The 288,358-nt window shown below is 39.4% G+C and overlaps 3 protein-coding genes and 1 long non-coding RNA gene across 4 annotated transcripts; 2 read left to right on the top strand and 2 right to left on the bottom strand.

Moving 5' to 3' along the window:
• Positions 1-31,937: 31,937 nt before the first annotated feature.
• On the top strand, positions 31,938-62,495 carry LOC140227824 (glutathione-specific gamma-glutamylcyclotransferase 1-like). Its single transcript, XM_072308222.1, has 4 exons — positions 31,938-32,050; positions 54,210-54,464; positions 55,375-55,410; positions 61,676-62,495. Exons 2-4 carry the CDS (start codon positions 54,276-54,278, stop codon positions 62,207-62,209), a joined length of 759 nt encoding a protein of 252 aa, XP_072164323.1. The 5' UTR covers positions 31,938-32,050; positions 54,210-54,275; the 3' UTR covers positions 62,210-62,495.
• On the top strand, positions 40,827-45,105 carry LOC140227817 (uncharacterized). Its single transcript, XR_011901063.1, has 3 exons — positions 40,827-41,057; positions 43,374-43,471; positions 43,911-45,105. It is a non-coding gene; the product is annotated as an uncharacterized lncRNA (long non-coding RNA).
• Positions 62,496-97,273: 34,778 nt separating the features above from the next.
• LOC140237497 (uncharacterized) lies at positions 97,274-102,988 on the bottom strand. The gene has a single exon (XM_072317428.1). It carries the CDS (start codon positions 102,986-102,988, stop codon positions 97,274-97,276), a length of 5,715 nt encoding a protein of 1,904 aa, XP_072173529.1.
• Positions 102,989-133,453: 30,465 nt separating this feature from the next.
• LOC140227809 (chromatin-remodeling ATPase INO80-like) lies at positions 133,454-284,612 on the bottom strand. The gene is made up of 31 exons (XM_072308207.1): positions 284,501-284,612; positions 273,130-273,344; positions 272,449-272,606; positions 271,251-271,318; positions 270,419-270,562; positions 269,277-269,412; positions 267,359-267,417; positions 266,516-266,656; positions 265,290-265,547; positions 264,600-264,795; positions 263,324-263,443; positions 261,677-261,879; positions 260,701-260,796; positions 259,803-260,096; positions 258,982-259,099; positions 258,193-258,278; positions 257,370-257,537; positions 256,859-256,989; positions 256,239-256,499; positions 255,238-255,589; positions 254,591-254,728; positions 252,684-252,903; positions 251,940-252,067; positions 249,265-249,359; positions 248,787-249,018; positions 216,539-216,641; positions 215,996-216,090; positions 214,811-214,927; positions 187,079-187,208; positions 179,780-179,974; positions 133,454-135,069 (listed from the first exon to the last, which is right to left on the bottom strand). The coding sequence occupies exons 2-31, from the start codon at positions 273,300-273,302 to the stop codon at positions 133,886-133,888; spliced, it is 5,799 nt and encodes a 1,932-aa protein (XP_072164308.1). The 5' UTR covers positions 273,303-273,344; positions 284,501-284,612; the 3' UTR covers positions 133,454-133,885.
• Between the last annotated feature and the right edge of the window lie 3,746 nt (positions 284,613-288,358).

Genomic DNA, 288,358 nt, shown 5'->3' with positions numbered 1-288,358 from the left:
TTACGGACAGAAAGAGGGAAAGGCGCCGGGAAAACTACCCACATAGCAACAGCTCGAATCTGACACATTCTAGAGTTTAGTTTTGTCATGACTATACAAAAAAAAAAAGTTACTGACGATTTTCACTATAGTGCATCCATCTTTGAAACGTACAATATAGGGAATTGTCCTGATTTTCATCCCACTTCAATGTACTAGTAGCCTAGTATGTTAAATCTGCCCATATAGGTTACTTTAGCACTCGTTATTTTTTACGTTGTCCCCACAGAAAGAAACAAAATACATGTATAGGGAGACAGTCAGTTTTGTTTCAGCTAAAAAGATATAACGGCATTAATAAATCGTGGCCAAAACTTTAGATTTCATTTCAATGAATATCGCTTTTCCTCGTAAAACTTGCATGAAGCCCCGTTGATAGCGCATTGTTAGTGGTTGATTTTGATGAACGGCCGCGATCCTGAATTTACGCGCCAAACGTGTGCCGGAGACTGAGTGGCCGATGCAGCTGCAAATCCCGAGCAGCGAGCGGGAATTATCCAATCGCTGATAGCCCGAAAACAATGGAGCATCCTCTCGGCTCTGTCTCCTCCAGCAGGCCGCACATGAACAAGAAAAGAGAGATAATGATAACAGACAAAAAGAGAGAAATCAACCAGACAATTTGGCTGATTTCTGCTCGTGCGTAACGACCACTACAAAAAAAAAAAAAAAAAAAAAAAAAAAAATTCTGCCCTTATCTATTTCTACAACTTTCCCCGCCATTTTTGCTCTGTTGATGAACCCGTGTTCAACTGCCATGACGACGCGGTTGTTGATTGCGGTTCTTACGCGTCTCTGTGTCTCTGCCAGAAAAGAAAAAGAAAAAAAAGTTTTGCCAGTATCTTTAATTATCCATCTTCTGCATAATTGCATATCAACCCATGCGTTGTTTTATTAGCTTGTTAAATGGCGGTCGACGTACGGTCACTTTGGATGCTTCCGGTGCCCTTCGCCCGCTCCACGCGCCCTAAACCCATAAAATCGAGTAAAATTCACGATTTCGTCAACCGCTCTTCCTGCGTTTGGAAAACGACTTGCCAACATCTGAACCGATCAATTTGTGAAGAGAGCGAGCGACAGTGTGATTAGCCGAGCCCGTAATTTTGCCTGGGATAAGCATTCGTTTCGATATCGCGATTGAATTAATTAACGCAACTCTACGACTCTTTTCAGTCTTCCAGTTCTTGGCAATTAAAATTTAATTGTGCGTCCATCGGCGTCAATATGTCTGACTGACTGTATTCTGCAGTTGATTAGAACGGATCAATCTGGCTTGATGAGTAACTTCTTATATTTCAGCATGCTACGTCGTAATTTACGAGATTACAAAATATAACAAACGGTAGCAATTCGAGCGAATCTTCCGGATCTGCATTTCAATCTTTTTCTGAAGATCGGGTGTTGGTAAGAGGTGTGATGTGGCGTGGTTGAAGGGGTGCGTGAAGATGAGACGCAAAATGATTAATTTTGGACTCGCGTGCCTGGTCCGACCAGCGGCTCACAATGGACCGCCTCGCGTGGAGGCTCGTGCCTTCATCAAGCAGAATTAAACCGAGCCCTGGAAAATAATAGCCGTTAGTATAGTACTTCCTGTTGCACTTGGGAGTAAGTGGTGGCTCGAAAGCGAGTGAGCCGGTTGACACGGTTGAAAGGTGCACATCACCATCCGTAACGGGCACTGGGGCATGGCTATCTACCATCATTCCTGCTCGTCGGATAAGCGCCGTTTCCTGAAAACTACGAGGAAGTTAACGCTTTGCGCCGGGATCGCGCTATTGAACAGATTAGAATTTCTAATTTGTAAATGCCATTCATTTGCGTCATTTTTAGCCTGCTATCTATACTGCATTTTTCTGATTGAATTAATCTTCCTTTGTCATCAAGATTGTGTGTCATCAATGTTTTACAGTCGACAGGCGCAACAGGACTGTAAGTTCTGTGTAGCAATGTTCAGGTACAGTGCGCATGGATAAACTGAAAGCTGTCCCACGTATTCCGTTGGGACATGATGAGTATGACATATGTTTTTTTAAAATCCTTTATGTACTTTCTTATCATAATGCATGAACATTATCAAGGAAAATATTGTATGTATGTGCAATTGTATCTGTAAAGTTAATGTATTAGCTGTTTATATATCTGTTAGTTGTAGCTTGTTCTGAATTGAATCTCTTGGAGAAAAAAAAACAACAAACAAACAAAAAAGGATGAAAGAAGTGCATCCCTGCAGGAATATTGTTCAATAACTGATTATAGTGGCATCTACAAACTACCAGAAGAAATTTAGATCTGTAGGCAATTCGTGTGAAATCGGTTTGAATAGACGCGTAAGCGTCTTACCAAAATGAATAATGTTTATAATGTATTTCACTATCATTCTTCAGCTTTGCAGCAGAGTGTAGTGAACATCCTAATCAAATAATACATATCAACGCTTTTCTCTCGCCCTTAACCCCATAAGTCTACGTGAATCCAATTTATTTTAAAGCTCAAAGCCTACAGCCTAAATCAATCATTATAAGCTTGTTGTCAGCTGTCAGGGTTTAGCGAGAATATTCTCATCACCATACATCCGATGTAATTTGTGTAAGTTGTTTTAGATGCCACTTTGTGTTGTGCTGACCACCAAAACATCAGGTGCAAGAGGCACGAACGAACTAAGTATGTAATGTGGCTTGGAGGGCCTTCACTATTGTTACAGTTACCGAATAGCCCGATGCATGCAATATGAAGCAGAAGGGCAGATTTGTTAAGCTTAATTTTTATTTACCTACCCTATCACAACGAGCTTATAGTTGAAAGAAAACTCTATCGTCGGGTATCAGTAGTCTTTAATAATTATACCCTCTCTAAACTTAGTTCGGGTTTTGTGTATGTGATTTTTTGTTTCGTTTTACTTATTTCTTGTCAACTCTATGATGCTTCTAATCATGGTGAGTAATAACATTTTTATTTTTCTAATTATTATTATTTTTTTTTTTTGGGGGGGGGGTCTTCTTTTTTCCCCTTGTCCCGGCAATACCTCGTTACCTTGCTTACACTCCCAGTCCCCTTATTAAACTTTTTTTTTTTTTTATAGCTGAAATGAATATTGTAAGCAGTGATTGAAGTTGTGCATATCATATCATTTACATTTGCAAACAAATTGCTTGAATCAAGATATCATCTGCCGTTGACCCGTTGAGGACGGTTTGATTTTGCTACAACACCCATTTCTCATAGACTCTTGCCCGAGTATACTCGGGACTCGTCCTCAACGGGTTAAGACAACTCCTTCGACTGCACATAATGATCTGCAAAAATCTTAAGGACCTGCGTAAAGCTGAAGCAAAACAACAATTTAAGGTTTGAGTGCACAGTGAGTACAATGTAACATGACTACAATATAATATGACGATTATCTTATGAAAATTATCTTCTTGTCTTTGATGGCGCGATCGAAGCTTCTCATCAAACGCATATTTCGTGGAGTTGGCGCGGATTATAATTGACTTAGGGTCTACAGTCATATACTGGAGCTCTCGTTGTGTTGCAATTGCTTAGACTCGTGGCGAGTTTCTCGGATTATATCACAAAGATAATCCGGCATGGCCCTGTCCCCAAACGATGCTATATAATTGAAACTAATGGGCAACATCACAATAGTGCTCTTCAAACCACCCGTCCGCACGTGCGCCAGCTGAGAAATAATCGGCGGTTTTATTTCTTCTGCTTTTGACAGTAATTTGCGAGCAAACTAATATACATCACGTGAAGGTAATTGTTCGTCAAAATCAAGGGCTATGGAGACAATACGACCAATAAGAAATTCTGCCAGTAATCGCATCAGATGCATTTTCCACTGGTCCTGTCTTTACGGTTGACGAACGCACAATATTACAAATTTGCATCAGGAGATTTCGGCACCGGGTTCACGTGGAATCAACTGAGCATGGGCAGAGTACAATAGCTATGACGAGCATGACGAGTACTGGGCCTGCTGCAGTGTCTGATCCGATGAGAAGATGTCCCGTGTAATAATCAATTAAGTCAATCACTCTACGTATATGCTTTGTAATATCACTGCCGTTTGCAATGTGCAACATGCGATATATTTTCTGCGAAGAGGTTACTTACAATACTCTATGCGCAAAGTAGTGTGTATTCCATATTAACCGGGTGAAAAAAATTGAGGAAATTTTTAGAACCAGATGGCGAGGACAAAGCCTGAATGATATTAAAAGGTATTATAAAGGTTAAAGAAAGACTTATTCATGATGTTCACGTAGACATCGGTCCTTAGGCCTATGTCGACCATCGTGCCATGTGCACCCAGACGTAAATTATGTTCGAATTGATAGGTGTTCAACGTGAAACTGCATACATTTTCATCGCTGTCGCTAAATTTCCTCGATCACATTTACGTACCCATCATGTAAAGGCCTTCCATATCACACGGAGGTTGAAAGAAAAGAAAAATAAGTGTTGCTGTCTTTTATGATTGACTTGGAAGGTTGAAGATCTTAGCTATGGAGCTGCTCGCAGTCTTTGAAGACAATCTGCAAGGAAGGCGAAATTAAGATGATTAAGTTTCTGTAGAATGTCTACGCTCTGGGAAGAAATCCCCGACAAGGGAAAGCAGCTCTCAGCTGAGGGTGCGTTACCGGTGTTACCATGGCGACGCTCACCATTACGTAACGTGTCTAGATGAGGGTTATAGAGGCGAGATTGATATTTCCGCGGTTGGGATTAGCGTGTGGATAGAGATGGGATTCAGTCCGTCGAGTGTGACGTCAAACTGGCAAAGGAGAAGGAGAAACGGCAAATTGAGAACGCAAAGCTCATTCGTTTGATTATTCATTTGTTCTTACATTCTGTCGTTCATTCACTAATACTATCTTTTATCCATTGATAGATATTCACATAGTCATTCACTTACACTCATGTGGTCAGTCACATTCTGATTCATCATCCATGCATCAGAGTTGTTGCCTGACCCCGGGGTCAGACTCTTGCTCAATAAGTTCGCCTCCAAGAGCCATCGCAGGAAAATAGAACAATTCTACGTCTCTGCCCTATAGTCATCAAGAAAATGGAATTCTAGCAGAAACATTTTTTTTTCTCTATATGAGGAACGTACGCATATTCATCATGCACGCAAATAAACAATAATTTCATGTTTATGAAAATATTCGTTCGAGATGCTTGCTTAGCCATGTCTTTATTGTAATAAATATGTTTCATCTCTGTCATCATGTCAATATTTGGTTTAATTTATAACTATAAGTACAATATTGTAAGTTACCATTATCATCAATATCATTATGATTATCATGATCACATTTTTGTTAAAATCTTCATCATTAATGTCATTTTAAAGTGAAATAACATTCATGCTAAAAATGTAAATAATTCAGTCCAATTCAAATGAAATTTCATTTCCAATAACACACCTTTGTCGTCATTCTCACAGGAGATGGCTGATGTTAGAAACACGGAGTTATTTACAATAGTTATAGTGAAACTATTCTTTTGAGGAAATTTTCTCATATTCGCCCTTACTTCAGTCTTCACCGTTGTTTTAAGACGGACAAGCAGTTTTGCAGCACCTTGCCTCTCATGGCGGCTTTTCCAAATTTCGCATGGTTTTCAGTCTCGCTCCTGTTGCGCAATAGCCCAGACAGACTTTATGTCCTGTCCATGATATTGGGCAAGTGATAGATTCCTTTGCGGAAGGGGTGCAGCAAAATGGAGGAAAGAGGGCCATGGGTTTTGTCTCGATAGGATTTGTTGCTGATGTTGTTGTTGCTGTTGGGGCATTCTAGCATTACGTAATCCTGTCTACTATTTATGCCGCTGAGGTACATGATGATTATCCATATGGCGTGTCCTCTCATCTACGCTAATCGCCAAGATCTGGGAACGAAAACCAGCTCCAGATCAAATTCCGGCACATGCCATGTGAGAATGTTCTCCATCACGCCACGTGTACGGCTTCTCGTTTCAGCCTGGCTGGGCAGTTACTAGACTACTAGTATTGTGTTCATTTTCATTTGATCGATCAATTATTGCTATTGAATTCATCAGAGCAATTATCGTGACTATAATAATACCATTGTCACTGTCATGATTACTTATGATTGTCATCATCTTTAATCATCTCGATCATCACCGTTATCAAACTAGTCCTCCACTAATGAGGGATGTAACAGGCATATGCGACCATGGGGAGGCTAGAACAAGTTCAGCTGCAAACTTTCGCACTATAGACCGCGATATAGACCTACCAGTCTAATGTGTTCCCTACAATCAAATGATATTGTATGGTAGCATAAATATGAACGTAGCTTCCTAGATTGTAAATCACGTGCATTCGTATGATCAAATCCTCACCTATACCAGGTTAGCTACATGGCAGAAAAGGAAACCCCGAATTCTGCTTACCCTATATCATACACGTCATAAAGCTAAGTAACTACGTATATATATATATATATATATATATATATATATATATATATATACAGGGCTCGACACTAACGGTGGCCCGGTGGCCCGGGGCCACCAAAAACGCATGTCGGGCCACCAAGATTTCAGAAATGAAGAATTTGGTGGCCTGATCGGGCCACCAAAAAAGGTCGGATGTTTGCCTTTGGGCCACCAAAAATAAAAGTTAGTGTGGAGCCCTGATATATATATATATATATATATATATATATATATAAAACATGTGTTTGCGTGTGTGTGTGCGTGTGTGTGTATGTGTGTGTGTGTGTGTGTGTTGTTACCAGGGAATGCTCTTAGCATTTGATGTATTTTCTTTCACTTTCTATAAATGAGTCTATTCAACATCATTCAACAAACACATTCGAGATTTGCTATATGAAAGGGCACATCGTACCCCGCGTTTGCTGAGCACACATACTTGCACCAACACTGACACTCATCGTACTCACCTCATCTTTTCTACCAGTCTTTTGTTATTATCGCAATGCAACGCCAGAATAACAGATAATTTGGTTTCCATTTCGATATGTGCACACAATATACGTTTTATACCTTTTATTTTACTGTACTGTATATTACTGTCGTATCTTCAAGCTATTTGCTTATTTAACGACCACAGCCTTCTTTATTCCAATCCCAGAAAAAAAAAATCTACCACAATTCAGTCAGATCACTATTTATTCCTTTATCATTAATAGGTCAATATTTTTGTCATTCTGTTATCAATCAAAATAATGTACACGTAAACTTTAGCTATGTTCGAATGTTCTGTTAATACGCCGTATTTTCGAAAAAGAAATGTTGTTATTTAATTTGTTATGATATCATGTTCTGCTTTGGACCTTGTTCTCAAGGCCAACAGCAGGCAAGGCAGACGAAGCAGGAACAAAAACCTACGTCACTAGCTGGCAATCTCTACTACTAGTATATCGTCATTGTAATACAAAGGGGTATGCGGTAGGCCTATACCTCCTTGGTAATACTAGAGATGGCTTGCACCATCAGTACTGGGGATCCCCTAAGTGGTATACAAAATAATGTGATGTATTGACTGTCCAAAACTTGTGATGTCGCACACTAAGACCTATTATATATATAGGCTTTCTTTCTTCGCATAATGACAGCAACAGACCGGAGCATCAGCACTGATCGCCGCTCGCTTGTCCGACGAATGCATACCCGTTCCTTGAACTCCTAACACGCAGAATCGAGCGATGGAAAAGGCGCCAAGTCTACATACCCGCTCACTCTACACTCGAACAAAGTTGCGTCGTAGAAACATCACCACTATAGTTTAGGCCATGGTCGCTTGATGGATGGATCTACGGTACATGTACCGTCTGTGCGAGTTGAGCATGATATGAAGTGGTGGTGAAGTGCCTTTTGGTGCATCATTCTAATGGTATACTGCATGGTGAAAAACAAACACGACATGGATGGATATTTCGGAGCAAGTTTGATTCACGAGAGGTAACAACTTCACAAACGTATGAAAGAAACAGAGTCTGTCATAATAAATTATTGCTTCAGGTGCCTGTACAAAAATGGCTGTATGATTCGACCAGGACGGTTATCATAGCTGTGTTATAGCTGTGTTGTGACAACAAGCGCGAAAACGACGCGACGTGCAGGCGACAAGACGTGGTTGGTCGACGGCGACGAAGAAGAGATCTCGGTTGATGATGAGGAAGCCAGGTGGGTTCGTCCGCCTACCAGACATCACCGCATCTTGGTCATCAACAGCCACACATTCTAATGGACTGTGAGGAATCTGGATTCGGTCCCGGCACTGAGATGTATGTGATCATGAACTCATGAATGACATGCGATGTTATAACTCACCAACCTTTGTCCACGTCGACATAGGTGTATACAAAATTTCTAGAGAGTACTAGTATAACGTATAGTGACATTTTGTAAAGAGGCGTCAAGATTATGCATGTGACAGTTCGGATGTATAAAACACTATTTTGTTACAACGTAATATTCAATCAGTGCGTGATAATGTGTTACATGTATGTACTTCAGCACATAATCAGAATTATGGTACTTGGCGAATAGATCTCCACGAAAACATGGCAGCAGAGAGTGAATATAACATCATATTTTTAACACAAATCCATCGTCAAGTCATTTTGTTTAATGTTCCGCGTCAGCAAGATTATCTTATTTGTGTTATCAGTTCTAATTAGATTAATTTGAAAGATAGTTTATCTCGTCGGAGAGCTACAGAACGGCATAATTATAAAGGCCGTTCGCGTGAAAAGATGATAGGCCTATTATTAATATGGGGATTTCTGCAAATTCAGACAAAGTGTCAAAAGCCGCTTCAGGTGTTGTCAGAATACAAAATTTGCCCTTATTTGTAGAAATAACCAAAGAAGAGGAAGAAGAGGACGGAGGAAGAGGAGAAGGAAAGCTGTCGCTTAAAGGCCCGGTCCCACTGCACTTACGGATGCAAAGAGGATGTAAAGCGTACAAAAAATCTTGCCATCCGTTGGAAAACGCTACGAATCCGCTGTGTACCCATCACATACGTGTTTCATCCGCTCTATCCATCGAGCATCCGTCCACTGTGATTTCATCCGCGCAAAAAGTTTTAAGCTGCTTAAAACTTTTAGAACGGATGAACTTTCCGCTGTGTACGATGTAAATCCGCGACATACGAGCAACAAACGTTGTATGTCCGTGCGGCATCCCTTAAACGTCCGCTGCATCCTCTCTGCATCCTCTGGGCATCCTCGCAACTCACATCCGCTGCAGCTAAAAACGGAAAGAGGGAGGAAAGATATGGTACGTGGAACGTCTTTACATCGTTAATAGCACGTTAATAGAATGGATGTAAGCGTATGCATCTCGTATTTAAAGCATTTCGAAAGCATCCCCTCTGCATCCGCTCTGCATCCGCTCTGCATCCACTCTGCATCCGCTTTTTCTGCTATGCGTCCGTTTCGCAATTATCTCCGGTAACCCCTTCGGAGCTGTCATCCCCTTCCATCCGCTTTCATCCGCTAGGCTTCCGATGAACATCCGTTTAACATCCCCGCTACATACTACCCACGTCCGTTCTATTTCCGTTCTGTTACCGGCAATTTTCGCCAATTTTGTCAATTTCTGGAGCGGATGAAAGCGGATGAAGCCATCCCCGAAATTTTGCTCGTCCGCTGTGTCCTTTCTGCATACGCTTTGTGTCCGTCGGCCAGTGGGACCGGGCCTTTAGCCTGTGTGACAGCCTGAAAAAACAAGTGGAATGGAAATTAAAGTCAGAGAAAGGCAAATGATAATAAAATATAAATTTGCATGTTCATTGCAGCAACATTTTTCACTTTAAATCCCCCCCCCATACACACACACACAGTGTATATAGTTAGCTTAAAGCCACTGTTAAACATTGGGAGCAGTGATTTAAAAAAAAATGTTCGAGTTATCACATTACTTTGATACATATGTGTAAGTCAGTTGTATCACAAAACATCTTATCATACCATAGAAAAATTTTGCAATAAAGCCTGAAATACAAGGAGATATCACTATTTTTCTCAATAATTCATAACACCACTGATAGACGGTTTATTGTAGAAACAATTTTTTATGAAACCATTGTTCACATTCTGTATATTTAACAATGCTTAATATTGATTACACTGATCAACACTTTTCTACAATGTTTGTTTCTTATATCTCTACCACATATTTTAGAACTATTTTGAAGCAGTATAGCTGTTGTTTTTTTGTTTTTTTTTTTTGGTTTCATCTGCAAATGGTAAATAGTGTCTTTAATGGAGAGCATGGAACTAATTGTAAAAGTAAAAATGATCCGAAAGGGCGGTGAGTTGGCTGAGTTGGTAGAATAGCGCGTCTGCCTTACAATCCTAAGGGCCCGGGTTCGAACCCGAGTCTGGACTGAGCAATGTTGTGTGTAAACATACCGCCCCCTCTAGCAAGAGGTAAAACACTCTGTCCCTCGGATAGGACATAAAATGGAGGTCCTGTGTATGAGCAAGGAGCATAGCTCCTTGGTATGAGAGAGTCACGTACAGCTCATGCACGTAAAAGATCCCGCTTCATTCATTCATCGCAAAGAGCAGGGTGTTTAACCCGGTGAAGTGGTCCCACCTCACATCCAACTGGACCCAATGGAAGACCAGCTTAGCATAGCTGAATATGGGCTATCCAGCCATCTTCTCAGATGGAAATGAACAAACAAACAAACACACAAACAAACAAACAAACAAAGCGAAGAGATGGAAAGAATTGGAACGACTTTGCTGAAAGTTAGATTGGTACACCCAAATCACAAGGCAAGTATCCCCGGGGTCATCCCACAAGACCGACACCCACGAGTCATACAGTCCACGAGTTCGACATTGAAACAGGTCCATGAGTCATACAGCTCACGAGTCATACAGCCCATAAGTTCGACTCTATATATAGGCAAATAAAACCCATGAGTTCGACACCAGGTAAAAACAGCCCACGAGTTCGACAGATGCAACACGGAGCTTAATTGTGTCGGTCTCATGGGCCTTGTTAACTTAGTGTCGAACTCATGGGCTGTATGACTCGTGAGCTGTATAACTCATGGGCTGTATGACTCGTGAGCTGTATGACTCATGGGCTGTATGACTCGAGAGTGTCGGTCTCGTGACGTGCACCCGTATCCCCTGCTAATGCTGTGGTATGATACGTTTACTTTGATGGTCTAATGATGTTGGGCCTTATTTCTTATGGAGTCATTAACTACCAATTTTGGGCAGCGACGAGGTCTTTTTGATCATGGTTATAATTATGAAGATATTGTATAGAATAAATTGGCAGTAGAGCGACATCAATCTAGTAATACACACATCATTTTTGGGGCCCGATTTTGATGACACTTTGATTTTGATATTCTGTTAGTATGATCTTACTATATTCATTACAGCAATTTTGACAAAAATGTGGAATTTCACTTTAATGCTAGCATATTGAAGATTTGTAACACTGCACAGTATATTCCTTGTCTGCATGCTTGCTTTTCTGGAAGTGTGTTTCATTTTGCTGCTTAGATAATATCATTGTATATCACAGTGTAGTGAATATTGATGTTATAAGTGTAACTAACAGAAAAAGTAAATTTTGGATTAAATTTCATTAGTCTCTGCCATGATTTATATCAACACTGGCTCAATTACAGTGCACTCCTTGCTCAGCAATTACGTTATTTTTATAAAACGGGACAGAAAGAAAACAAGATTCTAAACCTGACGCTACACTAATTTGAGGCGTTTACCGCCAGATGACCCGGACCAGAGGTTACATACTATCGTTAGAAAAATAACAAACACAAGAATCAATGTTTATTTGCTCTAGAATAAAAGCGCAATATGTATATGTATTGTGTTTACTCAGTGATGATAACTATATACATGTCATTATATTTCTTATGCTATGACAATTAGTTTAATTTCGATATCATCGATGGCAATATCTGATTGAGAACACAATCCAAACAATCAATATATATGAAGAAAAACTAAGAGTGAATCTTAAATGAATTGTGTTAGTGGATGAGACTCTCACTTCGTTGAAAGGTATGCTTTAATGAAATATCATAAATGTACAGGGCCTTCAGACCATCAAGCCGTAATTTTATCATGATAAGGTTGAAATAATTATCATAGCCATGAATTATTGTTACTGCAGATAAGTTTGCTTAAGTAACAGTAGCAATTATACGATACGGTAGTGCTGACCTAAATTTATATTTCGATATGAAATTTGCGTACAAAATTATAAAGTCATAAAAACTTTGACAACATGTGCATGTCATGGCATCCACTATTATACAGAATTTATGGCGTTCATACACACAAATATATCGATTACATGAATTATAGTAGGCCTATATAAATTAGCGCGCGCCTTCTGTCTCTTGTGCATTTCATGCAGTTTCATCCAATATGGTCTACTGATAGACGATAACAAGTCAAGGGACCTTTCCCTTCAAAACGCAGGGGCTGCAGGACGTAGAGTTTAGCGGCCCGGTCGGCCATGCGCACAACCTACCGTCTCAGCTACTTATGTAATCTTCACACTGGCAACAAAGGCGAACGCAGTAAGACAGAAATAATAAATAAAAAAAAATGTATTTAGGCCTATAATACATCCCACTCGTTTTCCTGCTTCAGACTTTCACATGAGCATATCACGCGTACACATTAATCAAGACAAGTTTAACATTATGGCAGTGTAGATCATGTAAATTGTTGATTTTGTGTAAACTCAGCAGCTATTGTGGCAGTTCTGATGAACAGACATCAACTATAAAGTGTTGGACTGCAGATTGCGATTTGACATGGTGAGTGACGAAGTTCAAATTAGAAGTCTGAATTAAGGTTTGAAATCTGTGTAGCAAAAGACGTGTGCTACAAATTCAGTTATATATGCCTATACATCTTTGGTGAATTGCATTTTAATCCCTTACCCACTCTGCCAAATAGCATGCAACTTTATGTTGCTATACAATACTGTTTGAAAAATGCATGAATGAAATCAAATTAATTTTAGATCATAATCGGAAAAAAAGAATATAATTGCGGGACAGTTTTTGCCATTTTGCCAGTTCGTAATTGCGATTGATATCCTTTCGGGAAAATATGAAATATAACTGTAGCTATTGACAGTACGTTTTACTGTAACAGATAATATATGGAATGTCATTTTCACAAGGATTATAATATTTTGAACACCTCAGTAGTCTTTGCACGGAAATCAAATGTAGCTAAATATTAGTATGCATGTCACATTAGGTAAGCCTACAGAGAATTTTACAGATCCACTGTTAACTGACCTCCCTGCCCCGCCTCTGTAATCACCAGTGTTTTTATCATCGCTATCATAGTTATTATCATAATCATTGTTATAAATCACCGACAGACTTAAATCATTACTCTAAAAGAGACCAGTATCCTTGCGTGCTGAAGAGATCATAGTAAAATCCCAAGGTCCCATCGGCAATTAGCGAATAACACATCATTCTGGCCACTTCATTGACTTCACACGGAGCTGCAATAATTATCACTTTTGAGCGACTCGGTAATAGTTGATCCCATAGGGACAATGTTCAATCACGTCTCTAGGGTTATTTTTAACAGACAATTCACTTTTTACTGTATGCTACACTAACCACTTTGATGGATATGAAGCTGCCGCCATTCTTGACGAGAACTCTGAGAGCAATAACCGTTGTATTCGTAGAATCTGTGCTGCATCCACTATCTCGTGCTCAGCAGAAAAATCATACTGAAAATTGTGATGCACCGAGATTGAATCTAAAGGACAAGTTCATCCTTATACACGTGGATTTAGATAATGCAGCAATAGTAGTAGTGGCTATACAGAAACTTTTAAAATTCATAACTTTTGAACGGATTATCCAATTTTCCTCAAACTTTCACTTATATCTTTTACTGGTATTGCTGCATTCACTTAATCCATAATACCACGATTTCATTCTGTGCTGATGTTAATTTTTAAAATATCTGTTTGTCTTTCTGCAGGTTGCTTAGCTATCAATCAAAATCACTGATCGCTGCTACCGCAATCCTGACATCGTGCCGTTGAAAACAGTCCGTCACCTTTTGTAGCGATAATATTAATGACGTCATCATCAATATCGACTCAACCTTTCCAATTACGATCAATACTAGTATCTAAAGCGAGGTATCATACGAGCTGGACAGCGCGGCCGACCTTCGGTAGAGGTCAGCAGAGAACGAAGGCAGGTGACTGGTTTTTAAGGAGACGATTTCATCGTTGCTATAGTTTTATTTTCGTCAAAGCTTCGGCTTGTGATTCCTAACAGTGATGAGGAGAATCACTGCACGAAGAGGATGTAAACTCTCCCCCCCCCCCCCCCTCTGTCTCTCTCTGCAATACATTCAATAATTCACGGACAAGAACACAAACGCTGGAAATTTACAGAGACAGAGGACAAAATGTTCACAGGTATTTTAAAGGGGATCTCCATGACTACAGGCTACTTCCGTCAAAACTTGACACCGCGTTACCATGGTTACTGTACTTTGCGCTCTCTTTACTATGAGAGGAGGAGATAACCAACGCGAATTATACCTTCCAGTCATTCAGGCGACAGATTGCATCTCTGCCTGTTTTCGATCACTTTGGGACTGTTCGATGACCAATCTGACGACGAATATAGTGTTATGTCCGAGATCTTGAGGTCGAATCAAGTGTCAAGGAAGGGATCTGAAGTAAGCATGGAAAACGAGTTTCACTATTAAACAAATTGTAGGTGGAGATATTTTATCATGTACATCGTAATTGTTTGTACACCGTATAGGTCCACAGAGGATTCTGTCCAGAATAACAGGACATTATCACGAATATCTATAAAGCTTCCCTGCTACTGAGTATAGTTTCCCAAGCGGCTTGGTGTGCTGAATAATCTAAATCACATTTGAGGTGGAAAATACACTGTGGCCCCGTTTTATCCAAAGATATAATCGATTATAAATTTCCTTACGACATGGGCTGCTATTGACTTATCATAGAAATCAACTATATAATCAATTATAACTCTTCATAAAACAGGGCCTGAATCTGCTCTATTCACAAAAAAAAGAAAAAAAAAATCTTTTTTTTTTATGTGACGTTATTTGAAAACGTTGAGACTGTCTAAAAATTTCGCAAAATGTGGTAAAATTACCAAACTTACAATCAATCGAAGAAGCACAATGTGCCCACGAAAATTCAAAAGTCTGCCGAGACGGACTTACATGTTGTGACGCTGACTATAAAGAAATTGATAGTAAATGCCTAAACACTGAGTGCCTTTCAGACCATCCATAAGTTATGATTGCACTATAAATTCGGCTATCTGAGATATTTATCATAATCTTTTCTTTGTATTAGATTGATGACATGAATCCAGGGAAATATGATACAGCGGAGGAATTTCCCAGACCGTTCAAGTTTCAATATCGCTGTTGATTCTGCAGGCCTCTATCTATCTAGTATCATCTGACAGTGCATGATCTGGGCAAAATTCGGAGAGGGAATTTCCCATTCCTGACCAACAGCAAAGGGGGGGGGGGGGGGGAATCAAGTAAAATGCACAGCAAGGTAAGGAATCAAGTTGGGAAAAGGAAGAATAAGAGAGGTAGCTTTCCACGAAGATAATTATACAAAATGTAAATCTTGGAGGGTTTATTGCCACTTGGTCTACTATGAGATGGTCTATATTCCAGTTCGTCTAACACCACTACGGCTAAACTCATTTGGTCTACTGTCAATTTCGTCTAACAGAAGAAACAGGTAGATACAACCGAGACAACGACCCGCAGAAGTACAATGTATCATCAGGGAGTATGCGCGTGAAGAAGGAAAGGAAAATAGAGGAATTGCAGAGATGACTTGTGGAGAGACAAAACTGTGATGACTGCTCCCGGGTTATGATGATGAATGATTATGTTTCGATTCACCCGCTCCACCAAAATCATGTTGAAGAATGGATGATGTCCTGAATACCACATCAAAGAAATAAAAACTGAAAATAAACTGTGTTGTACAGATACTCACCGAACTTGAATAGTTCCACCTCCCTGGTATGAGGGCTTTATTGCGGATTTGATTCAACCAGTCATGGTCAGCACACAGACCTTCGTGCTGGAGCTCAGAAAGCATGCGTTCACCGGTCATAAAAACTGGTCACGTGAATTGATCACATGACATTAGGTACTGGCACTTGGACCGTTCGGTCAGATTCAAATGAGCACAACAAAAAATATTATCAGCTTGCATTGAATGGACTTTCGAAATGTGGTGACTCCAACAGAAGAAAAAAAAATCCCTGCATATAGAGAAACAAGGAATAAGCAGAAAATAAAACAATAGTTGCTATATTAATGTTTCCCATGACATTACATACCTGTTCACCGCCACCGCACGCACAGTCTGAAATAAGCACTACAAGAATCTCTTGCATTAAGCAGCGTTATCTCTACATTCCCTCTTTTTTTCTCTCTCTCATGGGCATGTTGTGTCAGAAACCCTTCGATGACTCCAAATACGCTGTAATCAACGGCCTGAAGATAGGTTTCACAGGGCCACATGGGAAGATGAACCTAGCAAATGCTATCGCCAAGACGTGACGGAATGGGGGCAAGTCGCTCGTGTCGAGAGTACATACCAAAGTCCTCCAAGCACACGCAAGGAAGTGAAGAACTTCTGGTCACTATGGCTACACCGTTTACAGGCATGCGACATGCTTTACATAGACCATGGAGGTGGAAGAGTTCCACCTCCCTGCATAGACGCATTGGATTTTTTTTTTTTTTTTTTTTTTTTTTTTACTTACGACGGAGCCTCTCTCTCTAATACGGTCCACATCTGGTTTTCGTTGTGTTGTTTATTTCTCTTGCCGAAAAAAAAGAAAGAAAAAAAAAAGAAGTGTTTTAGAATTTATTTGATTTGTATTCAAGCTCATAATATTGCATTAGGATCAATTTTTCCCCCTGGATCCTTGACCACTTTTTAATATCAAAGAGTGCATCGCAACGAGAGCGTATAATATATAGTTGTATCAAGTTACAAAATTAAGGCAACTGAAATTCTTGAAATGAGTTTATTTGAATAGATGAGATGAGTCTCCCAATTTAAATGATCATCAATAAAAAAAAAACACAAAAAACTACGATTTCGTTGAATGTACACGATCAACGGGTGTGCATGGCTTAAATACAATTTGTTAGTTGAAAAATGAGCCGAGAAAATGGGATTCCATTACGAATACAATTTGATAAGAAAGATTGACTAAAGAATTAACATATGATTTTTTTTTTTAAAAGAAGATTCGCAATTATTCAGATATACATACTGCTGCCTGCCCGACAATGGATTAGTTACTTCTGAACCACTCCAAGGCCTTCTCACGTGATACCCCCGTAATGATACAGTTTGTAAAAACAAATTTCGTAGTCTATCGTGTCGAAGGCCTTGGAGAAGTCCAGAAGAATAACCCACGGTGTGCTCCTGGTTATCCACTGCAGAAGCTTTTTTTTTTAAACGATTTAACGATTTTCACGAAAACCAAATTTTGTTTCAAGAAATATATATATATATATTTGATAAAATTTGCTGTTCTCATATAAATGATTTTACAAGTATTTATTTGTCGACTATCATTTATACTTTGCACAGTCGAATATATACCTATGATAAAATATTCCCGATTTGTTGTGTGCTATGTTTTGTTAACAAAAGGAATGAAAATACATTGTAAATGAATTGAAAAAAAAAGTATCTTAAAAATTACGTAAGTAACGATATAGGCCTATCATTAGAAAAAGCTGAGGAGACCCCCTTTTTTGAAAACCAGTATTACCTTGCTAGTATAATTATATTGACAAATAGAATATGTACCAAAGAATCTGTGGAGCAACATTTTTCAATAAATTATTCGAAGTGTTATCACAATCAAAACTATTTTAACTTTTACGTTGTTTTATCATATGATTAATATTTCCTGTTCATTCATGAGGATCAAAGAGAGAGATTCAGGGATTGGATTATACAAGAAACTATGGAATGGCTTTGCAGGTGGCGCAATTTCTTTCGCCAAATCAGGACCTATATTCGCAAAATATTATCAAATTCTGCTACAACTTGACTATATCTTTTTCAATTTCATCACCTATTTCCATTTCAATACTCTGATAATTTCCCTTTACTAAAACGATATTTATAACTCTCCACGTTTCTTTAATATTTGAATTACATATATTTTTTTTAAGTAAAAGAAAAATCTTCTATTCTTATAATGTAAAACATTGAACAAAGTATTTTTTATCTAACATAATAATGTTTATTAGAATCACTAAGAGCAGTTTTATACATATCTATCTTATTTGTACATTTCAACAAAGACTTATGTTACAATGGCTGCCTAGTGATTTTTTAATAATCATTTAATTTCTTCAAAAGTATCTGATTCATCATAAAAAAGTATCAAACAAAACCAAAAGAATTATTAAAAGAATTTCTTACTTCATCTTCATTAAGAACATGAATCTGCAAACGCTGATATGGCTATATCTTTCATCCTTTTTGTTATTCGTGATTTTTTTTTTTTCAATCAGAAACAATTTGGAGCTTATCATTTTCATGCTTATATTTGATAGTCTCGCCTCCTGCATTAATCAAATTTTTAAAGTAAAAACAATCTTCTATTTTTTCATGTAAAACATTTAACAAAGTATTATTTTATTTAACAATAATGTTTATTAGAATCACTAGGAGCAGTTTTATACATATTGGAGCTTATCATTTTCATGCTTGTATTTGATAGTCTCGCCTCCTGCATTAATCAAAATTTTTTGTATTTATCTCATCAAACGAGGTTTTGTATGAAATATATTTATTATGTACAGAGTACTATATGTTTGTCACCTGATTACTTTGTCATTCATATTGTTGATAACATTAATTTTGAAATAAACGCACAAAAGGATCTGCAACAAACAAGCAAACTCATCATTTTCTTAGCGAATGTTAGATTCGGTTTCATATACGAGCATGCAATGTATTTCAAATTATTTACTTACCGTGATATTGAACTTTTCATGTACCTCTGAAGTTTAACAATCCGATCTTTTCATCTTATCGTATAATCTAGTTCACTCACAACCTCAAAAGTGACAAGCCTTCAATGCATTGTTGTTGTTGTTTTTGTGGTTGTAATTTTCCTGTGGTGTCTTGCCTATCATCATATCCAAAGTCGTTAAATTTTAGCCTTTCTTTGTAGTCCTTTCGTTATCTTAAGAGCAATAATAATTATATTGGGTATTTATGATTTAATAATTATCAACAAAAAATAGTAAATGGGGCCCTACTGAAAAAATAATTTGTCCCAGACAATATGAGATCAAATCAGAGTATGAAATCAGACGATATTACAAAAGCTCAAACATTATCATTATTACATGTACAGTTTTATGGTAAAATGTCCCCACGAGGGATCTAAAATATGTTTTGCGGATGCCATATAAAAATCCAATATACAGAATCTAGGGAATATCTTTTTCTTTTTTTTTTTTATAGCTGAAGGCAATGACAAATAAAACATTTAGAGTTTTAATATATAAAATAAGCGCAGAAATTAAGCGCAGAAATGTCGCAAAGAAATTATTGATAATCATCACATTTCAACAATGATTTTAAATTGAAAACCTAACACATAAATTACCCTCAGAACACACACACACACACAAACACGCACACACACACACACACATAGACACAAACTAAAGTGCATGCTGGTTCGTTGTTTATTCTGTACGACCCTAACGTATATGCATATTACATGGGCCTCTCTTTCGTAAGGGGAATTTCTATGTACTTCGTCATTAGAAATCATAATGGTTATCATTACCTTGGATTTCCTTGGCAACAATTTGCAAGTGTAAGCTGTAATGTCAGCATGATAGCACTAGCAGGGATGCAAAACGCTGTGAGCTGTAACACCGCGAGTCGTGACAGATATATACTCAAGGCTTTCTGAAATTTATGACCAACGCCATTTACTAGTATTCGAGAAGCCACGGAAAGAATAGTTAGCCTACCAAGAAGTTGTATTAATCAACCTTTCTTTCTGTTTGTTTCGCCTGACGTCATACAGTCAAAAATTTTCATACATGGAGTCCTTGATGGATCTTGAGATGCCCTCATCTTCTAGAGTAGTTCACAAAATTTACAATCTATGCTTCTCTTGTGAATTCCTCGTTTCCATATAGAGTTACAAAATAAAGTTACATTGCTTACTTGTTTATTTTTTCTAAAAACAAAATTGATATCATTGTAATTGTATTCATGTTTTGTTGAAACTTATGTGATTCAAAGTTCATTGAAATATTATGTACTCACGTAAGCGTTATGTATATTGCTTTGTATTACTTTATGTGGAAATAAAATCATTTGAATCGAATTGAATTGAATTTACGTGATCCCACTGCATACATGTCGAAAAATGATGATAATCTAATCATTTATTGTTGCTATGTGAGGCAAGCTTCATAAATTATTCCTTGTTGTCAGGCACGACCTTATGTTATCATGGTACGCGTACGGGATCTGAAAATGTAGAAGCTGTCTATATATAGCATTTCGGTATCCATTTCTGACGTGGGGATCTGCACTGACCTCCATTAAGTCATTACTTATTGTTTTGAAGTCAGACGTCGATACAATAAAAACACATAATGCGATAGGTAATGTACAAGGACCAGCTCACATCAGTAATCTCGTAAGCGCATTACATAAGTGGCTGTCCCACACGTTCCACAAAATCGATCACTGTAGCCGATTTCGTTGCAATCTCTGTTAAAAGAAATCTACTATCATACAGCGCTATCGATCCGAATGTGATCGATATTTGCACTCAGTCTCGTTTACATTACCCCTGCTACTTACTAGAATTATCTGGTCAGACGACAAAAGCATATTAGTAAATATACTACACATACAGACACACGCACATAGACACTCTCCTTCACACTTACACACACACATCACACAAGATTATGTTATAGAGCTCCGGTTGCATTTACCAATGGACAGAAAAGTATAAACGCATTTTCAGTATGTTGTTTTTTAAATGCGCGCATGATTTCACTGATTGACCATTTAAATTAATTCAAACTCAAGGTCCCCGTCTTCTAAACATTTTCTTCACATCTCAAATTATAGTCTGTGATGATTTATCATCATAATCGTATGCGACGTTTGTCACGGATTCAAATCATGTATATTTCAGAATGAAGGAACCGATGCACTCTGTCGTGCTGTCCCGGATGTAAGGAAAGTACCCCACAATCGTTCTACCACTCTGAAGTAGACATCCATGTATGGCTGATCCTGATGGTGGTATCATCCCCTTAGTGTCAGTCCATGGACAGTGAACTTCGATGACCCCTCTCAAGACCTTGTGAGTGTTCTTTGAATATGACAGCGGCGTGGCTAATATGAATTGTGATACATGCGCTCCAAATTCGTCAGGACAGGTTAGGTTGTCATGTTTACATTATCCATTGTTGATGACACGCGAGGGGTGCATCCAATACCTCTGACTTTGTCTCAAAACTACGATTCGAATGCAATGGCGCTTATAATCACTGTATTGCGTGGAATGAAGAAACTGCATCCCGTCCATCTGTTTTAGATTTTCCATGAAATTTATGGATGGTGGCGAATAGTGAATTCGAGGCAATTAAACTCTCCCATTAATGTAAATATCATAATTTTTTAATGATATTTACATTAATGGGAGAGTTGTGGGGTGACGTGATCGTCTTGTTTTATTATTATTATTATTATTATTATTATTATTATTATTATTATTATTATTATTATTATTATTATTATTAAGTTGCGATTGATTCTCTATTTCGTGACACCGTTACACACTTCTTTCCATCTGGGATTCGACTTCAGATGGAACATTATGTTTATTTGACTTGTATTCTATGTAGAATCACTACACTCAACCTGAACACGAGGTCAGGCGAGAATAGCAAAAGCTGCTCATGGCTATACAACATTAAAGACAGTCCTATCACCATGGTGATACAGCCTCGAGGTCATCACTTTTCCAGGCTCTCTCTTGTTCCTGTCCCGAGCTCGCCGAAACTCCTTGCATCCTTGTCATTCCAAGCTGACCGTGGGAAACTACAACTCCATCCCCCATCATCCCGTCCGCTTCATCCTGAAGAGCTCACCACCCCCTCTCCCAAATTTCTTCTGTCCTCGTTCCCCTTCTCTTGAGATTTATCTATAGGCCCTATCTATTATCCTGTGTCTTGCACGAATCTCCGCGTGTTGATATTCTTCCTGTGTTTGTCTCCCCCTTTTCTCGTCCTTTCCTAAATTTAATTAACACTACATAATTAATTTCATTTAAACAAACTAACAAAAAACAAATATTACGTTTTCCAAATGTTTGGGTGGATCCGATGATGCCACATTGTTGTAACAAAAGATTCAATACCTATTCATCGGAATCCCCTGGCCCATTTTTGGCATTCACTTTGCGGGGTGCTAGTGGTCATTTTTTTTTTCTAGATAACAGGGATAAATCCTCGATCAGAGATGTATTCAAGCATTGCAAGCCAAGGAAGTATTTATGAAGTATTCATTGTGGTAATGAGGACTTTGATTCTGATGGAGGTGATGATGACGATTCCAGTATGGCAAAATCGCTAGTGTGCTGTGTTTTGGATGGTACATGTGTTGATGGTGTTAGTGGAGATGGTTAAGTGACGATTAAAGAAGTTATAATACTGGTGTCAATGCAAAGGTGTTAATGAGGACATAACGTGTTCGTCAATATATATAGTAATGAACGTAGTATATGCTCATGCAAACGTGACATTAAGATTCAACCAGCACAAACCAATACAAATTCATCTAGTCTAATACAACTTCAACAAACTCTAGACAAAATAACGTACAATGTATATCAAACCCAAAATATACAATTCGAAAAAAAAAGTGACTTCCCTTTCATTCTTGTGTACTTGGTGAAGTATAATACACGATTTGCGGACACTGCTTCCATTGTTCATTATTCTACGAGCCTTTGTGTATCATTAGCAATGTCATATATACATCAAATTGGCGAACCCACTTTATGGGTATACATCATCTTTGCAATTATGACAACAAAGCAGTAAACGGAAGACGACCAGTTGACCTCGTTATCACAGGAACTACTTTCCGTGTTCATCAATAATCCCGTTCTTTTCGAAGAAACACTTCATTCATCTTATGTTCTTTTCCGAACTCTGCTTCGTTTCCGGTCAGAGAGAAGAAATTAATAACGTCTCTTTTATTCCGGAGTTGTCAGGCCCACTTTTCGCTTGCCAAAACGTACTGAGTCGCTATTTGTTCCCCTCGAATATTATTCCGCTACGCACCATCTGTGGGACAGATAGTTTACAGAACACAAACAAACACAAACAAACACAAAAAACGGCACGCGCCTCGACCTATCGCGAGGACGTAGCGAATAAGTTAATCTAATATTCAGACTTTAACGAACCAATTACGCCTTTACCCTCTTTAAAATACAACTTTACCTCCACCACCGCTCTCTCTCTCTCTTCTGCTTCTCTTTTTTTTTTTTTTTTTTTCGCTGACGAGCTATCTTTCCTCTCTGCGCTGTTTGTGCAGCTAGCATGAATAAGTAACTTCACATACCAAACGGAGAGGAATTCTTGCAAACTCACACAGTTTGACTCTCCCGAAGCCAGTGTCATCCAGCGCGTATCTTGGCAATAGTAGTCTCCTATTCAAGACCTTTGAGGGTAGAAGGTGGTAAAACACACAGTGATAATAACTACAGGTGTACCAAAAACTGACTACCAGGATGGCAGTGGTATTGATCAGGAAAAGTGATGCTGAAGCTGGAACGGCACGACGCTATAAAGGATTCACTCTTCCCATCGACAAAATATTCATTTGAAGCATTGCTCTCAATATCGTCACAGCCTAATAAACACGCCTCAACAACAAAAACATCACAATAGCCATTGTCCTTCACAAGCAGCCATTGCAATAGGAAAGGGGAGATGAATATTGCATCATGAAAAGAACCGTATATACAAGAGAGAGAGAGGGGGAGGGGGAGAGTGAAAAGGTGAGAAACAGAAAGATAGATATAATAGACAGAGGGGGAGGGAAGAGTTAGGGGAGGGAGATGTGTGCAATGCTGCCTAGTTCTCAGCAAATGAAAGACTACATCTCCTACAATGCGCCCGATTTTAGTTGTACGTTGGATTTGGAGGTCACCACAAACGAGGCCTCCTGGCCCGAACCGACCCCGAGACACGACGCCGTGGCACACGACATTCCGATACCATTTGACCCAGCGGCACACAGCCTCTCGCCATATATGGAAGGCGCGAAACGAGAAGCGTGCGAGATCGGCGCTCGTCTGCCCAAATATGGAAGGAAATCCACGCGACTCTCCGTAGCAGGACGGAGTCTGGCGGAGGGGCGAAGGTGAAGTGGGCTTTTGCTAACCCGCTGCCAAAAACATCAAATCGCAGGCACCCTGCATACCACCATCAATTCACATCAAGACACGACAATACAGATGGGACCATTTGGTACCAGGGCACGCTATACCGAGACAGAGAGCCCATACTTTTCAGCGCAAATCACCTCATCACCAAATGCTGAACCATAAGCTCTGGAAAGGCGGCGGAAGGAGTACAATTTCAAAATGTGCGTCCCCTGTCGCGACAGAGAACCTACATCATAGATTGTACCGCCAGGGCACGCGCGCGTGGCACGATAATTGAGAAGAAACATGGCATAATTGCTATTTCGCTTCCCTGTCTCGTATGCCCCCCCCCCCCCCAAAAAAAAAACCGTTTATGTATAAGTATGCACATAAATATATATATTTGTGTTTTTTTCCGTGAATGGTTTTCAAATCTTCTCTAAATAACGCTCCGTGCAATCTCAGCATGACAGACCTCTCTCCTATATCCAACTTTCTCCATCAAGCTCCCCCAGCAGCAGATACCGAAGAGAATTAATCAAAACAACCAGAGCTACTGATGACTGAGATCCATTTCCTTTTTCTGATTTCCACGTATGGTGGTCCTCCCCCAGCAGTATACATGCCTCATGGTGATCACGCCAGGATGAAAATATATCGAGTGGTATCCAGTGGTAGAGAAGTCTGTTTCTTTCTTTCTGTTTTTGTTCGTAAAGCACGTTCCAGGATTCCGAGATACAAGTTCTTCCCTCTCTCTCTTTCAAACTCTCTTCCTCTCCCAGTGTTTATGTAGATTAGACAAGGCAAAGAGAGGCATAACTCAGAAATTCGTTGAAAACTCTTGGGCCCTACTCCGCGAATGTTTTTGCAATTTGGTAATTTGAAACACATGAATTTCATCAGCAGTGTGCGGAAGATATGGGTATTTTGGGCACGGTCTGACTTGGAGGCAATGGGCTCCCTCATGCCCCCCCCCCCCCCTTGCACACCCCCTCTACTACTACTACAACTACTACTACTACTACTACTACTACTACTACTACTACTACTACTACTACTACTACTACTACTACTACTGCTACAACGACAACAACAACAGCAACTACTACTACTACATCGTTGTACTATTGCTACTACTACTACTACTACTACTACTACTACTACTACTACTACTACTACTACTACTACTACTACTACTACTACTACTACTACAGGTAAGTCCTCGCGACCGGCAATTTTCTTTTGTTAAATCGAAGTTTCGTTGTAACCGAACATTTAAGTAAACAAAGGGATATGCATGCTAGTTTGGGGACCTTAATTTTTACTTTCGTGTATAACGAGAATTTCGGCGTGCACGTCACGAGACCGACACCCACGAGTCATACAGTCCACAAGTCATACAGCTCACAAGTCATACAGCCCACGAGTCATACAGCTCACAAGTCATACAGCCCATGAGCTCGACACTAAGCCAACAAGGCCCACGAGACCGACACATTACGCGCCGTGTTGTATCTTTCGAACTCGTGGGCTGTTTTTACCTATTGTCGAACTCATGGGCTGTATGACTCGTGAACTGTATGACTCATGGACCTGTTTTCAATGTCGAACTCGTGGGCTGTATGACTCGTGGGTGTCGGTCTAGTGGGATGACCCCGAATTTCGTTATGACCGTGTTCGTTATGACGGAAGTACCCTGTATAATATGTCGAAGACAAAATCTGGCTGCAACAATCTGCGGAAGTAGTCACAAGCCCATTACAAAAGGATGGCTATGACTGAATAAAAAATGAACGACTATAATTTACACCAATGTTATTGGGAGGGCAGGCTGGAAGAAGCAGCTCAAAACCTGCAAGCTACAGACGATGTCATGTTTGGATATTTAAGTGTCAGGTATGAGAGATTAGTTGATATAAAGATAATTCCCTGTAAGTCTCTGTGTGTGTCTCTCTTTCTCGTGAACCCCCTCAAGATCAAATTACAAATGTCTTTATTTTTGCTTATCTGCGTAAATAACGTTTAGTGTTTTTCTTTCTGTCTTGCTGCATTCACGGAATATCATATATGAACTGATGAACTTCTATTTATACTGCACTTTCCTTTTCATACACATGTAGTCCTCTGAAAGCTGTATCTATTTTGGGATTGTCTATGTTCAAGTTTCTGTCTTTCTCTAACTGTCATTCTGCTTGTCACGTCGGATTATCTATCTATCACAGAAAATTTGCGCCATTGGAGCTGATCGAGCATTTCATATTTTCATATCTGTTTACATCGTCAATATCTGATTCTATCGTCAATATCTGATTCTGATTCTGATATCGTCAATACCCCCCTGAGTCCTTCACAAAGTCTCGTCAAAGCGCGCCATGTGAAAAGTCTCCGTGGTGTTTGACCACCAGTGGAAGAGCACGCCAATTACCTCCCCACAGGACACGCAAACTGGGAAAATAACCAGCGTTGGTTATCGAGGTGAAAACTTCAACGCCCACACTGCCACACAGAAAACGTCGATTAGTTCCACCATTTTTATGCATGGACGATCTGCCTGCAAATAGCACTACTGCGTTATGGCATTTTGTGAAATTTGTGTGATTTCTCTTCAAGGGTTGTTCTGTAACATTTTTTTTTTTGGACAACATTAGCTATCAATTTGTGAAAGGAATGAGAAAGTGCCAACTAGTGCTACTTGTAAGGCATCTCTCGACTTTGCAAGCCTCAATTCACATTATACCAGATTGATCCCTCAAGTTCCGAGCCCTGTCAGCCCGTGTATCTCCGTGGTTCTCTTTGTTCCCTCTCTTCCCTTCTTCTCTTTTTCTTCTCCTCTAGCCAACATGATTTACTATATGAATTACCGTACGAGAGTACACGTTAACCTTTCCAGAACCAATTCTTTAAGACACCATTATTGCCATATACAGTGTAGTTGACGGTGGTATTGACATATAGTGACCGCTCCCCTTCTCTATCCCTTGGCGGGTAATCGCCTCTCGATTCCGTGCATCATTTTCCCCTCCGTTTCCATGAAATGCGGGATGAAATGAACTGAGCACGATGCAAACGCGCCTATATACTCCTTCACCTCTCCTTTTTCGTTCCCACATCACTCATTTTCCCCGACACTTCCTGTGCTTTTCCCCGCATATACCGTTTCACCCATCTAAAATGCTTTTAGTGAAACATCGGCCGGGCCTAGGCCTCGAAGAGCGAACATGGGAATCATTCGTGCAAACAAACCCCCGCCTGAAAAAGGGATGGAAATGGATCGTGATGATGCAAATGTGAGCGTTGTTATCTCCAAGGGATTACCAGCGTTAATCCTCACGCATTTCGGTAGGTGATATCCACTCTTTCTCTCCCATTTTCTTTCATCCTCCTCCTGCCCCCCCCCCCCCCCTTCTGCATCACTCTGGTTGTCGGCGTCCTCCATCATCTCTCACCCCTGGACATGCCAGTCTCAAAACATGGACCATTGGGTCATCATGGATATCCTTTCAAACCATCATACCATGTGACTGTGTAGTATGTTCAAAGCTTCTTCTTTTTTCATCATCACCTATTATGTATACGGTGTTTTTTTTTCTTGATCATTATCAGTAGCAGTATTAGCTATTCAATAATCACCACTCTTTTATACATCAAACTACTGCTACAAAGTACATTATGCAGCATTTGTCTCTTATTACGGTCACAAAAAAAAATGAAAAGGTAATTCTGCGCTTCCCATCCTTATTGCTCTTGCAATAAGATCGTGTTATAGTTTGCCTGAAACTGAATCTCAGGAAATGTATTCGCCCTCCAAAACTTTATGTTAATCAAGTCTGAGAAAATGAGCATTGTATTCTTGATCTTGTGATACGTAAATTCATAAAAACGTAAATTCATAAACACCTGATTGATTCTACATGCAGCCAGCTATATTTTCAACGTAGTCATCAGCTCGTGCAGTTTACTTCATAATTCGTACCCTGCCGTGGCAAGGCAAAAACTGATCACTCTCCTGGTTTTTCACATGGTATTGTCTTTCAGCGCCGCCTTACACCTAATACAACCACTACTGGGGTCAAACCACTCGGGGTTCACACCAATGTGGCTCCTATGCTACCCACGGTTCAAGCCTCGTAAAACCACGAATGCCACAAACTGCCATCCACTAGCAGTATGCCCCGCGTGGTTTTCCCTCCATCATCACGTCACTACCCGTCCACCCGTTTGACCAGCACTCCTGTGTCCATTGACTGCACTCTCTTCTCAGTCAATGAAGAGATTAGAATATTCTGAGAGGATGAGAGGTTGGTGAGAGTTCGACATGTAGACAGACGAAAACCGCATCCACCAATATCATTATCAAGGGAGCAAATCGACAAAAAGCATCCATGAAAATATGGATGTCAACGACTCCAGACTTTTTTGTTCATTCTTTTTTCTCTCTCATTCTTTTTCCTTAATCATTACCTCTGATGTTTGAATGGAAACCCAATTTATAGGTCTATACACAATGTACCATATCCTAAGTGATCATTATATAAGACAGCATAACAATTAGAATTGAGGGGTTTTCTTTTTCTCTTCATCGCAGAATGCGTTACTTCTATGATCTGAATTTTGCCTTTTCGACGGCAGAAGTCTATCCTCTAGCTATAGAGAAAGAGAATTAGATCGAAAGAGAAAGAGGGAGAGAGGGAGAGAGAGAGAGGAAGAGAGAGACGTGTGGTACAGATGCTGAAGAAGGGGTGCACGCGACAAGGTGAATAGAAGTCATAGTGAAATTATCAAACGATAGGTGGGGGAAAAGGAAATGAGGATATTTTCTCTGAATGGTATAGCGCCGACTGTTTAGAGGTCTTGTGAAATCGTCAGCTTTTGAGCAAATTGTGGTTTCTGCCTAGCGATCAATGACCCTTCGGAGCCTGAATAATTCTCCTATCAGCTGCCCGCCAATCGAGAATTGCGCTTAAAGGCACCGGGAATTTCTCGGCAAAACTAATTTCCAGTTATTAGATGATGGACGGACTTCAGTGGTGGTGAAGACAACAAGCAGTCATCCTCGTTGCCATCATATAGTTTTGCGTTGCTTCGTCTTCGCAAGATTTGAATGCCCGGACACTTTCTTTAAAATACACACATAAACACAAACTGAAAAAGGTTACGTCGATCGAAGGCGGCAACTAATTTCATTGAGCTTGCATGATGTGTTGGATGGACCATTAGCTAATCTCGTTCAGACGAAGCTAAATGTCTGGGGGTGTTTCGAACTTAAAATTTAAGATTGACTAAAAATTATGGTATGCTGTGTGTGTCCTCAATATTGCTCAACTTTCTAAAGAAAATTAAGATTTTGGAGACTTTTCATGTAGCCATTGATAATACAAGATAAAATAAGTAACAATAGAATTATTCTGTAAACATGAATGATAATTGGAGTGGGTGGGAATAAGGCTAATGATATTGAACAGGGAAACCAATGGCATACCATAATCTTTAGTCAATCTTAAATTAAGTTCGACTTCGTGAAACACCCCCCCCCCCCCCGGAATAGATTCAGGAGATGAGTAGATCCATTAATAGCATGCAAACTTCAGGATAAGCTAGAGCAAGGTGTACATTGATTTCTTAGTGTATATAGCCAAGCAGTGCATGGGCCTCTCTTTTATATCGAATATTCTTAGTTGTATCGAATATTCTAATGTTTGCTTAGTCGATAGGTGATGAAATGATTATGAACATCAACCCAATTCGTTCTTGTCTTGACAACCATATCCATTGATAGATAGTTTCAGGTGGAATTTAACGACACTATTTTCATAAGCATTTAACACTACTGTGCACTGAAACATTGTTGTCGACTACAGTATAATTCGAAGCGTTATGACGCCGAGCATTAGCTCCCTTTTTAAAACGTGTTTACCGTTTTCAAAGTCTGACCGCGTGTTTGCTATACAGGCTCGCTCAAGAACGAACATCCAACGTTTACTTATAGTCTTGGCGATGCACGAGTGAAGCCTGGATACAGAGGGTCTCCTAAACGTATTGCTTTTTCTTGTTTTTGTTGTTGTTGTTGTTGTAGATGTAAATGGACGACGTCAATTAAGCTTGCTCGTGGTATAATTAGTCCGTTCTCTCGGCTTTCCGAATCGATTAGCATTTCATTTGCATACGACGGGCTCCAACTGTGCGCTTCGTCGTCTTCTTCTCTCTTTCCCCTTTTCAATCTAGAGATACGGTCATCAATAAACTGGCGTTGTTTTGTTTTGTCTTAATATTGTTCCTTTTTTTTTCTTGCTGTACATGGTCTTTATACCAAAGAATGTAGACTATTTATCATTGGTGAAGTGATAACAGGGAGATGCATTCATAATTGGTATGAATATGCGAATGTATGAAGGCTCACAGCAAGTTTACATGTATGAATGCACATCAAGGTACATCAATATGATAATATAGAATTATTCCATTCCATTACAGTACATTACATTACTTGCATACACACACACACACACACACACACACACACACACACACACAGAGAGAGAGAGATTATGTGCGTATATATATACATATATATATATATATATATATATATATATATATATATATATATTTATACATACATACATAACCATATACATACATACATACGTACATACATACACACACATTCATACATACATAAACATCATTCATTGCGGGCTATGTTATCAGAGGTAAAAAAAAAAATACGACACGTCACACACGACAAATGCGAGTAAACTATACGCCATCATGTTTTTCGTATGACCGCTGTCCTTCTGTTTGTGAAGCGTCCCGTCAATCGATGAAATATGAAAATAGAGTTGGGCATCTAATCATATTGCATTACAGCTTGTCGCTCTGGACTGGCCTTGAATGGCAAACGATCTCGCACTCCGTACAAGGGAGAACAGACCTTTCTCTCTGCACGTGCCGTGGGGCTGACGGTCGTTTCGGGGCGAGCGTGCGATGCCACCATGAGAGGGCAGCATTGCAACCGACGGGCGGTCTCACGGGCCGGGTAAAGGCAAACTCACTGTGAAAAATGAAAAATCGAAACGTGTTATGTTTAGTGACTTCGAGTATCCGCGTACATTCTGCCTTTTCGTCAGAAACTACGAAATCACACAACTACGCTCGTGTTCCGATACACCACAATGAACAGGTTCAACATTAGCCTGTTTGTCAACAAAATATTCTCAATCTTAACGACCTGCAAGGCTTTTCGCCTGCGCTCCAGGAAACGTCAAGAGCTAACACCAATGTTGTCGTTAGCTGCCGAAAATTGGATAGTTGTTACTGGCATGGCAGCATCTGAGCTCTTTCTATATGAGAAGGGATAGGCACTCGCGTCCTAGGCCATCGGAAGAATGATTTATTTGCAGTCATCGGGCAAAAACAGGGAAGCAATCTCCTCAGACTGGGCACATCAATTTCCAGAAATGGCGGGTAAGTTGGTGTTGTCAATTTCTAGGTATATATATCTACAAGCACAAAGCAAATAGGTCTAGACATCGAGGTGTGTTTGCCCGTAGACGTAACTTTTAACAAAAATGCTTATTTACATCTAATGATATAGAATGAACGAAAACCAATGAAACACACAGCCCATCATGTGTCTTTGATTGTATTTTTTGTTTTATTTTTAGGATATTCTGCCTTTCAGTCACATCAAAAAACAACTTGATGTGGAAAAAGTAATCATGACTGTACTAATGCGCATTGCCTATAGAAATTACTGGAATATTGGATGGGAATGAAAGGGAATAGTTCAGGCCCGACTCGCATTGTAACAAGCCAAACGTCCTGGTCATTTTGGAGATAATATCAGCATATAAGAAGTAATGACTTGTAAATTGACGTGAACGATAATTAGCCTCGGGCTTTGGCGGCACGAAAGAAACGGAGCGGGATTTCTCCAAAACGATCAAAATTTGCTGAATGTTGTTCGCACCATCGTAAGATATGCCTGTAGAGTCATACTTTGGCCACAATTCTGAACAGCAGAAATAAAAAATCGCTTTGCCTCCATTGCTCCCATTTTGGCATGTAATGTGATTTTGATTATTTTATCCCGTAATTGGAGTTTCTGTGGTCTGGCAGGAATTCCATACAACTTTGAAATCAACTGCTAACAACCAGCAAATTGCATTGTTACATGTTATCATGTTCATGGTACTTAAACTGCACTTGATCAAACCATCGTGTCTTGCTGGCTTATCATTCATGAAATCCGCGGCACTAAACTCCAAAGTTTCTCGTGAGGAATGAGATCAGTGTAAAGTACTGGTTATCAGCGGACTCACGTAAAGTCGTTACCGAGGTTTGCCGAGGATTGCCTATTATTATAGGCCTACAAACTAAGGATTAGAATTGTAGCTTGTAGTATCATCTTGAAGCAAGAGAATTTGAATCATATTGAATCACTAATATTTGTCACACGTGATGTGAAGTTCTCATCAGTTCTACATACTGTGTGTTTGCAGCATTGGTTTTGGTTTTCCCATTCAAAACACATTTCGTTTGTTTGTTGTTGTCCTTTTTTTTTTTGAGCTGCAAATTATACATGAGAACTGGATAAAAGACCATGCACAATGCCGCATAACTTGGAGGTCGGTCTCCTCTCATAGGCCCTACTCAAATTATTTTGATGACTTGTTCCGGAAGTAATAAGAAAACCTGTTCTTATTGAAGGCATTGCAATAATTACAATCCTGTTTGCATGATTGTATGGGATGCAACGATTCCACAATTCTGTGGCAATCATTCGGTACTATAAGGATAACCTTTATAAGAATGGTATGCAGACTGATGGTGTGTTAAGATTTGAATATTGATCAATTTTAGAGAATACTTCCAATGCTGACGTTGACTTCAATGGGTAATTATTATAAATATAGCAGCTCCCTGACAATACGCCCATTCACATATTATTTCCTGCTCTGGAATCACAGACCTTGCAATTTTATGGAATTTTTTTTTAGAAGAGCAGATGAAAAAAAAAAGGCCAAGCTGAAAGTGGTAATTTACATGTAGGTGCTGCATTAGGGTCTTTTGTTCATCTGGTTGAAAATAATACACATTCACATGTATATTTCGATATGCACCTGGTTTAGCATGAATATTCATTGCATAGTTTTCATGAAGACCTATCCAGTATGTAAACACCTCAGTTACAGGTCAATTTCAAGAGAAGGTATGCAATGACCTTTATCTGCACATAGATTGTAACTGCGAACTGAATCTTATCGACAGTCTGGCAAGAACGAACGCGGAAGGAATCTGACACCTGCCATTCTTCGACCTTTTACACCTGTTCAGAATCAGGTTGTCAAGGCGATCGAGCTATCTCGAGCAGAGCAACAATGGCGATGGAACATAACAACCAAGACAATAGAGAACATAAAGAAAACAACATCTACTGCTACTAAACTACAACTTATTACAATGTACTTCCATAAACGAAAGTCCCCTTTTTTTTTTTCATGGAGGGTAACGGTACGAGTAAAGTATAAAGGCGTGGTTATTTCATAAGGCATAGCTATAGACCAATGTTTCACTTCACATCGTATAGTATAGTTGTTAATTATTTTGCTAGGAATTTTACTCATTGTCAATAATACTACGTAGGATGAGACATTTATTCCGTCCGCAAAATAACCGGCAAGTGTATAACACATGTGGAAATAAAAGAGAAATTTAGACGGTACTATAATAATAATAAAAAAAAGAATCAAGAAGAAGAAGAAGAAGAAGAAGAAGAAGAAGAAGAAGAAGAAGAAGAAGAAGAAGAAGAAGAAGAAGAAGAAGAAGAAGAAGAACAACAACAACAACAACAACCCTAACATTTCTTACTAGGACGATGCACCGACCCGGCAATATTCAGTGACTGATGTATGCATAATACCCCTGCTACATCGATTCATTGTCTTCTCAAAGATGCTAATGAAGACCCCCCATGGCAGGATTTATACTACTCATACTCAAAAGCCTATCTAATCATGTGGCCTGGAAATGGAAGCTCACGACTCGTCCCTGCATGTAAGAATATTAAAGATTTTGACGCCTCAAGCGGCGTGCTACAAACTGTGAGTACATCTTTGACTCGTTTCACAATACATTGTACAATAATTATTTTCTCCCGAAGAGCACCGTATAGCCTCCGGTGCATGATATGCGCTACCTTATTTTCTTCATTATTCATTTAGATGGGACAGAATTCTAACTGGCGAATGAAATAGAAATATAGATATGACCATTGTCACAACTGAATAAACAGACGACGCAGAGGAACAAAAAAGACACATTTGAAGGGGAATTTGATCTCAGATATTTTTGGTGGATTCAGCAAATGCAAAAATATTTATATTGTAGTAAACAATGAGTTAATTTTGAGGAAGATTAGTCAATATCTGTTCAGAAGTGATTTTTTTTTTTAAGTTTTGGTAAAATCCACTGGCCGTCATCGCTGGATACGAAGATTACAACAGTTCGTGATGTCACTGTAAGGCCAACGATATATATATATATATAAAAAATAGAATAGAAATTCAGCAAAATCTCATATGTATGAAAATACATGTTCTGCCGACTTGTTTGTGAATGTTGAGGCTGATATTATCCCCCTGCCTTCTGAAAGAGGTAAGTCAAGTGCTTTGTCATTACGCCTAAGAAATGGAAATAATAAAGTTGAATTTTCGTCATATTTTCTTTATATCCTTGCAAAACAGTGACGTCATGAATTGTTAGCCTTCCTACAGCGATGACGGCACATGATTTTGACAAAAACTTTAGCTAATATCGATAAACTTTTGAACGGACTGTCCGATTTTCCTCGAACTTAAATGATGTGTATATTATATATCTTCTAATATGTCCTTTTCAAGACCAAGTAAGTACAAAGAAATGATGCGACATATAGGAATTTTGTTTGAAACCAGTCAGCATTGATATTTGAAGGTCGCCATCTGGTAATGAAAATCATACTTCCCTGTCTAATAAATAGGACTTACAGTTGATGGCAAAACATATATATATATATATGGGTAATTCCGTGAAGTTGGGGCACAAAGTGTTACATTTTAGCATAACTCAATACTAATTATGCTATACATATATTGTTTATAGGCTTTACATTTGTATTGAGACCATACATTTTCCTGGAAATTTTGTGCCATTCAGACTCAATTTTGATGAAGTTATCTTTAAAAAATGTAACGGTGTCCTGTAGCATCGTGACGTGTCCATGTAGCATCGTGATAGTTAAAATCTGGTCCTAAAAGACAAATTAATGCAATTAGCTTCACCAAAATTTGATATAATATGCATAATTACTAGATTAGTCAAATAGCTAAATATCTTAACTTTCCTTTCCACAGTTTTACTTTTACAAGAAAATTACACAATGTGTCACTATGCTACGCAGTGTCCACCAAATGTAACAAAAAAGGACACCGCGTAGCATCGTGATACATTTTGTAATTTTCTTTTAAAATTAAAACTGTGTACAGGAAATTTGAGATATTTAGCTATCTGACTAATCTAGTAAATATGCATATTGCATCAAATTTTGGTCAAGCTAATTGCCATAATTTGTCTCTTAGGACCAAATTTTAAAATATCACGATGCTACATGGACACATCCCGATGCTACAGGACACCGTTACGTATTGTTTAATAACTTCATCAAAATTGGGTCTGAATGGCACACAATTTCCAGGAAAATGTGTGGCCTCAATGCAGATGTAAAGTCTATAAACAATAAATGTATAACATCATTAATATTGAGTTATGCTGAAATGTATTTTTCAAATATCACGATGCTACATGGACACTGCCCCAACTTCATGGAATTACCCATATATATATATATCTTTTTTTTTTTAACTTAGAGGTCATCAATTCCAGCTAAAATCAGTAGTTATTTGGTCAATACGCGACGTAGATAGTCCCAAATTCTGAACGGTACATATCTTGAAATGAAAATAATTTATCATTCCTATAGGCTTTTCACTTATATCCTAAGTTGAGTAAACTAGTAAAATATCAAAGGAAAATGAAACATATTCTCATCATCTGAATTATGTCAACATTTCCAAAGAACGATTTCACTGTCTGAAGAAAAGTTCCTCAGGATTCCTTCTTCTAAAGAGGTTCAAGAGATGGAGTCACAATATACAGTCTTATTGATATCATTTTCGATGCCGACACTCCAAAATGCCAAACCTGGATCAAGATTATTCCATATCCGTTTCATTTGTCGGAATTGGTCGGAAAAGTGATAAAACTATAAAGGTTTTTTCAGGAGGGTACAATATTTCAAACACTCACTTTCACAACATACAGCTCAGGTTTGCACTTTCGCACATATTTCTGGACTCGATTGACTTTTGTTTCATATACTTGATCATTGGGTTAAATTTAATTTAAAGTTTAATTTCATTTAATAAATAAATTATGGCAACATTAAATTTCGACCATTGTGTTAGCGTTCAAAATGAATCTTCAGCTTGCTCAGAAAGATGGCGGCATCTAACGCTATAGATCAAAGGCACAAATGCACCTGTGGAATATTTTGAGCACCATAGAAAACTGACAGGGTTTGAATAATATAGCCTGTTTGAACTCCATCTCTTGAACCTCCCTTGCTAATTCAAACAACTCAGACTTTATGAATATATATCACAATTTGGACGGGAAAGAACGAACGACACAAATTTCAGCGCCCAACAGCTGCCGCCATCACGCTAATCGACATTTCGCCGACACCTTTGCTAAAAGTGTTTTCGCAACCGTGGTCTCGTTATTCTTTGAATGAAATAACTAAATCGTATAGGGTTCAGCTAACTCAGGAGCACACCTAAATCCACTAATCTCTACAGTTCCAGAATTCCTGTCAATGGTATAGAACTGTCTTGCGCAATGGATGAAAAGAATTAAACTTAAAAAGGATTAAACTTAAAGGGGCATTCCAGACGATTTTCGTAATTTCACATCCTGTTAGTACATAAATCAACAACTCCAAGTATAGATTTGTGGAATTTATTGTGGTCACTGAGCGGAGAAATCAATGCTCTGAAAACCCAAAACAAATTAAACTGAACAAAGATGACATTAAAAAACATGGCATAGGAGCCTCACATATTTCAGAAAATAATGTATCAATGTAATTCCATTACGACACCACATGCTTTTAACAAGTTCACCTGTGTAGAATTTATGCACACCTTCTTCTTTTATTCTGCTTCCTTGAGCCCCAACTCGTGTATTCTTGTTGTGAGGCTGCCATGCCATCATCCTTGTTCATTGCGATTTGTTATGAATTTTGAAAACACTTCTATTCCTCATCCCAATCAATACAAACTCTGAAACTCTGCATCCAGTGTAACCAATCGTTGTTCATAATTATGTTAAAGTCTGAAAATCATCCGGAGGTCTCCTTAAAATTGCGATAAGAGGGCGCTTTGAAATGTTGAAGTAAACTCATTCGATCTGCTATGTAGACTTGCACGCCACAACCCAAATTCATGAATACCGAGGCCTTCCCTCCCCCATCAAACACACATGCTTACACACACACGACTGACACAACCACGCCCACAAGTGACTTCAAAGCTTCTATAGATTTGGAACACAAGTTTAAATGCATCAATTCATGCATGATTATTCAAATGCGCGTTTTTAAAATTCTGCATTCTGATATCGACTAATAAACCTTGAATTTCAGACACCCCTCCGAGAACAGCCCCGTCATTATCTCAATATGGTCCATCCCATTTTCAGCTTGCAGTAAAGATCCTATAGTTCTAAGCCTCTACACAGACATGAACATTATCCCCCCCCCCCCCCCCCGTGCGCGTATGTGAAGTTTTAGTGCTTGAAGAGAGGTGAGATGAAACTGGTGGTTTCTATCCCTAACTCAATTTAGAACTATTTTGAAGCACCGAAGCTGGGTTTTTGTTTCACCTGCAAATGGTACATAATATTCTACGCAGCAAACAAGGGAGATCAAGGTATAAAGCAAATGAGGAGGAAGAGAAGACGACGAAAAACACGAAAAAAAAAATACAGGTGACAGGCGAAGGAAAAAAAGGAAAAATAATATTGTTTTCGCAGATTTGTCGTTTTCCTTCAGCAAGGAGTGAAAGGGTGTCACTTGATAGTGCCGACTGCCAATGTCCTAATCATGGCTTGCATTCGTCGTATTCCCTATCGTCGATGAATGGTTTGGCCTCTACCGATCTCTTGGCATTTTTGCTCGATTAGACGCACGCTGCCGTTTTTCAACCCACCTGAGCTAATCGAACAAATCTACGACAAATGGCTGCTATACGGGTGAATGGGCAGAAAAACGTATCGATCGTCGACGGGTGTTCAAGCAACGTTTCAGCAAGGAGGCCTAGTTCAAGCGCAGATAATCCTCTTATGTTGGGGTACATAATGCTGACAATTTGGGATGCTGTCCCCGAAATCTCTTTACCTCCTTTCGGCCGGGATGGCTAAATTCCTAGAAGAGGAGCAAGGTCTCTATACATGCCCTTATTACAGAAGCTCTCCTTCATGTTCACACAACTCGAACAGGAAAACTGACGTTTAGTATTGGAGAAGAAACATGCAAACACACCCACACTCACTCACATTGATACTTATGAATCCGATTTATAGCTCATTGCACACTTAATGACAATAAATGAAGCTGTTCAAAAGAAGGATGGGACGCCAAGCAAATGTCGACTTGCGGATGTGGATACTCGTAGGCCATAATGATGGGTTGAAGGAAATGCAATTTATAAGACGCTTCCATCAATATGTAGGCCTACATTCATCATTGCTGTTTAGGTTAAGCTGGTTATTGTTAATTCTATTGTACTTTTTGATATGCGTATAACATTACCATACAATGCTTTTTTTCTTTTCTTTTTTACAAGGGGCGTGACAGTGTAAAATGTACGATGATCAGTTGTCTTGTTTTGCACGAAGCGCATAACACAAAAGACACAATACATTATATTTATGATACAGGGTTATAGATGTCAGCAAAACTTAAACATGTCCTTCCTTGCAGTCGCTGCTAACGCGCATTTTATTCACCCTTTCCCCTTTTCTTGTACACGTATGAGAAACGTAGAGAGAAACATGGTCAACGAAACTTAATTCATCTGGTTTTGAGATTGTTGATTCTTCCTGCAAAATAACACAAATGCAATGGCAAGAAACAGGTAAAAAAAAAATCGCAGAGAAATGCAAACGATATCAACTTGTGCTGCAAACGCCATGATCTACTACATCGAGCTGCAGTTTCACGATATATTAGCGGAACCAGGTAACCTTTCGTAGTTCATTCATCCACGTTTTATCCTTTTATTACGAAAAATGAATCACTATTACTCTGTCCAATTTAAATAATCTAGCGAGAAAGTGTTCCGTAGTCTTTACTCGTATACCCAAGATTCCCAAGTTCTCACCACTGACCTCTCGAGCAATGTCTAACAGAATGTGCTCCATGTTCGCTCATAACAGTCAGAGCACAACACCGAAACTTCTGTGAGTAACGATATCATGATCGGAAGGTTATAATGCAAACTGCATGTTTATGACCAACTAAAGCTTACCCTATAATATAATTTGCAACTTTCAGACAGAAGCATGAATATGTCAAACAGTGCAATGCATGCTGTGTGTGTGTATATATTGCACCAATCGATCCATTCATGGTGGCACTCAAAACTATGTATCCGATGCAACTGGCCTGTGCAGGGATAGATCGAGATATCCCGTTGGGAACAGTCCCCATCTTCGATGTCGATGACATGCCTGACAAAATGCACGCATAGGCATACACGTACTCACAAATATACACGCACACGCACACTCACACACACACACACACACACACACACACACACACACACACACACACACACACACACACACACACACACACACATCTGATGGAAAAGATTGTATTATCATGAAATAGTGAAATGGCATGAAATAGTGAAATGGATATTCGTCCAGCATGAAATCACCGTCGGCGTTTTCACGAACTGACGCTATTTCGATTTTGGTCAAAATTTTCAAAATCGAGATATTGGTACCAAATGAAAGGGCTTTCAAAACTCTACCGAATCCCAAAATTTTAGATCACAAAATTAATTATTCTTAATTTTATCAAAGAAAGAAAAAAACGACGGTACTCGAAATATCGAGAAATTGAGAAAAAGGAGTTTCACGAACCGACGCACGAAAGATACGCCGGTTCGTAAAACCCGAATTGCTACGGTGAAGAGCAATGCGGGTTTCACGAACTGTCGCAGTTGCGTTACTTTGAGCTTTGTTCAACTTACTGGCCTAGAATTAGGTTTTGGCCCTAATCCAGATCTCAGAGTGAGAACCAAACCTTCTGAAAGATGAATGACGGCCTAAGCCAGCCCACTGTCCACGAGTGAAGTGAATGGTAAGCTATAATCCTATTAAAATCATGCTCAAAATAACAGTTTCAGTTGGACTACCATAACCATTAATTGCGGTAGTGTGTAGTCCCATGTATTCAATCGCGTGATGCTTATGAAGCCTAGTCTGTAAACGCCATACAATTTCAAATTAGATCCCAAATCATATTATTTATTGTTTCTTTTCAACTTATGTCGTTACTTCTGAGACTACTGAGTACTGTAGTCGTAACGTCTGTGTGCAAGACATGCAGATTGCAAGATTTCAAAGTCTCGAAGACACTATTTAAAGCCTTGACTTTTGAGTTGAAAATGAAATCATGAGATTGACAAAGTAGGCGTACTAAACAAAAAAAAAAAAAGTCTAACAGTAAAACTCAAAGGAAGAGTAAAGAATAAAGTTAGACATGTTAGACTTTTACTTTCAAGTCTAACTATTAAGTCTAAGTTAAGACTTTACTTGTAATACCGGTACCAGTTACTAAAACTAAGATCAGCTGAAGTCTAAGACCAAGTCAAATTAACACAGTTCAGAGCCATACCGGTACATGGTAGTCTAGCTCTAGATCTACATCTAGACTAGTGGTAATAGTAGGTAGAGTCCACCCATTTTTCCCCCAATCTTTACTGGTCCATTCCTGAAAAAGTTACTGGTCAGTGTCCAACAGTGATTTTTCCTGGTCAGGGACCGTCGGACCAGTGCCAGTGTGCAGCGTTGGTGTAGATGTCATCTATGACAGTATGTGGTCTAGTGATACTACCTAAACACTACGAGTACTCTACAGGTTAGGTGGCTTTCCTGTACAGTGCAGTGTTAAAGTATACTTGTGAATTCAGCCCTAGTACCGTACTGTGTGTAGTGTATGTCTAACGTTAGTTCGAGTGGAGTACCTAAGCACAGCGGTGGGGCTTTTTTCCCCTAAAACTTGTGAATGTGGCCCAACCAAATGGCGTTTATATATTTACGCTTGATTGATAGTGATACAGTGGCGCTTTCGATTTCCACAGCAGCCATACATAATCTTTTGTCCTTTCTTCTTTCCTTATTTCCCTTTGTTCTTTCACACTTTTTATTCTTGGAATCGAAGGACTTCTAAGAAATGTCCCTCGACTGATTTAACCAGGACTCTTGAGTTCTGGTAAACCTAACCTAACCGAGTAACCGTTAACATTTGTTAGGCCTAACATAACAGTAACACTGACTTAGCCCTGTATTGACTTTGTCTTTGGCCGACTTACTGAGATGGCGAGTCTAACTCTTTAACGTTAGTCTAAACGTAGTCGTTCGATCTGTCAGTGTCAGTGTCACCGGCTTTTGTATATGGTGCCATCTCTAACGTACGTTAACAAGTTGATGTTAGTTATCTATGTCAACTTACTGAGTCAGTAATAGTGGTACTGTCATCCTGTTGGATATCGCCGCAATATCATCCGTGACGTGTTAATTTCGTGTCACAAAGACAAAAGTTGCCAAGATCTAATAGTATTAGATGTCTAGATCTAGATGTAGTCTAGATCTATAATATAAATTTTGTGAACCACTGGTAACTTAAAAGTGAAAGGTCTAGACTTCACTTAGTCTATAATTAGACCAGACATTCATGAGGCAAAGGCCTATTTAGTAGATCTATTCTTATTCTATTTTAACGTCAATTCCTACTAACTCGCCACGTGTTATTTCTAAGGCCAAGGACTTCCAGGTTAGTGATTTTTTTTTTTCATAAATACCAAACAGCAGACGTGTTTCATTTGCATTCTTGTGCAGACTTCATGAAAATATGTGCAGTATCAAAGAAATATGATGCACATGACAATGCCAGTGTTTTATAGGTGAATGGTTAATACCTTTAAAAGCTGAATGATAATGTAGAGTCTAGGTCTAATTAAGATGTTACAGTCTCTGATAAGAAACAGGTTTGATTGTCATAGACTGTTTCCCAAATGCAGGTACATGTAGTAATATTCAGCTATTCCAATGCAATGCCTTGTTTACAAATACATGTAGATTTATATTCATGTGAATGATGATTCAATTTCTACATGAGACATACCAAGTGCTAAACATAATATCTTGCATCAGTAAAATGTGTAAATGAAGAGACAATTTGAATATGCATCAAATACGAACAGCAGCATTTTTTGACATTCTTTGATCCTGCATAGGCCTACCATTTTGTTTTATGTTTAATATAAATAGAGCAAAATAATTTCAACTTCAGTTTTGTTGGCTGATTTTTTTTTCTTCTCAAAATTAAAGTTGTATCTTGTGCCATGATGTTTGATTTTAATCAAAAGTTCTTAATTTCTTTCTTTTCTTTCAGATGACTGGTGCCATGTAGTAGCGAAGAACTGGACTGTCTCAGAAAAGAAAAGGAAAAGTACAGGGTCGTGTATATCACCAACGGATGTGAATACAATGGTAATGTAGAGTCTAGGTCTTATTAAGATGTTAAAGTCTCTGATAATAAACAAGTTTGATTGTCGTAGACTCTTTCCCAGATGCAATTAGTAATATTCAGCTTTTTCAAAGCAATGCCTTGTTTACAAGGACATGCAGATTTATTCATGTGAATAATAATTTAAATTCTACATGAGACTTACTAAGTGCTAGACATAAGATCTTGCATCATTAAAATATGTAAAAGGCGAGACAATTTGAATATGCATCAAAAACAGCAGTATTTTTTTGACATTCTTTGATCCTGTATACCGTTTTGTTTTATGTTTAAATAAATAGAGCAAAATAATTTCAACTACAGTTTAGTTGGCTGATTTCTTTTTCTCAAAATGAAAGTTGTATCTTGTATCATGATGTTTGATTTTAATCGAAAGTTCTTAATTTCTGTCTTTTCTTTCAGATGACTGATGCCATGCAGTAGCGAAGAGCTGGACTGTTTCAGAGAAGAAGAAAAAAGTACAGCATCGTGCTGATCATCAAGGAATGTGAATACAATGGCTTAGGAAAGAAGACAATCTACAGATAGGATAGAAGGGAGAAATTGGGATGAAGGGCGACAACATAAGGACGGTATATCTACAGTGAAATGTGATTGTAAAGTGGAAACATGAAAGGAGATCCTAAGATTGAAGGTGAAAACAATGCATTCCATTCTGTGATGTCATAATTACAATTTTGCTACACTTTAATAACACTACAGAGAGACATTTATATCAAGGAAAGCTTCATGTGGATGTGGAACGTTAGATTTTTTTAAGTGTTCATTGGTATGTATTTCATGATAATAAATCTTGAAGGTTTTGTGTGGTAATCATAACCTTGTGATAAATCTTGATAGATTTCTAAGTGCACATTGGCAATATTTAGATGATGCTGTAATCAGATTAAGTTCTATTCTCCTTTATTCTTTTATTTATTATTTTGTTGTCTTCAACCCACTTTGAATGTGTCACGTATGATTCTTATAAACATGGGAACATGCACTCCATGTAAATGATAGGACTTTTCACAAATTGACATAATTATTCAACCATCACTAGACTGTTCTGTTATAAGATGTTCTTTATCTAACTAAAATTGTAAATTATGATACGTGTATGTTCCCATGCAAACTCACAACAAAATACAGAAATTTGAGTTCTTTTAATAATAATTCATTATGTCTCTAAATTCACGATTAAAGAAAGTGATTGCAATAAGGATGTCAAACATCGTATATTAAAATAATAGATTATTCATTTGTCTCCATCCGTAGTAACGCACGCAACTGCAGTGTGCAGTTTGTAGGCTGCTGTGAAAAAAAAAATCACAGGCAGCCCAAGCAGGATTCGAACCCACGACCTCTGGATTACTAGACCAGCGTCATAACCACTAGACCACCAGAGTGCCCTGGCGCTACCTTTACACATGAATAATTAAGTATAGAAGGGCTTGGGGGCGCTTCGAAGTTTACTGCTCTTATTAAATATGTACATGTCATTTGCAACTCAACTAAAGATGATTAAACACACTGAAATTCTTACTTTAAATGATATTCATAATCTGTTTTTTTTTTTCTTTAATAGCTTGGGATGTACACTTTATACACTGTATCGGTCTACATTTCACCTACAATATGGAATTCTTTACTTCGAGACGTTTGTTTTTAACAAACAAAAAATTAAGAGTCCTTGAAAGGTGCTGTAAAACAGTGGTGTTTGTTTGTTTGTTTGTTTTTTGGTGGGGGGGGGGGGAGGGGAGTCAAATTAGCCTTGGCCCCTCTCCGCCGTCTTTTTTTTTTTTTTTCCTTTAGCTGCATATTTTTTAGTCATCACATGAAAATTCGTCTGCATCCACCCCGTAGTTTTGCTGATGACCTTTCTTTTTAATTATTTTAGCCACACACAATTTTGGCTGAATTTCCCCAACCCTCTTGTGAATTTGCTAGTACATGTACTAAAACACATTCTCAGAATGTGTTTATAGTACTGGTGGATTAAGGATTCACAGGGAGGGGGGGGGGGGGTCGGCCAAAATTTCTCTTTTCTCATAATACAAGCCTTCGGGGCGAAAGGCTGATATTATGGGCTTTCTGCACACATTTTTAGATGCTAATTATTGGTTAACATGAGCATGATCATTTATGTTGTGATTAATTTGTTTCCTTATATATGTATGACTTCTATTAGAGACTTAATTGGCTTGGCACTCCTTACATCGACCTATTTTAGACACCCATTTCCCTCTCTCGTGCTTTTTCTCTACTGTCCTGTGAATAGTGTAACTACATGTACATGCAGTACCTCTTCTCTTTTGTATGATATACATCAAGTTTTTATCTGAGCATATGGGTGTTGCAGCACTCTCAAGCTTCATGCATATGCAGCAACATCTTTGAGTGGTCATATACATACATGTAGTTATGCTTGATATATTAATTTGAGGATGTTATTCTTTCTCTTGTATATGTTCCGTCCGCACTCTATAGATGTAAATGTACGATGTAAGATTTGGTGTGCATGTTCGAACTGTGTTCCTCTTTTTGTGAACACACAAGAACTGATATAATAATGAACTTGAATTACACATATTCTTGAATCTTGATTCCATCTCCATTTGCCATTGGATATGTATTGATTTATGGAGCTCTTCCACAATTGTTATCCTTCCCATTGTCATTACTCATCTCTGAATAATTCAAATTTGATATTCTATTGAGGACCTATGTTTCTTCGATTACATAATGTACCTCTTCAATATATTGCTGCAAAAGGCATAATAAAACATGACCATTATTATATATTTAAAATGAAGCTTGAAATTCTGATAGTGTTGATATTCATGTATTTTTAGGAGTTTATCAGTTTCGAAGAGTGCATGCAGGATGAGTTTATGTCTTTATATGATCAGGTGCAGCTATCATAGAATCTGTTGAGCAGGAAAGAGAAAGATGGAAAATGAGGAATTATGAGTGAATTCGCATGCGAGCCAAATGACAATAATGACACTGATAAAAATTGTGACAAAGTAAATGTCACAAATATGTGGAATAATAAGAAATAAAGAAATTAATATATTATTTCAGAGAAAGAAATAACAGAGTGCATGCATGAGTATGAAAGATGAGTAAATACAAGTAATTATTACTGACTGGCACGTCTTTTTCCCAAGATTTAGCGGTATCCTTCATCCTAGAACAAACATTCATAATTACAGTGTATTATGAAAGAAGTGAACCGAATTTGAATTAAAAATAATGTGAAAAAATGAAAAAGTAAGTTAATTAAGTAAAAAAAAAAACGGTAAAAAGTAAAAAAATATGAAACACAGTATACCGAATACATGTATTACCATAGATGTCCAAATGCAAAAGTGTTAAATAATAATATATCCACAAAAAAGGGGGGGGCAAAGAAATCTTTGGAACGATCAACCACAGCTATAATAACAATACATGCGTGTACTAAATGAAGATGAAAACAATGACAACACTCTTTTTAGAACAATTAAGAGAAACTGGCTTGTATTATCATCTTAATTATCACTAAATGTATTGTAATCATCACAACAATCATTACATGACAATTAATTTCAATTAATAAGGTTATTGTTGATAAGCAGGTATAGCCCTAATAGTATTTGTATGTAAACACATACGAAAATGAAATAGCGACGGTTCGTAGATACACGCGTATTGCACGTTACCTATTGTACAGGCCCTACAGCGCGGGTCTCACGAACCGGCGTAATACAACTTACGTCGGTTCGTGGGACCCGCGCTTAAGTACATAACCTATGGTGCGCGCAAGAAACGATGGATTTACGAACCGACGCAGTGAGTTTGAAGACAGAAATATCGTAAATTTTTTGAATTCACACTAAAATTACACTATGGATAGGAAGAATAACTTCCACTCTCATCACCCTGTCAAAATTTTCACACACAAGACAGGAAAAGTCATTGAAAACGTTGTCTAAAACTTGTGAGATCTTTAAACGCGATTTTCTCAGAACTGCATTTTCGCTCAAAAACGAAATAGCGTCGGTTCGTGGTAATGCCGACGATTCAATATCTGAGAAATGCAGATCATATTTTGTAATTAAACAATCTGGTAACTTGCAGGTGTTGAAGTTCATGTGGTTCGCCTAACATGTCTTTTCCGTCGCGTTGACGTTGCCTTCTCCCAATTTAAAACCCCAAAACCAATTAAATCACAATAGTCCAGCAGTGATACGCAGAAATGATTATATCATATCGTCATTGCATGTGTTTTGTCAGCCTTTGGACTTGATGGCTCTCTTGAGAAATTTACAGCACATTGTCATGTGTCATTGTCAACTTAGCTACGATGTGCATTTAACCCACGAAATCTAATTTGGTTTCCAAATGGATTCAGCGTGTAAAACCGCTGTGAAGTGTAACTGGTTAACCTAGGACATAATTCCAAAAGAAGCATGCGTCATTACATACTGATGACATATTGACCCATCTCCACTGATGGAGAAACCAGACGCGGTTTTACACACTCTGCGTCGATTTGATCTCAACATCGGATATTGTCATGGTTCCCTGAATTCATTCTCTGGCATCACCTGAAACTGCTGGAAGTACAAGTCTGAAAACAAGTACCATCCTATCAACCAGTTAAATCACTTCCGGTGAGGATTTTGTTATACTTTATTCTCTCCTTGTTTACTTGTTTGTGTGGTGTGACAGTTTTCAAATGCAATACTTAATGATAATTTGATATAATTACTCTGACAAGCTGTCTATGGTAGATAGAGGCATTTCATAGAGTTATTATGAAATTAATGTATGGTATTAGTAAGTTCCAGCTAGACTGTCTTGGAACATGATGCACAGTGAGGGGCAGTGTCAAAATCTAAACCTTTTTAACATATAAAGGAGGAACAACGATGAGTCGAAAAGATACTTTGTATTTTGTTTATTGGCGTACGTTCTTGACGGCCTATGAGGTCTGCGTATTGACCAAATCATGTAATTGTGAAAATCCTACTACAGATTTGCAACGGTTTGTAGGAATACCTATAAGAAAATGGCATTCGAAAGTGTTTCTGGATAATGATCTGAACTTGCTTGAAAGAGTTTTTTTTTTTTCTTTTCATTCTATCTGGATCAGTTATTTATTTGCACAGATGCATGTGCTGACCATCTTGCTTATACCAGGAAATACATGAAGATCAAGGAAAAATAACAGTAAGTGACCAAATCCATTTTCGTTCAAAACCGTGACTGGTGCGGAAGACTATCTCTGTTTACGTCACCGTCTTCAATGCGAGTGGAGTAAGAACGGCCTTGAGCGGGTTTAGTACATAGTATGGAGAAGGGTTGTCAGCTCATGACGTCAGAGAATATGCTCTAGTTGTGAAGACGGGATTTCATTCACTCTGTGGGCAGGTTTTTTCATTCAGGTGAAAGCTTGCTGGTCATCACTGGCGACGGATGGGGAGCTGACGCTCGAAAGTAAAACTCGTGCTAAAAGAGTAAAATAAAAATAAAACAACAAAACAACTCAACGTCGAAACTTTAACTATGTGTTTAAGATATCATCAATGATTAAAGAAGGCAAATTGCTTGAATAATAATGAAAAACATGAAATGTCAAGAGAGAGATGGGGGGGGGGAGGAGGGTAGGGAAGAAAGAAACCTTTGTTGCTGAGACTATCAATAAAGCTGTAACGTGACGTTGTTCCGTCCCATGTCAATTGATAGGAAGAGGAAGGAATTACAAGAATACGATTTATCAACATGATATCGCAACGAGGTTTCAAGGGTGATTGATTGCAAATTACACCCCGCACCGAAGAACACCTGTATCATAATCTGAACAGTTATCACGAGGAATATATTGTCTCCTCAAGCTTTTTGGAAAGACTCTCGATTAATAACAATAAATGTGAGGTACTTAAATACCCCGAATTGCTAATTTTGAGTGACTTGGTTCGTCCCAACTAGGAAAATGATCCGTTTCATGATGTAAAAGAGCAACGTAATAATACAGGCGACGAAATTATTGTCCTCCATCGTTTGTCTTGACTTATTTAATGAAACTTATATAGAGAAAGGAGACAGACATGCAGACAGACAGACGGATGGATAGAAAGAGATCTAGAGAGAGATTAGATATATACGAGTCGGGACTAATGAAATATTGATGACTTGACCTTAGCGTGACCTTCAAATGTGGCATTGATGGACAGCCGTCAGGGCTAGACTCGCCGATTGGTCGAGGGCCTCAAGCAACATCCCCGACATTGCATCTATATCATAACTTCAAGGTTCTGTTTACCTTTGGGAACAGTTATTTGAATTTTTTTCAAGATATGACATTTAATGCATATGTTAAATTTTCGCGATAAAGCTTAAAATATAAAGAGAAATCTGTATTTTTCTCAATAAACCGTAACTGTAGACGGTTTAATCTGGGAACACTTTTATTATCAAAATTGTTCACATTTTGTATATTTAACAATACCTAACAGTGATTATACTGAATCAAATTTTTACATTGGTTGCATCTATCCCTAACTCACATTTTAGAACTATTTTGAAGCACTAATGCTGGGTTTCTGTTTCATCTGCAAATGGTAAATTATGCCTTTAAGCGGCCGAAGATTATTGGTGCAAAACCAATTGCAATAGGTGGGGTTGCGACTATAGAAACTGTAGAAATAGGTTGCTCAGCGAAATGCATTGTGCATTGCTGGGATATTTTGAAGCCATACTGTTTCAAACAGATAGGTGCCTACCTCTATATTGTAAGCTGACGTCGGGATGTTTTGGAAAGATCTATGGACTATTATAGCGTTACTACTATCGCACGCTTCGCTATTCACAACATCTATGTTTGATATACTTTAAAATGGGCATCACAACTCTCGGGTTACAACTATATAGCTTGAGTTACGTTTATTGTTATTCTTTCAAGGAAACTTGCACTATGGTGTGAAGTTATGATGATCACATTCATCAAACATATTATATACATACACACTGACGCAAGCACGCTCGCACACATACACACACACACACACACACACACACACATATGTTGTATATAATTATACATATTAATATATATACATATATACATACACATATATAATCATATATATATATATATATATATATATATATATATATATATATATATATATATATAATGCACATTATCAAATTCTTGTCACAATCGTCATCGGTATCAAGGGCATGATTCCTCTGTGAAACGACACCTCAATAGACAGTCAGTGAACCAGGGAGGTGGTTCCATCTCCCTGATTATACCAAGGAGGTACCTCCTTGATTATACTGTATAACCACCGAGTGTCATCATATCCGTCTACAAGTGCGTTTTAATGATGTTCAATAAGGATGTTTGAATATGTTTACGTTGGAAATGGAAAAAAAAGTGAATGAATGAGTGAATAAATGAAAAGGATCAAGCACAATGCTTTGCATTGTCGCAAAAGTAGCACGTGTATATCTTCAGAGTAAGAAAATGAGAAAATAAACCTCGTGTGATGCTGAGCTCATGCTTAGATTAACGCGGTTACTCACCCAAACCAGTCAACCGACCCCCTCTCTTTCCTGCCTTCTTTTTTTTTTTCAATCATTCTCAATTTCGTCTTGACATATGTGGGTTTTAGTTGATGAATAGACCCCCGGAGCAGGCTTCGGCTCCCCGGTGGTGCGTTCCAAACTTGGCCCCGTGCTATTTAAACTGTAATTATTGCGGAGCGATAAAAGAATCCGGGTTAATTAAAAGTGGAACCCTCGAGGGAGTGTTTTCACAGTCGTCTTTTCGAGTTTCTCACGTGGACTTCAGATGTTGGATGTGCCATTCAAGAGAAGGAAAAAAAGAGCTCTCATTGTTCTTTCTTGTTATGACTTCATCGTTTGTTTTGTTTTTTTTTCATGCGATTTACCTTGACGTCACACATTGAAAGCTTGATAGTCACCAGCGCCCAATTGGATACAAGTTTTCGGTAGCACTGCCTGTCCTTTCGTGTGTCGCTGACTGAGGGCGCTCAATTTGCTCAGATAAATCAGTTTGCACATTATAAGAGTGTGATCAATTTTGAGACTAGGATTATTTTGACCATTTGTTGGTATTAATAGATTATGATGTGTCTGTGGTGTTTGGTAATTTCACAACAGCGCATTCCCCCAACGTAATCGATCATTTTTATTTTATTTTATTTTTTTTTTTTGTAGTCTGTATGACAGATTTTTGGTCTAACCTTGTTTTATTTACCATTTCCCCCAATGTTTCTTGATAATCTAATCTTGTTTCGAAGGTGCTGAATCCGAATCTGGATAATCAAATTTTTTCATCCTTGAGGTTTTCGAGACATTTAAAATTTTGCTAACTTCGGCGGCCATCTTGAATATCTCAAAACACACGAAAATGCAAGAGTTGCATCAACCAGATTCGGATTTGACACCCTCGAAATAGGGTAAAACCATAAGTTATTTTAAAAATGTCACCACATACTGTAATCTTCATGTTATTCTTGTGAATTTTACCTCTGAATCTTATTTTGTGAAATGGTGACAGAAAGGAGAAGGAAACACTGGGTTTCTTTTTTTTTTTTTTGGAGGGGGGTGGGGGACGTCGGCGACGCTATATGAAGACCCTTTTCTGCGCTTTTTGTGTGCGTGGGTGTGTAGCAAGTCATGAAATCGACCCACTGAGAAGTGCAGCAGCAGTAGCAGAAGTAGTAGTATAGTAGTACTATTACTACTTTTATTATTAGTAGTAGCAGCAGTATAAACAGCGACCGTTTTATGCGTTACAGGACTAGGTAAAATACGAACACTGCTTCAGAGCAAATGGATAAATCAATTCCATGAAATGTCAGCATCTTTATAGCCATCGTAACAAAAACATTCATGTTCGTCATTTTTGTGGGGCAGCCTTTTGTTTTTTCCCATCGTTTGGGGCGGTGCTATTTATATATTTGATGCCCAGTCTCTAAGCAATGTCAACAGGACAGCACACACCAGCAGCAAGGGCCTGTAGAACTAGCAGCAACTCTGGATAGAGGAGCATGCCATCCTCGCTCGATAAGGCTAAGAATAGTTTGGTGTCAAAAGTTCGACATACCACTCCAGTCTCCACTTATACGAGCCTCTACGCGTGTAGTAGCAAACTGTAGTGGAATACACTCACAGTTCAGTTAGTCTCGAGTTGTAGATGTTTACAAGCAGGCAGGATCCCTGACCTTTGAGCATGCCGAAAGTTTTGTTTTTGTTTTGATTTCGTATTTCATTCATTTAACGACACCGCAAATACTAGCTGCTTATGGTTTTCCTGTGTCAGTAATTTAGAGGACTACAAATTGAATGATATTTACTCTGTGCTTAGGCCTACAACAATGTCGCCGGTCACTTATTGCAATAGTTTGGGGGTAGTGACAAATACTGACACCAAAGAGGTGACCTCCTTGCTAATACTAAAACTACAACTACTACTATACCACCACTGCAAATAGACCTACTACTGCTACCACTACTACCACTTCTACCAAAACATTCTATGACTACTACAAATAATGATTATGGTAGGGATGTTGTAGCAGTGGTAAATGTGTGGTAATGATAGTTGCAGTATAGAAACGTTGGCAGTAGCAATCGTTGTGATATTAAGAAATAAAAACGATGGTGGTGTTAATAACAGTGACATTGATGTAGCACACTAAAAGTTAACTTGTCAAATAGCCATGGTTATAGTCATGATTTATCAAGTTTAGTCGTCTTATTACTACAAGATTACGTCGTTTGCTCGTGAAAGGTGGTGGTAACAGCGAAAAGGTGAAACTCCTCATTGAAAAAAAAAAAAAAAGAAGAAGAAGAAAGAAACTGACGCAGCAGTATATTCTATATACAGGCAATTGTCCAATTTGTCCTTTTGGCACACACATTTTTTTTTTTTCCCGTGGAGGGAATCACTACAAGGATCCCCCTCCCCCCCCCCCCCCCAAAAAAAAAAAAATACTTAGTTATAGATAATTATTTACCACAAATCCTGATGATATTCAGTCATCATTTCCTGTTTGATAGATCATAGCTATTTGTATTTTTGTAGATATTACAGTTTGAACACGCTGTAATACAACTTGTTCTGAAATTCCCTCGGTCACTGTGGATGGAAATTTCCGGAGTTCCGCCGGGAAAATCCCATTGATTCAAGACATTCCAATGGTACTACGACACAAAAAAGACGCGATGTGTTCATTCATGCAGTGCGTAGGCGAGGTTTCGTGCTTGCATCAGAACTACGCACATGCAAACGTTGATTGCATCATGTCGCGTAGCTATATTTAGCCTTCAACGCGATAGACCAATCAGTGTGATGTTTGCAAAAAGTAGCGCGTTTCTGGCGATGCATCGCGAGTGCCCATTGGCTAGTGGTCTACCATCGATCAACTACTGAATTATTCATGATAAACAAACCGGAGAGCACGAGTAGTCCGGCGTGTTGTGCGTACTGAGCCAAGGTCCATGTTGCGTATATGTGTAGTACAGAAGACAAGGTGGTTTTCAATAGTGTGGAACTGTATTGTCAACAACACAGGAAACCCAATGCCGGCGGGACATTTCACAGACAAACGACGCAAGAGGCTTAATCGCTGTTTAACTACGAACATCACTGCTAAACTTAATACCTTGCAACCTTTTCACATCTTTCACACATAGGTGAAAGTCATCCTCGACGAGCAGCCTCCACATTGCATTAGTCGTCGTTCACATTCATCAGCAGACATGGCCCCTCAACATAACTCGGTATCAGAAGAGCAGATGTTGGCGCAAGATTCAATGTGGATCTTCGGTTATGGGTCGTTGATATGGCATCCCAACTTCGACTTTACAGAAAGGAAGACTGGCTACGTGGACGGCTTTGTAACTAGATTCTGGCAAGGCAGTATAACACACCGTGGAACCCCCGACAAGGTATGTTACAACCTGGTGAACTCATCACACATTTCTACTGTGACATCTGACACGTCCAGGTGTCTCGACCAACCAACCACACCGGCAATGGATTTGTGTTCTACGTGACTGTTCAACATCATATTACCACATAACAACAATTGTCTGACAATGTTAAAGGGATTCAGTAATTCAAATATAAGTCTTATTCTGATAGATGTGATATAGTCTGCATGCTTTAATGTACGAATTAGCAGCACCCATGAGAGGATTTGGATGAACTGATAAGCCTAGGAACCGGAGCCAAAGATAGCATCAATGTAATCACAACATCCTGTATTGTTTCATGTTACAGACACAGTATTACTGTTGTTGGTTTTTTTTCGGCTATCACGTTAGTGCTCTGCTATTCATTACACCCCATATTATATCAAGTTTGTGTAGCTTAAAGTGATACATTTAATTGGTATTTCATGATGTATACATGGTTCGCGTTCAGTTCACAGTGTTGCTCTAGCCCACAAGTATTTCTCTATATATGTATTAATGTATGTTTCATATATTTATTGCATATAAAAATGTACAACTGAACACACATACCTCTCTCTCTCTGTATATATACAAACCACCAATATACTATCTCAAGTGTAGTCTCCTTTGTTTTGACAGAATTCCTTCCTGTCCAGATTAGATTTCACAAAATACCACCGCAACCACTTTATTTGATGATACATATATATCTGCAGAATTGCAGAATTTGTAGTACTACTGTTTTCACTCAAAAGATGAATGCATCCCTGTCAAGTGTAATGCATAATTATACATACTGTATGAATTATCAGACGACTGTTTATTGCAAGTGCTGGTGTTGAAGCAACATTCACAGTATGGTTTGATTTACCCTTCTTTTTGCTTTTGTTTTATATCACAGCCTGGAAGAGTCGCAACAATGATTGAACAACAAGGGGTAAGTTCCTTGTGCCACTCCACTAAATATTCAATTAGATATTGTTTGATGATACATGAAATAATTGCTGGCTCATTTGCATTGTTTTATATTGCAATGGTATTATTTCTGGGAAAGAAATATCCCAAAACAAATCATGAATGCAGAACTGCACTAGGAAACATCGTGAAACATGCAGGGACCCTAGATTAGAACCAACTGCATTTCATTGATATATAACTAATTTGAATGTTTGCCTGTTTTATTTAACTGTTATTTTTGTACCCTTCATTGATATTGAATTTGAAATGTAATTCAGAATGCAAAATTGAACTGGGGCACAGATCCAATGACTGTATGTGTTAGGACACAGTCTTTGTATCTGTCTCACAGTGTAAAATGAAACAAATACCGTAAAATGAGGAATCTTTGCGCATTTTAATTTCACGAATTTCGCAAGCGCCAAGATTCGCGAAATTAAAATACACACGAAAGTTCTTGTCTACACTGTATGCATCGTTGAATGCCAGTGGCAATTCGCTAAAACTTCATGCCTTGAAAAAGGCCATCGGCTCCAATTTGCGAAAATTTCACGCCGCGAATATATCATGTTTTACAGTAAGTGATGTGATATTACACCATGCCTTCTTATTGTGGTGATAGGCTGTCGATACAGGGCCCCTGATGCCGAGTATGGCAGGCAAGCTGACAAGCACCTGCCTTGCTTCATTACTCTCAGAGCTGTATGATTGGCAGAAAGGTCTGATGCCCACATAATTGTCACAAGCCAGTAGGGTATAGAGGTGACCTTTGCTTCCCTGGTATGTAGTTGGATGCCACATCCGTCTCAGCGAGGCAGGCATGAAGTGTCGAATCTGATGAAGAGTTTTCCTTTGCACAGTCATGAGGGCTTGGTAATAAAACAGTGTGTTGTTTTTCTTGGGACCACATATCCACACACAATATGTCATAATATTTCTCATATACAGGTACTTTCATTCTTACTGGATAGAATTCTCGTCAGGTATGGTGACCAAGCTTGGTGCCAATACAAACAAAATGTGGATGTCAACCCTGTTATCAATGTGTCTAGGTGGAATCATTACGTGATTGTATGTTGTAGTCCCCCCCCCCCCCCCCCCACCCGAGCATTGGTATATTATCACTGGGACATTGTTGACCATCCTAACAGAAGTAACAGTTGTCTCAACACGCCCTTCGTAAATACATTAGAATGTCAGAACATTTACGGTTATGTTACTAAAAGTTTCACTAAAAGGTAAGCTCTGTTTATAGCATCATGTTATTTCTTATGTTACAGCTGCTCAGCTGCTAGTGCTTTGATTGGCAAGAATTGCTAGAATTGTTGTTTTGGAGCAAAGAATTTGATAATGGCTCATATCAAATCTTTATAGAATTCATCCAAAGTGCAGATGGGGTCAAGTTGGCATTTTGTTTGTTTGTTTGTTTGTTTGTTTGTTTGTTTGGCTATGAGCATGAAAGGGTAACATTTTCAGCAATAACTTGCTGATAAGATAACTTGAAGCCTTCACTGGTGTGCTCATCAATTTCACACTTGAACATGTCTCATACAGTGTGTTGCCACGGTATCTTAGTTGACCTTGAGAAGTCAGTCTTCAGTATCAAAGGTCTCTTCAAGAGAGAGTTGAAACCTTGGCAGTGCATTGTTTGTGGATTACTCCCGTCTTCCACAGTGTTCTGTTTGCAAGGATTTAGACTTGAGTTAAAGTCCCCACTTGGAACCATAGATTACAGGATAAGATGAGCCATGTATTCATGTTCTGACAAAAAGTTGAATACTTGTTATGGCCTCGTTACAAGTTGTGCACTAGCTTCAGCCACATTTTTGTCCACGAGAATGTCAAAGGTTGCCAAAATTTTCTCTCTTTTCCATGACCACTCAGCAGAGGAATACTTATTTTGATTTAAGTACTTATGACTTGGGTTATTGGCCCAGCAAAATGTTATTCTACATCATTCTAAATTGATAACTTTGTTAGTCTTCTGTATACAGTAATATAACATTCCGTTGTTAAATCTGTTTGCATAATCACTACTTTCTGTAAAGCTACTTCAAATTTCTCAATTTCTAGCTCTGTAGAGTTGCTGCTCAAACATTGTTATGTGCAGATCTTCACAAAAAGAGAGAAAAAAACAAACAAAGCGATGCAGTATAGGGTGTGGCAAAATATCAGAAAGTGTCTTTCAGGCAGAAAGAGTACAATGCAATACAGAGGAAGTCATTATGGATGATTGCAATCCACTGTGAAAACCCTGTGAAGGTCACTTTCTACTCTCAAAGTTTTTATTGCCAAAAAACAGTGACTGTTCTGAAAACATTTGTTCAGCATCCGCACCCAGTCTTTCGGAAATCACACCAGCATGTGTCGTCCATGTATGGTACAATTTTTATAATCAAGACTGTCCGTCTACCCATCTTTCAAGTCCCATTTATTCAATCAATATAATAAATAATTCATGATCCTATTTTCATTTTGTTGTGAGTCCTCTAGTCACATTCCCATGAAAATGTGGATTTTTTTTTTTTTTTTTTTTTTTTAATCAGGGATCATTTATTGAACTTATTGCCATCTTGGGACAATCTATACCTTCATCTTCTATCCATTGCTGTGTGAACATGGGACAAGCAGCTAACCTTGGCCTACTTGTACTTGATGTTGTATGGCTTCATTTAATAGACCCAACAATTTTTTTTTTTTTCAGCATGCTCAGCTAAAATGTCCCTCCCAAAATGACCTCGAGGAATGAATCTGAGGCGAAAATCACATCTGTTAGGCTCATACTAAGCCGGCTTGACTTTAAGTTCACTTGAAGTTTGCTAACTTTCATGATAGTTGCCCCCTGCTAACAGTGTTGAAGGGACTGTACAGTACTGGTTGAGGTGGGGATTCATGTTTTGAACATTCCTAAGTGAGATAATGAAAAGCCTCTTACGAAATATGAAAGAGCACGTAATTTCAAGAAGGATTCAACGTTTATTTGATGAAAATTGGTTTTCAAATGGCTGAGATATCCAAAAAAGTGCTAATGATAAAAAGCGACATGCCACAACTTTATTAGGATCTCTTTGTTTCACCTTGTTTTTGGATATCTCAGCCATTTCAAAACAAATTTTCATAGAATAAACTTTTGATACCCCTTAGAACTGCATGCCCTTTGACATCTAATAGAGTGGTTTCTGAATATCTCGCAAAACGTTTAAAGCTAAATCCTCACCTCGACCAGAACTGTACACACCCTTTAAACAAGGGTCCATATAAACACTTGACCGAAAGAAAGATCGGTCTGTTTCTGGTCATCGGGGATATGTCAGGGGATGTGTTCCTGTGGAGACTGCATCTGGCTTCACAGAATCCCCTCCTATGTCTCTGGAGGAGAGCCAGTAAAGTAAAAAAAAAAAAAATAAAAGAATCTTCTGGACAGACAGATTTTTCTGTCAATGTAAACACTTGTAGTCAACTAACTTTAACTTATGCTATTGTACTCCTTATCGAAACAAAGTATAACTCCCACACAGTGATGTAGATTGTTGTCAGTTTTGTGTGTTTTATGACAAATTAAATTAGAGTGTTAGTGGCTATATTTGGTTAAGAACTCCGTTGTAGCTTGCACTGTTCCATACACAACTATTCATCTAAAGTACACTACAGCTTGTACGTGAACAGTAAGGTCATCACAAGCCGCACACTCTACTTCTTTTATCAAGAGGTGCCCAATGATAAGAACTTCCACCAATCTTATCAAGTATTTATAAGCAAAGTGTGAATGAGGGGCTGACTAATGAGACAGTTTCCCCTATCCATGATGGTAGTTATCATTGATGATAAGGTACTTGAGCATACACCTATTCTCTTGTCAAATGGCCTCAGGATTCCTCAAACCCGCCAACCAGCATACGCTTTATTTTTGCAAAATCAAGAGAACTGTTGGTCAAGTTAAGTGGTGCTCACACAGCATTTGATGAGCAAAAGGCTAATGCCATTCTTTGCATGAATTAGACCCATTATGTTCAATATTAAGTGACATACACTTTTCTAAAAATGAACGAGCATTTTTCATTACAAGTGAATGATTGAGTCACAAGATGTGTGATAAATTCATAACAGTCAGCAGTAGGTACTCCTGAGATCTATGTACTCACTGAATCTGGATATTAACTTTTCATTACCCCCAAAATGATTTGAAGTGATTTCCGTGCCAACATTTGTCAATTAACTGATCCTCAGTAAAGAAATATTTGTGACTAATCATGGAAGCATCCCACAAGATATGTATATGTTATTGCATCTGGCTTGCCAATTATGGAATCATTGTTTACCTACTTTGCATAACACTCAAACGATAAATTTTGCCTCTGTTGAGATGACCAAGACCAATGGGTGTAAATCCAAACTAGTGGACTCCTGATCAAAATATTGTCATTGCACTTAACACTAGAAGAAAATCATCTTGTGATGATGATTTTTTTTTTTAATAAATAGGACTAGGTAGAAGAGATAATAGCCTGGCAATCTGTTCTATGTTCAACAGTTATGGGTATCATGCAGTACTAGTATATGACAGTGTGATGTGTTAGCCTGCCATATCGATACATATTTCTCTGATATTGGAATCAAAGCGCACTCCCCTTTTCAAGTGTACTATCATGGCAGAAACCCTCAAGTATTGTAATTCTCACCTTTCATCTCTGAGACTTATGCAGACCAAACTACAAGCACATAGGGACCGTCATATAATTGCTCCCCTGCATGGTGCTTGAATGCCAAGATTTCTTCATTTTGTAATATACAATTTTTATACTTGCCTTTAAACATAACTGCTGCTCATCTTCTATTCTCATCTGATTTTATTGTAAAGGAAATAAAAAGTGATGCTTTACATGTTCCTACACTTATGAGCCATTTATGAATTGCCAGCACCAACATTGTCACTTGACAGAATACTTGAATCTGTGACAGAGCACATGACTGAAAGGCAGTCACTGAGTGACTTTAAACTTGCATACATATAACACAGGGGACAGGCACTTTAATAATATCATAGCTGCCCTGCGTGCAAAAGCAGAGTATTGCATCATCCTTTATACCTCATGAAGTGCCAAGAAAAAACAAAAACAAAAACGGAACATCACACTGACGTAATTAAATTCAAATGTGTGCCAAATTGTTAGCGCTCTGAGAAAGTTGTTTGAAACAAAGGTAGGAATGCAAAAAGCCATTTTAATCAAATTAATGAAAGTGATAAGATATTTCTGCCCATTTGAAGATCAAGAACTCATCTAACATTCTGTCTTGCAAGTATCATGAAAGTCTTTGCCATGAGGCTATATATATTATCTGTACCTGGTAAAGTCTGCATCTTTGTTTTGAATGCAGAAGGAACATGTATTGATATTGTATGGTAACTCATGAAAATCATTCGACTTTCTATGCTTGTTTATGGTTCAGAAGGCAATTACATGTGTGTGTGTTTGTACATACGTATGAATGCATGATTGATCTACATTGTAGTACTGTGGAGTATGTTTTTTTTCTGGTGTTCTTGGATTCAATCACAGACTGTAGCCTTCCTCATGTTGTTTGAAGGACCTCATTTGTTAAAGAACCCATCAAGGTTGAATGGTCACGGTCTGGTGCTTGATGCGCTTGACTGCTATGGGTGTGACACAATGGGTGTGTCAGGAGCGGACATACTGTACTGTCGATTGTCACGTCTCTGCCTCTGTGCACAATGTACTGTATCCATTGTCAATGGATTGGGGTGTAACCACTAGTCTTAGGTTCTCAGGAGAATCTGGACTGGAGAACACAAGAAACCCAAGGGAGAGTGATTTCCTTCCCTCTCCCCTCCCCCTCCTCCCCCTCCTCCCCCTCCCCCTCCCCCTCCCCCATAGCATTCCCCTTCATCCCTGGCCTGAGGTACTGTAAAATCTGAAACATTTACAGCATGAAACTTTCGCGAATTGGAGCCAATAGCATTTTTACACCATTAAACTTTCAGGAATTGCCAACCATGAAAAAAAAATGATGAGTATACCACATGTACTGTATTGTTTAGACAAAACTTTTTGCATGCATATTACCTATGTGAATCATGGCTCCTCGTGAAATTTTGTGAGAGTTTCATGACGATGCACATGAAAATTTCTTGTTTTACAGTAGACACAGGAATGAGTGTGAAAACATTTGTCCAACTTGATGCATTTGGTGTGTGACTTCATGTCTTTTTGTCCATTCTCCTACAGGGCCAGGCATGGGGAGTGGTGTTTAAGGTTGAGGGGACAGAGCAGATTACAAAGGCATTGCTCCATCTTAACACCCGCGAGTGTCATCTGGGTGGCTACCAGGTCCAGGAGGTCACATTCACCGTCACTGACGGGGAGAAGGAGGAGGAGGATGGCCAGGAGATCAGTGCCATCGCTTTCAGGGCGACGCCCGACAACGACCTTTTCGAGGGGCCAGATACAGCTGAGGAGACGGCCAAGGTTGTGGCAGCGTCGCGGGGCTGGGTGGGCCACAACGCAGAGTACCTCTTCCGACTCGTCGACTTCATGCATCAGACGGTGCCAGATGCCAAGGACCGCTATCTGTTTGAACTTGAATCGCTGACCATGCAGCTGTTGAAGTGCAATTGCGCAGAGGACTGGACTGCCAGCAAGTCCTGCAGAGGGTCCAACAAACGTGGAGTGTCCCAAGCCAGCGACACAGTGCAATATTACCACAAGTGTTTCCAGCAAGCGTCGGTGCAATCAGGTGGTGTTAGCCAAATGGTTAATTGATGAAAGGTTGTCCATCCATACCCATATTGTAATACCGAGACAGATTATTCACCTCGTGGTGTGTCATTTTTGCGTCGGGAGACAGTGGGTAATATCCCAGTCAAGTCTTCCACAGCTACTGTGTATCTCGAAATCTCCCAATATTGTCTTATGGATTGCCAGTGTCACATGTAGTATTAACACCCACTAGCTGTGAATCATTGAATGACTTATTGATGTGAGGAAGCATGTTTGAGTAGATGTGTTTAGATATGATATAATAAAAAAAAAATGTTTATTTTGTCAATGTTGTATATGTCAAAATTTTATTTTTGTAAAAGAAGTGCGAATGAATTGAAGTGTAACTGATTTAACAAACTGTGCCATAGATATCTGCCCTTCAGAGAACATTGCAAAGCAAGTAATATATTTTATACTTCAAATAAGATAGTGTCATATCTAATTCTAGTGTACAATCCCTAACAATAACTCGATATATAAGGTAGCAAAGGTGTTGTGATGCACTCCTGACATCTTATATTATAAAGTCACCATCTATGTAAAGTTTATAACATTTATGCATGGACTGTACCTATATAATTTATAAGTTGATAATGTTTACTTGAAAACAATCAATATTATCTTTTTTTTTTTTTTGTTTATAGAATATAAAGTGTTGTTATGATAGCCCCTGTGATAAAGATTTACAACTTACTATTTTATTGTTTACATTAATATCATGTGTATGGTGTTAGGATTAGTCCAGAGGTAGGGTAGCTTTTGGATGAATAGTTTAATACATGCTTTGTAGTGGGGTTGGGTTTGGACATAATTTTGTTCTTCATTGTTTGGACACTCTTTTTGGACAGAAATAGAAACTGCTGCAGTAGAAGAAATGATTGGATTGCATATTTTGAAACTTTTTTTTTTCAGACTTCAGGTGCACCTGTACACTGTAACTTTACCTTTCAGGAGTACAATTCAAACAGGTCTGGATTACTACTCTTGATTCACACAAACCTACAAATGAGCAGTGTTGGACATTTCATACAGCATGTATGTCTCGGGGGGGGCAGTAACGATATCAGTAGTGTAGAGTATGCCACACTCTTGTCTTGTCCTGTGCTTACATTTCGTGTAGGAATTCATATCATCTCAGGTTCATGATAAATATATTTAAAGAGGTATTAGTCTGTAGACCAAGAGACTTGCCATAATGTACAGTATTTATTCTCCATTCAGAGACATCAAATGCTTCTAGCTCTGCCTGTAACTGAAATGCCATGCACTTCCAATATTGTGGTATCCATGGAGCCACGCCATAGTCACTTTTTGCTGTAAATAACAAGGCCGTCATCACTGACATCCATGGCTGCTGGGGAAGAGTTTAAAGTGCCGGAAGTCATCAATAGGGGATGTTTTAGATATATCGTGCATGTAGGGGCGACCATTATAGTGTCCCACCTACTGATTACCAGTGACAGGTTGGTACGTATGGTAACTGCATTTCATATGCTCAGTGCTATTTTTGAAGATATTTCATTCACTTGCATGTTTAGGTGCAATGCATTGTTCACAGTGCACTGATTGATTCTCGTTTTCCTGTGATGTATCCATGTAGAGCATTGTAGCGGTAAAAAATTCAGTAGTGTTTCCAAACCATGGAACTTGAACCACCAACAGATAAGCTGGATAATTAAAAGGTATAGAGTACTGAGGTGATGATGTCACAGTCTTTTCTTATAGCTTGGGTTGGAACCAAATGTGAGCATGGTAGCATCTGGCCAGGTGAGGTTGTTTACAACCAGTTTCCATGGCGAGGAATTGCTATGACATCACACTTCGGTACTCTATACCTCTGAATGGCAAACTTTGCAATCCTAACCTCTATTTCCTCCCTCCCCCCCCCCCAAAAAAAAAAAAAAAAAAAAAGAGAAAGAAGGGGGGGGGGGGGGAGGCAATTAGGGGGTAATGGGTGATAGAAGAGAAAGTGATGCACCTTTTCTGGGGAAACTTCACTTCAGAATTACAGTGCTGTTACAGTGAACACGATTAAAACGAAATTTCGGTCACAACGAAATAAAAGTCAGGGCCCAATATTATCATCTAGATATCTCTATACACTTTATTTGTTCGGATATGACACGTTCCCCGAGGACTTTTATGGGAGTCGCTTGTATGTGGCAAAGCGTGTGACCCTGATGTTACTGTACAACAGCCATTGCATGGTATTCTGGTGGATACACGTATATTTCTCTGTTGATGTATATACAAAAGTGCAATACTTTGTATCCTTGTGCTATGATGGCAAACTTCCTAAAGTGATTCACGAGCAGGTGCGAAAAGTATTAGTGTCATATGTGACCTATTAGCATGTCAAAGCAATGATTATCAAAACCTGCTTTTATATCATACAATGATAGTGCAAGATACATTTTCATATACTTTTAAAAGAATCATTGAATGTTTGTCAGCAGATATGTCAGTGTGGTCAGACATAAATAATGCCATTTTCAGTATTTGAACTACAAATGCAGATAATAATCTTGAGTGGGAAGGCTATTTCCAAGCCTAATTATGACATTTCACATTCTAATCAAGTATACACATGTTTCACATTTTTATGAAAACTCAAGTAATTTCAGAGAACCTGCTCTGATCAAGAGCAACTGTACAGCTTGATTGTGGATTGTGTCATTCAGTTGTAATTTTCTATGTCTAAACAAACATCCAGAAAAACTTGTGTCGCACCTGTTGGTTATCGTGGAAATCCAGTGTAATGAAATATTCTTAACATTTGACTACACAACAAAGCTATTTACCACCCACATCCTTCCTTTCTCCTATGTGGTATATCTGCCCTGGTATACTTTGGTCATGGGTGTGTTTTGTCTTGTTTAAAATGTATTGTATATTTATTTGGTTATATTTTGTTTATTTTTTGTGTTTTGTAAAGGGGGTGTGAAAGTTTAATTTGCTCCGGATGATAGTATCCACAATAATTTTGAATCTCCATGGAGTGTAAAATTGTTTGATCACTTACATACAAATATATCACATATAAAGTCCTCACATTCGCTGAAGACCATATACTCTTATATAAAAGCCAACAACATAGACCCAATGTGCGTGTGTGTGGCAACATGTAGTTAGTTCAGTTGTCTTTCACTTCAGACAGCTCCGCTTCTTTGAGTTGATCACATGACTTTGATCTTGAAGTCAACCTTACTGACACAAGTGGAATATCTACTTAAAGAATATTACAAAAGTGAAGTGATGCTCTACACCCTCTCCCCCCCCCCCCCCATTGTATGCATCAATATTGGAGAATATAGTCTTGAATCAAGACTGATGGACTAGTGTATGGAGTTGCTGAGTGACAAAATTAGGGAGAAAATAATATTGGAGAATATAGTCTTAAATCAAGACTGATGGATTAGAATATGGAGTTGCCGAGTGTCAAATTTAGGGAGCAAATGATTCATGGCCTGAAACAAAGAGGATATAACGGAACCAGCTCAAAGATTACTTTAGTTCTGTCAGTGATTAATGACATGGCATTTTGAGAATGATACGGTAAAACATTCAAGCCTGCCTAGTTTCAACTGCCCAACAATGTTTCACACATTGTTGTTTAGCCACAAATAAGGCACCAATTGCAATGTTGTTCTGTCAACAGTTGACATCAAGATGCTCCCGTTCTAAGATATGTGATGAAGGGAATTGATGTGTATCACTTGTATCATAATGCCTTTTTGATTAATATGCAATATCAGGTCACACAAAATACCATTCCAGGGTTAATCATTTTTTTTTGCAACTTTTATGTAAGAGATGATTTGTGTCATGAATTCATACTGTAAAAACAGGAATGTTTATGTGCATAAAACTTTCGGAAGGAGACAAGATTCATGAAAGTAAACTGCACGCAAAAGTGTTCGTCTGCACAATGCAGTGAATACCAGTGGCGATGCATGAAAGTTCTTTTTTTTTTTCAGTAATCAAAGGAGGGATTGTGTGGGTATTTTTTCTTTTCTTTTTCTTTTTTTCCAGACATACACAATTTACGTGTTGAAATATATTGTCAGTACAAACTTGTGTGTTCTCGCGTAAAGATATTTAAAATTTTGCTGGTGCTATACTGGCTCGGCTGAGCTGTCTGTATACTGTGTATATGAAAGATAAATACCTCTGTACAGAAGACATACTTGATGAATAATATTAAATATTAACAGTAAATGATAGTAATCATTTGTGAATGGAATATTTTATTGTGTTGTGCTGAATCTGATTATTTCTGTGTGTAAATATCCTACTGGCACCTACATGGAAACACTTGCACAAACTTGCAAATACATACTTTGTAGTACAGAGAAACCCCTTTATAATGAGCTCGCTTATGAGGTGCCGCTTCTAAGGAGGTGAATTCGGCAACCCAATTATCCATAAATGTATTTTAATAGCTGGCCTTATCTTGATGTTTACAACGATGTACTGGTTATAATGAGATGAAATCGAAGAACTCATTATAATGAGGTTTCCCTGTAGGCCTATAGGTTTTTATTGTGTTTTAAAGCAAAAAACCCATTAAGTACTGCAGCCCAAAATTCAAGCTGCCATGACACATCTCAATAACCACTCTCACTTCTTACATGTCGGTTTAACCCTGAGTTGGCTCTGAGTATTGATTGACACAGAAACCCCCATAGTATTGTACACACTGTCCAGAGTCCCTGGTACAGAAAGGGCTAAAAATTTCCTATAAGGTAACTGTTTGTGTTGTTCTTGCATCATATTGGCCCTCGGATCAACACATTTACAAGCAAAAATCTTCAAAGCATTTAATTTACCTGCCTGCTGTATTCTCCGCAAAATGTTCTACACAAAAAGTACTACAAGATATATCAACATCCAGGTCAACATCCAGGTCAACTTGGTAATATCTTAATGGCTTCCAGCTTGTAGTGTATTTAATACCCTACTACTAATAGACTGCACCTATGTACATTTCATTTGCCCCACATAAGATGCTTTCCTTAAGTCATCACCAAATCATCTTTGCCGATTCAAGTCTGTTTATACAGGGCGCAAGACTGTTCTGACACTTTTTGACATTTCTAAAGAATGGCAGAGTAAAAATGGGTGTTGTCATTATTTTTATTACAGATATGTGTACTGCATATCACTTCTTCTTAAAAACTATGTATATTTTGACAAACTCACTTTTCATTCATTCATAGGATATACCATTAACTGAATCCGCAGTGTTGATTTCAGTCTTTAAAACTCCCAAGTGCCAATATATTACCATAATCATTTATGATTTTGTGATATGCAGCCTATAATTATGAAGCTACAAGCTATAATCAGCAGACACAAACACTGCACTAGATGGGTTATTTTTTTTCATTAATCTTCACTTTATTTCATTCAAGTCATAATTATTGCATAAATTAAAAGCATTAACTTCTAATGGCCCAAATTCACTGAGGTGGTACAATTGAAACCATGGTTTAAACCACGGACAATTTGTATGGAGTGCTAGGTGTCGCATGGCCTATTTCACTTCAAAATAAGTCATTTTCTTTGACGAAATGACAAAATGACTGATTTCATACAAATTGTCCATGGTTTCAATAGTACCAACTTCGTGCATTTGGTTCAAGAGATGGAGTCACAACTGTCTTATTCATAACCTTTTATCCCAAATCTGATGCTGTCATCCAATATATATATATATATTTTAAGTACACTGTATGTACTAAACTGGAGCTGCCTCACATATAGGAAGACAATTGATTCATGTTTCATTGTATCATGACCAGCCAGTCTCTATAAGGAAAAGGTATGTCTTAATGATGGTGAATTACTTTTTGCCATCCCTCATAAAAGATATGCGGTACACACTGGCAGTTATGGACATTGGGATGCACAAACAGAAAATGCACAAAGATTGATGAAATCAAAATCAAAATTACTCGACTTTACATGCCTTTACACTAATCTGACATAAAAGTGAATAAAGAACTACACGGTATGTTTGAAGATTACACCATATCGGTTTCGTTTTCGGCTTTTCAGTGAGGGTACAGTTTCAAATATTTTCACAACATACAGCTCAGATTAACACCTTTGCAATTATTGCTGGATGGGATCTACGTTTGTTTTGTATGTTTTATCATGAGGTAAAAATTCACTTCATTTTATCTAATGAATAAACATTAAAAGCAAAATATAGCCAACATGCTAGCTTTCAAAATGAATCTTCAAATTGCTCAGAAAGACAGCTGCATCTAAACCCCAGTCATCAAAGGCACAAATGCACCTGTGGAATTCTTTTAAGCTTGTATAGAAAACTGCCGGCTGTTTGAATAATTTCACAGCCAGTTTCCATCTTATTTGAACCTCCTTGGTGCAACACAGGCAATGAAAACTCAGTACAATCATTAATCATTTGAAAACAAATAAGCATACCAGGTGATATAAGGATAATTTCTATAGAATGAAATCAGTAATCAAAATAAAATATGTCCTTCCCCATCACCCCCCTCTTCCCACTATCCTCCTCCATTCCATTCATATATATACATATATATATATATATATATATATATATATATATATATATATATATGGGCCGTGACGCGAGAAAAGGGCCCTTACGGCATTAAATACCGAATATGAGTTTTCACCTCCACATTGTAGAAGAAACTCTGACGTATTTAGATGTGCAAACCTTTTTCTGAAATTCCAATCCTAGATGACCCCTTTACGACATTCAAAACAGCATGTTTTGTCCAAATCCTGTCAATTTTTGATGCATCTATATGCAAGTGCGCGCATTTAGCTAGTTGATCTTTTTTGCGCGTATTGCTTTGTCAAACTTCCGCGCCGTTTTCTGGCGTTTGCGCGCAGCAGCGCTAAGGGCCCTTTCTCACGTCACGGCCCATATATATATATATATATATATATATATATATATATATATATATCTTTAATACTCTATACATACGTATTTGATTTCATGCAATCCTTAATTACCGCATAAATCATAAGCATTCATTTGAATATGTACACAAGCAGGGCGCTGAAAATTTCAGTAGGCCTACCATCAATTACTTGAAAATATGTGTATGTATGTATACATACACCTGTACATATTATACACATACCCCCCCCCCCCACATACAAACACACACATACAACACACAACACAAAGTCATTTGTTACTCATCAGGATGCTATATGGTCATCAAATGCCCAGCTGATGAAGTGTCCAGAAACACCAAGGCAACTTTGTGGCCATAAATATTAAATTTGCCTATCTTTTAATAAATGATATCTTCTAAATTTGTAGCCCATCATGCTTATACACAGCAAAGAGATCCGAGTTGGATGAAAAGATGAGATTGTCTTCCTATCAATAACTTCAACCACACCCAAATGATGATGTTTGCATCTAGCTCAAGAGATGTGCGACTGCATCCTGATGGTTTCCTGTGCTCACAACGTTACCAGTCCTGTCCCTGGATGCACATACGTATATTATGTGTGTTTATATATATCATATATAAATAATATATGTGTATTTATACATGTATATCACAAAGATATGGAGGGGGTGATTTATGGGTTGATGTAATTGGCAGAAGATAGGCAGGAGGATAATGAGGGAATGAGGAGCAAAACAAAACATAAGAGGAAGCTCAAGAGCTACGAGATGGGGTTATATGACTGGCCACATGTTATATACCACAACCAAGGGGATGGGGGGGGGGGGGGATGGGGGGTGAGGTTTATCTTCCTCAACAGTATTTTTCTCTCCCTCCTCTTTTTTTTTTAAAGAAATACTTTCTAAAGGATAATGGGCTAATTTTCATGCACCATTTCCCCCATCCATCACTTCCATCCCAGAGGCATTCACAGCTCGCTGATTGGCTGGCATAATGGATGATCTGGTTCCTCGTAGCTACGATCAATTATTTACAAGGGGAGGAGGGAAATGATATCCACAAACTGCTTTGTTGACTGAGCAGGTGCGTGCATTCAGGTACATGTATCTTTATGCACAGAAACAACAATTAAGGGTCTCTCAAGACTGAGTATTTGGAAGGTAACTGCAGCCCCTCCCCCCCCCCCCCTCAAAAAAAAAAAAAAAAAAAAAAAAAAGAGGCTCTTGAATAAAAACCCAAGGTCATGATTGTGACTGAAAACATAATGAAAAGCACAAGAAGTTGTACTCCATCTTTGAAGACAGGTAACTTTTCAAATGTTTGTTAGTGTGTGCATGTGTGTGTGTGTGTGTGTGTGTGTATGCTTTGCTTTTTTATGTATGCTTTACTTTTTGTGTATGTGAATTGAAAGAATGCTAGAAGGACATCAATGAGCTTTTGTAATGGATGGAGATTCCGTCCTGTACAAGGCCCTCTTGAAAAACTCTCCTGAACAACTACTTTGCTTTCCCCCCATTCTACACATTTCAATCATGGTTTCATTCATGACCCCGCACATGTTGACAAGAGTATTTGTAGGTTTGTATTCAGGGTAAACTGATGACATCGAAGTGAATACATACAGCTGGAAGAAACCTGAGAAGATTCGAAAAAGGTTACAATCTCTGCAGATGGACGAAGAAAAGGAAGCCACGTTGGACTCTGTTTTTGTCCATAGAATGGATGCTCTTTTGGGTTTCAGGAGACTGGCATCTTAAAGTCATAATTTACCATTTGCAGATGAAACAAAAACCCAGTATTGGCGCTTTAAAATAGTTCTAAAATGTGAGTTAGGGATAGAAACAATCACTGTAAAAATCTGAATCTGTATAATCGATGTTAAGTGTTGTTAAGTACACAAAATGTGAACAATAGTTATAATGAAAAATGTTTCCAGACTAAACCGTCTACAGCTATGTTTTATCGAGAAAAACACTGTTATCTCCTTATATTTTAGGCTTTATTGCAAAAAATTTTATATGGTAGGATGTTTTGTGATACAACAGACCTACACATATGCATCAAATGTGATATCATGAACACTTTTTAAAACACTGCTCCCAATGGTAAACTGGACCTTTAATTTTGAAGCCAATCCTGCTTGGCAAGGCTGTGGTCACATGGAGCTTGAAAGAGCTGTAGTTGCAGATACTGCTTAATGGGGCTCATTGTATTCATCATGTTGGGTTTTAGTTTTTATGTTCAGTGCCTGGTTTCAGCCTTTACATCCAACATCAACGGGGAAATAGAAATTGGTCTTAGCACATGCATGACAAGCCTTCTTCTACTTTTTGTGTTCCTTCTGAGACTAAACTTGGCACATCAAAAGGATAATTATTTTGGATTTGAAACAAGTCCACTCTACAGGAGATGAGAGGTTGGGGAAGGATGAGTTGGCAGAGGAGGAGAACAGCAACATTAAGAAGAAACAAGAAAAAAGAAAAAGATTAAAGACAAAACATTCAAGTTAGACCAGAGAAAGAGAAAAGGTTGGAAGGTAGTAGGAGTACAAAATTAGGAGTGTGGACTCACTTACCAGGACATTAATTGGCCCTTCTAAGGCCATGAATACGTACATCACATGGATGACGTAGACTCTTCGAAGGTATCATCCCATCACGTACAGCTTATGACATACAGACAGACAGACAGACAGACAAACCATACACACCCACTCACACGTAACCCCTGACCTTTTTTATTTTACGGGCAAACTTCAGAGGCACTTGACTTTGGAGTGACAATGCATGGTCCATCCTTCACCACAGAGCATCATCGTATGACATACAGCATAATTAATATCTTCCATTGCCTGGACCCATCCACAAATGACATACCTGTAAAAGGTCATCAGATGAGGAATATTGGGGAGATATTGGACAGAGGTAATAGGATGGGTGGGGGGGGGGGGGCACGGTAAGAGACACAATTACAATGAACATCAGTGTAGAAGGGTGCTGATATAGAGATAGTGAGACAGGAAGAATACAGAATGGATTAGTGGTCTAAATATGAATAACACACAAGTCTAAATATGACATTGCATGGTCCATTTGAACTTAAATGGACGGCTTTAGGATACAGATGTCACAATAATAGGTAGATTCTAAGAAGGATCACAGAACAGGAGCACTAACTCCTAAAGCACACTGAAAACATACTGTGAAGCAAGAAATGTTCGCAGCATGAAATTTTTGTGAACTGGAGCCAACAGCATTATTCACCGCATAAAACTGTCGCGAGTTGCCACTGGCATTCAATGCAATAGTGTAGACAATCATCCTCTGTCTATGTCTATTTGTTTCTCAAGTATCTCTTCAAAGGGATGCTATAGTTTTGGTTGAGATGGGGGACACAGATTTTTACTTTTTGTGAGATAATTAGAAGCCACATATGAAATATGAAAGAGCATACAATTCTTAGAGGAATTCAAAGTTTATTTGATGAAAATTGGTTTTGAAATGGCTGAGACATCAAACAACAACAACAACAAACAAAGAAAGAGACTTGTCCTATACCACCTTTTATTTGGACCAATTTGTTTTACTTTGTTTTTGGAAAGCTCAGCCATTCAAAACCAATTTTCATCAAATAAACTTTGAATTCCTCTAAGAATTGTATGCTCTTTCATATTTCATATGTGGCTTCTAATTATCTCACAAAAAGTAAAAATCTGTATCCCCCATCTCAACCAAAACTATACCATCCCTTTGAAGAGATACTTGAGAAACAAATAGACATAGACAGAGGATGATGTATGAGAAAGAGAGAAAGAGAGATCAGGAGGGGAGATAGAAGGGACGGAGGGAAAGGAATTAGGGAGGGGAAGAGAAGGAGAGGTCAGGGAAAGAAGGGGTGGGGTGGGGGAGGGAAGTCAAAGAGATAAGAGAGAATGAAGGGAGGATATGGAAGAAGGAGATGGATGGTGGGGAGGAGGAGAGATGGAGTGAGGGATAGATGCTTCATCAGGACTAGGAGGAGCAGGAGGGAGAAGGCTGGGTGTGGGTCTCTTGACAATTTCTCTCCATCATGACCACTAATTGAAATGTCAACATTTATGACTAGAGCCACTTTCAAAGAGAACATCAATCAGCCGGATACAGGGCTTATCTGAACGCATCGTGATGTCTTCCCAGAGACAAGACAAGCCCTATGCCGGGAGAGCAACAGAGCCGTCCGTGCTCGCAAGATTCACAGAAACCCAAAAGAAAATGTTTAAAAAAAAGGAAAGAAAACAGAAGACAGAAATATTGCTGATGATGCTTCATATAGCACAAGGACTCCAAACTGACATTAAATACAGTCCGGTTATAACGAAAATGGTTATAAATGCAATTTTGAGTACAACAAACTAAAATTTAGGTCCCCAAAATATCATCTATTCATACTAGTACTTGTTGTTTGTTGAGCTATAACGAAAGAAGACTGCCAGTCCAGAGGATTTTGTTATAATTGGAGATGCCTGCAGTGGTATCACTAAATATATTGTTAAATGTGTTATCATATCTATTTTGATGTTTTTCCTTTACAGGCTTTCATACCAGACCTATATAGAGTTGCATAGTGTTACATATCAAGCAGCAGTACACTATATATGCTACACAACTCTATGCGGGTCCAGCACATGTCCAGTGTGAAAGTCCCTTTAGTATGCATCTGGTACTCAATAAACATGTGTAATAACCACAATGTGCTTGGCCTTTGTGCAAGTGTAGCTGTCAAACACAATGTTAGTTTACCTTTTCCGCATCTTCCAGCAGTGTGGTGTTGGTTTCATTCTGTGATTTCCCAAATATATTTACTTATGCACATGTTTTCTGTAAATAAACAATTTGGTGGATGGGGAATTAATTGTAAACCTCTGAAAGGTGATTTCTCTCGTAAGGTACATGTATATCATCAATTGTCTTGATGAAAATCTTAAGCCCTACACTGCCTCTCTGCCGCTATCCCATGTATGGATAAATTACCTTATAAATTTTTGATTCACTGACTTTTTTCAGCATTCTCAAACTTGGATTAATCTTAATGTGTTGTGTTTGATGACTGTCAACTAAGAAGCAGTTTATGACTGAGAACAAGAAGATATATGCAAAGTAACGACCGATGAAAAAAAAAATAAATAAAAAGGACAGAAAACACCTTAGTACATTTTGATGTCCTTATACCCAATGGACTATATACTGATTTATTTCAACAGATCAGCAAATAGTACCAAAAAAGAAACAAGCACATGGTAATAATTCAATATGTCCACAATGTATGTTTAAAACATGTAAGCAATCAGTACTTATCAAATAACCCCAAAAGAGGGAATATGATGCAATAAACATGAATAATATGGAGAAGTATAGTCAAATACGAAACTTTCAAATTTGAGAAATAGCAAAAATATGAAAAATGATGGGCATTCATTCTCATTATTGGTGCATTGTTAGACGAGATGGAATGAAAGATTCTCATTCTAAGACTCTATCTCCCCCTTGCCACTGCCGCTAGGGAATGGAGGGGGTCCCATTGTCCTTGAGGTATATATGACTCATCCATTTTGTCTGTACAATGACCACTATACCTGGACACTGACCCCTGGAGAAATAGATTTCAACCATCCAGACTTTGTGAGAGGACGCAGTATACACAACGGACGCAAATCAGATTCAGAATAATCTCTATTCAGACTTTGCTCATTAAGTTGTAGGAAACAATGCTTGTAATGTTCACTACAAAAGAGTAAAAATATTACATCGATGACAGTCCTGCATGACTGTCGTAAAATATGCCCTTTGGTGAGCATTGGCAATATTATTGCTTTCAAAAGGCGAACTAAAAAAAAAATCATCACCTCTTGCTGGTAAAAAACAAAAGAAAATCTCAGATGAAATCTTACATGAATATAGTGAAAACCAATGTCACTTGTAGAGGTGACAAATTTCTGTCATGGATGTTGCAAAGTGTTATCACAATTTGTTATCATCCTGTCTGTCCTATGTGTGACATGATTCGTGTGATTTGTGGAAAGGTTTACTGATGAAGCTTTGAGCATGGACCTATGCTTTGAGTGAGGTCAGTTTGGCTGGGAATTTCCTGTACACCAATCTGTGATGCTGAATTTTGACAAATTATTATGGACTTCAAATACTTAACTTCATAATTATTTGCTTAGCAGAAATAAAGTGATGTCATATGAATTCAGTAAATGCAGGTGAAAAAAGATGTCAAACTAACAGAACATCCCAGCAGGAGAACTCTTGTGTGCTGGATTGGGCTCATTTGGAACATTTTCACTTTCTCTGTTCATGTTTGGATTGGGTTAAGAATGCTCAAAATAAAAAAAAAAATGAACTGACAAAACAATGGTTAAGCAGGAGATTTCAGTGTTGGGAATAAATTGAATACAGCCTAACAAAGAAAGATATTGCTACCATATGAATATACTTACACTGAACAATTCATTTCTTACATAATCTCCTTCATACAAAGGTAATGATTGAAGCTGCAATTTAGCAAAATTAATCTCATTTTCTTTTTACTGCTTGCACACTCCTGTTCTTACATCATTCTTTTGTTCATCATTCATTTGAAATACAGTACAGTGACCCAAATTCAGGATGTAATTAGTACAAATAACAATTACCCAAGATGTAAAAACAATAGAACTGTGGCTGGGTTACAAACAACAATGTAAAACTGAAATGAGTCAATGTTTACTTTATCTCGACTGAACGAAGGTTCAGTTTAGTTACTATATTTCATCAAAATACTCTGTTTACCCTTTTACCTGTAAAAAAAATACTTGTATCAAGCTACAAAATGCTACAGGTCCTGTGATGTAGTATTTTGTACACATAGGCCTTCCTGATATGTTTATAATACGAGGGATTTAAAGGGTTCATGAACACATATTTGTAATGTGTGGTCGCTTGGAAAAGTAAAATTTTTATTATCTTACAAGCACCATGACATAGCCTCTGATTCATTCACCACTAAGATTGAAGCATAAATGATATTGCGATAAAAAGCAGGCAAGGTACCAACAAGCCTAAACTGCAAAATTCTGTACATTTGTAAAAACTTACAAATTCGATAGAACCAGTCATGCATAATGAATATCTTTCACTGAAACATTACACCACATTGATTTGAGGAAACGAATGAAAATATACCTCACTCTCCCCTCCATTTGCAGATTCAATTTTTTCTCCAAAGTGTGACAGAGATGACTCGCCACAGTGGCGGCTGCTTTGATCGTCATAACAACTTTTATGCTTTCGCCGAAAATGCCTCCTGCACTTGTCGCCTGACAACGGAGCATTTAATCTCGGAACAATACCACACATTATGTTGACCACTCAGCCCCCTTACGACGGTGGTGAAGAACAGCGAACAGCGATGACGGTAGAGTGAAAAAAAGAAAGGAGTGAATTGGGGGTAAGTACCTTATATTAGCGGCCCCTTTGTAGGATTGCATTAAGTTAAAGGCATGTGATTTCTGTGATGTAGACATGAATGAAAAAATGGAAGAGAGCTGTGGAGGGTGTGAAGGGAGGATGTGAGGCTGTACTCGGTAATCACAACCATTAGGAGTGCGCAGTGCAAAACTAAATTCACCAGAGAGGAGAGGGAACTAGGAATGGGGTAAGAGATACTCTGATTATATATAAGTTCTATAACCTTTTTTTTTTGTCTCATACAAGATAAACATGCCATATGTTCTGATCATCTGATAGATCTATTTTTCTTGGTTTCATAATCATATTCTCCTTTTTTTTTCTTGAAGAAAAGACTCACAGTTCTTCATTATAGGCTACTTGATCTTGACCATACTGTTTGCAATCTCATTCAGTCTGATGAAGACAATGTATAAATGCTATCTTGTTGAATTGCTTTGCATTAGACATTCTCAATTTAATGATACAAAAAAAGGACACTTTTTCACAATACCACATGACTTGACTTTTACTAAAAAGTCTGATTCCATATCACCAATTCTCTGTTCCTTGCATTGGCTGCCAGTTGAAAAAAGGATTATTTTCAAGATTCTGTTATTAGCACATCATTTAGTTCATTCTCTTCCCCCCATGTAGGCCCTACCTGTGTAACTCTATTTCCAAATACAAGGTGACACACAGTCTTTGTTCATCATCAGATGCACCGTTACCGTAGACACCAAGAATAAAACATGGATGGGGGATCATGATTTCTCAGTTACAGGTCCAAAAATGTGGAATCCACTACAGATTCAATTAAGTCAACTTCAATTAAAGGGAAGATAAACCCCAAGAACAATGTGGATTGAGTAAAAGCAGCAACATTATTAGAACACATCAGTGAAAGTTTGAAGAAAATCGGCCAATCGATGCAAAAGTTATGAATTTTTAAAGTTTTGGTGTTGGAACCGCTGGATGAGGAGACTACTAGAGGTTATGACGTATGAGTGGACTACAATATCAAGAAAATATAAAGAAAATACTACAAAAATCCATTTTTCATGAAAATTACATATTCCATCAACTTGATATTGACATAATGTTAAGGGTAGCAATTATTCCCCCTTCTTTCTGAAAGCGTTTGGTCCACTGCTCTTTCATAATTCTAGAAAAGTGAATTTTTGTTGAATATCCTTTATATTTTCTTTGTATTGTTGTCCACTCATACGTCATATCCTCTAGTAGTCTCCTCATCCAGCGGTTCCAACACCAAAACTTTAAAAATTCATAACTTTTGCATCGATTGTCCGATTTTTCTCAAACTTTCACTGATGTGTTCTAATAATGTTGCTGCTTTCACTCAATCCACATTGCTCTTTGGGTTTACCTTCCCTTTAAGGGAAACATTCCAATCCAAATGTATTTGTTCTTCTCACACTGATAACTGCAGTCTACTATGTTCGGGAAAATTGTGTTTCTTACTAGGTATGTGTTTGCCTGTTTGTTTGTTATTTTCTTCCTTGTTCTATCGTTTTTTGTGTGTGTACTTTTCTTGAAGCACCATGAGCGTCAAAAGGTGGACCTGTGTGCTATACTATTACAAGTAACCACTATCATTATTATTAGAAGAGAATGTGTGAGAGAGAGATGTAAACTGGAGAAGAAAGAAACATGAATGTGAGAAATTGATCTATGTGCAACAATGGCACATTGAACTGAAGATAACAGGTGGAAAAAATTCTGGAAGAAAAAATTACAAAATATCAAAAGAGAGTAGAATTCAGGCAGAAAAAAAAAATCACTTTGCCAGTAAAAGCAAGTGGGAATGCACAGTTAGAAGACACGTCATGATAACAAGAAGGCATAGGAAGAGGAAACAATGTGGAATACATGGAAATGCAAATAGAATGTTGCACCCGAGAGTTTCCTAGAAACGAGTGAATGGCAACGGCTTTCAAGAAAGAGGAGAGGAATTCAAGAGAAAGAGAAAGAGCCAGAAATCTTCATTACTTGGAGAGTTGGTTAATATTTCATCAGGTTGTTAGAGAATTGACAGTAATTGTGACAAACTGGTCTTGATGAAGCAGTGAGGCCTGTCTGGGAAAAAATGCTCTGAACAAATTCGTCACAAGTGGACGTGGAAAGCGGTAAATTACTTCTCCAAGAGAGTGAATTAATCATGCGTATTCTCTCTCTCTCTCATATTCTCTTTCTCTCTTCCTATCCTTCTGTACACACACACACACACACACACACACACACAATTATATTCACACACCATGTCTCTCTATCTCGTTTTGTCTATCACCAATTAACCAAGCCTTTCAAATTATGAATGTCAACAAGGAGAGAATTTCTTGATTTTCAATTAGGATCCTAGATGGTTCATGGGCAACAGTGTTGTGAGCAATACGCATGGTGGCAAAATAGCTCCAGGGCTCTGGACCAAGCTGTCATCAGCAGTATAACTGTGCAGTCCCAGGCAATGTGGACAGCCCTGGTGGGTTAGTCTCAAAGCTCTGACTTCATTCAAGATGGTATTCATTTTCAATTCAGCTGAAATGTACAGTTCTGTTTCCCAATCCATCTCTTTAAAACCAGGAAGGAAAATACAAATATTCTGTGGTCTCACAAATCTCATTGATGCAGAATATGAACATCAACTTAACCTTGAGAAGCAAGACACTGAGTAATCCATTGAATTTTGCAGAGAAGTTATTACTTTTGAGGTTTGTTTTCATTCCATTGGTTCAGTTTATTAAATGGCATGGTAAGACACACATTCTTTTCAATCATTATGTGCTACATCCAAAAGATGATACATTGTATCACCATGATCTGAAAAAAAAAAAAAATATGTAGCACATGTCTGTAGCACAGCTATTTATGCTTATGTGATTTTGAAGTAGTTATGATTATGAAGGAATGCTAAAAATGCTTAAAAAAGCTGATTTTATCCTAGACAACATAGCTTGCCTAACTGCATGAAGCCTCAGATGAAATTCTTCCCCAAATAGATTCTAGATGTCTCATTAATGTATCCTTAGGCACACAAACTCATAAGTTACCGTGCAGACTTCGTGTAAGCTGTAGGTCCTACAAAACAGTCAGGATGACAAAATGAATAGAGCACATTGGTCAAACCAGGTGGGACCAATGGACACTCAATTGTCCACTGGAGGATGTGTCCTTGCAACCTCCTCAGAGGGGGCTGGAGGAAGAATATGGAGGCGGTTGCTATGGCTATGGGGAATCTACAATATCCATCAAGATTTGCATGACAAACAAATCCGCGGAACAAGAGGCTGTCCGGCCTGGTACAGCTTCACACAGTAAATCAATAGCAATCTAATTAAGCCCCAAGACCTAATTAAGCTAATACCACTCCATGTTGCTGTGGAAAGGAGAACGGACCCGAAGAGAGAGAGAGAGAGAGAGGGACATGCAACGAACGAGAGAAGGAGAGAAGGAGGGGGCAAGAGATAGATATGACTGCAAATAAGCGTAGACGTAATAGGCAGGAGAGAAGCAGAAATGTGTAGACTGATTGATAAGGAGTGAAGTGATACATAAAGAATAAGAAAGAGTGAGTGATTAGACAAGAGATGTAAAGGAAAATGAGTGAAAAAAAAAACAAAACAAAACAAGAAAAGGACAAGTGTGAAGGTGTGCACAAACAATTAGCTTCATCACTGCAAGAGCAATGATGATGCAACTGAGCCACATCAGAAAAAGCTATGTCCAGTATGTACTTTCAGGAGCAGATGCAATAGCTCTATGAAGATTTTGGCAAAACTGGACAAAACTTTACAACATTAACAATAATATTAACCAGTGATGTATCCCTATGAGAGTATCAGTTGATATTTGTGTCTCATTGACATCACTTGATCAAATATTACTAACATATTTTTGAGTGTTTTTTTTTTTTCAGATACATTTTCATTGATAGAGGATGTCAACAGCTTTACCTACACAGGCCATGTGACATCCTGTAAAGCATTTGGTCATCCTGTGAAGCTTAGAAAGAAAAGAAGTATTGAGAATGTATACCTTAAACACCCAACAGGTTGCCACTTTTGATGATAAAGTGACATATTCCATTCATTTTTTTTTAATCATTTGTCTATGGTTGCTCATTTTTTTTTTATTTGACCTACTGCTTGTTTTGTAACAATTTCCCTTTAAAACAGCTTCCTTTTGTAAGATGAATCCTCCTCACAAGATATATCAAGGTAATAAAGTAGAGAAAATATGATGAAATGATGACAACTGATAAAGATGGAAGGAGACAAGACATGTGTAACATGAGATAGCTTTTATCAATGGACTTACCCTGATGCTAAAACCTTAAGGGCCCTTTGTTTGAAATTGTGTGGCAATGTACAGACAGACAAGCATCTCACAAGGAGTGCATGACCATGATACACATAATAAACATTTGTTTTAATGACTCCATTCTTAACCTTCAAAAGGCATTACAACGAGTGGAGCACATTATGTCATATCATTCAATGCTGAGCATGAGAAATCACTTTTGGCAAAGGAAGTGCCAGCATAATGTTGGTACAAATAGGATTTGAGGCGGTTTGACACCTAAACTAATGGATTAGACTGTCCCAGGAAGAGGCTATGTGATACCGACGATTATGTATTACATGGATCATTTGCACTTGTAGCTGATTTACATGTTGTTTCTTCTTTTGTAAATTGTAGATGTTTATCATTGTTAGTATCTGTAAAGCACTTAGAACATTTTGCAAAATGCACTATATATAATTTTCATACTATAATTATCTTCTAAGACTGCTCTGCATGTGGGGCGCTGCCTTGTAAGCATGCTGCTAAAAACCGTTCATCATTAGTTGAGAAGAACAGAATAAATCAAATCACTTATTTTACACTGGTGATGTCTTTCAGCAGATTCAAACCATAAACTGATAAATAAGTCATACTGTGATTTGAATATGACAAATTTACAAATCTCTTCACATACATACATACATATATAATTATGTATGCATACATACATATATAGGGCCTATACATATAGCTAAAACTGAACTTGAGAAGCTCAGGAGATGGTAAATAGAATCCTGTTTGATGATAAATGACCTAGCTCAAATATTGTGGAATTCACAGACTTACAGTAATGAATTGGTTCCATTTTTAATGAGGACAATTGATTATAGACTAAATATCTTTTGGAATAAAATAATATCTATAAAAACATTGACACATACATCATGTTTCCTTTCCATGGGTCCTAAAAAATGTGTGCCAAAAATACCAACGTGTAGTCTTTTGCACAGGAATGAATCTATGCTTCTTTTGGTAAGAAATGGACGGACACTATTGCAGACATATCTTGTGTTTTACTGTTTGCCATAAATAGACAAGAGATAATGGTGAAGAGGTTGAACCATGTGTCACTGAGACAAAGGATGCAGATTATCTCCCACTTAGAAATTTACATCCCATTTAAAATGCATACATCATCACAAAGGCCACAGACATCCCCCCCCCAAAAAAAAAATAGAGTGAATCAACATGGGCTATGGGCATTTTGCTATTGATCGACTAGCAAACAGGACATTTCCGCCAAAATCAAATATGTAAATTTGCTGGAGGCAGATTAACGAGGCCTCTTTGAAATCAATGCCCCCCTGGCTACAGAGGGATACCATGAATATTTCATCCTGTCTTGACCATGATGAGTTACGTACCGTAGTCAAGGGTTGGATCTATGAGACACTAATGTGCATCCACTCAAAATCATACACCATCCCTTAAAGGCATAATTTACCATTTGCAGATGAAACAAAAACCCTGCATTAGTGCTTTAAAATAGTTTTAAAATGTGAGTAAGGGTAAGAAACAACCACTGTAAAAATTTGAATCCATATAATCGATGTTAAGTATTGTTGAATACACAAAATGTGAACAATGGTTATAATGAAAATGTTTCCAGACTAAACCGTCTACAGTTATGATTCATTGAGAAAAAAATGATATCTCCTTATATTTTAGGCTTTACTGCAAAAATTGTACCTGGTAGGGTGTTTTGTGATACAACAGACCTACACATATGCATCAATTGTGATATCTTGAAATTTTTTCAGTATAAATCACTGCTCCAAAACGTAAACAGGGCCTTTAAGAGTTGCATTATTCGCTGACCAATGACATACAAGTGGAGTACTTTCAAAGTTTTCACAGGCAGATCTTTTCACGAATGATTATGATTTCAGATGTGGTCACATGAAACTGATGAATTTTGAGTGTCCAATGATTGACCGTTTGGTCAGTTTATGCAGATCTTTCCGGATATGTCCTAAGAGAAACATTTCAGCATAACATATAGCATTTTTGTTGAAAAGGCAACCAAGCAAACAGAAAATAATGGCAAACATCATCTCAACATTATAACTTGCAGACATCATTATGGTAGGACACTAGAGAATTATCATAGCAAACAAGCAAAAGAATTGCTCACATTGTTTGCTATCATTTTCAACACATTAACATTCTCATTATGGTCAAATCATCTACAGTAACCACTGTTTTCTTGTGTGTGTGTTTTTTTTTAAACAATGACAAGAAATGAATTCAAAATGTCTTCACATGCAGTATGCATGTATGTACACATATGAATGAGTCCGCATAATTATGTGCTTGTAATTCTTTTGCAGGTCGCAACATCAGATGGCTGCACGTTTCAAGCACAGCACACATGCGAGACTGTGAAGGTAGCCTCGCCATATAGGTACACAGGCAGGCAGGTAGATAAGTTCCAATCTAATTTTCTAATCACTGCCAACACATGTTCACTGGATGACAGCCTCGGTCCCCTCAGATCATGGAACTGTTTGACCAAGAAAAACACAACTCTTTGGGAAGAAATCTATGTAACACATCAACATATCCCCTATTCTTCTCCTGCTCCTTCTTCTTGGTCATCTCTCCATCTTTCTTTCTCCTCTTCATTGTCTGTCTTTTTTTCTGTCTATTCTCAAATTAACAAACCTGCTATTTAACACAGATTAGAAAACATGGCACAGTTACACCACAAGAGGGATAACACATTCACCCACAACTACAGTATTTGTTTTCTCCAGAAGACTTAACATATGGTTTAGGAAAATACTGATACAATACCATTAATCATAGATGCAGAGTAAAGGCAATCTAAAGAGCATATTTTATTCAGGAAGGAAATGAATACCGCTAATTCTGGGTACCTGACAAATCTCGCCCAGAGAAAATCAAACAAAACAAAACAAAACAAAAAAAGAGCACCATGATGACTCCTCTTTCCTTTGTGTTCCTCTCTTGCCGGACTTTCTAGAGGAAAAAAAAAATGACATTATGGAGTCAAGTTTAAAGACACAAACACTGTGTTACCATTTTGCTTTATTAGGCAACTTCTATCTTTTTCATTGAGACATTTGTAACATAACTACTGATGTGTCATAGTTCAGAATGTGTCACATAATCTTATAACACTAGCATCATATTTTAGTCATGCATAATTTTGTCAGTTTACCCACAGCAACCTTCCTCTATGAACTAAACTTGTGTAATCACCAGAAGAAATTAAATACCATTTCAAGAAACACTGATACAGTGAATTCAATTATGTATGCCAAGTACAGGCAATCTAACAGCGCATACATTATTCAGGGACACAAATAATTCACATTTTGACAGGTCATTGGGGTCCGTTTGCCAACTCGATACATAATTCATATCATATTTATTGATTCTCGTACTGGTATGCTTAGTCTCCGCACAGTTCGGTGGGCAAGATGGGAGGATGTATCACCTGGTGTTTTAGTATAGGATATACATCCAGTGCTAAGAGCTGCAATAGATCCATCCCCTTACCTAACATCAAGGGGCTGCTCACTAAAGCCTGGAGTTAGTGGAGGAAAACAAACAGCTTAAAGTGGGAACATACATCACACGGAGGATGGAGACAATGCTACCCAGCAAGACAAGGCGATGAGTCCGACACTCCACACTTCACAAGTGTGTGGGACTAAGGGTGAATTGAAACTACTTCTCATTTCCACGTGCCTCCTCCTTTCGCTCCTTTTGCCTGTTTGCTTTGAGTCATGGTGTTGGCATCATTACACGGTGACATGAAAACTGGTAATGGCAGATCTCTTTCGATTTCATGTGAACACAAGGAGATGCATATGAAAAAACCCTTCATGCATTCATGTTATATAGAAGATGAGAGAGTTTCTTTCAAAGGTTATCCCTTTCACATCTCATTAACTAAATTGTTTCTATAAAAGCACCACTGCAGATACTAGGTGTTTTCTCATTGTGGGCATAAGCATAGATTTTCATGATTTCACAGATGATTTTGTTTCATTACTGCATATGCTACACTCTTCTTACCATACCAATGCAGAATAATTAAATAGAACGTATACTTTACTGATGAATTATGTGTAACTCAAAACCATGGACCAGCAATTCTCATTTCCATCAGCCGCTTGTGAATTGAAATTAAAGGCACTTCCATGGTAAGTGAACTCATCGCGAAACTGAGTAAAGTGTGATATCAAATCTAATATAATCAAGTTTTATGTGAACACAAATCTTCATCACTATTTTTACTATAAAAAATTCTCCTTCAAGTGCTTAATGTACACGTTCACTGCTTTGATATATTCTTCACCTTAGGAAACAGTAGTTATCAAAAAAAGGCTTACTTTCACCTGTTCTCAAATCCAACAGTAATTGATTCTGACTGTGTATCATAACTATGCTAGAATCATGACTCCTCACAATTACTGGAAGGGGATCATGTAAAACCAAGCAATTTGTAACTATTTTCTCCTATGAAAGGAATATCAAGCGGTGTCTTCATTATGCTCAGAAAATTTTGCTGAAATGAATAGAAGAAAAAAAAAAACAGGTGTAAGGAGAAAAACTGTAGTAAGGTCATGGCTATTGACCAGTGAGCAAAGCAAAAACCAGTGCCACCTGAATGGTGTCATTTCTCTGACATGTCATCCAGATCACATGATAATGTCACATGATAATGTCACATGATAATGCTGTCATTTCTGTTTGCCGTCTTGTTTCTGGCAGCATTAATCATCAGAGCTAAATCCTCCTTTAGAATAGCAAAGATGGGAAATAGATCTTTTGATGCTAATGTCTTCGATGTAGGCCTATAGAGGACTTACAATTTTTTTACAAACATAATTCTGTGAGAGTTCAACGAAGTGTAAAATTCAATTTAAAGGCATTGTTCGCCATGCATGTCAGCAATCAGATTCGCATCTTCGGCCTCTCAACCGCAGCATCCAGTGACCGATGCCGATTGGAAGAGGATGGCCAGCCGTGCTTCAGTGCGGCGAGGAATTTGATACTGACAGCGGATACGCATCGGGTGAGAGAACAGTAATCCCGCTGCTCCATTTATCATTCACTTTCTCTCGGTGCCTCCCTTATGCCGCGATCCAATTAAAGAGCCCGCGCTCCAAAATGTCAAGGGCAGGTAACCAGTTGCAGCTAGCGAGAAAAACGGGAGCATCGTGATGGTTTCTCTCCCCTCCACGTCCCTCTCTCTTGCCTGACTTTCGAGGAAAGGGGTGACGTCATTGCATCCTGAGACAAAACAATTTACTAAAGGCACAAGAGATGTGGCCGACAAATGACCTATGCTATGGACTTGCATTAGAGCATTAATGGCGGTCTCATTTCATAAGCCGGTGAGAGATAAAATTTAATGGGTTTGCAGCAGGCTCATTCCTAGAATACAGCACAGAAGTGTTAGGAGAAACTGCATCAGTTAGTATCATGTCACATGACATGGATAGATGAAAACAGGATACCAAAACAAGAACATAAATAGTCACACAACTCTAAGAAATTGGTATTGTTTTCTTGAAATCTGAAGCCATGAAAGCACATGTATATATATCCAACACATACATTTGACAAATCTCTGTCCCATATTAAATGCCACCAGATCCCATGCTTTGAGAGATAGGATGATGGGATTAAGATATGTGTGTAGAACCTACTTCTTCTCCATTTTTGTTTTATTTCAATGAATGACATCACATCAACCTATTCCAGTGCTGCAGTGAAGTTAATATGCTACCATGGCAACCATTACTACTATTACTTCACTAAACAAAACGTGCCATCCCATTGAAGCATTTTGATTGACGAAAATGATATCAAGGATGCACAATATTTTATCTGGGTAAATATGTTGGAGGCCAACAAAATTATGTCAGTCCCTCCAAATTTGTTAATGATCGGAGCATTTGAAGTGAAGCAGATACCAATTTCAAATCTTTTATCTAATTTTGCAGAGTAGCTGCTTATATTCAAGAACAACACACAAAACTTTGAATAATCTCTGCTGCCAGTCCTTATAGATTTCCAAAATCTAAATGTACTACCTGTGCAACCATTAGATAAGTTGAATGGTATGAATTCATCTATTTATCATCAATGCACCCGTATCGTTTTTATGATCTGTGTGTTACATCACTGCCTATCTTATGAAATATAAACAGATGTTACTTTTTTTTTTATTAAATAGAAAGGCCCACATTTTTCAAACACTTGCAACTCAACAAGGAGACCCATTAAACGATGACAGAAATAACAGCATTGTGTCTCCTCATTAACCATTGAAAAAAATAGCAATTCATATGATTTTTAATTGACCAATCTTATTAATAAAAAGTAATATCTATAGTCCTGACTATTGTAATGGTTACTTCCTATTTTTTCAACGTTGGTCTAAAGAAGTGTGATAAATTGGAACATTTTGTTGGTAGTAAGCATGCAATACTGTAAGTGCGGCTTTTAGCGAGAGGAGAGTGACCACTACATTATCAACACTGGCACCACTTCACGTCCCTTCTTAATTGCACCAAGGTTGACAACCAATACTAATCCAAAGTTAAAGAAAATTCAAGGAGTGGCAGAGTGAGACATCTGCCTGATGAACATCCCAAAGCAACAGCTACCACATCACTCAATTGACCGTTGTATGACCCCGCCCACTCAATAAAACACACAACGTGGAGTGCGTGGGCAGGGGATCTCATACAGTACATCCTTACTTTGTTCAGACAGCCAGGAAATTTACATTGTCACTGTCATACTCCTTAATTTTCTCATCACCACTTCTGTTTGACAGGTATGCCTGTTAATTTACAATGTTGGCGCACCCTAGAGTCCCTTTGTATATAAAGGGACTCTAGTGCAGCCGGTCACACGGCGCCCTCAACATCTGAGGAATGTTTGTGGCATGAAAGTGTATGGATATATTATGTAGCTCCAAAGCCATCTGAATCATAACAAAGGTGAGAGGAAATATACCGTATGTTGGGGACTGTGTCATCAATGATAGATGAACACATGATCTGAAAGAAATAAAAAAGAGCCGAATCCTATCGTTAAGGGCAAGTTCAGGAAATCAGGCATCTTGCATTTAATGCCCCTCTCAGACTCTGTGGATGATACAAGTGATAAATTGTATGATATTGATTGCATGAATAAGGGCGGACTTGTGCGACTATTATCTGGCTAATAGTGGCACAAGAATAATCCAGACATGTTTTTGCATACATGGGCATGTTTAATGACTTGTGGCAAAATTCTATCTATTGGTCATACTTCACTTTCTGCCATATCATGTGCACCATGCATGTGAATACCCCACACCATTAGCAAGCTGCTCCGATCTCAAGTGCGCATTAGGAGAGATCAACCAAAATTGCCATAAAGTGCCTATACTGCCGTAGATAGGTAGTCTAGCATGCCATCCTATTGACACATTAAAGATTGAATCCATCTAAAACTGAAACAAAGCACAATGAAAAGTGTAGTTGAAGAAAACAACTCAACACTTATCTTGGCTGATATGCGAAAAGCAGCTTCTTTGATGTACCCTACCTCAAGCAAACATAAGGAAATACTCTACATGGTCAAAATCTGAAACAACTGAAGTTTCATGAGAATAACATGACTTTGACACAAGTTGCAAAACAATCACATGACCAAACCCCCTCTATTTTGTTGTTCATAACTTCCACTTCAGATACCATCATCTTCAGAGTTCATTCCCCTAAGAAATTCAGTTGACAATCGAATCTGGAGATCATTTTCATAGCGAGCCATTTCAGAGGGACTGTGGAAGAGTCAAAAGGAAAGGGTGGGGTGGAAAAGGGTAGAAGGTTGGGAAGAGAGTGGTGGAGATGTGATGGTGGGAGGGTGGGGTACCGGTATACCAGTATTGGAGTTGGGATGATGGAAAACAAGAGTGGGGACATAAAGGATGGGAGTAGTAAATAGGAGAAGATTTGAATGGGGTATTGAGGAAATGGAGATGCGAGATTGAAGAGGAGGATAGGAGCAGGGGATAAGGAAAATGGGGGGGGGGGGGTAGGAAGAGCGGGAGTGGCAGATAGGGGATGAGAAGGAGAAAGAGAAAGATTAGAAGGGTGTTGGAGAGGGTGGGGGCCGGGGTTTGTTGATGCTGGAATATGATGAAGATAGGGGAGGAAGGAAGTTGGAGCTGAGAAGGATGAAAGTGGAGGATAGGGAAGGATGGGAGACGGAGGATCAGTGTGATGATGGGATCGGGAGTGGTGATGGGGGATGGGAGGGGTGATGAGGGCGAACAGAGGGGATGGAAAACATGAAAGAGAGGGATGTGGTGATGGAATGAGATGGGGAGTGGGGGAGATGGGGGCAGTGGGTAAGCAAAGATGTGACTAAAGTATGAGGGTGGATGGGAGCAAGGGGTAAAGGAAGGCTGGGGCAATGGGGGGGGGGTAGGGTGTCAGAGAGGATGACAGTGGGGGTATTGGAGGATTGGAGTAGGGAGTAGAGGAAAATGGGAGGCGAGGAATGGGAAGGATACGGGTTGATATGGGGTGATAACGAAGGGAGATGGGAGGGTATACGGTGGCCAGCAGCAGCTCAAGAGTGATGTGGTAAGAGATCGTGACTCGTTATCGGCATAACGCAATAATGCCTGGTGAGTCAAGGTGAGCAGGGAAATGTCAGAGCACTGGGGCTGATCAATAATGCAATGATGCGAAATGAACTCTGATACAGGGATGGAACTCTGCCATTGAGACCCTGGCGGTTCAGTGTGCACCCGGCAGGGTCATAAACGATCTGTTTTTAATTAACTCTATTGGTAATGAATCCTGTAAACTGACTCCTCCATATTTCTGTACACCCCGACGGCAGAAAATATTTCCTTGCAGTTTGCCATGAACACTTCTTCAAAGGAGCACAAGCCGAATGAAGACACGTGGCAGGATACAAGTGAATACTCAGTAAAGTGCTCTCTGAAAAAAATCTAGAAGTGTAATTTCACTGTACTACTCACATCATCATCCATACATTTTCACTTTCAATTTCTTCATTTCAATTGTTAGTTCACAGTTTCACAATCTCACTGTTTAATTATGCAATCAGTGGTAGGTGAGGAAAGTGCATCTCTGCCAACTTTCCTTTTCTGGTATTGGACTATAAAGACTCCCCAATTTCACAAGATGATTGCACATGCTACAGTCAGCATGTTTGAAATGAAAAGAGTAGAGGTAAGTAAAATGAAAAGCACATTCACCTGTTACTATGCCGGAGGAAGAAGTCTGCTTAGGCCAATATTTAGGGGAGTGGGTCACAGACCTATTTCAGGCTACTTCATGAAAGAGGAAGAGTGTGAATGTTCAGTCGATCTTGTTGCATTTCACATATTTTGACGTGGAAAATGGAAAACAGTACCCATGGCGCTGCCAGGAGATTGCTTTCATGTCACCGCCGATTACATGATAAGCTAATATTGTGACAATCTGATTGGTGCTTGCTGTGTCAAGCTTCTGTCAACAGACATTGGACACTTAAAAGTATTGGGATCTGTTTCAACAAGAGGTATTATCCCCTGCAAAGGTAAACATTTCTTCCTTTTTTTTTTATATTGCTGACATAACAAAAAGATGGAAATAAAAGAAAAAAAAACACACAATCTCTTCACAGAGCATCAAGGGAATTTCTGATATGAAAAAGAAAACCCCGGCTGAAGCAATAGCTAGCAGCGCTCAGCTTTAGAGTCACTTTTCCATTTTAATCAATTCATTTAATGCTTTTACCCACGAAAGGTGTCTGCCATGATGCCAAAGTGAACGGAAATATCTGGAAATTATTCGACCTTGATGGAGTTTTAGCACATAACACTGGGGTGGCCTTCGATATATTGCGCCAACCTTACATATTTCAGGATGCTCGATGGAGCGTGAAAATGCAGACAAAAAATGCAGGGTTGTTGCACTCTTCTTCTGCTGATGCTGCTGCTGCTGATGATGATGGGTGAGTGCTGCGGAGGAGGTGCGGTGAACTTGAAAATGGTGCGGTGGCACAGAGAGGAGGTAGAGTAAGGCGCACAGCACAGTACCTCCTCACGCTCCGCAAGCAACAACTCTGGGTGGTTTCATTAAACCCGCTGCCCGCTTCCTTCACGCCGAGTGGAATGGTACTTGGAGAAGGGAATGTCAAAGGCAGGAATGAACTTGTGACAATCAAAATTCGGGCAGGGGTGATTGCACTCTGGCCACTAATTAGAGGTTACATTCAGCCCGGGGAGTCTGATGGTAATTGAAAGAGGGTAGCCCATCCCTGCCCACACACATGCTTACAGGTAGACCATGGAGCTACCACAACTCAATGGGTAGCTAAGCCACGTACCTGGTAGCTTGAGAGGAAAACAATAACTATCAAACATTGGATTATGCCTCTTGTGGACATGTGGGCAAGTGTTGTGTCAATAAACCTGCAAAATATTTATATGGTAACTACTAGTTTCAGTTACAGCGCAGTGAATGATTCATGAGGTGAATATGATTAATTCTGCATTGTGGGATGCTGGAACTGTATTGGCATGAATAATTCCACGATATGAGTGTGTGGAAATTGTCGTGATATCCTAGGCTTTTTAAATGTAGACATTTACAGTCTAAATATTTAGGCCATTTTTATGAAACAACAATACTCAACTCAAATATCCAAAGTTAGCAACATTTGGACATACACAAAGTCTACTAACAGAACAACCTAACAAATTTCTCTGGTATGCTTGGATATTTGCACATTCATGACATAGTCCTGCTAGCGAGGTATTTTGCTCTGTCCTACAGTAGTTATTCCCACGATGGACACGCCCCCATCAGCATGGTGCTGATATCATATTCCACTCCTTCCATTTCAAATTTACCCAACTTTCACAACAAAAGTCCAAAATTCCCCTCAATGAGGCAACTGAACAGAAATAGGAGTTGTGGGGGGGGGGGGGGGCAGTGTGCATAAACACTTGTTCCGTGTATGAGCAATCACACAGGCATGCATGCAGTGTAATACACACAACACCTAGATTTTGACCTTTCTTAACCCTGCATTTGTGGATACAGGGGAGGGGCAGTAAGAAACAACCTTCTGCAATCACCACCTCGTCAGAATTAAAGCCACTGTTTACCATTGGGAGCAGTGATTAAAAAATGAATGAGTTATCACATTTGATGCATATATAGACCGATTCTGAGAGGTGCTTTGTGTATTATCGGCATGGGCAGCACCATTACTGCGGTGTTCACGCATACCCACTCCCCCACCCCCCCCCCCCCACATTAGGAAATAATGCACGCGCACAGAATGAAAAACTGATGCATGGTTGTTTTAGCCAATAGGCGTCTTGTACTGAGTGCGCGAACGCTTGCTTAATGCGCGAACCTTTGTAACAAGTGCGCGATAAACATGTTTGCCGGGGGGGGGGGGGGGGGTAGGTGGGGACACCGCAGTTAGAGCTAATGGCTGCGCCCAGTTACCACAAATTGTCTGCTGCCCTCAACGAACCCAAATCGGTCTATATAATTCAGTTGTATCCAAAAACATCCTATACTAAACAAATTTTGCAATAAAGCCACAAATATAACGAGATATCACTAATTTTCTCAATAAACCATAACCATATTCTAGAAACAATTTTAATAAAGCTATTGTTCACATTTTGTATATCTAACAATACTTAACATTGATTATACTGGTTAATATCTTTTATGTTGATTGTTTCTATCCCCAACTCACATTATAGAACTATTTTGAAGCACTAAAGCTGATTTCTTTTTTCATCTGCAAATGGTAAATAGTGACTTTAAAGTCTGCGCCTTTCCTTTCTATTTAAAAAAAAAAAATTAAATATTTGATAGTTTCTATGCATACCATTCATTCACGCCGCTTGGGTGAAATTATTGCGAGAGTTTAAACAGAAAGTTAGCTTTACCAATATTTGCATTATGATGTGCATTAGGTATGTGTGTCTGTGTGTGTGTGTCTGTGTGTGTCCACACACAAGAATGGTTTTCACATTGCATGGCAAATATCACTTTTGAAAAAGTCATCTAATTCGGGTGTGTGTAAATGGGACTTCTGATTCCAAGAACTCAGCTAAGCAGTAGAACACAGTGGAAAAGACATGACTTTATGACAGAAACCAGTGCCAGGCTCTACTACCTTTCTTTTGTGCCCTCCTCCCAACTGGCCTCAACATCCAAAAAAACAAACACACTTTGGAAAGGAAAACTTCCTGCCAGACTTTCAAACAAATAAAGTGGGCAATTATCCCCACCAGCTGGAGATATTAATTGTTTGGAATGAGATTCTTAATCAGCCCAAGGAGAGGCCGATACTCTCAGTGGAGATGACAGAAAGGGGTGAGCTCCTCCCCCTTCCTGCTCCTTATCAGAAGATGAGATAGCTCCACTATCTTGGTTCCAGTACACAGAGAGGGGGTAATCCCCTCACGGATGCATAGAGGGTCAAGAGTCAACAGGAAAGCTGGGCAAGTCTGGTCCTGAACTGGACTCAACAATCAAGCTAGCCTAAACCCCCAGACTCCACTGAAAACTTTGGTGATGAAAATGGTTTCTCTGTGGCCAAGGTTTCTTTCTATGCAGCTAGTTTGAACATTTGTTAATTTTGGGCAGGGTGACCCAGTGAAGATTCCTCTTCTGACTTCTAGGCAGTGTCATTGAGGAGAGTAGTTTGATACAAGGCGGTAGAACAAATACGAATGTAAAAACTTTTTTTTTTTTGGTAGACACCACCAAACTTTCCTAAAGAATAGATATGTCGATCATTTTGAGCTGTGAGCATGAAACATTTACTCAAAAAGAATTGCGCGAAGTTACACTATGCTGTCTTTCTTCTCTTTTTTGGGGTGGGGGTGGGATCTACTTATGATATACAATACACAGAAAAGTATCAGCAGCATTTTTTTTTTCTGTGAGCGGTATGTAACATTTTTAATGTTTAAATAGTACAAAGAAATAATAACGATCCTTGCCGACAAAAGGTCTTACTTCAACATTTGTGTCATGCATATCATTCTTGTCACCCTATTTCAAGGCCTCCAGGACACACAAGCTACTTTCTCCCTACAATGTTTATAATCTATTTTCCACGAGAGAGCCAAAATATGGCCTCATCAGGCACAGGCATGATTGACAAAGACAAGATCCAACAATAGCTACATTCTTATCCACTCTCCACCTCCCAATTCATCAGACTCAATCAAGCAGTCATTCAAAACTTGAAAGTGAAACTCCTATGAAATTAAAAAAAAAAAAAAAAATATCCAATGCAAACAACATAACTCTCTTGGGTCTGCAAGAGATGATTTATCAAAGTTGAAGAGAATATTTTCCTTTCAATGTTTCTGCCTGACATTTTAAGAACGGATTACTTTCAAGATCTGTATGTGAGGTCAGTGTTGTTAGATGTCTCTACATAAAGTGTGAGAAGACCTCCCAGGATAAATGTGCTGATATTCTCCCTTGTTTTAAGCATAGGCCTACATTTCAAACTGACAATGAAGGGATTTTTGAGAAGACTAATTCATTATTAGCCTACAATAGACCATCACTTTAAAGATCATCAATATCCATCAAAATTTGCTTAAAAATGATTTCATCTCAGAATACTAATTTATCAGCAAATTCTGAGAAAATGTGGTGCTTCTTTTATTTTTCCTCCCACCCCACATTTTCTTTGCATACCACAATATCATAACTGCCAAATGATAGCCTGTGAGACATTTGATGAATGAAAGTAACAGATATGAGTTTTAATATGCATCCACAATAGCCGGGTTTTGGAAGATGCAAATATACTTAATGGGATTAGATTTAGAAGGAAATTATAGGAGGTTCAACATTTTTTGATTATCCATTATCAACCTAAGAGATAGGTGGAGCTAACTGCTATACCCCTCTAACATCCCAAGTTATTCAAGAAATTAATTGCATAACATGTGAGGGCTCGCTTAAAGGGAAGATAAACCCCAAGAGCAATGTGGACTGAGTGAAAGCAGCAACATTAGTAGAACACATCAGTGAAAGTTTGAAGAAAATCGGGCAATGATGCAAAAGTTATGAATTTTTAAAGTTTTGATGTTGGAACCGCTGGATGAGGAGACTACTAGAGGTTATGACGTATGAGTGGACAACAATACCAAGAAAATATAAAGAAAATACTACAAAAATCCATTTTTCATGAAAATTACAAATTCCATCAACTTCATATTGACATATGATAAGGGTAGCAATTATTCCCCCTGCTTTCTGAAAGTGGTTGGTCCATTGCTCTTTCATAATTCTAGAAAAGTTAATTTTTGTTGAATTTCCTTTACATTTTCTTTGTATTGTTGTCCACTCATACGTCATATCCTCTAGTAGTCTCCTCGTCCAGCGGTTCCAACACCAAAACTTTAAAAATTCATAACTTTTGCATCGATTGTCCGATTTTCCTCAAACTTTCACTGATGTGTTCTGCTAATGTTGCTGCTTTCACTCAATCCACATTGCTCTTTGGGTTTACCTTCCCTTTAAAAGGGCTTCTACCTCTCCTATGATATTGACATTAAGACTTGGAATCCAAACCATAGTGAATCATCCCCAAATATTGATTTCACAGTTCAAACAGTAAACACCGGTTTACAACAAGACTTACAAGAGTTAAGCAAAGAACAGCTAGCTTTAGTAAGTTGATTGCTGATGTGATCTCAAGCATCATCCTTGTAGCTTCACTACATTGGGTGGGATTCGTTCTTGTAAACGCACTGTTGCATCACCGGCACACGACCAGTCGTCAAGAAAATAATGAAACACTGTCCAACTCGTTGTTTGCTTGAATCAATAATCCAGGCCTGTCCTGATTTAATGATCGATTCATCAAAACATTCCTTGAAGAATCACAACTGAACATAAATACACCAATGTGTATCACGACGTGAACTTAAGATTCGAACGTGGGATGAAGTGATGTGATGAAGTATAGTGTCGTAGAGAAGTGTCTTGAAAGTGTCTTGAAAGTGTCTCATGGGTGAAGTGGTTTACTGTAACAAAGGAATATATATACACTTTAATTCTACTGTAAATGCCTACTGCAAATGGCACATAAGCGTCGTTATAGTTCACCTTGTGTATACTTGGCTAGTTACTAATAAACCTTAATTGATTATAGTACAGTAATTAATGAACATAAACATAACACTTGAACTGAATGATATTTACAATGTAATCCGACAAAGTCTTATAACTTCATCATTCTGAAGGGTTCACTTCATAACCTTCTACAAATCATTATATAAACTACCTGTCTAGGTAATGTCAACAGAGTGTTTATAATCATTGCATAATACAGTCATAACAATGCATGGAATTATGTGTGTGTGTGAATCTCCTTCAAATAACTGAGATTTTGACATACAAATTGCTGTATAGCTTTACTACTACAACTGTACAACTGTACACACCTTTAATCATACCAAATTATAATGACAACAAACATTTCTTTTTATATCACTATTGAATTAGCACAACTATTGATATGTGGCTGAAATAACAAGTATTAAAACTTCTATCTCAACTTACCAACTGTTTGAGAACCCCAGTCAATTGTTGCCATACAGTCCCATACTGTATTTTGCAGCCTCCACTGCTTCGTTGATTCCGACTGCCTTCTATCACCGATAGTTGCACAGTGAAGAAGTGTCAGAAGTTTTGCCTGTTTAAAACCAATTCTCCCTTTTCTCTATACAAATTATATCAAAAAGGATTTCTAGAAGTGAAACTACTTGAAACAATGCCGACAGTGGTGCTAAGTGCACTGGGTCGGTCAGATTCCCCTTAGTGATCCGTCATCTTGACACGGTTAGTCCTCTTTTGACCTCTGTCATAACCCTTATGACCCGCGTTTCTCTATGAATATATTTGAACTATATACATATCAGATCTCCTCTACTGACATCTCATTATTCTGAATGAGTGTAGGCATTATAAGTCAAATACAGAGGAAAAATCACACTTCTGCCGCTACATAACCGGCCCCAGTGAGCTAACTTCTTCCAGTTGCTCATTCTCATGAATACTAATTCTAGCGGCAAAGTTTACAATTACAATCAACTTGAATCAAATAAGCACAAACATATTGCCTAATGAATGTACCATGTTGTGTACAAAAATCAAACAACAAATGTAACAATCAAAAGCCTTCACTGAAAGCTACGTATCACGGCAGTCTCTGCTGTGACAATTAAGAATCACATATTATTCTTATTACTCATTTGCTTCAAGCAGGCAGAGCTTTGAAATAGGACGTCGGTAGTGTTTTACGCCGACTCTAACCTCCACTTGCCTGACTAGACCGTTTTTGTCGGGGTAGGTGGACACAACTTTGCCCATGGGCCAGTGTCCACGAGAGCTGTTGTCATCTGCCAACAGCACTAGGTCACCAATGGCGAAGTTCCTTTTGGGTTTTGCCCATCTTTGGCGAACTTGTAGGAGCGGCAAGTATTCCTTTACCCATCGCTTCCAGAATTGATCTGCCAAGTGCTGGACCTGACGCCATCTCCTCCGATGGTAACTGTCCTCCTTCGAGAAAGCTCCTGGTGGTAGGGAGGGGTTCTGGCGCAACAGAAGCAGATGATTTGGTGTAAGTGGCTCATCGTCATTCGAGTCCATACTCAATTGGGTGAGTGGCCGGGCATTCAAGATGGCTTCAACCTCCGTCATCAACGTGGTGAGTGCCTCATCTGTTACCAACTGTTCTTTAAGAAGGCCTGACAGGATTCTTCTCACAGCCCGTATGACCCTCTCCCAGACTCCCCCCATATGGCTGGCTCCTGGGGGGTTGAATTCCCATTCTATGCCCTTTTGTGTCAGAAACCTTCCGACCTTCTGGGAGTTTAGTTGTGTGAGACTTTCTTTCAGCTCGCGATACCCGCTCTTGAAGTTGGTACCATTGTCACTGTGGATTTTCTTTGGACGTCCTCGCCTATTGATAAACCTCCTCAGAGCGTTTACAAATGAGTCCGTGTCCAATGAGTGGGCTACTTCGAGATGTACTGCTCTCGACGCCAAGCAGGTAAATATACATCCGTATCGCTTCACCTGGGTTCTTCCTCTCTTAACCTGAAACGGTCCAAAGAAATCCACTCCCGTATTGGTGAAAGGTGGTGCGTTCGGGGTCACTCTTTCTCGTGGTAGATCGGCCATAAACTGTTCTCCTCTTGGGGAGTTTCGCCTTTTGCATTTGAAGCAGTTCCCGATCACCTTACGTACCGTTGCTCCTCCGCGAAGTATCCAGAATTTCTCCCTCAAGGCTGTCCAAGTCATCCCCGCCCCTGAGTGGCCTACTTCCTCATGGAAATGTGAGACTAACAAATTTGTCACATGATGATCGTGTGGTAATATCAGTGGATGCTTCACATCATCTGAGAGTGGAGCCTTTGCAAGTCTCCCTCCCACTCTCAACACCCCATCATGCACAATGGGATTCAGTTTTGCAAGACGACTTGACTGCTGGAGTTTGACAGAATCTGCTTTGCTTCTTACTCCCATCTCCTCAGGGAAAGCATGCCTTTGAACGTGCTTAACAATTTCAAGCTCTGCAACTTCCAGCTCCTTCGCTGTGAGGTCGTGTCTCATCTGTCTTGCCAGTGGGTTTCCTGACACCCGCATTCTCAGATATTCCTTGTACCGCAGTATCCATGCTACGCCTCTCTTCAGGCCGTTCCATGTGGAGTACCGTTCTGTGAGCTTCTGTACAGGATCAGCAGTTGTCAGGTTTACTAGACCCTTTTTGACTTCTGGGTCATTGAGAACTTCTCCGCTTGCTGCCAGGTCATCGTTTTCACCCAAGTCAGTTGGAGGTTGTGGCCAGCATTCTTGGGGTTTCTGTAGGAATTCTGGACCGCATATCCATCTACAGTCACTTGTCATCTCTCTGGCTTGAAGTCCTCTTGATCCATCGTCAGCCGGATTTGACTTGGTGTCCACGTGACGCCATTCAGACGGGTCAGATACACTTTGGATCTTTGTGATACGATTCGCAACAAATGTGTGGAATCTTCTACTCTCATTGCGTATGTACTTCAAAACTGAAGTAGAGTCTGTCCAGTAAGTAGTGGTCAAAATCGGTAGCTTGAGTTCTGCCTTGACCACTTCCATCAGTGAACATGCCAGTACTGCCGCCGACAATTCTAGTCGCGGTATTGTCATCGTCTTCAATGGACACAGTCTGGTCTTTCCCATGACGAAGGTGCACTTGATGCTTCCATCAGTAGAAGTAGTGCGGAGATACACTGCTGCAGCATATCCACGCATAGATGCATCACAAAATGCATGAAGTTCATACTGACTGACCTCCGACATTGGTTTTAGACATCTGTCTATGGTGATGCTCTCCAGCTGGGGCAACTCTTCCAGCCACTGCTGCCATCGCATGCGTTCAGAATCCCCTACTTCTTCATCCCATCCTAGACCTTTTGCACAGATGTCTTGCAGCAGGATCTTGGCTACCAAGATGAATGGTGCTGCAAATCCGAGAGGATCATACAGGGAGCTTGTGACAGAGAGGATCCCTCGCCTTGTTGCTGGCTTGTCCTTAACAGACACTCTGAAGCCGAATTGATCAGTTCCAACGTTCCACAGTACTCCTAATGTGCGTTCAACAGGCATGTCATCAAGATGCAGATCTAGGATTGAGGTTGATCTTTCAGATACAGGGATAGTCTGGAGAACATCATGATCATTACTCACCCATTTGGTGAGTCGAAATCCTCCCTTCGAGAGCAACTCTCGCAGGTCGGCGCATAGTTTCACTGCTTCTTCCTTAGTGCCAACTGATGTCAAACAGTCATCGACATAGAAATTTTCTTGTACGGCCTTGACAGCAGCCTCATTTTCGTCTGTTTGGTTGTCTTCTGCTGTCTTGCGTAGGGCGTAACCCGCACAACTGGGGGATGAGGTGGCACCAAACAGGTGGACGAGCATCTTGTAGTGTTTGGGCTCCTTAGTGTAGTCTCCACCAGGCCACCACAGAAATCGAAGCGCTTCACAGTCTTCTGGCGTCACTCTTACCTGGTGAAACATGGCTTCTATGTCGGCGACTAAGGCTATCTTCTCTTGCCGGAACCTTGTCAGCACACCAACTAGGCTATTGGTGTAATCTGGTCCCTGCAAGAGTTGACTGTTGAGTGATGTGCCCTTGTACTGCGCTGCGCAGTCAAATACCACCCGTGTTTTGTCTGGCTTTCTTGGATGAAGTACCGGATGGTGAGGCAAGTACCAAGTCTTATTGGTTCTATCGTTCCGCGAGTCTCCATCATGTGGCTCTCCTTGGGCCGTCTTTTCCACTTCTTTGGCATAACCCTTATCCAAGTATCCCTCCATGGTAGCTGTGTACCTTTGGTGGAGCTGGGGATCCCTCTTTAATCTCCTTTTGAGGTATTGCAGCCGTGCCTCTGCTTGTGTGAGGTTGTCTGGTAAGCATGGATCTTCATGCCTCCATGGAAGAGCCAGCTGATAGTGGCCATCGACCTTGGTGATGGATTGGTCCATTTTAGATCTCGCTCGTTTGTCTTCGAGGGACTCTCCCGCCTTGGCACCAAGTGTGGATCCCCCAAAGTCCATGTACCAAAATCGTTCCACCTGCTGCTGAAGTTGCTCATCTTTGTTGTGGACAAAATTCACCTTGAAGTCAGTTTCCCTCTTCATATTGTTGGTAGGTCCGATCAAGGTCCAACCCAGTGGTGACCTTATGGCGTATGGATCTTTTCTTCCTCCTCGCCGTTCTTCCAGTACCCAGAACGCTTCTGGGACGTCACCACCAATTAGCAGCATGACCTCCTTGTTTTCCATGTTTGGGAGTTCTATCCCCTTGAGATGTGGCCATCTCTCAACATCCTCGGCATGCGGCATGCTACTCTCCGATATTGGTAATTTTTTGACCGTCCACACTGAGTCAAATTGGATGATCTCAGTTTTCCCAATTCCGGTAACAGTCATGTTGACTTCGACACTCATAACTTTGTGATTCTGTTGGTTGATTGTTGTTAGCTTAAGCTCCTTTGCCGACCCTTTGAGACCTAGCTCCTTGACCAGTCTCTCATCGCACAGGGTGACATCACTTCCCTGGTCAAGAAGCGCACAGGTGGTCACTTCTTTTCCATTTCCGCGTACCTTGACTGGGAGCACCCGAAGACACACTTTGCCTTGTTTAATCGTTGAAAGATTCGTACCTTGAGGTTGAGGGTTATTGTTGCTGGCGCCGGCCCCAGTTTGGTTACTGACACTGCTACTGTCCCGTTGAAAGTGAAGGAGGGTGTGATGTTTCATGCCGCAGCCATCATTTTTACACCTTTGTGAAGACCTGCATTCACTCGCAATGTGAGACGGCTTCAAGCAGTTGTCACACAATCTTTTCCTCCTCACCTCTCGCAGCCTTTCCTTCTGCGTCTTGGCCAGGAAGTCCTTGCACTTGAACAGATCATGGTCCTGTGAACACAATGGGCATTTACGTCTAGGCCGCTCTGTGTTTTCTTTCGTTGGCTGGCTCTCTTCGCAGCCTTGAGTGGAGAAGGAAGTCAGTCTCTTACCACTAGAAGACCTTCCACCTTTCTTTGCTTGACTAACGTCTCTCGTGGACTTACCTATGTTCTGGCCATAGACATTGTTTGCTACCTGTGAATGCTGTTCTATGAACTCCGTCATGTAAGAGAAATTGGGTTCCACACGTGATCGTAGCATTGTCTGAGCACGCTTTGCCCAGTCCACTTGCATGTGCACTGGGAGAATTTGCTGTATCTTCAACAGAGTTTCACTACTGTTCAAGTTTGCAGTGTGACCCATTTGTGTCAAGGTAATTTCACACTTGCGCATTTGACGAGCAAGCTCCACGAGCTTGGCTCCATCGTTTGGTCGAATTTGGTTTCTATCCAACACTTCTCTCATCAATGCATTCGTGATCACGTGTGGTTGCCCGTACTGCTCTGCCAGTATCTCCCTGGCTTTCATGTAACCCATGTGAGGGTCCATCAACACACAACACTCAATGCTCTCCTTAGCTTTACCTTCACAAAATTGCACAAGATACATCAATTTCATGCGATCATCGGAAATCTTACTTGCTACATTGATGTCAAAGCTGTTCATGAAATTCCAATATTGGATTGGATCGCCATTGAATGTTATCATATCTGGTTTTGGCATATTCATACTCAACATCAACATATTACACAATTGTGTTGTAGAAACAGTTTCATCGCCTGGTTTCTTGCTATCGAGAGTCTTCTTGTACACCTCACTCTCGACACGAACATTTTCATGTACTCTTTGATTGTTAGGTAATTGTACTTCTACGTTACCAAATTCTACGTCTCTCTCTGCAGCGATGTTAGCTGAATTGCCTTCGTCTGCAATTTCCTGTGCCCAGAATTCAGCTTCCAGGTCGGCATTTTCCTTCTCATTAACAATGTCCATCTCGGCCATGCGCGCTTCCAGATCGAGCCTTTCTCTATCCAGTTTCTGCCTTTCCCTTAGCTGTTCAAGCTTCTGCTGCATGAGCCTCTGCTTTGCCCTGGCCTCGCGGAGCTTCATACTACTCGTTGTCGAACTCGCAGTGCGGATGGAACGAGCTGATTGGATCGACCTCACAGATCGGCGCCCATCGTCGTCGTCGTCTACACCATTCTGCTGTTTCGTCGCTTCCTCCATCCAGCCAGACAGCCGCTTCTGGAACTCCTCTTTATTAAGCTTGTACGACTCAAACTGCTGCATAGCGTCCTGTAATTCATCTCCACTAAGCAGAGCAATGTATTGATGGTACTTGTTCTCATAAAGAAGAAACATTCCTTTCAGCTGATCATATTTGTGTTGCACGGCATCCTGATTTTCATAATTCACAAAGAGCTGCTCCAACTCTTTATACCTCCTTGTGAGGTTTCCTAGGTGACCGATGCAAGACCGTTTCAGCGCTGTCACTTGCTCCATTGTTGTATCAACAGGGTTAGATTGTTCCATCTTAGTTGTAAGCGTTCAAAGCTAGTTGAAAACTTTAGTTCAAAGCACTTGTAAACTGAAATTCAAACCAGTTGTAAACTCAAATGTAGCTTCACTACATTGGGTGGGATTCGTTCTTGTAAACGCACTGTTGCATCACCGGCACACGACCAGTCGTCAAGAAAATAATGAAACACTGTCCAACTCGTTGTTTGCTTGAATCAATAATCCAGGCCTGTCCTGATTTAATGATCGATTCATCAAAACATTCCTTGAAGAATCACAACTGAACATAAATACACCAATGTGTATCACGACGTGAACTTAAGATTCGAACGTGGGATGAAGTGATGTGATGAAGTATAGTGTCGTAGAGAAGTGTCTTGAAAGTGTCTTGAAAGTGTCTCATGGGTGAAGTGGTTTACTGTAACAAAGGAATATATATACACTTTAATTCTACTGTAAATGCCTACTGCAAATGGCACATAAGCGTCGTTATAGTTCACCTTGTGTATACTTGGCTAGTTACTAATAAACCTTAATTGATTATAGTACAGTAATTAATGAACATAAACATAACACTTGAACTGAATGATATTTACAATGTAATCCGACAAAGTCTTATAACTTCATCATTCTGAAGGGTTCACTTCATAACCTTCTACAAATCATTATATAAACTACCTGTCTAGGTAATGTCAACAGAGTGTTTATAATCATTGCATAATACAGTCATAACAATGCATGGAATTATGTGTGTGTGTGAATCTCCTTCAAATAACTGAGATTTTGACATACAAATTGCTGTATAGCTTTACTACTACAACTGTACAACTGTACACACCTTTAATCATACCAAATTATAATGACAACAAACATTTCTTTTTATATCACTATTGAATTAGCACAACTATTGATATGTGGCTGAAATAACAAGTATTAAAACTTCTATCTCAACTTACCAACTGTTTGAGAACCCCAGTCAATTGTTGCCATACAGTCCCATACTGTATTTTGCAGCCTCCACTGCTTCGTTGATTCCGACTGCCTTCTATCACCGATAGTTGCACAGTGAAGAAGTGTCAGAAGTTTTGCCTGTTTAAAACCAATTCTCCCTTTTCTCTATACAAATTATATCAAAAAGGATTTCTAGAAGTGAAACTACTTGAAACAATGCCGACAGTGGTGCTAAGTGCACTGGGTCGGTCAGATTCCCCTTAGTGATCCGTCATCTTGACACGGTTAGTCCTCTTTTGACCTCTGTCATAACCCTTATGACCCGCGTTTCTCTATGAATATATTTGAACTATATACATATCAGATCTCCTCTACTGACATCTCATTATTCTGAATGAGTGTAGGCATTATAAGTCAAATACAGAGGAAAAATCACACTTCTGCCGCTACAATCCTTTCTAATCCTGCTACAATTTTCACATTTACACATAATACTTCCTTTTTATCCCTTGATGATCGTGGCAAAGGACAAAAAGTTGCTGTTGTTTTATCCCTTCTCAAAGGTTGTGACCCCAAGTTTGGACTTTTGTCATGTTAATCATTATAATACGGCAAAACTGAGCCATCTGATACCTTTGCTCCACTGCAATGCTTTTTAACTGTGCTCCTAATGAAATCACACTGCTAAACTTGACACTTGTTTAGAATCTGTTGTTGTCTATCTCCCAGGCATGACAAACTGACGGTCCCTTTGATTCTTCTATCTGCTATTGCACTGCGCTATCAAAACACACTTGCAATGTTAGAATTTTTGAATTTGATATCTTTGTTGTCTTTCAAAGTTCCCCAAGAATCTTCAACAATGTGTGGCTGTATTTCAGATTGTTTGTTTCTGATTATCTTGTCTGTTGATCATAATTTGTCACACACACAGGTCTTGTTCGAGTAGATACTTAACCTCACCCTGCCCTATCCTAGTTACGTTGTTTATACCCCTTCCCACCATCCCCTCCCCGCCCCCACAAAAAAAAAAAAAAAAAAAAATGGGGAAGCAATCTTAAACAACTTGATACTGTTCTGCAAGTGAGAAATCAAACAGAAATGCCCTGTAACATCATAATACTGCCTGAAACCAGATTCTATTCACTTCTTTTCTTTGGTAACCATCCAGAGTGAACACAGAGATGTTGGATGGAAGAGGTCATCCTATGAGACCATGGCTGTAACATGACCCATTGTCCATATAAACACTGCTCTAACCTCATTTTCTCTACAATTCTCCAAGGAGATCTCTCACACATTAATTAGCTGCACAAGAAAGGTCTGACCATTCTGCTCCACTGCCAACTCCGGCAGTTGAGTTGGGCAGATAAACTAACCCAAAACATTTGCCTAATCAGTCATCTGTTTTGAAAAAAAAAAACAACAACCAACAACATATCACTCCTATTAACATTATCACTATCAGAGTCCCATGCACATTCCAGTGATGAAATAACTTATATGTAGCTATATCTATTGAAAAGGTATTAAAGATTATGTCTAAGTGATGACTTACACCAAAGCATGTTCAAACACTGCATTGAGCTTCGCAGTGAAGTGATTTCAAACAAAAATAGAATTAAGTACTAATACTATGTACACATGAAAACACATCACAGATATGATTATTACGTCGATGTTTTACGTCGATGTAGGGCAATTTGTCAATCAGTTGCAATGAAAACATCTCGACGGAAGAACAGAAGAATTTCATTAATTTGAATAACAAAGCAGTACCCGCTGCATGCTATAAGGATTAGAACCAACACTTGCTGTCAGGCGAAAGCTCGGTGGTCTAGTGGAGATGACGCCTGTCCGGTGATCAGGAGGTCGTAGGTTCGAATCCTGCTCGAGTATGTACGCCCATGATTTTTTATCATGGCTACTATTAAAACACTGATCAATTCAGTGCTTATTTACGTCGATGTAGGGCAATTTGTCAATCAGTTGCAAAGATATGATTATGTCGGACTGGTGTAAGTTCTTTGCCTCATCAGAATGGGGGAGGGGGGGGGGGTGCAGCAGCCCATTAAATCACCATTTATGCCCTCTGGGTGACCGATAGCTTTGGAGCAAAACTGGAGAATGTGTAAGCCAGTGAGTCCTGTTTGGTTGGGCCTTGGCAAAAACATGACTAGACATGATTTGTCCTTCAGCACGGTTGCCCCTAATCTGTTAGAAATATTGAGGTGGACAGAGATAAAAGTGTGGGAAAGCTGCTACTTTCTCACCAGCATTAAATTGAGACCAATAAACAAAAGGACCCCACACACTGGGGGAGTAGGGGTGGGATGGGCAAATATTAGTTACGTTCAGAGGGGAGCCCTTAACCTCAAATACCCCTTTCAGGTAATCGCGGTTCAATTATCTGCATCCAAATAATGCGGATGAAGTAATCAAAATCGCGTTCATATATCCCATGAAGTGCACACTACTTTTACGAGCGCTCGTTCATATAACGATGCGAAAGACGGGAGTATTTGTCATGGTTACTGCACACGCCTCTATACTGACGTAATGTTTCCGGTGATATATACTCACGTGTATGCACAGTTCTCGCTCAAGCTCAGCAATCAGCGGTTGTGCGGGAAATCGAGTGACCTTTGACCGAACGGTGGAATGTTAGTGCGCATAAGTCGTAAAACGCGTTCATGTATTCTCGATCAACTCCTCATGCTGCAATAATGCGGATAATAGCAGCATCAAAATAATGCGCACTTTTTTACTCCTCTCCCGTTCATGTAATCAAAATTTTACGACTTAGTGCTCCTATTATCCGCATCCACGATTACCTGACAGGGGTAAAAGTTAGGAAACTTCAAGGTTAGAGCTTGTAGTTAGGGACCGTGAAGACGCACTCGTAGTTAGCAAACCTCGAGGTTTGCTCGATGTTTCGAGCCACGAGAAATCTTATGGTTAGCGCTCTAACCACAAGCCGCGGGGGGTCTCCACTCGTAGTTAAGCACCGTGTGGACACAAAAAACAACGAACTCGAAGTTAAGAGTGACCTCGCGTAAACTCCAGCCCCCACAATTTCCCTCTGCTTCCAGGTCAACCTCCCAAACGTACACCACAGATACGCTACACGTGAAAAACCTATGACGCACGACACAACAACATCATCTTTTCTTCCCATGCGCTTGATCTCTGAAACTGAACACGTCGAACTCGCTACTGTATTCTATATTCCTCTCCGACGCTAAAAAAAAAAAATGTTTCTGACGAATATCTTCATAAGGGCATAAAGTCATCAGTGCAGTGCTATCTCTGCATACCATGACAGAGAAAAAGAGTACCTGTAAGCGAGTCCGACAGGGTTGGACTAAAGAATAAATAGATGCCTTGTTAGCAGTGTGGGCTGAAACTTCCGGTTTTGTGGTTTTAACATCGAGTGGGATCCACTCGTAGTTGGGGGGGGGGGCAGAAGCTTAACCTCGAGGTTTCGTAACCTCGAGGTTAAGATTCGTCGTGTGGACACACGTCGTAGTTAGGGGGCAAGAGCTAAACCTAACCTCGAGGTTAGGGCCTGCCGTCTGAACGTAACTATTAATACACCACTATCTCCTCTTTGAAAGGTCAATTCATCATTAAGATTCTCTGCAATCAAATAAACAGACCAATAAAAGTTTCATTCTTACAGTCAGATGTAATGTGAGAAAGCTAAGGAATTCTGAAGTTGCATATATTTCCATGGAACAGTAACATATCATTTGTAACCACATATACAAAGAAGATAAGGAGGTAATTTCCCATAAGTCACTTACAAATCTTGACCAAATTTCCTTTTTTGACAGTGGGGAAAAATGAAGGAAATCCTTTTATCAGGGAGCTTCAAACACAAAACTTTGAAGAATTGTAACACTTTGAGCAACAATGGTAGAGCCAACATAGTTACAGAATTATCTATAATAATGTCATTAACAAACTAGTAGTGGGATCATTGGGAGGGTATTACAATATCATCACGTCTCATTTTCATACTGCTGTGACATAATATTGTGTATATCACCATTTTGTGAAAACATTGACACATTTGAAACTCCATAACTTTCTTATCTTGTGCCCAATGTTGATGAATAATCTGTGGTTTCCTTTGCTTCATATTATATGTAGTAAAGTCAATTGTGATATGAAGTGAATAGGATTATACAGGCTCCAACATGCAACAATGCTGAACAGTGAACAGTGACTACACTCTACACTCTGTCATGTGAATGTGAGGTAATTCATGGACAGAGATTTGGTGAAATATTTGCTAAATGACTCACTGCTGAGATACAATAGGGGACATCGAAAATCCCAATTTTGACATCAGCGCCTTAAATACTGATCGGCATATAGTCTTTTCAGATAACCCAAAGCATGTCCAATCTTGCCAAAATGTAGCTTGCTTTGGTCATTCATCTAAATCGTCATGTGATAATGCTGTCAGAACAAGCATGAGATAATTGAGGATTTTTTTTATATGTTTGACTACTAACTTTATTCTTGTAAAAGTTATAGTGGAAACGTAGGCCTACAGAGTGATTGATGTTAATTTCCTGTGAAAAATTGACAACTGAAATTTTAGATTAAAATTTCTTACTTGATGCTAATTTATCCCCCATTTGTGTGTGTGCGTGTGTGTGTAGGGGGATTAGGACTGTGGTAAGAAGTGCTACAGCTACTGTTTCCTTGCAAAGTAGGCCTATATAAACTCTTACTTGCAGGGTTTCATAACTTTCACAGAACAAATTAGAATAGAGTCATGTGACTCAAGTTTAAAGATAATAAAAAGTTTTGGTACCTCAAAAGTTTCCCTGAATTTCTGTGTTTCAGGTTAAAGTACCTTTCAAATAACTAACACTGTGAGACTATTACTCGCCCCAAAGTGCTCTCATTTCTTAGTAATCATGCAATTAACTGCGACCAGCAGCCCCATACGCATAGCGTAATGGGGCTTCGCATTGTAGCATTCAGGATCATGACAGATTTAGTATTGCGGGTAAATATCAACTTAAAATCCAAAAAATTCTTCAATTTGAAGACTTACCAATTAAGTTGAAGTCTTGAAAACAGGCTTCGAGCAACGTTTGGTTCTGCCAATAGTCCCTTTCTGTTCGAATTGATGACTGAATGTGACTCTGTCGAGAGGACCTTGGGAGAGCTACATACACTGATGACTACGGCCAGCGCATACGCACACATCACATGCGAACAAATTTCAAATCCACGAACGGATAAGATGTTTGTGTGCGCATGCGCTGGCCGTCAATTCAGTGTAGCCTGAAACACAAACTAAGACAAGGAAATTTAGGGAAACTTTTGAGGTAATACCAAAACTTTATATTATCTTTAAGATCAAGAGATGGTCTGGCTTTTGAATGAAAAAGAAATGCAAGCATGGCATCTACTTTCACTTTTAAGTTATGCAAATGACAGATATGCTGTGACCTTGAATGAAAATGTGAAAGCATGTCATTGCCTTCTGTATGAATCGGCATGTTATGGGGCACAAGAAGACAGTATCCATTTGATCCACTCACAACATGGGAGCAGATGAGGGCTATATAACCTTTAAGTTGTCATACCAAGGCATTGTCACTTTCATTTCCTGTTATGTCAATGATATCACACAGGGATCACCAGACACCTCACATACCAGGGGATGATGTATATATACCACACATCTGCACCATGCGTTAGGTGCCAGCTTTCTCTTTAATTTATAAGAAACTGACTGGAAGATCACCATGGAGTATGCTTGGTGAACAGAGAGAGAAAGATAGAAAGCAGAGATATTTTTTATTAGAGTACAAATGGGAAGACATAACACTGTAATATATATATATATATATATATATATATATATATATATATATATATATATATATATATATATACATACATATATATCTTCATCGTTATATCTATATCTATTTACCTAAATACACACACACACACGTAAATGCGTGTGTATATATATATATATATATATATATATATATATATATATATATATATATATATATATATACAGAGAGAGAGAGAGAGTCTATGTGTGAGTGTGTGTGTATTAAAGGGAGAGAGATAGAGAGGGAGAGTATGAGACATGTGTGAGCAGAAGAATGGAAATGAAAAAAGATCGACAGAATATGAACCCAAGTGGAGATGGTGGATGCAAACAAGATGGACTTGAGAGATGAGAGGATGGAGGGACAGAGGGAGAGAAGAAAGAAAGATATGGAAAAGGAAAGAAAAAGAAAGAGAAAGTGGACAAACTTCAAGTGAGGGCAGAGAGGAAGAGTGACTTCAAGACACAAGAATGAAAGACAGTAAGAGAGAAGGGGGAAGGGGAGAGAGAGGGGTGGGGTCTGAACAGAGGGCAATAGGAAATGTTTTCTACAGAGGTGAGAAGGAAAGATGTAGAAGAAAGGGGAGGGGCAAAGAAGGGTGGGGGTGGGGGAGGGGGGATAGACCTGGTAGAAGAAGGTGATGACGTGATCTTCATGCTGACAGAGTGAGGGGGCTTCATTAGTGGGCAAGGCTTTGGCCTCACCATGGATGGTGGTATCAGATTTATCTGCTGCACCCTGACTCTCGACACCAGAGGGAGATATTGCTAGACCAGGTATGATAGTCTGTGGGAATGTACCATGCTGAGCAGCACCAGTTACCTTGTGCAGTGAAAACCCCTGTCTGTGATACTTGGAAGGAATAATGCACACATCTGCTTATAGATGCTCTGCTCCTTAATTTTGACAATGTTCATCCAGCAAAATGAAAGAAAGATATTTTGTTAGTTGGTTAACTTTGTGTGGAATTGTGTCAACACATCCATTCACAAGAAAGACATCCATTGTTGGTGCAAAATGCCACAGATCACTGCATTGTTTTGATGCATTCAACACAAACATACAAACACACACACATGCACGCACACACATACATACATACACACATGCACACACTCACATACACAGATATACACATTAAATGGTAAACATGACAACACATTGGCTTCTTCAACAAGACATGGCTTTAGCTAAAGTCTGAAAAACTCTATAGATGGATATCAAAATCTACTGAAATCAAAACAATGATAGAACTCTTTATTTTTAAAGGAACCTTGTTAGAGTACAATCTGAGAATATAAATCTTGCCACCATTGTGGATGTTTGAATTATGCATGGTAGCATTGTCTATGACCAGATCATTTCTGACTTATTATATGTTTCCTGCACGTGTAAAAATAAATAGACTCAGTGGCGTCTTGGAATATATTCCTTAGTTTGTATGGTTATGATGTTCTTTTGCAAGACTACTTTGATATGCAAATATAGGCTACTCACTAAAATGAGAAAGTCATCAGTTTGTTACACTTCACAAGCAGAAAATGTATAATGCTCAAAATTAGGTGGATTTCAAAACACACTGCATATCTAATATTGTGTGCATTAGTGTGTGTGTGTGTGTGAGTGATGTATGCAAAAAAAAGTCAACTGTTTAATCAAAAGTTTAAAACAAAGAGTACATGTGCATCTTTCACGTGCTTGCCAATATGTACAGAAAACATGTCAAAAAAAAAATAGCACAGCTTACATTGTGAAAGATTCAATGACTTGATATCAATTCATGCAAAATGGTGCACAAATTCATGTGTTTTGTTTTGGTTATTTGTATCTGTTTTCCCCCTTTCCCCATTGTGTATGTGACCAAGAAGTTAAGCTCACCTGGTACCTCCTTGACATGACATTTGGTGAAAGAATGATTCAATGTGTCTGTTACTAGCTACTGAAATATACAGTCATGAAATTATAGTAGTGGTTCATAGGTGAATCAGCTATTCGTGCACACGCTGTATGCTCCTAGCTACCTGATCGACTGAAGATACCATCATTGGTAGATGTATCCACTGTGGTGCAACAGTGGAAGAAAGTAGAGATGATGAATTAAGAAAAGACTAATGGATATAGACTAGAACAAGCATACACACAGCTAGATGTTCCCTGAGATGAAGTGTAATCATATTTGATAAAAACTGCAAATAATTAAAATGATTTAATTTTCAAGCATTTGTAACTTTAGACGGTACATTAGCTTGAGGAGAAGAAAAAGAAATAGCCCCATGAAGAAATAGAAAACTGCGTACATCATGATGAAAGCATCACAAGAACATTGGCAGAATTATGCAGGCTGTGACAGTACAGACCATAGGAAGAGGGGAAAACTCACAGCTACACCATGGGGAGGAAAAACAGAAAGAAGGGGAAAATTTACACACATCAGCTAGAAGATGGCAAGAGGAAATGGAGGGGTAATCTTTTGCAAGCATGCTGCCCTCCCGAGGTTTCCCTCTGAATGGCGACTGAGGGAGCGGAGTGGGGAGCAATCGATTATATTAACAGGTGCACAAGTGCCCATTGTTGGCTTTTTTTAGCCACCACAGACAGTAACCATGGTAAACGGAGGCCTTGCCAGTGATGCAGGAAAAAAAGGAGGAGGATGTGAGATGCTATCAATGAGATGCAGTTCAAACTGGCTTTGCTTCATCCTCACAGCAGCCAGCCCAGGTCTCTAAATCGACATCAAAATGGTTCCCCAGAATTTTTTACGCTCTACTGAAGATCATCAATGACAGAATCCTGTGGTCGCACATATTCATTCTTCATACTGAGCCTAACATCTCTTTAAATATCCCCTCTATTTTTATCATACAGCTTTTCATGTCCTTCTCATCCTGTTCACACTGGTTTACCGGTTATTTTTCATCTTCATCTAACAGGTATTCATGGCCAGCGGAAGCACTCAGCTCAGAATAATATCCGATGAGGAAATGAATGCCGCCACGAGGCATAATTAAGATGTAAGAAACACCCTGAACACAGAGGCCACCCTACAAGGCAACACTATATTGCACATATTACAATTAATGTGCATGAGGACATGTGTGGGAGGAAACACATTTTTTTTTTTTCACAGGTGCACACCCTTGCAATTAAAGAACTCTTTGTCTAAAATACATATCACTTTGAACACAGCTAGCACTGAGGTATGGTACACAATTCCTGCATTATTTTGAAGAGAAGGCTTTTATATAAGATTGTAATCCTGAAATCTGTTGTAAAAACTCACCCCAGTGTCAGGTATTTCCCCTGTCCCTTATTTAAATTTGAGTTGTTGTTTTTTTCTCTTATCTGTGATGCTTACTTTGAAACCAAATATTACAGCATGTGATATTTTTCATTGATAACTAAAGGGGCATCACTGCTAAGTACCAAAGTCTAATTGTAATCAACATATTACTTGCAAATTGCATACCTGCTTTAAAAAAAAAAATACACAAAGAATTGACAGAAGCTGTGATTTTATAAATAGGTCACTACTTATGGAGATTTGCAGGAGTCAGGTAAACTACATGTAAAAACATGATAATATGTAGAACATCAGGTACTTGAAGGTTTCCCACTCACAAAAGTATACACAATTATCTTCATGTATATATTGAAACTAAGTATGTATCCATGGATACACTCACATATAGATGTACACAACAAACACATACACACATACATAAGTGCAGACACATACACAGACACACACATACATACAACACACATGCATACACATGGATGGGCAGATGGACGGCTGCAGGGAAATGGACCCCACACCCCAAAGAAATTACGGAGGAAATTAAATTTTTCATTAATTGATAAAGCCATCATATATATTCCTGTATCCCACTCTATTCCTCTTCCACCCACACAGGTGCAACAAGTGTATGGTGGAATGCAATTCCGCCCCACACAATGGGAGTCAAAATTAGATTTTTGGCCGCCGCGAGAGCGGATATATTGCTCAGACCAGATGCACTGATCTCTTCTCCTTTTATCAGAGAGAGAGAGAGAGACAGAGATAGAGAGGAATAGAGAGAGAGAAGGAGAAGGAGAGATACATATATAGAGAGAAATGCATTTTGCATCATTCACTGAGCCAGACGGGAAGGTGTTTTTACTACGTGACAAAGAGCATGTGATTTCCTGTGGTCGTCTGGAATCTGTGAGGTGAAAAGCCCCTCTTCTCCAATGTCAAGTCTCCAGAGGCTCAAACATCATATTTTTACGCCTGATCAATGAATAGTCATGGCAACTACGGAATGATATATGCACTACAATGAGCACTCTGTCAAAGAAAAAGAAAATCAACAACAACAACAACACTGCATGGAAGTTGTAGGATTTAGCAATGTGAATATTTCATGATTAAGAAATACTGGCCAGCAGATTCACATGTGTGCAGTAGCAACAGAATTCAACGATCAGCATTTGGCTTGCATCTATTGTAAAGAACAAGAAACATCTAGACAAACATATTTTGAACAGAACTCAGCATTTTTTTTTTCATTTGTCATGAGAACAAGTAATCTGCTACATTCTGTGGAAAAATCTTTTCTGTTAACCACAGGTTTACACTCTGCAATAACTCTATTCTAATGCTTTTTCCAATAATGTTCAGATTCTTTTCCCTCTAAAGAATTAATGAACATTCATGAGTGATTCCTGCGAGATTAGAAATACGAGAAAATACGGAAAAGAGACAGATATTGCAGTGTGAAAAAGCAAAGTATGATAGACAAATAAAAACCAGAGATTAAATTTACAGAAGTATAGATGGGTAGTTTACACCAGATAGACAAATTAAGATGGAGAGATTTGTAAAAGAGGGAATAAAAGAGAAATGTATATGAAAAAGATAAAATCATCAGAGAGAAAGGGGGCAGAGAGAGAGAGGGAGGGAGGGAAGGGGGCCTGAAAGGGGTTAAAGAAAGAGAAAAAAGATGGAGAGATAAAAGTAGAAAGAGCAGATCCTGCATGTAATCCAGTGATGAGAGATACTGTCCATCTGTTAGACCCAGTTTTTCTCCCCCAACCCTCTTAATCTAGATTCCTCCCCCAGTCAGGATGCGGAAGACATCTCCGAGTGATTGCTTTGGCTCTTCCCATTCATTCATTCTGCCTCACTCCACAACAAACAGTGGAACAACAAGCAACTAGAGCACCAAGGTCTGACTCGAAGACACCGCTGCAGAATAGACCGTCCAAGCTCGTCTTTATGGCAGGACTTATTATTTTCATTTAATGTTCATTGCAGTCTAACCAATTGGATAATTCATAACTGGAATGGACCACTCAGTCAAAAAAAAAAAAAAAATGAAAAAATAAACAGCACAACTGCCTCAATATTATACATATAGGCCCTTGACATTTTTAGGCAACATACTAGGAAATGAAACTGACCCTCAGCCTGTTCTGGCAGCATTTCATCAAGCATTTGGTTAGATATTTGTTTTGTTTTAATCTACTAAAATCCTTGCATCTGATTGGCTGAGAGCAAATTTGTCAAAAAAACTGATAAAATGATTGATGGATTGAAACCCTAAACAACCAAGATAAGACAAAAAGTCTGTATGCATTGTAACATCTTTGTTGAAAAATTTCTATCTTTATTTTTTTTTTCTTCTGTATTGTTTGATATCTACTATAGATAGATGCACTTTCATCTACATATCTAGGGCCTACAAAATAGAATTGAAATGCTCACTTTTCACAGATATGGCATATTCATGGATGTTTGTGTTGAGGATTGAAGGGTTAACAATACTTCTGAATACTGGAAAGTAGGGCATGTGATCTACTTCTTTCCCAGATATTGAGCACTTTATGGCAGATGCAACAGTAGTGATTTTGCAAACCTTGCCAGTAACACATGCAAACATCCAGACACGCAGAAATCACCTGGAATAATGGGGACCGTACTTTCAGTAATAGACATTTGTATAATTGCCATCTAATCTAAGACTGAGTTCTTGTGCATTTGATCTCTGTTACCACATGAGTATATCTTATCATAGGGATTTGTGAATACAAAGGTATGTGATGTAGGTCAGATTTCATATAGTTGAGTGAGTAAAAAAAAAAAAGAAGAAAGGGTTTGAGTGTTCATTTGCTGTCTTTTTGTCATTAAACCATTCAGTCTGTCACACTTTAATCATGCCCTACATTTGCAATTACGGAGGGACACACATAAACTCCCAAATGAAACTGCTGACCACAATATCTCAAACTGCATAAAGTGTATAATTCAGTGCGGACATTTGTCCATTTATATACTTCAAATACCAATATCATCCAGTCACGCAACTTGCCAATTACTTGCTTTTTCTATCATGCTGTAGCTGACATACAAGTACTGATTTATCAGTTGAATCTGGCAAATCATGCAAATCCTTTTAAGTCGTGTGTGCGCTTGACAATAGTTGCACTCTGATGTGTAGCTCTGTGTTTCTGCGTATTGTGATGCAGTGGTGATGTTTCATGGAAGGCCTGTGATCTTCTCGGCTTACTCCAGGCATTGAGAGAGAGAGAGAGAAGTGAACGCAGCTTACACTGATCTCTTCACCTATTTATACCAATTTAGGTTGTCTGTGTTCATTTAGCAGAATACCCGATCTCTTTCTGCATGACACTCCTCTCATCTCGTCTTTTCTCTATTCTTTTCTCTGATCTCTAACTCTCTCTCGTTCTATCTTTCTCCAGTCCCTCTGTTAGCTGTGACCTACTTTTATCTGGCCAATGCCATCATATGACATCCCTGATTAGCGATGCGTGCGTACTCTGTCCGAACGGTTTAATTCACGCAGTTTGTGTCAAATACTTGACAGGTGCAACTAAAAGCTAGAATATGATATGTGCCTGAGCTAAAAAGAAAGCAGGGCAAGAACTCCCAAGTAATATTGGCATCACTGTAGCACCACAACACTGCAAACTTCCTGAGAGGTTAAAAGCATGAGATAAAAATGGCGGGAAACAGTGAAATGAATGAAAGATCATTACAGACAAGCACACAAACACACATACACACATACACACACAAACACATAAACCTACATGAATAGAAGGCATGCAGGTCAGCAGATTAATAAAACTGACTTCTAGAAAAAAAGACCCATTTAAGTACTGTAAACATCCATATTTTCACACTGAGCAGCTAAAAAACATATTCACAGGTTCTTGAATTTGCCCTGCACAATGGTCAACCCATTCAAAATGTGTAAAGAAAATTGTGAAGATATTTTTGCGGGTTTTAGAATTTGCTCTAGCAGCACGAAAATAAATGTACCTGGAAAATTCTGCATTCACAGTGCTGATATGTAAGAAAATACTATCTTCTATCCATCAGGAAACATTATATCAGGCATTCATACAATAATGATGTGACTATCTTATTTGATAAGCAAGGTACCAGGAAAAGAGTTTTTTGGTGGACATGTGTAGAAACGGAGATAGATACATGCCAACAGTAGCTATCTATGGATACATCATCAGTATGATGCTAATAGTCTTCAATTACAGTAATTGAAATGTTTTGCAATCATAAAACACATCAGCATATAACAGGCCCACCACAACATGATGTGTGGCACAATACCCTGGCAGGCCACTAATAACGAGCTGACATGGCAGTCAATTCGGCAAATTTGATTGATTTTCAAAAAATCAATACGCGAACGGCCAGTGCTGGTCCAGCAAGGAGAATAGATTAATCTGACAAATTATTTTCCCAATATGCTGCTGTACCAAGGCTGGTATCCCTGCTCCACAATGGAGTTTTCCTTCATGATGAACCAGACATGGAAGTTGGTTGGTAATGACATGGCTATGGTAAGTGATTAACCTGCTTGTCTCACTCTTTACAAAAATACATGTACATAAAAACAGTGTGTGTGGTACAGTATCTTCCACTTAATCAGGACAACAATAAAGACAAACTTTCTTTCCACTCAACTGGATTTTATTCAATGGTCATCTTTTTTCCCCCCACTTTGATTTGATTCTCCCCAACTACTTGAGAATATATGAAGTTTTGTCAATTTCTCTCAAATTAAAGTTTCATTGTTAAAAACAAAGTTGGGGCTTACTGTGACAACCCAGACCATAAACACAGCATAACATTTGACTCTAGGTCAGGAAAGTTTGTCACAAGAGTGTTTGGTGTCCACGACTGTCTGATTGTCTGTTGCCGAACACTGTGCAAGGTTGCATGGCGTGGCAGAGTGACACCCTTTAAGGTTTCCGATACAATCATTCAGCAGGTTGAGACTATGACAACTGAATAATTGCCTCCCAAAATCCTGGGGTCTATCCGTGTCCCCCACCTCCACTCCATTCCTGCGGCTCCCCTGTCCCCCTCCAGATCCCTCCCTGCATTACGGTTGGGCGCAAAAATGCGTGAACCCGAGACGGTGAGCAGGTCAGGTTCTAAATTACGAACTGACGAGGAACGGAACTCATCATCGCACCTTAAAGACGCATTTGCTGGCACGTGGAGTCGCCGGCCGCTGCCAGCGAGCAAGAAATTCAGCCGGGGCCAGAGGGATGGATGACCAGTGGTGTGGTAAAGTGGAAAAACTTCACCGGAGGCAGAGAAAAAAAATGAGTCATAAATGTGGATCCTGTGCCACAGGAATCCTTCAACCCCCAACAAAATCATACCCAAGGTCACATTGCACACTTCCCATTCTTCACAATGTATTCCTTTTTCAGTTAGGGCATATTTCTGTTTTTTGTCTGCTTCTGTTTATAATGTCTACCATGTATCTTCATTTCACTATATGTTATCTATTGCAGAGGGACTGTGTTTTTTTTTTTTGGGGGGGGAGGGGTTGGATTGACAATCCGTACTTTCCTTTTTTGAAGAGAGTTACAAGTGAAAATCTAAAAGTGCTGCATTTAAATTTGACTGAATATTTGAGGCATCTCCATTTGCCTGAAGTGTAAAAGTGTAACAACAAAAGAAACCTTAACTTTTTATAAAAATAGAATTTCAACTTCAGACAGCTACCACAAGTAAGTTAAAAGCAGCATATCTACTTCAAGTCTCTAATCAGAAAGTAAGGGTTACTTCAAAAATTTTATCCAGTCATGACTATGTATGTTCAGAAAAATCACACTATGGCGATATATCACAATATGTGGCTAACCACATCATGAAATATTGTCTCCTCCCTCAAAAAAAAAAAAAAAAAAAAAAAAAACCAAATCAAATCAAAATGAATAGACTCATCAGCAGAACAATACACAGAAGAACAGGCTCATTAAGATATGTGGTTCAAATGACTGAAACAACTCCAAAGCTGGATACCAAACTGCTCTTTTTTCAGCCAAAAATATCCTGCACCTTGCATTCATTCATCTCTGGGAGGACTGTTTAAAATGCATGGCTGCCAATGCCCTTGTGCCGGTTCACCAGTGCAGAGATAAAAGAGCAACTCCTTTTCATTCAGCGATATCTTTATGAAAGTCACTGCTGTGTGCAGCCGCGTGCGGCCAGCATGCACCTGGGTGCTACTCGATGGCGACAGGGCAGCTGACGTCATCTGGGGCTAGGCATCGTGGGATGCGGTGGGACGTGCGGGCGTCAAATTTCAGCATGAGAGAGCAGCAGGCCATGCAGTACCATGGGACTGCACCGATGCAGGGCTTCTCTGGCCCTACCCAAGACGTAGAGACAAAAGACGGTCAAGGTGAATTAACACACGTGACTGCTATGGGCAACTCACGAATACACTCAAAACCCATACGCACACATACGCACACAAACATACACACATAACTCATACCAGGGACAGACTTTTAAATGTTAAATGTGTTATTTAGTAGACTCCCTCTCAAATCATGCACTCTAATTTAGAGTTACACTTCCGCACAGTCTACTACAATATATTACTAAATGACATCAATGTGAAGATTTTATCCGAGTTCTAATCATTTTCCTTATACACGCTGTACCTCCTCTGCCTCCTTATGAAAATGTATGTGAAACATTACTGACAAATATGAGATATATCATAATTCTGGAATATTACAACAATAGATATTAACCCCTTTTATAGCCTCATTCAAATTATAATTCATTGTTCTCTCACAAGGCAGCTTTTCTAGCTGCTCAACGCATCAGAACAAAGAGCAGATTGGATTGCAATCCTAAAGGTAAAGCTACGACAAGAATGAAATTATGTTCATGTCACCAAGGGTCTTCGTCAGTCTCTTCTGAAGACCAGAACTTCATCCTCTCCCTGATCTCTCCTTCGGGTCACTTCCTTTTGGAGGTTGGAAGATTGGAAACTGACCTCCTCACTCTGACTGCAGACACATCTTGAGGTCAAGATAGGAAAAATAAACTGACCACTCATTACTGGAGGATTTTCGACCTGCAATAAACAGAAGGCAGAGCATCATTTAGGGGTCAGTTTATAAAATAGCCAGCTTTGCACAGCGGTACTGTCTTTATAAGGACTTTTTTGGTCCCACAAAATTGAAAAGAGAATGCCTGAAAGGAGGAAATGTAGCAAACGGAGGGTCTCTTTTTATGACAGTCAATAAATATCCAGTTTAAAATGAGGATTAGCCAGGTACTCTCTCCCAACATATGGTGAATGCTTCTGATGGGATGCCATTTCCCTGCCAGTATTCGGAGCAAACAGCTCCCTAAAACCCTCAGTCCGGTGTTCCCTGGATTTGGGGTACTAATCAATCACAGTTTCTCTACGTCACCACCGGGGAACTCTGTGAGAAGTTTGATCCCTGTTACCTATTTTTGGAACCATGCAGAAGGCCATATTCTGAGCTTCGGCAAACATTTGCACAAAAGCTTTGACGAGGGGGAAACATGATAGATGGCCCAACATGCGGATGATCTGAATGATTCTGCGATGATTTAGGACTGAAAAGAAAATTGTCGTGTTAACACTGTCACAACATAAATTCCCGCATGTCTCTTACACCTCGGCATAAAGAGCAAGAGCTTCGTGATGTTTTTGTGAAAGGCAGCCCCTCTTTTTGAAGGAGCTCTTTATTGAGATAGAATGACATATAGTAGCACAAGCTCACAACGTCAGGATGATTTAAGAAGCTGATGAGAATTTGTCACGCTCTTTCTCCAACACAAACATGACATCCTCCTCTGTTGCTCGGTTTGCAAGTGTTCTCAGCGTGCAAGTCATAAGCGCTCCGTCTTATCAATCACTATGACACTGCAATTTACGACAGCTCACACAGTGAACCATGCCATTAGATCAAGCGCACATGAAGTGCACAACGCAAGTATCAGTTGATGTTCACCGCGAATACATTGACCAATACAGCCTAGCCCTCAAAAGACTTTAAATGTCACAAATGTTTGATAGTGGATAAGACTTTGAGTGTGTTTCCAAGGACACGGCATCCGTCATGGCATCTTTCAAATCGCACCGGTACACGAGGATCGATGTCTCTGCATCGTGAGTTGGCAATTTCTCAACTATTCTTGTCACGACTAATCAGCACTGAAATGGGCTGATTACAGACTTTTCGATGCTATATCCTACACCTGTCAGCCCTGGATGGAGCTGCTACAACATCACCACTCAATCTCTACAATGCCAGGTGCATAGATCACCTTTTTCTCTGAGGACTGCAGTGAAGGCATTGTCTAAACACTGCATCTTGCATAAAGAAAACATCAACCTCACTTTGTACAAGACTATTTTTTCTTCTATACAGATCGATATCCATGAAAGCATTGTCTCAAAATTCCATCTTCAAAAGAAGAAATGTCTTTTTGTTCTTCTTCTGGAAGGATGCTGACTTTTTCTTTTCTTCCATTTGACAATATCAGTGCTGACGGCAATTTTTTCATCTTTATGTGTTAATTCTTGCAGATGTTTAAATGAAGGTGATTTGGAATGTCTTAGTTTACAGTTGCCATTTGCAATAGCCAAAGCAAGAGTATTTCTACCTTGCTATAGAGTAGACCTTAATTTTTTTTCCTAATTGTAAGTTTCGTATCATTATAGAATTCTTTTAAAAGTCTCCAAGCCTATGTAAACACATATGAAAATGTTAACTGCTTATAGTGATATCAATTAGATACTGAGAATTAAAACAGAACATGATTTGGTACTATATGTCATTTCCTAGAATGGTGAAAGGACTTGAACAAGAACACTAAGATAGCAAAACGTCAATTGACGACACATGCCGAATATACGGTAAGAATTTGATACCAAACTTCTGTCAAAAATTTTTGGTTGCAGGCAATATTCAGACAACTGTCACTTACACTCCAAATGAATTGTGACATTTGCAAAAACATGCAGAGCCAAATGTTTCTGCTTTTCATCCTCTTGCTGAGACGGTCTGATGTGAAGAAAAAAATTCCAAGCTGTCTGAGGGGTGAGCATGCAATTAGTGAGAGTATATATCATTGCAAGTTCATTGAAAACTCATGAGAATAGGAGAGAGAGAGAGAATAAGTCCGGGATGTACCACAGTCGCGCCGCAAACAGGCACAACAAACATCTTGTTCTTATTGGCCGGTTTAGGATTCCGTTGCTGCTCCACTCCCATCCCCCAGCCCACAAAACTTCTCATCTTCCCCAGATATGAAAATGTCCTCCCATTATCTCTCCTCTTGGAGTCAACTGGTAGACAGGACTACTCCCAGAGGTAGAGAAAGTGCACCATAACCATCTCATCCCAACAGATGTTGACAAGTAATTTTGCCAAACATCTCCCCTTACTCCAGCATCCTCTGTCTCTCTCTCTCTCTCTTTAAATGCACGAACACAGTGAATATATGCATGGAACAGTTACAATATTCCATATGAATGCGTTTGGCTGATTTCAGGTTTGACATGCCATTTTATGTCCGCCATCCATCATCAGCTGTTTGACCTCTGCATATTTCCGCCTCGCACTTGACCAGGAGAAATGGCACCAAAAGTCACAAAAATTTCCCCCATTCATTTATGACTTTCACTTCAGCAAAGCGCCTTGCATCTCAGGCATACACCAGCTGTGCAAGTTAAAAACCGGCAGGGAGAAAAAACTTCCTGGTCTTCTCAGCTTGCTGTCTCTCTCTCTCACACAACAAACACAAACAAAAATTCTCCATTGCGCAAACACTGCACTGGCATAGTTTTCTCTTCTATTTTTTTTTTTCTTTTCTTGCGTCGAAATGCATCTCAGCAGGAAGGCTCTCCTCCATCCAGCTAGTTTGGAACAAGGATCGCTATGACAACGTCTGGTGATCCTCTCATCTTCATATCATGACTTAAGAACCAGAAGGAGGTTAATACTTGGTAGATTCTACAGACTTTATGCCCTTCTGGCTTTCCACTGATGGTATTCTTATCCATTTTTTTTTTTTCAATTTAGCATGCGGTAGGAGACCAGGTATGACTTTGCAAGGCTGACATGATATACCTGTGGCTCAACTGAAGGCCAAGTTAAGCCCAAATGGGATGTCCAATTGGTAGAATGAAGCCGTTTATCCAACCCCAGCATGAGGGACATGAGCGTGGTGTGCAGAGTACCGCAATCCCCACATCCCTGGCGTACCATCACACATAGCGCTTCTTCCCCCTCCCCCCTGCTTCAAACCCAAGTGTCTATGAAAATAATGTCCTTCTACTTGAATGTACGTCCCTTTACTATTCTCCTTCCAAAATGCATTAGACTTCATTAAAAACAAAAGATCAAAAACTGTCCTGCAAGTGGCATTTGGAAGAGATACATTCTATTCTCAACCTAAATTTCTGAAATCTCATATTTCTGCTACTCTAGCCACAATCATATCTACCTTCTTTGATTGTGTCATCTTACCATCATTATACAGGGCTGACACTAGGGACTGTGCAGGTCTAATGGCAGACAGTTTTAATCACAACAGTAATTTGTATTCTTTACATGAAATTCCTGAAGTTTGCATCATACATGACAAAGACTTTTCATACTGTCAACTGCTACAAACATCACATCTTCTGGAGGAAGAAATGCACCAAACTAGAGCAGGGGCCATCTTTGCACCTATCCAGAGGTTGACAAGACAAAGACGGCATTCCCCTGACATTGAGTAGCATTCAAGGAATGCCCCACGTCGCACTTTTTTGCTCCCCTCTTCACACATCCCGTTTACCCATGATTCCACAGCTGCTTTAAAGGTATGGCCACCTCCTTTAATGCCTGCCGGCTGCAGGTTGACGGGAGAGGCCATTTCTTTGCCATCATCGGTGGTAAGCATTTATGGCACTAATTTGAAATGTCACTACACATACACAACGATAGCAGGATCCCCTGTGCAGGTGCATATGGAATGTAATGGCTTGGCCAGAGCCTATTCTCTTTTCGTGCCCTGATCACTTTCATGCACTTCATGAGCTGCACCATACTGCGTTCTGAAGTTATCGACATGCAACCACAAAATTCTCTGGTGACTTACACCCCGAGTCTATCATCATTTCACATTTTTCATTATGCCGCCTCTTCAGAAACTTGTTTATCCACTCCAAGTTACCACATATTTTGATCTTTTGAGGTGCCAAGGATGAAATTTGTGAGTAGTAAAACCCTCTTTTAAAACATTATAGGTTGCGACAACATGGCAGTCATACTTTCATGCAAAGTAATGGCTTTACAGCTTCAACCCTCTCAAAACCACATTATAAAAATGCCTTTGTCATTGCACACAAAAAAGTTGCCCATTGTCACATCAGAGTAGATTATCTCTTGATGAGAACTTTGAAATCAAGTTTGTTCGTTTTCCATGACGTATGAAGGCTATTTGTTGTATTTTCCTTGCTGCTCTTCTCTCACAGAAACAAGAGAGAAGAAAATGCCCAGTGAGATGGAAACAGGGACAGGTAATAATTACACTAATGCAGAGCTTTAATAATCTCACCTTTCTTAAGGTCAACCTACCAATGACCTCCTAGGAAAGTCAGTTACTGTAAGGCCAAGATTGTGTTATTTATAAAGCACAATCAAAGCAAGTATGCTGAATTGACAGAATAGAAGCCGAGATTAGATGCATGCGAAGGTCTTACACAACACGCCGATTCGAGTGTGAAGGTGACTGACCCCTTTAAAGAGAAAGAGGTGTACCCGTGAAGAGGAGAGAGATGGAGAGATGGAGGGAAGGCTGTACACTGCTTGGAAGATGTCACAATTGATCAAGAGATGAGTGACAAAGAGATGAAATGAGATAACGTTAACTAGAAATACAGAGAGGAGGGCGGAGGGTGGACGGAGATTCGTCTAGGAGACAGACAGAACAGACAGACAGACACGGGAATACAAAGTAGATAGAAAACAAATGAAGGACAGAAACACATTTCAAAGAACAAGACAGTGAGGAAGACAGGTGAATTATGAAGACATACAAAAGGGATAAATAGAAAGAGGAGGGGGGAGGAAACAAATCCATGTAATGAGAAGAAACAGAGAAGATAGAAATATGCAAAGTGAGGTAGAAACAGGGGATTTAGAAAGACACACAGTTGAAAATAAGACACCTTTGGTAGTAGATAACTGACATGGGAGAGGGCAATCTTCACAGATAGAGACACCTCACTTGATAAAACACAAGAGAAATAAAAGGAAGTAATTGCAGACTGAAAAACAACAACAAAGAGGAAAATGAGATCTATAGTATCAGCCGAGATATCCCCACAATTATATCTGTATCACTTCATATGCACATCATGTATGTAGTGTGTGGCGCAAGTGTATGTGTATGTGTGTGTGTGTGTGTGTGTGTGTGTGTGTGTGTGTGTGTGCATGTAAAAAGAAGATGAGAAATGAGGGGAAATGATAGAAGTCAGGAACTAAAAATGAAGACAGAGTCACATTTAACATGGAAAATGAATACAAGTTTGATTTAAAAACAAAACAAAAACAAAACCTCAAGGGATACTTACTCCAAGAGAAGTCATGTGCAAAGACCAGAGAAAAGTTTCGAAGACATGTTGAAGTGTACAATCTGTGACCAACCAGCACAAACATTTGTGTCAAAAAGGATACAAATGGCCATTCTATAAGGAGAAAGACAGAAAAATGCCACACACATTAGAGTATCCACTTTCAAGTCCTGTGCTCAATATTGGCCATGATCTACATTAGATGTGGAATGTCTAAGCTGTAATTTCTGATGGATGAAACCAAGCGCCACCAGTATGAAATGCTTTTTCCTGTATGTGCAGGAAAATTGTGCAAAATGTACACTACCTACAAAAAAAAAAAAATTGCTTATAAACCAAAATCTCCATTGTGTCAGAGGCAGAGTAGAGCCAATCCATATTTCATATCTGTACCACTTATTACATACCTAACAAGGTCATTTGGGCTAAGAAAAAAAAAAACACTTTTTTTCAGTTTTTTGTGACAATCTATGCCATAGCTTCATTTCCATTATTACATTATCATCTGGTTATAGATTACTCTTTCTTAGAAAAATGAGGCCTACAAATCAATATTTAACTACCATCCATTTAGCTCTGTCACAAAATGCATATAAGAGACCAAAAATGGAATGAGATTGAAATTGTCCTCAGGATATGTAGATGTATATACTGTATATGCATATCTAAGGTGTATATATACAAATATTGAGCATGTATATACTTTTCAACTGATAATGATCTTAAGTTGCATTTTCATAATGAAGTACAGTATGCTTGTGTCCACGATGGCGCATGTTGTACCATAGTCTCATTTCCCCCTTTTTTTCTTTTTTTTTTTTCTTCTTCTTTCCCCCCCCCCCCCTTCCCAGGTTAATTTCATGTCAGTTGACATTGGTTTCTTTGACTTTGTGTACGTATTTTTAGAGGGTCCCATACCCTACAAGCTTTGCTTTTTAAGTGGGACCCTCCATTTCCATTCTAATCTTTGTATTAGGTATATACCTTAGAAACGAAATTCTGTTGTTACTCGTGACCACTTGTACGTTTTCTTTGAAATTGTTATAAATTTGTTCTGTAAATGTATTGTATATATTTTTTCTGTATATTCAATGGAAATGGAAATAAAATTGAATTGAAATTGAATTGAATTAAGTTGCCACAGCAATACTCTGTGATATTTGTGTTTGTGTGTAAGTGTGTTTCCTCCTTCATCAAATGCAATTCACTGGTTGGAATATTGTAAATTCAATATGTGCTCACAGGTAAATCTTAGTTTACATCAGTGTGGAGAAGAATGGTACATAGCAGCCCAAAGGCTGAATTGCGTGCAATATACATGTAGATACAAAATGATTTAATAATCCTACACATTAAACATCAACAGAACACATACAGGCATTAGCAACAAATATAATTCTATTTTGAAATGCAATTTTATATTAATGGCTATTTGTATAAATGGAGTTGCAACTGAAAATCAAATTGAGTGAAATGGGATATTGAAAAAAAAAAAAAAAACCAAAATGTACGTCATAGATGAGTTCTATGGTGGAAAAGAGAGACCAGTGTTGGGAGAGGGAGGAAAATTGACCATCATGATAAAAGACAGTTTGCACGTCAACTGTGAGGAAGAATTTTCGACTGTTACGTACACTTTTAATTGTCCTTTTCACATTTCCTTTTTAAATCATAACGTTGGGAGTAGGTGGGGAAATGGGTGAAGAAGTCAAAATCTGCAGTATCAGAATATAAATATACAAACACTCACACACACTCAAAGAAATTTAATTCAAATTATGGATTTTTTGCACTGAGTTGCTTTTATTGCAATATTGATTGACAAATAGCCCACCATTGATGTAAATGAAGACCAATTATTACATGTTTGAGTAATAGTAACCCGAGTATGTACGCCCATGATTTTCATCATAGCTATCACTCAAGCACTATATAATAAGTGTTTATTTACATCTATGCAGGAAAATTTGTCACTCAGTTCCCCCCCCCCCCCCCAAAAAAAAAGAGTTACCAAGTTACATTTTGCCTTCAGACTGGTCATGTCCATGTGATCTCCACACAAATTCTTCCTATATTAGCAAGCAACATAAACACTAAGACCACGCAGCCTCCTGGGTCGAACAATGAAACAGCTGTCTTGTGCGTGTATAGAACACCATTTTTGCATACTTAGTGTTGTCTTAGCATTCACGTTGTAGATCTAAAGCTCGCTAATAATTCTCTCAAAGTCATTCATCAACATCGACAACACACAGCTTATTCCCAATGTTAGTTTTACTTCATCTATTTCTCATATCTTAAATTTTTCACATATTCCCCTTAAACACCATCCCCCTTCCACACACACACACGCACACACACACACACACACACACACAGATGCAATTGCACAAACAAGCATCCACTCAAATTTCTGGCATATTTCAATCACATATTTATTCTAAGACTTTTAGGTATTGTAGTTTCAAAACACTGTACTCACAATGTAAGGAGAAAAAGGTCTCATTTTAGAATACTGTCATGATTTTATTTAGTCAAAATTTCATCATTGTGACATAGTACATTAAATATACTTCATACGTCATTTCTGAAAAAAAAAAATGGCTTTGCATGCAACATTTGATAGATAGTACAAAAGGAGTTTGCCCCTATATGTGAAAGATCATTTACAACAATGACGTAAGTTTCCTTGGTACCATTTGAAGACGAAATCAACAGTTCTTGCACCTAGTGGCATTTTACCACCAATCATGACATTGAATTCAAAGTAAAAGAACAAAGCATTGGATCCAGGGATCTGGTTTCTTGAATGATGTTACCATGTGATATCCAAGTGTGCACCATACAATCTTTATCAATATGTCAGTGGAAAAGTACACATAAAAGAAAGTTACAGTCTATGAACATTTAAACATGTAGAAAACATTTACCTCTGCACTATTATTTTTCTCAGCTTGACATCAACACAAAATGTACAAATAAGTATCCCTTTAAAGGAATGAAAAATAGCAATCATATTGTAAATGTAACAGAATTGAAGATTTTACTTGTACAATGAACATTTGAGTGCTCATCAAACAAAAGAAAACAGTGTGAAGCATCTGATAATGCAAATTTCTATCAAATATTTCAATATCTATAAATATTTGAATATCTATAAAATCCTCATCTTGCCTATATGTAAAGCTCAATGTCATTATGAATATGTTTGTGCCTGCAAGCAATCCGGGTAGTATTTTGAAGGGGGAAAATATAACCCAATATAAAACCGAAATGTGAGCCAAATGCAACTTGTGCATTTAAACGACACCTTTTTTCAGGACCAGTACCCGTCACATAAAAATCTTCCTGAAAATGAAACAAGTAAAACGAGGGGGAAAAAAGGGACAAATACTATGAAAACTGGGGGGGGGGGGGGGGCAAGCCCATTGGTTATTAATCACTGCCAATGTTCATCTCATCGCATCTCATGACGATCATGCAGACGTTATTACATGCCAAGACCATGTTACACTGATGTCGTTTACAGTGAGCCGCCAAATCGTGCCGTGATTGAATCCCACCCCCCCCCCCCTCCTTAAAGAGGGTCTGCATTACCCCCATCGGTTAAGAGTTCAACCTGCTAATAACTGATAGTGGGACTGACAGGCAAGAAAATGGACCCCACGCTCCCAATTACCGCGCTGCTTCCTAACATTATATCACCATCATCATCCTCAGAGTGCTTGATTTAATCTTTTTTCTCTCCTAATCAATGCATCTTCTCTCGCAGCACAGTCAAAAATTAATTCCCTCCCCTGCCAAAAAAAAAAAAAAAAAAAAAAAATCTTGTTCAAAGGGGACATACAGCAGTTTTTTTGTTGTTTGTTTGTTTGTTTTGTTAGTCCCTGGGAAATGCATGGGGGAGAATAAGGTTATGTATACACACAAATCTGTGTGCATCAATGAGGTAACTCATACCTGCCAGGGTTCGACAAAACTTTTTTTTTTTCTCTCTCTCTGGCGGCCCATTCAGGCCAGGCCACTAATATCTTAAAATCTGAAATTTTGGTCCCCCCAAACAAAAGCAAATGTAAAGAGCTACTTTGAATTTTAGTTGCCCGATTGGGCCACCAAAAAGATATATTTTTCTTAATTTGGTGGCCCAACATCAATTTTTAGTGGCCCTGGGCCTGACATCGAGCCCTGCCTTATGGGTATATTACGTTTTTTTACACTGAATATAAGAAAACTAAAGAAAATGTTTCAAAAAAATACAACCTGAAAAAAAAAAAATAGCCAAATTTGTGACATGCTCTTACACCAAATACAACTTAAGGAGAAAGTTACGACTGATGATACAACAACACACTTCGGTATTTTGTAATACCAAGACGCACTTTCAATATCAATGTACTCAGAATGCAAAGTGTATGAACTTTAAACACATTACATTTTATATGTCTGCATACTTGTTGAATGGAGCTATGGAAAGACACAAAGAACCTCCCTATAATGTGGATAAAAGTTAACAGATGAAGACTGCTTTACGCCTAAAGGTCAATGTGTTTAAATTTGACTCCATTTCACAAAGCAGTCAACGTGTTGACATGACAAATTTGTTAGTTGCAGATTGCTCAGAATTTTTTGCCCAAAAAACAAAACATTTTATTTGCATAGAGGCAAAAACAATACTTTTAACCTGTGCGCGTGTATGTATGTGTCCAAATTATGTGATAATTTTGTTACTTCGTACAGCAGTACCAGTTTACAATGTTGCCTTTGTATTATTTGAATGGTAATGAAAAAATACTATTGAACAAAAGAAGTGTGTGAGTGTGAGTGTGTGTGTGTGTGTGTGTGTGTGTGTACTGAGATCTGCTTGTGTGCCCAAGATAAGGCATGAATGTGCAAAAGGGTGAGAATATCTTCACATCATAATGGGGAGGGACAGACTGAAGGAGAGGGACAGACTGAGAGAGAGAGAGAGAGAACGGGAAATAAAGAGAAGAAGAAGAGTGGAAGGAAGGGACGGTGATGAAGTACGGTGACAATTCTCTACTTGAGAAGCCATTTGAAACCTTGTCTACAGTCATGTTGTACTATCATGATACCATTACACAGACAAGGAACATGAAGAAGCGGGTCTCCGAGCACATATGACGGGCACGCACAAACGCACACGTCAAGAGCCATTTGTTTGTGTTAGACATGCTGTTGCCGTGGCAACCACAAGATGCCTTGGAAACACAATATGACAGCGAACAGGCACCAGTCTCCCGTCTGGTGGCGCATTGCTTTGCGCAACCCAATTACAACACAAATAGAGAGACCTAGACATGGGCCGAGGTGGCGAGTGATGTTGCTATGACAGATGAGGAAGAGGCACGCCCTGGAATGATGCAAATGATATATGGTGCGCACATCCGTCAATTAAAAGAAGAGTCTTTAGTCGTTTGTATCTATCTACCTATGCAGGTGAGCTTGTGCGTGATGTGAGTGTGCGATCGTTTGTGTGTGCGCGTGTGTGTGTGTGTGTGTATGAATGAGAGAGATAGAGAAAGAGAGAGGGATTATTGGAGAGGCAAAATTAAGAATTAAGCTCTAGCAAGAACTTTATGAAAGACTGCACGGTCACCACTTCTTTTAAGATAATGAATGACTTGAGAGAATCATTCTCTTAATCTTGATGTGACTTTGCCCTTCCCGTCGCTTTCATCTTCAAAACCCGATTCACAATAATCACACGTTGATTGCAGATAATGCAACTTACGAGTCATAGCATCTAACCAAAACTACTCACACACTTAACGATTAACAGTCAAAAGTTCTCACAAAGAATAGATATTGACTGAGTTGACTTAGAGATTTGCTTCCACAAATTTGAATGCCTCAGTATAAGATGAACCAAGGAATAAGCATATCGTCGCTGGGGTGACCAAGACCTTGTATCTGAAATTTTGGTGAAAATGACTTAAAAATTTTTGTTTTTTAATAAATGGTCAAATAATTGGTTAAGTGCTGTCCTGTCCAAATCCTAACTGTCTTACCCCATAAATGAAGCCACCATGGCATGTCAAAGGAAAGGCTATCCCATTCGCTACAGTGCTTTGGCTGCCATGTTTTTTGGCTCTCCTGAACATTTGGCATTTTGTAGATACGAGGTCTTGTCGCCCCAGCAACATATATATATATATATATATATATATACCTTCTGATTTTTTTATCACTTTTTTAGATAAAAGGAGAAATTCCACAAATTCTTTGATTATCTGTTCTTTATCGCAGTTTGTCAAAACATATCATCTTCCAAATGGTTCCACATCATAACCAAAAAAAAAAAAAACCAAAAAAAAAATATGATGATGACTCACGTTAACAGACTTTTGCTTCAAGTTGAAAAATCCAGATTGACCTTACCATGCCCTTAGCTGGTAAGCTTAACAGAATCCTTTAATGGCACTGCCACATGCAAAATTTGACAACGACCTTTGACCTGGCATTGGAGCAAGTTAGAAATAAATCCATGGACTGCATTGTGACACCCTAGCATCTTTTTAACACTTTTGACACTACTTTTTTAAGGATATGTGGAGCATTGAAAGCAAAATATCTGTACAGACAAAGGCCTGAGACAGCGGGTGTGAAATATGCAAAGCTTGACAGGGACACACACAAAACATAAACTGGTTGAAGAAAAAGGAAAGTAAGAGAAGTGGTGAGAAATTACTGCTATTTGAAAAGAGTGAGTGAAAACGACAGACCATCACAAGGTTGCGTTAGTGAGAAATTGATATAGTTGTGTCTAGACTTTAATTCTCAGTCAAACTTGCCATCACAAATTGGAGTTGGCAAGCATGCAGCCAAGGATTTGGCAATAGCATTCCAAATCAATGCTATTACCCAAAATGTTGTCGCACGTCTCATGACGGTGGGGGGGGGGGGGTGGTGAGGCCAACAGCCATCTCAGAGAAATTGCGCATTTCGAGGATTGACGTGGTGCGTGCGGCATATTACTACTGGCAATGTAAATCTAGATCAATGATAATAGCATCCTTCCCAGCCCGTTTGGATTGATCTGCTATTATTGGGGCTTACCAAAACATCTGCTGGCTCGTACCCTGTATTCTATGCCAACAGTGCAGTACACCCCGCGACCAATTCAAAATGCCGTTTGTGGTGAGGGGAGCAAGTTCAGAACTGCACCAATCACGTTTGTATCAAAGCAAATGCAGACAAATACACACAATGCCAGCAAGAGCATACGTACAAAAAAATGTACACAATCTCAGACAAACACCAAGGATTCACAGCTGCCTTTCCCTCACTACTGTATGCACATGCAAAAAAATATGATATCATGACAGCTTGGAAGACCCTCTCACATGGCACACAATTAACATTTACTGTGACAGAATGATAGTGAAATAAAATGTGAAATCATCTGCTCCCTTGTGTCGAGAAGGTCTCGCATTCTTGGCTTACACAATTACAGGGTGAAAGCGGGGTCTGTGCAAGATTTCATATCAACTGTCACCTAACACGACATATGATCATAGCATTTCCATATTTTATCCATGAGGGTAGAGATAGCTTATCTTTATTAACAGTTACCTGCTGTGTCTGGCATTGGCATTTTAAAAGCCTTATCCCCCCCCCCCCCCCAAAGGAAAAAAAAAAATCATTTATTTGAACTTCTCCCATTCTAAGTAACGGTTAGAGCAAGCCATACCAAGAATCAATTAACCATCTTGACACAGCAGGTGACCTCTGCTGACCTCCTGCTGTGTCTGTTGTTGTCGAGTCATCAGTGATACGGCAGCTGTATGATGTAAGTCTGCCACAAACAGACAAGATGTCTCCTTCCACACACCTGGGAAGATTCAAAGAATCTCAAAAGTGGCTCTGTAGTGAGAAGATTGTGGTCTGTCCATCTTAACGTAGCAGGAACAGTGCAAGGCATGTAGTGGGGCAGTTCAAGGGTGTATACTATGCTGCTAGTTATACAAGATGAGTGATTCTGTGAGCTGTTTCTGCAGTCACAGTAAAACGGCAAAAGTTGCTTTGTCAACTGAGGTAGATGTCCCAGCAGTATGAGTCAATACAACTTCCAGGGAGGCACACGTACACAGCAATCAGCTGCTGCCCTGCGTGGTAGTTGGGCTCGACTCTGACACTGCTGCTGTTGGTTTTGACCGGAGGTCCAGTGGGGCGACTTGCCCGGGAGACTGTCTTCCGGGACTCTTTCGACCAGGGGACTTAGTGACTGGGCTTGCACGAAATGGTGACTTGCTGGGTGCAGTGCTGCTTATAGGGGACTTGGCACGGGTTGAAGACGGGGAAACTCGGACAGGCGATTTAGTCCCTGATGCAAGTCCAAGTTTTAGAGGACTTGGAGTGGGTGACTTTGAATGCACTGCAACTGGACTCTTGGACAAAGGAGGATCCTTCCCAGGACCCTGTGACTGCATATGCAACAATATTTTCCTTGGTGACTGCTTCGCCACAGCTTGCAGCTCGTCTGATTTATTGTTGTCAGTACTGGTTGCTAGAGCTGAAGGCCTGTCTAGTAGAGGGGTGACCTGAAGTCTAGATGTCATAGGGGATGCTGGCACTGAGCCTGACATATGGATCGAATGACCAACAGTGTGCATGTGATCTACAACATCAGGGTTAGGCGATTCCTTTTTCAGTGACCCTCTGCTTTGATTAGTGGGTATGACCGGGGCAGCGCTGGCTCTGACTGAGGATTTTTTCCGCACTACACCGTGATTGGTCACTGTACTGCCTGGAATTCCTTTAAGTGAAGCCTCCAACTTTATCTGTGTGACGTGAGAGGCCTTTGGCGATTTCTGATTTCCTGCCACAGTCAGAGCTTCATTCGCTTTCCTCTCAGGGCTCTTCCTCAGACGCATTGGTGTGTCGTTCTGCAAGCCAACATGAGACGTGTTCTTCATCCCATAGTTCTTACTCCCTTCATTACTGAGAGTGCCTTTTGTCGACTCCACACCAAAAGCGTGAACCTGGTTTTGCCTCTCAGAGTCCAACTGTGGACTACCCTTCACTGAAGATGCGGCCACTGAAGGCGGACTTGTATCTTGTAGAGTGCTGGTTGCCGAGGGTAGCGTCTGGGTCGACTTTGGAGGAGTATGTGAAGTGGACGGGACTTGAGATGCAGTGGTTGGAGTTTGTGCGGTTGTTGAAGGCTTGTGTTCTGGAGAGAGGGCTGTTTTGATGCTATCGTTTTGGCTGACACTGGAATTTGAAGGTGTGGCTGATGACAGTGAATTGCTTGCTGTACCACTAGACTCTTGTTTGCCTGAGACAAAAGAAAGAAAAACGGGAAAGAGAAAATCTAGAATTAACATCAGAAAATCTCATTATCAATAGGCATTTCAACTCCATTCATTACCGTCACTCTCTATTTAATGTATATCAAACAGTATGAATCTCACACTCGGGTGTGTCTCCAACATCTGTACATCTGAAACATTGTTAAACTTGTGTGAAATGATTGAATGGCATACATTTGGAAAACATTTCATGAATGCTACAGTGTCCACAAAAATTGTTGATTTTGTAGTGTGCAACTGTTTCTCACTTTGATTGGTATTATTAGTAGAGAAATATGATAGTCAATGCTTGACTTCATCACATTACTTGACATTCTTTTCTTTGAAAACTTGTTTTACATCATGATTACACTGAACACTACACTTTGCACGGCTTGGAGAAAATGTACAGGAGGACTGACCCATACAATATTCACTTTCAAGCATGTCAGTATGTTACATACATGAAGTAAATGATCAGTAATTCAAGATGTAAACATTGAGGTGAAAAGATCAAGTATACAAATCAGAGAATGTACCCTCTGCTTCTCCTGAAACAGCCATAGGAATTCTGGCTGTGCAGTACCACAACTTTGATCAAAAAAGTGTCTGTTATGATAATGCTTGCCGGACTCTTTGCAGTGTTCCTTTAAGCACACCAGCCCCTTGCCCCCTTCAGCAGTATTCAATGTAGCAATGCATCACTGCTAAGCAAGTCACATGGGTATATTCTGAACAAGCACATGCAACTGCCATCTCACGATCGTTTTCCACCCTTGACAGCGGCAAACGTCCCATTCTCCAACCCTCCAAATAGCTCTGCCTCTCTTGCTCTTTCTCTCTTGCTTTTTTTCTCCTCCTTTCTTTCTTAAACAGCACTCCCGCTCTCCACACACTCCCATCTATCCATCCACCCCACCCCTGTCTCCAAAATCTTGTCCAGGGACCTCGTAGTGAACATTTGTCGCATTTTGGCTAGCAGCCAAGCCTTTCATCTTCATCATCACTGGCATCATCCTCCTCTTCATCTCTCCCTTCCCCCCTCAGTGCCGTCTCCATTATGCATGCATGTGGTGAGCCCTCCAGGCGTGTTCGTATGTGCCTGCTCTGCATGCTGAATCGGATCAAGCTATCATTCAACCGACTGCATCCATTCAATCAGACCTCATTACCTATGCACATCAACATGCACAACTCCCCAACTTCGGAGCTTTCTCGCTCTCTGCCTCCCTCCCTCTCCCTCCTCATTCTCCTCCATGGTTTTATTTCTCCTCGTCTTGCAGCGATCCTTCTCCAATCTAGTTTGAGCCCCCATCTCCAGATCCTGCACTCCATCCTCTTTAACTACGGCTATAAAAGTATTTATTCTCTCCCCGCCTTGGCAGTTTCTTCGTGATAAAAAAGAAGATTGCTGTCTGGTTTGTTCCAAAACTTCATGCTGCTCTTTTCTCGACACATTTCTTAGTTGCACCTGCCAATTTGCCAAGAAAATACAACTCAAAACTCCCATGAATTTGCACAATGCTCTAGCACTTTTCACTCAGGATTACATAAAGATAAGCTGACATCCTCTTCAAAGCTCAAGTTCTTTGAAATAATTTCTTTCACAAACCCTGTCACTCTAATTGCGCAATACTCAGTGTGACCTTGAAAACAGAACCATCATTTTTGCAAGGCAAATAGAACCATCAATGGTTCTTTCATATAATGGAATTTCACCAAAGGCTACACTTACTCCTCCTGCAGCTATGGTGCAGGAGAACGTAGTCAGCTATCTGTTTTTGCTTCGTTTTACCCTCGGATATACGGGATAGGAAATGCGATGAATTTTTTTTTTTTTTGTCTGTGATTGGCGAAGAATTCATTCATAATTTCCCCAAAGATTTTCCGTCATCTTTCCCTCTCCTTCTCACTCTCTCCTCACAAGCGTTCCCTCAAATTGTGCACAACTACTTCCTGTCTACAGAGTTGGATTTCGCTTTTGCTCACGTAGCTTATCTGCTACAAGATGGATCGGCCACATCATTCCTATTCCAGTGCCATCTCCCACAATTGCTCTTGCCAATTTCCCTAGAATAAGTGAATGTTTCCCTCAGGGCACACTGCAAACCAGTTGTCTGTTACGTGCTTGCTCTGTTTTTCTGCTCTTCCCCTATCCTCTCCATCTGTCTCTCTGCTTTTCTTTTCCTTTTTTTCATCTCCACTTCAAACGAAGATGCTTCACGAAGCCGTGCACACAAACTGATTTGGACTTAACTTCTTGGTGAAAACAAATAAGCAATGCAGTGTTCCGTTTCTGCGTCGAACAATGAATGGAAGTCACGGGGCAGGCAGCATTCTGATGTTGGGATGATATCCCCATCATGCAGGGTACCAATTACATCATGCAGCTGGCAAACACTCCGCAAATATACACTGGTTCGGCATTTTGAGCCAGGAACATGCATGCTTGAGAATAACCACCACATACAAATATGTACCTGCAAAGAGTACCACACCTGAAAGGCAGAAACCACAGGCATTGGTGACCAGAAATCTCAGTGATTTTCACATAAACTACACTCCACTACATTTCCTCAGTAATGTAAGAATACAAGCTCTGTTCTTCATACTTCTTGACCTTTATTTGGAGAATTAAGACTGCAAAATCTAAAACATAAGCATAATTGCATAATGATTGAGATACCAGTTGCCCACTGATCAAAGAAAAGTGATCTGAAATTCATGTGCATATTCAATTGAGACTGTGTCTGTTATTTTTCTTTGTATTTGCTAACACTTTGCTATTCCTATCTTCTGAAACTAGTGGTAATGGATTCAATCACTTATCAAAGTCTCAACCAAGATCCTTTCTTCTACAGACATTCGAAATAGAGCAAAAAAAAAAAACAACAACTATGGAGGTTGATAAGAGCAAGACATATAGTGTTACACCCCAAGCACAGACAGCTAGAAGAATCACACTTCCATATATCAAAGCATTTATGATGCTCTTTGGTGTGGTATCTTCAAAATAATTATACACAGTCACTTTAGACCTACATTTGTCACCTTCAATCACTTCACACCTTCAGGTGATATCCTCAGTAGTTACTCCAGATCAAATGCAAGCAGCATACACACCTACAGTTTAGCAAGCTAGTGAAAAAGACATATGTTTAGTGTAGTCTGTAAACTGTGATTTTAGAAGGCAACAGAGAAGTAAGTTAAGATCTACTCTTCAAAAAAAAAAAAAAAAAATGACTGTGTTTTTTTCCCTGTCAAACCATCTTCAGACACCTTAACAGCTTAAAGAAAGAAGGAAATTTCTGTCAGGCTAACTAGAAGATTATGACCTGGGATTAAAAGGTTATTCTTTTAATATGGATCATATCGGACACAAATTTTTTTATTGAAAATTGTACCGTATTTGAAATTAGGCTAAGTACCTTCTACACGATTTCAACCTGCCGTATTTGTTGACCACAAAGGAAAACACCTTTCTTCCAGAGTAACATTTGATCATGCATCATCCTCTTATTAAGGTTGCTTTAGATGATGAATGGCTGCTTGGCGTGTAGACAGCACACTCGCAGCGAATTCAACGGCACGTTTTTATGAATCTAACAGCTTCAATTATTCAAGCCAGTAAAATGCACACAAACGTGATAGATGCTGCTGACTGAAGGGAAGAAATTTGATTACATCGCATGGTTCGTGGACGAGAGCCCGTCGTCGCGCAAACAAGATGGTCTCCCTAGCAACAAATGGCTGGTAACAAGATTAATGCAGCCTCTCTGTGGAGAGGCATGACCTCTGGTGGCATCGGGGGATAGGAGCTAAGCTGGAACGAGCACACAGGGCTATTAATAATCCATAGAAATTAGTCGGGGGCGTTGCCACCGCCTGGTAAGGCACGTCAGGTTACGAGGAGGCAACAATACTGACAAATTAGCTGCTAAATGGGCTGTAGACGTAATGGCCAATTCTATGATGCCATGTTCAGTGTCACTGACATCCAAAACTACATGTGTTCAATCTACTTCAAGTTCTTAATTAATCAGGTCTAAAAAGTAACAATATCACACGGGGCTTGACATCAGCAGTGACTACTAAAGACTGATGTCAAGCCACCAAATTTTCCAAAAGGTCATCAGTTGGTGACCCAAATGGATAACTAAGATCTAAAGTGGACTGTTACGTTTCCTTTTCTGTCAGGCCACAGAAATTTCAAATTGAAAGCTTTAAATGGCCCAAACAGGCCACGACACGAAAACAAAAACAAAAACACAACTTCTATTGAGCCCTGATATATTCATGTATGTGAATATGTGTATAACCAATGTAACTAGCAGAATAAGCAGACATGTACAGTCAGCAATTTTTTGACTGCATATATCATGTAACACTCTTAAGTGTTGAGCAAATTCAAAAGATTTGGGAAATTCTGTTATTTCTGTTGTGCTACAACCAAAGCTGTGGACACGTTACAGGATACATTTTGTAACGGTGGGCATTGTGTTCCCTGACACTCATGGGCATTTCCACAGTAAAAAGGTGCATTTCAGGGATGTTGCTTTATTTTCTGTTTCCAGCAGGCATTACCCCCAATACAATATGATCTTTTAGAACAGTTTAATGAGAGATAACTTTGCCCCAACCGAAGCATTGTATTCAAATTTGTGCCAAAATGACAAATTTGGGGAAAATGTGTGTAATACCTGACAGACAGCTATATACAAGCACATGAAGGCCAAAAAATGGATGCTCATTGAAAATTTGTTGTTTTTCAACTCAGTGGCCTAATGTTGATTTGAACAGATAACAGCACTGAAATACTGTTGAACACAATGTTTTATACCATTTCTAGACTTAGTGGTGAACATATGAACATGAACAGACAAAATTGTTGCATTTTTGTCTGTTGTTTCTGTTCACATTTTAGTGCTATTTTGATCTTCTCAAATCAATATCAGGCCATTCAGTGGAAAAAACAACAAAGATTCAATGAGCATTCATTACTTGACTTGTCTGTTCAGCGTTACAGACGTTATCCCCAAATCTGTCATTTTGGCAACAATTTGAATAAAATTAAACTGTTTTAAAAGACTGTATTGTATCAGGGGCAAAGCATACTGGAAACAGAAAATAATGCAGCATCTCTGAAGTGTACCCTTTTACTGTGGAAATGCCCACATACACAAATAAATGACACAAACCATGAGTACACTCAAAAGCATTAATTCAAGGAGGGTAACACAAAGAAGAGAATATAACCAGACAGAGATGAATATAAGAGAGTGTACAAGAGATAAATGAATAGGGAGAAGCTGAAAGAAAAGCAAGGATAGTCACAAGGTGTGGTACTTTAGGGTTTTATCATAATCATGTAGACACAGAAAGACTTTACCTAAAAATAATTTGTATTTTGCACCTACAAAAGTAAAAGCAAAAGACAAAGAAGACATCTCCATGGATATAACTTAACTGTACTGTCTATCTCTCTTGAAATGACTTCAGTATATGTCCACTATCAGGACCATAAATTTATGGCTGGATACATTTGTTTCCTGTGTTGAGCACCAGTCATTATATACTGACAAATTTTAGCAGCAGACTACACGAGCAGGAAGCAAGAAGAAATGTCCTTGCTATGTTAAGATGTGGACAGGTGTCTCAAGGCCATACAATGCCATTCTACCATCGCGCCTGCCTGTGCTTCTGCATGTTACAGCTCTTATTAATTTCCCATTTTTTAAGCTGATGTCAATCCAATGCTAATTTAATTGTTACATTAGCATTCATGAATGAATCAATGAAGCACACCATTCAATTGACCTTGCATACAGTCATTTGGATATGAGTGGATCTAGGCACTGCCAAAATCCAATGCCCTTCCACTCTACAGTCAAATTACCGGAGGTATTAGCACACCTAATCAAATTAACATTTGCCTCATGAAATGTCTAGCCGCCTGAAAATGAGGGTGAAATGAATTGCCCCTAATACTTTGTCACTGCAATCATTTCTTAATGCCAACTTTTCTCTGATGCTATATACATAGTTGTCTAAAATGTTGAAGGTTATTCCTTCCTTCCTTTACCGTGGAAACAAACAACCTTTCCTTTGTTGACAAGGAGAAGAAAAATTTTCAACTACCCTTGAAATCACTGCAACCTTTATGCAAGCCCACTGCAAAAGTGCGATGACATTTGACAGGCTACCCCCTTTATCTAGTGTGTGTGTGTGTGTGTGTGCTTTTAAACACTATGACAGCACGGATCTCCCCCCCCCCCCCCAACAGAATTAGCACCTAACAAGATTATTTCATATTTGTAGGCGACTTTCAGTGAACCCCGGCAAACAAACAGATTATGCACACTGAGCGATGAATGGTCTGCCACTTAAAAATGGTCTGACTTCCAGTGATGACGCATCTGAGGCAGGCAAACTCAATTCATATCTACTTCTGATTGCTGGCATGAGCTTTCCCCCATTTCTTCTTCTCCTTGTCATGCAAAATCAAAAACTAAAATCCAGCCTGCACGTCTTTTTGAGCTATCCGTTTGAATGGCATTCTATTTGTCAATTGAGGTATATCAAAGTGGCATTGAAAAGGGAAAAGGTAGATGCACACTAAGGGGGAAAGTTTATTAAAGGGGACCCCCAGAGTAAGGAAGATTTTTGTTGTTCACCTGGTTTTGTTTTAAAAACAGATGCCAATGAAATATGCAAAGCATGGCAAGGATTTCTGTGAAGAGGAAACCAATAAATGATTGATGGTGTTCGCGGAATTCACTGAGCATATGAATTCTGTGTGCGACTCTCGCCTGTTTGTGTGTTTTCCCTGATACGTGAATGTCCAGTGCTTGGTACTTCTTCTAAGTCATCGGGTCCACTGAATCAATACTGTTGAGGGAACTTTTGCTTCAGGATGGAAGCGCAGTAGGACGTAGAGTTTAGCACTCACACTCGGACAACTTACCATTTTATCTCTTTGTGCACATGCACCTACACTGTACAACAAAGGCAATTTTTTTTTTCTTTTTTAACCCTCTTCCCTGTCACGTCTCAAGACTTTCACCAATGCCTTACATACATTAACTTGAATTAAGACAGCTGTACTATTTTGACAGACAATGTAAATTGTTGATTTTGTTGATGACTGAGCAATTGTGGCAGTTCTAATGAACAGACATCAAGTACGTGTGGAATGCTAGCAGCATGTAACCTTGTGATATGATACAGTGATGAGCAAAGTTCAAAGTCAGAATTCCAAATGAAAGTTTGAAATCTAAAATTTCCATAAATTCATGCACTCACAAGATCTATGGGTAGACCTAATAAGGTATTTAAGGTACAGGAAAGGCAGAAAAATGGTAAAAGTACAAAGCAGTGCTAATGTGAAGACTGGAGGATATTCTTTCTTGAGGAGTTCTGAAAAGACTGTGGAAGAGTAAGATTCTTCTCTTAACTTTAGATAAGAGCAATGCATGCCACATGACAATGACCATCTCACTGAAAATCATTTTAAACCATGCACAACAGTCAATAACAATTTGCATAGCTTGTTGATAATTTCTTATAGAGATTTACAGAGATATAAGAGATAGATAGAGATAGCTTTACAAAGATATTTACAGATATATATTTACAGAGATTCATTTAGAGATTATACATTCCAAATTCTCAAAAAAAAAAAAAATATGGCAGGCTCCTTTCATTGATAACAAGCAGATTGAAGATAACATGTACATTGATTTGACATTGCATCTATGTGCATCTTAGAGTACTTTATAACAAAAGAGTTGGATGTTGATAACAATATGTATACCTGTTTAGTGATTAAAAGTGGTCTTTCTGTGGTCAAATAAGATAATTTGTACTTTACAGGTCAGGATTCTGTCAGGTTCAAGTACACTCTTTATGATACAATTAAGCATTCTTTGATTTAGTCATTTAGATGAAAAACAAATCTGACAAATCGTCATTATAATAACTTAACAGAAATGTATGCCAAATTACATCAGTAAAGCACTTGACCAGAAACATGATCGACATGCTGAAATTTTTGAAATGCATGATACAACCTCAGTTTTTTTTTTTTTTATTGTACTATGTTTACTGTTATGATGATCAAATGATATGAATTTGATGAACTACTACAGATCTGAAACACATGGACCTTGGAACACTCACTGAACAAAACTTTCTGTCTCTTTTCTTCTTGCCCCCGTCCTCTTCCACTCTCACTTTTGTAAAAATCAATCGGTATGAACCGACAGCTTTACAGGCATTGCGCATCGACTCCTGTACTGAGAGGCAACCATAGCCTGGGTGCTTGGTCCAGCATTAAAAATTCATGTTGCACCTTATGTAAGCTGAGAGCATGAACTCACTTGTCAAGATTGGCCTTGCTGCTTTTCTCTTTGCTCGGCACTACAGCAAGAACATTCCCCCCCCCCCCCTTTTTCTTAATCCACCAATAACATGGCACCTGGAGATCCCGGGGGAATGCGATCCCCTCGCGCCTCGGATTTCAAACGAAAGGCTGTGACCGACTGAAACCCTACACCGGCACCTCGGCAATTATGATGCGCTTTACCAGTGTATCGGGTTCTCGCTGTCAGCATGGTACGCTGGTGTTTCAAACTTCAGCCTTTTCTCTCTCTCTCAAAAAAAAATAAAAAAATAGAAAAAATCTCCCATTTAATAGCAATTTGTCCTCGGGAAACACTGTGCATGTTTTGATTTCTTTTCTTTTAAACAAAAAAGTCCATTCCTTTTTTGTAATTCACAGGTTCATTTTGAAGATATTGCATGGCATGACATAGGTAACTGATCTTTCTTTCAAAGAATAACAGTGTTTTTAAGTCTCTCCTCCCTTTTCCCCACCACTGCCGCATACACATTATCTATCACACACCTTGTACTGTGGAACTAATCTAAGTTTTGGCGAGAATAAAGCCCTACATCTTCAAATATCTCTATGGCAATAACAGAGAATTATTGCGGTTGCCATCATGTAATAGACTGTCACCTCATGTGTGCCAACATTTCCTCTAAATGCAACGTTTTGCTTACGTTCAGGAAAAATTGGAAACACAAACAAACAACGCACACACATACACACACACACACACACACACACACACACACAAACTCTGCTAGAAGTCACAAAAACTGATCACTATACATCACTTCTTTGTGAACTTTTGTTAGCTAGTGAAATGAAGAAGAAATATGAAGGCTCAGATATAAAGCAGCAGTTTCAGGTCTATTCACCAGGTGACATGAATAAAAAATATAGCCATGTTCTAAAATGACTTCACATCTACTGAAGAGCATTTCAATAACCACTCTACATACTTGTAGCCCAAATGATGCTATTTCAATCTATCTTCTGCTCTTTGTGTATCCATACTAACCATCCTATCTTTAGCATGCACACACACACACACGCACACTCACACGCACACACACACGCACACACACACAGACCTACATCCCTCACACAGACTCCAATATTCTGTTTCTTTCTTTCTTTCTCTGTCTGATATTATTTGGTTCCCCCTCTCCCTACATCTTTCTCTGAGACTCTATCGTCCTATCTTTTTATTTCTACATCAGGACTTGACCCCCCCCCAAAAAAAAAGGTAAGAACAGTTATTCTATGGTCATCCTTATGTTTTAATCTATTTTGTATGTGTGTGTAATTACTCAATCAGTAGAATGATACATTTAACAAGCTCCCTCAAAATATAGAACTTGCACTTTTTCCTCTACGTCTAGCTTCAACTGACTGCTTGCATATCAATAGAGCCACAAAGTGAAACGCCAAAAGCAAGGACAGGATGGGGGTGAGCAACCACAGGGTTCATTGCCCACTCCTCTGCTGGGGACAAGTGAATACGAGTCAAGAACTCTGACTGCCTTACTCTTTCCCCCCCCCCCCCTCGTTTCTTTCCTTCTGTATCTCGTAAAAGCTAGTGATAATGTATCCCTGTGTGCTATCCATCAAGTCGCGGCCCATCTTTTACGGTAACTGCGTGTCGCTAAACAGATGCGAGGCACGAGGCATGGGCACTGTGACACTGTCCCCACAGTGATGATCTTACCAAATGGTTTATAATGAAATGCATCCTTGTCGGGTCTGGGTCAAGTGCAGGGTTAGCTGGGCATCTAGGAGACCCGATACCGGGATGCCATACAAATACTTACATATAGGATAATGTTGAGATGAATGGGAAGGATAGAGGGATGAACTGGTAGACAGATAAATTGTACAGCAGAAGAGCTTCAACCCCTGCCCCCCCCCCAAAAAAAAAAAAAACACAAAAAACAACAGAATAATTGTGAAAAGAAGGTATGGGCAAGACAAATTAATGGAAAACAAAGGTAAAGGCTGATAAGAACTGAGAGTAAATGTAGTCCCTATAGTCCCATCAAATATGAACAGAGGACGTAAAAAAAAAGGGGGGCAGAACAAAAAGATAAGAGTTAGTAAATGGATAAGTGAGCAGCGTATGACACGTGAACAGTCTATAAATAATCTATAATAAGTATCCAGATACATGGGACAAGTAAGCTGGATGAGGTAAATGAGTTTATGAAATAACATACAGGAACTAAGTCCTTTGAAGCCAGAGTGAAAATGCATAAAATGTTTTATACCTGTAGGATCAAAAGCATAATGTCTGTGCAAAGAAAAGAAAGGACAGGAACAACAGCACAAAAGTGATAAACTGCAATGACGGGATAGAAAACAAACGAGGGAGTATTTACGAGGATGAGGGAGAAGAAAAAGCGCTTATTCACCTTCAAATGTTACTCACAGCGCGGCCATCAAAAGTGTGCCGGGTAATGCTGCCCGACAGACTGTCAAAAAGCCACAATGAAGTATGAAACCAAATTAAGAGAGCCAGACATACAGAGGAGGACAGACAGATAGAATGGGTGATGCTTTGAGGGAGATGGAGGGTGAGGATAAGAGACGAGGGAAAGGAGGAGGAGGAGGAGGAGGAGGAGGAGGAGGAAGGGAGTCGTACTCTACTGCTCTGATAAGAGCAGTGCGAGTTCAATGACCAGGAAGTCAAGACTTGAAGCCATTTAACATCGGTGTGACACCGAGATGGAGTAGATGCACAAAGCTGACACGGAGGAGACACAATCGGCCAGGCTAGGCAGATGGGTGTTAGCCCTGAAGTTCAGGACGGGATGGAAGCACATAAAGAGGGGGAAAGGCCTAAATATTCTAGAGCGACAAAACCAATATTAACTGTGGAGAGGGAAGGGGAAAAGAAGGGAAAATACATGTATTTTTTGAAAACATCAAATATGTATATATTTATATGTGTGTGTGTATGTGTGTGTGTGTGTGTGTGTGTGTGTGTGTGTGTGTGTGTGACAGATGCCCTAGCTGATGGGGCATACTAAAGACAAATAATGTGTGCACTTTAGAAGAAACATACAGAAAAGAAAACAAGCTGGGATGCAGAGGTACAGTGTAACACTGATCGAAAAGTTGACTATGACGAGAGGTCATCATTCACAACATTCTACCTTTCTTTCTAGCGAGGGCTCGGAAAACGGATGCATTTTCATCATTCATTGTCAGCGCTGTACGACTAAGTGATGGCTGTCCCTGGCAACAACCCAACAAAGAAAATGGTGATGACCTTTTGGGTGCATTTTGTAGTCATTTCAAATATTAGACATTCAATCATGACACACCACACAAGCAAAAGAACTAAAAATGAAAAATTACAGTACCGTATCATCGCCTCATCCATACTTCATCTCGTAATGTCACCCGACATCAAGCAAAGGCCATATAAGCCCTCCCTCCTATCCTTTAGCCACAGCTTGTTTACTTCTTGGAAAAGGCAAGTCAGACTTTCTGTAATTCTTAAAAGTTATTTCACTGCTCATTTCCTTCCCTCATACTTCTTCATCTCCATCCTGATGACTTCCCAGCTTTGCTCCTGCTGCCTTCCTTCCCCCCCATCTTCCTCAGCCTCCTTTCGCTCCCTATTTCCCCCCGCTCCATCATCCCTTTCAACTGTCGCTTCTCATTCTGCCCAGATTAGCAACATTGCGGCGCCCATTTCCCCCTTCCATGTGCAGCAAATGTGATTAACTCCTGACTGATAGGTAGACTGCTGTAATACAATTCTGCCAAATTGTGTTATGTCTGGTTGATCAATAAATCACAGGCTAACAGACTTGTGCAAACTCTCAGGTTCAAACACTTCAGTGGCATATCCCAACAATATCTAACAAAAAAGATATAAGGCACACAGGTGACAAGATGGTGTCTCTATATTGTATCTTTACTCCTTTTATCGTTTTTTTTTTTCGTGGAGGAGAGATTGATTAATCTGAAATAACTACAATTTGGGGGTCACAAAGTTTTTTTTTTCTCTCTTCTTTTGCTGGCAGTAATCCAAGAAGGGCCATTGTATCAAAGCAATCAACGACTTCACGTATTTGTTCTAAGCATCCAGCTACATGTAAATAAATGGCAGTCGACATCCAGTGATGTGATTAAGTGGTCACTGACAAGAATGATGTGTCTATGGGCAAACTCTATAATTGAAGGTATCCCTCACAAAACCACTCACAAAGTACACACATACATATATACATACACATACACAAATATACATAATATAATCAAATAAAAAGAGAGCAAAGCACAGATCAGCAAACCCTCACAAACAGTGTACATACACACACACACACACACACACATACATATACATATACTTATAACTATATAGATTATACCGATGTATGTCAATTATTAACATGGGAATCGACATTGAAAGCTTCTAAGATTAGGTTACTAGTAAATCTTTGCTCCTTCTCGTCTCATAGCTACAATCTCAATAAAAAAATCAGTATGTTATCTTTAAAATCAAGTGTTTTTGTTTTTATTAGAAGGAAAGCCTTGAGCAAAATACAAAGAGTTTTATTGCACAATGGGTTATTCACCATTTTTAAACATGTTAAAGTTAGTCCATCAGAGAGAGAGAGAGCAAAATTGAACCTTTCAAGTGATACCTCACTTATTAAATAACAAGGAATATTCTTGAATTATGATATATCCAATGTTTTCTTATTATTTTTTCTGTCTATTAATAAACTTTAATTGAAAATGTCTCAGATTGATGAGAATGGAGTTACCTCGTTTTGTGATCAAACGCTTCATATGATATTTAGGTATCAAAACTAGAATATGTAAAAACTAAAATCCAAACAGCTACTGGTATGTATGATATAGTGTATTCTGCAAACTACTGCACCAAGTACGATTCAACCCTTGACATTTGACCTTCATCATGCTTAGCCACACAACTAATCACCTGCTTGTTTGCAATGTATCAATGGAACAAGTTTGATATGAACTTCATGCTCTTCAGGTTTGTACATAAATAAGACATAACTATCTAAATGTGGCTTTGGAACCTTGAAATTCAGTCACATCAACTACTTGTTAGGTTATCAACATTCTCCCCTTTTACCCCCCCCCCCCCCCCCAAAAAAAAAAGGGAGGGGACAATGAAAGACTCACATCCTTTACTTTTGTAACAAATCTAGCAACATGCTGACAGATTTTTGTTGCTTAAAGGACAAGTTCACCTTCATAGACATGTGGGCTGAGTGAATGCAGCAATAATAGTAGAACACATCATTGAAAGTTTGAGGAAAATCTGACAATCCGTTCAAAAGTTATGAATTTTTGAAGTTTTTGTGCAGTCACCGCTGGATGAGAAGACTACTGCAGTGTATGATGTCACATGCGTACAACAATATAAGGAACATATAAAGAGAATTTCACAAAATTTCATCTTTTGAAAAAAGTACACATTCCCTTGACTCTTTACTGACATATGTTATGGGTAATATTATTCCCATTGCCTTTAGAAGGAGGCAAGTCAAGTGCTCTTTTGTTGAATTTTCTTCACATTTTCTTTACACAGTTGTACTCATATGACATCATGAGCCTTAGTAGTCTCCTCATCCAGCGGTTCCGACACAAAAATTTTCAAAATTCATAACTTTTGCATCGATTGTCCAATTTTCCTCAAACTTTCACTGATGTGTTCTACTAATATTGCTACATTTTCTCAATCCTTATGTTTATCAAAGTGAACTTGTCCTTTAATTCCACCATTACCATAGGCGACATATTTTCAATGCTTTTGTTCATTTTGGGACTGTGGTCCCCAAAGGATCAAAATGTAAATGAAAACTCTTCAGTGGTTTAGGTTGACTATCCATGTGTAGAGTAAACAAGGAGTAAAAGACTCTAAAACAAAAGTGCTAACAAACAGAACAGGTGAATTTTTGTTCCCACAGCAACAAACACGTAATTTTTCTCATTTGAAAAGAAATCAAATGCTTCGAAACAACTGTAGATTGAAAAGCACATAGCATTTCTGCATTCAGACGTCATCCCTTAGACAAGAATTTATTAACATTATCATTAACATCAAATCTGTTTTTTTTTTCCAGTTCCTGGAAAACTGAATTTCACGCACGACTCACTTTTTTTTATCCATGCTTCACCATCAACTGCTGGTGTATCACAACTCAAATTAAAGGTAGGGGATACCTTTTACAGACCTCCCAAAATGCAGCAAAACATTAAATATGAACCTCAGGGGACTTGTTTAGGCCACTGCTGAGAAATTTGGAAGTCAACAGTTATCTACAATTTGAATAATGCACAAAACTCAACTACTCAGTAGTTCTGTGTGTCAGCCACACTTAAGCCTTTTTGTTGCAGTCTTCTATATTTTTTATCTATAAACACAAATCTAAAAGTATAAGAGCTGTTGTAATAACATATAGAGTGTGTGGCAAGAATGTATATAGAAATGTTTGTAAGTTTTGATGAACTTTCTTCACAAAATATACATGATTGACACACATGCAGTGCATGGGTCTGCAAAGGTAGCCTAGTAATGTACTGGAATTTACGGTGAGCCCTGAAAAAAATTCAATTCAAAATCTAACGGTCAATTAAAATGTACTAAATGTTACCTTCCACTTTCAATACTTAATGGGAGTTTCTAAAATGATACTCTCTTCAACATACCACTGTATTTATACAACTCTTCATTTAAGGCATGCAAATGGATTCCCTACCTTTAAAGGGCAGCAAAATTATCTAATTTCTCACTGATATCTGTTCCTGCAAAGGAGCTGATAATTAGAAGAAAGACGATAGGAAAGTGAGTGTTCAGTAGACTCTACATTTTTCAAAGAAGATCTCTGTGCTACCACTCATTTGCAGTAACGAGCATGATTACTACTTCCACAAAATTGATTACGGGCTTTTTGTGAATGCGAACTGATTTCTCAGCAACTATAATCCCTCATAAGGCAATGCATGACGTACTAGATTCACCCCGTCCTGGTTTCACATAGTCGTTCACACTGAGATTCTGATTTGAAGATGTCCTCGCCACCCAACACTTTTCCGTAAAGAGTGTCTACACCGAGGACCAAGATTTTCGGTGATATGCTATGAGGATGATGTGACATTAAACCACTGCTGAAATGACATCCAGTAATCCTAGGCAGAGATAGTCAAAGTCGGGGGGGGGGGGGGGGGGGTGACTTACACAGACAAGAAACATAGCACTTTAATAAGCACCTTTCCATTTAGAATCTACCTCGAAATTTTCTCCTTGGCAAGAAAGGGAGAGACTTGAGCACATATTTATAGATTTAAACAGAATCTTTTATGAATAGAAACAATGACTGAAATACACCCACATGGCTGGGTCACTCATCTGATTTCTACTAAGCAAATTAAGTGTTTCCACATCACCAAACTCACAAAGATTTCTGCCCCAGAGCAAAAAGGGGCACGTCGGAAGAGATGCTACCAACCAACGTGCGTCACTTAGCTGCTTTATTTTCAGTGCTTGCAAACACCTACGCCATTATGAATGGCAGAATGAAACAAATCTCCCCATTAATAAACCTGAGAAGAATAAAAGTGACAGAGAGATGTTCTGCTCTTTCACATGCTAAAACACACAATGCACACATATACACACAAATACACAGAGAGGCAGAGACATGGACATACACACAGACACAGACACACACACACACACACACACTCACTTGCAAGATTGTTTCACGCACTGGCGAAGGATTTAATATGCACACAGGTACCACAAGGCGACACGCTCCATCACACTCTGACACACATAGTCACACGTGGGAACAGGGAGGTCTCTCCGTTCCCATATGAAACGTAGTCATGATTGTACTATGCATGCACAAACTGCCAAACATATGTCCCATTAACTATTTGCTCTCCTTTCTACAGCATGACGCAAACTACACACAACGGCTTCTCATCCCACCCCACCCCTACACACACACGTACACACACATATGAAGCATTTGGAATTCACCAATATTCTGCCGAGATCTGGCTATGTTGGTTGATCACATTAGGTGCAAACATGTTGGACAAACAAGATTCCCCCTTCTCTTTCGGCGAGCTCGTTGTCATAGAAACGCAATTTTGCAGCACACGAATGACTGATTCACTATACCAAACATGATCACCAGGGTTTGCATCCAAACTTCATGCTTCAGAGCACCTGTAAAAGAGGAACAGTTTTTACCAAGTGACACACACCAAAATGAGAAAAATATAGCAAGCGATAAAGCAACTCTTACATTTCTACCAGCCTCCCCCTCCCTCATCAAAGACAAAGAGACATCTTGTACTTCTTCTGCAGTGCTTTAGAGACTATACATAACAACACTGTTTGCAGAAAACTGTTCTCTGCATGCAACTGAATGTAAAGTTTTTGTAAATCAGAAATCAAATCAAATTTCCATTTGTGCAGGTGCTCAAAACCACACAAATCAAATTATTATCTAAAAAAGGCAGTTTGTGTGTGTGTAAAACTACCACTGCAGCCATGCCATGCAGCTCATGCGACATGTGGGAAACCTTACTTACTGTACTTAACTTCCCTGCCAGAGGAATAGGATCAGTTAAAGGGAATACAACCATTATGTGGAAGTAATTCTATAGAACAATGCAGAAATTATCTTCTTGTCCACTTCAAAACCAGTCCCCATTTACATATCTGATTAAATGGTGGTAAAACTCGGTATGCATCTGAAGGTAAATATGGTGAAACATGATTATATGAAAACTTTCTGTATCAGTTTCAGTCAGCCTTCAGTATTTTTTACCTGTTACCTGTGAAGTACTTTCCAAACACAGAGTGAGTGTTACAGGACATGCTTGAGAGAAATCCCCCATTCTACAGAAACCTTGCCAGCTATAAGCTGACCAAGAATGGAGAATTAGAGAGTGCGGTCAAAGACAAAGACAGCTAGACCAATGGTCTGAGCATCTAGATCAGTTACAAGGAAATTGTAGAACATCAACAGTCATCTGCATTATGAGGATTTATCTGCACAGGAGCTGCCATGGAATGAGGAAGATGATTTATATTCACAAAGAAAGGGGGAAGGGTATATTCATAAGTCCATCAAGGACACAAGGAAAGTGAGGTTGGCATTGACAGGAGTGAATATGAGGGAGAGGTATGGCATCAGGAAACACTGCTGGTACACTGAGGGATGTGGATACTGAGTGGCTGAAAGGAGGAGGGCGTGAGTGGGTGATTAACTTAAACTTGGGCATTGTGTCTCAGTTGCAGGTGCTAACGGTAGATTTCCGGCACCGGGCTCTCATCATTTCTATTTAGTTTGCAATTCCTCCAAAGGTGCATTGACACTTTTGATTGCAAAACAGACGTCTACACAGTGCAGATTTAGTGGTTTTCTTCTTAGTCTTGAATTGTGGCTTACTTACGCAGCAGACAGAGGCATACACCCATCTATACGCATACGCATCACACACAGGTGACTCCTAAGAAATCGCTCATATAAGGTTGAGCTGTGGTCTTAAAGCTGGCGTTCTTAAGCCAGGCATTCATTCACATGCTTTTCTTCTTTAGGGGTAAACCTTGAGATACAATAATCTTCCCCAAAACACTGTGAGAGTGGGCAATTGATACACCCTCAGGGTAGGAAACGGTGCATGCCACAGTGACAACTCTCTGAGCATCCACGCACCCAAAAATCAAGTCAAGGTACTTCGGAGGATGCCAGCCAGGCAAGTCCTATATTGAAGAGTGGTATCCTCTGCCCAACTGTGCTTGTCAGAAAATGTCTTGGCTTGATTTGGAGAAATGGATCACCAACCAAAACCTCCAAACAAATGACAAATATCTTAGAAATGCAAAAAAAAAAAAAAAAAAAAAAAAATGACAAGGAGGACAGCTTCCTGTATAGAATAGCTGCATAAACCATCGTTTCCGGCCTGTTGTCTGGTGTTGGCAGCAAGAGTTCAGGCTTGATGAATTCCTCTCAGGGTCTTATCCACTTGATGCCCACATGAGCTCAATGTCTTTGATACATTAATGAGCCTAGGACATTCCACTTTTAACTCGTGTCTGACCCTGGGTATACTTGTTCATCTTAATAACTGTGCACGGCAAAATGAAACATGACAGGTTTTTCACTCCTGTATGCTCAATGCCAGAGTCACACACACACACACACACAGTAAATTCAGGAGAGAACGTCCTAAATGTCTTCTATTTCTTTATGCATGATGGCAACACAAAAGCAATGAATGGAGGGTGAAGTTCTGAGCCAAATGTTCTCTCTCTTCACATCTCATTGCATCTTATGTGTGCATTTATATGCAAAGCCATGATTCATCAAAGACGTACAGGTCGCAACATTTGTGTCTATACTAAGGCAAAGAACTGCATATCTAAAGCAAAGTGATTGTTACTGTAGTAGGGACTGATTAAAATAAATGAATGAATAAATGTTATCATGCCATGAATTGAGCATTGATCTATAACTGTCAAAAGGGGAAAGGGGGTGGGAGGTGAGGAACCATATTATATGCAGATGGTAAATCTCTCTATATCAATGACATATATTCAATAACAGGCAAATATAGCCAAGTCATCATGTGTCTGGTTGCGCTAAGGCTGTGGGATTGGAAAAAATGTCAATCTGTTGAATTTCATTTCATTTCATTTCATTATTGAGGCAGTGACAGGTAAACAGAATGATCAATTAAGCATGTGCCTGCTTACAGAACCAGCCAGCTTCATCAACTCTGATTAAAGCACACAGAGAGTCTGGGCAAATCGTTATAGCTCACCACGGCAACAGCAATGAAAATGTATGCGCACGAGAGGCGACAGCAACGTCAAGATATCACGTATGCGACAGTCTGGTAACAATGGTTTCTAATGAGTTAAGTTGTTAATACTGCCAGTGCATGCAACTGATGTGTGGGAAGCTAGCTATTGCCTATCTTCAGGTGACAACAAAACTGCCTAACTCTAAGACACTGCGTTGTCACTGAAAACTACCACTGAATGTGCCGAACCACCAGAATCCAGGTCTGCAAATTGCCAATATGCTGACATGTGGATGCAGCTGATAATGAAGGTGGCAACACATCAGGTCCACAGACAGCCACAGACCACCTGTTCATATCATTTACATCTACATACTCCATAGAAACCTTCTGTAAGATACCTCACATCATTGGTGAAAGGTAATGACCATTGTTAGGCACAGACAGATATATATCATGATAACAGCATAATACCGAAATCTTTTCAGAATTTGATGTACATTGTATCAAAAGAGTTTGGTGTGCCCTCTAAGAGAGTTCTTCCCCGATGAACTGCACAGATGGCAGTTGCACAAAATGAAAAGGCATTGGAACACCCTCCCAAAGAGATCCTGTCACATAGACTCCACACTGTAAGGAGATCTCTCCATCAGCTGACCAGCCAGACGTAAGTACACATCTAATGTAATCAAAGATTCTCCAGCCATTCTTCCAGTCCATCTTCAGTGATTCTTTGCTCCTTTTGTTTACCATTGATAAAGAAAGGTGTTGTCCATGCCCAGGTACAGCAAGGGGAGAAAAACGTGGATTTTAAGCTTTGTGGGAAAATGGCATCACCTAGTTTCTCATACTTTTGGCCAACAATGGGCGAGGATCTTGTCTTTGTTGGCGGATTTGAGGGGGGCTATTGTTTGAGATTCCCCTCGTTGGATGAGCACAAGAGGCCAGCCCTCTTCAACTCACCTCTCTGGTAGCCCCCCTGACTTGGGTCATTAAACAGAAGACAAGGGTTACCAGACCATGGGAATGCCCCTCTTGTCATGAGTGGACCTTCCTAGGGAGTCCAGAACAGGTTGCATATCTATCCTGAGGATCTCGTAACGATTACGGGAAAGAGATACTGCATGAGAGGACTGGGCTGGCAGCAGCCATAAAACAATGGGGGGTGTTTAATCACTGGCTGCCTGGGTTGGGAATGGAATCCACTGAACGAACATGTGTCCTCCACTTTATAGCCACACAATGCGCACTGTTTACTGCTTGCTCATCCTTATGCCAGCCTAGGCAGACAAATGACCTCTTTTGTGTGTTCCTCACAAAAAAAAAAAAAAAAAAATGCGTCTTGTTGCAAAGACAGAACTACGGTCTTCCCATTGAAGGTGTCCTCTGGAATCTGAGATTTAATCCTGCAACTGTCACAATGATAGAATGAGACAGGGCACACAATCAAGACATTCTCCACCCGATGAATGGCGAGTGAGAACTGCAATACCAGATCATGTCTCCACCTTTGTCCAGCACCCTGCCGGGCGAGGGGGAGTGAATGTGGGCAAATGCCCCCATCCCTAATAGTAAGGCCAAGGAGCCAAGGCTGCCCGTCAACGCAGAATAGGGGTATGGCTTACTAATATGAGGCCACGAAACAGCATCACCACGGGATCATGCTACAGAGATGCAATCTCCTTTGGGGGATCTAACATTTGATGACAAGCTGTCAAAAAAAGAAGAAGAAAAAAAAAAGGAGGAGGTGAGGAAGGAGAGGATGAGGTAATAGAAGAAGACCTGGTCAAAATCAAGGGATAATATCCTCCTGCTTCTCTCTGGCCTACCACAGCAGTCAGGGGTAATCATGTCTGCATGTATATCCATAAATTCATAAAGCCATCCCATTTCAGCACCAGTGTGGTATCCTTGAACCTCCAGATGCATTTTGAATTAAACACCAAAATATTCAAAATTACTTAGATTTCAAATTCAATCTATTCACAAAATTTACACTTGACTTCAAAAGAAAACTGCTGGGCTAGGGATGACTTGTTTATCTTTTTTTTTTAATGCTGTAAAAACATGCTAATGAAAGATCTTCAGCATGGCTTGATTTCTGTGACGAGAAGACCAAAAAAAGATTCATGGTGTCCACGAAATTATTGAGTTTATAAATTCTGTCTGTAACTTTTGTCTGCTTAAAAAGATACATGTACACTAAATGTTTACTGACTCCTAAATCATAGGGTCCAGTGCAAAGATAACAGTAATACATGGATGGCATGCCCACATGTATAATAGGTCTGAACTAGTGACATTGTCAAGCATGCCAACATGGCTGTTGCAACTGGGTGCTTGCAAAGGGCCAGTGCTACTTTCTTATACTTTTCACTGATTGCAGCAACTACTGCATTTTTAAAGAACAACCAAATTGGGAATTTTCGAGAGAAATATAGCTAAGGATTAGGTTTATGAGTGGGTGTACTTGTCATGTAAAAAAAAAAAAGAAAAAAAAAGAAAAGTCAAATCCGGTATTACCCTGTCAGAGCATGAATGCATCAAGACCAGGAGCTCCTGCACCCATGCAATCTGTGCATTCATCCCTAGAAGTTGGGGCTCAATCTTCAAGCAAGATTTGTCTGCTCATTGTGTAATGATGTTCAAGGAAGGACTGCAAAAGTATGTGACTCAAAAATCAAATATTTGTACAGTCAATGGATGAATGTTGTTTCAGTGATCCATATAATGTTCTGGAGTAGTACTATGAAACAGGAACCTGTGTTAACATGGTGACGGCATCCTCCATGAAGTTAGGCAGAAATGATGCTCTCAGAGCCTCTGGGGCCATCGGTGTGGCAAGTTCACAGGGTACAAAATGTGACGACACTGTCTATGGAACCTGCCTTGATTGATAACCGAGCAAAAAGGAGATTGAACGCAATCTCTTTATCTAGATCAGATTGTGCGCTAGTGGCGTACAGTGGGAAATCTGGCGCATCAAAACACCGCTGCCAGGTTTTGTTGGCCCTCAACAAATCAATACCTTCACAGGTATCTCAAACGGGACAGATGTCACACATTCAATGGCAGCACGAACATGGTTACGTGCGAACAAGGAAGAAACCCTATGAGGCGGGGGGGGGGGGGGGAGAGGTTGGTGGGGGCAAACCTTTGATTACAGTTCAGTTTGTGATTGTGTGTATAGGTGTTTTTGTGTGTACGTGTGTGAAAGAGACAGAGCATATGTGCAGGAAGAAAACAAAGGAATGGCAGGCAAAATGAATACTGAGTGGAAAGGGAGAAACCAGCAGGGGAAAAATAAAAAAGTACCACGATAGATAAACATCGGGGAAGAAGACAAATAGACAACACTGCATTCTAGTCTCAACTCTGTGTAAGTTAATGATACTGTCAGAAAATATCGGTCTTACAAGTTGCACGTTAATGTTCACTCAATGTTCAATTCTACTTTTAGAGTCATGCACATTAAAAGAGCATTGATCGGTAAGTAGGTAATAGATCACACTCAGCCATCCAGTGATCATGCATCGACCCAAAACTGCAATGGGCGCATGCATCACTCTGTATCATACACAGAGAGGTCGAGAAATTGTTCATTTCTAGGTGCATTATGAAAGGCTTACACGCATCATACAATGATATCCTGCTACTTGGGGGGTTCCTGATCAAGTATTTGACACCCATGGAGGGCAAGGTACTGTCATTGTAACCAACAAAGGAGGAAAGAGAGAGAGAGAGAGGGAGAGGAGGAGAAATGAAGCAATGCTCGGATAACAGGAGTCACAAGTGACTGAATGTGAAAAATACAGACTTTTAAGGTGACAGCATACTCGCAGAAAGGGTTTCTCCCTGATACCACTTAGGGGACAGTTACAACGCTCCCTAATAACCACACCATCTTGTATCACCAAATGCATCAAAGGGAAGATGGCCTAAAATTAGTGGGGTGAGATAGGATGGGATTGCCGGGCAGGCAGAAAAAACAAGTCGGTACAGTGGAAACTCAATATTAAGAGATCTGATTTAAAAAATAAACAAAACAAAACAAAACAAAACAAAACAAAACAAACCCTGATATAACAAACTAATTTCTCCGGTCCCAATGAATTCATTTCACTTGTTTTGTATTGTTTATTATTGACGACTGATATAACAAAATAATTGATATAAAGAACAAGTGGTCTTGGTCCCAAGGATCTCGCTACACTGAGTTTCCACTGTACAAACATTTGGATGAACCAGTATGAAGAAGAGGACAGTGGGCCCAAAGGTGCAAGCCAGATATGGCATACAGGAGGAAGGGGGGAGGGTTGAACAATAATGAAATGTTGATTTGCAAATCTTGTTGGGTTTCCTACATGACAAAGCCGAAGACGATAAAGTTTTTCTTCCCCTATCTTCTCGCAAGTTGAAAGAGGACCAAAGCCAGGCATTAGATGCAGATCCCGCCTGGAAGAATACCCCGCTGGCACTTTAAGAGCCAATGGGGCATGACACTACCTCTTTTTTTTTCTGCCACAAAACTCCCCTTAGTTTACCCAGTCTTTTGTTCATGATTTCAATCAGTGAATTAAAAAGCTATATATGCTGTCATGCTTTCCTGCGTTTAGTCATACCCACAAATTTAGATATAAATAGGAATTCCCATCATTCAATTACACTGAGCTCCTTAGGAAAATTTCCCACGGATATGAACGTGTACACTAGATTTCAGCACAAATGCTCCACCCCCCCCCCCTTGCTGCCACGCACAGAGAACAAAACTATATTGAGTAGACATATCTGAATGACAATATGTGTCATGGCCCCACTGAATAGCTAGGGCAAAAACATTCTTTTTCCAAGCCATCTGGGGGGCATCTTTTTATTCTGATAAATAAGTGGCATGTGGAAGATTCAAATCTCCAATCTGAATGTACAAGATCTCTACACACAGCCATGATTAATCGAACGACAAGCTTTACACTTAACAGTTTACTGTATCGCTATGTGTACAATCAATGAGGATTGAGGAACGTTGTTTTGATTCATGATAAAAAGAATAGAGTGCATCCTGCATATATGTGGGCTTCTACATCTGCATCTATTGCACTGTCTTACATACTGGATATGATACATTTTTAAGCACAAATCTCTACAAAAGTTTAGTGAACAGACACATACCATGCACTGCACATGCTGAAAATCAAACATGAATTACAGAAATGATGACAATGTTATAAAGGTTAATCTGGACACATTTGCATACAAGTGAGGAGTCTTTTTTTTTTGGGGGGGGGGAGATAGTAGGGGTCACAAACTTGTTTCATTTGGTCAGTGCCATACTGACACCTATGTGTTCACACAAGGCCAATGGCATATTGAAGTAGAACACCCAAAAAGGTTGACACGTCTTTCATATCCACGGGTGTATGATAAAAACTGTGTACACAATATTCAATTTTAAACATCTTTAATGTACATTTAACCTCGGAGTGATTATTTTCAGATTTTGTCATACATGGCAATACACTTTACTAATTCTTCTCACTGCTATAGAAACAGTTATCTCACAAAACTCTATACTTTCTGGACTCCTGTGCTTTTAAACTGGATATCCTACACTGAAGCAACACTAGACTGCATTAGAGAAAGTTCCTTTTTAGATTAATCTTGAGATCCTTTCCAAAATATGTATAAGAGGTCATGTACACACACTTGTTAATGTCAAAGAATATTTTGTGAATCAGAGATTGGGTAAGAGTATGTAATAATCTATACCTTGTGTTTGCCAAGACATGCATTTGGTTGATTCATTATGCCCATGGCACAAATATGCACATTGTACAGATCCCGCTTATTGCAAATATCAAATTTGTGAATTCACAGAAGTGAGACATACCACTTATGTGGAAGAAGAACATAAAAACCACATGATAATTCAATGACCATTCAAAAACAAATATTCAAAATATTCTTTGTTAAGTATAAGTTTTGCATTAACTACATTCAAGAATCCAAACTGACAAATTAATGTGACTCTTGATTTGAGAATAATTGAAGTTTGTGTTCTTTCTGACCCCTCTATCTCCAATCTCTGAATAAATACACACACATAAACACACACACACACACACATACACGCAATGGGGGAGAAATAAATCATTCTTTTTAAAATGCAGCGCGGATTCACTGAATGGACAGATTGACTTGTTAATACAACCACAACAAATGACAGTCAAATATGCAAGATGAAAACATGTTTTGTGCTATTCAAGTAATGGTGGTCAACATAGGAAGACGTGTTTTTGAGGAGCTCCCAAGTGACACTCGGTATATGCGGATTCAGTTTTGCCTGTTGTGAGTTTTTTACATCAAATGCGTTTTTGACTAAGAATCTAGTTATCTGATTGACATCTGCATTAAGTGCTTCTACTTCGCGTATCGTGCGGTTATTTCACTCATTTTCGCTGTTTTGGGAAGATATTTTGCTTGAGACTATTCAAACAAAACTTACCTGGTGCGTATGCCACGCATCCTTCCTGCGTACTCTTCCATCACTACCACATCGCGCATAGCAACCATCCCTTTATTTCGCGCTTAGTGTTAAGAGCTTTTGTGACATCATCAAAAGATGCCTCCGAAGAAGAAATCTGCTGAGGAAGTGGATCTCAGCGCATTCAGGGATGAAGTAGCAAATCTCTCACGTATTCTTAACGGCAAATTTTCTCAACTGGAGAAAGCGGTCTCGGAGGTCAAGGAGGGCCAGCAAGGCATATTGAACTCTATTACTTTTCTAAATGCCAAATTCGAGATGAAAAAGACCACCGAGCGACTGGAGGGAGAAAATCACGAGCTCAAACAAAAAAATCAGCAGCTGGAGGGAAGAGTGGACGATCTGACACACCAAATTAATGACCTTGATCAGTACCACCGTCGGGTCAACCTTGAAATCGCCGGCGTGCCGGAAGAAAAGGGTGAAAACCCTGAAAAGATCGTCTTAAAGATTGCTCAAAAGATCACCGAAGATGTGAGCGCTGGCGACATCGACATTGCTCATCGAATAGGAAAAGAGGATGATCAGCGGGGACCACGGCCGATAATCGTGAGATTCACCAACCGACGCTCACGAAACATGATCTACGACGGCCGAAGAAAGCTACAGCACTTCACCACGAAAGATTTCGGGCTCCGCAGCAGCTCTAAGGGCAACGGACGGATCTACGTCAACGAAAACCTTGTCGCGTCCACCAGGGAGCTGCTGAAGGAAACTAACAGAGCAAGGAGGCTGGCCGGATACAAGTACCTGTGGACCCACAACGGGCGAATCTACCTGAAGAAAAACGACGGAGGCGCAATCAGTGTCATCAACAGGAAAGAGGACCTGTCAAAGCTACAGTAAATATACGAATTATACCTTTGTTTGTTGTCTACCACTATGACCCTTCCGCTAAATGCTGGATAACAATATTTTTCCTTTTAATCTCTTAACAGATGATGACTTTGTTACTTTATTTCAAAAAGACCGAAATGTACCTGCTAGAAACACCAAGTTTGATAGGACTGCAACTAGAATCTTAGCCGACAATCTAGACGAACTTAACATTGAGTTTAACAGCCACGATGAAGCGTGTCAACTTGCTCAATCGCCATACTTTACAGAAGCTACCCTTAGAGAATATCTACGAATGCTAGAACGAGACGAATTATTTTGTTTCCATTTGAATATAAGAAGTGCTAATCGAAACTTTGAAAAGCTTCGCTTATTTCTTGATAATATTGATTTGCCCATGTTACCTATCATAGGCCTCTCTGAAACGTGGTCTGCTGAAACTCCAGCGTCAGGTCCAATTAATGTTCTTGCTGATTATGATATTGTCATTAACAACAGATCAAATAGACCAGGTGGTGGAGTAGCTATATATGTTCCCCGAATATATGATTACGCTATAAAGGAAGAACTGAAATATATGAACGATGTAATAGAATCATTATTTATTGAAATTTCAGTCTGTAAGGGCAAAAACATTCTGCTTGGAGTTATATACAGACCTCTTCAATCTAATTATGATGATTTTATGAATATTATGAACGATATTTGTCGAAACGGTGCATTCCACAACAAGAATTGCATCATCATGGGTGATTTCAATATAAATCTTTTGTCAAGCAGTAATGCTGCCTGTGATAACTTCCTTGATAACATTTTACAAGCCTCATTTCTGCCTCTTATTTCTAAATCAACAAGAATTACTGGTCATTCTGCTACTCTTATTGATAACATTTTTGCTAACCTTAAACCTTTTCCAAAATCTGGCATAGTGGTGAGCGATATATCAGACCATTTTATCATATTTTGTCACTTTGATATTGGACCAAGGAGTCAAAGTACAATTCAAAGGCATGTATTTCGTCGTAAATTCACCCCTGAAAATATCGCTCTAGTTCAAGAAAAACTTCAATCTGTGGACTGGTCAATTGTGTATGACGCAAATGAAAATATTGACCAAGCATATGATAATTTTCTTTATCTTTTGAATAATTGCCTAGATGCATGCATTCCATTAAGGAAATGTCGTACACAGGATTACAAACGAATCCCCAAGCAACCATGGGTTTCCAAAACACTCTTACGCTCAATAAATCGCAAGAGTACTTTATATGTTAATTTTATCAAAAACCGTGACGAAACCTCTCGAATGAAATATATTTCATACAAAAATATTCTTACCAATACAGTCAGATTAGCTAAAAAGAAATATTTTGCGGACCAATTGAGTCAATTCAAATGTGATATCAAGAACACTTGGAAAGTAATAAATACCGTTTTGAATAGAGGGAAGGCTGTAAATCTCATTTCTAAAGTTCAAGTTGATAATACTATCATTGAAGACAAGTCTGAAATTGCCGAGATTTTTAACTCATACTTTTCAAATATAGGTTCAAAATTAGCACAAACTATCACTCCAAGTGATAAATCATTTTACGAATTTCTTTCCTCACCAAACGACTACTCAATTTTTTTCAAGCCAATTGACAGGCAAGAATTAATCAAAATTGTACTTCAGCTCAAAGCAAACAAAGCCCCTGGCTATGATGACATTGGCAATGTCCTTATCAAAGACATTATACATTGTATAGCAGATCCTTTATTGTTTTTATATAACCTTTCACTACAATCTGGTCAAGTACCATCTAAAATGAAACTCGCAAAGGTGACTCCAATATTCAAGAAAGGAGACAATATATCAGCAACTATCGCCCAATATCTTTGTTAACTTCGTTATCAAAAATCTTAGAGAAAATTGTTCATTCAAGGACTACTACCTTCCTTGAATCTCACAACATCATATCTGACTCCCAATTTGGCTTTAGAGAAAAACATAACACAACTCATGCCATTCTAAGTTTAATAAATACCATTTTAGCTTCAATCGAAAAATCCTGTCATACTATCGGTTTGTTCTTAGATTTTTCTAAAGCATTCGATACTATAAATCACGACATTCTGTTCTTTCTGGAAGAAAGCAATTTGTTACCATTGATGGATATAATTCGTCTACGGTACCAATCACGTGTGGAGTTCCCCAAGGAAGCCTTCTTGGTCCACTGTTATTCTCTATTTATGTAAATGACATTCGATGTTCTTCGAGTTTTCTCTCTTTTATCCTTTTTGCTGATGATTCAAACATATTCTATACTCACAGTGATCCTAATAAGTTAGTAGAAGTTTTAAATGTAGAACTTACACATGTAACAAATTGGATAAAAGCAAATAAATTATCTTTAAATAAACAAAAAACCAATTACATGTTATTTAGTAACTCTGTTAAACAACTTCCTGACCAAGTGATATTTGATAATTCTGTCATTAAAGAAGTCAAGACTACAAAATTTCTCGGTATTACAATTGACAATAAGCTAACTTGGAATTGTCATATTCATAATATTTGTAAGATAGTGTCAAGAAATATTGGCATTATTAATCACGTTAAACGGATTCTCCCCAAGTCAGTGCTTCTTATGTTATATTCAACTCTTATTCTTCCTTACCTTAATTATGGCGTAATGGCATGGGGAAATGCCATACAAACAAAAATGGACAGGGTACTTCTCTTGCAGAAAAGAGCGATGCGTTTGATATGCAATACCGCTTATAGATCACACACTGATGTCTTGTTTAAAGAAAACCGTATTCTAAGATTACTGATTTATATCGTCTTCAGCTGGGTTGTTTTATGTACAATGTAGAAATTAACGCTACCCCTGCTGTATTTAAGGAAATGTTTCGAAAAAATAATGTTATACATAATTACTCAACAAGGAATGCAAATGATTATCATCTTCCTAAAAATAGAACTAGTTTTGGTAACAGAAATTTCATGTTTACTGGTCCTAAGCTTTGGAATTCCTTTGATCGTTCACTAAAACAAGCTCAGAGCTTGAATAGCTTTAAGTATAAGCTCAAAACTTTGTTTCTTGATAAGTATTGATAAACAGTTTTATGGTAATAAAACGTATACTACTTCAATCAATGTTTTCTAGAAGTACTTTCATTAAGTATACTCGGAAGGTTATCTTCTGTTTCATTCATTATTCTAATGGTATATAATGTACACTGTAAACACTTTATACATAAACCTGTGCTTTGTAACATATACATTACTTATTGTATATCCATAGTACGGTTCATAATTGTGCCCTTGTAAATAGTGTATATATGGTGTTTTTGTTATTCCACTCAGCCTTATCTATGATACTATTTTGTCTATAATCTGTAGGGGGACTACATTTAACAAGCAGTGCTTCTAAGTAGTCCCCTCCACATTTGTACATGGTGTGATTTTATCTCAGAATATCACGATATTTTGTATATACATGTTATATACTCTGTATAGTATTGATATTATATCCACTATGTGTTATACCCTGTATATTTTATCATATAATGTCCACTATGTGGAATATGAATAAATTTCATTTCATTTCATTTCATTTCATTTCATTTCATTTCATTTCAAATTTCATTTCATTTCATTTCATTTCATTTCATTTCATTTCATTATCAGGTGGCAGATATACCCCGTGGGCAGCACAAAGTTTTGAGCGCTGGTTACGTCACACACAGCACTGTATGGCTTTATGAAACCAAGAAACGACAAATGCGACTGTTCCTAAGCTGCTAAGTAGATTTCCACTGCACCATTTCCACAACTGCAGTCTACATGCACACTAAAAACAGGCACCGTGGGAAAATTCTGGAAGTTAGGGTATTGTGAGATGTAGTAAGCATTTTATTATGTTTGTAATGAAGACACAACAATGGGATTAGAGCTGTTAGAATCAAGATAGATTTCAGCCAATCTGCTTAGCAGCAAAGCTATTTAAGAAAGACGACTGGTCGAGTGTCGAAGTGTGTGTGTGTGTGTGTGTGTGTGTGTGTGTGTGTGTACTAGTATGTGTGGGGGGGGGGGCAACCTCACTCAATGCATACAAACTATTTGGATTGAGGTTAGGTCCACTTGAAGGGATTATCAAATACAGGGAATCAGAGAAAACAGATTTCTTGGAGTGGCCTTGAGTTTATTCAGTCCCACCAGTCATTCTGCCCATCTACTGCAGAGACACCATCACTCCAGCAAAGGAGAATCCTGCTGACAAACTGCCTAACTGTGTGACAGATCCCCCATCCTCCCCCCCCCCCCCCACCACATCTTCCAAACCATCAGAGGGAAACAGGCAGCAGCCGCCTAACTGTGTGAATACTGCCACACATGTGCACATGACTGCACGGCGCTGCCTTCTTTTGTCTCAGAAATCAATTCACACAGGATGTGTGTGAGTGTGTGTGTGTGTGTGTGTGTGTGTCCCCCCTTTTCTAACTGTTAACTGTGTGGCTTGTACAGATAGTTCATAGACCGTCAGTGATGACAGTGACTTTGATACATGGACACATACAGCGGTCTCTCGCGAAGACAATCCAACTGAAGACGATACGGGATTACATGTAACATGGAAACACTGAAGAAGATACCTGGAGGCTGAGACTTTGAAAGGTGCAACAACAAACTCTTAAGAGTTTTCCCATTGAACAATAGATGGCTCCTTGAAAACTCCTACGTCAAGCTCCAAGGAGCAAACTTTTTCACACGTCCTCTTTATTTACCACAGAAACTTCGAGACAAAAAAAAAGAAGAAAAAGAACAGGATCGTGCACACACATACACACATAGAAAAAAAAAATACATCGAGTTCTCTGGTGATAAGATCTCTTTAATAGAGCATAACATTTAGGGTCAAGTACAAATATTTCAAGGCAAGCTGCCAACTCGTTACACTCTTCTCCAAATCATTCGTTTTTCACCCGGAATCCGCCAGTCCTTCATCACTACCAACCTGTGCTAAAAAAGTGTCAAGTCATCATGGGAAACTCACAGACGACACATAAGTAAATGAATTCCACTCATTTCATAGTATGTACTGCCCTTGTGACATTTGTTAAGAGAGAGAGTCACCATCAAATGCTTGTGTATCAGTCTACATCAGTCATTATCCCTCATTTACACCCCAATTGCTTGGTAAATACCCAGCATTCATAATTGACTGCATCCATACAAATTGGGGCTTGGCCTTTTCAACTGACAATAATTCATGAATTGATCACAAGCTAATATAGCATCCCCCCCCCCCCCGCTGCACCCACGAAGCAAAAGTCCAGTTGATGAAAACATGCTTAAGTAGTTACTCTTGTGTTGACGGCTGCTATGAGCAAGCGGCAAAAGGCTCCCCTTTCTCTCCATCCATCTAACACACTTCTTTATGCTCAGTGAATTATTGATCTTAAATTGTCCTATTTTTATTTGCTTGTTTGTTTGTTTGTGTCCTCATTTTTGTTTTACCGATGCATGAATGATTTAAGTCATCTCTTGCTGCTGGAGCAAAATATGAAATCAATGATTGTGGCAAACAATGACCTTGAGGGTCCCTGAACAAATAATGAGTACATGTCTATGTGTGTGTGAGTGCACATGTATGCTCATGTTCATGTATGTGGGTGTATCTTGTGTCTCAGTTCATGTATGCGTGACTCAATTCTCGCTATCGCCAATGATGTAAAAAGTACCCGGATGTTGATTTAAGTGTCATTTACGGTGCATTATGGGATAGTCCGGTAGCAAAATCACTTCCGTTCGTACGCGCGTGATACGTGACTAATGCTATTTACACACACAACTGACTATATTCTACGTGTACTTCCGGTTTTCTCGACTTGAATTACAGCTTTAATATGATTTGAAATTTCTCCATTCTTAAGAAATTGCTGTTAATACGACTATTGGTTGTTGCTGCAAATCTGCCATGTGTTGTTCGCACGACAATAAATGAAAAAAATCTGCAGAAATAGGACCCTTACTGGCATGCGAGACGTGACGTGGCCATGTGGATGAAGTTTGCGGGTGACTCCACAGCGCAGTAAGTGCACGCGCGACTTACTAGTAGTAGTAGTGTAGGCCTAATGCCTACAATGTACGTACTTACTTGGAAGAAATTGCTTCGGAGACAGGATAAGTTCGAGATCACGGTTCGTTCCCGATTGTGTTCATGACATTTCAACAGAGAACAAATAAAAAAAAGATGGGCATTCCATGACGATATCCAGGTGGGTGAATATTTTCCAGCATATTTTCAGCATATGCAGAGATGACTGATCTGTGATGTGCACATCGATCGCATGATCAAGCAGTATGCTGTACCGGTATGTGTGTTAGCTTATGCGCTGCGTGCAGTGGTAAAGGTGCATGCTAATGCAAGACCGGTGTACCGGCCGCCGGCGGGGACTCGACTACAGTGTACGAGTATGACAGGCCTGGCCACTCGCTGGGGGCTCGGGCGGTACAGCCGCCTACTGTACTAGTATCCGTGGTCGGCGCAGCGCTATAGGTAAGGTACACGTACGCGCACGCTAGCGTTGTGCAAATTATGCTCTGCGCCGGAAGTGCCCTTGCTATCTAGTGCACTAAATCTTGACGAAAAAGCCACATCTGGGAACTTTTTACGTCATTGGCGATAGCGAGAATTGTTACCTTAATTAATGTCTTTTTCCAAGTGTGGAAATGTTACTTAAGGTATTATATTTGTTATGCTGTACAGTAATACCCAAATGAATTGTTTTTAAAGTCATTTCAATGGAAGTGAATAATTATTATTATGCAACACCTAAAAAGAATGTAGCTATCCGATTGGTCGATTGCCCATCACGTGACCTTCAGGTAATGGTTCCATTGCACGCTGGGGCTGTCAGCCGTGCAACTTTATTTGAGCAAAAATGGATAGCGCATGGCTGACGTCACCCATTTCTATTGACTAACATGTTAAACTCAGGATTTTTGTTCCAGAAAACACTAATTTTGGAATATGATATTCTGCATGTATTCATGACGAGCTAATTTTGTCTCATGAAATTTTTATCAAAGTGTGCTTTTTGAAGAGAGCAGCTACAAATTTGTAACAACATGTTAGTCACTTAAGATTACTAATAATGTTGGACTGAAATATGAGGCTGGTTTCTCAAGGCTTAGCTTGACATCATATTTTGTATAATAATTTGTGTTATGCTACAGATGCCCTCCCCTTTCCCCTCCCCCCCCCCCTCCTAAAAAAAAAAAAAAAAAAAAAAAAAAAAAAAAGGAGGGGGGAAGGGAAGAGATGACATAAAATATGAATTAGACAGGAAAGCTAACAAACACAAACAAATAAACAAATGAAGGGTAGATGACAGAAAAACTGCCCCGGCATTTAAGATATTGGCAGATGCCAAAATCATTTGGAGGATGCCGCAAATATTTGATTGACAGTTGAAGAGATGGAAAAGGAGGAGTGTGTCCCAGCACATTCCTCGACTCCCTAGGCAGAAATTTGAGAGGCCAAAAACATGCAACCCTTGTGTTTCTTGGTGGGATGTGTGGATATTTCTCATAGTTAACCCTTGGTCTTGGTTCTGGACATCATTCTGTGAAATATACTCGAGTTTTTTTCTTATAAAGAAACATGTCAAGATGCTGTAATTGTGCCCCTTCCCCGCCCCCATCAAACAGATAAACAAAAGATATGCAAAACTAACGAACAGGGCTCAACATTAGCGGTGGCCAAGTGGCCCGGGACCACTAAAATTTAGTGTTGGCCACCAAAATGATCTCTTGGTGGCCCAATCGGGTAACTTAGATTCAAAATGGATTGTTATTTTTTACTTTTATGTCGGGCCATTACATATCTTTTTCAGGCCACCAAAAATTGTGATATAAAAATCTTAGTGGTCTGGTCAGGCCACCAGACAAAAAACTTAGTGTCGAGCCTTGAAATACATGAACAGCAACTGGTATCATTTCATTTGAGATATTGACATATTGTTTTCTAATATGGTGTTATGGTTAGATTTAAAGGAAAATTAAGCAATTCTTATTCTCCACTTTGCATTCAATATATCATTGTCATGAAATGTCCAAATATATCTATCCAACACATGTATTTTAGGTGAATGTCATGGGTGAATAATTTCTCTGCAATAATTCATCCATGATCCAAAGTAGATTATTCCAAAGTAAACTATTAAATTACTCCATCAAGAAGTGAAATTCCACACTTTGACCTGTAAACTGGCTTTTCAGAGGACACAACTACAACACATCTGTACACCAAGTTTTGATTAAATTTTGCCCTGTACTTCTGAAGTTACAGGAAAGGTGATAGCAAAATATCAGTATTCGATCTTGACTACGAAGTCAACATTCATACTAATACTTCAAGCTGCTCACACATTGACAAAGAAATATTTATGTACAGACAGAGAAATTAAAAAAAAAAAAAAAACTCAGAAGAAACCCCCCCCCCCCCCCCCAGGAAATATGTTTCTGTATGAAATGTATGTGGTTAAAGGGATTGTGTGTGTGTGCATGTGTGTGTGTTGTGTGTTTTCCAAAGAGAATGTTTTGTCAAGTAATGGTTCTACCACACCACAGAAAGGCACAAAAACAACGGTTCTGATTTTAAGCCACCATGTCAAAGTCAATCCATGGCTTTGAAATGAGACAGAACTGGCACTACTAACTTTATCAAATTTATCGAATAGGCAGCCATTTTTCATTGACTATGCAAGACACTGAGGAATATTTTTGGACTACACTTGATACAATCAAATGTAGTCATTACTAGAATGACAATTTTACTCGTAAAACCCCTGCTGGAGCTGGGGTGATAGGGAATTGACTTTGCTCACTGCAAGTGTATAATACATGCTCCTTGACTTAAAAACTGATTACTCAAATGCAAACCACTAGATAATTATCTACGGTCCATTAAGACTGTCCCCAGAGACCGACATGGTTAAGAAGACAAGCACCAAGAGATGGACAACACAAGACAGAAGGTAGGACAGCATGCAGGACAGAACGAAAGACAGAGCGAAAGATACCGCCAAGGACAGGTGAAGGTCGGAGCGAAGGACAAAGCAAAGAAAGAATGACTGACAGGGCAAGGGACAGAGCAGATGATGAAGAAAAAGACAGAGTAAGGGACAAAACAAGAATGAAGCAGAACAAAAATGAATCAGAACAAAGAACAAGGCGAAAAGAAATATAAAGGAAAGAGCAAAGAACAAGGTGAAGAACTGACCACACAGAGCACAGCAAGAACAGAGTAGATGTCAAGAGAAAAGGATAGGAGTGTAGGATCCCCACAAGAATAAAACAAACAAAAATGATGGTCTGCAGGAGAGGAGCTAAAAGCAATGGATCAGAGCATAATACAAAGCACTGGACATGCATCGTATTATGATAGAACCAGATTTACTGTGAAATACGTCTTGATACCTCTACAATGTGTATCACAAGTGCATTATGTACTTCTTTGTCACTTTCACAACCTCCTCTTAATTTGCCTTCCAATGTAAAGGGACAGAGAGGCATTACAAGGTACATTTTTCCACTCAAAAAGAATTATGGAAGGTATTGATCAGAAATGGCAGGAAAAAACCCCAGATCTATTTTTCTCTTGTTGTTGACTCACAGCATCAAACTAATCAACTCTCGAACATGAGGTGACAGGTATTCATGGCAAGCTCATAGATTTCCTTTGATTTTTTTTTAATCCTTTCATTAGAGTAAAGAAATTGATTTCTCTTGTCAGGGAAGGTGTATGGGAAGCCAACGAATGTCCATAATGGGTCTATGGAAATGATTACTTTGGGGGAATATGAAACTGACTTTTCATGCAGAAAATGGATTAAGGAGAAGTCTACAGATTATACATACGAAAGTCAGGTGATAAAGGGTGATTTTTTTTTTTTTTTACAGTCGAGCAACATTTGCATGGTCATATCATTTGATGAAACATCTGTCGCACTTCATTCCTATTGTCACTGATGTGTTGCATTTACTCTAATATGTCATGCAAATTTTATGTTTTGGGATAAGTTTTCTTTGAAAAAATTCCTGACCATACCTCCATGAAAAATAATAATGAAAAGAAAATTCGTCCACCGTGTGACAAAAGAGTTAGGTTTTTTCATGGAGAGTTAGAACAAGCAGCAAAGTCACCATAACAAGAAACTGTTGGAAGAAAGAACTCACTTCTCACAAAATGGAGAAAAACAAAGCGAGGACAGCAGTAATGACAAGTGAGCTAAAGACAGAACCATCAGTCATGGATTCCAGGCCTGGCCAGAGGACTCATGCACCATGCAGGACTTGATTAACATTTCACTTAGACCCTATTCATAATTCATTAGCAGTGTGGCAAGGGTTGCCACCTACAGTGTAGTTAGTGCCCCACACATAAACAGGACACACTACCCTAGCCAACACTACCCAAGATTTGCACCATGCTGCCCTCATTAAGTTAATATATTCATGATCATTACTTTCTTCAGGGATGATATTGAGGTTTGTCGAAAAAAATTGAAAATCAAAATTTTCAGGTGATTTTGATACATGGAAAAAGCAAAATGTGTGTAGACTCAAGAAAAAAAAAATCTGAAATCAGATCTAAATCTACAGAATATCATGCCTGTTTCTTTTCAAAGGGGGGGGGGGGAGGGGATGGGAGTGGGGGAGGGGAAAGGAGGGCTAGAATGTTTAGGAACAAACAGAGATCTACACCTTTCTTTCTGGAGAGTAATGTGCCAGTAGTGATCGGTGTGCCATACATATTGCATTTCTGGTCCAGTTTTCACTGTAATACTGCAGACTGATGAGAGGAATCGTGTGTTTGGTTTGAAGAGCTTTCTAACATAATTATGCCTACTTTGGATGTGAAAAGGACTAAGCTTAGGATGGGCTACCTTGACTCTAAACCAGTGTAATACCAGCAAATCTAGAAATATTTCATGGCACTGATTAGTGATAATGGCTGATGCCCCTGAAATACAAGAGCATCAACAAGAAACCCATAGTATGATATGGATTTACATATATCCTCTTTACTTTAGATGGCTGTTTCTTTTTGTGTGTGTGTGTGAGACGAAAGAAGGTGAGACTACAGGCCAATACTTGCTATTGAGAACCAAGCTTCAGAGCCCAGTTATAATCGCACCTCCACGAGTTTCCTCCCTTTCATCATCATCAAGCTCCTAATTAACAGATTCTCTGGCAGCACTGGACAGTAATTGCCCCTCTGCTTTTTGGTAATGAATGCAGCCATAGAAGTACATGCACTCAGTTTGCCCACACCAGCACAGATTATATAACTCCTGCCCAATACAAAAGTTTTTGGGGAAAAAAAAAAAACTTAAATGCTCATAACTTTCTGCATTACCAATTACCCTTTTCCTCCTACTTTCAAAACTGATACAAATCTACACCTTTTTTCTTCCTTAACACCGCCATACAACAATTGTACACATTTTTGGCACATATTTTTGTAGAAATAATATCATGCATTCATTTTCGTTTAAAATTCATACTGACAACCTTGGGCTGTGGTCAACCCTGTGCCACTGAAATAAGTTAATGTCATTGTGGCATAGAGCAGTAGCAACTAATTGTACTTCGTGCTTTTTCTCACAGGGACTTGCAAAGATAAGAGCCTTTTGACGGCTACATATACCAGATTTTCTACAGCTAAAATAATTTTTGTGAGCACAGTAAATGCTGAGCTCAGTGATATCCACCGATGAGATATATAACATAACTGAGAGAACATGAAAATAAGTCATCAGAGAGCGAACACTTTATAAGCTGCCATGTCTTCCTTGTACTCCTTATTTTATTTTATTTTTTTTTTTGCCAACAGATATACCTTGATGATTATGATGTGTCTTTATGTTGAACATTTTTGTTTTCTTCTCATGCTTTCTGGTGATAATGTTTTCCACTTTGCCCATAGACATATCTCTAATAAATCCCACAGCATCGTAACTCAGTTGAGACAAATGTATACAGTCTGCCGCCAAAATATACCAGGTGGCCGGTGTATAATATGGCTGACAGGTTTGGTTGACGAACTTCCTCTCGAAACTACCTGCAATCAATCAATCGATTCATGGGGAAATAGCCATGTCTGTGTCATCCCGATCAAAACATCGAGTGACCTTGCCCTACCCCTTCAAATGTCAAAATGCACCTGACTGAACAACAAGCAGGAAATATCACATCTCTGTTTATTCACAGATAACAGACACTGTAAGTTGATGCTCATTTATCAATGTATGTAGCCTCTGGATGCACCGTTGTCCACTCTGAATACACTGCTCATGTTCATCTTTAATAGCTTGTCACTTCCGCTGCACCATTGTCTTGAATGCATCACCTTCCTCTACTTTTCATTGCCTATCTTTTTCTTGCCAGTATTACCTCTTTCCCTCCCCAACAAGTCGGCACAGATGCTTTTGTTTAAAGGAGACCTCCGGATGATTTTCAGATTTTTACATTTGAACAACTATAGATTAGTAAAACTTTTTAGAGTTTCAGAATTTGTGATAAGTGGGATGAAGAATAAGAATATTTTCAAAATTTAGAATGAATTGCAATGAACAAGGATGATGACATGGCAGAGTCACCATAAGAATGCATGAGTTGGGGCTCAAGGAAGCAGAACAAAAGAAAAAGGCATGCATAGATTATACACAGGTGAACTCGCAAGCAAGCGGTATTGTAATGGAATTACACTGCTACATTTCTGAAATATGTGAACCTCCTATGTCATCATCCTTGTTCAGTGTAATTTGTTTAAGGTTTTTCAAAGTATTGTTTCTCTGCTCAAGAACCACAATAAATTCCACAAATCTATACATTGAGTTGTCGATTTATGTACTACATGATGTGAAATTATGAAAATCGTCTGGAATGTCCCTTTAATGAGACTGAAGGGTCATCCATCATGACCTTTTCTCTGCTACCTGTCTGCTCAGAGAGCTCTCTTAACACATTTGGAATAATTATATCATAAAATATGCATACATATGCATACCAAGGACGATTTGTGGTTCTCCATTATGAATACGCATATATGTATGGACGTTTTACTGTCCTTCCACGTAAGACACTGAAAACAACGGTTATGATAAAACTGTCACTCTCTGTAACTACATATCAACATGAAATGTGTTCTTGGAAAAAAAAAAAGTTGAGATCCTTTTTTAGCATGGCATACACACAAAAAAAAAACACACCAAAAAAACAAACAAACAAACAAACAAACAAAAATCAACCCAACAACACACAAACAAACAAACAAACAAACAGGAAGAAGATCAAAGGCTGCCTAGATTCTCATTAAGCTTCAAAGACCATAAGTAGAAGATTAATTTGCTAGAATCCACAAATGGTACATCCCTAACATGTATACCTATCCCCTTTGCTCCTTAAGATTTCTTACAAACCAAAATTGGTGATAGCTCCTCCAGTACCATGGTAGAGTATAACATATCACCATCTAGGTTTTTTTTGTTTGTTTTTTGTTTGTTTGTTTTTCTTTCCTCAGCTTCTTCTCCCTTTGGATGGAGAAACTGCAATGGCAAGACCAATTTGAGGTTGAGTTCAGGCTTCATCGATTGGTTGGGAGAGCGTACTGTTTTCTCCTACATGGAGGGCATGCATTTATCAATGGGCCAGTGTTGAGCACCACCTTTTCCATGTTTGGTGCAAGGCGGATGCAGCAATGTCAGTCTTTAAAGGTTATGTCTAAGTGTCCATTGTCATGCAAAGCACATGGATATCTACACTGACTGTGGTTTTAATAATATGAATGTCATGCATTTTTAAAGAAACTCATATTGCTTTGCTCACAATAGCGAGCTTTAGATCTGGGATGCAAATGCAAAGACGACGCTGTCTCCCAGGTTGGACAATGAAGACAACTGTCTTGCACAAGTTCAGAATGCCAATTTTTGCCTAGTTAGTGTTGTCTTAGCAGTCGCGTTGCAGATCTAAAGCGGGCTGTTAGCTTGTCTGAGAGGAAATTTAGCAACGGAACTTGTATCTAAAATATTGCATATTTGTGGGAAAAAAATCTGCACATGGATTTGTGAATTAATACACAAGACAAAAACTACATTACAAAACTATTTCAAAGTAGACAGAGAATACTTGCACATAGATGTTTAATTGAGTGAGGCTGTAGTTATATAAAGCTGCCATGTTACCTTTAAGGCAGGACCAAAAAAGACTGAGCAAGCCTGGGGGCCAGTCAACACGAGATGGCTGGAGCGGGCCGTGCTCCGCTCTAAATGTCAACAGCAGCCTACCCGATTCAGCCGGGCTGCAATCCGTCATTTACCCACCTTATTAGCTCACCTTTTTAGGGGCTGGGTGCATCCCATCACACTACGTGCACATCTTTCTATAATAATGGTATCATTCATGGAACCATGCACTCAGCAAAGGGGGTTTGGGGTCGGATGGGGTGGTCAAATTTACCCTGTTTGTGATATAATCATCTAATATGTCACTCTCCCCCTTCCCCATTAATTTTCTTAATTTTTCTATAAAAAAGGATATGGAAATAAGACCTAAAGCATCCTGACAGAATATGACAACTTGAACAGTTTGTTCACATCAGCTCCGGATAACACCAAAGAGAAAGTCACTTGTATGGTGTCTACTGCGAAGTATTTGCTGCTTGTTTGTTTTGTTTTGTTTTACTTGAATAGATACAGCATGTTGCCATGAACAGCACCATTCGCACCGAAGCATTTACTTGGTCTGTTTCTGCAGCTTTGATGTGGCTGTGGACACTCGTTTCAGAATGAGAAGACTTCTGTAACAGGGTACACACAGCGTGACCCAATTTAATTCTGTAGCTGTTTTAACAGGACACATCGGAAGCCCTCCTCGGGGGATTAGGGCATGGCTAAAAAGGGCATCGGCATAACAAACCAACCCTTCGAACTGTGCTCATGACAACAACTGGAAGGAAATTCTGCAGCAACTGAAAAGTGAATGAAGCAGTCAAACAGTTAAGATGTGTGTCACAGGTTACATTGGCATCATCATCTCACGAACAGACACACAAGGATTGAATACTAGAGTAATACATGCACACACACCTGGGACATACAGACACACATTTACATACATAGACACATGTCCATTAACACACACACAAACATGTTTAGAGCCCTGTACTGAACAGATGAGGGTGGACATTTCTCTTGTTACTTCACAGGGCTGGGATGCCATAGCAAAGTTTTGCAAAACTTCCCTTTAAAAAGAATAATCAAATCAACTGGTTTACTCCCATAGTTTGTTTGCTGAACAATTATGAGTCCACTCCACATTATATAAACACATAATGAGACTGTTTTTTTTTCAAGTGTACACTGTAACTAATATGTTACATGAAGATTATCCATCATACCACCCAAAAATAGAAGTAGGCAAGTCTCATTCTTAGCTAATAGAAGTCCTCGCAAGACATCGTGCCACGTGCACTGTGAGCATCAACCTTTAATTCGCCAGAACCCTTGATGCAGCTGAGAAATTGGGTCGAGCATTTGAGAAGAGACAAGTGTGAACACAAATGTTCCCCTTATTTTTTTTTTTGTTCCTTCTTCTCCTTCTTCCCTGCCTTTCCTAATGCAGCGAGGAGCCCAGGGCGATATCCAGGTGAGACAAGAACGTCATGGGAAGTGTGGCACGATGAATGAATGAAGCAGTCAAAGAAGGTGCATAATCAACACGCTGCACGTACGCAACCGGAGTAAAGAGCAAGGAGGTGGGGCATTCCTCACTTAGGTAGAAACACTGAGCAATATGCCACACAAGTGTGTACAGCTGACTGAATGACTTCACTCCTATTTGAATTTCATGTGAACGGAGAGCTAAGAATACGCTTCAAATATCATTCTTGGCCAAACTTATCATGATAACAAATACAGGGTACTAAGGACTGAGCAGTACAAAACTTTTTGCACAAATTCAATCATGCACGAAATAACTACAATGCATTCAAAACCGCGAGCAAAATCATTAGTATACTTAACACCACTTGATGATGAGTGCGATAAAATCTGAGAGTCCTGAATTGACACTGCTGTAATTCTCACACTGTATACATGACACTCTCATTCTCTCTCCCTTCAAACAAATTCAAGATGAAAAGAAATAATTCAAGATCAAAAGAAATATTTTTGTGGCATTTTGCATGGCTCAGGAACACCAACTTGTCTGACACTTATCAACAGAGAACAAGTGCAGATAGTGCTATGGCACAGGGTACATATGCTGATCGGTTGATAAAAGTTTCATCTCATAGTGGTTCATGCTATCCGTATGCACCTAGTATGAACTTGCTGGGGAAGTGGCTTGCATAATAAAAGGTTACGCAAGATACAAGTCAACATGCTCACATCAAATATGCCACAAATACTGGTTTAACACATTGTAAGTTCCAAATGCCCATTACCAGATGTGTTCTCACATACATGCTTCAGCTGACAGAATATAAACTAGTCAATGATTAACTGTTGCAAGTTGTTTGAACTGTAAATCAAAGAATGATAAAGATTTGTTATGATGAAGGAGCATCTTTGAATTGTCGTCAGAAAAAAACAATTGTCAAAAGCTTGGTATCTAGGGTGTTTTTTTCTTTTCATTAAAATGTCATGTACTTCATACATTTGCAGTTATTGAATCCAAGATATGGCATCCTAAAAATGCATACCAGGTAGTGACACCTGCCTAAAAGCCTGTCAACTATTGATGATAGGGCTTCATTCTCCACACACTCCACAGAAAGGTGTCAACTCTTACAGTTATCGTCATAAGGAAATTTCCCCAACATTTCATCATGTCCTTGGTAACCACTCTCAACAGGGGCAATATGACTGCTCACACATATCTACCTACAAAGCCACTCCATTTGTCAGGATAGCAACACTGATATTTTTCTCTTCTCACACTTCAAAACAAGCACGGAGACACCATGCTTTTTGAAACCCACTTGTGGGTTCATTGACAGTTCACTCCATTCTGTGCAGAAACTAATGAAAATCTGCAAAAAGAAAAATAAACCTAACACTTTCAACAAACACTCCACACAAACTGCAAGCACTTCATGTCTCTCTGTATCGACACTCATTCTTAGAGGACATTATACACACAATAACTAAGATTGGTCACAAGGGTTTACAAGTTAGGCCAAAAAAAAAAAAATTGTTGCATTGGCGTAACCCGCCCGACCCTAAAAATTCCGCCGACCCTATGTTTTTTTATTATTTTTTTTGCTATCGATATCAAGTATCTTCTTGACTGCGATCGCGATCGCAAAAAACCCGGAAGTGGAAACGGCTCTGTGGATATCGGATGTACGAGGGAGAGATCCACAGAACTCTTACACTGTGTAAGAGTTCTGTGGAGAGATCTCGCTAGCGCCTCGCATAGCCTCGCTTGATCAGTAGGTCATCTGTTTCCAACACGGACGCGTACTCTATCAAGATTTATACAGTGTATACTTAGCATTCAGACTGCAATGTATTGTGCACAGTTTTGCCATAGGTTTCTTGTGTGGAGAACTTACACGAATCTGTATATGTGGGACTGTAATAGAGATCGCCGTGTGCGATGAAAAGATCGTACATATGGGTCAATTTGCATCTATCTTATCTAAGTCAAAATAGTAAAATATGAAGTGAAAACATTCAGGATAGGGATTTCAACATCTTTAAATTCTGTGAAGGGGTATAATTCGAGTAATATCGGCCTCATATAAATGATTTGTAGAATAGATGAACACAGCACATAGGGTGCAGCAGTTGTAACTGTTTACTGAGCACAAGTTATACACGTAAAATGCAGGTAGCAAAAAAAAAAAAAAAAAAAAAAAAAAAAAAAAATCCGCCCGACCGACCCTATTTGAAAATTTCATGTTACGCCAATGCAACAATTTTTTTTTTTTTGGCCTTACTTTCATACAGCATACATTTGTTTCCAAAAGATAAGACCAGAGGTTTCAAAACCAGACGTGTTCATAGAAAAAAAAAAAAGAAGAAGGAAGGTTAGATCAAAAGGAAAGTTGCTCACCGACTAGGTTGAAGCCATAGGCAGCATACGCAGCTGCAGTTCCTGCCACAGCCCCAGCCCTGGCCCCAGCCATGGCTGCTGCAGCAATGCCCTTCCTGGGTCTACCAGCTCTCTGTGAGGTCTTTTTGACTCCGCCCGAGCCCTGCTTGGTCCAGTGACCACGCCCTAAACGCTGCTTGCCTGCTGGAGAATGGTCTGCGACAAAGAAATGAGGAGAAGCGGATGGGTGAAAAAGTGGGACGAATTTAAGAGAAGACAAAGGCTATAATCATATATGTTAAGACATTTTTATTATCATGATCTTCACACTTAGTAAAATGTATGAAAACGATTCTTGATTTCTTCACCATTGTCATTTACATAACAATATGGGTACCAATATAAGCTCTACTGGTTTCCAATTAAACAATGTTTATATAACAAAGTTAGCTTAGCTCATTATGTAGATTCCAGTTTCTGATTCTACAATTCAAAATTTCCATACATACTTTACATCAATGCGTAACTGCAATGTCCAAAGGACAATGTCTGTAAGATTTTCTCCCCTGAAATTGTATGAACTAAATCTACAAGATGCACTAAGAAAAGGTAAAGTGGTGTACTTTTTTTTTTTTCCTGGACTGAGACACACAATCTTGCAAGACATTCCAGAAAAACACACTGAAAGCAAGTTGATGCCAACATTGCAGTCATTAAACACAGCTCCCAACCATCAACAAAATACATTGTGTTAATACTTAATTTGATTAATGGGCTCTTGACAATCATGTCCTGCTTAATATAATCTCATCAAGTGAAGGTTTGATAGATTTTGTAATATCATATTTGTGATGTATTCCTTGACAAGCAAGTAACATTTGTCCAACAACTGTACATCTGTCTAACCAATTATACCGAGTGATATAGGATGTAACTTCTGCCTGGTATGTTTAGGTGGCACAACTAATTTCTAAAGAGGTAACACAAAGTAGGCACACATAATCCAACTCTCTGTCTACTGAACAGCTACACAATTGGCTCCTGTATGTCCCACAAGCCAAACATAACTAAAGTTTGGGCCATGTTAACATCTCACAAAGAAGGCTGAAATAACAAATTCATTAATAGTCTATGACTGTTTTCTCTCCGTTTTTCTTCGAAGCTGCTATTTCAGGCATTCTCTATTTCTTAAATTATGAAATGTTAGGGTTTCAATGTCATGCACATAAGCAGCCCAGGGGCTAGTGGCCACGAGGCAAGCCATCTCTCCGCCGTGATTTACGGACTCACTTTTGGCAAACATTTTTATGATGGCAATAGGATGTTGCAGGCATCCCAGGCGCGCTGCTATGGCGACAAGAGCAGCGGAAGTTTTCACGGCTCTCAAGAGGGGAGAGCGAGGGGAGGAATTCCACACTACATGATCTATCACACCACGGGGAGGAATGACACAGGAGGAAGCTACAGAGATTCCACAACAAAACAGCGGAGGGAGACGCACTGATCTCTCCAACATACATCCGTGCGGTAACGCGTGACCATCTGGGACTGGTTACATTTGCCTAGAATGGGTGAATCATTGACAAGTTCCCTACAAATGTTGCATATTTGCATTGGTAATGGCTTTGCATTAACATATTATGATGTCACATGCCTGAAGATGAAGCACTAGGTGGACATCGTCCATCTTTCTAATCAAAGGCAAAACATTTCTCCAAATGCCGGGAGAATCTGTTGATCTTTGCTCTAAAATGGATACACAAGCATGAGAAATGACTGAAATAACACTCCAATAATACAATTTCAGCTGGGTAATGACAAAAATGCAGTTAGCCAAAAAGGTACTCTAACTGTAATGCAATCTTAAAACATATCGAATCGTGGTTACTTCGTCATGTTTTGAAATTGATTATCAATTATCAACAAATAGGGCCATAGCAGTATCCATCCATCTTTCATGCAAGAGTGAATTGCATGCAGATTGTTGTGAAATACAAATTATATGGCACAATCAATCATCACGTATGTTCTATCTACCCACTACTGGATGGGGAAGGCTTTTCAGGAATAAAAACTATGTACTATGATCAAAATAGTTGTACACTTCTGATCTCAAAATACTCCATAAGAACTTAATAAATGGCAAATTTAGTCATCCAGATATGTTTCTTGGTAGACCCTTTCGATATATTACAAGCAAATTCCGAAAGGTGGAAGATGAATTCCGAGCCCTATTTAGAACTATTTTGGTTTTAATGATGTAGATAATCACAATAAAGAAAGGGACACAATGCCACAAAGACTATTGTTGGTTAACTTGTTGTGGAAAAGCATAATCACTTGAATAATTTCTGCTGAAGCTAGCAGATACCAAATTCAGCTGTTTTGAGACATCCCTAACATGCAAGATAATCCAATTGTGAAATAACTGTTTGAATTAATCTCTGAAAGAAAAACAGACCACATCATAAACAAGATTACATAGAACCAACTATTGTATGGGTAGGAATTAGAAAGAGCATTGTAAGGGAAGGAATTAGAAAGAGTGTTGGAAGATCAAATGTTTGTGAATTGAGGCCAATCTGACTTGTCATGGGCATGAGTCAGATGCTTGATGGTCTCATTACCCATCCAGGTTAATATGATACTATGAAAACGATAACACATGCATTAGAGTTGATGCATGCCTCAGATTAGCGGTCCCACTACTGCTGGAATTCACCGAAACCACTCAAGAGCCATGAATGAAAAGACAGGGGGGAGGGACGCACAGGAAATGAACGGCAATCGCTGGGAGAAATTTGCGAAATGGATTCCACGTCCAGGATGCATAATCAGCTCTGATTTTCTGAATGTGGAAGTTTGCGGGACCACAGTGGTTGTGCAAGAATCACAAATAATTTTTACCTGCATTCTTGACTGCATTTTACTTTGAAAGTTAAACGTTTGAATCATCTGTACGAACTCTGTCATGTATGGTGTAGTCTAACTACATTCTTAAGAATTGGCTGGAAATAATGAATACCTGTTTAACAAAAAACAAAAAACAAAAACACAAATAGAATTAAGCTTACTTTCAACCTTGTTACGGAAGTAATGCATGGCAGGAATTTACCTGATGAAAAATATGCGTAAAATCATCTGAACAAACACTATCCAATTAATCCTACATCAAATGCAAGAGAAAGAGATGAATGATGGGAGCCAGGAAAGAAGGGGGAAAGGCAGGTAAAGATCAGGGGAGGAACAGGAGTATGGAGTAATTGAGACCAGAGAAGGGGTGCAGACCATGGAAGGAGAGTCATAAGGAGAAAGAACGGACCTTGTAAGGAGCAGTAATGGACCTAGCAAGAAGCATGGACAATGCAAGGAGGGGTAAGAACCTGGTAGAGAGGTGGTAAGGGGTATGGTGAGGAGGGGTAGGGACCAGGTCAGGAGTAGTGACCTAGCATGGAGGAATGAGGACTAGCGGAAGGGAAGTTGCAGGGATATGGTAAAGAGGAATACGGACATAGTGAGAAGGATAAGAAAGTGGTGAGGTGGGGTAGGGACATGTCAAGGAGATGGGATGGGATGGGATGGGTAGGCTAGAGGGACATGGAGGAAAGAGGAGAGACATGATATGTAGGATATGGTAAGAAGGAGAAGAAACATTGTAAAGTGGGGTAGAGACCTTACAGGAGAGGGCAGGACCTACTATGGGGAAGGAGGGACTAGGGAGGGAGGAGTGGGACCCCCACACAAGTAGAAGAGAGGAGAGAGGATTTCCGTCAAAAGTTGGAGATTCCTGCCCTCAAGTCCTTCAGATTCTGCGCCTCCCTGTCTCTTGCCACACTCCCGAGTTCAAGAGTTGTGTCAATTCTTTCTCTTGTGGTTATCCATCATGTTGGATTGGGGGTGGGGGAGGGGGGTAGGAGGATTGAAATCTAATGCCTGCTCGCCATGGTGTATGTTCACATCCGATACTTGGCAGACGTAACGATCCCCTGAATTGGAGAATGAAGCGCCGGAAAACCGCAAACCGGGGATGATTACGGAAGTCGAGCAAACTCGCATGGTTCATCTTCTTTTTCCAGGAAACTGCTGCCAGCACGAATGCATAGTTTGCTGTCATCGCATGGAGCTTGATTGATGCATTTCCCCTCTCTTGACCCCATTATGGCCTTTCAAGATTTCTATGTACCTTTAATTGCATTTTAACTGGATTTCTACATTTTTTTTTTCATCAGTAGGCAATGTTGACATTACATAAGATTACCCAAGTGTACAGAAATTACGTCTTAAACTGAGACATTTTACTTTAGCCAAGGCAGAAATGATCTACACTAATGAACAGACACCTGGTCAATAATAGAAAGGGAAGAGTTTAAATGCTCTTATGTCAAAATCATATAGCTTACATAAAATGCATATGTGACAATAATCTACATAAAATGTATATATCAGGGATGATACTGAGGTTTGTTGAAAAAAATGGAAAGCAAAATTTTCAGGTGATTTAGATCAAAATTTGATTTAGAGACAAAATGTGTATAGACTTGAGAAAAAAACAAACTTGAAATCACATTTAAATCTACAGACTATCATGCCTGATATATATGCATCTACTTAAATTTTTCTTATTCATAGCATACCTAAACTGAATTATGTAAAGCTTTGCCATAAATCATAACATATTGGATACTGAAAATATTCAGTGGTTAAAAGGCCTAAAGTCATTAGGGCTGGATTTTCCTCCATCTGAGCAGCAGCGCTCGGAGAAAATTGTGCAGATTGCGTAGAATGTTGGGTATGTGAGCAACGTGAACCCATCGGACCCTTTGCTGGCTGGATGCGGGGAGAGCGCAGGAGGAGGAGGGGGAGGCACAAATTTCTAATACCAACTGATTTACGGGATGTTTGCACGAGCAGGAAGCAGGCAGGGGAGAGGGACAGAGAGATGGATAAGGAAAGATACGAGACAGAGGTGGAAGAAAACAATAAGAAGGTGGAGGGGTAGAGGGAGCTCAATGGAGGAGAGATGGGCAAGGGAGGGAGAGAGAGAGAGAGAGAGAGAGAGAGAGAGAGAGAGAGAGAGAGAGTGGTGTGTACGTCAGGGAGAGCACTACCCTGGATATCCTGGACAAATTGTAGCAGCTAGATTCCTCATCATTCCAGAATCATCTCTGTCCCTTCTCGGCTTGTAAGATGTTTATATCTTCTCTCTGCTTACTCATATTCTTTGAACATGACTGCCAGGAGACTTGCACCAGCTTTTGGAATGCTTCCATGATTTCATCCCCCATTCTGAAAGCATATTGCTTTTTTTTTTCTTTCTTTTTTTTGTTCCCCTCCCCCCCCCCCCCCACCCCCAAATCCAAAAATATTAAAACATTGGTATGCTGACTGTCTCTTACTCAAAGACAAGATCTACTCCATTCATCTTCCATTTTGGTGAATGTATTACAAATTTAGGGTATCAAATAATTGTGTAAAAACCTGGGAAAGTTTCGCCTTTACCATGCGGCTGATCAGGTCTTTCATGCTTCATACCAACATAAGCAATAGAAAGACCTTTTCTTAGTTTTTTTTTTTTTTTTTTTTTAGGGGGGGTTGAGGTTAATCATTGTTGTGTTTTGTTTTTTGTTCTGTTTTTAATGACACATCAAATGACATAATACAACTTCTCACTGACATGTAATTAACCTGGTTCACAATTTGAAGCTTGGCTGAGGGGACATTAGCAAGTCAACACATTCTCGTAATTGAATTTTATACAAACATCAACTACTTGGTAAAAAGAAAATCCCTAACACTGCAGCAGTTTGTGGTCTGTGCTGCGAACAAATGTTTCTACACGAGAAAAGTGGAGATGAGCAGTGAGGTAACCATTTCAGAGAAGCTTTTTGAAATGGTATTAAACATCGTACCGGTGTGGCAAATAGAAGTGTGTTGACAGGGGTTGAAGGTATGATCTATGAGAGGGCTGTACAATATGAATGCAGTATATCCACATCTAATGTAGACAACCTGCAATAGATTTGTCCATAATGTCCTAGAATGGTTCATCATCTTGTGGTAGGTCAACTTATTGCCTTTTTATGACCATTTCCTACTTAATGCAGATGCTTGGAAGTACACACTCTCACTTCATACAACATATAATTAGCGAGTATATCATGACAGAATAAAAAAAGATGAGTAAATGCTATGCCTCTCTTTCTTTTTTCCTGTGTCTCAAACCTGAAGTCTTTGTAGATTAAATGCTGGCCTTGTTTTGTACAACAGACTACCACAATAACATAAAAAGAATGAAAGAATTGAAAAATAGTGTTGATTGTACATTTTTTGGATGGTCTTGATGGGAGACTACCATTTACTCCTGAACATTTTCTGCCTTTAATTTCTCGAATCAGCGAAAGTCAGTCACCGGGAAAAGCAAGTCAAAACATTTGGTCACATCGTGTATCCCACCAAAGAGTTCGTCTAACGACATAACGTATCAGGCTACTCCAGATGAACATTCCAGCTGGCCAACAATCATTACGCGAGGCAAGTGTGGGCAGGGAGCGAAATTTTGCGGGAGAGGAGTGAGTCGATCCGAACAATCACGCGGGCAGAAACGCCATATGGCACAGAGAGAGAGTTTGGTGTGTAAGCCAGCTGACACACCTGTCTAGTTTGAGGCTAAGATTGCATCCACAGCATCGTGATTCCTTGTATAGTGGTGACAGTCCCCCTCCCACTCCACCACCTTCCATTGTGCTCCACAATAAGAAGATTGTATCAGAGAAGAGCACTCCCACCATTCATGCCCCCCTGCTTTACGTGTGTACACACATCACAATGCTGAACAAAAAGCCACTTGAGGCGTTAACACACACAACTGTTGACGATAAGTCACGCCAGCTGTCTTCCACCACAGGGTTCAAAGGCAGGCCAATCAATACGGACGGCTCCTGCTTGACGTATTGACTAAGAGTTCATAACTAAGTCTACAGGAAAATATATGCCGCAGGACATCTCTAAATTTGATACATCATCCATCCCTTTTTCTTACTTGTCATGATGAATCTGAAGCATTTCGCATCAGATTTTGCAATCATCCATTAGAAACAGTTTGAAATATAAACTCTCATTAAATGTCTAATCGAGAACATGCACATATGCCACATTTCCACTCCTCGTATGAAAAAAGAAAAGGAGAAAAATCAGTGCAATTGTTCTGTCCTCATCATTGGATCTTCCTTGAAATGAGAAAAGGGATTACACCTTCATAAAAGCAGTCATGCTCACGTTCAGATGCACACCACCGACACCACGAGAACTGTAGTGACTTACCATCGCCCTCTGTTGGCTGGCTGGGAGAGGCTTCATCAACGATGAGGAGACCATCGTTGCTATTTTCATCCTGGGGCACAGGGGTCATTGTCAGTGATCGTGGTTGGTTGCTCTCACTACCAACTGATACCTGGAGTTTGCAAGATTACATAGAAGAATAAGATGGTGAAAGCTTAAACCCCACAACAACAACAACAATAATCAAACTAAGAAGGTGGAACTCTGTGTCCTTGAAAAGTCCCTTGAAAGGTAACCAATACCAACCATTACTTGCAATCACAGCTTGGCAAATAAAAAAACCCACAACAACAGCTTTAAATATGAGTAAAATATGAATCGTAGAAAGATAACTGTAGCAGCGTGAAAAACATACATTATGTGAGTCAAAATGAGCAGCTACTTTTTATATAATCTTGACAGAATCATCTATAATCATTACCAAAGTAATATCACATTAATGAGCTAACCAGGTGGGTAGGATGTACATGTATTTCTGGACAGTTTTTGTAGCAATGTAGTCCATTTGCTTTCTTTTACTTGGATAAATACTATGAAATGCAACCTGGGAATCATTGTTAGCAGTAGTTGTACTACTGTAAAAGTGGATATTTTCGCACATCTAATTTTTCATGCTCAGATGGGCAAGAAGAGTTTCGCATGTTTTTAATCCAGCAGAATCAAGATGTCAACTGCTGGAACATACAGCAAGCAAAAATATTCTCATGCTTTTATTTTGGCATTAGTTTCTGGTTGCACAAAACGCACAAAATTTTCAATTGCGCAAAAATTTCCACTTTTACAGTACTTTGGTGATTTTTTACATTTTTTCAATTCATTTACCTTCTTGTGGTTTTTAATGGCAAAAAATGCAAGAGAATATCAAAAAAACAAACAAACATCTGTAGTGGTCATTTTGTTAAGTTGTAGAATCATCTTGCTTTCAAAATGTTTTAAATTTCAGGGTCCTCCTTGTTCACACTTGTTACTTTTACACACAGGAAAACATATTTGACTTATGTCTAGCTGCACATTTCCGTTTTGATGTACTGTACTTTGTTCACATCAATAATGTATGACAATATTAAACAAAAATATTTCATACCCTTAAGAACAATACTTGACTCCACACAAACATCCTCTCTTTCTTCCTTGTAACTCTACACACTATTCTTCCTTGCATCTGCTCTTCCCTTTTCTGACATCTCATATTTCTATTTCTGTCCAAATTCCATCAATTTTTTTCAACCTTCTCTCTTCCTTTTTTTCTCCCTATATCATTTCTTCAATTTTCCCTTTTACTTTTGCTCAGGTTCTTCCTTTAGATACCCTTCTCTCAAGAGCCTTAATCATTTTTTAACTACTCTTTAGAGAGTAGTTATACGAGCTAATGTGTTAGGGGGACATCTAATTGGGACGTGGTGCTTCATTACATGTTGAATCAACAGTCCTTGAAATAGCTCTCGCCAACTAAAGCTCATCAAGCGTGATGTAACCATAATTCATTATTTCTCCAACAAGTCTTGTATTATCACGTTTTGCTTGGATGATCAGCAAAGGAGTAATTAAGAAATAACAGATACATCTCTTCACATGTGTCACTCTTATCAGCAATGGACACCTCACTCAACAAATCTACACATTTCTTTCTCTCATCAAGAATGAGAGCTAACAACTGCGCATTCTTTTCATCTGCGGGAACGTCAAATGATGACTTAAATGGGACATCTCTCCTAATGAAGCCAAGATGGTAGTCTGAGACAGTGAGAGCCGGGCAAGCAGAATGATTAATTCTTAATGATCGCCCTTTTCGGAGGGGACCCTGGGATGCTTGCTTGTTTGATACTGGTGATAATTAACTCTCCTCATTCCAAACTCATTGCACTGAATCCCTTGTCTCCAATGACGACAATGTTCGCAGTGGCCAAGTAAACAGAAAAACAAGATCGCGAGGAATGAAAGAAAAGCAGGGAGCGAGAATGTGACAGCACCGTTTATTCAGCTCGGGCCGTGTTGCCCCTCACGAGGAAGTCCCCACATCCTTAATGAGAAAATAATGACAGACACCGCACCTGGGAATTAGGGCTCCGCAATGGGACGATAGTGACTTGCGGTTCTCTGCCGGCAGTAAGAATGTGACCATTAGGGCAAATGAAACATGAATGAAAGCTGATAACGGAGACATGTCCATTCATCTCAAGTCAATTACAGGGATTCCACTTGCGCATGTTCTAAAACAGGACTGCAGCATGACGGGGGGGGGGGGGGGGATGGGAGTCACGTTTCAACTAAAAGCCCTTCGAAATGGACAAAGCTAGGATGATAAGTACTTCAGTGGGTGGATATTCCATACACTTTGCTTCTTTCTTTTTTTTTGTCTGTGGTTGTCACTTGCATCTGTCTTATCTATTCATTTAATTATCAGCAAACATCACTTTTTCTTTCCTGGAATAGGATACCACAGCCGAGATGGAATTGATACTGAACCAAGCATAACCTCTACTACACGTACCCACCATTTGAGCAATAATGGCCTACTACATCCACTAAATGCCTGAACTTATATGATGCATCTTTTTAGCAATCCTGCAAAAAGGAAGTACGTTGCACAAAAGAGTATCTGTGCTCTCCTTCCGTTCAGAGAAGAGTAGTTAGCACCTCCTCCGAACTTCCTAAAGGCAAACACAACATGGACAGTGGCAATTCTGCTCTTTCCTTTTTTGGTTCTGTTCTGCCTCTTTACTTGGTGATCAAAAGTCCCATTAAATCAATTCTATTTTATTTGCATTTCACTGCAGCTGGAAAAAAAAAAAAGGCACAGAGGATGCAATGAATGGAATTGGGAAGCGTAGAGGGGACGATAGTGAGTGAGTCCTCGACTGGGCCAAAAGGAGACAACGATGATGATGATGAGGAGGAGGAGGAGGAAGAGGAGGCATGGTCCTTACTCGAATGCTCAGAAGCGTGCCAGTTCGTGACGAGCATCCAAAAGTCCCGATGTGGTAATAAACAAAGGAGAGCTGACTTGCGACTCAAGATGCATCGCGGATGGGGTGAGGATGGCAGAGAGCGAGATGGAGAGGGGGGAGTCCATTTGAATCTGAGCGAGGGCAGTGAGACGAGGCAATACCTCCCCCATCATTCAGCCTTGATTGCTAGGGTAAACACAATGTGAGACGGCAACATTCGTGCCCCCCTACTCGAAGGAGAAACGATAGAATAAATCAGCTGCCATGGTGTGTTTGAAGAAAGAGAAATGATGGTGAGGAGAGATGCGCCAAATGCGACGGAACTCACTTCTTTGGTCTCTCTCCCTCTCTGTCTCAAATATTTGCTGAAAAATTAAAGGAATGACATATTCCAAACCTGCAGAACCATCTGCTATAACCGTAATATCTCTTGGTACTCACGCAGCTCCTACGAGGCAAATCTTACGTTGCAGGTACACATTGAATTTTAGTTATAAAATCCTAAATATATCATGTTGCAGAAACTGCCCAAGCCTTCTGTCATATTACAGAACACACAACCAAATGTCACTGCACCATATGAATAAAGACATAGGTTCACTGGCAATTGAACTGTACTTGTTTTCTGTGGTTTCTCCCACTCTCATTGTAATGACATCAAAACAGAGATCTCACCACAAATGCTAGAAAAAATTTGATGGTATTTCAAATGAGAAATATAGCAGATCTTTAATGACCCCCCCCCCCTAAAAAAAAAAAAAAAATGGTGCCAGAAGTCTTAGTGTCCTGAAGATTAGTGCGAGTATACCTTTAACATCCGCCATCTGGCACTCTGACGTAAACCCGGGGATGGCGCGGGATCCCGGAAACCGATATCGTGCACTAAAAGATGTAATGCGATGGTATCTACGGCAACACACACATGAAAGCATGCGACCCAGACAAGACCGAACATTGGTAGCGAATCAAGACATTAACCGATGGCTCACTTGTTTTATGAAAAAAAAAAAAGAGAGAGAGAGAGAGAAAGAAAAAAAAAAGAAGCCAAGTCATTGTTTGCATGTATGATCAATTTTCCTCGAAAGTGAGATTTTCATATCAGGCATCATCTAGCCTGGATGGATGGGTGAGGGGGCTCATTTTTCTCCTCATTATCTTTTCTTTGTTTCTGGTCACATGAAATTTTCTCATTGTCATGGTAAGCCAGGCTAGACTCATTAGTAATACTGTCAACTCTGTAGCCAAGTGTGCTCACCATCCGATCTCTGCTTCATCTCACCCATGGAGATACGAACATCTTGCCCTCCCCGTACCAGGTGCCTTTTTTTTATAATGATTAGGTGTGCCTGGATTGTTCAAACATTGCTTTGCCATAAATCTTGGGTTTTATTTTACATCACTGCAATCGGACAATCTCTGAGCCAGAAGTAACTGTACATAGTGAGAAAGCATTTATTTGGGTTCAGTGTTTTCAGAGACACAAAAATAAATGACTTTATATGTTAGCTATCTGAATTGAGCAGGCACAACATGGTGGAACAAAAGAAGGAACAGAAACTTGAACAATTCTTTAACTAGATAAACATGGCTGAACCTGATATACTTTACGACATCATACGGACAAGGGATATTGGAAGTAATAATACAGATTTTTTTTTTTTTTTTTTTTTTTAAAGGAGAAGAAAGACGCAGGAAAAATAGAGAAGTATGAATGAGAAGAAGAACACTTTTATCAAAGGAGGATAAAACAGAAAGATATAGGTCTGAGTGGATGAACGGAGGTACATGAGATGATAAAAAAAAAGGAAGACTGTAAAGATAAAAGACAGACTGTAACAAAGAAAGCGGGGAGGAGAAACATACAGGAAGGAAAGGAAAGGGAGGAATTGAAACGTACTATAATACCTGCAGAAAATATGGCATGGAGTGAGCTGTGATTCAATGCACCTGGGCCCTATGCAAACAGTCCAGTGAGACGTAAGGGACCATTCCCGGACTCACATGCACACACCTTCTTCAAATTTCACTGGAAGTTTTTCCCCTGCACCAGGGAGTGTCCTCCTCACTCTCCTTTCTCTCGGCGATTCGGTGTGAAACAGCCTAATGCTGTAGATACAGGGCACTGCAGAGGGGCTAAATGTGTGTACTTAGCACATTGATGCTATAGCTCTGGTGTGGGGAAAGGTGTGCTATTATACAAATGATGCACAGGATAGAGTGCATTAGTGTAGGCGTAGTGCACTCGAGGGTATTTACAATTGTGAAACATGCACGAGGCGAAGCCTCGTGCATGTTGCACTACATTGTAAATACCCGAGAGTGAGCTACGCCTACACTAACGCCACGAAATAATCCTGTGCATCATTTGTTTTATAAAATGGGTCGAAAATTCGAAAACTAACATCATTTTTCAGCGTTTTTCACGTACCTTTGTGGGTCAAGACGTCCGAAGATGTTCGTCCCAAACTTTTACGCACGTCGCACTTGCGGAAATCCCGCACATACAGTAGGCCTAATGGGGGGTTGGGTTTCCGGACACCCGCATGAAAACTTACTTATTTTACATAGAATATGCACCCTTTACCTTAAAGACTTGATATAGACTGAAAACTCTGAAAACGGCGTGAGAATTAACCTGCTAAATCGTTGGATTTGCTCTTCAAAGTGACTCCATGTACGCGTCCGGTCCCATAACGCTTGGTCTACTGTACTGTACAAAGTGTACGTATAGTACGGTACAGTATACGTACGTACCTCTTGTACGCCACATATGTTATGCACAAGGGAAGACAGGCCGGCCGGCCGGCAGCCCAAACTAGAAGTTGTTTACAGGATTGACAGCGCGTACGCGTATGCATGCAATTCATCAAAGGAGCCGCCGCGCGCACAGACGATCGGCAATCTACCATAGGATTACAGGCAGTGCAATTGTACTGAAGTAAAGGAAGGAGGTGTGTCTCATTTCAGCGCTTCCTATTGGCTACATTCTTGAACCCATTTTATAATTTAAGGCATTTGACGGGTAAAACTTTTTACATACAGGCAGCTCTTTAGTGCTGTCAGAACAGCACTTGACAGAATACCAACACATGGATTAAAACAAGCTTTATCAGTACATTATACACATTACACCTGTTTACTTCCAACTACATAACTCTGCAGTTTAAATTGATTTTATACAAAATGTGGTTGACTCAGAAATTCCCACAAATTATCTGAATAATTACCAAGAGTATAGAGTTTTAAGTCTTTAACATTTTAGTTGGGTATGTAGACTGCATCTAATTTCCAAAATGTCAGAGCTCAATGACATACAGGTTTGTATAGTGCTTATATACCTCAATATTATATACCCTAATTTCCTCATTGTTCAATTAAAGAAAAAATAAAAAGAATGTAAGATGTCAGTAGCGGCAAGTTGTGACATTTGGACAGCTGCATTTATTTTTGTGTGTACATGCCTGCTTTAGTGGTCATTAAGTTGAAAGGGATTATACCTGAAATCCGATCCGCTGCTATCATGGTTTGGTTTCAGTGTCTCGGTTCTCGTTTTCTCCATTTAGATGACAAACTTCTTCTTAGCAGGCAAACATTTCATGTTAAACCTGAGCCCCGTTTCATAAAACTTGTTATCGGTGACAAGTTGTGATAGTTGTTATAAGCTACTGAAATCCTTCCATCTGATTGGCTGAGAGCAAATTTGTCACAGAAATGTGGCAGTTGCCACTGATGGCAGGTTTTATGAAATGGGATCCTAGTTGTCACCCAATGCTGCAGTAACATTGATTTCATCCTGGCATTGTAAAGCTACAATTATCGCATTAGCATAGAGCCTGCTGGCTTGTGAGTTTACTAATAGCTGCAATCACATGTATAAAAAATAGCGGGATGATGATCGCGATCCAAATCTCAAGATTTTTTGCAAGCGTTCACACGAATGGAATGAGTAACAATTTGAAGACAGAATGCCTTTGAAAGCCTTTATAAGGAGGCATACAGACACACATGTTCAGCTATAACGACTGGCCAAATCACATCTGTTTCAAACCAGCGTACAGTTTTATTCATGGCTTGGGAAGTTTTTATTGATGGACTTTGTGATATGCATACATGGCCAGAATGAAAATACTGGTCTGAGGATGACAGGTATTTCCTCACTGTCAGTATGCATGATTTATTAATGACATGGGCATGGAACATTGAAACTGAGACTCAGCGTACAGCTCAATGTTTGTCTTCTTACTCTTCCTTCTTTATGGGTGTTGCTCAGGCATTTCTGCTAGTGTCTGTATTGTTTCCGAGGCAACCTCACAATTTCATCAAGGATTAACGATGGTTCCAGCATAATTGTCATCAAATATTAACCAGGGATAATAACTGAACATCTTTGCCTCGATTTATTGCGGCGTCTAACGTACCTCGACATCCACCCGTTTATGGCTATGGCAAGTCTGCATTAAAAACGAAGGGTATCCCTTGGACGTGCAGACACGCCCCAGACTTTTACTACAACGTTAATTTATTACCTTCACATACGCGTTCAAGGGATCCAAAAATTTTGACATGCCCACTACTCCATGACCGCACAAGCGATGGAACAGAAAATCCAGCAAGACGCATGACTCCACATGCATCAAAAGTTACTGGAAATAAATGGAAAGGCTTTGAATACTCCTGTACACACTAAACCGATATTGTAATGATCACATTAATACAATTTCTTTTTTTTTCCCCATCAGTTCCTGATGGAATTACATACATGTGCTATTCACTAATGATAAATTTAAAGCACAATGAGCAGAAGGCTTATACACAGTTGAATGATAGGAGTACCTCATTACTAACTGAAGTATTGCTTTGTTCATTCTTCAATCTCTATTGCAAAGCTAGAAAAGAACTTCATTACTGGAAAGTTTTCGTAAATAAACCTCCTTCTATGGAGGTGAAAATACAGTAGTAAATGCTCCCAGGGCCTATGGCACACAAAGTAGCCACTGGCCATTTGATTGATAAGAACAGCTATGAGGAAAGTGTATCCAAACCATGTAGCCACAAATAACCCCTTTCTGTCAACTTGTATGCCTTGCTGAAACATCTCTTCACACAGGATGCATAACTTTTTATACTAGTGTCAATGAAGTTTAAAAAAAAAAAAAAAAAAAATTACCAGGCATCATTTGTAACATTCTCTCAAAGAGTTGTTTTCTCCTATCAGGAGCTTTCATTTCATTTCTATCTGGCTTAAATAGTCCTCTACAAAGAAAACCTCCAGAACCCCATAAGAAACAGATGCAGACTTACAGCATCCCGTCGGGGTGCGCTGGACGGGGTACAGCACAGACCCTGGGCGGTGGAAAACAGCCAGGATTCCTAAACAGCTATTGGGGGACTGTCCAGCGGGGACAGAATGAGATTACTTGCGGTTAAGTTGGAATCAATTCCTTTTACCCAGTGCACCCGCTTCCAATCAATTAGACATTTCTCTTCTATCAAGTGACATTTCCACGGGGTGCTGCCAGTCGACGAGCGTAAAGAGGCAGGTGATTCTTCTGCACACAGCACTACAGAAGTCGGGCGAACCTGGTAACCTCTGCTGTAGTTAACTCACCAATGGAAGAATTCTCAATTCTGCTGTGCTCTATCTTTTGATTTAAACACCTTTAAAGGTACTAGCCCACATTTGTAAACCTGCAGCAATTGGTCTCATAGTTAGCATGGAGTTTGGGTAATTTTGCAGTAACACCTGTGCAAAATTTCGTTCCAATTAGTCCATTACTTTCATAAAAATAAATGAAAATGCACCGTATGCATGCGTATAACGTTCGCTAGCTCTGGTCCACGTACGTACTACTTGCATGCGATACATGTGTAAGTTACATGTACGTACAAGTAGCTAGCCCCTGAGACCGCGCCTTGTGGCGCGGTCCTGGTGGCTATCTCGCAGCTGAGCAGGCAAAAATCACTGCCACATTCACGGCGACTTCACAAATAAAGCACGGCTAAATTTCTATCATAAACACAGTGACAATTAATACATTACCTTTTCGACTTGGTTTTTCTCACCCATTTATCTAGAAACTGCAAAATTTTCTACATTTTTTTAGGAGTAATAAGCGGCGTGCCCTAGTGCAACAGTGGGGAGACTTGCTGCTATATCCATTAGTACGCATTACGCATGGCATGCTCTCAATGCACTGCACTGCATGATGCATGCTGTGCGCCTGTGCAAGTGATTGTGAGTTTCAGTGAGCATCGGTGAGTTGAAGATATTCGCGTTATAAGACAACATTTTCTGCATCATAAGCAATGAAATGCATCAAACAGTCGCCGAAATTAATCATTTAGGGTTAATCGACCCATGTAAGTATTCCTAGTAGTTTTTGTTGAAAAATTAAGGAAATATAGTGCCGAAACGGCACCCATTTTGTACAACTCCTCGATCTGAATGCGAAAACGGCACAGCCCCAACGCTGCACGTTGGAGCTGGTCACAGTTAGTACGTAGCTAGCCCGCGCTCGTAATTCGATTTTGGGTCGGGTTGACCCGGTTTGAAAATTGATTTTAAAACAATGATTTTCTCTCTTTTATCGAATGGTATAGACAAAGAGCAACAGGTGAGGTATGTTACTGTTATAACTTGTACTTGAAGTCATATTGGACCTGTTTTATGCAGTTTTGATTTTCGTGGGTTTGCAAATGTGGGCTAGTACCTTTAAGAACTGATGAAAATCTGATGCGACATGCCACAAGATACACTCTATAGTCGAAATCATATCAACAAGTTTGCTACCTTGATCTAATGATGACACACAGGCCTGAATTCACAATTTATGCACTTTTCATCAAATCCATAGATTTGATTTAGTCCATGGACTAAAACAAGCATAAAATAGGTATTACTACATATGCATGTGTCAGCACACATTCATTATTTGATGTTTGTTGGTGTACACTGATAAAATTTGCATAATTCATGGCCTGACTTTAATCCACCTAAGTTGTACATTCCAACCACAGTGTTTAGGAGCATGGTTTGGCAGTTTTAGGATGAATTACAACAGGCCCATCATCTCATTTTGGGACAGAAGTAGTGTTAATTTGTCATTTTTGTCAATAATTTACTACAGGTAATAACCTGCAAGAATGAAAGATTGTGATGATTTGGCAGCCATTTCATTTATGCAAATTAGATGGTCTAGTACTAAGAATTTCACTTGGGAACCATTTTTTTTTTTTTTTTTTTTTTTTTTTTTTTTTTTTTTTTTTGTACTCAAATTATAAAGTTTGATTCAATTTCATGGTTGTTAGCTGGGGTCTGTAATTATCTCTTATAGTTTTTGCAAATCATAAACATAGTAGACAGGGTCAGAGAAACAACTCCAAAATACATCACGTCCTTCAGTTACCTTTGTGCCGAAATATAAAGACCCCCCCCCCCCCCAATAAGAAAGGGCAAAAATCAAAAGATACCTGACATCAGTCTTTACATCTCAATATAGCAAATAATAATGCTGAGTACACTTTCTCTATTGTAAGTGTTAGCAGTTCATAGGGTTCGGTCAGTCAGAGAGCATCTAACCAGACAGTGATGATCTTTAGCAAAGGGGCGTGCATGAATGAGGAGTCAGCTTGCAAACTCGGATGACGCCAAACCATAAACCCCCAGTCACGGGGTCACGGGCTGGTCAGGAAGTCATCATACGCTCATAGAAAAAGGTATGACTGAACAGGTGCACAGCTCTTTTGATTCTCAGAATAGTGGGCATCCACTTCCTCTTCACGGAAAGCTTGTGTTTACACTGGGAATAGTCATGTTTCCTAAAACACACCTCTACACCTATTCTCATTTTTTTTTCTTCTTCCCTTTTCATCTGGAAATGTAGACTTAGTCATGGATGTGTTCTAACTGTTCATATCAAGAACTATTGTGACCCCTGCATGTTTCCACTGATCTGCTCTAAGGTTTGATTCAGGAGGATATTACTGAGTCAACATTCCTTTCAATTCTGGCGATGGCATCATCGTCATCCATCCATGGGTGATGATTTTCATAATTTTCCCCCCTTTTTTTTTCTCACAGTCTTGACAGGTTCCAAGTCGGAAGTCAATATTGTGAAAGTCGACAGGAATGACAGGAGACACGGTGGCGTCTCGACACTTGTGGCATTCGTTTGATTAATGGATGACTTCGAATCAGACCAGTCAGCTCCATGGAGGAAAATAGGAATCAGTGAAGATGGGTAATGACTGAACAACTTCGTGACCTGCCATCCACGAATCAGACATTCATACTTGTGAAAGCTTTTGGCAGATTGAGCACAGACAGTGGTCCTGCCGTAATCATGGGGAGACAGTTCATCTGTTGGGTTCAAGTGAAACCACTTGAATACTTTTGTATAATGTAGATATATCATCATCCTGGTATGACAAATGATATTCAAGATAAATGTGTTTTAACACATCACAGTCATGATGAATTGTGTGTATATTCCATCTCACCTGAACTTCATACACAAAGAAAGAAACAAATAAACCTGGGCCGAAAAAGGCACGCAAGCAATTCTTGAAATGATTTTGAGATGTATTTTCGGGTACAGTTTCTTACTGTGAAGGTTCAATATTTTGAAGGTCCATTAATCTAAAAATGAAATACGGTTCGTTATTCTAAAGGTTCATTCATCCGAGAATGAAAAAAAGGTTTGTTAGTATGCTCCATCTTGATATTTTCAGATAAACAAACCTTATTTCATTATTGGAATAATAAACATTCTGAATAACAGACTTTAATAAATTAATTTTGGATTAATAAAGCTAGTTTCATTTTTGGAATGATAAACCTTTGGAATAACGACAGTAAATGTTAATATTAACAAACCGTTTTTAATTTTTGGATTAACAAACACCTACGTGTATGAAGTTTGTGTGTTTCAGAATACCGAACCTTTGGAATAATGAACATCACCCAGATTTCCATAAAAAGTTCTATGTCATACAAAATTTCTATCCACAGCTAATCATCTAAATAAGCAAATATTCTGTGCAAGATTCCCAACAAATTGAAGAAAGAACAAAATGATGTTCTCTTCACATATATACTATATCTAGTTTTCCTATCTGCATCAGCCACATCCACTCAAACACTACCAAAAAGATATCACTGTATACCTAATGACAGATGCTCCTGAGGTCACTGCAGCCAGGGAGAGAATGTTATTGTCTCATCATGTTTCTTAAGCTGAGATTACAAAGAAAACCTAAAAGCTAGTACTCATTACCGTTGTACAATGTCGACATTGGTTTCATGGATATCACAAAATGTCTTCACAGTGATGTTTGAGGCGTTTGCATGGAAGAATTATCAAGTACCTGTGTCACCAGGCCATAGCCAACTACCTCTAAACAGTATATCATATTTCTCAATAGTCAACACTCGCTGATAGTTCCCCAAAGACTTTCCACAATATTACCATATGACAAATCTGAATTCCTCTGCAACAATTTCCAAATCTACGTCCAAAGTTACCGATATCAAGGAAAATTATATCATTTTGTATGCACATACATGGAGTGCATTGCTGAACAGAAAGAGGTGTTTGTTTTTCTGGAATGGTCCTCATGTCTTTATTTTACAACTTTTCAATGTGGTGAAGATAAATTCAATCTTGACACCTCATTAATCTTTGTGTGTCACCAATTACTCCTGGTAATCTCATCAATGTGTATCTGAACGAAACCACATTTAAATGGCAACCATTTGTGAAAGCTGATGTCAGAGGTGGCGATGAGTAGTAAGACTGTGAATGGCAAAGTGCACAGGTAAGTGCACAAAATGGGATCTCTTGCATTTGACTCATTCCTTCTCAAGTTGCTGATAAATGAGCTCAAAGTGAATATTTCCTTGTCCTCGTTACCGCGCAAACAGAATCAGCTTCTTGCCCCCTGGCAGATTAATTATGGCGCATCTTTCATCTCGGCAGCATGGCCACCTCAGCCTAACATCAGGGCACTGGCCTGGGAAGGTATACCAATTGACAAATAAAGAGAATCACAGCCAAGATTTGAGCCGTTAGGCTCTCCCCGCACACCAGGGCAGAGCGGGGGTAGAGACAGCAGGTGAAATGTAGTGACCATGCACGCACACGCACGCAGGGCATGCATAATCCAGGGGTTTACATTTGTGCACGACGTTTCATGTGATGAATAATCAATTGGATTATGTATGCTCAACAAACTTCAAAATTGCATCAAAGTTGAGGGTGGTGGTGCAGGCGATAGATAGGGGAGAAGCAGCGGATTTAGTGGAGGGGCAAGGATGAGGAAGGGGTGGTCGGGGAGAACGACAAATAATTCTCAAAATTTGACAGTGCACAGGTGTGTGTCAGAAGAATCTCAACGATATATATTTTATTTATAGAATAAAAGGAAAAGACACCTGAAAATTAGATTCATCACTCCTTGATATGCTGATCAGTTAGACCAAATAGGAGAGGGGGTGGCGACAGAAACAAGAGAAAGTTAACTCCACTCTCCTCTCATAACAACGATGGAAGCCAAGTGTGAGGTGGGGCCGAGGAGCGGTGAATGAAAATTTGCATACTGGTGAAAGGTGATTTAACACTTATCACACCATAAGACACTATCAACCATAATACGGATGACTCAGCGCACGGCTGTCAAAATGCAGACAGCACGGACTACCTGTGGGTGAGCATTAAGAGAGAGGGGGGAAAAAATCGATGCCGTGTGAAACACCCTATTACAGTGAAGGGTGAGAGGGAGGCTGGAAGAAAGAGAGACGAGAGAGAGATGGCCGAAATATCCCCAGGGTAGTGGGGGTCGGAGATGTATGCAGTTGGGAGTCTATCTGCTCATTTAGGCTGAGGGCGCTGCAAACTGGAAGAAACCAGGAGTAGGTTCTTCTGAATTTCTATTTTCCTTCCAGCATTGACCACATATTAAAGTCTTTGCTTTCTCCCCAGCCTTCTCAAAGAAAAGTGACTGACTCTGACGCAGCTCTCTTTTATACTGTGCATTTTGGTCAGTTTGTACTAAGCTATAGTGATGAATCAAATTCAGTGAGATTTCACAGAGAGAGCCATTGTAAATATGCCAATCAGGCAATTTAGAGGTCCAATTTTATCAGACTCTGGTTCTGTTTCATCTGAAGCTTTGGACTTCAGTCTGCAGCGGCAATCTTGCACATACCAGGAATGAGAGTATAATGTTTCCAAGCAAGTTTTCTTGATAGTTACCAAGCTGGCATTACTCCTTCTCTACCACTCTAAACATTGCATCATAGCCACTCCTAACCAGAGAAACGGACTAGCTCCAGAAAAGGAAAAGAAAAGGGATACAGAATTCTCAAGGATGATTACACAATTGCTACAGGCACTGAAGGAAAGCTTAAAACATCACATCTTCACAATCAGACTATAACGAGACAATCTCTGCAGAGACAAAGGAAATGAAATGAAGCTTGACAGTAACCATACTGAGTGTATTATATCCCTTGTTCTCACACTTTTGTGGTCATTGACAAAAAGTCCCGAACCATACTTTCATTGTCAACCGCTGCATCTCTCATTAAGTCCGGCCAAGAATATCTGATGTGGCCGTTTCTCCTACATGTGGCCCTTGAAATGCAATGCTTGCCAAGGCCACGAGGCTCTAAGCTGGCATCTGCCCACAAAATTAGCAGCCACACCGTGTGGTTTTGCTTGGCCGGCTTTGCCGTGGGAAAGCCGTCTTTGATACACTTGAACCAATTTTCTGCTTCTTTCACCTTGATTTCAGACTTGGGGTAAGGCTGCCTTCGTTTCATGGCCTAACCCACCCCCCCCCCCCCCATCCTTTCTCCCAATTCATTTCTCATGGAAGACACATGGAGAGAACAAATTACAGCCACTCCCCACAAAGTTGTGGCACAATTGCAATGGTGGTGTCAAGCCTTTAATCATATGCAGTGAGTCACTCCCTACCATCTGAATCCCAGACAAGGTAGGAGATGGCTCTCCCTCCTTCAGACATGCAAACTAGGTACTCCCCTCATCCAGCCTACCACCAATCACCAACTCTACCCTGCTCTAATTTGGTATACCCATCTTTACTCTCAATTCCTGCTTTTTTTTTTCCTACACTGCACACAATCACTCATGTCTCAAGCTTTTTGCTCTCTTTCCTTCCTTTTTACTGAAGCTTCAGATACTGTGGGGCAGCCCAATTTTCCCCAAGAGAATGCTTCCACTAGTAGGTGTACAGGAACACATGCATTATTTGCCCCAGATAAGAGAAGACAGGCAAGATAGAACTTACAATAAGATGAGTGCTTTGCATTACCATTCATCTCACATCTTAATCATCATCGCTCCAAATCGTTACCCTGCAAGCTCTACTGCCGTCCTGTCTGCCCAGTTTGCTCAAAGAAAATTGAGTTTGATGCCGAAAATGTGGAATAACAGATACTGACAAATGCGTGTGCCTCATTTACAACATCCAACTTAAATCATGTGACTTGTGCCCCTTCCCACTGTTTGACTAGACACTTTGTGGGTGTCCACGCACATGCACACACAAACCTACCTGCACGCATGCACAATTAACATGCAAAATTGGCATGCAAAATGGGAAGAATGAGCCTAAATTACTTTCTAATCAATCATCAACAACAAATGTGTCTCAAAGAGACAGGCAAGTTCCGCATTGCACAATTTGTCACATTGTCTCCTACCATTCAGGTAAGCCTGGATTTTGTTTTATTTGTCTACCTTCCTAGTTTAATAAGTATTGTAATTTGCATATTATAAGGGAAACGTAAAACACCCACGCTATGACTCCATAGGCTAGGCAGTGCCTGAAGACTTTCATTTCCAGTGGGGTCCTTTCATCAAAGAGACACTCCCGCTAGATAACGGCCAATACTCTGATAATTAAAACCGTCAGATGAAAACTAGTAACGTTGAAGTCCGGTGTGCAAGCAAAATATAGCACTCCCTCGTCTTACGGCCCTGGGAAAGGGAAAGGTCAGGCCTACGCCTGCCATTCATTAAGACATCAGAGAAATGTAGGCTTGCTTCTACACATGCAGACTTTTAATTGTGCAGTATCCTACATGATTTGAAGTGTATCAAAAAATCATGTCATTTCAATCTTATTCATTGAAGACAATTACAGACAGTTGCAATAAAAACATCTCGACGGAAGAATTTCATGAATTTGAGACAATGGACTGTTATAAAACAAGATCCTACCTAGATTTAAGCACTCTCTACCAGTGCGACATCAATGTAAACACTGCTGATTGGTCAAAAATCCTACATGGTCGATTCCTATTTAAAACATTTTGATTATGCAACTTGCTTTGAATGCACATCATCCATCTGTTTGAAGCCTATCAAATTCAAAAATCTTAAAACTGCTCAAGTGTAACACAGAGACTCCAACCCCAAGCACCTTCTGATCTGGAGATTCTCCCGCCTGAAACCCCTAGCAAACGGGAGACTCCAACCTGATGTGCGTGAAGCGCAAAGTTCCTTGCTGCCGGGGTTAAACTCTAGGGTTCTAGATGTTATCTTGTGCTATCTAAGGCTAATTTTCCTGCATACGATGACACTAAGTAAGAAATCGTTTCAAGCGGGAGAAATTAAATCTCAAGCGGGAGAACAGGAGATTTTGCAAAAATGGGCTTTCGGCGGGAGAGCTGGAGTCTCTGGTAACAGTCACTTGCACACTCACAAAGCACATTACCTCTGCATGTTCATGAAAAACAACACACACACACAAAACCCAACAACCTGTAATATTACTCTGCACAAGTGTTGGCGATCATACGAGTAAGAGGAACAGACCAAGAGACGACCAAAATGCATAAGTCATAACACCACATCACAAAACAAAAGACATTGCTTTAAGTTACAGAAATTGCACCAATAAAACGTCACAGGTAAGTACCATTACTGTGCCTGTTCGTGCAATATTGGACCCTCCATCATATTTTCCTGCTAAAATGAAAACTTTTACAGTATCCATAAACATGTCACTTCTCTCAGTCGCTGTGGAATTGATGACATGTCGTTAATTATCAGCAGGTTAATGATGAACTGAACAAAACTTACAGATATCCCATCCCCCCCCCCCCCCCCTCCCCTTGTATTTCACAATGGATATTCAGTTCACTACCCAACATTCACACAAAAGGTGAGCAACCAGTGGAAACTACTTCTTCACACTTCAGGTCAAATCAACTATCTACATACTAAACCTGCAAGCTAGGCATTTGAATTTCAAAATATATCACTGTTTGCAAGAGATCATATAAGATATGCCATCCTCACTGAAACAATGACTCATCATAAGCAGCAGGTCAATGGGATAGGCATAGATCCAGGTTCTTTGATTAGAAAACAACAAAATAAGTTAATAGTAATGTGTGTGCTGGCCAAGAAAAAAAAAACCGCAAAAGCAAGAGACAAGCAGATCATGACATACTGTACAACCAGAAACATTTGTGGCATGAAATTTTGGCAAATTTGAGCCGACAGCCTTCTCCATGGCATGAAACCTTCACGCATTGGTGACTGGCATTCAATGCTTTGTGTGTAGACAGCAATTTTCACATGCATTTCACTTTTGTGAATCTGGGCACCTCACAATAATTTGCAAAAATTTCATGCACATGAAAATTTCTTGTTTTACAGAAATACTAAATGGACACCATAAAACATCGCTATAGTTATAAGTAAGAAAGTGAAAAAGGGGCATCTTTGTTCAAAAGGCTATTGGATAAAAAAATACCCTAATCTTCCCATAAAAAGAAAAGGAATATTGCATTCTTATTCTTTCTGCTCAGCCAACCTGCTGGTAACTTCTGAATGGAAGTTTGCCATTTTAAGTCTTGCAAATTCGACACTTTTGGGTGTGCTAAAAATCTCAAGAACATACTAAAGAGCAGTTCAACCTCTGCCATTAAAGGGTGTGTACAGTTCTGGTTGAGGTGAGGATTTAGCTTTTAACGTTTTGCGAGATATTCAGAAACCATTTTATGAGATCTAAAAGAGCATGCAGTTCTAAGGGGTATCAAAAGTTTATTCAATGAAAATCGGTTTTGAAATGGCTGAGATATCCAAAAACAAGGCAAAACAAAGAGATCCTAATAAAGTTGTGGCATGTCGCCTTTTATTATTAGCACTTTTTTGGATATATCAGCCATTTGAAAACCAATTTTCCTCAAATAAACGTTGAATCTGTCTTAAAATTACATGCTCTTTCAAATTTCATAAGAGCTTTTCATTATCTCACTTAGGAATGTTCAAAACATGAATCCCCACCTCAACCAGTACTGTACAGTCCCTTTAGCCATGTGCAAAAAAAAAAAAAAAATAAAAAATGTCCAAATGAGAGCCAATAAGAACCAATTTGCTAAAGAACTGTAGTAAAGAAGATTTGAGGATCATTTTCAATCCTGAAAGTGGTGCTTAGTATTAATCATAGAGTGCAAATCATTCCATTACATAAAAGTTGGATGAAAGGAGCATAACGACAAAGGCAAATACCTTTCCAATAACTTTTACACAATTTGACCTAGTTCAAATATCTTTATACTGACAAAATCAACCAGCAAGAAAAATACCTATTACCACCTGGTACAGAACTCAAAGAAATGACTAAAAATTTTCTCATACATATATTTTCACATCAATTCTTTGTATTGGAAAAAAAAATTCTTTGATCAGTCCATAGTTCTATCATCTAAACCACAAATTGATTTTGCTTTGTGTGAATATTTGCCAATTTATTCTTCCACATAAAGTGTCAAGGGTGGGAATCACCCTCTGTACTGATCAGCCAGGTTTTCTCATGCTCATACAAAATAAACCATGAAGCTACAGTATTAAAAAAAAAAAAAAAAAACATAATTAACTGCCAATATGAAAAAAAAAAATCACAACTGAAACCTCAACTGATACTTTCTCGTAATACCTTAGTCTCTACATAACCCACATGAAACGGGTAAGACTAATATCAAGGTTGCACTGAGGCCCCTCCTGCTCTCTCCAACATGGCTATTAACCTCACTAATTGAAATATCTACACACTCATAAACAGATTGGAGCAATCTTTGGTTTGATGCATGTATGTCAGCAGTCTGTGATAGAAAGAGCCATGTCATGTCATCACTTTCAACATTAGATATAATGCCTGCAAATTAAAAACTAGAGTCAAAGAAGGAAAAAGTGAAAGATGTTACAAAAATGGCTTCTTATAGTGATATAGTATACAAATAATGAATGTTTATGAGTGCAATGGACAGAATATTTCATGAGGTGAAAGATGAAATGATCCATTCAACGAGGCGCAGCCGAGTTGAATGGATCAAACATTTCATCTTTCACCGAATGAAATATTCTGTCCATCGCACGAATGAAAACATTCATTATTTGTTTTATATAACGCCTACAATAGATCCTTGTCATTTGATATTTTATTAATTTAGAAACAAAGAGAGAATCTGAGATCGCGAGAGTGCTCACTGAGCGCTTTACGCTAGCGCGCTGTCGCATACACACACTGCAAACGCAAGCTTCTAGCGCGCTGTCGCATACTACACACACTGCAAACGCAAGCGTTTTGCACGAGTGTGTGCCTGGCTCTCAGCGAGCGTGCAATGGAGCAAATCGTATGGATCCAAAATTGCACTGTAAATGGAGCCACAATTGCACAGATGATGACGTCATAGTGAAATGGGCCGAATGATCAATGTCAAACAACCGATCAAATGACAAGGATCTCTTCAGGCGTTATAAAATACTCTTTACTTTTACTGCATTGGGTAAGAGAAAACAGATTTCATTGAATTAATCTCATCTATTTCCATTTTCTTTCAACTCATTCCATTTGGTACATCCATGCAATTATATGACATATATCACAATGGAACTGGGACTTTTGAAGTGGACCTCAGCAGGCAAGAGTAAAATCAAAATACCTGACTTTATCATGCAAACTCAAAAGCAGAAAATCCTCTTTTCATTTTTGTGAATTTTGCGAATCGGCTGCTATGCACAAATTTTAAAACACACGTTAATATCAACTCTCATCCTGACATGAATGACACCCACATGTACATTTCTTGATTCATTGCTGTACTCCACAATCTCCGATTTAATCACTCACAAAATTGTCGCGAAGTCCTGACTTGCAAAAAATTAGACTTGCTAAATATATGGCTTACTTGGTAAACAGCAGGATACATAGGGCCATTGTAAATTCTTTCTATACACAATTAACATCTACCCCTTGGCATTTGTAAACTGGGCATGGGAAAATTTATCAATAAAATACATTTTGATTTATTTTATTGTTGTAGTTGACTCAACAAACATATCAGACATCTGTACTTACCTATTCAAGTTTCAGTGTCTGGGAAGTGCTGGCATCAGTTACTTTTGAAGTCACACAACCAACAATATGATATTCCCATGTCCGCAAAGTTGGCATAATGAAAATCATTGATTAACAGTGTCTCAATACTGCACAAAAGAATTCCACAACATAATTCTCCACAAAGAATTACATAAATGCCCAGACGATGAGAAATCTATTATACTGAGCAAATAATCATTAGGTCAGATACTATCTATGGTGGCGTTACTATCTATGGTGTTGTTATCTACCAAACGATGTAACAGACTGCAGCAATATCACAGTTAGCATCATCAATATTATCTACTTTCATGATGGTGCAGGAATTCCCATCTAAAAAGAAAAAAGAAAAAAAAAATCAACTCTCTCATAATTTGGAGCTGGTGAGGCCTTATGGCCCAGATACTGGATGAAACATAACAGTGTTGCTTCAGTTGCTGTGGAAAATCCCTTTGATGGTATTCAAAGATAACACCCTTCACTCTTCACACACAAACACACACATACACATACACACACACACAAACACAAATGATCAAGAGTAACAGGACAAATATTGAGAATTATCACTATATCTGAAGTGGAAGGTTGCACACTGATGTCTATATTTAGTCTGGTTACCTGTTCACTTCTTGTTTCAACAAGAGATAGAAAGAGAGCATGCACACATGATGATTTTGAGTATCATACAATCATTTCAAGTTACTTCACTTCAAGTGAGAGTAGCACAGATGCATGCTATCTACAAAATGATACAATCGTCAATCTCTTCTACTTTATATTTCTGTAGAAATTGGTGCTTTTTCAAAACTGACATACTGTGGTGAAATGACTGATTTTTCTCTTCAGAACTACCCCATTAAATCTCATTGTGAAGAAGCTCATCACAGTTTACAGAGAAAAAAAAAACAAGTGGAACACAACATATTTATGAAGAACTCTTATAAAACAAGAATCTCCGATAATCTATGCATTTGCAACAATGATGTATGAGAAAAAAGCTGCCAAATTCAAATTCAGAGCAAATTGTTTTCAGAATCCATTTGTTGTTGTTTTTTGGTGTTTTTTTTTTATGTAAATGGGTGCCCATTGCAGGCACTCAAACTAATGATTTCTAATCTTCACACACAAAAAAACCCTGTGAAACACGAAACACATGAGGGTGCATGGTGGGGGTTGGGGGGGGGGGCGAGCAGCATTTACAAGGAAAAAACGCTTCACTTGCAAAGACTGGGCAACCATCAGGGTTCCACTTTCCTCTTTCTCCTCCTGCATGATACCAGTCGATTCCTGCTGATGCCGGTTTGGTCAGAAGTCAAGAGAAGCAGAGCAATCGAACTAACGACATCACACTTTAAACTATCCCAACTCTCTTCTTACGCGGCCCGCTCATCTTGGGCACATGCCAAGTTCCAATTAGGCCTGTCTGAAGTCAGACTGGAGGGGGCGCTATGCAGGGGTAGACGGTGGAGGGAGCGAGCGGGGGAACCTGACAATGATTATCTCCTGCATCATGTCACGGATCCCTGTAACTTTATATCTGGAGTAGAAGTGAGCTGATGCCGTGCCAAGATAAATGCGAGGGGTCGAGGAAGACGAAGAGGATGGGAAGGAGGAGGCAGAGTTAATGATGTCGTGGTGTGGAGTTTCTGACCTAGCTGTAACCCCAGACTTGCTTCCTGTATACAGTTTGAACAGAGATTGACCCCCCGATTCCCAACGGCCATCTTTAGGCAATTGCTGGAGGGGTTGGAGGGAAGGTATGGGGCAATCAGCTAGTTTGCTTTGATAAACAATCATTATTTCATCTTCTGTAATGGACAATTACTGGGAGAGGAACTTCTACAGCAAAGTAAAACTGGAACCATTAGCGCTAATTTGCGAAAATTATACTGTATCAACAGTCAAATCAAAAATACTTTGCAAATACCTATACCCTGAACTGCCAAAGATCTTTGCAAATATTCACCATGCAAACAAATTGCTACATTGTATTTGCTCGTGATCAAACTAACTAAACTTAAAGATTCAATCCAGCAAAATCCATAAGCACATACAAATCTATTTTTGTGACAATTCATCAAATATACTGGAAAGTGATTTCATCTACAATGAGAATATCATAGTCTAATGAAGAATAAGAAGAAATAAGACATGAATTCAGTTTAAAGCAAGGAAGAAAAAAAATACAATCAAGTTATCCAGGTGTAACATACACAGTAGACTTTAATATCTCAATACCTTGGCTGAAATTCAGGAGAACTATGGAAAGCCACGAAAGTTCTTTAGGGGGGTATGGGAATGGAACACATTTTCAAACTGTGTTAATGTAAGGCAATCATCTTGTCAGGCAGGAATGCTGCTGTGACAAGAAAAGGGAGGAAAATGGAAAGGGGCAGGGGGACAGCAAGTAAAGGGGGGGGGGCATGCATGGAAACATCAAAGAATCTAATCTTTTACATTACAAAATGGAAGTCTCTGAATTCATACATTCGTTTTCTTATCTATAAAACCACTTTTCTATTCGTGTCTGACCTCTCATGGCTCATCAATTCTGGGAACCATTTTTCAGTGTACTAATTCAAGCCCAACAAATGGTATCATGAAATGAATTAATTCATTACCAAAGAGTTATCCAACACCTTTGCACAGACAACAGTTGTCTGCTCTCAGCCTTCAAATGCATTTTGCCATCTTGCTAGCTCACACACCCCTCTCCCCCCTCCCCCCCCCCCCCCCATTTCGTTTCTTCTCTCCCCCACCCCCTCCCCCATTAGACTCCACGGACCTTCATCCATCGGCAATGGGGACGCTTGTCAGACATTATCTCCCTTTTCCATCTCGAAAAACTCTTGGAATTCCCAACGGCCGCTCCGGATGCCTCCTCAAAGCGTAATTTACTGCCAGGAAAGAGACCCTGGCGGGTTGAGTGCCGTAGATGCCGTCACATTCGCTGGTGTCATCTGTTCTGGCTGTCAAACTCGCAAGGAGGTGGGGGGACGGGACGGAGTTGGGCAAGGTCTGTATGGGAGGCTCACTGGGCGGGGATGCAGGAACACTGGTGCCAACAAATTTGTCACTAAGTCATTAACTTGCATGATATCCAATATCTGTGAACCTCAGCTAGTATTACAATGAAAAATTCAACAGCTGACGCGGTTTGGAATCTAACATCCATGTGGTTCAGAGTTTAACTGCAATGATTTGAAAATCTACGACTGGTTGAGAGCGTTCATATCTAAATATGATGTTAACAGAGAGCACTCCCAATTTCTGCTTTGTTTGGTCATTTCTGCAGCTGTTTTGAATTCATCTACAGAAAAGCAAAACTTGTGACATTGCTAACTAGAAAAAGAATGCACAGTAAATCTTACAAATATGCCGTCCCGATTCAATAATAACCTCATTAAATGTGCAACAGAAAAAAGACTATGCTGCAACAAATACATTATATACAATGTAACTTCTTCCATGCAGGTCTTCATGTCACATCTGCCACTGTTAGTATTCTTCAGGGTACTATATTATACTCTGAATATCTTTCATGATGTTTTTATTTCCGCAAAGTCGGGTGCTACAATATTTGCAAATCTAAAAACACACGAAAAATTGTAACTCTGATCCCGACCTGAATGTGACGTACATGCAAACATTTCTCCGTTCAGTACTGTACTCCACAATCACAAATCTAATCACTCACGAATTCGTTGGAAAGTCCCAATTCATAAAAATTTAGACTCGCTAAATATACGGCGTATAGAGTATACAGGCTATTTCCGCAACAACATTAATAAGTAAATGAAGAAGATTTTCTCACAAATCATTGAGACACCTTACGTCTTACCTTTATACACATTAAGTTTGAATAGGTGAAAGTAGAAAGAATGAGAGAGAGAGAAAGCTACCCCACCTAAAATCCCCACATCACACCACAGACAATATTTCCCTTCTGAGATATAATTAGGGCATCTGGTAGGGATGACGGGGAGATATCGCTCTCAATGGTCTCTACGGAAGGCGGATGATAGCTCAGTCAGAGACCAGGGGATGAGTAATGCTGTATTATCTACCGGAATCTCTGCACCCCTGTGGGTGGCTTTCCCAGAATCTTGCTAAAGGGACATCAGCTCCTACCTCCTGTCATTAAAAGCCTTCACGCATTGGTGTCGTGATGCGGAGTGCCTAGCAACGGCAGATAACTCGCCCTAAATCTACGAAACGGGAGCAGTCAGTTAAAGGATCGGGGCAGAGTGGGTTTTAAAATATTCAATAAATCCATACGGCGTTGAATGGGGAGGAGGTTGAGCGTGATAAAATAGCCAGATCAACCGATGGATATTCAGAAATGACATGTGTTTTTGTCAAGTTTTCAGCAGACATGTAAGCTATGCAAATAAAGATGCAGGTAAAAAAACATGACTAAGTTGGTGTAATCTACAGTATATACTGTAATATCTAACTTTTCGTGATCATGCTGCTTGGTACGCATCTGTCAAGGGATAGGTATGAGTAATTCTCAAATTGTGTGCTACCAGTAAATCGGTTATTTTCCAGGTAGGATCTTCAATCCCAAGATACTTGAGATAAGTGCTGGGTTACATGCATGTTTTCTACAAATCAGCCATTTTCATGAGGGTTTTGTTGCTTCGGACTGAACAAACTAGTGGCATAATATAGCCAGAGTATGGCACACTGAGAACAAAGAATGTGCTCCGCAATGGACCGACGAGGGTCGGAAATTAATGAATAAAGTTACGCTCTTTACTGGCCTCTTGGCTCACTCTGGCCGTACTCTGTCAACATTCTTCCTGGAATGAATTCAGTAGTGGCTCATCTCCTCACTAACCATTTCAGTATGCTTTATAAGATATCTGCCTCAGATTCTCTGCCTGGAGTAATCTATCACGTTTGAACAGGAGGTGAACATATGCTGCAGGCAATAGTAGGCACTCATCTGATATCTTCAGGTTCCCTTACTCTCCATTCATCAAGTACATTTGTACCAAGGGAAAACCTCTCAAATTTCAGATTTCTGTAAGTCAATTTCAATTTCAAAGTATTGATAAAGAGATTGACGATTGTAAGTCAATCTAATTCCATGACAAAGTGAATGAGATCCTTTCCAATGAAAGAGCGAGACTTTCAGATTACCCTCTAGTTGTGAGAGAGCTACCACTTTTAATTCACTGTAAGTCTTCAAAATTAAACTACACTCTGAAAAAGCATCATTCATACATATATCTGTTTCATTCAGTGGCTTCTCTAGCAATTATTTGGTCTGAGAATGTTTTGATCTGAGTTTGCTATCAGTGCCAGGGGTCACAAGGAATGAATGAATCAATCAGATGTTGGTAGCTAGTATTGACCATCATCCCTATTTGATTCAGAGCTTTCATCTTTTAACGATTATCATCAATGATGGAAAAGTTCAACAAAGAATTGTTGTCCCAAACACACAAAGACTAGTCATCAATCTAGCCTGTAGATTGTGACAACTGGAACAACATTTTCACTTAAATTACCAGTTTCCAATGCATTCCGAGATTCAAGACCTCCTCTAACCCGGACAACATGCCAACCTTCAGAAATGGTTGAGTGGCATTACAAGATAAGAAATTCTTCCCAGTGTCATTTGCATGCAATTACTTCGAATCTCCGTAAAAACACAGACGTCCGATTCAAATTCGTGAGGCAATAAAGATCTCCCTGGAGGGATTCTACTCACAGAAAACATCAGGTCAAAAACAAAATATCAGGCACACTATTCTGAGGATATCTGAAGAAAACATTTTCACTCATTTATCTACTTAGAGAAAAACTTGAATTCTCATGCATTTGTACTCCTGTACAAACACACACACAAACACACACACACTCACACAAACACAGAAATCAAAGAGAGGATGAAAACCAATTAGACTCTGAACAAACCTGCAGTTACGCTCAGAACAGAATGATGATTTGCGAGGTTCGCTACAGTGAGACTCCGCTTTTGATGGGATAGGATATGAGGTCTAAACTACCGTTCACATCTCAACTTACGGGAATTCAACGTTTGTTTTACTGCAAAATGAATTTAGTACCACAAAACAAAGAAAAACAAAGAGGATTTGTGCAGATATATCAGGAAAAATTTTGGGTACTGAACGAACAGTGGGCAAAATCACGTGTCATGTCAAAACCAGCAAATTACTGATGATAACCACTCTCTGTTCTCGTGAGGATCGTTGCTCTGTGCTTACAGTCAATGAACTCCTAATGACAAGCACCACATAGACATGTGTTCCATATCATCTGCACTCCGACTGGCTTAGCAGATAAGAACATAATAAAAGGCATGTCCTATGTGCGATATGACTATTGTTCAATCTAAAACATTTGACGTATTTCATAAATGAGTTTGTTTGTTTTTTGCAAGAGTACTCTTAGCACTTTCCCTTTGCATATATCCTGTGATCCTGTTCAAAAATATTGAGTTGTACTATGTCTGTGTGTAACCCTATCATAGCAGAACAAGTTCATACAATGTGCATTTGTGGGTGTGTTCAAAGTGTAGGGATACAAGGGTCCAGATATAAGAAGGTTAATTAGCTGGACTCGATGACCTTGTAATGGGATTCCCATGTAATGTCACAAACATGCTTACACAAGACATCATGCCCCAAAGACAATACTAAAATATGCTACAGCATGGAATAAAGTTTTGAACAGCTCATGCTGTATCATACATGAACTTTTTTTAGTACAAATTTGACTGATTGTGCATGAAATGTGCTTTTCTGATTTGATATTTCTGAAATAACTAAATACAAGGAAAAAAAGGAGAAAGTGCTTTTTTGCAACTGATTGACAAATTGCCCAACATCGATGTAAATTGACGTAAATTGCCCTACATCGACGAGATGGAAACATCTTGACGGAAGAATTTCATAAATTTGAAGTGTTTTTTTGCAAAAAATCCTCAAATATCAAGTAAAATACTTAGTGCCTTCTTCCTTCAAAACTGCGACAAAGTCTGTCTTCTCCCTTGACAGAGACAATTCCGTTCTCTCGCAGCTCAATGCTCTGCTCTGAAGATGGAGCATACCAACACTGTAAAACCATACATTTTTGCATGCATGAAACTTTCTGGAATTTTATGAGCGAAAATTTGCAAAAGCAAAATGTAAGCAAAAAGATTTTGTCTACGCTATGCCATTGAATGCCAGAGGCAACTTGTGAAAGTTTCATGTCGCAAAAAAAGGCCATCAGTTCTGATCTGCGAAAGCTTCATGCTGTAAATGTTTCTGGTTTTACAGGTTACAATGTACCTGATTGTAATAGGATAGGATGAAGGAAGGCTACTCACCACACTGACCGGGCTGGGAGCCGAGGAGTCCACACTGATGATGGAATCGTCTCCATCAAGAGACACGTTGGTGCTGTCAAACTGCAGCTCTCCCTTGACCTTCTTCCCTACCTCCTTCTGCAGTGATACAAGCAAACAAGCAAGCATCTTCCCTCAGTCTCAAAGCTGCAAGAACTTCTGCACCTCTCCACATAATGACTCCCCATCCCCACCCCATTAACTAGTCTTCCCAGCATGACCTTCACATAATCTCAATCTTGGCTGCAATTGCTGTTGCAAACCTCGCTGCACTTTTTCATCCATTGCATGGTTGAGGTGTCACTGATTTAGCAACGCAAACAAGAAGACCCTTCAGTCTTTAATACTAAAAAATGCTTTCACAATCAATCTGTGCTTAACAACAGGTATTTACTTGACCCTGATACCTGCGTACATACAAACAACACAAGAGTAACATCATCATTAAATTTGTCTTTCATTGTCAAGGTTTAAAAACTTAGAAGCAGAGTAGTTGAAATGAATCTGTTCCTGTTGTAAGTCATTATATGTGTTTATCTTTCTATGGGCAATGTTTCTGAAGTCACACAACCAGGAGTCTCAAGAAATCCTAAGTATCATCTTCAAAAAAAAAAACTACACTACTTTCAGAGAGCGCATACAATCACATCTTATCTTCATGAGATATGTGTACATAATGGTTACTCATACCTACTAACCACATAGTTCATACATTCACATGTACAAAATACCCCTGACTTTGTTGATTGTTACAAGTTCTAAACAGAGTTACCCATGTGCTGATCCATCCACATTGATTTCCAAATCTCTGGAAAAGTACTAGATACAACTCTAAATTCAAAGAGAGCTGCCATCTTAGTGAGCTCAGACTGCCTAATGATGTAAGCTCCTTTTTGTCATTAAGGTTCATACAATCTGTTGCATAAGAGCACTGGGACACTTCATTTCTGCTTATTGCCCAAACTCCAAGTTACATGAATGCATTTTAGGTATTACGTCATATCTAGGGAAAATACAGAGTTCATCAAATATAGTAGTTTATCATGATGACAGCTTCAACACACAGTGGTAGGTGTATCAGCCCTGCACTACAGCATACATTTATATCTTTGATTCTTATTTTGTTTTGTCAATTTTTTCTTCATTTTGTCCCCAATCGACACTCACCATGGCCTCCCCCTCCTTGTCCCGTTTCCGCTTTCGCTCCTTCACGCTGCGAGGTTTATCATCCCAACTTTTCCTCTCACTCTGCTTCTGCCGAACTGTGGAAAAGCAGACACACAGGTGAAGACATTTAAATTTGGGCTAAAAGAGCATGTAAAGCCAGGGATAAAACAGTTAAAATGATTCAGTATCAAATGTACAAAGAAACTAATGTACATAAATGTTATGGATTACACTTTGATAGTATAGGTAAAGTCAATACAAAGCCTCCAAATATGACTGAAATTTGTAGCATTAATCTTACATCCCATCTAAAAAACAAATAAATGGTAACAAAAATACTCGAAACACATTTATTAGAAGCTCTCACTTCTCACTGTTTAACTCACTGGGACCTATAGTGAAGTCTCCATGCAGTAAAAACAGAATATAGGACATTCAGACACAAGACACTCAACTATACTTGCTTTCCTTAACTGACATGATTTCAATTCACAATAAAGTTTCTGCTATACTGACAAAATATCTAGGTGTGTATGTACTCACATTTTCTCTCAATATCTTCATCATCAAGTAGAAGTGACACAACTTCTTTGGGTTTGAGCTGGTCCAACTTGAAGTTTCCACCAGTTATAACCATTCGCTGAATCTAAAACGAAACAAAAAGACACATGACGTCCACTTTAACATTTGTTGTTTTTTTTTAAAGTGAAGTGAGCATCTGAGATCACAGCTGCAATTCTGCAATTTCCATTCATGTAAATGTAATTATCAAATTATTTTGAAAATTATTCATCTGCACAAATATTCAGTTTGAACAAGTATCCCTGCCCTGATGCCACAAAGATTAACTTCCAAAATGTTATTACAGTAAGCTTCTATGCGAACCCCTGTAAGAAATGCCATCAAAACTTGATGTGATTACTGACGATTATTTCGCTCTCTTTGGAGATGGGGGTCGCATTCTCAACCCGAGACATGCCAATTATCACATCAGTCTGCCAATCTCAAAATTGCATGGTCAGCCAGTTTGAATTTGCGAGGGCCCTCCCCCACTAAACACCACTCACGCCCAATCCCACATGTGGGACGGGGCTAATGAATTGGATTTCCTTTTGCCCTGATTCAGACCACTCGGCCTGCAAGACCAGACAAATTGAAAAACTTTGCCCAAAATTTGCCTGATGTGTTGCTGTACCCAATATCAGCGCCAGCTCCAGGAGCAGAATAGTGGCACCGGCCCATGAGATAGCAATTTTCATTCACTCCTTTCTTTCAGTCAGTCATTTCTTATCATACTAAGCAGCACATGATGGGAAAACAAGACAAAATGTCTTCACAAATTCAAGAATATGGATTGCGTTTACATACTGTTTTTGTGGTCAATTCCCCCTTATCACAAGATTGGTCTATTTTCATTTATAGGGGAAAAAAGAAAACAAAAAGCAAGATTGAATCATTTCATTTCCTGTCATTGCAAGCTTGACATTTGCTGTGAATCATGATCTGGACATAATGTTGTGCATATATGTATTTGTGTCACTTGTACTCACATCTTTGTAAGTCTTGAAAGGGGTAAGGTGTTCCTATATATCAGTTAACATTAATTCATATTTGCAAAGGATTGTGTGTCATTCAGCAAATCTCTCTAGTTGAAACAAATTCCATATTGATAGTCCTGCAGGCTTTCATGTCATAATCATAGTGTAGCCATGAATGGCATTTTGTTCTTCTCCCCATGTACAAACCAAACATTATGAAGACTGTACATTTCACTGAATTCAACAAAATCACTTTTTTTTCCATTTATGAAGAAATCCAAGAGAACTGCCACAAAATGTCAGGTATTTGTGAACCTGTTACTAGTACTACCGTCAAGCTAATGGGAGGAATCATACAGCCATATACTTGTCTAAAGTGGCACCGACTCTGCCAAGATTGGGAACGACAAGGTAATATAAACCCAGTCGCGATTCTTATGGCAACAGCATCATTATGGAGGTGATGACGAGCAGACAGCGACAGTGGTAATCAGCCGTAATGGTGGGGTAGCTTTCCGTACAACCCAGGGAAGCGTCGCCAAAATGGTGACAGACCCCACTCTCTTCCGAACCACAGACATGGACAGGGACAGGGGGAGAATTTCCCATTCCAGGATTGAAATTTCTGCTCAGGGGACAGCAAATTTGCACTGGAAACATTCTCTTATCGAGCTTTAAAAGCACTGCTGGCATTCATTTACAGATGGGAAGATTTAGGGCGCAGGTGTATTATCAAGTCCGCTACAAAAAAATTAAGACTCTGTTTCCATCATATTACACACTTTTCACAACAGGATATAGACACTGTATTTGAGAAAAATGCATGTACATGTAGATCTGATAACTATTGATATCACAGTACATCAATTGTTCTCTGTTCTCAGTTTTATAATGAGTAAATTCAGAAATGTTTTGATGTACACATGAATATAATACTGCATTTTTTTTTTAAATCCTTCTAGCAACTTTGCATGATGAAAGGACAGGGGTTTCACAGTGTCCATTCCAACAGCATCAATAAATGCCCTTTCCTGCTAATGAGGATTACTACATAAGCCATATATTTCGCAAGTCTAAATTTTCGCGAATGGTTAAATTCACGATCGTGGAGTCCTGTACTGAACGGAGAAGTGTACACGCGTGACATCACATTCACATCGGGATCAGAGTCAATATTTTTGTGTGTCTTTATTTTCGCGAATAGCACCTGACTTGCATATTCACAAAAATAAAAACCTCGCGAAATATTCGGCGTATACAGTATATGAATTTTTTAAAAACATGTTGCTGCAGCAGCAATAATGTGTTGCATTACGGAGTAATCTAAAACTACATTTGTTTCACTCTGGACAAGACCTTTCCCCATGAAGAAGGCTTCCTTTTGTATGTCACTAAAATGCTGAGAACCCTCCATAGATAGCCTTTTCCCCACTCTTGGCTGTGCCAAACACATCATAACAGCTTGCTGGACGGATACATCATTTGGCATCCCTAACTTGACCCTGTATGCCCCCTTCAGACCCTGTGTTGTTTCAGAAAATATTATCACTCTTCATTGCTGGAGTGGAGGATCAGTATTCTTCAGCCATTGCCCCTCATACTCGGCTTCACCCCTTGACAAGATAACATTTCCTGTAGTGTCTTTACAGAAATTACTGTTCAAACAGTCTTGACTTTTTTTTTTCTTGATTCCTTTTCTTTCTTTCTTTTTGTTGTTTTGTTTCAAGTCTGTGAGACTGTCATCACTGTACATTTTGGGATCAACTGGTGTGGGTCAACGATATTCTGTGGCGGATCCATGGTGAGAGTGACAGATAGATTGGAAGAGAGAAAGAGTGAGAGACTGCCTTATGGGAACCATTGTACCTCATCAACTAAGTGTCTTCTTTGGATAAGAGAAACACAATCAATGATTTTGATGTTTTGTTGTTGTTTACTGTTGTTGTTGCTGTTTTTGCATATCTTTACGCATTTAGATTTCCTTCAGAGATAAGAGGCAAAGTTGATAACTATATGTATAGACAATGCATCCTCTCGTCCCCTGTCACTGACCCCGCGTTCACATTGGTCCCCGCGACGCGGGGACAGCCACGAGAGATCTTATCTTTTTTACGACTGACCGTTCACATTGGTATCTCATCTGTCCCCGAACTGTGGGGGCAATTTGGGGCTTGGAGCGAGCTCTGCCACTTGAATCCAGGCATAGCACATGCGCACATTTGATGACCACAGCTGGACGCTATCAATTGCGCCCCAAGGTCACTCTCCCCTCCAAATCTTGTCCCCGTACCTGACTTGCTTCGCGGGGACGAGGGGACAAGTCCCAGCGAGCGTTCACATTATGGTTTTGGAGGAGAAAGTCCCACAGCTCGGGACTTTCCCCGCGTCGCGGGGACCAATGTGAACGCGGGGTGAAACAAAGTTACAGTGACCTCTCAGATTTTTTATGCCCAGGAGTCTTCACTTTCAAATGTGGGGTGCTGTCAGATTCTTTGTATTCATCATTAAATTTATGACTTTTGATACAGCGGGCCTAAAATCTAATCCTAAATTCCAATCAAAACCAAATTTAGCAGAATACCATCACACACTTTACAGTTATTGCTTGAAATATTAAAATTAACCTTACACCAATAACCTGTGACTTTCGTAATTCATACAGACACAGCATGGATATTGTTATACCAACCACAAAAAAGAAAAGAAAAAAAAAAGAATTTTAAGATACTTCAAATCTTTCCTTAAGTATCATGATAACCAACAAATTGCTAATCCTAGACAAACCTACTCAAAATGAAAGGCACCGAAAATGAAATGAGATCTCATGATAATCAATCAAAAAAGCCACAGTAGTTTAAACAACACGCACAAGTACAGCTATACCAATGCCCATCTCTAAAGCATGTTGCAAAAATATCTCTTGTTAACAGCAAAGACAAACCTAGGTATATCAAGCAGTATGCTAGAATAGATGCATGTCTAAAAATACTGGAGGGTCATTTTTTGATAAACAATAGATTTATTACATACCAATGAATGAAAGTAAGAAATAGGTAGAATAATTGAAATAGCTGAAAAAAAAAAGATTTTATAAAAAAAGACCCTTAGGGTTTCAAGTGTCATGCCCAAAGTCAAATGCAATTCTCAAATCTGACATCAGACTTTAAAAATATACACATAAATTAAGCCTCCTACAAGGAGGACAGGTGAATGGTGCCTTCCTTCATTGGTGTCTATTATTAATCATAACTTATTTTCAGGGGACGAGATGGTTTCAGGTCATAACTGATCAGGTTTAGGGGTGCACTTGACAAGTTTGGCCTTATACGGCAAATGGTGACGCACCCGCCCCCTTCCATTGATGGAGAACTTGAGAATTCCTCGCATGCAGCTACATCCCCGCAATACCAGCTTGCCAATGGAGTGAAATCATGACAGGGAGGGAAAAAAAAGAAGAAAAAAACTAGAAATGTCGCTACGGCGACTGATGCCTCCGCCATAATGCATGATTCTCCCAATAGATGTATAGTACAATGTCTTCACAATGTGTGATGACAGTTTCACATAACTGGCAAAATATTGAAATGACAGGTTTGTCAGAAATATCTTGAATGTTCACTTTCCTTGAACTAGGTTTGCTATAATTGTCTAGATGAAAGAGTTCAGGTACATGTATTTGGGGAATTGAGGATTTTTACTTAACTTCTGACCGACCCTTTTATAAGTTTATGCATTGAGTAATTTTAAAGGTATGAAGAAAGAGTGTAATAACAGTGCCAAATAGATTTTTTTTTTTTGCATTAAAGCCTTGCTTTGACCCTTAACCTTTGACCTTTGACCCTCTGGCAGGAAATTTCCAAGAGAATCTCCATTAGGTAATACATGTACATATTGTATATTGAATTTTAAAAATAATGATGCAAGCATTGCATATACATACTAGTTTATGAGGGAAATAGTAAAATATTGAGGAGTTGACCTTTGACCCCCTGACTATTGATCCATGATCCCTATATTCCCTAGATAATTCCTGCCAGTCAGTACATGCGTATGTACCAAGTTCCATGAAGATACATTGAACCATCTGCGAGGAAAGTAAAAATGTAACATTTTCACCTAACCTTTAACCTTTGACCTTGACATGAAACTCTCTCTGGAGAATCTTTATGCAGTAGTACATGTCTACACTAATACCCCTTTCCCGCTGAAGAAAATCTTCCCCGGGGGCACCTGGGGGCACCCGGGGAACCCCGCAGTGTGAAAGGTCACTCGGTTGAAACCTAGGGGAAGCCTAGGTGAAACACCGATGAAATTTTGGGCAATTTTTACCCGAGAAGCGTCCTGGGTAAACACCGATAGTTCAACGGGAAATCACCCGGTGGTTCACCGAGAGCGCCCAGCGTGAAAGGTTGTCTCGGTGAAACACCGGGGGAAATATGCAGATTATGTCAAAGGTCATGTCTTGTTTCTGGTCATGCACACGTTTTCAGCTAGCTAGCGCGCACTCGACCTCCCAAATCCACACGTACAGGGTACTAGTAATTCGTGTTTATAAACATACACACGACACTACATAGACACAGTGTCGTTTCATGTGCAATGTGGCGTTCACAGAGCGACAGCATTGTTTTCCATCGTGCTGTGCATTGTATTGTTTAATTAGCACGCGCTGTATACAAAGCTGATATAGGTTTACAATGTACTTGATCGCTTTGATGCTTCCCCTTCTTCGTCTTCCTCTAGGGTCTAGCTCTTAACTCTTCCAGTAAAGTCTGATAGTGATACAGTCCGCCTCTTGCTTGATTTTTTCGTATTTTGTGCTTTTCTCGTCAAGTGCTGGGTTTACAGTGTGCAGGAGAAATCCGTTGACGTTTTGTACTGCTGAAATTTGAGGGAATTTTGCAAATGGCTGGAACGTGGACCAAAGACGAAGAGAGATTGTAACTTCAATTACGTAGCGAGGCAGCAGTGAACGAAGAACTGAGCAGGACGTCGGCTGACGCTGGCCCCGCGTACGAGTCCCTCCTCCGAAAACTTGCTGAACATGGGATCGAAAAAACCAAATCGCAGATGCACAACAAACTCAAGTACAGTACATAAGATCACCCACGTTGCGAGCAGAAAACCCGTCTAGGGGAAAGTTTCATCGAGAGCAGTGTGAAACGACGGCACTGAAACTTTCACCGAGAGGTTCCCCGGTGAATTCACCGGGGAACCTCTCGGTGGTTCACCGAGACGGGCAGCGGGAAAGGGGTATAAGTTTCAAGAAAATACCTTTGGGCATGGCATGGATATGGGGGAAATAGCAACATTTTTAGCATTTGACCTTGACCTTTTGACCTTTGACCTCTTGCCAATGTCACTAAAATCTACTCAACTAATTGCCCCATCATAAAACATCCTTGGACCAAGTTTGGGGAAAGCTGCTCCATCCAGTTTTGAGTTATCACATAAACAGATAAATTTTAGGATTTGACCTTGATCTTTGACCTTTGACCTCTGTCCGATTTCACTCAAAAATCAATCAAGTAATTGTCCCACCATACATTATCCTCGGACAAAGTTTGGTGAAATTTGCGTGATCCAGTCTGGAGTTATCACGTATACAGATACAATTTCATGATTTGACCTTGACCTTTGACCTTTGGTCAATTTCACCCAAAATCTAATCAAGTAATTGCCCCATCATACTTTATATTTGGACCAAGTTTGGTAAAATTCCAGTCAATATTACTCAAGTTATCGCGTAGACGAATGCGGACGGACGTACAGACGTACGGATAGTATGTACGGACGGACAGACAACCCGAAAACATAATGCCTCCGGCACCACTTCGTGGCGGAGGCATAAAAAGAAGCATTAATGTCTTGAGCAGGTACTGAAAACTGACTAAAAGCTAGGCCTAAACTTCGGCTTTAAAATCTGGTCACCTCTTTTTTTGGGAAAAAACAACTATTTTCTTGTACTAACTCAAAACATAAATAAATTCAGCAATATGTGCATTTAAAATATAGTTATTCAAATCTAAATATAACACAGTTAAGCTGTGCCAAGTCAAATTAAAGTTTACATTTCATTGAGCGTTATAACTTTTATTCTGTAGCTACGATATCCAAACATTGCTCATCATACATTTCTGCTTTTTAATAAAGCAATTAGAGCAACAGCTTACGTACGGAGTTTGAAAGGGACAGTTTAGAATCAAAAGTGTAGTCCAGCATTTCCTCATCTGAAGTGCATGTGAACAGGCTTTTGACTTTTGCTGACTAATACTTTATAAAATGACACATACACAAGGAAAAACAAGAAAAACTTGACAGTGATGAAATATACATTTTATCTGTGTTACTGATATTTTAGGCATTTAAAACATTTATGTAAAAAAAAATAACAAAATAAAGAAAAAACAACAACCCCAGATCAATAGAATATTTGAACACAACTGGGCATACACAAGAATCATCATCTCACTGTCAGCAAGTCATCTTGACTTTACTGAATCCTTAAAGGACAAGTTCACCTTCATAAACATAAGGATTGAGAGAATGCAGCAATATTAGTAGAACACATCAGTGAAAGTTTTGAGGAAAATTGGACAATTGAAGCAAAAGTTATGAATTTTTAAAATTTTTGTGTTGGAACCGCTGGATGAGGAGACTACTAAGGCTTGTGATGTCATATGAGTACAACAGTATAAAGAAAATATAAAGAAAATTCAACATATTTTCACTTTTTTCACATAATAAAAGAGTACTTGACTTGCCTCTTTCTAAATGCAATGGGAATGATATTACCCATAACATATGTCAGCAACGAGTCAAGGGAATGTGTACTTTTTTCAAAAGATGAAATTTTGTGAAATTCTCTTTATATTTTCCTTATATTGTTGTACACATGTGACACCATACACTGCAGTAGTCTTCTCATCCAGTGGTGACTGCACAAAAACTTCAAAAATTCATAACTTTTGAACAGATTGTGCGATTTTCCTCAAACTTTCAATGATGTGTTCTACTAACATTGCTACATTCATATTCTCTCAATCTTTATGTTGATGAAGGTGAACTTGTCCTTTAAAATAGTCGCCTTGGCAACAGCATTCTACGAAATGGTTGCTTCTATTACACAATTTCACACATTCCACACCTTCTTGAAAGATGAGTATTCTAATTCTTCACTCTTCTCAAAGATATGTCAGATACCAGAGTTTGTTTTTCCGTTGTTATCAAAATCATGAAGAGAGGTTAGAAAAAAGTTTTGGATTTTATGTGTAGCCGACACCTTAGACATTCATTGAAACAGAGAGTAAAGTTCCTAATGGCAAATTCATTTTTATCATTTCTTCGAAAATGATGGAATCTCTTTCACGTTTCAGCATTCTGAGATCTGACAGCAGAATGGAAAAAAAAAAAAAATCAAACAACAATCTCTTTGAGAGATCAAAGTTCTCAACTCTGGGTCTGGTTTGAATGCAGAACTTTGGAACTGAATGTATAACAATGGCAACATCCCTCCTCCCCCCTTACACACACACACACACACACAAACACAAACATACACACATACGTTGGCATGTACATTTTTGTCTACTGCCTGGCTTTATTATTTACATGCTTTCTCATTTGCATACTTTACATGCTTTATCATAACACATATTCTACATCAGTTATCATTGCTTTCGTTGCACTGGGCTGAATTTCCACTTGAAATTTGCCAAGAGATGTCACAGGCAGTGTAAAGGTACAGGATACAGTGGGGCAATGAAAAGGGAAAGCAACACTCTGTATTGTTATCCTCAAGCAGCTACCATTCTTCCATCTCCTTAGCTCCCTTTTCCCAGTCATGATAAAAAGGCAGTGTCTGAAAAATCTCAGTAACAGAGGGTGAGTGAAAAAAAAACAAAAAATGCAGGCTTTCCCTCTCAAGTTGCATGGTTGTAAGGCACTATGTAGCACAGGCTGGGCTAATTGCTAGCATAACAATCTTGGGACTGCAATTGAATTTCAGTTTCAATTTCGCGTCCATCCCTCACGCTGGGCTACTCTTTTCCAATCACCAGGAGTGAGTGAGCATACCCTGGCGGGGAAGATAATTTATGTCAACCCATTGTAAGGACACTCAAGGGGGAGAAATGGTGGGGGGGAGGAGGAGAAATAAGTGCAATTTCTAATTTTCAGTTTCTTGTTGGAGGTAGTTGCTCACTTTTTTTAATGTGTACTTGATGAATTGATTTTCATCAAGACTTGTGCAAGAGCTTCTGAAGAGGTCCAGGACCAAGAGAGAACAAAGGGTCCATGTGTGCCTTTCAAAAGTTTATGGTATGCATTTCGTGTGTGTGTGTGTGGCTAGGTATGCATGTATGCATTCAAAGTGGACATTAATCATATTTTGAATACAGTGAGATCATGCAGGGCTATGACATTCATTTCTTTTTTTCTTTTTCAAAGACAGCACTGCTTCAAGGTATACAATCTATAGCTTTCCTCTCGTGGAAATTCTATCCAGTGAAATGAAACTTCATCTCATGACTGCTACTGGTAACCAAATGATGGCGTTCCATATCTTTTTGGCTCAAACAAGTAAAAAGTTGTGAGGTGAGAAGTAAATATTCTTTGAATTCTTCCCACTGTCTAAAAAATTATCAAGGCACCTCAAGGCCAACTCAGAATAAAAACCATTTGTTTCCTTCCTATCTGTTGAATCGGGACGGATGCTTGAATGTTGCGCTGACCACACGATTTATCGATCACGCTTCTTGAAAGAAAAAACGAGATGATGCAACCAGATTCTATCTAATATCATTTGAGTTTTGATGAGAATCATCTTGTTCTTTAGGGTCTCATGGTTTCATTGTGCGTTGTGGTGTGCACCTATAATCCAGCTACTTCGGAGGCAGGGGCGTCGACATGGCTCAGTCAGTAGCATGTCTACCTTCAGATTCAAGGGTACCGAGTTCGATTCCCCAGTCTCACTGAGCAATGTTGTGTCTAAAGCATTCTGTCCCCCTAGTAAGAGGCTAAACACTCTGTCCCTCAGATAGGACATTAAATGGAGGTCCCGTGTGTGAGTCAGCCACAACTCACACACATAAACGATCCCACTTCATTCATTCATCACAAAGAGCAGGGTGTCAACCAAGAGAAGTGGTCCCCCTACCCACCCACACAAGAAAACAGGCGAATGATGCCGACCCCTCGTGGTTCGCCCCAGGTGACTAGCAATAGTCAGCACACGGTATCAACCAGGCACATTGTGCAATATGCTTGAATAAATGAATGAACTGTGCATATTTCTTCCTGAAGTTTTTGTTGGTGTCTGCATGTATGTGTGGGCAGTCCCTATAAGTATACTGTATTTCAACATATCACACATGACATCCACATTCATGCCATATGAACGTCCGCCAGCCACATTCTTTTCTTTTGTGTGTGTGACATAATGTTCACACAGCACGGATATTTGCAGCGTGGAATGGAGCAGCCTTGCACGGAATCTTACCAAGTGTGCATGACATTGATAAGGGTTGCATTTGTTTTCTGTCACTCAAGCTTGCCACACCTCGGACACCAGTAGTTGCCGCCGGGGGTCCCCCTCTCGAAAGCAACACTAAAAACATGAGTAATTAGATTGGCACTCTAAGGGTCTGCCCACTCCTGTTCTATTCTGATCCCAATTCTGTGCTCTGCTCTTTCATATTCATCACTGTTGTTCAACTCCCACTGATTCTATACCTGCCTCCTTTTATATCGCTACTGTTTTGTTGCTCTAAAACCAATATAAAGATGTTGGAGAAGGAATATGATAGTGCAATAAGAAAAATAGTAGAGATTATAGATACTTATACTTTCACCCAACATATTATTTTTTGATGACCATCTTCCCAATTATTCCCTCTTACCATCCTACCCCCCCCCCATAATGTTCATACAGCAGCAATGACAAATTTGTACTCTTACAAGAAACTTCACTGTAACTTTGGAGGTTCTTACAGCAATGTAATCATATCATTCACTCAAATTACCTCGGCAAAAAGAAAGAACAAATCACTCAGGCAAAATACTTTGAAACATCGGGTATTTCAAGAAATGAACGTCACATCAGCAGTGAAAGAAAGTGTGAGAAAATAAAAAAAAAGTTCAGATGCATGTTTTCAAGAAACCTGTTTTGTTTCTATTGTGTTTTTATACTTTCGCAAAGGTAAATATCTTATCTTATCTGAGATTACAATGAAGTATGGGAATTACTGTCATTATCTGAAGGAGATCATACTAGACTATACATACTCAGACTTGTTAAAGCCAATAAAAAGTTTTGGTACCTCAAAAGTTTCCCTGAATTTCCGTGTTTCAGGTTAAAGTACCTTTCATATAACTAACACTGTGAGACTTACTCGCCCCAAAGTGCTCTCATTTCTTAGTAATCATGCAATTAACTGCGACCAGCAGCCCCATACGCATAGCGACCAGCAGCCCCATATGCATAGCGTAATGGGGCTTCGCATTGTAGCATTCAGGATCATGACAGATTGAGTATCACGGGTAAATATTAACTTAAAATCCAAACAATTTTTCAATTTGAAGACTTACCAATTAAGTTGAAGTCTTGAAAACAGGCTTCGGGCAACGTTTGGTTCTGCCAATAGTCCCTTTCTGTTCAAATTGATGACTGAATGTGACTGTCAAGAGGACCTTGGGAGAGCTACATACACTGATTACTACGGCCAGCGCATATGCACACACCACATGCGAACAAATTTCAAATCCATGAACGGATAAGATGTTTGTGTGCACATGCGCTGGCCGTCAATTCACTGTAGCTATCCCAAGGTCCTCTCGACCGAGTCACATTCAGTCATCAATTCGAACAGAAAGGGACTATTGGCAGAACCAAACGTTGCCCGAAGCCTGTTTCAATACTTCAACTGAACTGTTAAGTCTTCAAATTGAAGAAATTTTTGGATTTTAAGTTGATATTTACCCGCGATACTAAATCTGTCATGATCCTGTAAGCTACAATGCGAAGCCCCAGTTAGCTACTCAGTATGCGTATGGGGCTGCACGCTGCTGGTCGCAGTTATCATGCAATAATGGTTTCGTACAATACGTGTACTACCTCGCCGCCGTACGGCGGCGGCTCTGGTACGAAACCATTATTGCATGATTACTAAGACATGAGAGTACTTTGGGGTGAGTAAGTCTCACAGTGTTAGTTATATGAAAGGTACTTTAACCTGAAACACAAACTAAGACAAGGAAATTCAGGGAAACTTTTGAGGTAATACCAAAACTTCATATTATCTTTAACTGCATTGACATAATATGAAACTCTGCAATATTTGGGGTTGGAGTCCTATATTTTGAAGGATGTTTACAAGCAATCTGTGAAAAGAAAAGTATCACAGATATACTGGTCACTTTTAATAGACTGGATTGCACTTGTACTTCCCCACATTCCAATCGGTGAGTCGCTAATGTCCACACCCATGCTAATCCTGGTAGCAATTCTCAGGGGGAAATGAAACTGATGTCATGTAAAGAAACAGGAGGGTAGTGTTGACAAAACCAAGTGGCTCATTGCAATAAAAAAAAAAAAAAAACATGAATTGATACTCTTGGTATGTTACATTCTCTTCCTCCTAGCACCTATTCACTTGTGTCCCATCCTAAGGCCCTTAAAAAATTCCCCTTAGTAAGGGGAATTTTTTTCCATCACTGGAATCCTCAGCTGGTTATAAGTGATCCATTAGTTTCATTTCCTAGAGAATGTAAATTATCATTTGTTCTAAATCTATTCTGATTTTAGATGTAAAGGCATTTGAAATTATGAAAACATAAAAATTGTTGACAGACAATCACTATCGTGGTAGGTGGGTCACCTGAATGTACAAAGCAAACTAAAAGCAAGTCCGATTCTCACATAGTTTTAGTTTGAGTCAGATTTGGAGAGACTTCGGCTTGACTGAGTACATCACACACACACACACACACACACACACACACACACACACACACACACACACACACACACATACACACACACACGCATACACACACACAAGAGGCAAAGTCTTACCACACTGCACTTTTCTTTTCAAATCTAGAGAGGGAGCTGCATTCGCTTCAAATGTATCTCGTGTTATTTCGGCATACAAACTCATGCAATGCTCATGCGACACTTGCAGATTCAGACCAAACTGTGCATTGCATGGTGGAATGACAATATTCCTTTCACAGTTTCATGACCCAAGGACCATGCAACTCTTTAATTTGGAAAGCTATGGAAAAGTCTCTTAGTCTGGCTAATTCATTCACTCAATGACTTGACAAGTCCTGCCAAATATGATTGTTACCAAATTGTTATGTGATAACAAGAGCCAAGGTAAAAAGACATGTACAAAGCAAATTTTTATTTCTACACAAAAAATGACCCAAACCTCTTCACCTCTTCAGCTATCGTCTGTAAGTTTCCTACAACCATCCCTGGCTGGACAGAGTTGCTTTATCTAGATTAAAGGGAAGATAAACCCCAAGAGCAATGTGGATTGAGTGAAAGCAGCAACATTAGTAGAACACATCAGTGAAAATTTGAAGAAAATCGGACAATCGATGCAAAAGTTATGAATTTTTAAAGTTTTGGTGTTGGAACCGCTGGATGAGGAGACTACTAGAGGTTATGACATATGAGTGGACAACAATACTAAGAAAATATAAAGAAAATTCTACAAAAATCCATTTTTCACGAAAATTACAAATTCCATCAACTTGATATTGACATATGTTAAGGGTAGCAATTATTCCCCTTGCTTTCTGAAAGAGGTTGGTCCATTGCTCTTTCATGATTCCAGGAAAGTGAATTTTTGTTGAATTTCCTTTATATTTTCTTTGTATTGTTGTCCACTCATACGTCATATCCTCTAGTAGTCTCCTCATCCAGCGGTTCCAACACCAAAACTTTAAAAATTCATAACTTTTGCATCGATTGTCCGATTTTCCTCAAACTTTCACTGATGTGTTCCACTAATGTTGCTGCTTTCACTCAATCCACATTGCTCTTGGGGTTTATCTTCCCTTTAATTCTTAGTTTGAGCATGAATGGATTGATGTAATGATTGTTTTTGTTTTTGTTTTGTTTTGTTTGTTTGCTTGTTGCTGTTGTTGTTTTTTGTTTGTTTGTTTGTTTGTTTGTTTGTTTGTTTTTTTTTTTTTGGGGGGGGGGGGAGTGAGTAGATTCATCTGATTGTACAGAGAGTCCTCCTGATACCAGATTTGAACTCAACAGTCTGTGCAAGTGATTATTCCATCGCTCAAGTGAGAGTGCCGATGAGAACCTGACCAAGCAGATCTTCTCATTCTGCCTCTGAAGAAATGACATGTCTATGACATTACTGTAAGACAGAGCTCCAGTGGCCCAGGGCCACTTAAAAAACAGATGTCCAGCCACCAAACTTGGTGGAACAATCTCACAACAATGATTCCAATAAAACAAAACTACAACAATCACTTTTGTACCTTATTATTATCAATCTACTTAAGTATTAGTATTTATCAAAAAAATATATGATTTTATACAATCGATATATAATAGAACTTTGTAATATAAGCCAATTGCATGAAATAAAGATACAAAATGGATTACTCTCTCTCTTTATTTCTTTTTTGGTCCGCCATAATTTCAGATAAAAAGATTTCAGTATACCCAGCGGGCCATCACAGAAAAAAATTAAGTGTGGAACCCTGGGTGACAGAACATTCCATACTTTTACTTATAACCAGTCGAGGGCAAGTCCCAAGTATACATGGGCAGGTGTCTATGAGAATGCATGTTGTAGCAAAATCAAATCACCCTCAATGGGTTACTCAATTGAATGCAGCATGTTCTACTCTTAGGAATCATTGCATCTAATCCTTGCCGTTTGAATGTTTGGCAACACTGGCAATGAAGCTTTCCATTGAGCTGCTTATTTAGGTGCCCAGTCTTTGAGGTTGACACTCTAGTAGAATTGGTTTAATTAAACACAAGTTTCCGGTGTTTCCTTGAGCTATGGAAAAAAAAAAAAAGAACCCTAAATCAATGCTTCTGAATTACCGGTAGCATTGATAACCACTGCAGCTTCCTGCAGTTCACAGGCTGGCATGTGCAGGGCGAGGACAGCTCTGAATACAGCCTTGATGTACACTTTATCTAAGAATCATCATGACACAAGAGCTGATGTTATGGAGGACATCCACTACTGAATCAATTATGAGATGGAGGATCACAAAAATGTTTCAGATATCTAGACAAACTCTATTTGAAACAAACTCTGTCCACACAATACTTGACCTTTCAGATGTGTGAGAAAGGAAGCATCACATATTCTTTCTTATTTTGAAGGAAAGTACTACAAAAAGGCACTTTCCTTATTGCCAATTCTCTTGACATTTATATCACACCAATGTCATCAGCATGCAATTGTGTTTCATAGTGAAACTATGACAATAATTCAAGGCAGAAGACACAGCATTGCTTTGCCAAATGCTATTACCTATCAGAAATTTGATGAAATTGGTTAAATAGCTATGTTGAATTTGACAGAAATTCTCTTCACTGAGAGATTTTACTCATTGGCAATTTGAGCTAATCTGTAAATTTTCCCTGCATTCATCGTTGCATACAAGACTGTTCAAAACTGAGACGGTGAGTATCAGTACGGTAAGTGCAAACAAATAGATGAATCACCATCAATAAAGGAACTCATAGATATTATATTGCATCAAGGCACTGACGAAGCAGGGACAACAATGCACATGTTTTCATTTCATTCTCTTTAAAAAACAAAACAAAACAGATTTTGTCCAGAGCTAGAAAGGTCCTTGCACTACGGGCCCACAAACACTGTCGGAGGGCATCTGCCGTCCATTATGGCCTGGGGAAGAGGTAGGTAATTAGACCCAGCACACAACTGGCCTCACAATCAAACTAATCTCATCAGCCGAATTGAAAGGATCAGTGCTGATACAGGCATTATCAATGGGACAAATTGCATTTCGGCCCCTAATCCAACATTACGAACCGAACGGCACCAGCAGTTGTTTGCCGGCCAGCATAAATGGGCTCTGATAGAAAAAAAAAAAAAAAAAAATCAATGCTGATCTAATGGCACAATCTTGCTGAATTCTGCTGAATCCTGCTCAATAAAAATTATATCCATTTCTAACACCAGATTTCAATAAATGAGAATTCGGTTGATTTTCCATAGACTTTCCCGAATAAAAAGTAATCCAATGAATTTGTAGCTGGTGACAGATGATGTAGGATTCAATACATACAATTTACAGGAATTGAAAAGAAAGTAATAGCCATTCAACACTCATGTTTGCATTGCCAAAGTCCTGGGCTTACTGACAACATCTAATGCAACACACATACGGAATACACATTTTAAGCAAATTTGATAGTTTCAGTTCCATCATTCACAGGCACCTGAAAACGAGAAAATTTGCTTTTTTTTTTTTCAAAGAGTCAAGATAGTATGTGTCTACTGCAGCAAAACTTGATGTCAACTACACAACCCGAGAAATATTGGGCTCTTCATAAAACAAAATAACCATCTATTCCGATACGTAATCTTGACACAGCATGCACGAGCAGGACCCAAGCACAATGACTTGGTTTGTTGCATCCCTGAGAGCTGTGTACAACAACATATGACAAATGCTGTGATTACACAGTTCTTACGTTACACAATGCGTTTTGTGACACACACAATCAAAAGGGTATAATGGTATCATACAGCTGAAGTTTAACATGAATGAAGTCATTCTCAGTGCAGCGTTTACTACACTCTAGAAATACACTACACTGACGTCAATGCTTCCTTGATAACAATCACAGTGTTCCACTGGCAAAATCTCTCCCTGTTTCTACTCTATGTACTTTTTTTTTTTTTTTTTTTTTTAACAGATTTCTGCAGTTTTTCTGAATCACAGAGCAATGCTGTGAATGACATGATTTATGGAGCTCCCTCAACTGAGAGAATTCAAAGCAAATAAAAAAATCCCTTTTTTTTTTAACTGGCCTACCCTTACCTTTTGGCATGTTACACTCTGAGACAAACCATCTGCATTTTCATGGAGTTTAAATTCATACCGTAATCTTGCAAATAGCTTCTCAATAAATCCTGCTTATGAATGGGAGGAGTGAAAAGATTTCATTTTCCCTGAAATTGCATCTTTTATAGATGGAAAATAAGGTCTTTCTCTGTCATCACTTTGCATTTGATAACTTATCAATGTGTCATCACATATTACTGCATTTGACAGAATCATTTTGATTTCTTTTCACAGCTGAAATTTGTTCAGTTACATATCACATTCTGGATTGCAGGGTCATTCATTTCACTCTGTGGATCTTTCCCCATCTTCTGAAAGCCCTTTCTGCACAAATCCTCAACAAAGTGACTTGTAGCAGTTTGCATCTCTGTGATTAAATTAGTCTTTCAATGCCAATGACAACTAAATGGCACACAGTGTCAATGGTGTTCTCACAGAAGAAGTTGTGGAAGGGTTAACCACGACTGGGTCACACTCTGGGGAGGGATGCCCACACCAACATGCCCATGAAGCAGGAGGAGCCTTGCAAGAAGGTCTACACCTGCACTTCATGAAGGAGTCTTTAGCGCCAGCTGGGATTGCAAGAAAAATCCCAGCAATCTGAAGATGGCATAATTGGTCATCCCAGTGGGAGAGTGCCATGTCTGCATTACCCCAATCGGTCCTTGCTTTTACCTCCTCGAACCCCCCTTCCCTCCCCCCCCCCTTCCCCCATCCCCCCTCCTCGTTTCCATATTACTCATTCATCATCTCTCATCTGATGCTTGCATCTTTTCGTCATTTGTCTCTTTGTCTGAACTCACAGAGTCTTGTCAACTGTGACGTTATGTAGAGGCTAGTTGGGAAAAAATACTTGTCTGGCATTTGGCAAAGAATCACAAGTTTAAAACTAAGCAAAAAAGATATAGCTAAAAGTTTCACAAACTTTTGTATTTCATAATGTACCACTACTTGCAATCTGAATCTCCAAGCACGTGCGGGACATCAGTCAGGTTCGATTCACGCTCGTCCGTTCCAGACCATTCCCCCATCTTTGCAAACAATCGCTGCCATCACTTTCTCCTCGCTCTAGTGGATCATCACCCTCCTTTACTTGCTCTGCTCCAATGCGTTGCAATGCATGTGGGACTTGTTTGCTTGCTCCGCAGATGCCAGACTCGACAACGTCCATCAAAACTTCGCCCCGAAATGCAAATCACTATCTTAATGAATCTGGACTAATTGGAGCTTGGGTTAGAATGTGCCAGTTTTTACATGTTTGTGACGATGGCCTCCACAAGGCAGTGTGTCAGAGTGAATTATAATTTTGCTCTAAAACATACCATCTGAATGACTTTAGAAGACTTAGCAATAAAACTTTGCAGAGCTAAAAAGATTATAAAGTATTACTGGAGTCTTAGAAGTAAATCAGAACACATCACGAGTATCAGAGCATCGCTTTCACAGATTGAACATCGGAGAAAAGCAGCAACAATCTTGGAGTATTGGAGGTTGCTTTGTTTGAAAACTTCAAGCACTAAAAGCAAGTTAAGATTATTCATTCACACTTTTCATCAATATTTATGATAACTTCAATAGAAGATAAGGTCTTGATTCAAGGTACTGTTTTAGATCTCAAAGCAAAGATATGTTAAAACCACTGCTGAATACAGTATAATTCTTTTGTTCATGTTAGTTCCAAATGGACTACTACATGCTCAAACGTAGGTTCAATTAGAGTTATTATGATGAATCCTGACTATATGGACTGGAGAAAGAACGACCGGTAGAATTAAACCAAGCCTGATGGGTTCCTACTGCCTACATGAAGAAAATTCTAATGGCTTATTTCTAGATTAAAGATATCTGGGAAATATTGACCCTCAATCTCTTGTATTCCATGCATGTTCACACCAGCTTTCAACCTTTAATATGCAGGCATAACGTATGGTTGTACATTAGCCCGCTGATCTGTGTAGATCATAATATATATATCCAAGGAAAAAAAAAAGAGGCACAAATTGGCAAGGGAATTTATGACCCACTCCAAACCAAATGGGCAAAGTCACGCTGCCGCGTTGCGATGAAATATATAGACTTCATGGAGTCATTAACGAAGCCCAAATTACTGGCCAGGCTCTCTCCCAGGAGATGGGTGGCTGATGGTAGCCGGAGTGGAGCTGAGAGAAGTCAGGTGATGGGCGCAGGAGAGAAAAGAGGCGAGGAGAAAGACAAAAAGAACTGAATGGGGAGAGACGGGGATGTGGAGCAAGACGGAAGAGAGCGAGAGGGGCAGAGCACAGGGGAGGGAGCAGGAGAGAGGGGGAGACTGGGAGATGGGTGAATGAGAAAGAGCCCACTTAATGAGCCGTTTATCCAGGCCAGCTTTTGCATCCAGGGATGGGCAATAATTGTGCCAATGCCGATGGGGGAGAATTTCGTTATTAATAAATTCTCCAACGGACGAGCAATTACATAAGGCTGCATCCTTTCAGCCTTTGGAGGTTGCCCAATACGAAGGCCAGTGCTGCTGGACACTGTATGGCCAGATTCTCCTTCTGACATAGCCATTTCTTGACCCTTCAAACCTTACTACGCTATTTCCAGTGTGTATTGATGCACAATGCAGTACCACTCTACCACCAGGGATATCTGTCTGGCTTGAAACTGGATACTTCTCTGTGCAGCCATGCTTATTTCAAGTGTAGTTGGTCTGATCGTAAAAGCAACAAGAAACTCGCGTGTTACATTCTGTTAATAAGCGTTACTTCTCCTCTTTTTCCCTTTTCATCAAACTTGAATATTACACAAATACATAGATCCTCATATTGATACCTATATTTACTTTGTCTTATATTTTGTAAATTTTATAAAATCATAGTGCTTCTTTTTTATGTGAACTATCTCTCTGCCTCCCTCTCTATACATCTATATATGTGTGTATGTATGTATACTATATCAAGAGATAGATGGATAGATATATATCTATTTTGAACATCTCCAGTTATGATAGGACTGCAGTGCACTGGAAACCATTTCAAAGTCTCACATCTTGTGAATGAGCACTTGGCTATTTTTCAAAGCTGAGGCATACCTTCTTCAGAATCTACTCGAGGGATAACCTATTCTATGTTCTTACTTACTAATGCAGATGTTTCAGTTTTCATACAACAAAGTTCCCATTACTCACTGTGCATGTATGTCATGCACATTTACCACAGCAGGCCCTACGTACATCACTGCCTGTCGCCATCACAACCAGGTTTGCAAACATTCATTCTCCGACTGGGGCTGCCTTGTAAACAACAGATGGCAGCATTTCACAAACACTTACATCGCGGACCCACTGAAGTACACCTTTGTAGGCAATGTTCCAAATAATATAACTCTGGTATAATCGCCTTATTTGAAAATACTACATCACATCTGGGCCCATCTCATGCAAATCGAGGCACTAATAATATGTAGAAATTTGTAGCTTCACTTACATGATTCTCCATTATCATTCAGTAAAGTGCAGTGTATACAGCACACACTGTATAGATTGTATTAGCTGCTCTTTATACAAATTGAATTTTTTACAAAGCATTTGGGAAAGGAAAGCATTTGTACATTTGTCTCAGAAAGGAAAGATCAATATACAAATAAACATGGGAAATCATATGTTTTGATGAGTTGATTATTTCATGAAATGTATTATAAGCAAACTTTGTATGATAGTGTGCTATCTCATGTTGTATTATATCTACGGTCAAAACCTGTCATCGCTAATACACAAGACAGTGTGCCTTTGAATATAAAGTTAAATAAAGGGAATTCCTTTCTAGAGTTCTGCTCATGTGACTAATGCAATATGCCAAATTACAAAGTCATTTCATTATATGAGGCCAGAGTTCATTTTCAGGATTAATGTATAGAAAATCTTACGACCTTGAACCAAAAAACGAACTTTTCGTTCGAATTAAGCTTGCAGATTAATGTAAGCAAGCACAAATTGGTATGATGATCTATATTGTGTTTCATTAGACCATTACAAAGCATTAATGGTAGATTGGATAGTTCTCGAAATGGAAGTGAAAATTTGCATACAGTGTAGGAATACATAGCATGATTAGCGGAGAAGGCCTATCCAGACTTCAAAGGACCTGTTTTTCAGGGTTAGTAAGGCTAACATGCACTGTCTCTGCCACAAGCACACGACAACATTGAAGGCACCTGACGAACACCGCAGGCAGTGGCATTTGACTGCAGACATTCCGGGTCATCATAACCTGCATGCCGTGCCGTGACACCATGCCGCCGTGGTTGTGAATGGGGAAGAGGGCAACCTTGACTGAGCATTAAGAGGGATTAATGTGAGAGACAATCCGTGGCAGAGCACGCTCAGGGGGGCTGACTAATTAATGGATGACAGTCTCACTGAACACACTTACTCACCGTGAAAGCCACTCTTATCGGCCCGACTGTGGTCCACCACTGGCTTAAAGACACACTTCCACATTCATTACAGAAAAAAGGGCAAGATTAATCCCCATGAAGAGTTCATCAAGGTGACGGGCAATATTACAGCATGGTATAAAGGCTATGCATTCATTTTTTTTTTTAAGGGGGTTTCATTTTTATCCATCTTTCTGTTGTAAATCTGAGAGCTGTGGTAGTGCAAAATTATTTTTCTCTTCAGTCTGATGTTGCATACCACTTCTTCGTTTAGTCTAGTTTGCAATAGGTCATAACTATAATGCTATGAAGAAGAGTACATGAAAGGTTTGTCTTGCAATGTGACTTGACCCTTGTCATAGAAAGTTCCTGAACAACTATTATCATAGCTTTCCTCCGCTGCCTTCTCCTACTCACCATCCTCAATGTTTATCCGTTGCAATAGGATTATCCTCCTCCTCCTAATCATCACCTGGATCATTGATATCCTTTGTTTTATGATGACTTTTTGTCCATGCTAATGCACAAAAACAACTGGTTGGTAAGGGGCTTTGCATGGCAAAGTGAACATTCAAATTATATAAGATATTATGTAAGATATGTCAACTCACATATCCATAATTACACAATTATTTTTCATGTACGTAGCTGTCCTACTTCGTATCATGTTTGAATGAAACTATTGCTGCTTGAACAGGGAAAGGAGTTTTACTTTAAATGTAGCGTTGATTAATGTCTTCAGCAGGTGCAGAGTGCTATCCACCAGACATCAGAGTATGTGTAATCCGCAAAATGCTACATTGTGCTTACTGTGGGCAAGTAAACACAGCAAAGTAGCAGTCTTGCTGGCACAGGTGGCTCCCTGCGGGTCAATTCAAAAGCAATCTCTCTTACGCCAACTGGAACTTTTCCATATCTCTAATCAGTCTTAATTGCTATTATCTGGCAAACCAGAACAGCTGCTTGTGACATTCCCAAGCGCTAGGGGTAGGTCATTTAACTGCACAATGGGTAACAGGTGTCTACTAATTAATAGGGTTCACTTGGAATTGCTTAGATGTTGAACAACACCCAATCAGAGAATAATCACTGTTTCTATAATTCTCCCCCTCTGCGTACTTCTGTATCGTGGCAATCTTTTATGTCATTCTTTTATGAGTTTGAAATGAAAGCAGCAGGGAGATATATTTATACATAGAGAGAAAAAAAAAGAAAAAACAACACCAGATAAAACCAAGCACTATACTTATCATCATTGCATTGTAAACAAGGTTCTACAAGGTGGCATAATCCATTCATTACAGGTCGTATATTCTTTTTTGCATAGGGGTACGTCACAAAATTTTACATGGCTGAATAATGTCTCCCAACACTGTGTATGATTTTTTTTTTAAGAAAAAAAAAAGAAAAACTAACCCCATGTCACTCGAGAATACGATCCCATTTTGTACCACAAATAACAGTTCGATTCTTCTTTTTTTTGGGGGGGGGGGGATTTGAATAAATTCACTGGAAATCTGATTTGTTTCCCCTACATCATATAAAGAAAATTTCGGATTTATCATTATAAGTAAAGTCTGAATTACCTACCTCTACAGCATATCAGCTTATGAAAAGAATCTAATTTTCAGGGTTGCAAGAGGGACACACGAACTTTAACTCTGGGGGAAAGATTTGCCAGTTTGCAGATATCAAAGACAGCATTGATATTGTGTTTTGACAATTTTGTCCTTATCTTATGACAGCTAAGGATATAATGTGATACATCCTATGACAATTTCAACCCATTTTTTTTTTTTTTTTGGAACAAATATATCAAAGTTGGACCACTTTTGGTCATTAATTGAAACCCAACCCAATCAAGCCAGCTAACTATCTCTGGCAGTGTGGGTAGCTGTAGCAGAGTATAGTACATTAGTAATTATAAAGCTCAAGCTCACTACAAGCCCTGGAAAAGCAAGCCGCCTTTCACTGCTGGCCACGCACTGCTCTGTCCTTGCGGCTTAGCCAACAGGGTCACTGCCGCACGTGTTGCAGCAAAGAATATGTAAGCAGGTGTCGGCTTTGGGTACACAGGAAATGAAGCCTTTTATATTTCTTCCCCCTCCGCCTGCCACTCCTCTCTCCGTCTCTTTCTTTCTACTCATCTATTTATACATCAATCTCCCTTTCACTCTGATTTCCTCTCAATTAAAACTGTTCCTCTCTTGTTTCAGCAATGCTAAATTAAACCACAATGGTGAAGACCCTAATTGGCATTGGGCTGCTCATGCCATGTTCCGTTCCTAGCCACCCGTCCTCCCTAATTGCAGCAAACACATCCTTTCTCTCCCCCTCTCTCTTCATTCCCTCCCCCACTATAGCATTGAACCTGATTAGACTAGAAGGGCACTTCACAGCTACAAATCTGCTATCATTTCCCTTGCCAATTAGGCAAACACACACATACACACAGAGGCAAAGTCCCAGCCAGCTCTTGAAAGATGCTGGGACGCTCAGCGGTTTGGAATCTTTGGTCACTGGTGTGTGTGCACGTGCGAGGGGGGGGGGGGGGTGTGTTTAGGCAAATGCTGGATCTATTTCACTGGACAATATGAGACTTCTGTCCAAGCAACAGTAATACAGTCTTCTGTCAGCAAATTTGCATAACATCAACAAATGTCCATGGAATTCCTGTGGGATACTTCTGTAAGAGTGAAAATTTTTGTGCATTTCATGGAACCAGAAACTAGCACAAAAATAAAAGTACGCAAATATATTTGCTTGTTATATCTACCACTATGCAACGTCTCAATTTTGCAAAATACAGAACACGCAAAATTCATCTTATTCGGCAGAGCGCACAAACTCACTTGCGTGAAAATGATCCAGTAACTCCACATACAGTCTACACACAATATTTCTTTGTATGCATGTATGTATTGTGAGACATTGGGGCGTGGTGTACTTTCATGAATATTTACTGATGATATTCTCAATCTTTCCACCGAGTACACACTTGCTGGCGTTCTCCGAGGTTTTGTGGCTGCCGGTCACATACCCTGCTTGTGAATCACATGGCAAAACTCAACCTGCGGCTGAAGGGATTTACTTTAGCTTTTAGGGTGGATGACAGTACCTGTAATAATAGCATGCAGCAAACCACACGAGGGATTGAGTATCACCATTCCTTCCCTACCCCCCCCCCCCCCACAACTTTCCTTCGTCATGTACAGGGAACTGAAAGGGGGGGGGGGGAATGGAAATCACAAAGGAACACATGTCATTCAAGTTCAAATGAAGCACTTGTACAAGCTGTCATGAGTGTGCCTGTCAAATGCATGTCATTAATCATCAACTCAAAAACTAATGGAGGAAGTTGGGAAAATATGAAAATGCCACACACAGCTCTGCGAGGCTTCATTGACCTTTTGATGACTGCATGAAATATGACACCATTTCACTTTTCAGATGGTTTAAATCAAGGCTAATTCAAAAAATTACACCAGGTAGTGAGTGACCAAATGTTTTGGTGGGGGCAGGTATTGTTTTAGATCAATATACCCACTGAATATGCCACTAAATTTGAGCATACAGGCTTTTAAGCAAGTTTTGGTTGTTTTCTCAAGGTTTAATTAATGTGGTTGGTCTATACAAACACGTTCAGTTAATTATGATAATAGTGAGTCAGGTTCTTTTAAAATGCATGGTCTATCACCAAAACGACACTACGGTTTTACAGGGATGCCGCCACCACCACCACAATCCACAAGAGTTGATCACTTTCAGACACAGGTGGATCAGGTCTGTGCAGAACTCTCCCCATCAATTTAAGCTGGTGAAAGTGTGTGTCATGGGAGTACGTGTAAGAGCTCTGGGCACATGTGCCATCTTCCAAGTACCAGTACCACAAATGGTGGCTATGAAAGCGTGGCAAATGTGGCACTATCTTGTGAAGGCAAGGTGGATATATTTTTGCATTGCTCTTTCCTGGGTCCCATTTCATAAAAGATGTTAGGATAGCAACTCTTGCTAGAATAACAACTTCCAATAGCAACAGCCAATCAGGAATCTGGATTCTTGTCGTTACAACTGCCATTCAAGCAAGAGTTGCTATCTTAACTTTTTATGAAATGGGGGCCTGATATTTATGTCCCTTCCCAAACTTCTTTAATAATGTCTCTTTGACATTGCCACAGCCAGTTATATAAATGGATAATTATGATGCTTGCAGTTTGCAAACTCCCCCCCCCCCCCCCCCCATCAGCTGTGGTCTATCATGCAAATGAGAGAGAGGACGGAGCATAGTCGATAGATCATACCTCGGAATATAAGAAGCTAATATCGTCTATGTAAGCCTTCCTAAGCCTTCAGCAAATTTACTTGATAAAAAAAAAATTATAATAATAGCACAAATACCAAAACGCTGAATAAGACATACACTGTACATCCAAGTCTCACATTTACAGTCATATCACATATGTATCCACATAACATGAAATGATGAATACACACACTCACACACACACACACACACATTTGATAAAACCCAAACTCTCACTGCTGAGTGGATGCCATGAAGAAATCATATAAATGCTGCAGTAATTGCCATCTTTAAAAACACCAACTTACTTGCTTGAGGCTACAGTAAACTCAATGATAATGAAAACAAGCAGGTTCTCATACTGTGTACAAAAACTGCAAAGTTTGCATTTTTTTGCAGGCAATACATCAAACGGATATAGAATAATTGCAGGTAGTATTGATGTAATTTGCCATTTTGAGGGCATGATGTACAAATTCTATATAGATATTACATACAAACACATGCACTCACACACACACACACACACACACACACATGTATACAGAAAGACTGGATATCTATCAGATCAGCACACCCATGTTCACAGCGACCGTTGGATTTGTATCACATTTGAGTGAGAGCAAAATTGTATCACTCAGCCGGAAAGCCATCTCTGCACACCGTTAACTTTATTCTGAAACTGAGAAGGTGATAATATTCACAATCTTCATACACATTTAATCATTAATCACTTAAACATTTTCACTTGCTATCTACCAAATAGCCAAGGTTATTACATTATATTTGTATGATGAGACATCAAGTAAAACCTTGCAATTTCCGCAGGTAGCCTCATGAAATATTTGTTTCTCTCATCTACAAATGACTCTGACCTTGGATGAAAGTGGTTGTTTCCGATCTCACTGGGAATTTCAGTAATTAGATATCGCCATCAGAAATACCATCAGTATCAAAGGCCCGTCAACAAATCGCAGGCGCATTATAAACCAATATCACTTGGAATAATATTTTCATGTATGTGTGTGGGTAACTGTACCATTTTAGTGACTGAGCCAAAGCTAAGAACCTTTGCAAAAAAGGTTATTGATAGTATAGTTCAGGTCTGCCAACATTCCCACATCCCAATCAGTAAGAATCCACACAGCAATCAGGGAGATACCTGTGTGTTACATGCATTTCAATGGCCAAAAATAATTCCCAAATCAGGGAGATTTCAATATTCTCTTATTCAGACATGAACAGATTTTGACATTTTTAGGGAGACTCCTGCAGAAACAGGAAGACTTGGCAGCTGTGATAGTTTCATCAAAAGAAATGATATAAACAAAATGTATGATAATCCCTCCGGTAAAGAGTACAGAAATGTTTGCATACCTAGAAGTACAATCAAAATGCCACAATACATACTGATAAGAACACACAACATGGAGTGTTGATGGCAGGGTATAAAACATGCAGTGACATTGACTCATGACCAATACATGCTTTCCTTTTTGTAATCCACTAAACTTTTCCTCAATAATATTTGCAAACCAGCTAAAAAACTGTGATATGCAACCATGTTTATGAGTTCAATCTGCTTGTTTCTGAATGCATTAAGAGAGAAATTCATATGAAAAACAAGTGTTCTTATCCCATCCCCTCCCAGTAAAGTCTTCTCTCACTGATGAGAATACAACATCTGAAGCACACAAAAAGGATAAAACAAAACAAAACAAAACAAAACAAAACAACACAAAACAAAACAAAACAAAACAAAACAAAACAAAACAAAACAAAGAGAGGTCAATTCATACTCCGTATGCCTGTACATCAGACTAATCTCATTTACACTGCAGACCTTAATTTTAAGACTCTAATTGAGGCAAAGACGACCTACATCTATAGACACCTTCCAGACAAGACGGGTCTGAGTGATAGATTTGCCATGTGATGGCTATCGTGAGGGGACTGTGGCGAGCGGTCGATGGACAGGCCCTGAGTAACCGATCACTGACCATCATGAAGGTCAGTTAATTGGGTGGCAGATGGTCAGCTAAGCAAGCTTGGCCGGTATGAAGGGAAGAGAGGTGAGAAAGAGAGAGAGAGTGGGCGACAGACACCAACAAATTGTACTACAGCAGTAATTAGCGTGCCTACGTTTTGTCCACTGCTGCCCACTGCATGTAAGTGAAATGTGATAGTATCATCTGTTATCGCAGGGAAATATCTCGTTTGCAGACTGGACCACTTCTCATCGCATGAGACAAATGAATGCCGATCAAGAATAGAATTGCATTCTATGCAAGTAATTGAATCATTTGTAAATGGAAGACACAGGAGGTGCTACATTCTGATATGTACACCATTTCCTGCAAAAAAGAATGTAGAGCTTGATGGCATTTTAAAAACGTGAGGTTACTATGAAGTGATTCAAGCTGGACAGTTGAATAATTCCAAACGGTAAAGGCAGTTCTCTTGTACATGTAACAGCACACAAAATAGTTTGCCAAACTTAAAAAGGCAGCTTAAACCCACGTATTTATGCCTTTAAAAGATAACAACAACAACAACAACAAAGTAATCATTAGCCTTTATGTATTTTTTTAAATCTATGAATAAATGTGCCTGTTGCCATCAATCTCACTTTTATTTCCACTGAATCACCATTCTAGCCATCAGAGGGGCCTGGAGACAAGTATAACACAATTCACGGTTTCTCCCATGAAACTTTAAGTTTTTTTTTTCCACAATAGAAATTATATGTAATTTACTATTTGAGAAAAATAGCACCCTTTGCTCACAGACATTTTGATGTAAAGAAAAAGAAAATGAAACACACAAATGCACACACACATAAACAAGCTGGAAGATAGCTGACAGTTTGAGAATTGAGTAGAAATTGGCTGCTGCTTTTCAAAGATCCTTACTGGTTCACACTACAAATGATATTGCATACTGGGCCATGAGAACTTTCTCTTTATGTACAACAGCATTCTGTTTTCAAGTACGACATGCAGTTTACTAGCAGATTGCCCAAGGGATTGCAATCAGAGCAAAAATGTCAAAAGCAGTGATCAAGGTGTTGGCATTGGAAGTCTCCAGCAGTACTTGAGGTAATAGTTTTCTGAAGCATCACCCGGCCAAGAGGTATAGTTTTTGTTTCTTCTTCGACTTCTTCCTATCTCATCTGTACAGAGAAGGGTATGGTGTGGAGTAACAGCAGATGGTAACAATTTGTGCTGGGTTTCCACATGGCATACTGGATATAAGAGACGGCCTTCTGCCACTCCAATCTTATTTAACATCCCTAGCTGCTGAAAAGCAGTCTGTGACATCATATATGACTGCTGTTCCAAGGCCTTCGCAGAAAGACATTTGCTTCAATGTACTCATAATTTCTGCTAGCCCGCAACTGCTGTCAAGATTGGTAGTGTAAAAAATAGCTCCATATAATAAATGACAGAAATATTGATTTCAGGGTTACTTTCCAGGAAATATTCTGCATCATTGGACACAGTATGATGTGACCTTGTCGTATATCTACAGCATCACACATCTGGTACAAGAATATTATTTGAAAGATTGATATATCTATTATAGTATTGGTTTATTTCTCTTTGTGTCAACGAATAGCTATTAAAGCGCTCTTCTATTGTGCCATAGATGACTGAAATGACATTGTGCTCACATTGAGGATGTTACATGACTGGAGAAGGTGTGGCATCAACACTGGCTGAACACTCGTCTTCACACCAAAGGACATCATCCTGTTGCACATCTTCACAACATCATGTCATTTTGTACTATTGTAATTTGATAATCAAGAGTGTATACCTAACTATCAAACACACACTCATTCACACGAGGCTTACACGGGGCAAATACCCATATCATATATGCACACTCCATGCTAGCAATTTACAAAACCACCACAAAAATATGAAGTAGCATGTGTCCTCCCACGTTATTGTTATTCTTGTCATTCATTACAATTTTCTCATCCTAGTGGATTTTTTTTTTTTCATATGTATGGTGGTTTGTTTAACATCTCTGTGCTCCACATACATGAGAATATTTCAGGAAAAAATGACATAGTCACAATTGAAGGCATATAACAGTATGAAGTGACCAAGCTTCATGATCTTCACTATGCCAATCTTTCAAAGAGCACCCATTGATGGTTGAGCAAGACCTCTTTCATACAGATACTTGTAACAGTTGTAAGTCACATCCATTGCTATATACCCTGGCAACAATGTAGATGCTCACAGTTGATCAGTTATTGAATAGCAATTGCCATGGTAGTGGCGATCTCGATTACATGAGATTTTTGGTGAACATTTCATCAGAAAAAAAAAAATCACTCCAAAAATAAAAGCAATAATCAAGTGGAATGAAATCTGTACCAAGCTCATATCACCCCAACAAATTTGTCAGACTTCTGAATGAAAGACATAAGGAAGTTATGATCATACTGCAGAAGGGTCTATAGATTACCATCATTTCCGGGGGCATGGACTCCAAGATAACTCGATAGATTTGTTTTCCCCATGAATGTCTTTGCATGACAAAGGCATGGGATTCAGCGGTTTGTTTCCTATAGGGAGCTGCTACAATGTGATCTTGATAATATATGGGACATTGACCGGAAATACTCTAATCATCTAAACCCCTTCCGAAACCGAAGAACAATCCTTACAAGATTCTTCTGTATCAGAAAGGACAGAGCTATTGTCAAATACAGAATATAAAAGTGCACTGGACTACAAAATGATGCAAAGTCTCAATCCTCATCCCCATCAAATATCAATGCTTGAGAAAGAGACCTAAAAAGGGAGAGTCTTGATAAGATATGTGACTAAGTGTGACAGATACTCATCAACCATCAACACTGCCATCTCACACAGGATACTGATGAAAATTTATCATTATTATTATTATTTCCTTTTTTGCTTTGATATCTATGTCCAACTCTTTATTGAAGTGGATTACAAGCCTTCAAAGAAGACTTCAGGAGAATTAAATAGGATTCCAATAATCAGTCTCATCTCAATCAGGGATGAAAGTTGGAGTTCTCTAGTCTTCTTCACGGACTGACTATAAGCAGCACTTTAATGATTATCCTACTAAAGAATATCAGTCTTTAGAGTAATCAGTCAAATCTTAAAGCTGAAACATAAAATATGGTGTGACTTTAGCATTCATCTTCCAAAATTTGGACTTTGCTTGCTATATAGCAGAAAGATTTACCAAGAAACTTGTGTGGCTGGCGTAATTTGCCAGGATATTGAGTTGTTTGGTAGCATTTTGAGATAAAAAAAAGAAAATGGTATAGCAGCTTTTATTCCGGAAGTGCCTTCCCTTGTTCAGTAGTGGGTGTGTAGAACACTGCTAAGTTTGTGATGATCGAATCATGTCCAAGCAGTAGTAACGAATCGCACGCAGAACAAACTGCATGTAATTCACTCTCACAAGCAATGACTTCAACTATGGCCCAATATATTGTAATCAACATTATCAAAATGTAAAACATTCCGTAGCAACCACGACCGGGTAAGCTCTAAAACTGCAGTGCTTCCGTTCAATCTTTTGGGTTGATATTTTGCATTTTGGTCATTACCCAACGATAATCATGTTATCATAGTATTTTTTCACACATCTCTTATACATAAGTATACAGATTAGAGCAAAATTCACAGTTCTGCAAGCACACAAGAACTATGTTTTGGCTTTAAACATCCTGATTGTGTATTTGCCTAACAATGCCCACGAATCCTGAGCTTGTCAAGCTGCAATACGAGCATGGTCCACGGACAGAATGAAATGACAACATGACACTGAAAGCTCTGGGCCCTGTTTTATGAAGAGTTATAATTGGTTATATACTTGATATCTATGGTATGTCTATGGCAGCCTGTGTGGCAAGGAAATTTAAAATCGATTATATCTTTCGATAAAACAGGGCCCTGATTTGTTTTTGTTTTTTCTGCAAACTATATCACAGATACTTTTTTTGTGTCCACAGGTCTCATTTCTGTCATATAGTGATGAGAATGGGCCCATAGATTTTAGATGGACTCAGATCACACACCACATGGATACAGCAAAAAAAAAAGGTTGATGTTACTACAAGGAGAATTTCAATGGAGCTGCCATGGCTTAGTGGTCAAAACCACAGTGTCTCAATCTCTTGGGTCCCTGGTTCAAGTCCACCATCAGTAGCACTTGTGTCCATGGGCAGGGTGCTGTATCGCCACTGCCTAGCCCTTTGGAGGGAACTTAAATCTGTCAGGCCTATGACAGTTTGCAGATAATTATCAAAGTGCTCTTCCTTAGCGACCTAGCAAAATAAATCTAAACACAAGCACACAAACAGGATTTACCAATAATGTTTTTGTCTATTTATTTTTTCTTCACCGGTAATCAAAGGAGACATAACTTTGAGTTTTTTTCCTACCTCACTCTTCTCTCTTGCCCTTTCCAAGATGTGCTCCTCAATGGTGCCCTTGCAGATGAGCCGGTAGACAGTCACCTGCTTGGTCTGGCCCAGCCGGTGGGCCCGGTCCATGGCCTGCTGGTCCACGGTGGGGTTCCAGTCACTGTCGTAGAAGATAACGGTGTCAGCTGCTGTCAGGTTGATCCCCAGACCGCCGGCTCGGGTACTCAGCAAGAAAACAAAGATGTCGGACCTAACATATTGAGGAAAACAAAGGAAATGCCACTGATTGTCATCTTCCCATAACATAGAATGAGGCTATTTATTAATGAGGCATTATGCACAGCTTATGTTGCAAATGCAATGCCCAATATTCCTAGAGTAGGGTTGAAAGGCTAATAAGCATTTAATATCATCATTCAATGACTCAAAGGCCACTGTCATTCAAACTTAGCGTCAACTCTGAGCAGCAGTATGTCAGCGATGAAATGAAACTCACCTAGTCTGGAAGCCAGCCACCATGTCGCGGCGGTCTGAGATCTTGGACGAGCCATCCAGCCTCATGTAGGTATGCTTGCGGTGCCACATGAACTCCTACCATAACAAAGAAACACAACATCAGTATTAGTTACAAGTAGCTTGATGAATGCATAATTCGCCATATCTTCATAACTTCTTCATACCTTGAACATGAGAATAATACAGTATCTCAAAAATATATCTAAGCTGTAGAAATATTAACACTTTCATCATGCTTTTTCAGATAATGGTCAACATTCATGACAGTAGTTCAAATTCTGTCTATGGATTATACAGTTACGATCGGGTAAATGCATGAGACACATGGCATCTGTTAAGAGACATCCAATGCTTAATGCATGCTGAAACATATGTTTGCAAGGTGAACTTATTATGCATTTCTTTTCGTCTACAGATTGAATTCACACCATGGCAATAGGGAGCTTTAGATTTGCGGCGCAGACGCCTGAGGCGACGCTTGAGCTGGACGTTCTTCTCTCCCCTGCGTCGTGCTGAAAAGTAGTTTTAGATTACACTGGGACACAACATATAAAAATAGAATGGCGCCCCCATAAGATTGGTGCATCAAGTAGCTCCCTACGTCATGAACTGAGGAGACGTAAAAATTGCCCAAAACGCGTAGTAAAAACTCAAGCGTGCGAGCTATAAATAGATTGCGTCTGATACGTGATTCAGCACATGCTCAGACCAGGTTTTTTTCCCCACTGAACGTCCCCGTCACGAAAATCTAAAGCTCCCTACTGAGAATTATCACATCTATGAATTTGGGGCCGATATTTCTAATGACTATACATCCAAGGTAGGGGGATCAAATGTCAAAGTCATTCTTGTAGTCACACTTTCCTTGCCTATCTGCCTACCACAGCACTCCAGCAGACACCCAGTACATTCTCAAATTATCGATTCATGACCTTATATCCTACAAGTCACCAATAGATACATCTTCAGTGATGTAGATAAACTGTCTTCCCAAAGGACAATAAGACCAGTTGTAATGAGATTCTAACCCACAGCCCTCACAACCAGAGCGTCTATAGAAATATCCAAGCAGTTCCAAAATACCCTTTTCCCAATATCCTAGAATATGACATCACACAATAATGCTAGCAATTTAACTCATACATCCTAGTTTTGATCTGAATGTCCCTCAACACATGCAACTCAACTGCAAAGTAATCTCAATCAAGTTTGATACAATGGGTCAGGGCACATGAATACACTGATATCTCCTCAAAGAAAATGTTCATCTTCATTTTCCAACAAAAGCAAAATGCTATATTCCAGTGAAAAATACAACGAAGTTAGTGACCAGACTAAGAATGTATTGCAACCATTTCAACGTTAAGTAGTCAACCACCATAATGCTGTATGGGGCACGTCAAATATCTCTAAGAATTTCAATCTGCTACTGCAACTCCACTGCTTTCACTTTCATTCAAAACTTAACCATCTTTTGGGAACAAAGTCTTATTACTGCCGAGTCTTTGAACACACGTTTTCTAGAAAAAGTAGTCTCATTCTGAGTGAGGACAATAAGGGGGAAGTGGCTAAACAGCTGCAACATAGAGTCCATGCCAAAAGGGCATCATCTACTTCCTGAGGTCATTTTGACCTTGCAAATGACCTTCTGAATTGACACTCTGACCCTCGCAAGTGAAACAAGCTTGCCATTGGTTAAGATTCTTCAGAAGGCTTAGTGTGGATCAATTATGACATGATGTATCGGTATTGCCAGTCTAGTTTCACAGTAACAGACAATCAGGCGCTTCAAGAGTCTTTGTTTAGAATAGTGCTAAACACATGAACAAAGACCTAATGATAAGAAGAATTAAGAGGCCAGTGAATTGTGTGCTAACGAGCACAGAATTACTACAGACTTTGTAGTTACTCCCAGGCAGCATTATGGGAACATTACACCACACTTGAGGTCCAACCCATACAAGATTCCTAACCCCTAAAACTCTCAGGAATTATTTGGCTGAATACATTGTGATTGATGCCCCAGAATAGTTTTGGGAAACCATCAACAACAACAAAAAATATGATATCGAAAACCCCATTGTTGTTTTTTTCTTTCCAACAAATCGGACAAAAGATGTATAATATAATACTGAAGGAAATATTTGACTGAGATTGCTTTTTTTTTTCTGATAAAGAAATGATTGCTTTATTTTTCCCTAACAAACCAGCACTGAACTCAAATGTAAATAGGCAATTTTTTAAAGAACAAATACTCTAAAAACCTCCTCATTGTTTTGGGTATATTTATGGCTAATCACCCACAATGACATTTTACAGAGATCCACACTTGCTGAAATATCAAACAATCACAGTGATATTGCGAGTGCTTTTGTCTAACTGGTATTGGCCCTTTAATATATGGCTGTCCCATATTGACACACTGACTTAGAACCATGTCTTGTTTCCTTTAAAGACATTTGAAGGCATCTGCTTTGGCAAATAAGAAGATGGCATTGCATCCATCAAGCATCTGTCTCTATGTCTTGAAGATCAGTCTCCAAAGCTACTGGTGGTCTGAGTGGCTGCCAAACTCAGTGTGATCTCCTTTGCAACAAATTACAATGCGACAAAGGCTTGAGGGGTTTGCCAGTGACCGCTGCAAAATTTACTGACCTCTAGGATGTCAATCATACGGGTCATCTGGGAGTAGATCAGGACGCGATGGCCCTGGTCTTTTAATCTGGACAGGAGCTCATCCAAGACGTGCATCTTCCCTGAGTCAGTTACCAAGTGCTCTCGATCTGTAGAAAGGGTGAATGACAAGTAAGTCAGTGCAAGATGCAAAATGGAACAATTTAACACATTATCTTAGATATCTTAGATTCAAAAAAATACACAGAAGATTCTAACATATTGCAACATAGACTTTCACATACTGACAGAAATTAAAAATCAACATGATAAACATGATAAAAATTACACTTAACTTGATCTAGAGCATGTCATAAGAAACCACATAACCATATTTAGTTCAACTGAATATGAAAACACTAGGAGGACGCCTTTGCTTCATTCCTCTGTGCAAATCTAGACTTTCATGATCGGTGTACCACTACATGGAGGGACACTTCCACTATGATCGTAACTTTGTGAATTGAGGAAAAAAGCCTAGAAAATGAAATACTATTAGGAATATGAACAGTGGCAATATCTAAAAAGTCACATAGATACACAAAGATACACATCAATACCAAACAATTATTGCAATGACAATTGCAAGTTATCTAACATAGGGATCTCTCAGGAAGGAAATATCTGTTTTCACGTTTCAAGACTTGGAAGGGAAGGACCCTAGATCTTGGTGGTCAAGAGCTCAGGTACAAGGCCACAGTCATAACTGCCATGGCATGATTTTACCTGGGATCCATATCTTGGACCAGCCGCACTGAGGCTTGACGGCAGCCAGTCCGCCCGGAGGGGGAGGTCTCAGGAGGTTTGACTGCCTCTGCTGCTGGATCTCTGCTGAGCCGTACTTGGCACACTGCAGAGCCACGGGGCTGTCTCCCCGCCACAGCCTGTGGAGCCGGTAGGAGGCTTGGCGGTCGTTGCAGTGGAACTTCACTGGCGCTGCTGACACCTGAAAGCATGCAACGGAATATTGTTAGATCTAATTTATCACCCACATCAATACCAAATGGTCTTTACAAGACACTACTTGCTAGAATATGATGTACAGCATACACTAAATAGCTGTTTTCTCAGCCACATTAAAATGTCTCAAGAATATAATACACATATCACATTAAGGGAGTCCCCCACTTTTGAGGAACCATCATGTATCTGAAATTCATCTTTCTAACATACCCCCTCAAAGTCTGTTGTGTAGCGCCTGAAGGCACAAGCAAGGGTGCTGAACATTAGTTTGAACCACCACCCACAGGTTATGTGGCATACTGAGCTCCGCTGCATTGTCACTACCTAAACTGTGGGTTCAAGACAAGTTTAAAGGGATGTACAGTATTGGTGGAGATGAGATTTGGACTTTTAACTTTTTGCAAGATATCAAGAAAACACTTATGAAATAGTACATAGCATACCATTTTAAGAGGAATTCAAAGTTTATTTGATGAAAATTGGGTTTGGAATGACTGAAACATCCAAAAACAAAGTAAAACAAAGCAATCGTGATAAAGTGTGGGTCCCACACTTATTAGAATTGCTCTGTTTTGGATATCTCAGCCATTTCAAAACCAATTTTAATCAAATAAACATTGAATTTCTCATGGAATTACATGCTCTTTCATATTTCATAAAAGGTTTCTCATCATCTCACCAAAGAATGTTAGAAACATGAAGTTAGGTCTCAACCAAAACTATACGATCCCTTTAACTCTATGTGCGCCCTGGTGTAAACCACCTTTGGGCCACATTGTTCTGAGACCACAATGCATGAGAACTTTTGGAAAAGAGTCTGTTTTTTTAGAACCATGTAATTTTTATCTTTAAAAAAAAATGTTAGACATGCAGTGGACAAAGTTGTAGAAAAAATTCCGAGCTCTGCTGTGATGTAAATTTAATGACAAATCTATGATTATTTTATTTTGCAAATGGCCAGTAGCTACATTATTGTCCAGGTCTGGGAGGCACAACTTTTGCAGACACAACCCAGACAGAAAATTAGACTTTACTTGAAACCCTGACATATGGAAAACTGCTATGTACAATGTAAGCTATCTGTGTGAGGAATGGAATTGCGAGTGAAGCTTTCACTGTACTGTGGCATTTGGTGATCTATCGATAGGTTGAGGCAGATTTGTGCGTTTGAGCGAAACATGCGAACTTGGCAAGCCGTCGACTGAGTCGGGCATGCAAATGTGGCACATAAAGTGTTAACATACAAATAGCACCACAGTTGCATCATGCCCATTATGTTAACAACCTCTCTTGAACACTGCTGGTATTCCAGCTTCCTTTGTCAATTAAAAAAAAAAAAAATGCTCGGATGACTACAAATGATCCATGGGAAGGAGCAATTAGAGGACAGAAAGCATCCACACACAAACATCAGTACCTGAGGACCTCATCTCCTTTTGCTTTACTATTGGCAACTGCATGTTCATTGCCTCTGACACACTTCTTCGGCAGCATGCATAGTCTCTGTGTTTCAAAAAAACCTTACACTTTGTCTGAAAAAAAGAAAGTTAGGCAGATAGATAGACAAAAGGACAGATAGATGGATGGACAGATAGATGGATGACACATAGATGGATGGAGAGACAGAGATAGACAGGGGCAAAGATAAAAGGAGAGCCACTATGACTCACTTTGTGTATGGTGCAGAAGAGAAAGGAAGGCATCTCGGTCCGCTGGCATCGCCTGACGATGACTGGCCTCATCCCTGGTAGGAGGAGGGAGCCGCCCTGTTTGGCTGCAGGACTCTCACTCTCCTGGCTGGAGGGACTCTGTAAGCCATGTTCAAGATTAACCAACATTTCATTACTTCACTTCTTGAGGTAGATGGGTAGGAATTGAAACTCAATCTCACATTTCTTTCTCTTACTGGACAAAGGTCAAAGATGATGTTGGAGGTGAATGGCTGATGTGAACATTCAGTGTGATAAAAAGCACTTTTACTGACATTTCAAAAACTATTTGAAGACATAATTTCTTTCTTTGATCAGCCTACTTCTCTTTGAATAAGTGGTACTCATGACGTTTTATAATATTACTTGACTTTTTTAGCATACTATGAGTGGTCAATTTCTGCACATAAAGAATACACCTTGCGAGAAGGTCCAAAGTGACAAAGTTCTTCATGTTTTTTGCTATTTTCATATATCTATATTTACGCATTGCTTGTCATCATTGTGTCATTAATCCATTCTAATCACATCATGAGTTCAAAGTATGCCACAGTATTGATCAAATGTGCCTGCGAGAGAAAGTAAACCAAGAGGATGTAGAATCTTACCTTTCCTGGCGTGCCAAATCCATACCCTGGTGACTTGGCCCCGGTTGGCGAAGCGCTGGCAGGCGATTTGTGCCTGAGGGGAGAAACCATTCCATACGAGGGTGAGGAGGACACCTGCGGAGATGAGAGTAACGAAGATTGTGGCGTCGTTGGCACGGACGGCATCTGGTGGTGGAAGGCATTCCTAGTCCGGACCCGCTTGTGCCAGCCTGTCTCGGCCATGTGGTGGTAGACGTGGGTACAGTGGGAGGCTAGCGCGGTGGTCCAGGATGTGAAGACCAGGTCTCGGAGGATGGTGCCACTCTGCTGGCTGGGATGACTGGTTGGATGGAGCGGCGACACTAGCAGGAGTCTGAAGAGCAACAGAAAACATATGCTACATTAAGCATGCATTTAGATTTGTGGCATTTCTTTAAGAAAACTTGTTCTTTCTCAGCTGGTGTAGATGTATAAACATTCACAAATGCTCCAGATAGACATGACATTAGAGTCTGAAAGAAAATCCATCTCCCATGAAATTTTCCACAATACATACAAACCTGCAATAATACATCCTCTGTTACCGATGTACTTAACGTAACAATTTCCATTTAGCGATTATGTTTTCAAAATCATCAAACAAGGTGTCACCAATACCATCACTATCATCATTATCCCATACCATTACAATCACACATCATAATCCCCACCTCCCACACTACTGTTTCCACCAACAGCAACATCATCATCATCATCTTCATGATAATCAGCATTATCATCATCACCATCACCATCACTATCACCATCATCACAATAATCATCACCATCACCACCATCACCACCATCATCATCATCACCATCCTCATCATCATCATCATGACCATCATGATCATCATCATTCCTGTCATCTCCTTCATCTTCTTCATATCATTAATCTCTCTACCAATGTCAAAGTGACCACCTTCACATCTTAGAATCAAGGACAAACTCTTTGAGACAAGAAGGTCGCAGACAAGTTTCACCTTCGTTTGAAGGAATCGGTCTCCTTCCACTGCTGGTCCTGGTACACCCTGTAGGCAGCCTTCATCACCAGAAAGAGCCTCAGCCACTGCACCACCAGGCTCTCTCTACCCACCAGGGCCTGGAGCTGACCCGGCGACACGTCCACAAAGCGGGTGAAGGAGAAGGCAGAGCGGGAGGTGCAGGGGGACTCACACGGAGGAGGAAAGAGGGAACGGTGGATGTTGTCTGGCGCGAATATGGAGAGAGTGTTGTACAGCACCCTGGAATGACACAGTGACAAAGAGATTATTTCTCAGTATTCAAATCAGTCAACACATATAAGCAGTGGTTCGTTACTATTAGAGAACTATAACACCTAAATGTCCAGCTTGTAAACTGTTCACAAGTTGAATAATACTCCTGTACTTAATGAAAAAGCATATCATAGGAAGCTCATATCTAACATGCAGGTACACATGTGGCATCATTTGATCATTCAGGGGTGATAACCAGCAAATAACCAGCATTTACCACATAATCTATGTACACAAACAACTTGTCCTATGTACCTTTCCGGAATGTAATATATTGTTGACAATACAACTGGACATGTATTGATTTAATGATCTGGTCAACTTACTTGTCTCTGCCAGGGTTGCAGTCCACGATATTCTCTGTCAGGAGAACCTTGGGCAAGATGACCTCGTCGAGTTGAATGTGGTATGGAGATTTGGTCTCTCTCTTCTCGAACAACTCTGGGTGATTGCAGACCTGCGAGAAAATCAACCACCAAAGAACACAAATCCTGCAGTTACTCCAGCTTATCCCAAAACCTATAATGGGAAGGCAGAGGTCAACTAAGGAGATTGCACTAACAAAAAGGAAATTACAGGAAAATATTCTCACTTCTCTTGTGGTTGCCTATGAAAAAATAATTTGTTGCTGTTGGGTGTCACTCTTCTGGATATCAATCACGTAGTTGATGATTTAAATGACTGAGTTCAAGGAGAAAATCAATCTCAGGAACCTACAGCTCATTGCAATCTCAGGAAAATCATTAATTTCTGAGCAGTCTTACAGTTGTGAGGCTACACCATTAACATCTTTCTCGATTTGTCTACAGGCAGGACAAAACGCAAACACCTCCTTACCTTTCTGAATTGCATGACGAGATTCATGAGGTTGTTGGTGTTACCCTGAGTCTGGGCAGTAGCTGAGGAGTGTGACTTGAGGAGGTCCTCAATGGAAATCTTGTTCTTGATAGCTTGGTAGAAGAGACGCTGTCGGGTGCTCAGCTGGCAGTACATCAGGATCTCAATCTGTCAGTACAAAATGAAAAACAGTCAATAAACCTACCTGAAGAATGTTTCAAGTGATGTACTCAGGTCGCACAAACACAGCCTTCTTTCATGCAACGCCCACTCCGTGCTGTGGTTGTAATGCTTCCTCACAGATTAAACATTTGCATTTTTTACATTGTCTATATGAGCAATGTAGGGCAATGCAAGACTTTTTTTAAAAATCATGCAATACATCTCCACTGCTTACATTTTGTGTCTGCAATGCGCCAAATGGTTGACATAATGCTAAAAAATATGCATTACTTGGAGCGCAGTCTGTGCAGTCCTGAATATTGCTACATGAGAACAATGGGTAAAATGTGATTTATCCTGTCTGGAGATGACAGACACGTTTTTGACACGAGGTAATTCTTTTATACAGTACTTCCATCAAATATATCACATCATGCAAATTTCAAGATCAGGCGAGCAAGGGGTATTTCATGTATGATAACTTTGATGCAAGAGAGACTTTGCCTAATGTGCCAACGAGATTTGTGGAAATGTACATGCCCCAATATTCTAAGGTGAAAGGTGCATGGCAAGTAATAGCGCTTCTTATAATTCTGTACAGGCCTATCGATAGAATCCTATCTCACAGCTGAACAACTGGCTGGAGTTCTGTTGAACTTACCTTGTCGGACAGCTCATTCTCAACATCCTTCTTGACTCGACGCAGCATGAAAGGTTTCAGGATCATGTGCAGTCTGGAGAGTTGTTCTGTGAATGAAAGAGGAGTGAGATGAAGCTATCAAGAGTGGAGTGAAAGTAATGTCAGCCCTATAAGCCTTGATGAGGCAACATTGATAGCTGACATCACTCACAAGACTACTAGAAGAGATCCTCCAAAGAAGTTTACTTGTTGAGAAAGTTTATTTCACAGTAATACCTAGGCTTTGTTTCATAGAACTTGTTATCAATAACTAATGATAGCTGTTATAAGCTACTGAAATCCTTGCATCGGATTGGCTGAGAGCAAATTTGTCATAGAAATGTGGCAGGTGTTACTGATAACAAGTTTTATGAAAAGGGATCCTGGTCAATTGACAATGTGAGTTCTTCAACACAGACCTTATTCTTTTACAAAAGTGGGGTACAGCATAGATACATTCTCATTTTTAACCCAATGAGGACAGGCTGATTTGCTACAACACACATTTTCCATAGACACCTGCCTGAGTATACTCAGAACTTGTCTTCAATGGGTCAACTAAGCAATTTGTTTAAATAGAGACTTGGACAGAATACATGTGAAGTAACATTGCCAGCTACTCAGCAATAACGGTTCACTAGGAACGAAGTGATCCTGGAGTCATATGTCAATCCCAATAGTCCTGATGTAACTGAGACTGTCTGAATTTTCGCCCTTCATCATCCAGGTCTGTCGGTGATCAGCAATGCAAATCCAGATTGTTTAACTTACCTTCATTGATTCCAGACTGTTTCTCCACGTGGCTCTCAATGTCTTTGGAAAACCACTCGTTGAACTCCTCGTGGCTGTCAAACAACGTTGGCATGATGAAATGGAGAAGGGCCCACAGCTATTGAGACAAAATGAAGATAAATTATACACTCTCAGCTACTCCAAAAACGAAAAATGATGGTGTGGATAGTTTCACGACTCTACTATGAAAGAATGCAGAGGGCCTATCCAAGAATTTTTAAAAAGAAACAAAGCTCTTGCAGTAAAGAGGAAAGGGTGTAAAGGAGGAATGTCAACATCATAACTATCCTTGTAGGAATTCAATTCAATCTTTATATCCGATTCCATAATAATATAGGTATAAAATTACATGTGAACATGACAACATTAAGAAATCATGGCAACACATGCTGGAGGAGCATAAATCATTAGATTACATGGATCAGGAACACAAGAATACCTTACACACTAAAAAAAGGAAATGCTTTCCAATGAAATACAATATGTATCACAGATCACCCCTTCTGATTTAATCATTGTTATCAAGATGAAATATACATCACAAGGGCAGCTAGAAAATCAAACACTTCAGCTCATCATTTCACCAGCGTAATTTGGATCCACATAACTACAAGATCAAAAAGGAAATGCATTGTGTGCCTACAGTGTGTCTACCATACTGATTTTGAATAAAACAATGACACCCTAAGACCACCTATGTTGGATGTCCCCATGACACAAACTGGTTTGAAAAACAAAATTGCCACATGGGCCTGATAACAAGCTTGTGTGATGGCTGTCCAGAGCAAAGCAGTGCATACCTCGGCCATGCTGTTCTGAATGGGAGTACCCGTAAGCAGGAGCCGGTTGCGGCAGTTGAAGCCCAGGAGCAGCCGCCAGCGGATGCTGGAACTGCTCTTGATGGCCTGGGCCTCGTCCAGGATCATGTAGTGCCACTTGATGCGCTGGAAGTAGCGGATGTCCTGGACCACCAGCTGGTAGCTGGTCACCAAGATGTGGAACTCTGCCTGCTCTGTGTGCAGCGTCGGTGTCCGCTGGCCCCAGAACTTGCGCAGGGTCTTACGGTCCTGAGGGTTGCCCCAGTATGGCAGCACCTGCACGATGAATTTGAGGGGAGAAAAAAATAGTTTTAAATCACACAAAATAACTAACACGGGGAAAGGCACAAGGTAACAAAAAGTTGCAGTCTTGATTACTCCAAGTGATTTCATTACTGAGAATATCTTTATTAGGTAGCAGCAAATAAATAAATGTACATTTCTTCTGCTTATGTGCAGTCTACCTGTGTGTGTGTGTGTGTGTGTGTCATGCACAGATGCACCACATTCTTAGCCAAACATCAGGTTAGGCTTTGCTCAAATATATTAAGTCACTTCACATTTCATGAAAACATTCTCCTACAAATATAATTGCACAGCCTCCAAAAGCTTGCCCTCCATTTCACTTACAGCTAGATATTAAGCAGGACTTATCTGTGCCAAACTGTTGATAAACAGAATGAGAGTTGATAAAATATATTGTTGTCAAAACAGCACGCCTGAAATATAAGTCAAATGGTGGGGAAAATGAATGTCCCAAATCTGGAATCGTTCATAGGAGTACTTCAACTCATGACAGAGCACTGCAAACTGACCAATCTACAGCTTATCACACTTACATCACATACCACCCAAATGAACAGTGCATCCTAGAACTTACCCTGAGCTTGGGAAGAAACCTGGCACACTCCTGGGTCCAGTTATGGAGAGTGGAGGCTGGAGCCACTACAAGGAAAGGGCCCCAGATGTCTTGATTCTGTAGCAGCATCATTAACAAAAACAAACAGCATGAATAATAGTGACATTGTTGATATTGACAAAAAAACACACAAACAAAAAACAAACAAAGATGATTCTCACCATCACCACATTACAACTCTCTGACAAAAAAAGAAAAAGAACAAAAAGGAAAATGACTAAAAGAGTGCACAATCTCTTACTTTTTCTCTTCACAGTGAACAATAATGTACAGTTTCAATTCTACATAAAGAGTCTTCTATTTGCATTGCAGTATCTTAAGCACAGACGGTCACATAATATGGTCATATATGCTGCACTACAATATGCACTTATGATGTTGTAATGTGTTGATATGCTGATTTGTGTTGCGTCAGTTTGAAATCTATAAGACACAGGTATTAATACGAACAATGTACTTTATTTTTCCAGGCATGCAAATGACAAGTCCACTGCACAAAGACACCAAGTACATATTACTTTCTTCATCATACAGATTTAGCAAGGAACAAAATTCACTTTTATTACCATTGTGTATATACAAACATATAATCACCATTAAATGCATGTGATGTTTTGTAATTATAACTCACATAATGTCACACGATTATAACATTGAATGTGCTCTATTTTGATCAGTTCAGTGAAAAAAATTTAGAGATCTCATAGCCATGGCTGCACAATTACATTCACATCACATCCTCAAAACTGTTGATCATGTATTCTATGCTAATTACAAATATGATGATAACTTGAAAGGAAGAAGAAGAAGAAGAAGAAGACGACGACGAAGAAGACGAAGAAAACGAAGAAGAAGAAGCAGCAGCAAATGCAGGAACTCTCACACCCATAATGGTCAAGGCACTCTCTTTAGCTAACAGCTGGACCTTACAACCTACCTCAGCTAGGTGAGCCAGGAAGGCTATGCTCTGGACGGTCTTGCCCAGCCCCATCTCATCGGCTAGGATACCATTGATGCCACAGTCATACAGGTTGGCCAGCCAGTTCATGCCCTTCAGCTGGTAGCACTTCAGCGTGCCCCGGAACAGGGACGGCTGCGGGTGCTCCGTCTCCATGGAGGGCGTGGACAGGCTGAAGGATCCTGGATTACACAAAGGAGTGTCCACTTCCAAATGAGTAATGAATGAAAAAGTGAAGACGAATGAAGGATACTAGATTCAAGGAGAGGGAGATGCACTTACACAATAGGAACACTGAAGTAAAATGGGCTAGGACAACTGCGTTTGCTTTCCTGTTAGTAAATATGGTCATCATTTGGTGTAACTCTCTTACCTGATGTGTGTACTCCTTACAGCTGTTTCTAGCTATGTGCAAGCATATAAAGACATGTATAAACTAGAAATGTCGCTATGGCGACTGGTATGCCTCCGCCATAATGCATGGTTCTCCGAATAGGCCTATAGCACAATGTCTTGACAATGTGTGATGACAGTTTCAAATAACTGGCAAAATATTAAAAATGACAGGTTTGTCACAAATGCATTGAATGTTCACTTTCTTTGAACTAGGTTTATTTGGATGAATGGCTATACTGTCTAATAAGAGTGCAGGTATTTAGGGATCTGTACCCAACTTTTGACCCTTTTATAAGTTTAGAGAAGAAGTGAAATTTAGCACTTTCTCTTGACCTTTGACCTTTTGGCCTTTGACCTTTTGACAAGAAACTTCCAAGAGAATCTGTATTGGGTAATACATGCATACACTAAGTTTCAAGGAAAAATTCTACAGGCATTGCATAGATGAGAGGGAAATAATGACAATCTGATGAGTTGACCTCGACCTTTGACCCCTGACCTTTGACCCATGACTTATACAAATACCCTAAATGATCACTGTCAGTCAGTACATGCATATATATTAAGTTCCATGAAGATATATCTTGAAATATTTGTGAGTTATGGAGAAAGAAGTTAAATTTTGACATTTTCACTTGACCTTTGACCCTTGACCTTTGACCCCGTGACCCTAAAATCCAAACAAAGTATTATCCCCCCAGGATATACCCTCATACCAAGTTTGATGTAAAACCACCACACGGTTCTTGAGATACCGACAAAAACAAAACGGGACGGACGGACGACCCGAAAACATAATACCTCCGGCCACTTCGTTGGCGGAGGCATAATAAAAATCATCAAAACAATTGTAACATCTTGAAACAGACTCTTCATTAACAGTAGGGATCTCCCTCACCGGTGCAGTAATCATCTCACTTTATAGTCTCTATGGAGTCAAATATAATGGTACTCTAAGCAAATTGATGCTGGAGGATGAAGGACTGAAATGTTAATAGTTTGTCTTTGTCTCACAGGGAAATTAACGGGCTTTGACCTTGGTTTTTCTTTTTTATTCAAGAGCAAAAGTCACGCACGTCATTTAGCAGTTACATAAGAAGCAATAATAATCACTGAAAGTTACCTTTATAAAAACACAAACAAACAAACAAACAAATCAAATAGTTACTCCTTCTGACACAAAGAGAAAAATGCATCACATCATATCAACATTCTACATGTGCCTCTTACCTGGGTCTTTCTCTATGCTCCTTACTGGCAGGTCACTGTCAAATGCCTCTTTGCTGCTCTCAAATGAGTTGTAGGCTGTCGTCACATTCATCAAAGCACGTTGTTTCATGGTTTCACTGTCTGTGTGGGCAAGTGTCCACGAAAATATAATTGTTTAAGGGTCCACGAAAATATAATTGTTTAAGGGTCTGAAAGTGGCATGGTTACATAATAACATGTGTATTAACCTGTCGAGGACAATTTGATTTTGCTTCAACACGCATTTCCCATAGACGTTTGCCCGACTATGCTCGGGACTCGTCCTCAACGGGTTAAGTCCAACATCACACCCAATGTTTCTCAGTCCTGTATATACAGAGTAGCTATATGGAAGTGACAGGTACTGATATCACTGAAAACACAGACACTAGTCAACAGCAACACTTTGCACACAGTAAGGCTGCATTTGTGCCTCTTCAAATCCACCTGCAAAGCCTTTTGTGTGCTGTTTTTTTGTTTTTTGTTTTTTTGCTTCAGAGTATTATCACAGTCATGAGTTCAATAAAATCAACTGCCACTTTTACATCATGTCAGCACAAGCATATCATGACAAGAAAAAAAAAAGACTTTAGATGTCTATACAGAAGCTAGGAAAGTAATTCAGATTAAGTTAAGAAAAAAAAAGCTATGATGTTCTCCTGGTGAGATGTCTTATTCCAATTCAGACTTACTAATAAATATAGAATCCCAAAAGACAGAATAAATAAAAATAAGGATAAGCATACAAACCATCAATGTGTATTTCAAATTCATGAAATTCTTCCATCGAGATGCTTTCATTGCAACTGATTGACAAATTGCCCTACATCGACGTAAATAAGCACTGAATTGATCAGTGTTTTAGTAGTAGCCATGATAAAAAATGATCCTGCTCGAGTATGTACGCCCATCATTTTTTATCATGGCTACTACTAAAACACTGATCAATTCAGTGCTTATTTCCGTCGATGTAGGGCAATTTGTCAATCAGTTGCAATCAATGTGTATGCCATATATTTAGCAATCCTACTTTTTCGAAAATCAGGACTTCCCGAAAATTTTGTAAGTGGCTAAATTCACGATCATGGAGTACAGCAATGGACTGAGAAATGTATGCATGCATGTCGCATTCATGTCAGGATCACAGTTAACATTTCCTCACGTCAATTTGTGAAAAGCATGGGACTCGCAAAATAAAAACCCCACAAAACATATGGCATACACAGTATTTCACAGTCTGTCAGGTTCGTGGACTCACCGTAGTCATCTGCCTCGATGTCTACCAGAACGCCCTCTTTGACGGTGCGCTGACGTTGCGGCATCTTCTCGTCCAGGAGGTTCAGGATGCGGTCCCGCTCCTCGTCCCCTCGGCCGGTCAGCTTGCGACTCATGAAGTGGGCGTACAGCTCGGTCTGGGTGATCAGGAAGTTCAGCTTTCGCTGCTGCCTCTTGGCCTGTTGTACAACAAATGTGGCAATAGATTGAACAACCTAATAATTGTTTGATATGGACGTTATCAATCATATCAGAGGTATTTAACTTCTACACAATTCAGAGCACCTGCAGAAAACGGCAGCAAAGAACAAATTATACCATACACTTTATAAAAACACAAGGAAGGGACAGAGAGAACTATGAGATGGTCAATTTGTCATTTGCCACTGTCGTGCTCTAGTTCTTGCAGAAGTAGTTGTCTAATTGCTGAATTTACCAACCCATACAAACCTACCAAATCTACATAACATACCTTTGCTAGTGAATGACAGAGGGCAAAACACTCACCAAAAATATTTGTTGACTGCTGTTTGAAGGTGTCAGACAATTGATATGCCTTGATCACTAAGACTAAACCAGATTTCTTTAGGCCTTCTGTGACAAACACCAACAAGACAATAAACTAAGGGAACTCAGATTAAGACCAGAGCGATGGGTCAAGGCACACACTGACCTCTCTGAACTCATCGTCAATCCTCCTCTGCTCCTGGGCCTCCTTCTCTGCCTTCCTCCGATGCTCCTTCTCCACCTTCTCATAGTGCTTCCAGAAGGCCATCATCTCACGGGTGAGGCGGCGGGCCCGGTAGGGGGTCTCCTTGCACTGCCTCTGGGATTGGATGGCCGTCCGCCGCAGCTCCTTCTGGCATGCTTGTGCCAGCTTCCGGCAGTTGGTCAGGATGTTGTTGTGCACCGAGGCCCGGTGTTTGTGAGCCTAGAATATAATGTGGTGCCAAGATATAGTGATATATCCAATATGGCAAGCTTGCCAAAAATAAAAAAATAAAAATAAAATACTCACAATGCTGCAAAGTACTGCAGTATAATCCTTGGACGAGATACTTTGACCACAATGTCCCTCATGACCAAAGTGTGTGAAAATGGGTACCATGCAATGCAGGGGTAAAAATAATGACAGGGCCCTTTGGGAATGCAGCATTAACAATGAAGAGGCTCCCCTGGGAAAATAAGACTACTGTGTATCACTATTATCATTATCATTAAGCCCGCTGCACACTATACGACTCACGTCCTTATGACTGACAGACTTTGGATCTAAAATAAAAAAGTGGTGTTTATTCTGAGGATACCATGATTTATTTCGGATCCAAAGTCTGTCGGTCGTAAGGTCGTGAGTCGTATAGTGTGCGGCGGTCTTTACACTGCACACAACTGGTTACATTGAAGACCTTAGGGCCTTTTGTTTTTTAGCACAAGCACATGTTAGGAAGACTGTTATCTTGTATCTCAAGGACTTTTAGTTTGGATTATCATCTCGTATCCATAGCATGCCGAGACCGCGAATCCAGTCTTCGACGTCCTTTATGATTTCAGTGGGTTGTCCATGTGAAGCATGTTGTGTGAGATTAGTACTCCTCTGGGCATTTACACTGATCCATACACATTCTGGAAATCAATTGAAGTAAGAATTTGAGCTACTATTTGGACACCTTATTGTGTTTTATGGAGTAAGAGAACATAACTTTGTGATAAGTCAATGTAACAGCAGTCCAGCAAATCTGTATTGGCTACCTTCATGATCTTTACAGGCCGATTGCCTAAAGATATTAAAGGACAGCAGTCTCTATCTCACTGGCTAACTAACAAGTCATCCACCGTGGCAAACTTTGAACCCAAGGTGTTCTCGTATGACACGTACTCCTACTGCCCTGCTTCACTCACCTTGGGGATATCTCTCTTGGCAATGGCCAGCCATATTCGCTTCCTGCGCACATCAATGTCTTTGATGGAGGTGAACTTTCGGTTTGCGTCCTGAAACACAGCTACTGAGCCATCATAGTCTGAGACAGACTCCTGCATCATCTGCACAGAATAAGACACAAACAAACACCATCACTCATCTTGCCCCCCAAAAATAAATAAATAAAAAAAAATCACAGTTACTCTCTTCAAACAGAGCAGAGCAAGGAATAAGACACCTATCCAAACACAAAATAACACAAAATAACAATCTCCATTTTTGTATCAATTATCTATTCTACCATATGAGTCAGCAACAGTCTGTGATCTAGAATCACAATTATACATATGATATTAATACAGCATGTTCAGCATATGTGCTTCTGCATTCCTTACTAATATTTCCTCAATATCAAGGTATTGCATCAGGTCACGCTGAAGCTGATACAGTCTTTAGTAAAAAAATTATAAGAAAACTATATATTAGTGGTTACATGATTTAATAGTTGAATTAAAAAAGATTGCTCAGAATCAGTCTAGTTGAATTAAACCATGGAAATCACAGCAAACATTATCAGTCAAGATTTGACAAAACAGAGAAGTATTGAGGACATTACAAGTCTTGGGACGTCAGTAAGCCATTTATCTATAGAATCCTCCTGAGACCTTGTATTACTGTGTGGTACAGAGTGCTTTGTGGTCACAGAACAAGACATCACTTACATACAAATCTCTCTTTACATGTATCTTGTTAACTTACACAAGTTAGCTTCACAAGACACAGTTTGTTTGTTTTTTCTAGATCCACCTTCCTTTGATAATTACCTGTTGCTCAACCTGCTCGTCCCTCAGTATTTTCCTCTCCTTCTCTCTTTTGAGTTTTTCTGAAATGGTAAATGAGATAACAAATCAAACCAAGGAGGTTCAAGAGAATGGAGTCACAACTGTCGTATTTGCTTTGAAGTCATGTTCGATGCCGCCACTCGAAAGTATTTGAAGCATGTGGCAAACTGGATCTGCTGCGCAGATAGGAAGACAATTGACTCATGTCTCATTGCATAATCATCAGCCACTTTCTAACGAAAATATGTCTTTGTGATGGTAAATACTTTTCGCCATCCCTACTTATAAAAGATAGGTGGTATATGATGGTAAAGACACGGGGATGCGCGAATAGAAATTGCGCAAAAAATGATGAAATGAAAATGAAAATTACTCGACTGGCCGTGCCCGGCCACTAATCTGATATATCTATTAATATAGAATTATACTTGAAGATTATTCCATATCAGTTTTATTTGGAGGAATTAAGTGGAAAAGTGATAAAACCGGCTTTTCGGGAGGGTACAGTTTTAGACACTTTCACATGATAAAGCTCTGATTTACACTTTTGCACATATTTCTTGAAGGGATTGACCTTTGTTTAATGAGCTTTATCATTAAGTGAGATTTCGTTTCATTTAATAGATAAACAAGCAGAATATAGCCAACATTAAGTTAACGTTCAAAATGAATCTTCAGATTGCTCAGCAAGACGGCGGCATCAAACCCCGCCACCAAAGGCACAGATGCACCTGTGGAATTCTTTTGTACATCAATAGAAAAGTGACAACTGTTTGAATAATTACAGCCAGTTGGAACTCCGTCTCTTAAACCTCCTTGATCAAAATAAAGGTGACACTTTCATTTTGCCTACAGATATGGACAAACTCGGCAGTTCCCTATGACTGGAATGACCATGGAAATTGGACACTAAATTAATCAGGCCAGTGAATCAGAATTACATGTCTACAGCCTTGATTTGAAGGACGTCAATTTAAGGTGAAGTTTGTGTGTATGTGTGTGTATGGCAATATATACCCAGTGATATGTGTCAAATGTTATTAGTACCAATATATGCATGCCCAGTGACAGAGAACATTTATTTCTGCATGAATTGTTTTTACACTTCATTTTAAATCCATATGTTTAAAGGGATTGTACAGTTTCGGCTGAGATGGGTTAGTTAGGTTTTAACTTTTTGCAAGATAATTGCAAATCACTTATATGAAATATTAAAGAGCCTACAATTCCAAGAAGAATGAAAAAGTTTATTTGATGAAAATAGGCTTTTAAAATGGCTGAGATATCCAAAAACAAAGTAAAACAAAGTGGTTCTTACCAAAGGTGGGTCCCACCTTTTATTAGGACCACAATGTCTTTGGATATCTCAGCCATTTCAAAACCGATTTTTATCAAATAAACTTTTTCATTCTTCTTAGAATGGTAGACTCTTTAACATTTCATACAAGTCAGGGTTCCCAGCATTTCCAGAGAACAAATTCCCTGATTTTTTCCTGATTCTTCCCTGACGAAGTACCAAATTTCCATGATATCTATTTCAACTCATTTCCAGTTTCACATTCAATTTTCATCCAGTGTCATCCAGTGGATGTTGTTTTGATATGCAACAAAATATAACAGAGTCTTACTGCCTACTTTCAATTTTTTTGGCCAATCAAAATTCCCTGACTTTTCCCTGATTTGAGGCATTTTCATCAAATTCCCCGACTTTTCCCTAACTGGAAAAAATTAAAATAATTTTCCCTGATTTCCCGATTTCCCTGATAGGCTGGGAAGCCTGTAAATGGTTTGTAAGTATCTCGCAAAAAAGTTAAAACCTGAAGTCCCATCTACACCAAAACTATACCATCCTTTTAGTGTTTCTTGCCACGCACTCATATCTTTATGAATGAAATTTCACCTTTAAGCTTGCTGCTACTGCCACCACTGCTCGAAGTTTTCTTGGTTTTCTTTGGTCCAAGAATGGTTCTCTGGTGATCCAGGAACTTGTCGTAATTAGACAGAAGCCCTGCACTGTAGTACTGATATTGTTGGAGCTGCATAATGAATGGAATCATAGTAAAAGGTCATCAGATATTGATATTTGTAAAATGAGAGACGCAATCATACCCTTAGCATTCTAGCTCAAATCCATCGAGTGCTCACCAACATTAGCACAGAAACTTGTTATGAGTAAGTACAGAGATGCAACATAAAATGTAAGTTAATGCTGCTTGTATTTCTGGCACTCAGACCAAAAAAAGAATAACAACACAGTAAATCTTTTAAACAGATCCTTCTGTTTCAAACAACTATATGACATACAAAAATTGAAAGCAATTAACACATTATCCTGACTATCTCTAATATCAGAACCCCTTTGTTTAATTAAATGTACAACATTTTCACAATTCTGAAATAATCAGGACTTCCCTCCATTTCCTAATCAAAATGATCAACATTACTAAATAAGTATTGGATAAGCAGATCCTATGGTATGCTCATCAAAATAAAAGGACAGCAAACAATCTACAACCCACTGCTGCTGAAAAGAACAACGACGGGGCTAAAATGGCTACTGATTGATTGTATTCCTGCAGAGCCATACAGAGATGCCACAGGGAGATCCCCAAATTTCCTGATATCCAAATGCAAGGGAGCGTAGCTACTGAAGGGTGGTAACTGGGGGCATGTAAAAAATTTGTTACAGACACAGTGAGATTACACAGCGCATGGCCCTTGGTTCACACATACGTGGATTGTGCAAGAACAAAGTATGAGCGCCTGACAAACTGCATGCGCCCATGGAGAGAAAAAAGGAATTAATGAATTTGTCCCATTTTCCGCGTATTTCCAGAGAAGTGGAAGAGATGAAATTTTCCCCCTTGTGGGGAGAATTTCTAGGAAAGATTGCCACTATTCTGAAAAAAAAAAGAGACAGAAAAATGAAGCTTCCCTGGTCCTAGAAAAATAGACGTAATATTCTTGTGATGGTACATCATTTACAGCATTCAACAAATATTTAATCTAATTTCACAGGTATCATACAACACTCTTACTTACTTCACTTTCTATGTAAAACTGGTTCTTGCACTGTCGCCGATATTTGTGCAGCCTCAGCATTTCCCGGAGATCATCTTTAGAGAGAGGCTTGTCCTCTTCTTCCTCATCGTCTTCGGGATCGGAAGAATCGCTGAGCAAGATGGCCTGCAGGCAAAATTTTGATAGTTTCTCTCAATGATACTCACATACCTTGGAGTAAAGGAGCCACATCACAGAATACTCATGTGCAGATGTATACAAGATATTTAAAAGGTTTAATTTTACGTTACCGGCAATCAAGAAGGATATTTATAGGCAGTTACACACACAATCCTTTTAATACAGCTAAACGGAGCAATCATCTGGATATTTGGGTTTTGTTTTTGTTTTTGTTTTTTGTTTTTGTTTTTGTTTTGTTTTGTTTTTTTTTGGGGGGGGGGTTAAAACCAAATCGTAGTTTCACTTTTCCTTGAGAGTAAGTAAATGCGAATTGATACATGAATTAATTTCATTTAGATCATTCAGAAGTGTGATTGAGAAAATTCCTGCAACTAAATACAACATGCGGAGTGATCCACAATAAAAAATAGAACCCTCAACAGTATTTACATTCATAGCCCATGACTGTTATTGCACACAAGTAAATATTGATATATTCAATATCATCAAGCCTGACTCGGTTCCAGGATTAGAAACACAAACAAAGAAAAAGAAATTTATAGCTTAATATAAACCTAATATCAGTATGATAATTTGTGCCAACACGGGGCATGCCAATTATGAATTTTAAAATTGGGGGAGGGGGGTGGGTGGGGGGTGGGAAATCCATTTATATCTACATCAAAATTCTTACCTTTAACCACCTCCGGTTCTTCTTTATTTTTCCGAAATTGAAGAACTTCCTCTTATCAGCTCTCCGCTCTGCAGGAGGAAGCAAAATAGCATGTTCTAAGGCACATTTGCTAATGCCACAGAACAACAAATGACAAACCATGCTTCCTGGGTGGATGTGCCAACCACCCTATATCTTAAAGGACAAGTTCACCTTCATAAACATAAGGATTGAGAGAATGCAGCAATATTAGTAGAACACATCCATGAAAGTTTGAGGAAAATTGGACAATCAATGCAAAAGTTATGAATTTTTAACATTTTTGTGTTGCAACCGCTGGATGAGGAGACTACTAAGGCTTGTGATGTCATATGAGTACAACAGTATAAAGAAAATGTAAAGAAAATTCAACATATTTTCACTTTTTTCGCATAATTAAAAGAGCACTTGACTTGCCTCTTTCTAAAGGCAGTGGGAATAATATTACTCATAACATATGTCAGTAACGAGTCAATGGAATGTGTACTTTTTTTAAAAGATGAAATTTTGTGAAATTCTCTTTATATTTTCCTTATATTGTTGTACGCATGTGACACCATACACTACAGTAGTCTTCTCATCCAGCGGTGACTGCACAAAAACTTCAAAAATTCATAACTTTTGAACGGATTGTCCGATTTTCCTCAAACTTTCAATGATGTGTTCTACTAATATTGCTACATTCTCTCAATCCTTATGTTAAAGAAGGTGAACTTGTCCTTTAATCATTAGTTTACTGAACTTAAAGGACATCACTCAGATATGAATTACAGTAGAGAAAACTCCCTATCTTTACATCAAAATGAGATTGAGGAACAAGCAAGGCTTCTTCAAATCTTTATTTGTGGAGGTTATTTGAGCAAGCAAACAATTGTGTCCACAGTTAAGTAACCATGCTTCTGTGATAAGATCTTTAATGGAGTTTTCATAGAGTATACTGATGTGAAAGTTATTTCCCTTTATTCAATGTAGCATCTTCAGGTGTATCTTATCTAGCAAGTTTGACTTACACCATAGAATTAACACTGTCTATGCGTACATCCATCTGAAGGAGAATTTTCCTCCTAATTAGCCATTTCTTTTTTCTTTCTTTTTTTATACTTGTACAGGAGGAGGTTGACTGTAGTTTGAAAATTAGCAGTTACTTCCACTCTGGCATGAGATCGCCTTTCACACCTACCAGCTTTTGCAACTGTTCCTCCGTCGACAAGGTCGTGATCAGGATTAGCATCTGCAGCCACTGACTCTTGTTCTGCACTTGGCTCGAGTTGAGATTTGGGCACAAACTCTCTTCCAATCTCTTCAAATTCTTGGTTTGTATCTTCTTTGCTTTCTTCCCTACAGATATGAATTGAAGGGAGGGGGAGATCAAAGTCACAGAGTTCATTGTTCTTCCATTTCTTTTTTTTTTTTCTAAAAGGATGAATGGAGTGAGACTTATTTACCATTTCAAAAACAAAAACAAAAACAAAAACATGCACATTCCATCGAGAGTACTATACACATCAATTTGTGGGAATATGAGAATATTGACTTATATCTGAACAATTGTACGCAAAACTTAAAATCTACTGTTCGTCTTCAAGTACCTGATTTCTAAAAAGAACAAACTGATATCACTGGCAACTTTGCTAATGTATCTACAGTGTATTGTCAGGAATGAAACTGACGAATACCATCCATAAGAAGGACCAGAGTAGAATACCATGCACCAGCTGAAGATTCGCCTTCTTTCTTACCACTTGAGGCATAGGAAGAGTACAAATGCATCAAAATTTCTAAAGACCTAAAGAGTGACAACAGCAACAAATGAATACACAAATAGACATGCTATCACTTTAAAAAGCCCTCAGGAACTCACAGTAAGGGTTGTTCCATATACTTGTCCACAAAGTCCAAGAACTGGTTGAGGCGAACAGCCTGCTCGAGACGCTGGATATGGATGGGCTTCGCTAGTGGGACGCCCCCTATAGGGCCGTCGGGCGGAATTGGCTCCACTGCTGCAGACCCGGTTGATGTGTTTTCTTCACTCATTCTGAGCAAGCCATGACATCACACCTGATCACACAGGTCAGACTGCAATCAAAAGTTGGTAACCAGTCAAGAACATTTTATACTGAACTAAGCAGTAATACAAAATTGATATTACTATAATTGTATCCATGTTTTGTTGGAGCTTGTGTGATTCAAAATTAGTTAAAATATTCTGAACTCATGTAAGCATTATGTATATTATTTTGAATTACTTTGAATGGAAATAAAATCATTTGAATTTGAAAGTATATTTGCAGTTACACAAGGAAGAGACAGCTTCATGTGAACTCCTTGCTGCTTGCAATGCATGGAATTATCACTGTCACATCTACAGCTCCTCAACAACTACAATCAATATTGATACCAACAACTTTGTACTCTGACATATTTCATCAGGTTTCTTGGGATATTTTGTGAGGTAGTGTAATCAGAGTGGGACTTGGTGTAAGATGTTCAGTTCTTATTCTAGTGAAAAAGATTCACATTAGGCTAGTTTCAACAGCAAAGTCCACTTATCAGCAGCAAAGGTTTTGATAAGATCTGCATTAGACAACATAGAAACATGGGCAAGGATATGGCTTGGGGGAAGAGGACAAGACAGAATACACCTACACGATGACATTCTGGATAATGGTTAATCCGTTGACGACGAATCCCGAGTATACTCGGGCAGGTGTATATTGGAAATGCGTGTTGTAGCAAAATCAGTCCGTCCTCAACGGGTTAACTCAGTGCACTACAGAGAGTTTGTCACTGATTTAACACAAGCAGCGAATACACACATACTTGTACATGTACACCAATATGTACTGCTTGCAAGTTATGAATGAAATTTGAGAAGTTCACAGAGATTGTGCACTGTACATTTCAAAGTGTAATATAGACTTGACCTGCCAACCCCAACAAGCTGCAGGGTAATAATTGTTTCCATTTTCTTTGCATTATTAGCAGTGACAATAACATACCAACATTTCAAATGTTTTGACCCTCTAATTAATCCCCCACGAACCTACTTGTACTTGAAAGAACAAGTCTTGAAAATGTTTTGCAAGGGGTGGAAGCAGGGGTGGCAATGAGATTTCTTTGTTCAGTACTGGTATACTTTGTCTGACGTTGAAAATTCCTAACATCGCACAGCTTTGATATTCTATTTGTGGTATTCTTTACTTTAAGCTTCCAATGATAAGAGTTTTAGAATTCATAGTGATTGGGATATGGAATAAGAATGTTTTCAAAATTTATAACAAATCACAATGAGCAAGGATGAAGCCATAGCAGCTTTATCATAATAGTGCATGAGTGTGGGCTCAAAGGAGCAGAACAAAAGAAGAAAGCATGCAGAAATTCTACACAGGTGACCTTGTTAAGAAAGCGGCGCTGTAATGGAATTGCATTGCTACATTTCTGAAATATGAGAGCCTCCTACTCATGCATTCTCACGAGCCCCCACACATTATGCATTTTTATGGTGAAACTGCTACCTTGTTCAGTGTAATTTGTTTCGGGTTTTCAGAGTTTTGGTTTCTCTGCTCAAGGACCACAATTAATTCCATAAATTCATGGAGCTGTTGATTTATGTACATGATAAGACATTGTGGAAAATCGTCTGAACTTCCCCTTTAAGGTCTGAATTCAGAGAGATCACTGTGATGATGAATCTCACTTTTAAAGATACATTAGTTTGATTGTTTAAATATAACAATTTCTTTATCTCATATTCTAGAAGACAAATAGTAAATTTTCCTGGACACATCTGGCAGAGCGAAGATTCTGCACACTGCACTTTGCCTATGGTCTTGACCGTCTCTGTGCCCAAGTTGGCTGCTTGTAAATCTCAAATCTAGGGATGGTACTTGCACAATACACGACACCTGATACCATACACCGATTTTTATGAAAAAGCCACTTTCATAATGTGGAAAACTGGTGATATTTTAGCATTTTCACTTGACCTTTGACCCCACAGTCCAAAACTCTCCCTACATAATCACTATGCGGTAATATATAAAAGCTTAACTACACTGTATATGTACACGTGTATTCATTCAGTCATTTCCAAGGTATGGAGAATATAATGTAATTTCAGTATAAAATACTAGTTTTACAGCTGAAGCATGGTCCTTCCTCCAGAACAGAGAAGTGAGCGTGCCGCATCCAATAATTTGGAATAATAGATATATTTTGTTTCATGGGAAGTCTATCTTTTACACACACATATTAGAAAAAGGTTTTTTGAAAGTGACAGACATGTTATTTTCTTCGTCAAGATTATCACCCTTTTATCAAACCCCTTGGTACCCTTTTAATTTGATTATGGTTAAGGGTAGGAGGATGGAATTACATAACGCAACGTCAAAGCAGTTATGTAATTGATTTCCTGGAAAATCTAGTATTTTGATCATTTGATGCTATGTATGGTACTGGATTTGAAGATGTAAAAATTTTTTTTCACATTGCCTGCTAGTTTGACAATTGATACATAATTAAGAATAACACAATACAAGATGATGAATAATTCAATTGTCATTAATTCGTGGCTTGTTTGAATATAATGGAAAAAGATGACTCAAGGTGTTCTTTTCGCAAAAGTGAACCAACAACAATAGAACATTTATTTTTTGATTGCCGGAGGGTGTCAGAATTCTGGGAGTCACTGTTTGATTAACAAGAAAAACACAAAACTTGATTCCTTGCAATTGTTTTCATGTCCACAATTGTTATGGGAAATTCCATTAAAAAGGGTCCCACTAGTTAAATGCCATTTCTATTTGCTTCATATTGTCACTGCTTAAAAATTACATACCGGTATCCTAAATCAATTTTACTTCTGAATACTCTTATTCAGGTAAGTACATCTTCCTTTTCAAAGTAAAATATAGAAATTGCTTCTTCAAAGTTCCACATGAATTTTGACAAAAAGCGCAAAATCACATTTTGGGCAAAATTGTGTGACATTTTACTGTAACACCAGTTAGACAGATTTACAGCTCATCTGTGGATTAAACTCTATTTTAAGGGGTCAAAAATGATAAAAGATATGGTGTTATACATCCAAGAAAAGATTTTGTTTTTTTCACATAATGTCATGATAATAGGTAAACAATTCATTTTAAGATGTATTGTACCATACCAAAGTTTTATCTCCAAAGGCAAAATTTTGGGTACCAGTAATACACAAAAAATACAGATTGACTGAAGAGGAAATAGCCAAAAGCAAAAACGAACTTGATTTTCATGAGGCAAAGTGGAGAAAAATAGAAAATACTATCTCTATAGAAAATTAATTGAAGCTGTTGAGAGAGTATTATAATGGAAGGGGTGTGGGATACAGCAGGATCTTTTCCCCCAGCTCCTTCCCCTTTTTTCTTTCCATTTCCTTACTTTGTTGGTCTTTTCTTCCTCTCTGCTGTTTTATACCCTTTTTAATTCTTTCTCTCTCTCTCTCTCTCTCTCTCACTCTCTCTCCTGTCATGGCATTCATTGCCCTTTATGCTATGTATCTACTGTATACATCATATCACATTGTCTAGAAATCTAGATCATATAAACTCTACTATTTAAGCCACTTTCATTGATTAATCGGGACGTCCCAACAATTTCAGGAGTGGTTAAATTCAGTCATGGAGTTCAGCAAAGAATTAAAAATGTATGTGTGCATGACACACGTCGGGATCACAGACACAGTTAATATGATATTAAATTCTGCATGATGTTATATACATGACTAGCACAGAGTCTGCTTAATCATGACTCGCAAAATTTGTGAATATAGACCTTATGCATTGACGTCACAACTTACCCAACGACCGATTTTGATGCCATATTTGAGGACAAGCAGTGTCTTGACAACGCACTCAAGCGTGTACTATGCATGCGACGACGAAATTTGATTCACTTGATTATGACCATAAAATGACACTTACTGATATTTTATGCTACAGACATCTACTATGTATTATCACACGTTTCAGCTTCTCAACGATGTCACAGTGAGGAAACTACAGCCATCGAAAAAATATTTATTGCTACAAATTGCAAGATTGCAATTTGCATACTACTATTTCCAAGTCGCTTCTCCCTCGCTACTACTCCCCAGCTGCTGCGTTGTGCCAGGCCACTTACGGGCAGCCCCCTGTATCAAGATCGTACACGAGTTACATTAGGCGTGTGTAATTTGTGGAATCATCCGCTCTATATGTCAGCATCAATACGATTGTGAAATATTGTCAGATGGCATCTAAAACGTTCATTAATTCTGGGATGTTGGACAAACTCAGCAATTTTTCTGCACAGTCTTTTGATGGAACATTGCTACGTTCTCTAAGGCAGTTCAAAGAAGCTTGGAGTGTTGTCGCCACTCAGCAAATCACTCCATGCCGCCGCTGGCAGCAACTGGCCAGCACCGCTGCACACGTACTAGTACACGTGTGTATTGTATGCACGCATGTCACACAACAGGGCTGCACACTAACCCTTTTTTTTTTAACTAGTCCGGCCTGTCTGTCAGACCAATAGGTATCCAGTTTTTCCATTTCTTTACTGGTCTATTCCTGAAATAGTTACTGGTCTAACAGTGATTTTTACTGGTCCTGGACCATCGGACCAGTGTCAGTATGCAGCATTGCATACAAGCAGCGAGCGAATACATTTCATTTTACTTCTTCATACAGTCATCAATATTTATAGCAGTAATCTTACTATTCTGAGTTCAGTTGAACTGTTACGACATATTGTAAGGTGAAACATGTGAGAACGAAATCCTGTGGCCCAAAATATCTTATTACTAGAGGTCAAAATTGTCAAAGTTCTGAGCGTGTTTCACGCCATCGTGAACTGGGTCCCGTTGCATAAAACTTTTTTTGCAACCTTAGAAAATTCTGGTTGGGATTTGCCCAACCTGAATTTTTTAAGGTTGCTAATCTAAGAATGTAGAATCCGTTGCATAAAAACTCTGGTTGGGAGCTTCCAACCGGAATTTTGTGATTTCAACCGGAAAAAAATCCGGTTGGAGTTTTATGCAACGGGCCCGTAGGGGCCCGTTGCATAAAACTCCAACCGGACTTTTTTCCGGTTGAAATCACAAAATTCCGGTTGGAAGCTCCCAACCAGAGTTTTTATGCAACGGGTTTTACATTCTTAGATTAGCAACCTTAAAAAATTCAGGTTGGGCAAATCCCAACCTGAATTTTCTAAGGTTGCTAAAAAAGTTTTATGCAACGGGACCCTAAACGCCAACCCTGCATAGAAACTCTACTACACTTGTACTCATCGACCACCTAGAATCTATTTTTATATCCACCACCCTCACGTAATTGCTTTCTCACATATAAAATCAAAAGTACGCATGGGAAGGGGCACAATACACTGGAACATTCGAACATGATTACAAATCAAGAGAAATTAGGGGGATACAGGTACCGGGTACATAACCTGAGGAAACGGGAGGAAAAACAATCGAAGAAAATCATCATTAGTAATACAGGTAATTATTGTTAACACATATTTGCCCATTCACTGAATTTACGTGCTTTTCAATGGGAAAACGGGCGGTCGATTAAAAATGAGCTTGCGCCGGTGTTAAAAAATGTCACTTGTGTTTGTTGCCGAGAATTCTGCGCGTACGGTACGAGTCAACAATCTGAGCCCAGGATATGAATCTGCGGTATTTTCTGCCTTGATTGGAATGAAATTAAGGTGAAACTAAAGGATATTTTCTGAGATACAAGATATTTAATCAAAAAGTGGTCAATGCATAGTGAAAGTCTACATAGAGTCTACATGTGGTTCGCGGCGCTAGCAATGCATTACTTGCCCTCACATAGAGGGCACCCTTCAGTTTCTTAGGCTGCGTGATGTCATATGCATAAGGTCTAGATTTCTAGAGGACTTAGGAGGTCTAGACAACCCACAAAATTGATAGATCTAGATATTATTTTAGGTTTATGGGCTGACATGCAATGAACGGTATAGTAGGTGTCCAACACATCGACAGTGTCCATAGAAACCGACCACCCTCTGTTTATGGCACTGCGCGTACAGAACGAAAATGTACGCACAGGACTACGCGCAATGGTGTTCGACTCTTCACTGGGCTACGCTACCGAGTGAAATGAGGTGAAAATAAGTACATTGTATGAGCTACATTACGTAAATTTAGCAAAATCGAATTACTCTCGTATAACCACAGAACCTTTGCTGACTCGTTAGATGTAGAGTATCCTTCCGTAATAAATTTGATGATTTTGACCGCAAAATTGTCATTACGTCGCTCTTTCAACCTCCCCTACTTCGTGCACACACATGACATAATCATTTTGTCACCCGCTAGCCGCTACTGCCGTACCCTCGAATAAATTTCATACTAAACGAATGAGAAATGAATGTGAAAAAAAAAAAAATTCAATTAGGGTCTACCGACTCATTCAATTCATCTCCATTAGACAGTGATGACAAGATTCCTAATGAAATTCAATCTAAATAACAAATTCATCAAACAGTCAGCGCATCTGCACACAATTGTCATGTATGGATTGCATGCACAGAGTTTTGCAGCAGCGTGATGTACGGTGAATGACGGTACGGTGCTTGCAGGGCCAGGGTAAGGGAAACCATGGAGCTACCAAAAAGATGGAGTAACAACGAAGGCCACCAATATTACGTAACCCAACTACGAGCGGTCAGTTCTGACAGACTTCAAAGCACCGCACTCGCTGGGACGGCTTAACTCGTCCCGCAGGGGATACTTTGGCAAACGATGCTCCGAGCCGCAAAAATGACGTCATACTCACCGACATTGCACATACAATATAGTGCTGTATCGAGTCGAAAACTCGACTTGCAACAACATATGGCTGCGCAAAACTTTGCTGAAGACCACGCGCATGCGCATAATATCCACAGGCAAAACAGAGGAGATACCGAGTGCAGTGCACGTTGAACGAACTGAATTGGCCCATGAACAGCGAAGGTACTGTACAGTGTATTGTCGTCATGCTTTGTGACTGTGGCGAGTACATACCCTAAGAATAAAATTCTTAATAAAAATCCCTCACATTTCTCCACATATTTCAATATCTGTCCGTAAAGCTGACATTTGAAACTACAATCTTACGTAAGTGTTGACTGCGTACAATTGCGTACATTTTATCTATACCGTTGTGAAGCCAGCTGTTATTTGTCTTTGTGTTTGTTCGGGACAGCGTGACGGCCATTATTGATCGTGTCGAGAGTGCAGTGTTTGTTTACATGCCGGTCGTATCATATCGTGATTTACATACTAAACGACGGTATGACATGTTAAACAATTTGTTACACTGCAGATTCACTATTTGTAGCTATAATTACTTCAGAATCATGTTAAATCGACTATGCTCGAAGTCGACGGGGCAGTTGCAGTTTGTGTAGTCCCATGCATTGACGTTCCATGGTGGACCATGGAGCTAGGTAGCTCCATGGTAAGAACCAGTTTGCGAACGCGCTGCGGATGACGTCATTGTGCGTATGCACTGTCTCATCTGTCATCGCTCTCGCTCAAGGGGGCTTAGCGAGGATTACTTTTTACGAGTCGGCTTCGAGCATCACTTCAAAAGGACCCCAACCGTTGTTACTCCATCTTTTTGGTAGCTCCATGGGGAAACTTGCCAAAACTTTTACAAATTATGTTTAGGAACCAAAAGAAAATGAAACTGCTTGAATAAAACGTATGCAAAAATCGCTTCAGTATTTTCGGGGGTGCGTCAAATGTACCGAGGATGTCCGTTAAAAAAGTGACCAAGGTGTGCGTCACTTTCAACGTGTTGTCCGTCAAAAAAGTGACTGTGGTGTTCGTCACTTGCAGCGTTTTGTCCGTCAAAAAAGTGACTGTGGTGTCCGTCAAAAACCCCGTGTGGTCAGTCAAAAAATGACCATGACGCAGTGGGGTGCGTAATTACATTGACAAGTGCATAACACCCCACGTGTTCGAAGCCGCCATCAAACTGTTACAGCACATACTTCTGATCGCATTTTCAGTGTGCGTTTGTAAATCCAGAGTATTTTCTCCTCATGTGAGTAAAATCTAAGGCAAATTGTGAGATTTTTCACGTTTCTACTGATAGAAAAACATTACTAGTAAAAGTCTAGTGTTTCTAGGTGGTCGATGTGTTGGACACCCAACCATACCGGAGGTGGTGGTAGTTCTTTATCTGCTTGTAGGCCCTACCACTAGACCTAGATCTAAAGTTACTGTGACCAGCAGCCCCATACGCATAGCGTAATGGGGCTGCGGACTGTAGCATTCAGGATCATGATAGAGTAGTATCGCGGACAAATATCAACTTAAAATTGAAAAATTTCTTCAATTTGAAGACTTACCAGTAAAAGGTGAAATATTGACAACAGGGTTCATGCAACATTTGCATGGTTCTGTCAATAGTCTCTTTCTGTTCGAATTGATGACTTATTAATGTGACTCGATCTAGAGGAACCTGGAAGAGCTACACTGAATTGACAGCCAGCGCATGCACACACAGACATCTTTATTCTTATCCAGTCGATGGATTTGACTTGAAATTTGTGCGCATGTGATGTGTGCGCATGCGCTGGCCGTCAATTCAGTGTAGCTCTCCCAGGTTCCTCTCGACCGAGTCACATTAAGTCATCAATTCGAACAGAAAGGGTCTATTGACAGAACCAAACGTTGCACGAACCCTGTTGTTTATACTTCAACTTTGACCCAAAGATCAGTCTGTATCTGGTCGTCGGGGAAATGTTCCGCGGAGACTGCGTCTGGCTTCACGGATCCCCTCCTTATACAGACCGAAGTCAATGATCCTGGCTCCTGTGTGGTTGCGCTGCCAGCGGTTGCGCACAGATCAAACGTTACGATAAACCAAATTTCAGACAGCTTTTTTACATTCAAACAAGTTTGACATGACATGGCGCATTATGCAGCAATATTTGGGGTAAATTTCTCACATTGTGCAATCGAAATACTCACAGTAAGTAGGTTATAAGTCAGAAATTTTATCCATATCGCAACATCGCCGTTCGCTAGCAGTAAGTCGCCATTTTGAATCTTTTAGCCAATCACATGCGAGGTACGTGTTTTAATGAAAAAACACGTAGAAACTACCTCGCATGCGATTGGCTAAGGGATTCATATGTTTCTGCAGTTTAAATATGACGACGCGACGGGCTGGTTGATGTGTGTTTTACGTTGAAAATTCTACCAAAATGTTGGATTATTCATTAATCTGGTGAGTGTAGTGCATTCTTGAAATGTTGATTTTGATATAAAAGCTTACATTTGCCGACCTAGGGCCGTGAATTAGACGCAATCGAGAAGGGTGAGGTACCTCACCCAATTTTCCATAGAGACAGTGGTTAAGACCATCCACACAGCGATGTGTACTATCAACTTCCGTCTGTCTACGGAGAGCGATAACGTCAAAAAATAAAAGACTCCTCCGGACAGACAGATCTTTCTGTCTAACTTCAACTTTACTAGTAGGCCTAAGCCTTCAAATTGAAGAAATTTTTCGATTTTAAGCTGATATATGTCCGCGATACTAGACACCCATACTCTATCAAACATGATCCTGAATGCTAACGTTACAGTCCACAGCCCCATTACATGTACGCTATGCGTACGGGGCTGCTGGTCGCAGTTAGATCTAACGTTAATAGAATTCAAAGAATGATATGGGGTAACATCCCCAGTATTCGGTCACTTAAGCTTTTTTGCAATATTTTTCAAACTAAAATAATACATACATACATCATATCTACAGCAATGTATGTGAAATATATCAAATTTCTTTAATCTCAACTTTCATTTCGTTAAATATCTCACAGAATTGCACAAAATTGCAAAATATTTCACCTTGAAAATTCCCCAGTATACGGTCATCGGCTCCAGTATTCGGTCACGCGATGTGCGCGTTCAAAGTCAATGCGTGTTCAAGGCAGCTGAAAAACGCGCGCGCGCGCTACCTTGTTGGCGCAAAATTGCATCGGGGAAGTTGCGGCGACCGTTGGTGACCGAATACTGGGGCCTGGGCACTTGCATTCAACCCTTGTACATTGGGACACTGTATCGGCACGTACGGACATTTTGTTTTTCTTTTGCGTTTTTGAGGATACCATTACACTCCAAGCTTGCGATAAGCGAAAAATCCCGCGAGAGAACGGCGTATTTCTCGATTTTTAGCGCTTTTTCGGTGACCCGTACTCTTAAAACTGGGCCTTATCCGCGCGCGCTTTTGGAAAGTAGCACCGATTCTGCACTTTTGACGGTAAAATTTGGGATTTTGGATGGATTTTTGGAGGAGGCTAAGGGAGTTTCCTGTTGTGAATGAGTGTGTAAGTATGTGAATTAGTGTGATTTGCGTGTGTTGTGACAGTTGAACTTACTAGCTGGTGACTAGTGATAAAGTGACCGAATACCGGTGCCTGACCGAATACTGGTGCCCTTACCCTGGGTGCTAACGTTACAGTTGTTAATAGACAGGCCTATAGGGTATATAGGCCTACAAATTTACAATAGATCAATACTGATAGCTGCCTGTAGCAGTATGATCAGTTTTCAGGGATTCAGAGTCATTGATGACACTGGTCAGTAGCACCAGCATGACCAGTACATGCAGAGGGCTGTGTGTGGTCTGTGGACAACATGGTCTGAGTAAAACCCTTGTTTGGCCTTGTACCCTGTCCCTGCCTTGCTTGTGCCACTAGCACTAGAGCCCCTTCTAATGTTAGAACTCTAACATTAGAACCTAGTTGAGGGTTGTAACGTTAGATCTAACAGCATGAACACACACTAAATTTAAAACTGTTACTTAGTTTACTGTTCAGTGTTCACATGGTGTTAGGCCGTAGATCTATAGATCTACTAGCACAGACATCACACAGCACAGAGTCTAACGTCACTGACGTTACATAGTCTGAGATCCCACTCCCAGGGACCAAATAAATACTTTGTCAAAAAGCTATCTACATCTGTGATGTCATTGCCAACTCATGAGCATCAAAGAATTTGAGACATTAATTTCTATTTGGATCTCAAGTCATGGTACAGTCAGAGTAAAGGGGCAGTCAACAGCACAACTCAGAATCAGATGGTCTCTCGAGATTCGATCAAAACATGTCTCACAACTGAGACATTAACCAAATCATTGTATTGAAAGAACGTTCAGACATCTTGTTACGTCCAGACTTACCCTCCCCAATAATTCTCACTCCCCTCCGGCGTGGTAAAGAGATCATACACTAGATATTTTAACGTGCAGGGCAACATCAGCTTCCGACGATAGGCGAGAAGCAAGATGGCGAGAGAGACCAATCCAACAGCCATACAACGTTACACAGACAAGCCATAGCCGCCACGAGTGTAGCAGGCATAACTGCACTTCGGATCGCCCTTTTCTGTACAACGCAGGGGGTATCCGCCATAAGCGAATCCGCAGTTTCGGTTATCTTCGGCGACACTTTCGGCCATTCGGAAAGCTCAGCTTTGAACGGATGATAGGAATTGTAACAGTTTAGACCTGCCTTTCAAAAGCAATCTTTGGTTTTGTGATAATCTCGCTGATCACTTGCGTAATATTGGTTCTTGTGGTTTTCCACAGGGGTCACTGCTTGGTCCCCTACTTTTTATTTTGTATATAAACGATTTTCCCAAATCGTCACAACTACTTTCTTTCATATTATTTCCGACGATTCTAGTATTTTCTTCTCTCACAAAAATCCACACCAACTACTGAATATTATAAATTCAGAACTGAAATCTGTAGTTACATGGATCCATGCAAACAAGTTATCTTTAAATTTCTTGAAAACCAACTATATGCCATGTAGCAATTTTATTCATTATCATCTTTACCAGGCCATATACTCTTTAATGTGCAAATAGACAAAGTCACTCATACAAAATTTCTTGACCTACCTGTAGATGACAAATTGAATTGGAGAATGCATATATGCTACTTAAGTAAACTTCTTTCCAGAAATGTTGGCTTTATCAATAATATAAAATCTATATTTCCAAAGAATATATTGCGTATACTATACTCAACCCTTGTACTACCCTATCTCAATTATGGCGTTCTTGCCTGGGGAAACTCAGCAAAATTATATATTTGGATAAATCATTATTACTTCAAAAACGGGCAGTGAGAATTATTTTCTGGTGCAACATCACGTTCTCACACTAATGAACTCTTCTATGAAAATAAATCTCTAATAGTACAGGATATTATATCTTATGAATCTAGGATCTATTATGTACAGCTCGAAGGACTCTGAATTTCCACAGGTTATTTCGTCACTTTTTAATATGAATGAACAAGTGCACAATAATACTCTGCATGCACAGTCTTCTTCTTACCACCTGCCATCCATTAGAACATACGCTTGCTTTTGCTGAACCAAAATATTGGAATTCTGTAGCCTATTCTCTTCAACAAACCGCAAGCCTCAAAACATTCAAAAACAAATTAAAACTAAGTCTTCTGAGTAAATATGTTACGATGTAACTAGCCTTTATAATTCTTTACCAGATATCTGGACACTTTTACTCTATAAGGTAATCTTATACAATGTATCAACTTTTACATGGTATATTGTTCATGTGGAATTCCTATTCATTTTAATTCTACTGTTTATTTTTTCTCTTTCTTTCTTTCTTTCTTTCTTTCTTTCTTTCTTTCTTTCTTTCTTTCTTTCTTTCTTTCTTTTTCTTCCCCCTCTCTCTCCCCTTCGGTTCTCACTTTATTTCCTCTATTTCTTTCGTTCTCTCGTTCTCTCCCTCTCTTTCTCATTCATGATTACTACCTTTAAGATGTAAATAATTATGTACAAGTCATGTAAATTATGTTTCAGGAGTCTGTATATATGTTATATTCTCAATTACTGTGTACATAATTATGAATATTACTCGTCATGGTGACCTACAAATTTTACAAGCTATATACACTTGTATACACTCCATTTCCGTTTGTATGAGTACCCTATTCTGTCAATTCATGCTGATATAATTACTGTAATATTATGTGTGTAAACAACAATGCAATATGGAAATGAAACGAATAAATTCAAATTCAAATACTAAAGGCTTCATCATTACTCATTTCAAATTGGCGTTAGGCCTACATCTATCAAGTCTGGGCAAAAAGTAAAATAAGATAAAATGAACATCGGATAGAGCATAAAAAGTGCGGTACCGGTAACTATTATCTTCGATCATAATCATTAAAGGTCTATAATCAAGATCGCCGGAAGCGGGGGGGGGGGGGGGGGGGGCAGGGGTGGCACTTGCCCCCCCCCCCCCAAACAAAATGTTGGGGGGCAAAACGAGTTTTTGCCCCCCCCCCCCCCAAAGTGCCCCCTGTAACAAATAATTAATCACTGATTTAAAGACCAAAATGAACAATAAAGGCATATTTCTTGTGTTGTAATTTTGTAATTTCATAATTGAAAATACAAAAATTTTCGCCCCTAACGGGGCGAAAATGATAATACACTAACAACATACATTATTGTATCTATTAACTTAAGAGTAAATTTAATGTATATAAGCCTCGTGTCCTCGAGTGTGCCCGCTGAAACATACCTTTAGTAAACCTTACATTTTTCATTTCTTCTTTGCTTTCTAGCAGTATAAGAATATTTTTTATTGTTCGAACGATGCGATCACGTTTAATCTTTTAATGAGTACATTTCACATAAATTGCAAAGTGAAAGTGGCTCGCTCGTTCTGCCGGTACTTATAGTAAAATGAAAAGTTTTCATATAAGTTATTATCATAGTCCTTCGCAGTGATTTCTTCTACTATGTTTAATTCCTCAGAAATTTAATTTAAAATGCTCTATAAAAGCGACTTTTATACTCTGTTTTTACAAAAAGTCCCTTCCGTGGGAGGGGGTATCCCCCTCCCACACCCTCCCCCGCTCGGTCGCTTCGCTCCCTCGACGAGGATCGCACCATCACATAATATACTCCCGTATGTTAAGATCATAGTCCTTCCAACTGATTTTTTTCAATATTGTTAATTCCCTAAAAATTTGCTTTTAAATGTTCTATAAACGCGACTTTTATACTCTGTGTTTACAAAAAAAAAGTCCCTGTATACCGTGGGAGGGGGAGTCCCCCCTCCCACACCCTCCCTCCACTCGGTCGCTTCGCTCCCTCGCCGAGGATCTCACACCATCACATTATTAATGTACTCCCGTATGTTATGATCATAGTCCTTCCAACTGATTTTTCCAATATTTTAATTCCCTAGAAATTTGCTTTAAATTCTCTATAAACGCGACTTTTATACTCTGTTTTTACAAAAAGTCCCTACCGTGGGAGGGGGTATCCCCCCTGCTACACCCTCCCCCCGCTCGGTCGCTTCGCTCCCTCGCCGAGGATCTCACACCATCACATTATTATGTACTCCCGTATGTAATAATCATAGTCCTTCGCACTGATTATTTTTCACTGTGTTTAATTCCTTAGAAATTTGCTTTTAAATGCTCTTTGCCGAGGATCTCACATCGTCACATAACATGTGCCCCCGTTGAGATTTTGCCCCCCTCCCCCCCCCCAAAAAAAACAAAAAACAAAAAACAAAAAACAGAAGTGTTCCGGCGCGCTTGTCTATAATATCACATTCTTTACGTAACAGGAGGGTCACACGGATTTTATAGACTCAATGTGAATTCATATATTCAGGTCGAATATTTTGCACAACGTTTCTGAACTGCAGAAAAGCCCTGATAAACTATACTTGTGAATGAACACTGCGGCATATTACGACTGATGATGTCTGAAAATTTGCACTTGCATCAAAGGCAAGAAACTACAAGAATATCTGATGCAAACTTCAAGCTTTTTTTTTTTCTTCACTACCATTAACAATACTCTTATGTATTTATGTGTTTTAGTTTTTCAGTGCCATTTCCAACTTTTTATTTTTTCTGCATCCCGGCGTGTTGTAGAATAACCATTGTGCAGAAACTGCATAATTTACAGTACAAGGAATGTTATTTAAAAAATGCATTGCAAAAAAAAAAAAAAATGAATGTAACATGAAA

Source organism: Diadema setosum, chromosome 1 (assembly GCF_964275005.1).
Source record: "Diadema setosum chromosome 1, eeDiaSeto1, whole genome shotgun sequence".
Classification (NCBI taxonomy): Eukaryota; Metazoa; Echinodermata; class Echinoidea; order Diadematoida; family Diadematidae; genus Diadema; species Diadema setosum.
This window is presented reverse-complemented; position numbering and strand designations above follow the sequence as displayed.

Bases quoted from the DNA above. Each gene is read 5' to 3' on its own strand.
- LOC140227809 (XM_072308207.1), bottom strand. From the start codon at position 273,302: ATGAGTGAAGAAAACACATCAACCGGGTCTGCAGCAGTGGAGCCAATT. The intron at 252,068-252,683 runs GTAAAATCATGC...CCCTTTCTACAG, and splicing joins GTCCAAGATATGGATCCCAG to ATCGAGAGCACTTGGTAACT. The intron at 249,019-249,264 runs GTGAGTTTCATT...TCAATATGTTAG, and splicing joins GTGGCTGGCTTCCAGACTAG to GTCCGACATCTTTGTTTTCT.
- LOC140227824 (XM_072308222.1), top strand. From the start codon at position 54,276: ATGGCCCCTCAACATAACTCGGTATCAGAAGAGCAGATGTTGGCGCAA. The intron at 54,465-55,374 runs GTATGTTACAAC...TTTATATCACAG, and splicing joins ACCGTGGAACCCCCGACAAG to CCTGGAAGAGTCGCAACAAT. The intron at 55,411-61,675 runs GTAAGTTCCTTG...ATTCTCCTACAG, and splicing joins CAATGATTGAACAACAAGGG to GGCCAGGCATGGGGAGTGGT.
- LOC140237497 (XM_072317428.1), bottom strand. From the start codon at position 102,988: ATGGAGCAAGTGACAGCGCTGAAACGGTCTTGCATCGGTCACCTAGGA.